This window comes from Quercus robur, chromosome 3, assembly GCF_932294415.1.
Source record: "Quercus robur chromosome 3, dhQueRobu3.1, whole genome shotgun sequence".
In the NCBI taxonomy this organism is placed as follows: domain Eukaryota; kingdom Viridiplantae; phylum Streptophyta; class Magnoliopsida; order Fagales; family Fagaceae; genus Quercus; species Quercus robur.
The window spans coordinates 25564146-25846668 of record NC_065536.1 but is presented as its reverse complement, the minus strand read 5'-3'; the positions used below and the strand labels follow the sequence as shown (position 1 = coordinate 25846668).

The 282523-nt window shown below is 34.8% G+C and overlaps 11 protein-coding genes, 1 long non-coding RNA gene and 4 pseudogenes across 27 annotated transcripts; 5 read left to right on the top strand and 11 right to left on the bottom strand.

The window, feature by feature from the left end:
• Window positions 1–10470: 10470 nt before the first annotated feature.
• LOC126717602 (ammonium transporter 1 member 2-like) lies at window positions 10471–12513 on the bottom strand (annotated as a pseudogene).
• A 4287-nt stretch (window positions 12514–16800) lies between these two features.
• On the bottom strand, window positions 16801–17361 carry LOC126719447 (uncharacterized). Its single transcript, XM_050421997.1, has one exon. The coding sequence runs from the start codon at window positions 17359–17361 to the stop codon at window positions 16801–16803; it is 561 nt and encodes a 186-aa protein (XP_050277954.1).
• Window positions 17362–24754: 7393 nt separating this feature from the next.
• Window positions 24755–27846, bottom strand: LOC126717604 (uncharacterized; annotated as a pseudogene).
• Window positions 27847–47853: 20007 nt separating this feature from the next.
• Window positions 47854–53299, top strand: LOC126717608 (uncharacterized). Of its 7 annotated transcripts, XR_007652666.1 has the most exons (5): window positions 47859–48175; window positions 49217–49268; window positions 49718–49773; window positions 50072–50129; window positions 50412–50803. XR_007652666.1 is itself a non-coding variant. In XM_050419442.1 (4 exons), the coding sequence occupies exons 1-4, from the start codon at window positions 48113–48115 to the stop codon at window positions 50479–50481; spliced, it is 243 nt and encodes an 80-aa protein (XP_050275399.1). In that variant the 5' UTR covers window positions 47861–48112; the 3' UTR covers window positions 50482–50803. The 7 variants fall into 7 exon arrangements, 2 of the variants coding, with proteins under 2 accessions (XP_050275398.1, XP_050275399.1); XR_007652664.1 differs by having other exon boundaries at window positions 47854–48175; window positions 49718–50129; XM_050419442.1 differs by lacking the exon at window positions 49718–49773 and having other exon boundaries at window positions 47861–48175.
• A 697-nt stretch (window positions 53300–53996) lies between these two features.
• On the bottom strand, window positions 53997–55844 carry LOC126717601 (ammonium transporter 1 member 2-like). Its single transcript, XM_050419433.1, has one exon. The coding sequence runs from the start codon at window positions 55747–55749 to the stop codon at window positions 54217–54219; it is 1533 nt and encodes a 510-aa protein (XP_050275390.1). The 5' UTR covers window positions 55750–55844; the 3' UTR covers window positions 53997–54216.
• A 7569-nt stretch (window positions 55845–63413) lies between these two features.
• LOC126717603 (uncharacterized) lies at window positions 63414–76135 on the bottom strand. The gene is made up of 11 exons (XM_050419436.1): window positions 75842–76135; window positions 75634–75693; window positions 75433–75480; window positions 74532–74664; window positions 74371–74456; window positions 73823–73921; window positions 73662–73732; window positions 73464–73554; window positions 73267–73373; window positions 72688–72727; window positions 63414–63719 (listed from the first exon to the last, which is right to left on the bottom strand). The coding sequence occupies exons 1-10, from the start codon at window positions 76079–76081 to the stop codon at window positions 72709–72711; spliced, it is 954 nt and encodes a 317-aa protein (XP_050275393.1). The 5' UTR covers window positions 76082–76135; the 3' UTR covers window positions 63414–63719; window positions 72688–72708.
• A 7094-nt stretch (window positions 76136–83229) lies between these two features.
• On the top strand, window positions 83230–86786 carry LOC126717605 (20 kDa chaperonin, chloroplastic). Its single transcript, XM_050419437.1, has 6 exons — window positions 83230–83397; window positions 84409–84593; window positions 85412–85591; window positions 85673–85828; window positions 86298–86375; window positions 86507–86786. Exons 2-6 carry the CDS (start codon window positions 84411–84413, stop codon window positions 86678–86680), a joined length of 771 nt encoding a protein of 256 aa, XP_050275394.1. The 5' UTR covers window positions 83230–83397; window positions 84409–84410; the 3' UTR covers window positions 86681–86786.
• Window positions 86787–89492: 2706 nt separating this feature from the next.
• LOC126717606 (agamous-like MADS-box protein AGL61) lies at window positions 89493–90264 on the top strand. Its single transcript, XM_050419438.1, has one exon. It carries the CDS (start codon window positions 89497–89499, stop codon window positions 90262–90264), a length of 768 nt encoding a protein of 255 aa, XP_050275395.1. The 5' UTR covers window positions 89493–89496.
• A 23182-nt stretch (window positions 90265–113446) lies between these two features.
• On the top strand, window positions 113447–114793 carry LOC126719446 (ammonium transporter 1 member 2-like; annotated as a pseudogene).
• Window positions 114794–123503: 8710 nt separating this feature from the next.
• Window positions 123504–159737, bottom strand: LOC126717600 (probable disease resistance protein At4g27220). 8 transcript variants are annotated; one of them, XR_007652661.1, is made up of 12 exons: window positions 159546–159737; window positions 158473–159157; window positions 158127–158201; window positions 149158–149261; window positions 148811–148885; window positions 136752–136831; window positions 133886–136643; window positions 132498–132992; window positions 130705–131199; window positions 125521–126456; window positions 123717–123912; window positions 123504–123678 (listed from the first exon to the last, which is right to left on the bottom strand). XR_007652661.1 is itself a non-coding variant. In XM_050419426.1 (11 exons), the coding sequence occupies exons 7-11, from the start codon at window positions 136622–136624 to the stop codon at window positions 123823–123825; spliced, it is 4755 nt and encodes a 1584-aa protein (XP_050275383.1). In that variant the 5' UTR covers window positions 136625–136643; window positions 136752–136831; window positions 148811–148885; window positions 149158–149261; window positions 158127–158201; window positions 158473–159157; window positions 159546–159737; the 3' UTR covers window positions 123504–123822. The 8 variants fall into 8 exon arrangements, 7 of the variants coding, with proteins under 7 accessions (XP_050275383.1, XP_050275386.1, XP_050275384.1 ...); XM_050419426.1 differs by having other exon boundaries at window positions 123504–123912; XM_050419429.1 differs by having other exon boundaries at window positions 123504–123912; window positions 133886–136639.
• Window positions 159738–169091: 9354 nt separating this feature from the next.
• LOC126717607 (uncharacterized) lies at window positions 169092–179075 on the bottom strand. Its single transcript, XM_050419439.1, has 6 exons — window positions 178509–179075; window positions 178182–178256; window positions 177441–177529; window positions 172930–173014; window positions 172281–172362; window positions 169092–169500 (listed from the first exon to the last, which is right to left on the bottom strand). Exons 1-6 carry the CDS (start codon window positions 178683–178685, stop codon window positions 169409–169411), a joined length of 600 nt encoding a protein of 199 aa, XP_050275396.1. The 5' UTR covers window positions 178686–179075; the 3' UTR covers window positions 169092–169408.
• On the bottom strand, window positions 173213–174619 carry LOC126717609 (uncharacterized). Of its 2 annotated transcripts, none has more exons than XR_007652668.1 (2): window positions 174511–174619; window positions 173213–174190 (listed from the first exon to the last, which is right to left on the bottom strand). It is a non-coding gene; the product is annotated as an uncharacterized LOC126717609 (long non-coding RNA). The 2 variants fall into 2 exon arrangements; XR_007652667.1 differs by lacking the exon at window positions 174511–174619 and adding an exon at window positions 174351–174496.
• Window positions 179076–185130: 6055 nt separating the features above from the next.
• LOC126717599 (protein EIN4) lies at window positions 185131–192217 on the bottom strand. 2 transcript variants are annotated; one of them, XM_050419424.1, is made up of 3 exons: window positions 191752–192217; window positions 189463–191368; window positions 185131–185993 (listed from the first exon to the last, which is right to left on the bottom strand). In XM_050419424.1, the coding sequence occupies exons 2-3, from the start codon at window positions 191197–191199 to the stop codon at window positions 185475–185477; spliced, it is 2256 nt and encodes a 751-aa protein (XP_050275381.1). In that variant the 5' UTR covers window positions 191200–191368; window positions 191752–192217; the 3' UTR covers window positions 185131–185474. The 2 variants fall into 2 exon arrangements, with proteins under 2 accessions (XP_050275381.1, XP_050275380.1); XM_050419423.1 differs by having other exon boundaries at window positions 189463–192217.
• Window positions 192218–208561: 16344 nt separating this feature from the next.
• Window positions 208562–218458, bottom strand: LOC126717598 (AT-hook motif nuclear-localized protein 14-like). The gene is made up of 6 exons (XM_050419422.1): window positions 217841–218458; window positions 215649–215701; window positions 211489–211620; window positions 209517–209669; window positions 208978–209218; window positions 208562–208909 (listed from the first exon to the last, which is right to left on the bottom strand). The coding sequence occupies exons 1-6, from the start codon at window positions 218373–218375 to the stop codon at window positions 208845–208847; spliced, it is 1179 nt and encodes a 392-aa protein (XP_050275379.1). The 5' UTR covers window positions 218376–218458; the 3' UTR covers window positions 208562–208844.
• A 15399-nt stretch (window positions 218459–233857) lies between these two features.
• LOC126717597 (uncharacterized) lies at window positions 233858–238933 on the bottom strand. The gene is made up of 5 exons (XM_050419421.1): window positions 238800–238933; window positions 238564–238636; window positions 238426–238474; window positions 237089–237212; window positions 233858–234169 (listed from the first exon to the last, which is right to left on the bottom strand). Exons 1-5 carry the CDS (start codon window positions 238815–238817, stop codon window positions 234083–234085), a joined length of 351 nt encoding a protein of 116 aa, XP_050275378.1. The 5' UTR covers window positions 238818–238933; the 3' UTR covers window positions 233858–234082.
• A 5222-nt stretch (window positions 238934–244155) lies between these two features.
• Window positions 244156–272396, top strand: LOC126719445 (phospholipase D beta 1-like; annotated as a pseudogene).
• Window positions 272397–282523: the final 10127 nt, after the last annotated feature.

Genomic DNA, 282523 nt, shown 5'->3' with positions numbered 1-282523 from the left:
CTCAATCGAAACTGCGCCTCACTCCATTTAACGGTAGCGTAGTCTATGGCACACAAGACAGAAAAATGGTCGGAAGAGGGAAAATGAACAGAAAAATGGCAAAAGATCCTCATGATAGCAGAAGGAAAGATGAGCTTATCACAGGACACCGAATCAAGATGAACATCTATAATAGACAGAGTGAAATGAGAAGGGAAGTCTATAGTAAGATGCTCAAGAAGAGACAACAATAACAAAGCACGAGGCTCTGTGATGGAGTTGTAGTGAGAGAGTGGATGGAGTAAAAAAGTCATCACCATTTTAATGAATCTAGGACCTTTAGAAAAAGGCCTACATGGTGTAAACTGATGATCACCCCAATCAGAAGGGCGCTCACAGAAAGTAGCCATGAGCTTATCCTAGGATAGTTAGGAAACTCTATCCTAGGAACCCGAAGCACTTCCATGACAAGCTGCGGTGTGACAGGAATGCGCGTACCTCGAACACGAGTGAAGAAAAGAGGTACTGAACGATTAATCCCGTGCATGTTGGAGTAAAACTCCTGGATAAGCATGAGAGGACAAGTGACCGGGACGTCACACAATGACTCCCATTCCTAACTGTGAATGACAGTGGAAAGGTCAGTATCGGCGAAGTCCACTAGAATGACTTGGCATTCCGAATGAACATCTCATCTAGAAAAGTTCTCCGAGAATGCCTTGTGGGCATCATCATCACCGAACCGAAGAGAAAGAGGAGCAGGATCAGAAGATGAAGAAGCTCCGAAAAGAAGAGGGTTCCAAGCCAGAGTAGATTTACGCTTAGGTGCCATAGACACGACTAACGTAAACATAAAGAGAGGCAAAGAAAGAAAGACAATCAGAAAAGTCCCAAGCAATTCAAATATAACAAGTATATTGAAAAGAGAGTATGTATGCATGGGAAATGCATGAACATGTGACATGCAACAGAAATTGCATCATGGGCTTAGCCCAATCCAAACCTATCAGCATACAAACAGTTTGCACACATCTAAATGCATGACAATACTATTATAATGCTAATGTGATGCAATGTATGAGATTTTAAACTCATTTAAGTGAAAACCCATCCCAAAATTTCAACAATAACTCATCTATTTTGAAAAACCCCAAAATTTTTCAAAAACCCCAAAATCTAGGTTCCAAAACATGAAATGCATGAATATGAAAGAGATTAGAAGCTTACTAAGTAAAGAAAATCTTGAAAAAGCTTGAAGAAACCTTAAGAATCAAGATTGGAGTGAGATGAGATTGTTTGGGAGAGAAAAAGAGAGAGCTATTGAGAGAGAGATTGAACGAAATGGGGTCAGATCGCACAGGGAGATTAAATAATCCCTCAGTAAATCTCTATAGATGAAGGTGTCGAGAGGTGTTGAGACATCTATCGAGGAAGGTGTCGAGAAAATGGTCATTGATAGATACAGGTATTGAAGAGGTGTCGATGAACAAATCAACAGATACAAAAACAGAAACTCGATCGATACACCAGGTGTCGAGAAGCTATCGAGGAGGCAAGAACTTTCTCGATCGATCCACCAAGTGTCGAGAAGTTGTCGAGATTGCGATAAGAAAAAGTTAAAGAAACTCGATAGACAGCAAGGTATCGAGGAGGTGTCGAGCTAGCTTTTAAAAGCAGTTTTTCGAGAAGAGAAAAACACAGACATGAATGCAAACCAACATGCAACTCAACTAAAGATCCAATCAACATGTTAAGCTCTTAAAATCATCTCTCAATAAGAATTTTGAGCACATGGATCCTCAAAAACACACACTCACACTAAACAAGTCTAATCGATTTTATTTTTAAATAAACAAGTTAAGACAGTTTAGTAAGTATATATTAACACATGTAATACCTTGTGATGGCCAAATCAGATTGTACTTGCACATATATCAAATGTAGCAAAGAATATTGCGTGTTGTGTATGAAAAACATCGCAAGATTGCATAAGTGTATACATGTTATGATGATTTGAGATATGAGAAAATTACTTTAACTCACACACAATCATAACTGCTTGATGGGGACTATCACCTTCAAGTTATATTCTATAACTCTCACATCTCCTAGAATACACGCTTGCAATCATATTTAAAGTATTTTTAATCTTTTTGCTTTTTATTTTTCTTTGCATATTTTTCTTTTAAGCAAATTATGCATGGGCATATAAGAGATAGAAAAGAAAATACCCAATGATGGTAAGCATTTGACATTCCAATTTTGCTATGCCAAAGCACACAAATGTCATTGACACTGCATGATGTGCATGAAATATATACAATAAAGCACCATCAGATTTGCATAATTAGCCTTATTTTTATATTATTTTGTGACTAATTATATATTATATTTGTTTTGTGGAAAATAAAGGCTATTCATGTTGAGAGGCTGAACAAGTTACGTGGGCCAAGCCGATTATAAAGCTAACTTAAGAGAAGAGAGCTTGCAAAGAAGTAGAGCATCCAGCCCAGGCGTGAATTCAAGAAGAAGCCCAAGTTGCAATTCAACATGGATGAAGTTTGCTAGGAAAGAAACTACAATCAAGCACAGGTGTCACAATAGAAAACAAGTCTACGAGGTGGGCCAACTGATTCAAGAAGGCAAATTGTAGAGAATTGTAATTTGGAAGCCTGGAGACAAGTGAAGGAAAGAAAAATAAAAATGAAAAGAGTTGGATTAATGCTAAGCTGACGTGATGAAGAAATAGAAGTTTAATTGTGGAGTCTACAAGTGGGCTTGTGGTTTCTATGCATAGTTGTTAAGTGGGCCTCTTTCTTACTTAAAGGAATTGCACGTTAGAATATATAGTAGAGGTATTTCTAGGCCATTCGGGTTTATACCTTGTGAAACTCCTCAAGTCAGCGTGTGGTCCAAGCATTAAAAGCTCTAGTTCCACTTGTATTAGGATGAGGCATGGTATCAGGCGGTTGGAGTAAACAAATAAATAGAGAGCAAAACAGAAAAAATAAGGGGGACTGAACATATAGAGGCTGCGGCTAGGACTGGTGCGTAGGAACAGAACGTGTTCTTTTTGTCTATGGCTTTTCTCTAGCACTGTGACTATTTCTTTCTCTATTCTATTTGTTTAGTTTAATGATTAGTATTTTATTTTTTATGTTTTCTTTTAATTACTATGAGTAGCTAAATTTATAATTAAGGTTGAGGATGAAACCTTGTTAAGGATTATCAGTAATATTTATGTGATTTGATTTTTCTCACAATAATTGTTCTTTAATGATTTAAATTGTTCTTGCTTCATATCAATTGACTAAGATGAGATTCTAGATATGAGTTCAATCATGTTTTTCTCATGATTTAGGATTTGTCTTAATTAATTGAATGCTTGGTTTATTAATTCTTGATTATAAAATCGGATATATCTTGTGATTTGTTTGACTACGGATACAATTTATGATTTGATTTTATACTTAAGAAGCGAAGAAGAACATGCTTTTGATTTTTAAAATAAGGGTTTAAATGATGATATTTTCCATGATAACAAGATTGATTTCTAGATTATCATGTAGTGAGTTGGGAAAAATTAATGATCATAAATATATGCTAATATGACTTACAAGGCGGATTCCAAAACCTTAATTCCTTTCTCTTGATTGTTTACATCTTTTTATTACTTTATATATTTTTCTTAGTTTAACTATTTGCTTAATTTTATTAATTGCTTAGTTTATATTATTGTAACCAACCAATTTTTATTTAAACTAGATTAGGATTAATTTGGTTAAGGTTTAATTAATTTTCCTACATTCATACAAGTCTCTATGGGTTCGACCTCGTTCTTGTCCAACTATACTTCGGTACTGTTCGTACACTTGCGAGTATTTTAAAATTTCACAACACTGCACTTTTGCTATGCCCAGGCATACAGGTGTAATATTATGATTGGCGGGCGACAGTGATGAGATGATTATTTATGCCTTTCTCTTAGGATTTTTTTGTCCTACCCATCAAAAGAGTGATACAAGTGTTAAGTACAAAAGAGAACTTAATTTTACTCATCACAAATAAGAGCCACAAAGCTCACTTACTTAGTTGTGCATAGAGATGCTCATCTAAGCTACAAAAGATACAAAATTTAGAAGACTTTGTTTCAATGGCCATCCAAGGTACACAAGTACCAATGTACACAAAACACATACTGTTTTTGTATTTTTCTAATTTTTCAATTTTTTTATTTATTTTTATATGAAAAACAAAATAAAGCAAAACTGAAAAACAATCAAACAAAAAAATGTTAAACAAAGTAAAGCATAAAAACTATACTGACTCAAAACTTGAAAGTAGAAACTTACAAAAAAATGCACACACAAAAACAAGAAGAGAGAAAGAGAAAAAATGATATAATCACTTAGAGCACTTTTCCTTCCACACCTTGGAAGAACCTTTCCATCTAACAAACCCTTGAACCAGCGGGTGAGGGGGAAGAATTTAAACCATTCAAGTTCGAAAGGAACATGAAGGCTTTAAGAATATCTCCAAGAGAGGATTGAAGCTGATTCTATTTCCCAGATGCTATCATGTCATTGCTTTGTTGAGTGGCTAGCCACTTATAGCAATTTGGTCGAGTATGACCGGTAATGCCACAATGATGACAAAGATACTGCTTTTTATGTTTAGGCTTTTGAGAATTAGCCTTTTTAGTCGGTTTTTTACATCTTTCTTCTCGAGTTTAGGGGGTGCTCCTAAGATAGATTTACCTTTATCTATATTCTCACTAGCTAATTTAGTTTTAATCTCATTGTTCTCAATTTTAGCATTATTAGCAGGAGGAACAAAAATAGTAGTACTAGTAGAAGCAATATTAGAGGAAGAGAGACCATACCCTAAACCTGTTCAATCTGAAGCAAATTTCTGAATGCTGAGCATCTCGTCAAGCTGAGCATCTCGTCAAGCTTTGCATTTGAAGTCCTCTCCAATTGAGCTCTAACTTGAAACAGCTCCGCTTCAAGCTTCTTAGTCTTCTTAGCCAAGAAATTGTTCTCAAACCTTAGTGCTGCAATAGTCTGATTGGCCACATCAAGTTTTGTGGAAAGCTCCTCATGGTCAAGTTCCACATCGCTGAGCTTTTTGGTGGTTAGCCTATACAGTTTCTCATGCTTCTCAAAAAGCTTATACAGTTTCTTATAGGCTGTATGGATGTCATCTTGATTATCCATCTTTTCAAACTTCGATTCCAGCAATTCCTCTTCTTCAACCACATCTTCAACAATCCCATCAGTAGGATTAACGGTGGCAGTGAAGGCATTCAAGATTCCGTCATCCTCATTGTCGAAATCATCCTTAGGCTCGATGTCACTCAACGTAGCAACAAGTGCCTTGCTTTTCCCAATGCTCTTGAGATATGTAGGACATTCATGTTTCATGTGACTGAAACCTTGACACCCAAAGCACTTAGGTCCTATGAGAACAGTGTACTGACCGTCATCCCTAGCATCCTTCTTCCCTTTTTCTTGACTCTTGAACTAAGAAGAACTAGATTGCCTACGGTCCTTGTCGAAGCCCTTTCCATTTGCGTTCTTCATAAATTTCTTGAATTGCCTGGTGATGTAGGACTTCATCTTGGAATCTTCATCGTCGGAAGACTTATCTGTGTCACTGCTCTTGGCCTTCAAAGCCATGCTCTTACCTTTACCCGACTTGCCTATTCTTGTTAATCCTAGCTCATAGGTCTTCAAGTTTCCAACCAGCTCAGTCAAAGGAATCTTGTCAATATTTTTTGATTCCTCTATTGCCGTGATCTTGGCATGGAATCTCTCGGATAGAGATCTGAGCACCTTCCTTACAATTTTGGGTTCAGGAATAGTTTCCCTAAGATTGAAGGTTGAGTTCACTATGTCCTTTAGTTTGGCATAGAACTTATCGAATGACTCATCCTCTTCCATCTTTATCTCTTCAAAGCTTGTAGTAAGCCTCTGAAACTTTGAATCCTTGATAGCCTTTGTACCCTCATAGGTTGTCTGGAGGATGGTTCATACTCCCTTAGCAGTTACAGTAGAGGATATCTTCTTGAACTCCTCATTGGTGACCGCACTGAATAAAGCATTCAATTCCCTGCTATTGAAGTTTGCCGCCTTGATCTTGGCTTCATCTTAATCAACCAGCGCTTCCTTTGGCTTAGTCCAGCCAATCTCGACAGCTTGCCACACCTTTTCATCTAAAGACTGCAAGAAAGCTCTCATGCGTATTTTCCAGTATGCATAGTTAGTGTCATCAAATAAAGAAGGTATAATTAATGTCTATCCTCAATCCATGACAAACAGGGGTCAATGGATCAACACAGCAAAGATTAAAACCTAATCAGAGTGTGTCTGCTCTGATACCACTTGATAGGCCAAAAATGGAATAACCCCTTGTAATTGAAATTAATTAATTAATTAGCCATGTTATTAATTAATCAATTTATCATGCAAAGCGCGTGGTAGCACAAACAAATCATCAAACAACTATATATGCTGCGGAAAATAAAAGACATGATGATTTGTTAATGAATGGAGAAAACCTACACGGCAAAAACCCCACCGGTGATTTTCAGGTCACCACTCCTGAAACTCCACTATTATTAAAACAAGCGGTTACAAGTAAAGGAATCCCAAGTACCATACCAACCTATAGTTGAACCCTTACCCTAATACCCAATTGGAATTGTTTTATAGTGACAGTTCCCCTTTCGATGCACGACTCCTAAGTACGTGACTAACCAATTGCGCGAATCCCAGTACGCGACTTTAATCGCCAACTAAGAAGGTTGTTAGCTGCAAAGTTCTTCAGTTCATCCACACAATGAAGATCAAGAAGATGCTTGGTCACAAAACCCTATGGTACACTTACACAGTAACTTCTTCAAGAGAAAGAGATGAAATAGGGCAAGAACTTCGTCTCCGATCACAATTTACTTGAATAGAGTTTGCTCAATGCTTGTACAACTTGTGAATTGTTTGACAGCCCTTAAAACAATCCTTTTATATGTCTAAGGTTAGGATAAAAGAAAACCCAAAGACACATTCACGAATTCCAAGAAAATCATATTAGAATTCTGAAATTCTTAAACCTCGACAGATAGGAGGTGTCGAGCAGCTGTCGAATAGATGTCAAGCACACAGGCTGAATAGCTTCCCTAAACGTCGACTCATGCTAGCTGTCGAGCTTTAGTAAATCTGCACTTTCAACTTGTTTTCTTGGACAGACTTGAAGGCTTCAACACTTGATCTTGAAACATGGTTTCCTGAAGTATTTAAACACATCCTAAATCTACCCAATTACAAGTAAAGTGCATTTTGTCAAAGGATTAGCCATTTACATAAAATCATAACATATGTTCTTAATATGTGAAACATATATGTCCTAACACTTATTCTTCTTGATCCCTTTGTCATTCATGACAAAAAATGGGAGAAATTTTTGGACTTCAGTGCACATGCGTAAGAGGAGATATATTGATAGAGGGAGACTCACATAGATATTGACACATTGTTGTTTTCTTTTAAGATGTTTTTTTTTAAAATTTTTTTTTTTGAAGTTATGGTTTATCTTTTAGTACTTAGATACTATGTGCTTGTACAAATCATTACATTGTGCTTTAAGTTTTTTATTTTTTTATTTTTTATTATACTATTGGACATGCTATTAACTTATTATGTTTGTACTTAATTACTTATATGTTTGAATGATCATTGTAGTTAATGGTTTTCATTTGTTTGATCAAGTTGCATTCATATAGATCATATCGTATTAACTTTTTTTTTTTTTTTTTTGAGAAAGATATCGTATTAACTTGATAGCATTGTATTCGATGCTTTTAACTGTCCTCAACTGTTAGGTCTAACGTCTAATTCATCTTGTGAGAATGTTTCAGCAGTCAAGTTTAATTTCAAATTTGCAACACTGGTTTAAATTTGGTGTGAATGATTTATTTCCATCACATTTAAGTCTAGAGACTGTATTAGGGATGTTTCGTCATGGAATAGCCAAAGTGGGAAATTGTTAAGCCCTTGTTTTTTCTTAGCTTAATTAATTTTGTACCAAATTTACTTTTAATTATGTTTACTTTTCATGTATTATGAGATTACAATCTAATTAGGTACATGTACTTGAGCCCTAGTCAAAGTTGCAATGAATAAGAAGTCGTGAACTAGTCGCACTAATGCGATACTTGCCTTGCCCGTGAACTGAAAATGTGGTAGATAAAGGAGAGACCTTTTTACTGAGTAAGTCACGACCTGCTCGCAAGCAATCTGTTATTGCAACTTGCTCATGGACAGAGTCCAACAAGTCATTCTTATCACTTGGCCATCTTATTAGTCCAAAAGAGACATAACCTATTTCATTTGTATTTGTACATGAGAACAACAAAGATAGCATTTGGAGAGGTTGTCTAGAGCAATATTTTGCTCATCCCTTTGTGTGAAAGAGAACCCCTGCTCATTGATTGAATCCCTACCATTCTCTCTTCTCTTTATCTCTCATTATAGATATATCTTTGAGAGGAGATTGTTTCCATCATCTTCATCACCATACTTGAGTGTTAAGAGTTGGCTTGGAGCTGGAAATATTTTGGAGCAAACCACATTTCCAAGGGGACATGGTGGCTTATTGTTGGCCACTCAATGCGTGTACTCCAGAGACTAGGTGAAGAACAAACTTGGTGTAGTCGATTGATACCTAAAACTTGTAGGGCTTAAGTACTAGGATAGCTTTAGTCTAGAGGGCATATTTGTGCATCTTGGATTGCAATTATTCACTAGTGGAGTTTCAATAGAGGTACCACAGAGAGGTTGTTTTGCCTAAGTGCTTGGATTTTCATCTTTGACAACATATTTGGGGTTTTCATGTGGTTTACATTTTTAATCCGTATTTTATATTTTGACAAATTGCATGAGGATGCACCCTGAGCCATATTTACTAAATAATACTTTAAAAAAATATTTGTCAAAATAGCAATGTTTGATAGCTATTTGGCAAAATAGCCTTTGAAAAATGGAACTTGTCTTTTTTGAAGACAATTTTCACTTGGACATGATGTCTAGTACAGATGTGGAACTTGTCACTACAAGATACGAGATATCAAAAATGTTATTTTTTTCAAAGAACTTTCAAACATTACTATTTTGGCAAATGTCTTTTTCAATGTATTATTTAGGCAAAATGTTCATACACCATATTATGGTGTGATCACCCTCATTTACTTGCACTTCTTTTATTTCCCAATCAAAGCTCATTCATATTATTCTAAATTATAAAACTTTTCTAGTATCACCTCATTTGTTAATATATAAGAATTATTTTGGTATTATTGAAAGTATGCAAAATAATTCATAGAAAATTAAAGAAATAATATATATATATATATATATATATATATATATATATATAAAAGGTCAAAATTTGATAAGATGGTACGAAATGAAGTGGGAGAGACTTGTCACTCTCCTCTATCAATCCCTATTTTTAAAATTAAGTTCTATTTTTTTTCTCTTGTCGAGGTATCTATAACCAATGCAAAATGAAGGAGATGAATTTTCACTTGATAGACCTAAATTTTCATCACTAATCTTATATTTGAAAAATAAGAAGACGAATTCCCCTCCTCTTCTCTTTTCTCATTCCATTTCAAATATTTTTTTTTAAAAAAAGAAAAGTAATAGGTTAAATTATTGATTACATTTATTTGCAAAAATAACTATTGTGCCACACAAACCTTCTCAACTAACCTATAATGAGAGAGAGAGAGAGAGAGAGAGAGAGAGAGAGAGAGAGAGAGAGAGAGAGAGAGAGAGAGAAGGTTTTGTACAAAGACCCATTAATAATTTGTTGGGTATATACATGTGAGTGAAATCTCATATTGAATAATGATGAGAAGAATGAGTAATTAATTTAACATAGTTGAGCTCATACCTATTGAACTTTGGCTTTTTGGATTAAGTGTGTCTTTATATGTTATATTAGCCACTCAAAGGAATCTCTCCAAGGTGTTTATCTCCCTGACATAATTTCTTTTGAGTGACTTTCACAATTACCCCATGTAACAATTTATATCACAAACGTTTTAGTTACTAAATTTGACCCTCAAAAGATTTAGAATAAAATGAAATCATCAAGATTTTTATATCAATGCATATTAACAATTTCTTTTCAATCAAAATTTTTGGAGGTCAAAATATAACAATTGAAAATTTTGTAAAACTAAATTGTGCAAATTGAAAATTGTCCACAAAATGCAATATCCATTAATTTGAATAGAACATTAACAATTTTATATTAATCCAAATTTTAAGAGGTAAAAACATAACAGTTGGAAGTTTATGAACTAATTAAAATGTGATAAATCACATGAGATAAATTGGAATTTTTGCATTAAACAAATAAAAAAATTAAAAGAAAACTAGAGGAGTCAAACTCAACTTACTACCTTAAATTTAAAACTCTACACTTCTTCATTTTTTGTGAATGGAAAACTTTTATTAAAGCGTTTCACCAATGCTGAATGTTCAGCCTCGTTACAAATTATATTATCAAGATTCAAAAGGTTCAGGACCATAAAAAACATCAAAAGAACCTACTACGTACACTTGTTCTTACAATAACATGCTATCCCACTACTTAAAATTCATACATATGGTACCCACATATGTTCTAGTTTACATTTTTTTTTTTCCTCCAATTATTTTTCTACAAACAAAGAAAGCCTAATCACACGTCTGCTGATGGTAAACTAAGATTAGCTGATGGGGTCTTAACGTTTGGCTCAATCTTCCCCATCACATATGCATGCTTAATAAATTGATCATCCTCATCGTGGTAAGCATAAGCAAAACCACCATGCCTTGTCATATCCATGCCTGCCACCTCATCATCCCTTGACACTCTTAACAACTTCATTTTATTAAGTAAATAAAATAGTGGTCCCATTGTGGCCGTCACTCACTCTAACGCCACCAATATTTGTACAATTTGTGCTACCAATAGCTTCCCTCCACCTCCCATAAACAACCCTTATGGTCTACCGGGTGGACCTGGATACACTTCATTCACATATGACGTCGTTGCAAACAATCCCTGAATAAAACCCCCCACGCTCCACACCCACCATGTAATTATGCTACCTCTAGTGGGTCATCATATTTTAACTTCTCTGCAAGCTTGTTGCACCCAATCAAAACCCAAGATGCCACAAAGCCACATATGATTGCTACCCAAGGTTCCACAACTGAACACCTTGAGGTAATTGCAGCAAAACCCGCTAGTAGACCATTACAAACATCTAGCACATTCCAATGACCCACCAACAAGCGCTTGCTAAACAAGGTTGTGAGGGCAGCTGTACAACCAGCCAATGTTGTGGTGACAGCTGTTCTCCCAATGGCACTCTATTAGTCGTAATAAGACCCACCATCACCATATCCTTTTGCTATCGTGAGAAATGAAACGGGGTTAAACCCATACCAACCAAACCATAACAAGAATGAACCAAGCACGACTAGAGACGTGCTATGACCACATAAAGCCACAGACCGGCCTGCTTGATCAAATCAGCCAACTCGTGGGCCTTCAATAAACGCACCCCATAAGCCAGCTATGCCACCAACCATGTGAACCGCTCCCGAACTGGCAAAGTCAATGACACCCGAACCGAATAAAAGATCATCGGTCCGAGTTGGGCTGGCTCAACCGTCACTAGACCAAAACCAATGTGAAACTATAGGGTAAACAAAACCGGTTAAAAAGGGAGAGTAAATCAGATAAGCCACAAGTTGGGTTCTCTCAGCAATGGACCCACTAGTAATTCCAACAGCCGCTATTGCAAATGCTCATTGGTAAAGAAAAAAGCTGTAGTCTCCAGTGAGCTTAGGATAGTCTGTTAGACCAAAGAAGTGGCGGCCAATAAATCCATTAGAGGGAGAACCAAAAGCAAAGGCAAAGCCGAAGAGATAGTAAGAAAGGCCACCAGCTGTAGCGCATGATGTTCATGGTGTTCTTGGCACGGACAGATCCAGCACATAGCATGGCAAAGCCAAGTTGCATGGCGAACACAAGGTAAGCAGAGAAGAGGAGGTATGTGTTGTCTATGGAATAGGTTGTGTCACTGAGCTTGTTGGCTATGGTGTCGAAGCGAGTACAGAGGTAAATGGCCATGGCAGTGGCGTTGGCAGTGTTAGAGCTGAAAAGGGGTGCGAGGTCTGAGGCTGAGCAGCTTAAGGAAGCCATGGTAAAGCTTGTTTCTTCTTGGGTGAGAGAGGCATGCACCAAAGAAGTGAAGGAATACTGGTATAGATACTTTGGGGTTCTATTTATAGACCAAAGGGATAGAGAGGTCTTATAATATAAGGTGAAAAGGAGGTTTTCTTATATTCTCATTTTCACTTTCTACTATAAAAGAAAGGAATCTATATAGTCTAAGTTCTAATTTCTAAACCAAATTTTTTTATAATCAAACCTAGATAAATTATATCATCGAAATAAGGAAAAGTTTTGCCTCTACGGCTCCACGACTGCGTGCACGATTTTTTTTTTTTTAAATATAATATTGTAATTAAGTCTTGGACTAAAGATGGAAACGAACCAACTAATTCTCTAGTCAAAAAGCTTGCGATATTGACATATTGTCATCTTGCATCTTACGAAGAAAATTACTTTTAATCTTCAAGATTTTTTTTTTTTTTTTTTTTTATCCTCTGGCATGGTAAATTTTGGTTGTGAGGCCTTTTTCACATTACACATGGAGAAGTTTCAGTAAATCACAACGTTATATTATTCTTAATGAGCTTTTTTTAATCCATAAATTAATTAATTAATGTCTAGTAAATCACGAACCAAGACGATACTTTCCGCCTCATTACCAGGAAATGGGGAATGGATTACTAAACATTATTATCACCTTGAATCAGCAAGTAAATTAAACTTAGGTCTTGGCTCATGCATCTAATTCGTTGGTTAGATCAATAATTCAAGCTCACTGTTCTCCTAGAGTTCCAAGCAAAGTTTCGTAATCTATACTAAATTCAAGTGCAACTTCTTCACAACTTGTTTATGACATCCAAGATTAAAATTTCCCTCCTCTGCATGGGATTTAATTCCTCTCTCTTTTAGCAATGTGGAAGAAAAATGAAACCAAAAAAAAAAAAAAAAAAAAAAGTTAATCTTAGCCACGTTCAAAAATCCAAAAGATTCAAGGGCAGTAAAAATAACTTGATTTGAGAGAAAACGTTAATTAATTAGCGTTTACCTACATTATTTTCGTCTTGAATGGAAAGTCTTCTAACTACTTGGTCAGTGTTAATGTGGATCACAGAAATTACACAGGTAATATTTTAATGTCACAATCACAGTGACAATGAAGTCTATGATGATATTTAAAACCAAAGTAATTTAGTGTTTCAGTCTACATCATTTAAAGCCTTTGCATTCTAAACAAATCCTAGCGAACCTTCAAGCAACATTGCTTGAAAGGAATATCTTACTTACCATTATTTTAAGATCGATTATTATAACTTCTAGACAGAAAATGTGGCGTATAGATTCCGTGTTTTTTTCTTTTGTGAAGGATTAGTTTCAGTATCATCCTAATGGCAATTGGCTAGAACTATTATCTAAAGTCTAAACCAACAAAAAGAGACCCTAAATTTCCTGATAACAAAGTATTATAAAAAAAAAAACCCCAACCAATGTAGATCCCTCAACATTGTGTTGTATATATATATATATATATATATATATATATATATATATAAAATAAATTCATTATCAACTACTTTTATTTTGATTTATCTTTATGAGCAGATTAACAAATTGTTAGAAAGACCGGCATCATCTCTGAATGAAGATGGATTAACAAAGTCTAGAATGTCCATCTTGAAACATAGTACTGCCTTTCATTTTGATAATTTAGCTATGATCCTTGTCATTTTCTAAGGCTTAATATAGGTTATTGAACACACAAATAATGCCAACTTGCAACTTCAAAAGTATTTAACGGTTCTAGACACAAAGAATCTCTATGTAAATACTGATTTAAAGTTTAAACTAGATTGTGATATATTAACAGTTGTGCGCACCTCACAATAAGAATCTAATAACTTGTTTCTTATGGAAATGGCAACCGAGTTTCTTTATTTTATATCCAACACGTCAGGGTTTACCATATAATTAGTAATCCGTGGTCCTAATTCAATTGTTTAGTTGTTTTGCTTACATAATCATTTTTCTATGGGTTTCTTTATAATTTATTAGTGGTCCTAAATCATGAATCTCTGATGGCTACAATTTTCTCGTAACCACTGCCAGTTTAACAATTTTTAATTATACTGAAAGGCATAGGAAGTGGTGTTTGACTTTATGATAAGCTCTGGTTTGGGTTTTTTTAAGTAAACATATTTCTTTTTTATTTCTCAGGGGTTTACTTCAAAATAAACAATCTTAATTTTTTTTTTTTTTTTCAAATTATAAGAATGAGCATAAATAATTTTAGATTACAAAATCTTAATGGTTTATCAAAGAATCTTTAAATGAAATTTATAAAGTCACTCATAATTAACCATAATTTGAAACTATTCATGGTAGGTTTAGAATTCCAACTCTCAAGTACAACAAATCTGGCTTGCCTAGGAATATTGATAGAAGGCAGTAAAGTGTACCAAATCATTTCGGAAATGTGAGAATATTCCAATCAAGAAGATGGAACATTAATATATATATATATATATATATATATTAGAAACAATAATACTAGCACATAAGAAATAAAGAGTACTAACATGCACAGCAGGAAAGTATTAACCAAGGATGTGGGAGGTTTCGATGATCAAAGTTCTTGCATTTTTTTTGGTAAGTAATAGTACCACAAGGCTGTTGCAGTAAGTGTAATGGTACATATGAACTAATGGATACGAAGAACAAAATAGAAGAAAGCGATGGCACTGTTGAAAAGAGTGAGAAAGGGAGAGAAACGTGTGCATGAAAATTTCCTATGTTATTTCTCAAAAAATGTTAGTTTCCATCATTTTACCTTCTTTTTTTGGGGCAAAAATGCAAAACTGACCTTCTAACTTTCACTTTTTTTTTCATTTCAGTCCTTTAACTTTCAATTTTGTCAATTCAGTCCTTTAACTTTCAAATTTTGTCAATACAGGATTCCGTTAAACCCTAGTTATAGGCTGCCGTTAACTTTTAGTTTTTTTTTTTTTTTTTTTGGGAATTAAAAGAAAAAAAATCTGTAAAAGAAAAAAAAAAAAAATTTAAGCGTCGTTCCCCTTACCTAAAACCCAAACCGAGAAATCACAACATATTGCAAGTGAATAGCATCACCACGTGATCCTAAAAGCTTTCAATCTCTCTGTTGCTACAATCTGGTGGGATCTACAATTTGATGAACCCAAATCCCCAACTGCAAAAGTAATAAAGATGCTAAAAATAAAAAATAAAAAACGCGTTCCCTTTTTTTTTTTTTGACAAAAAGATTGAAGTATATTGATTAAAAAAGAAAACTACAAAGAGAGAAACTGAAGAGCTAGGACAACAATAAAGCCATCATCCACTGGCATCTAGCTTCAACAGCCAAAGAAAAGAAAAAAAACAAAATAAATTATTAGTAAAGCTAAGAATGAATCTTAGCCTGGAGGAAGAGTACCAGCCAACCGCTGATATTCTTCAAGAAGAGAAGTTGATTGGACTATCATATCAGGATGGGATTGTTCCCCTTAAATGTGTTCCCCTTCTGAAAACCGAGTGATTCCTTGGTTTTGATTTCAGGTAAGGGGAACTTTTTTTTTTTTTTTTTTTTTCCGATTTTTCTTTTTTTTTTTTCTTTTAATTCCAAAAAAAACCTAAAAGTTAACAGCAGCCCATAACTGAGGTTTAATGGAATCCTGTATTGACAAAAATTGAAAGTTAGAGGATTAAATTGACAAAATTGAAAGTTAAAGAATTGAAATGAAAAATAGTGAAAGTTAGAGGGCCAATTTTGCATTTTTGCCTTTTTTTTTTTTTTTAGAAACAAACACACACATACACACACAAAGGAGAGGGAAATGGGTTCTAACACAAAAACATACCGTAACTCCACTCAAAAGCCATGATAACTTTTAAGGGAAGGTGAGACAAGTTATAAAAATGTTCACATAAAATAAAAATTATAAAGTTTCTCAAATGTTTAAACTTGGCTCGAGATCAAAAGAAGTCTATAAATGATGTTTAAGCTTGAGTTCATCAATAAGTCTAAAATTTGAGCTTAGTAGTAAGCTTTTGATACTGTGACTTATCAATAATGTTCTAGCAGAAGTACATTATCAAGCATGTCAATGATGTTCTAGCAAAAGTACGTTATCAAGCCCACATCAAATTTATTATCAAACCTCCCTAATTTGGACAAATAATATATGTGTTTAATTATCAAGCTCATATCAAGTTTTTATCAAGTCCATAAACAAGTCCAAACAAGCATATTCATGAACAATTTTTTATTTTTTTGCTTGAGCTTGACTCATTTATTAAACAAGCCCAAAACTAATGCTCAAGTCTAACTTGCTTATAAACAAACATAAACAAACTTTTTATCTAATTGTTTCTAAACGGCCTAATTCATTTTCGGTCCTATTCATAAATAGATAATTATAATTTTAAAAAAAAAAAAAAGACTTTTCTTTCAAAACTTGGCTATACTCTATGAAATAGGATGTGAATACCTTAACTAGGCTGAAAATATGAAGAGGCCGCCACATGATGACACCAGTTTTTTTTTTTTTTTTTTTAAATGGAATCAGATTTCATTCATTAACTAAGGCCAGGAGAGTCAAGGTACAAGGGTTCTAAAGCTGGCTGAGGACACTCTTCCAGCCAAACTAGTTCATCATCAAGTAGTCTAGCATGCTTAGCCAATGCATGAACCACTGTATTAGCTCTGCGTTTAACAGAACTAACTGCAAAACTTCGAAGACCTGCTGATATACATTGTATCTCTTCAAATATATGACCCAAGCGAGACCTGTTAGGCTTTAGAGAGATGAGAGACTTCACGACCGTCAAGTTGTCCCCTTCCAGTATCAACTCCGAGAAACCCGCTTCCACCGCGAACTCCAATGCTCTTCGGCATGCAAGCGCCTCCGCTTCCTCACCGTCCCGCACCGGCGGTCCTCTGGCAGCTAGAGAAGCCATAACTTCTCCCTTATCGTTACGCACAACCACCCCAACACCCGAAGCGTCCAAGTCCACAAAAACCGCTGCGTCAAAATTCACTTTGTAAATTAACCCCACTGGAGGCTCCCATTTCTGCACCCACCTGGTATTGTGATGAACAGCCAATCGCTCCTGTGCTCCTCTAAACTCCTCCACCATGTCTGTTGCACGCTTAACAAGTCGGGCTGGATCTTGGAGAATCCAACCATGCAAAACAGAGTTTCTTTGGTTCCATATAACCCAGCTCTGAACCAGAAACAGTTCGAACTCTTCCTTTGCTACTTTAGCCACATGATGACACCAGTTACATCAACTTAAGTACTTATTATGTTATAGGATATCACGATTTTGTCCAAAGACTAGTGGTTTATTTTTATATAATCATAAAACACTTACCTCACATAACACTCTTTTTTTGGTTAATAATTAATAAATTATTCATATCAACATAACCAGCTCCATGATTCACATGGAATTAAAAAAAAAAAATAGTAGCCAATTGCAACAATTGTTGTTCCCTTAAAAAGTTTACAAACTTGATTATTGTACCTCAACAAGAAGCAATTATTATTGTGGACAATGGAAATGGTTCAACGAAAGGGCACTCTAGTCTCCGTTTACACTTTACACGCGACGCCGTGCGCACTTGATCTTGACCTTTTTAGTTTGCCTTTTCTAAATATTGTTTTCTAAAACAACCCAAAAAAATCTTTTTTTTACTTAAAATCAGCAAGGAAAAAAGTAAAAGTAAAAGTAAAAATAAATACGTACCCTCTTGACTTAAAAATTAGTCTACCAAGTGTAGACCACAAAATATTTCAAGATTATTTTGATGGGTCTTACACTCTTGATGGGAATCAAGATCAACTGATTAAGAACTTGAATTAGAATTGTATTAAACTTAAGAATTAAAGCTGGAATTACAGAGAAACTAGAGAAACAAATTTCTGTCTAGGTTTGAAACTAAATTATATTCACATCAAAAACTGATTGTACTCTTATATAGCTAGCCTATTTATAATCTTTAACTATTAGGAAATAAAGTAGCTAATAATTACATAAGTCAAAGCTGTAATTAAAGAGGATACATGGCAGATATGAGAAGTCAAAATAAAGGGCTATTGGCAGTCCTAAGAGGTCAGAAAGGTTGGTTGGCTGGTTGTCAGTCCTAATGGTAGAGGAGGGGTACATAGCAAATATGAGAAGTCAAAATAAGGGGCTGCTAGCAGTCCTAAGAGGTCAGAAAGGTTGGCTGGTTGGTTGTCAGTCCTAAGGATAGAGGGTGGTTGCATCACTCTTATCCCCACATAAAATATGTAGCCTTCTTTTCTACACTACTTTCAAGTTTAAAATATATAATCAGCAATGCATCCACTCACTGTTATTTGATAAAAGAAAAAAATACGTACCTTCCTCAACTACATGATTACTTATTACAATAGCCTTAACCTTTCCTTAGAGAGGAATTTCGTGTCCACAATTTTTATCACAATTTTGACATGAAAGACTGTAAATAGTTGAGAAAAAATTGTAAGTTCATGTGAAAATTATAAACAATCACTTAACTCATCAATGGTTGTGGTGTAAGATTGTAGCCCAAGAGTAATTAGAGTACTGCTATGATCTTGCATAGGAAAGCTACACTGATCACTCCCTCTAACCACTTTTTTTTTTTACCCAAAAAAAAAAAAAAAAAAAGATAAAAGATAAACAACCACTCAGCCTACCACATCAAAGTTTTGGCACTAGTGGGACAAGTTTCAAATCACCCGGTTACAATTATAAAGATCCAATTGAAGAATGAAAATTATAGATATGTAAGGGGACAAGTTAGAAACAATATCATTGTAAAGAAACATGAATATGGTCCTTAATATACCAATGTTAATTCCAAATGGTATGGAGATAGTCTCATACTAATTATGTGACACAGGTGGGAATTATTCTATTTCTGTGTATTCCATTCCAAAGGATTGTCTAAACTGCGTCATTGAAATGATCATCTAAAGGAATGAATTTGTGAATGGAAAGTATCATTGAGAGTCACAAATAATTTTGCTAACAAGTGCATACAACTTATCCTGAAAATGAGAGATTTAACCTTGCTGACCAGGAAAGTTTAACTTATGGTGGTCAAATTAGCTCAAGGGTCAATAACAAGTTGAGAATTTGGCCTCTCAATGAAGCTGCAGTCATTCAGACTAAAAAATATAGAGATTTGAGTTTTTTTATAAATTAAAAAATAATCGTAGCAATAAAAAATGGCAACTTAGAACCTGAATGATTAGACAAGTCCTCACAAAAACCAAGATTGCTGCCTCATCAGATTGTCGTGGGGCATTACTTCTTACAAGCTGAAGAATTTAAAATACATATGCGCACATCAAGTCCAAACTCTGTGCATAGCCAAATAGCTGTATAGTGTTTTCTTCAACACTATTAAGATAATAAGAAAAAGACAAGCACAATATGAACTTTTAGAGCAAGAGCCTGAACAAGTTTATACCTCATCAGATTGAGACAGTATAATTAACTATAAACCTTTGGCCTTTCCACAGCTTCAAGTCTTAATTATATATAGCAAGGAAGCAGACCAAACCTAATACATCAATGTATAGCAATTAGTCTCACAGATTTGTATTGTGTTCTGTAACAATAATAATTTGAGAAAGGCTAACTAATCTGAATCTAAATTTACCATGACTACTACGCAGAATCAACTATTAAAAAAGAGATGCTCTGACTGCCAAAGATGTCCGCAATTGTACATTAAATAATGCTCTCATACTTGATGGAATCAATACAGGATGACATCAATATATTAGCAACATATATTTCTAACCTTTATCCTGTAAAGTCTTGCATCTCTTGGTTTTGTAGTTCTCACATATAACTCATATCATATATCAGATATCAGATATCAAGACTAAACTTGACCCTCGTATGGAAAATAAAGCCTTGGACTCAAGCAAGCTCAACCCCAGTCACCAAAAATTAAAATAAAATAACAATAACAGCAAGGCAAACCATACTATGCCATCCTATAGTCAGGCCTACTAATAAATTACCACCATCAAACTTGGTCTGTATCACTTGAACTCCCTGGGGGTCCTGGACTAAAGTGATACTTTAGAGATTCTGTTACCAGTGGAAAATGCATGTGACAAGCATAACATAACTAACCAATTAAATTAAGCCATACCAAGTTTATCTTTATACATTCAGTTGTACCATCATCTTCCCCTCTCATTATTTGAAAAATAGTACATTACTTTGAGAGAGGGACCTCAGATAGGGGGAGCCACCTCTATCATCATCTTTCATGTCATGCCACTACCACCAGGCCAAACAACACCACCTAGAGCAACCTCATGCTACAGCCAAAGAAATCAGATCTACCTCTAGAGTACTTCTGCAATTGAGAGGCCATTTAGTTTGTTGTACGCAGATTTGAATAGTGCATCCATCACAATCACTTCCACTTCCATTATCAACATCACATCATTGTAGCAAACCACCTCCCACTACAGTACACACCCATCATCTCAGTTATGTTGGTGATTTACAAAATGAGTCAAAATAATTTTGGGTTGGTTTGGTTTTTCAACTAAAAGATGGAAGAAAGGAAACTTGAGAAGTGCATTTTTGTTAAGCCCCACATTGAAAAGAATAAAGTATTTATCTTTATTAAGTACATTCTATGATGTATGTATGTTGGGGAGATAACACCTTGGGAAGACTCCAATTGAGTAGTTAATATCACATATAGAGACATTGCTTAACCCAAAAGCTTAAACTTATGAGTTTTGACCTAATTATACCATATTAACTACTCACTTATCATTATTCATGTGGCACTTTACCCACGCGTGTATACACTATACACCATCCATGAGAACCACGAGTCAACCACGCACATTCATCAATGGAAACCAACCCACAAACTACCGCCATTAGCAATACTCCTTTTTCCAAAATCACTTATGTGGGCTTTGTGGGCTTGCCCTGTCCTTGCTCCAACTGCGAAAGGGACCCTTAACACCTTCCCACACATCACCATGGGCTCTAGTACCACTTGTTAGGAAGATAACATCTTGGGAAAACTTCAATTGAATAGTCAATATAATATATAGGAACACCACTTAACCCAAAAGCTTAAGCTTATGAGTTTTGGTCCAATTATATTACCCAGTTGTTGTTGTTGTTATTATTCCATGTGCGATTTTGCTCGCACATGTATACCCAACAATGTATAGCATAATGGTAATACACTATGTTAATGGGGGAGCCGGAAAAGATGATGCCCCTGCATTGAGCCTTTTGCTCTTCCTTTCTTCCATGTCTCCTTCCTTCTAGTCTCTTCATGCCCTAATTTCAAATTTTAAACTTTTGGTGATGATTTAGGTAACAGAGGTGAGGTTGATTGGCAGTGTTATATTTATATGGCTTGCTTCTTGATGCCCTCACAAAGAAAGCATTAAGGGTGTTAAAACAATTGAACTTGAAACTAAAAGATGAAAAGTGGCAAGTCAGTATCACTCTCATTATGTTCTTAGCGTGGAAACTGAGAAAGATTTGTATGAATTTTCTAAAGGGCTAGAGTATGGCGTTAGCATACAATTTTCAAGGTGAAAATTTTGCAGCTCCAATTAGGTAATGAAGAAAGGAAGAACAGAATCTGTTGGTAAATTACTAGATCAACCCTACATTATGAGATTCCAAGTAAAAATAGTTGGTTTTGGATGATTGAATGATATGTTGTCAATAAGAAATTAAGAAAACTGGAAATACCCATGCAATTCACAGGTTAATTAATATTAAAGTGTAAGATAGAATAAATGTACATAACTACAATAAAAACAAAAATTCTATTAAATTCCTCATGTTGATTAAGTCATGAGGAAAAACATAAGTGACAGTATAATGTAATATTGCATCACATGGGGTAACCTCAATTTCTCATGAACTGAAAGATCTGTTTTCATTGTATGAAATTAGAATTTTTTTTTTCTTTTTTTTTCTTTTTTTAAGTGTTGTGGTTAACATGATTGGTTAATGTTATGTCATGTGCTTGTCAAATGTGACTTTTAATCTACCCCGCATAGAATCTGTGATGTTTCATTTTAATGTAAACCCAATCCAAATTTGAGGGGAGTATCAAAGACCAACTCCAAAAAGGTAAAGTTTACTTTGCCCAAATAAATAAATAAATAAAATTACATGGCAACGCAGGTTCTAAGTTCTAACATATTTATGTTAGACTCTAAAAGGAAATACAGTTACATGAAGTTTAGCTTTTTGTTCAAAACAAGCAGAATGCTTAAATTTCACCATCTCTAAGGCCCAGTCACAATTTTCTTACTTTGGTAGTTCATAAGAAAATTATAGCCACACAAACCACAGATGAACCCATTCCAACCCCACCCCATTTCTATTCCACCTAAGCCACAACCCAATTAGTTATTGCTTATTGTTTGAATGGCCTCTATTATAAACATACCTGACAGATCCTATCTAGGAGTACCTATAGCTTAATGGAACAAAATGATCACTTTATAGTGTACTGCAAAGATTTTTTTTTCAGACGTTTTATTATTTTTCAAGGCTTTAGCACTAATTACAGCAATGATTTCTGTATTAAGGACACTGTCAGACCCAAATACAATTCTAGAGGAACCATCTATGACTTAATATTACCTTAATAGTGTATTGCAGAGATTAATCACTATTAAATTTCTTCTTCTTCTTCTTTTCAATTTATTCTTTTTGAGTCTCCAGCCTCATTAGACTGAAGATACAACTATAAAATATTTAAAAAATAAAAAATAAAACATAAAATATTTAAAAAATAAAAAATAAAACATAAAATATTTTAAAAATAAAAAATACAAAATAAAACATAAAAAAATGGCATACTCATTGTACAAAGCTCCCACTTTTGCGGGGTCTAGGAAAGGTCATGGTAAGCAGCCAATTTATTAGAGAGGCTGATTCCTAGACCAAAGAAACAACTATACAAACAATAAATTGATTTTACAGAGTAACTGTCAATTCCAATACATATATCAATTCCCTAACCATCTGTATTCCTGAAGGTTTGATACAATCAAATATACAAATCAAATTGAGCTCACAAAGAGCTCTTATTGTTAACTTAAAATTACATAAACATACCTTGACAGGACCAAATGATTGTTAAAGTTGTGATTTTTGTAGCTGTATAGAAGAATCATGCAACCGTAGCATTTTAGAATAATGTGTTTCTTTTTTTCTTTTTAAATTTTTTGGATGACATGGGAGAACTTCAATCAGATTAGTTGCACGTCGCAGAGCATATTATACAACAATCCTCACTATTAATCAAACCTCTACGGGCAACTGACCCCACCTGCCAGAACCAATTACCGGGTAATCCGAGGGCTTTTCACCCTTGACTGGCTAAGCAGTTTATCCTCATGCCTAGGAGGCTAGAATAAAATGTTTCTCCATTGTGAAAACACACACAAGGAAAAAAAAAAAAAAAAAAAAAAAAAAAAAAAAAAAAAAAAAAAAAATTCTACAAGTCAGTCAAGTATGGTTTTCATAGGAAATTGGAACTAGATGACACAAGTATGGTACTATAATTTAATAATTTTTACTGCATTAAATCATTGCCACAACACAACATTAATTTTAGTTTTTTCACATCATCCTTTTTATTGAATCTCTTTTTTTTTTATAGATAATAAGAGTTTTATTGATGAAAAAGAACAATGTGTTTACGATTGTAAACACACTGCCCTTGAAACAGATACAGTCAAATCATAAGGAAAGACTAATAGAGTTACGGAAATCAGACAAGGCACTACAATGCGTAAGCCCCCAAATACGAGATCACTCAAACAAAGTCCTAACAAGCAAGGTCTTCAACTTATCTATAGAACTCTCAACGTCCTCAAAAGTTCGGGTATTGCGTTCCTTCCATACTAACCACATAAGGCAAGCTGGTACCAAATTCCAAACCTTTGAAGAGTAAGTTCCCAACCAATTCCTCCAAGCAAAAAGAAGAGAAACAATAGTGTCCGGCATCACCCACTGAACCCCAAACATACTAAGGACCTCACTCCACAAAGCAGATGCAAACTTACAATGGATCAAAAGGTGATCCACAGTCTCCTCATCACACCTACATAAACAACACCAGTTGACAAGGGGCAAGGTCTTCTTAACTAGATTATCAATAGTAAGAATCCCACCCCTAGCAGCAGTCCATAAAAAGAAAGAGACCCTTTTAGGTACCTTTACACACCAAATGCTCTGCCAAGGGAAAGAAACAGAAGGGGCTTTCAATAAAGCAATATAAAAGGATCGCACATCAAAAACACCATTACGATTCAATTGCCAGATCAAAATGTCCTCCCCCTCCCCACTAGGAATCCTGGCAGAAACATGCCCATAGAAAGAATAAAACCTCCTCAACTCCCCTTCATTAAAATTACGACGGAAACGGAAGAATTCTACAAGTCAGTCAAGTATGGTTTTCCTAGGAAATTGGAACTAGATGACACAAGTATGGTACTATAATTCAATAATTTTTACTGCATTAAATCATTGCCACAGCACAACATTAATTTTATTTTTTTCACATCATCCTTTTTATTGAGTCTCATTAACTAACATGGTACAGGTGAAAGAATTTACAGGCAAAGCCAAGAAACTCACTATTCCTTTGAGTCCAGTTGTCTTCCAAGTAAGACAAGTCCCACAGTACTAAAAGCAGACAGAACTGTCGATGAATAGCAGATTGCAAGTAGAGCTCCCCTCAGAGACTGCATCCAAAAGTTTTACATGTAATGCTGTAATGAGTTATAAGAGGAAAAAAGGTCAGATAACATTCAAAATACATTTTTTGCAATCACCTTAGCCAATAGCAAAGCATTATCATTTGCATACTGCAATGAACTCTCAGAATGCTTTGAACACCCTGACCCAGTTGCCATGAAAGAATCCTACATTTTAAATTTTCAAGATAATTAAAAGAAATGCTTTTCTGTTAGGCCTCTTTGTTAAAAATGACAGTAGATAAGAAACTTAGTTAAAAACAGGATAGTTACCCAAAAGCAAAGCCAATTGCAGCACCAATGTAGGCTTTATCTGACGTAAATTCAACCTGAAGTTCCCCAAACTGTGGTTGACATGAACATTGCTTGTTTAATATTCCACATCAAGTGCATCTGTTTGCAGAATATTCAACAAGTGCAGAGTAATCATCTACCTTAAACATCCTGGTTTCCTTCTTTGATCATTCTTCAGCTGCTGTAGATACTGAACTTGCAGAAAGAAGCCTTCCAGTTGTAATCATTACTTTTGCAATCTATAATGGTTGAACAGTATCCAACAATACTGCTACTTTAGAGATACATAACAGCAAGTTATATACATTTACGAGAGAGAGAGAGAGAGAGAGAGAGAGAGAGAGAGAGAGAGAGAGAGAGAGAGAGAGAGAGAGAGGGAGAGGGAGAGAGAGAGATCGTTCCTTAAAATTTAAAATCATAACTAGTACATTGGGTGAAGTGAGGAGAAAAGGGATCTATGACTTGCAAAGTTAATATATATCAGGATTTGATTGACTTTGCACAAACTGAAAGCACTAGTGAAACATAGAGACAGTCTTGGAGAAGAAGTAGCCTAAAAGGATCAGAGCATGTCTAACTTCCAGCATTTTCAATTGCATAAAAGCCAGTTAGCATCTGTTAACATGTCTACATAGTTGCAGAATTCAGATTGAAGTTTTAGACCAAGGATCTGGAGATGCAAGGACAAAATTTTACATGATAACTATAATAGCAATAACAAAAACTACTGTCATGTGACATAAGATACCTTCTGTAGTTCACCTTGACCATACTGCCCCATGGACTGGAACCTCCTTCCAGCAGAAACCAAACGCTTGCCAAGTGCTAAACCAGCTAAAAGATGGAAATAAGCTTTGGAAATAAACTCTTAAGGATGTATCTCTAGGCATTGGTTTTACATATAATCTTGCCTGATTTGGCATTGTCTGTCAAAGACTCCTCCAACCCAGGGAGCTTGCTTGCCAAACTATGGGAAGTTGATGTGTCAGCAAGTTCCCACGCTCGAGAGAGATTTAACAATGTATCTCCTAGAACTTGACCACACTGAAATGAAATGCAAAGGTAATTTCTACAGTAATTTCTAAAAAATGACTTAAATTTAATTGCTATGTCTATAATAGGTGGTGTAGTTATAATGATCAGGAATAACATGCCCTGCATAATGTAGTGAAAGATATCCAAACCATAGTTCAAGATGCAGACACATGATTACTGAGTGCTCTTTATCATAAAATTAAAGAGAGAGAGAGAGAGAGAATATGAGCTTTTATGTTAGTTGAATATCAACAAGATTTTTTTCTTTTTTTTATAAGTAACAAGATTTAGGCTCTACAGAAATGGAAAATCCATGATTAAAGGTTCAAGTTCAATGGACTAACAAAAACATTGAAAATAAGATTCTCTCATATTCATGTGTTCAATGACTCCAACTACAGAAATGGAAAATCCATGATTGAAAGTTGAAGTTCAATGGACTAACAAAAATATCGAAAATCAGATTCTCTCATATTCATGTGTTCAATATGACTCCTATTAGCTAAAATTCATGCGTGCACAGTAAGGATCATGGAGCGTGATAGTAGGACCCATCTACACACAATGAGAAACCAAGACCAATTCATACTCGTAGGATCACAATAGCCACTCATTTAACATTGTATTACACAAATTCCACCAACATGAGTCATGTTTTGCAAAATGAACATAAGTATGATATTGAGATCACAAATTTGATATACAGTGACTGCCTATAGCCTACTCAGTACTCATTACTCAAGACTGGTTCAGTTATAAACAGTTTTTGAAGCAATAAAAATAACTAACCTCATCAATTACCGGCCCATTCAAAAGGTCAAAAGCCGCATCATTTAGCTTAATTCACCACACCAAAAAAAACAAACATTAACCAAAACACTCACCAACCCCAAAAAAAAAAAAAAAAAAAAAAACCCACAATATCAAATCACACAAATAATAATAACACAGAATTGAATAAAACCAAAGTTACAAACTTTGCTTACATCTATACGAAGATCACTTGGAAGCTGAGAAAAATAGTCCTGCGGAAGATCAAAGCTATCCTACACAAAGCCAACAAAGAAAAAACAATAACAATTGAATAAAATTAAATTAATAACAAAATATATGGCGCCAAATTTGAAAAAAAAAAAAAAAACGATTGTGAAAACAGAAATGTGGGGTATTTGAAATTATGGGTGTGGAAAGTGTTGCTTACTGCAAGTTGTTGAAGGAGGGACTGAGCATTATTGTTGGGTTGAAGTGAGTTTGGAGAGTCTGAAGATTCAGTGAGAGCAAATGGGACAGTGAGGGGTTTAGAGAAAAGGGGTTTGTTGGAGGGTTTGAGAGAGGTCAGGGAAGGGATATGGAAGGGTTTTTGGGGAAAGAGAGGAGCAGTGATGGAAGGGAAATTGGGGAGAGGTTGGACTTGGATGAGAAGATGAAGAGAAGAAGCCATTTTTTTGAGGTTTTGTGTCACTTCCCAGCCACTGATATTTGCTATTTTTTGGTTGTTGGTTCTTTTTATTGGTTTTTCTTTTAAGTAGATAAATAATTATGATTATAATTTTTTTTTTTTTGAAAAAAAAATCACCATAAAGACTACATATTGTTGGATATAATTCAACAAGAATAAGCAAAATAGAACAATATATAGATCTAATTAAAAGCAATAACCAAAAAAGATGTGATACGCAAAAATAATAAATAAATATTGTACATATAAGAAAAAATCTGCAAAATAATAAAAACTAACAAACCAAATTCATAAGGATGAATGATACAGATCAAGTCTTTTATTTAACACAATCTCTTTGAAGTAGATTTCACTCCTCACACAATCTATGATATTTTGAAACTCACGGACATTTGCTTCCCATGATAAAATGATTTACAACACAGAAAAGAAGCGCACAAGATCCATGCTCTGCAAAATAATTTATGTCTTTTCTCTCTCTTTGACTCAAATGCTAATGCACAAAATATTCTCTCAGGAAGAGTTTTTCAAAACTTATTTTTCATGAATGAGAGATTATAAATATACACGTTACTAAATAGATACACTATTTCAGAAATAATGGTTTTATACAAACTTATTGACTCAAAAAATAAAATAAAATAAATATTATTATTATTTGGACAAGAAGGCCCAATCCACACATGCCTAAAACCCAATTCAATGTCCAACCCATAAGTATATAAACTCATATTCTTTATCATTACCACATCAATATCAAGTTCAAGTGAACACATTAAGAGTCAATTTCTTATTAACTCCATAATATTTTTCTAACACATATTTCACCAAATAGGATCCAAATCCATCAATTTGTAAAAGATATATAATTTTTATAGGTATTTTAATTATATTTAATACACATGTAATTTTTTTATAATTAATGTTTCATGTATAATAGTTATATGTGTTTTTTTTTTTTTTTTTTTTTTAAAAAAAAAAAATATATATATATATATATATAATATTATTTGGTAAGGCTTATTAGTATGAGCTTCACTCTAGAGTGAGCCTCTCTTTGCCCTTCTGTGGGACTTCTCTCATTTTTCCACCCTTTGGGGTAGTTTTTACCATTTCCTTTGTGAATCTCAAGATTGTCTCTCGTTTGTTGGTTGACAGTTGGACCACCTTCAAATCCCATAGGGGGGTGGCATCAATCTAGATCTGGCACGGACTGGTCTAGATCCAAGCTCTTATGCACCTAATTGGATTTCAATGTTGGAGCTCTAACACTTAGGAGAGTTCTTCCTCTTGGATGCCTTGGGAGTGAGCTTTTTCTTCTAGATCTATTGTTTCCCCATATAGTTCTAGCGGCCTTTAAGTTGATTTTTGAGGGACATGGGCTGTCTGTTTTATAAATTTGTATTTATGCCTCTCCTTAGTTTTTTTTTTTTTTTTTTGAGAAAGAAGACTTCAAACTTTATTAATAAAATCAGCCATGGTCGGCGAGAAATACAGAATTCAGATGTGGAGGAACATTTTCAATCCACACTGTAAAACCTCTAACATGTCTAGCATGTTTAGCTAGGTTGTGCGCTACACAATTACCCACACGGCGAACATGGGAGAAAGAAACACTGCTGCTTGCCACCAACATGGATTTTGCTGAGCTGAGTACGTGACCATAGTTAGATAGGGACATCTCATCTGAGTTCAAGGTAGTGATTACGTTAACTGAATCGCCTTCTAAGATGAAAGAAGTGAAACCAAGGTCTTGCACAAACGAAATCGCCCTTGCTGCAGCCATGGCTTCAGCTATCTTTGGGGAAAAAGGTATGCTAGTTTGCTCGGACAGAGAGGCTATTGCCTGCCCGTTGCTGTCATGAACAATCACTCTGATGCCTGCTTTCCGTATATCTTTGAATATGGCCCGTCAAAATTTACCTTGAACTTCCTACCGGGGGAGAAGACCAGCTAATCTGAGTTGGTGCATTGTGCCGGCTCTGTTTTGGGATAGCAGAAACAGAGTCGTGGAACGAGGCTAAAGCTTGTGAGGCTGCTGGTATTACTTGCGATAGCGGATATTCTTTGGATGAGGTTCTTACCTGGTTTCATCGGTGCCAAATGGTCCACATAACCAATGCCATAAGCTCTACATTTTTCTGTTCTTCATAAGCAAACGTTATCACTTCTTGGACCGATGAGAAAGTTTTTGATTGCCTGAAGGAGAATGAAGGAATGGAATCCCATATCTGTGAGAGCTGGTTACATCCCCATAATGCATGATAAATGTCTTCCGCCTCCACTTTGCATAAATCACAGGTATCTTCATTCAATATATGTCGTTGTTGCAGGTTGAACTTGACAAGAAGGGCATTTTGGCAAACCCTCCACAGGAAGTTGCGGACTTTGGGTGGAACAGATAAACTCCATACCATCTTCCACAAACCCTGATCATTAGTGGTAGAGCTTGATAGTTGGCTTTCACTGTACTCTGTAGTTAGGAACTTGGACCCGGACTTCACTGTGTAGCAACCTGAGGGAGTGAAAGGCCAAACCACCACATCCTCCACCTTATTCAAACACAGAGGAATGCTTGCAATAAGCTCTGCTTCGTGGGGTATGAAGAGTCCATGCAAAAGGTTTTGATCCCATTTATTAGTGGTTGGATCAATGAGATCTGATACCTTCATGCCTTCAAAACCTTGTACCACAGGTGAGCTGATCCGAGGCTTTGTTGTTGAGGGCAGCCATGCATCCTTCCATACACTTATGGTCTCTCCACATCCAACCCTCCACCTGACCCCCTTCAATAGTAGGTCCCTTCCTTTTAGAATACTCCTTCATGCGTAAGACCCGGTGTTTGTATATGGTGCTTCTAGTATAGAACAGTTGGGAAAGAACCTCACCTTAAAAACTCTATAGAATAAAGAGTTTTTTTGGTGTAGTAATCTCCATGCATGCTTTGCCAGAAGAGCATCATTAAAGTTAGCTAGGTCCTTGAAGCCCATACTCCCCTCTGATTTGGGTTTACAAAGAGTGTCTCACTTCACCCAATGTACTTTCCTTCTATCTCCTTTCTACCCCCACCAAAACTTTCTAGTAAGGCTCTCGATGTCACACAAAGTTCCAAAGGGAGTTTAAAGCAACTCATAATGTAGGTTGGTATTGCCTGAACCACTACCTTGATAAGAATTTCCTTGCCTGCTTGAGACAACAGTTTCTCCTTCCAACCCTGAAGTTTTTTCCACACCCTTTCTTTTATGTAATTAAAACTGGCTTTCTTATGTCTCCCTATCAGTGATGGTAGCCCCAAATACTTCTCATATTGCACAATCTCAAGTACAGCCAGTGCCAATTTGATTTGGTCCTTGATTTCCTCAGAAGTGAACTTGCTAAAGAAGATGGTGGTTTTGTTTCTGTTGATTTGTTGACTCAAGCATTTGCCATATATCTCCAGGATGTTCATAATTTGCTGACACTCCTGAATTGTAGCCCTACAAAATAGTAGACTATCATCTGCAAAAAGGAGATGGGTTAGTCTGGGGCTATTTCTACAAAGAGAATAACCCTTGATGTCACCTTGTGCAGTCGCCTTTGTAATGAGACCATGTAAGCCCTCAGTGCACAACAGAAATAAGAATGGTGAAAGTGGATTCCCTTGGCGTATTCCTCTAGAAGGCTTGATCAACCCTCTAGGTTCTCCATTTACCAGAATGGAATAGGAGATCGTTTTGACACACAACATCATCAGCTTAATCCATTTTTCAGTGAAACCCAACCTTCTCATCACAGATTCAAGGTAGGGCCACTCCACCCTATCATAGGCTTTGCTCATGTCTAATTTGATAGCCATGTAATTCTCCTTTCCACCATGCCTCTGCATACTATGAAGAGACTCAAAAGCAACCAATATATTATCAGATATAAGCCTACTTTTAGTAAAAGCACTCTGATTTTCAGTGATAATATTTGGTAAAATTTTTTTGAGTCTATTTGCTAAGACTTTAGAGAAAATCTTATAAAGCACGTTACAGAGACTTATGGGTCTAAAATCTGAAGCATGCTCAGGGGATTTATTTTTTGGAATAAGGAAAATAAAAGTGTGATTAAGATGTTCAGGAAGAACTGTAGAATTCAAAAAATGCAAAACAGATTGTGAGACATCATTACCAAGGACACTCCAAAAGTGTTGGTAGAATAATGGTGGCATACCATCGGGTCCAGGGGTTTTTAGTGGGGCCATTTCATTAATAGCCTTTTGCACCTCCCAAGCTGTGAAGTCTACTGAAAGTTAGTGATTCATGTCAGCACTAATCACTTTTTGGATTGAGTTGGTAGCATCCTCCCACTGTGTGCCTCCTACTGAAGTGAACAATCCTTGGAAATAGGACACAAATATTTCGGCCACTTCCTCTTTACCTGTACACCAATGTCCTGCTTCATCCCGTATCCTTTGAATTGTATTTTTTCTTTTTCTTTGAGTAGCCCTACAGTGAAAGAACTTAGAGTTTTGGTCACCTTGTGAGGCCCACAGCACTTTGGACCTTTGAAACCACATTCTTTGCTCCTTGTCCACCAGGCTTGCAATCTCCCTTTTTAACTCTAGTAGCCGAAAGTTTTGACTGGTCCTCATGGCTTCCTTTTCTTCATTAATCAATTCTTTTCTTTTCTTCTTCAGCAATGTTTGGACATTACCAAAGTGGTCCCTATTCCATCTCATCAATTCCTTTCCACATTTTTCTATCTTGTGCACCGTTTTAGAGGTTGGATCATCTACGCCTCTAGCATCCCAGACTGCCTCAACAATTTCAGCACATCCCCGATCAGCCAGCCACATCTCTTCAAATCTGAAGAGTTTTGGTGCATTGTGGAAGTCAAGTCCCATGGTATTGATCCATAATGGGCAGTGATTAGATGAGTCTACATGTAGATGTTGGACTTTTGTACCTGCAAATCTCAACAACCATTCGTTAGTTGCTAAAGCTCGATCAAGTCGTTCCCATAAAGAGTGACCTGAAGAGAAGTGCTTCTACCATGTAAACTGATGGCCTGAGAAACCAAGATCAATAAATCCACATTCATCTACCACATCTCGAAATAATTGCATTTGTGCTTGGCTTCTATTACTACCTCCCAATTTTTCTGAAACTCCAAGAATTTCATTAAAGTCTCCAGCACACAACCAAGGGAGATTAAACTTTCTCTGGAGTTGTCGGAGCTTATTCCATGATTCAAATCTTTTGTGGGAAATTGGTTCTCCGTAGAAGCCTGTGAAACGTCATTCATCCTCCCCCCCCCCCCTTTATTAATGATGGAGTCAATATGGTTCTTGGAAAAAGTATCTACATGTACATCAATAGAATTCTTCCAATATAGAGCCAAACCACCCCCTCGATTATTTCTCTCCACAAAGAATAAATTATCAAATTCTATCTTGCGCTTAATCTCTTGTAGCCTAGCTTCATCCGCCCATGTTTCGGCTAAGAACACGACGGAGGGATCTTTAGCTCGAATCATCACTTCAAGCTCCTTCACTGTCCGTAGGTTCCCAAGCCCATGGCAGTTCCATACAATGATACTCATGGTGCTTGGCGGGGCTGTTGAGCAACCTCCGCCATTGAAATGTCTTGTTCGTCCACTCTAGAAACCTGATATTTTTTGCAAGGTAACTCGAGGTGGATTTCATCACCTTCCTCTCTTCCTCGTTTTGCTGGTACTGGAGATTGTATGTCTGAATCTGTCTTAGGGATATTACGTGCTAATTTCTTCCATTTCCTGAGTTCAATTGTGTCGGGTATAATAGGTACAAGCTGACTGCCCACGTGTGCCAAGTTCTGGTGTTCCCCACTTTCCACCCTATTCATAACAACTCCTAAATTGTCTCCATTAGGGGCCGCATAAATTGAGGTGCCAGCTATCATATCTGGTGTGCTAAAATCATGGGAGTCAAACTTTTTAAGAGCCGTATCAATCTCTTCAATTTGGGATTCAAAATCTCTCGGGTGGGGTGATGGGTGTGTAACAGGAAAGTCATTAATTACTTGAGGATTTTGAGGGGAAATCTCACGTGGAATCTGCTGAGGAATGTCCCTATTTTCCGTAATATCCATATTTGGCAACTCATGGAAGTCAGCGCTTGAACGTGACTCCTTGCTGGCCTGAGTCTGACCGGCGTCTTGTGTGTCTACCGGAGGTTCCTTTCTTGGCTTGGCTGGTTGCTTCATGATGTTACTTCCGTCCAGACCTCCAAGGCCATCACCCATACCTGGAATAGTCGTATAGGATGATTTCCCTGGATTGTACGGTGTCGCTCGAAGCCAAGCTCCATACCCCTGTGTTTCATCTGAACCAGAACTTCTATCCATGAATCGTTTCTCACAATCTTTCTCGTCATGGGACACTAAGCCACACCAATAACAGAAGTTAGGGAGTTTTTCATATTTGAAAGACACCCATCGCTCACTGTCTTCTTCTATCTCAATTTTACGGCCTTGACGCAGGGGTTTTGAGATATCCACCTCCACCTTTACAAGGACAAAATCGTTTCCCACCAGTTCTTTCGGATTCTCCATCTCTGATACTTCTCCAAGAGATTCACCCAGTTCTATTGCTATTTCAGGATCCAATAATCTCATTGGTAATCCGTGTATTTGCACCCAAAACTTGGCCTTTGTGAAGCGCAAGTGTTTGGCTGGAGTCTTGTAGTCATAGCGCTGGAATAGCACTAAATGTTTATCAAAGGACCATGGCTGTTGCGATAAAACTCTTTTCGCATCAGATTCTAATTCAAATATGAAAAGCAGAACATGGTCACCTGCCTCCCTGATCTCAAACTCATTACAGGCTCTCCATACGGGTTTAAATGTTCGTCCAATAGCTTCCACGTTAATAGCCCGTTTTGTCAGGAACTTTGCTGCTAATACGTACTCCTTACTCTTCAGATTTTTTGATTTTGTTAGGCCGAGTTTGGTCCCTTCTTCAGCGATTAGGGACAGTTTTTCCAATTCACTGAGGATATCTTCCATTTCGAATGTGGTTCAAAGATTTTAGAAAAGAAAAGAGAGAGAAGAAAAGTGTTTCCCAGATCCCAGGAAAGAAAAACCAACAAGCCCTACTACTAACAGTGTTAGCAGAGGGAAGAAATATCACTCCGAGGAAGATAACCAAGTTCTACGTACCATGGTCTCTAGAGAGAGAGGCATGGTAGAGAAAATTATTACTGCCTCTCCGTAGTTTGTTTGAACAAATTTGGTTTGAAAATTTGTCTCTTGAGAGTTTAGTTCTCTCCTAGTTAATACAAGTACATTTTTTTTTTTTTTTGTTTATAATTGTAATTATTTTACTTCACTAATAAATTTTATGCTGTTTTCTCTAAAAAAAAACAAAAGCACTTGAATTCAATGAGTGGTTATAAATTTGAAATAGTTTCTTGCAGCTGATCATTTCAAATAAAAAATAAAAATAAAAATAAAAATAAAACACAAGTCCATACATTGACTTTATTTTAAATTAAAAAAGAAAACTTTTAAGCCTAAATTCAGGTAATTCTTATCAAAACCCATAATAGGAGGTGAAGTGTTACTCTAAGAGCAACGATATAAAAAAAAATCATAATATTTTTCACAATAATTGAGTTGACAAACTTTTATAGGCTTTCATTATGCTTACTACCAACGTCACAACTCTCTCTGGCATAATATCTCTCCCTCTCTTGTATTTCAATTTCATTCGTTTAATGAAATTTTCTTGTTTCCCATAAAAAAGAAAAGGACTCTCAAATTTGAACCCTACCTACAATCTCAAATTCTCAATTACCCCACCCCCACAAATCACCTAAAACATAAAATCTAAAGTCTATTATTTTTTCCTTCAAATACTACTACCATCTGTATGAAGAACAAACAATGAATGACCCAACTCACTGAAAATTGAATTGCTCCTAAAAAATGAACAAAAAATAAAACCTAAGAGATTCAAATTCATGTTTGTATGTTCTGTTGGGCTGTGATCCAATCAGTTAAAAGCCCACGCCACCAAAAATAAAAAATGAACAGCTGTCCATCATTGATTGGCTGCTTGTAACAACTAACAACCGTGGTTGAAAGAAATCACAAAAGAGAAGAAAAAAAATGTTTTAGAGTGTTCCAAAATAGGACAATGAGAAATACAGTTGTGGCCACTTAACTAAAAAATAAACTTTCATCTCATGAGTGACAGAATCTTAAGAGGGAAATCTAAGGAACAAGACCTAAGTACTGTACCTAAGTCTTGCTCTTTTAATAGTATATCACTTGTCGAGATTGAGATTGAGGAACACAGTATTAAAAAATAAAAAAAAAATAAAACCCTTATTAGACACAACACAAGTAGTGGTGTTTCTTATCCAAAACTAAAACCCCCCTCACAAAACCCAAGCACCAACTCTCACTTACTCCCTTGGTTCATTCTCACACTACCTCAGGTATTGGGGTTTTTTTTTTTTTTTTTTTTTTTTTTTTTTTTTTTTCATTCCATGTTTTTCTTCAATTGTTTTGTTCATTCTTTTTTGTCTTGGAATACAAAAATGTTGTGTAATGTATTGTGGGAGTCCTTTGCTATTCCAATTTCCATGTTTGAATTATGATTGGATTTGTCACATAAATATGATTCAGATTCTATTTTTATATATATATATATATATATATAAACAATATATTGCATGCTAAAACCCCAAAACCCACATGTTAACAAAGTCTCTCATTTCCTCTTTTCTGTACTAACAAGGGAATAATATCTAATACTTCAATTTTCTCTCTTTTGAATCTTTTTTTTTTTTTTTTTTTTTTTTTCTGTAAATTATGTAGGATTATATCTCCTTAATGAGAATTTTATATGGCCCACATTTATTTAAGTGATAAATGAAACTCATGTCTTAAGTTTCCTATTTTTGAAAGTTACATGTTAGATGTAACATCCTATAGGTAACTCTCAAATGGTATAACCTCTTTGGTTAATAAATATCTTGAAGTTACAACTTTTAAAATCCTTGATGGAAGGATAGTTAAGGAAATCTTCATCTAAAGAGGTCCTTAGTCTAGCCTATATATATTGCCTATGTTTCCATCAAAAGAATATGTATGAAGTAAAGGCCATAGACTAGAAAACCGTTTTATATACACTATCATATTGAGTCTTATTTTTCTCCAATCACTTAAACAACTATGATTGAAGGTATGTTTATTTTAATTATTCAGCAACTATAAATTTATCTTACAAATTAAACTTAGAAACATTCTAAAATGCAAGTTATGAAATTTGTTTGGTTGGTTCGAGTAAAATTCTTGTCTTTTTCTCTCTTTAATGGATTCAATTTTTGTTTTTTGTTTTTGTTTTTGTTTTTGTTTTTGTTTTGTTTTTTTTTTTTTTTTTTTGAGGACTCTGGCTTATTAATCTGATTTTCGATTTTTGCTTTCTTCTTCTTCTTCTTCTTTTTTTTTTTTGGGTGGCATCTATTGCATGCTAAAACCCCAAAACCCACCTGTTATCAAATTGTCTCATTTCTTCTTTCAATATTAACAGTAACAAGTTTATAACTTTTCAACTCTTCAAATCTCTTTTTCCTTTTTTCTTTTGAATCTTATGCTTGGTAGAATTAGATACGTTTCCTTTCAAGATATATAGTGTGTGCTTTTCGGTTCTGATTAAAAGCCAAATTTTTTTTCTTAAATTTTTTATCGATTACGGGTCCCACATCAAATAATTTCCATTCTAGTGATATTAGCTTATTTCTTCACTCAATTTTTGGTCAAGAAGCTACTGCCAAATACTATTTATGAGTCCCATTAATTTTTTTTTTTTTTTTTTTTTTTTTACCTTTTTGCTTATTACGTGGTCCACGTACTCTACTATTTTTTCTTTTTTTTGTTACAATACTTTCAACGAAAAATCAATCAGTTTATTTTATTTTGCGTTTAGGTTTTATCTACAGTATCTTCAATAAAAAATTAGATAAGTTATTCCTAAACATACATATAATCTGAACTTTTGTAATGGATTAGGTTAATTTGAACATAGATTGGATTTTATTAATTAAGATAGCTTCCATATTTACTTTAATTTCACCAATTGATTAATTGTCCTTATTTAATATGATTCGAATTGATTTAATTACTGATTTTCTTAGTTGATTAGATTTGTTATTTAATTCCAAATTTAAATTAAAAAGATATATTTTCCTTTATGTTTGGTCCGTTTGGACGTGATCTTTCCTTATATATTCATTTATTTAATACTGGTATGATTAGAATAGGAATCCACTTTAGTATTTTTTTTTTTTTTTTTTTTTTTTTTTTTTGAGAAACAGACCAAACAGGCCAGGCTATGTTATTGCTAGAAAATCAGAAACAAAATGCTTATGAATGTCAAGAGGAACAAATTCCATCCAGACTAAAATAGGAAAAGAAAATCTCGCTCTCTAGGTTAGGGCATGTGCCAAGCCATTGTCTTGCCGAAGTGTATTAGAGAAAGAAAAATACTGTAGAGAACTAGCTGAAGACATAATGTTTTTAATCAAACGGTCCACTAAGGGTGATGGAAACACCGATTTTTAATTGCCAAAATCGAAGTTTCAGAGTCTCCTTCAAAGATAGAACTACCCAAGCCAAGCTCTTGAAGAAAAGTGACTGCTCTTCGCGCTGCAATTGTTTCCAAAACAACAGTAGACGATGGCAAGGGATGATCTCAGATGATGTCGCCAGAATTTCACCAGAGGAATTTCAAACTATGACTCTGCTACCTGCTGCTTCCAAATCTTCAACAATAGCATTGTCAAAATTAGTTTTTAGAGTGCTAGCTCGGGTCAGGCGGTTTCCAAATAGTTTGTTTTAGTGGACGCTTGATGACAGATTTGCCACGGAGTTGCTAAAATTCCTGAAGGTACTGCTGTACCAGGTCCGAGAGTTTGTCCAGGGGCATCACTGCCTCCTTAACTCAGCTTTTGTTTCGGCGAGTCCATAAAAACCAACAAATCGTGATGAACAGCTCTGCTGCTCTTGGGTTCTGTAAAGCCAACCTGAAAAGATCAACAAAAGAAAATAATGGGGATGACACAACACGCAACTCATCAAAACACATTCCCCAAACCAGGCCGAGATTTTCACAATTCCACAGAGCATTAAACACAGTTTCGGGCTAATTCTTATCTAAATACAATAAACTAATTCTCAAAAAAAAAAAAAAAAAAAAAAACTAATGGAGGCTAATCCATTGGATCAAGCAAGTTTGAGTGCATAACACATTCCCAAACTCGTACCATAAATTTTGACTTAAGTTTGACCTTTGCAAAGGAGTAAAAGGCAGTTCTTAGACATATAACCAAGTGGCGAGTCCTCTCTCCACCCTAACCCTATAGTTAGTATTGTACTCTTGGGTTTATGCTTAAGATGGACCAATACTAGGCTGCTTCCAAAAGAGTAATTCATATTTGATATGGGAAATGTGGTGACAATCAAGGGTCACACTTTTGTGTACACACAATATTTATAAGTTCCAATGGGTGTATCTAATACAAGCAATTATGCTTTTTGTTACTAGAGTGGAAATTTGGTACACAATGACAAGTGTCCTGGATGTCGTGATGGATATTCACTTCTATCTATTGATCACTTCTAGTTTAGGTTGTGGTCGAGAGTAGCTCTACTACGATCTAAAATTAGGACAACTATAGGTGTACAGACATCCCATTCCACAACCATCAAAATCCCAATTTTTTAAGAATATTAATGTCCAAGGAAAAAATTATCATTTTACATGTTTTGAAAACTCGAAATTGACTAAAGGCTAAAAGCTTAACATTCAAATCATATTAGGTCATCATGGGACTTAAAATCAAGAATTTGATCAAAATGGCTCAAATGCATAACATTTACTAAAAACAAGGCCACTGTTGATAAAAGACACTGAATTTTGAGAATGGTAAATATTTCCATTGTTGAATCTTCTTTTATGCACAATTTTATATATAAAAACTTGAAATTTAAAAATTTAATTGATGATGTAGTTATTGATCTTAGATTATCTTGAAATTTTGCAAGCATGTAGAGCATAATAAGAGAATCTAATCCAACGGTGGGTTTGTTAAAATTCGCATCCAATAAAGAAACACTAAGTGGTGTAAAATAGTTTAAAGTTACCATAGGTGTAACTTGAACAAAACTTTATATATAAAAAAGTATTAATACTCTTGGTCCACTAGATATTTCTCACCCAATACTAATAATAATAATAATAAATTTATCTGTCCATACCTTTGGAAAAAAAGGTAGCAATAGCCTAAATAGAACTCTATACAAAACTGTCTTAAATCAAAATATGACATGTTTTTTAAGAATACAAAAATATGCACAATATTGTTATCAAGGTTGTCAAAATCGGGATCCTATGTAGGATCGTGGGAGGTAGGTAGGATCGTGGATCGTAGGATCGGATCGTAGATCGTAAGATTCTACATTATTTGAGAAAAAAACAAAAAATACACATTGGTATATTAAATAATCACATACATTATACATTTATTGATATAATTATCATACATCACTAAATTCATTTGTAAGAATTATTTAAAGATGCCAAAAACCTCAAAATGCGATACTTTATTAGAATATTTTTTATTTGAGTCTAACTGACACTCTCTATACATTAGAGTGGAAAAACTTGGTCTATTGGGATTTTATTTTTAATTTGGGTCCAATTGAGCCTTTTGTCAAGTTAAAGAAGATTACAAGAAACCAAGGTCGTTTGGGATAATCAGAATTGTACGATCCTACCGATCTTGAAAGATCGCAAAGATCCTTGAAAGATTTAGATCGTTTTGGGTAGGTGGGATCGTAAAATCGTAGGATCGTAGGATCTAGATCGGGATTTTGACAACCATGATTGTTATGTTTATTCTTGATTTTTAAGTATTGTGTTATGATATATTTTTTCAATATGCATAAGGTTTAAACCATCTAATGATTTATTTTGTTATATTTAAAAATTTATGGTCTGTTTGGGATCCGCTTATTTTACCGAAATTGAAAACTTTTTGTTGAAAGTACTGTGGCCAAAGGTAAAAGTTAGTTGAAATAGTACAATATGACCCATAAATAATACCAAAAATGCAGTAGGCCCCATGAATAGTAGCAAAAATAAGCTGAATAGTAAAATAAGCTGGCTTTTTAAGCTAGAGCCAAACGCACACTTAATCATTATTTTAATTCTCATAAAGTTAAGCTAGAATAATTTTTACAACAAAAATATTAATTACATTTATGTTTATTAAAAATATTTTTATTATGCAAAAAATCATGTAATTCAATTGGTTATCAGTTTCTAATTTTTCTAATTTGTCATCTAAGGTTCAAATCCTCCCTCCCAAGTTGTAACTATCAAGTTATAAAATTTAAAAAATATATATCTTAGTTCTTGGCTTTATAATTACTGTTATTGTTATTGGCTTATTGCTATTTTTTTTTTTTTTTGAGAAAAAATTGTTATTGTTATTGGTGGTGGTGGTGTTGTTGTTGATGATATTATTATTATTATTATTATTATTACATTTATGGTCCATCAATTATATGACTTTAATTATGTGTGAATTTTTTTCCATTTTTAATTTTTCTAGTGTTTTATATATTAAACAAAGTAATTAAAAATAATATTGTATTCGAAATGTATGTAATTTAAATTTTTGATTAAAAAATTAACAAGTATAAAGATAATACACGCACACACACATGCACCTTCTATTCAATTCATAATCACATGATAATTGGAGGATTGTGTTTATTACTATTGAACTACAAATTATTAAGCATGAGCGTAAAGCAAAACTATTTCTCATGATATTCAAATGCAATTTTTATTTTTATTTTTATTTTTGGAGGGTGGGGGGTGTTGAAACATAACCTTTTTAATTTCCAAAAGGTCAAGCCTATTTTTTATCCTTCTTACTATTAAGGAAATAAACCAACTTAATGAAAAATTTAGGCATAAAGAGGAATCAAATATAATGAAACTCTCACCTTACGAGTTGTCTTGGAGGAAATTTTTTATGTTATTGAGCTGATATAATTTTGTCCCTTTCCTACAATTTGTTATAAATGATCCAAGTGCTGTTTTAATTTATTTTGGGCTATTTTTCTGAACCATTCTCAAACAAGAAATATGTTATAAAATAACTTTATATGCAGTTGAGAGGTTATTAAATACTCGTTTGAATGCACAATTACTATTAATCTATCCGTGCAATGCAAAGTATACTTTTATTTGCAAATTTATTTATTTAATCTTTTCCAAAATTTGGGTACATCTATGTATGATTCATGATTAAAAACATGTAAAAATCATTAATTCGTTAATAGCTAAAATCATAATGAATTCTATCAATATGATTTAATAATATTCCAATAAAAATACCAATACCAATATTCAAAATGTTGATTTGGGCTCATAGGGGGGCCCAAATAGGCGCCCATATGGGCAACTCATTGTATTAAGGTTTTCTAGTTTCTAGTGTGCACATAAATAAGAGTGCACAATACCTAATTGAAAAAAATAATCAACATATACATTTATATCTAAATGATTATAATATACATTTACACATTGATTAGTATGTTCATTCTTGATATATATATATATATATTTGTAATCATAATGATTTTTCAAAACATACTAGGTTCAAACAATGTATGTTTGTTTTGTTTATACAAAAGTATTATTATTTAAATTCTCACAAATTTCAGGAATTATAAGTTTTTCAACAAATAAATTATAATAAACATAATTTTATGCTTATTAAAATTTATGTTATAGTTGTTGGTTTAAATTCCCACTAATTTCATGCCAAGTTTCTTATTTTTTTAATATTTTAAAAAGGCTTCAATTTATGCCAAATATAATTTCATCTCTCATTTTGAACTAAGTTTACATGTAGATTTATGTATTTAAACTAAGGGAGTCAATTTCGTATTAGAGGCTTGGCTAAGGAAACAATATGTTTCAATATCGGTTAATACCAGTGTACCATTTCAAAATTACTGCTATTTTAATAAATAAATAAATATATATATATATTATTTAAAATAAATGTAACAATAGTTATTTTCATTGACGTATGAAATATATTATTTAAATAATATATAATTATATACCATATGTGACGAGCAAAAATAAGTCAAACTTGCTTTTTTTCTCACACAATTAATTTGAAGAGGTGGAATGCTAATCAACCTTTTATACCCTTGTTTAGATGGACTGAACTAACTAGAGTTGAAAGGATTAATGTTAAGTATAATTATGTGACATGAGAATTGGTCAAAGGTAGCCTCGAATGGCTTATATTATGTTCCTTGGGTTTGGTCTGAGATACCAATTACACTTGTTCTTGAATTAAAATCACAATTTTCTATGTCTCTTTGCTCTCAAATGTTTTTCAACCCCTTTTCACAGAGGCCTCTTTGCCTTATATAGTCTCCCAAGTTGTATCTTAGCCTTCCACTTGGAGGGGTAGGGTTCATTTCCCTTGATACTTGTCCCATCAAGACTTAACTAGAAGGTTTCTACACTAGGCTATGAGCTGTGATGACACTGTTTAGCGGTCACTTCCTCATTAATGCGGCCAGTTAAGTGGGTTCAGGGCATTGAATGCAAAGGTGATGGATGCTTTATTTGCATTCTTCCCTTCCTTGCTTGACGACAAATCTTCATCTTCTTCCTCGGTTTATGCCCTATGGTCTTCAAAACTAGTTCTCAACCCTTCCGAGGATACGCTAGTATCCTTGGGCATTGTAGTCTCCTAGTGCCTGTGATGAGTTGTTTATATCTTTCCCAAGAGCTTGCTGTCAGTGCCTTCCAAGGTCTGTTCTTCTAACATTGGACCTCTCTCACTTGCCCCTATTCTCGGATTCTCATCCTCCCACACCATATATTTCTCTAGAAAATAAACTTTTATAAAACTATTCTTTTCCTTTTAGTAATTATTGAATTAATTATTATCATTTTAATTTTATTATAATCCATACCATATAAACTTTTTTTTTGTAAGGATTCTACACATACTAATATATTAGCCCAAGACTTCTTGAAAAAAAAAAAAAAGCCAAAACCCAAGCCCAACATAGTCTATTTTACTCTTCCCGGTTGTTTCTCCTCACTTTTTCATTTAATTTTTCATTTCTTTAGTATCCATATCCACACATTAACAGCCTTGATTCCAACTTCTCATGTCCTTCTTAATCTCTTTCACACGGTTTTTAAAATCGTATCTCTTTCTCACACGTTATTTATTCCTTTTCTACTTTCCTTCTTTCTTTCTTTCTTTTTTTTTTTAACTTTTCAAGTATCTTATAGTCTTTTGCAAAATCTACACCACCAGATATAGCTCTCTCTCAATCTCTCTTATTGATCTAACGATTGTCTTGTTCCCATCTCTCTCTCTCTCTCTCTCTCTCTCTATAACATCAAAGATCGCAAACGATTCATTGGAGCTGCCGTTCACCACCAGTTAGAAACCGTGAGGAGGAGAGAGAAAAATGCATTTCTATGTGAGATCTTCACACCGGTTCGGTATCTATTTACTAGCCCAAATCCGGTATTTGTCCTAGTACGGCCGAAACAAATCCAGTATAGCCAGTATTTAAATTGGTAAGAAATATCAATATTTCTATACCAATTTGAGTTCCAGTACTAAAAATTCCGGCAGTACTGGCTAGTACGATATGGTATTAACTCTCCTAATTTAAACTTAAAAAATATTTTAAAAAATACTCAATTAAAAATTTATTATACTTCTACTTACAAATTTGAATTTGGGATAAAAAATCCTAGTTTCAGGCTACCTTAATTGCATTGGTGTGCAATCTGTCTTAACCATTTCAAGCCTACACACTTGCACTTCACAATTTGCTTCCTCTCAAAATTTATTACAACAAATATTATATACTAAAGCATTAGTTACGCTCTACATTGCATCGAGAACGCTATGATACCACCGTTGGATTTTATAGTGTGGTTAATAATCCCATTAGGGTAGAAATCACCAACATTAAAAGAGAGAGAATAAATCTAACGTACATAATGGATGAGGAGCCCTAGTATTTATAGACTCATTCATATCTCTTGAGAAGAGAAATATCTATTTACCAAGAGATGTATATTATTTAAGAAACATGACTCTTCAGTAAATAACTAACTTTAACGTTTAATTAATTCTTTCTGTAGATTGTTGAAGCAACACTATGCACCAAGTGGGGGTCATTGTATGAGTGAGGGTGCATCATATTACGGTGTGATCACCCATCACTATTATATACTAACAATGTGATGACACATGACTCTAATTGGTTACATGTGTCATAATTTAAATGGAGGGACATTTATATCTTGTTCTCTAAGGAACATACGACATCATTTGATTAGTCGCTTGTGTCATTATAAATTAAAAATATCAATACGTGTGGATGTATGGTTGGCTCTTAGGAATTCTTTGTGATTTCTATTCAACTAGTCGCTAACCCGTGCGATGCACGGGAAAACTATTAGAAAATAATAAAGCATGCATATATTAAAAGACAATTTAAGTTCATGTGTGCTTGCAAGGGACACATACCTAAATAGTTCTTGCGGTAGAAATAAAAGCCTTATCTTTGAGATAAAGAACTGATGTAAACAAACTAACCTTACATAAAACAAATTAAAAAAAAAAAAAAAAAAAACATAAAACCGATGTCACGAGAAATTCAGCCACATAGTAGTAATATATAAATCTCTTAAAACCTAAACCTAAACATAAGGACTAAATATATAAACAAACTAACCTTACAAAAGCTGAACTTTATAAGCTAAAATTTATACCGTGCATTGTAGATCTTGAATGCTTTAGGGCTTCCTACGTCTGGAGAGAGAGAGTTTGCAGAAACCGTGGCTTTATATTTCTTAACTTGAGAGAGGGGTAAGGTTGCTAGGGTTTTGTAGATCTTGAATGCTTTAGGGCTTCTTACGTCTGGAGAAAGAGAGAGTTTGCAGAAACCGTGCTTTTATATTTCTTAACTTGAAAGAGGGGTAAGGTTGCTAGGGTTTTGAGAAGTTATAATTTTTATTTATTTTTTATTTTTTAAATATTGTGCTGACGTGGAAAATTGTAGTGCCAGCAAAGGCTTCGGTTTTATATATATATATATATATATATATATATAGATGACACTTAAAATATTTCTAGTGTTCTCCAAATAATGACAGTGGGGCACACTAAGTAGTACTGGGCACCTTATAATTGATTGCTTTAAGCGTACTACGTGGACTTAATGGTATGAAGTGGCAATTTGTGATTTGTTAGAAATTCACTCTCTACAATTAGCACTTGGGATTTATATTTGAGATCTTAATTCTAATCATACGGGTTTTAACCCCTAGAAATGGGATTTCTAAGAATTAAGTCTTCATTTTGAGATCTTGGTAATTTTATGCAAGAGGAATTTAACTCCAAGAATTGAAAATTATAAGAATTTTACAATCTTGAGAATTTTAACCACGAGGGTTGTTACCACTATTTTAAAAATTGGACTAAACTAGCCATGGTTATTACCCCAAGAAATGGGATTTCTAAGGACATGGGGTTTACTTTTGAGATAGCGGTATTTGCAATCCCAACAAAGAATTAATACCTATATCAATATCTACATATCTGTATCTATATAATAACTCAGAGAAATGATATGTTTGCAACAATTTTACAACAAATTTTACAACATTTCTACAACAATAACTAAAATTGAAATATTTGACTTTTTGTTGGTTGTGTCTTATTGTGCCATGTTTTTTTTTTTTTTTTTAAGCTAAAAGAAAATTTTATTGAGCCAAAACAGAAACAGAAGCCTGGGCAGCCTCAGCCAAGATAACATCATCAAAACTTGGAGGGCTAAAACCCATATCAAAAGAACCAAAAAAAGACTGGCTAAGGGACCAATTGACTAGCACATGCGCAGCCTGATTAGCCTCCCTATGAACCCAATTAAAAAATACATGGCCATAATCACTAATTACATTCTTAACTTAATGCCATGTTTATATTTTAAAACACCGAAACATTATGCCTTTTAATTTAGTGGTTTATGTGAAACGTTTTACTCTTAAACAGTAGTTATAGAAATTAAAAAAAGAAAAACTTTCTTTAAAAAGTGACTGTAAGGACGCGATTTGTAACGACCCGTAACAGTGTTGGGTTCGTATGTAAAAAGGCCCAAACAATATCATTTGTAGAACGTGGGTTTGAAAGACTAGGCCTCAGTCACCAGACGGTGGGTTTTTCATGGTGTTCATACATGATTAAGTCATTTTCTCCCTAAGAGTCTTTCTCCTGGAGGCGGGCTTGGAGGCTCTGGTTTTTGGCCATTTTTCCCAGCCACTGCTATGAATTGCTCCCTTTTCCTTTTATAGTAGCTTGTGTTTTTTTATCCTTCGTCCACGTGTAGGATCGACATTCCAAGACGGATACTTGTCCCATCAGCCCATACCCAGAATGGTTGGGGGTGGTTGTAAAAGCTGGAGAGTATGGCTCTATCAGGTGCAGAGTATTGAATGGCAGTAAGGGCAGCTTTCCCTGGTCGTTATACTTCCTAGCGTACCCTTTTCTATTGACGCAGATATTTTAGATTTTTTTCCCAAGTTGTTTCTATACCATTTTTGCCCTTTCTTCTTGTGAGATCTCGGACATGCCGAGGACTGAATCGTCCTCAGCTGTGTCCGAAGGCTATTTTTTACTTGTATTACCGATCCTAGGCTATAACCCTTCTCGGCTCGGGCCTTTAGACCCTAATGAATAAATGGGCCAGGGCCACAAACTATTGGGCCCCACAGTGACAAATCAACAAATTGGTTTTTTTTTTTTTTTTTTTTTTTTTTGTGAAAAACAACCAACAAATGACCCAAATCAAATATTTTATATTTTTAGCCTCACACTCACACACATTCACCAAAATTTTACTCCCTATTTAAAAAGAAAAAAAAAAAAAAAAAAAACACACCGTTTCAGTGGGTTACTTCTTTAGCTGTCTCTTTATATATCAACTTCACTTCAATTTTGCCTCTGCCCATTTTTCCGCTTCGAGAAGAAACTCTATGAAGAGAGATAGGATGTAGGATTGTCTCCACTAGCCCGCCGCCGTCACACAGCGGAACCGCTGCCGGTGAAATTTTCTTCTTTTGTTTTTCCCTTTCAGTCCACCGTCGAGCATAGAACCTGTACCCTCTACCCCTCTCTCAAACACAGACCCAAGTTATTTTGCAGAAAGCTTGCAAGGGCATGACCATGGGTACCAACATTTTCAATCTCCGACCTAGCCTCCATACTCTCGGTTTTTATCAGGTTTTCCTTTATTGGTGTTTTTTATTGGCTTTACTTTTGTATGCAATTTTGTTAATCAAATGGTTTGATAAAAGCGTATGTCTTCATAGTGGGTTTTTGTGTAATTGTGTCTGAAATTGTAATTTTAAGATGGGTTTGCTTGATTTTGATTGCTTGAATTTATTTGTTAAAAAGAATTTTCCACAATGATACTTTTTGGGCTTAGTTTTATTACTTTTGTTTAAACTAAAGTGATATATGAATTCTGTTAGAATTTCATAGTGAGGTCGTGTTTGAAATTTTAATTTTCAATTCGGCTTGCTTGATTTTGATTGCTCAAACTTCTTTCTTCTCTACATTCCCCTTCTTCCCCCACTCTCTGTACTTTATTTCCTGCAACAACAATTTTTACCCCATTTTCAAGCAAAGCCCCAAAGCAAGAAAAACATCAGTAAGGCACATCAAAAAGAAAGAAAGATAAGTCTGAGGGCTGCCAAAGGTATTTTCTTATAAACAAATATTTTGGCATTAAATATGATTTAGGTTTGGTTGTTATGGACTACTTAGTTTTGATTAAGGTATCTAGCCTTAGATTTCGTTTTGATAAAGGTTTGTGTTGTGGCCTATTAGAGAAGAACCAGTTATGAGGAGACGTAAGGAATATAGAGATTGTGGCTCATGTGGATCCTAGAAAGATATCTTTGGTTGATTCTATTTTAAACAAGCAAAGGCAATAATTCCTTAATCATTTTCCTCTGCATAATTTGCCACATTGATTGGTTATACTGAAATTTTTCTAAGAAAATTGATTTCCATCTAGACTAGAGGGTGGCAATCAATCATAGGGTTACAAAGTATTACACAAGTATCCAACTACAAGTTGTCTCTGTTACTCTTTGTTCACTATTGTGAACCCTGTGTATTTTTCCTGCTATTCCTTTTTTAATAATATTTTCTTTCTTACCTATCAAAAAAAAAAAAAAAAAAAAAAAAAGAAAGAAAAAAAAAAGTGGTCTCTGTTAGCCCCAAACTGAAAACCTAATAAAGAACCATGATACACAGGAAAATCTTATGATTCTATTACTTCCATGTCTACCAGATTGCTTGCTATTAGGTATGTTTCTTCTCCTCCTTCTCTTTTCTCTGAATTTATTTATTTATTTATTTTGTTTTGTTTTACCACTGATTTCAAGATTAGGTATTAAGTTTAAGGATCTCTTGCTTCTATTTTTTTTTCCTTTTTGATTGATTTCACATAGTCCCAAAAAACTTCCCACAAAATCCCCTAAGCAGAAGCCAAGGGCTGTCTTTTTCAAGTGGGAATTATTCGAATATCAATTGTGGGAATTATTGTTGGTTGAAGATTGGTTGTAAGCATTGGTTTCTAGGATCATTTATGAGAAACCCAAATAGATTTTTTGTTGTGTTTTGTTTGATTCTTTGTTTTGTTTGATTTGTGTTAAGGAATTGTTTTAGTTTCTCTATTAATGCTTTGGGATATCATATAAACTTCAATTTTTTTTTTTTTTTTTTTTTTTTTTTGGGTTATGAATATTGATATAGGGAAAAACTACCAATTAATGAGGAAAATCAAGGCAAAGGTGATGTAGTAAGAAAATGTGGGTGTGGTTGTAAGAAAATGTTTGCTTTACTCTCTGCCCTCTTCTACTAGACTCCAATATCTAACCCAAGTATAGTTTTTTTGTTATCTTTTTTATTGCCTGATTTGTTTTTAAAAAAATATCCGGTAGCAATTTAGGTGGTCTAATGTTGGTTCCTTAAATTTTACTTGATGTATCAATATGTTTTTGATTTGTGAATTCCATTATTCTAAATATGTCATACTGGAAATTATTGTTCCTATATCTTCAACACCTGTAGATTAACCAAGTTCTATTTCTTGGTTATATCTATTAGGTGTTCGACAAAATGCCTCTAAGAGCAGCTGGTATTACTTGGCATTTTTGCCTTTTATGTAAGTTTAAAGCCTGTACATGTGTTGGGATAATAGTATAGATGAACTGTCATAAAATATCTGATGATTACCCACTAAATTCTGTATTTATGTTTAATATTTTAGACATTGCTACATTCTGCTTTATGCAGATTGGGGATGTTCTGACTTGGGTTTGAATACTGGAAATTTAATTGTTTGGATTATTTGATGTGCTTATTCCCACTCCTTTTGATTTATGTTAGGATTGTGCATTTTTGGTTTTACGCTATATTCTAATGTTGAAATTTTCTTTATAAATAGATATAAATCATGTCAGATGCCAAAACTCATGTGCAAATTAGTCCTCAAGCCTCAGTTGGTTGCAGCTTAGCTGTAATGAGGAGGTGGCAAGTCAGTTGGTTTACATGGTTTTTCTGCAATTGATAAATCATGACCCAATTTGCATATAAACATGCGACAGTGGAGATAGGATTTTACTTGAGGCAGTTCGGTTTTATTAATATAGCACTTCATTGCAACATATTTGGATTTAGAAAAATGCAAGGGTGTTTAGTGGCCAAGTATTATAAGAGGAGGCTATGCTGTATTTGTTCAATTGTAACATGTTTAGTTTATCATGGGCGTAATTTTTGGGTGGATTCATGTTATAGTCATTTTAATACTATTTTATCAAAAAGTTGTTCTCGTTCCAAGTTTTTGTTTTCTTTTTATATTTAGTCACATTTTCTCTTTATAATGTTAGGTATAAAGAAAAAGGCAAGTTAAATTCTACTACAAGTCTCTAATATGGCAATAGACCTTCGCATTGCTATGCTTTTTGTTGTTGCTCTTTGGAATCATCATTTAACTTTTCCTTGACGTAAAAAATTACATTACATCATACAAAAATACAATTCATTTGTAAATCAGTTTGTGTAATACAAATTTTAGGTTACTTATCAAAAAAAAAAAAAAAAAATACAAATTTTAGGTTATTTATGATGGATAAGATTTAACATTGTAGCGGTCATTGATCTGGGCATAGAACAGAGCCTTGAAGTTGAGTTTTAATTATGTCTTCAATTAGGTTTTCTATCAATTTATTGATTTCAATTCCTAACCCTTTTTCCTCTCTCTTTTTTTTTTTTTTTTTTTTGGGTTGAAGTCAAGGAAACACTATAGAAAATCCAATTCTATAGGTTTTGTAAGAAAATATTGTGGATATGGATGGGTTTTGTAGTGGATATAGCATCGATTTAATGGTTTTTTTTTTTTTTTTTGTTTGTTTGTTTGTGTGTTTTTGAAAGGCCTAAGAGTCAACCTTGTGATTAATTTATTTGGCTGAAAAATTAATTTATATTGATGTAGATTGTTGTTTCAGAATTTTCACTAATATATATAGGCTGTTTGTTGCAGATAGTTTTGTTTATGGGGTTCAATAAAAATTTTAGGCACAGTTGCTTTGATGTAAATAGTTATTGGGTTCTGTTTTAGAAAATCTTTAGATTTTTTGTTGTTATTGTGATTGACTTCTTTCTCTCTTTTTTTCCTTTTTCCGGTTGATGTTGATTACTATCTTGATTTAATTGATGAAGTCTTGAAACACATATTTTTTACTCAGTGAGGTGTTATACTGATAGCATATATTATTGATAAAGTACTGGGCTTGTTAAATGAATAACTGAAAAATAAAACTTGCATCTATGCATTGTTCAAAAAATATAAATAAAAGAGAACACATAATGATTAAAAAAAAAAAAAACATTTCAAGTTAATTATCTATCAAGGTTTACTAAATCTTGTAGAAATTTTGTGACTCCAAAGCCAAAAGCTTTCATAAAGTGACTTATATAAACAAAATTATGTTATCATATCGTATTTGACATATAATCCAAATCCATAAGAAAAAAAATATATAAAATCAACCATGATGACAAAAAAAAAAAAAAAAAAAAAAAAATGAAGATAACTTGTTGATTATGACTATGAGAGAAAAATTGTAAACTAAACAGTTTGACATGAAAATATCTCAAATTATGTTTTACTCACCAAAGCTACATTTATAAAAAATTGATTTTTAAAATTAAACTTGAAAGAAAAAAAAAACTACATTAACCCAAAAATTAATGAATTAAGTAGCCAAAAAAAAGGAGTTACAAAGTTTAAATATATTATAGTCAAGAAAACAAAAATATTAATAGGGTTCATATTAGTAACACGATGGAGTTTGTTACATAATTATTCTTTTTTAAAGAAAGGAACAGCCCTAGACGGATCACTACTTACAAGTTTAGGATAAATGATCATACTATTTTTAAAATTTTGTGAAGTAAAATTAAATTTGAAAAGGGTGTCAATTATATTATAAGGGATAATTACAGTAAACTTATATGTGGATATCTACACAGATACATCATAAGGACCAATTAGTCATATCTACAGTAACTGCATGATATAATTACAGAAGCAAATGCAATGATTAAAAGACAATACCATGCCACAGAAATCCAGCTGGAAGATAGAAGATCACAACTTCTAAGAGTCTTCAACTCAGGGAAGCGGCAGGCAAGATCTGCTATCTGTTGCAATAGGAAATTATCAGAAGGCTTTAAAAATGGGAAGCACACAGACATGGATGAGTTGATTTCTTACTTCATAATTCATATTTTAGTTTAGAGAAGACAAGGGGGAAGAAAGGGGTGGGCAACTAACCTTGTCAGCCAAGGGTTCACGGCTATAAGGCAAGTCCCGCTCGAGATACTCAAAAAGCAAGCGACCTTGAGAATTCACGGATTCACCCTCATCACTATAAAAGTCTTCATTAAGTGCAACATGCTGGTCTCTCAAAGATAGTCTATCAATCCTAAGAGGAATCTCACTTGATAGATGATGATGATTCCGTTGCTCCCTTGTGTATTTCAATCCTCTTTCAAGTTCACAATCACTGCTACCAAGCCTACCATCACTACTTGAATCCCTGAACTCGTTATCACTATCCTCACCTCGTCACCTACCACATGGCAGAATGGATCCATCAATTTTGCACTAAATAAATAGTAGATATTATTCCATTTATTATTTAAGTGAGACTCAATCACCACTAATGCATTAGAACATCTACCTTTTTTTTTTTAAGACAAACAATATGAACCAAAAAAGAGCTGCATCTTGCAATCAGTGGACAACTTCAAAATATGAATTTATTTTCAGCTGCATTTAATACTTTTGTTGATTTGTTGGTGCCTTTACGATTTGCATGCAATTAAACCTAATTAATCAACTTGGGTAATTGAATTAATTAACCGGAGTCAAGTTATCTTAACCCAACACTATTGAACTTAGGCTTTTTGGGTTAAGTGTGTCTCTATATGTTATATTAACCACTCTCCCCGAGGTGTTTATCTCCCTAACATAGTTTCTTTTGAGTGACTTTCACAATTACACCATGTAACAATTTATATCACAAACTTTTTAGTTACTAAATTTGACCCTCATAAGATTTTGAATAAAATGAAATCATGGAGATTTTTATATCAATGCACATTAACAATTTCTTTTCAATCCAAATTTTTGGAGCTCAAGATATAACAATTGAAAATTTTGTAAAACTAAATTGTGCAAATTGAAAATTGTCCACAAAATACAATACCCGTTAATTTGAATAGAACATTAACGATTTTATATTAATTCAAATTTTAAGAGGTAAAAACATAACAGTTGGAAGTTTATGAGCTAATTAAAATGTGATAAATCACATGAGCTAAATTGGAATTTTTCCATTAAACAAATAAAAAATTAAAAGAAAACTAGAGGAGTCAAACTCAACTTATTAACTTAAATTTAAAACGCTACACTTTTTTTTTTTTTTTTGAATGGAAAAATTTTATTAAAGCATTACACCAATGCTGAATGTTCAGCCTCATTACAAATTATATTATCAAAGATTCAAAAGGTTGAGGACTAGAAAAAACATCAAAAGAACCTATTACGCACACTTGTTCCTACAATAACATGCTCTCCCACTTCTTAAATTTCATACATATGGTATCCACATATATATATATATATATTCTAGTTTACTTTTTTTTTTCCTCTAATTATTTTGCTACAAAGAAAGAAAGCCTGATCACACGTCCACTGATGGTAAACTAAGATTAGCCGGTGGGGTCTCAATGTTAGGCTCAATCTTCCCCATCATATATGCATGCTTAATAGATTGATCATCTTCATCATGGTAAGCATAAGCAAAACCACCATGCCTTGTCATATCCATGCCTGCCACCTCATCATCCCTTGACACCCTTAACAACTTCATTTTATTGAGCAAATAAAATAGTGGTCCCATTGTGGCCGTGACCCACCCTGACACCACCAATATTTGTACAATTTGTGCTGCCAATAGCTTCCCTCCACCTCCCATAAACAACCCGTATGGTCTATCGGGTTGACCCGGATACACCTCATTCACATACGACGTCGTTGCAAACAATCCTGTGAATAAAACCCCCCACGCACCACACCCACCATGTAATTGTGCTGCCTCTAGTGGGTCATCATATTTTAACTTCTCTGCAAGCTTGTTGCACCCAATCAAAACCCAAGATGCCACAAAGCCACATATGATTGCTGCCCAAGGTTCCACCACTGAACACCCTGAGGTGATTGCAGCAAATCCCGCTAGTAGACCATTACAAACGTCTAGCACATTCCAATAACCCACCAATAAGCGTTTGCTAAACAAGGTTGTAAGGGCAGATGTGCAACCAGCCAATGTTGTGGTGACAGCTGTCCTCCCAATGGCACTCCATTGGCCGTAATAAGACCCACCATCACCGTATCCTTTTGCTATCGTGAGAAATGAACCGGGGTTGAACCCATACCAACCAAACCATAACAAGAATGAACCGAGCACGACTAGAGAAGCGCTATGACCACGTAAAACCACGGACCGGCCCGCTTGGTCAAATCGGCCAACTCGTGGGCCTTCAATAAATGCACCCCATAAGCCCGCTATGCCACCAACCATGTGAACCACTCCTGAACCGGCAAAGTCGATGACACCTGAACCAAATAAAAGATCACCAGTTCGAGTTGGGCTGGCCCAGCCGTCACTAGACCAAAACCAATGTGAAACTATAGGGTAAACAAAACCGGTCAAAAAGGAAGAGTAAATCAGATAAGCCACAAATTGGGTTCTCTCAGCAATGGACCCACTAGCAATTCCAGCAGCTGCTATTGCAAAGGCCCATTGGTAAAGAAAAAAGCTATAGTCTCCAGTGGGCTTAGGATACTCTGTTAGACCAAAGAAGTGGCGGCCAATAAATCCATTAGAGGGAGAACCGAAAGCAAAGGCAAAGCCGAAGAGATAGTAAGAAAGGCCACCAGCTGCAGCGTCAAGAACATTGGTGAGCATGATGTTCATGGTGTTTTTGGCACGGACATATCCAGCACATAGCATGGCAAAGCCAAGTTGCATGGCGAACACAAGGTAAGCAGAGAAGAGGAGGTATGTGTTGTCTATGGCATAGGTTGTGTCACTGAGCTTGTTGGCTATGGTGTCAAAGCGAGTACAGAGGTAATTGGCCACGGCAGTGGCGTTGGCAGTGTTAGAGCTAAAAAGGGGTGCGAGGTCTGAGGCTGAGCAGCTTAAGGAAGCCATGGAAAGCTTGTTTCTTCTTAGCTGAGAGAGAGACTAATGCAACAAAGAAGTGAAGGAATACTGGAATAGATACTTTGGGGTTCTATTTATAGACCAAAGGGATAGAGAGGTCTTATAATATAAGGTGAAAAGGAGGTTTTCTTATATTCTCATTTTCATTTTCTGTTATAAAAGAAAGGAATCTATAGTCTAAGTTGTAATTTCCAAATCAAGATTTTTTTATAATCAAACCTAGATAAATTATATCATCGAAATAAGGAAAAAAATTTCCTTCACGACTGCGTGCACAATTTTAAAAAAAAAAATTAAAAAAATATATATAAAATATAGTAATTAAGTCTTGGACTGTTTCTCAAATAAAAAAAGTCTTGGACTAAGATGGAAAGGAACCAATTAATCCTCTAGTCAAAAAGCTTGCGATATTGACATATTGTCATCTTGCATCTTACCAAGAAAATTACTTTTTGATCTTATGCATGGTAAATTTTGGTCGTGAGGCCTTCTTCATGTTATTCGTGGAGAAGTTTCAGTAAATGACAACGTTATGTTATACTTAATGAGCTTTTTTTAATTCATAAATTAATTAATGTCTAGTAGATCATGAACCAAGACAATAATTTCCGCCTCTTTACAAGGAAATGGGGAAGGGATTACTAAACATTATTATCACCTTGAATCAGCAAGTAAATTAAACTTGGGTCTTGGCTCTTGCATCTAATTCGTTGATTAGATCAATAATCCAAGCTCACGTTCTCTGAGAGTTTATTAAACATTCCAAGCAAAGTTTGACAATCTATACTAAAATTCAAGTGCAACTTCTTCACAACTTGTTTATGACATCCAAGATTAAAATCTCCCTCCTCTGCGTGGAATTTAATTCCTCTTACTTTTAGCAATATGGAAGAAAAATGAAACAATAAAAAAAGGGGGGGCGGGGGGAAGTTAAGCTTAGCCACATTCAAAAATGCAAAAGATTCAAGGTCTGTAGATAACTTAATTTGAGAGAACATTAATTAATTAGCCTTATCCTACCTTCTTTTCGTCTTGAATGAAAAGTCTTATAACTACTTGGTCAATGTTAATGTGGATCACAGTAATTACACAGGTAATATTTTAATGTCACAATCACAGTGACTATAAAGTCTATGCTGATATTTAAAATCAAAGTAATTTAGTGTTTCAGTCTACATCATTTAAAGTCTTTGCATTCTAAACAAATCCTAGCGAACCTCAAATAACATTGCTTGATAAGAATACCTTACCATTATTTTAAGATCGATTACCTAGATTATTATAACTTCTAGATAGAAAATGCGGCGTATAGATTCCGTGCATGTTTTTTTCTTTTGTGAAGGATTAGTTTCAGTATCATCCTAATGGTAATTGGCTAGAACTATTATCTAAAGTCTAAACCAACAAAAAGAGACCCTAAATTTCCTGAATACAAAGTTTTAAAAAAAATTCAATCAATGTAAGTACTTATAATTTCATTATCATCTACTTATATTTTGATTTGTCTTTATGAGCAGATTAACAAATTGTTAGAAAGACCGGCATCATCTCTGAATGAAGATGGATTAACAAAGTCTAGAATTAATGTCCATCTGAAAACATAGGACTGCCTTTATTTTGATAATTTAGCTATAATCCTTGACATTTTCTAAGGCTTAATATAGCTTATTGAACACACACAAATAATGCCAACTTGCAACTTCAAAAGTATTTAACGGTTCTAGACACAAAGAATCTCTATGTAAATACTAACTGTTGATAACTTGTTTCTTATGGAAATGGCAACTGGGTTTCTTTATTTTATATCCAACACATCAGGGTTTACCATATAATTAGTAATCCGTGGTCCTAATTCACTTGTTTAGTTGTCTTGCTTACATAATCACATTTTTCTATGTGTTTCTTTATAATTTATCAGTGGTCCTAAATCATGAATCTCCGATGGCTGCATTTGTTCTCATAACCACTGCCAGTTTAGCAATTTTTAATTATACATTTTTTAATTATACTGAAAGGCATAGGAAGTGGTGTTTGACTTTATGATAAGCTCTGGTTTGGATTTTTTTTAAGTAAACATATTTCTTTTTTATTTCTCAAGAGTTTACTTAAAACTAAACAATCTTAAATTTTTTTTCAAATTATAAGAATGAGCACAAATAATTTTAGATTACAAAATCTTTATGGTTTATCAAAGAATCTTTAAATGAAATTTATAAAGTCACTCATAATTAACCATAACTAGTCACGGACTCCGTGTGTTGCGCGTGATCTCATTAAATTTATTTATTATTTTATTTTGGACTAATTTAATAAACAATAATGTAATTTATAATTATATTTTAATTTATTATAGGGACAATCACAAATGTAATATATATATATATATATATATATATATATATTACATTTGTCGTACCAAATCAAAACAATATAATTTTTTTCAAGAATTCAAAAGGTAAGTTAACGAAGATCTTAATTTTTTTAATAAAATTTATTTATAATATTTTGTGTATCATTAAAAATTATATAAAATCTGAAAATTTTCTTTTAGTTTTAAACAAACTTTCTCAAACCAAAAATATTCTACCATACAATCAAAAACACCAAGAAACTTATCTAAAAAATTAATAAAACTCAAAAAACTACAATTCAAAAAAATAAAAATAAAAATAAAAGATTGCAACTCTTTTTCCTTTTAAAAAAATAAATAAATAAAACCAAGAGTACAATTCCAAAAGAGGAAAAAGTAGAGAATTTTTTTTTTTTTTTTTGGGAAAAAAGTACTGTGTGGATGTTGACATAATCTAATATTACATCTAATCCAACATATGAAAAATGTATAGATAAATAAATAATTTTAAGCACAAAATAGAATTTGTTTTCTTAAAAATCTCAAAGAACACACTAATGAAGTAAAGAAGATGAAAAACAATATAACATATTCATAAATGCTTAAAACAATTACTTAAGCATCTAAGAACATCATATAATAAAGACATAACAATTTGCCGCTAATATATTAAACTTAGTATTTACAAACAGTGAAAAGAAACTGCACAAAGACTATTGTCTTTAACTACACTAACTGTTCTTCATCAGCTTGTCTAGATTATCCTATTTTTTTTTCCAAATAAACTAAAATCTAACAACAACACAAAATATGACATATTATAATATGATTTTTCCCCAATTCAAATCAACATCAAACACCATTCATTAAAAGTATTTAGTATTGCAAATAAAATGATTAAAAAAAAAATACTTGCAACAAGGAACATATGAATTAGTTAATAATAGGACAATAAGGGAACGAACCTCTAGTGGGAGATCCTCCTATGGGTAGTGAATATTTTTTTATAGAAAAATTTTAAAAAGTAGAATTCTAAAAAACAAATATTCATCAATCTAAGGTAGAGATACAGGGAAATTTTTTTTAAAAAAAAAATCCAACAAAAAATGAAAAAAAAAAATTTGAGAGAGAGAGAGAGAGAGAGAAATTTTTTTGTATGGGAAATATATGCATAGAATGTGAGAGAGTGGCAAATTTATAGTAAGATGATGGGAATAAGAAAAGCCAAAAAAAGGAAGATGAAGGGGCAAAATAATATGTAAAGTTAAAACCGCTTAAGATGAATATATATATATATATATATATATATATATATATATAGACAATACTTTTGTTTGATTTTCCATTGAGTTATTATATAAATTATAATATAAAAATTAAAGTAGATGAATATGTAAAGTTAAAACCGCCTAAGATGAATTTGTAAAGCCAATATATATATATATATATAATATTGTAAAAAAATTAAAGGTAAAAAACAAATATAAAAAAGACTAATTATGTGGCTAATGATATTGCGATGAGGTGACTTAATAGGAGCGTTAGGAGCGTAGCAACAATAAATGCTACACTTCAGTTTTTAGATATATATATATATATATATATATATATATATATATATATATATATATATATATATAGATTTGAAACTATTCATGGTGGGTTTAGAATTCCAACTCTCAAGCACAACAAATCTGGCTTGCCGAGGAATATTGATAGAAGGCTATAAAGTGTACCAAATCATTACGGAGATGTGAGAATATTCCAATCAAGAAGATGAAACATTAAATATAAAATAAAATAAAAATATTAGAAACAATAATACTAGCACATAAGAAATAAAGTCTTAACATGCACAATAGGAAAGTATTAACCAAGGATGTGGGAGGTTTTGATGATCAAAGTTCGATCTTGCAGTTTTTTTGGGTAAGTAATAGTACCACAAGGCTGTTGCCGTAACTAAGTGTAATGGTACATATGAACTAATGGATATAAAGAACAAAATAGAAGAAAGCGATGGCACTGTTGAAAGAGTGAGAAAGGGAGAGAAACGTGTGCTTGAAAATTTCCTTTAATGGTTAATAACGATATCTAATAATCTAGAGAAATAACGTTATTTCTCAAAAAATGTTAGTTTCCATCATTTTACCTGGTTCAAGTACATTTAAGATTTATAAAAATGTTCTACCGCTTTTCTGTCCAAAAAAAAAAAAAAAGATTTATAAAAATGCTCACATAAAATAAAAATTATAACAACGTGCACAAGCATGGCTTTAATGGTATTTTATTTCGCTAGTTATCCAATTAATTAATACTTCCATACCCCAATTTCCTTTTTTATTTTTCCTTTTTAATAGTAATGCAAGTTGTATAAGAGCATTTAGTATGTTATATAATATTTTTAGTCAAATTATGATCAATCGTAAACAAAAGGAAGAAGTAAACAAACGAGCCACTATAACACTTTATTGTGTTTTATTCTCCTATCCCAAACGGTCCACAAGGCACAAGTCTCCACAGAAAGTCGTCTCTCTTGTCCTCTTTGTCCTCCCACACCGCCTTCTCCTCTACCTTGGTCTCAAAAGATTGCCCCGTTTGGTATGGCAACTTAAACACATGTTTTCAGTTTTTAAACAACATTACATGTATTTTCATATACTTTTTCACCCATACGTATTTCTACACATGTTTTCAAACAACAAAATACATGTTTTTAAGTGCATGTACCAAACATTCCCTGAGCATGTAAAGCCAAGATGTGAGATGTATTTCAAAAGTAGGACCATAAAAGAGTCGAGATTTGTTGAATAATGAGTGTTCAAGCTTGGCTCAACAATGAATCTCAAATGTTTAAACTTGACTTGAGCTCAAATGAAGTCTATATATGATCTTTAAGCTTGAGCTCATCAATAAGTCTAAAATTTGAGCTCAGTATCAGGCTTTTGATACTGTGACTTGTTAATAATGTTCTAGCAGTTTCAATGATGTTCCAATAGAAGTACGTTTTCAAACCCACATCAAACTTATTATCAAACCTAACTAATTTGGACAATTAAGATATGTGTTTAATTGTCAAGCTCGTATTAAGCTTATTATCAAGTTCATAAATAAGTCTAGGCTCAGTTTGTTTTGTATCAAGTCCTAATTTTCACAAGCATATTCATGAACAATTTTTTATTTTTGCTTGAGCTTGACTCATTTATTAAACAAGCTTAAAACTAATGCTCAAGTCTGACTTGCTTATAAACAAACAAAAATAAATGAGCTTTTTATCTAGTTGTTTATAAACTACTTGATTCATTTACAATCCTATTCTTAAATAGATAATTAAAAAAAAATACTTTTCTTTCAAAACTTGGCTCTACATTATGAAATAGAATGTGAATACCTTAACTAGGCTGAAAATGTGAAGAGGCCGCCACATGACGACACCAGTTACATCAACTTAAGGAGTCCAAATCTTCTATCTCATTCTTCCTGCTCCACTATATACTCCACAAATAAAAACATGCCACATGTCTATCTAATTTATTAAATGCTAAATTGATGTCTTCTATTATTTCAATTACCTAAATATGATGGGTTATTAAATTGAAATAATAGAAGACATAAATTTAGCATTTAATAAATTAGATGGACATGTGGCATGTTTTTATTTGTGGAGTATATAGTGGAGTAAGAAGAGTGGAACAGAAGATTTGGACTCCAACTTAAGCACTTATTATATTACAAGATATCACGATTTTGTCTAAAGACTAGTGATTTATTTTCATATAATTATAAAACACTTACCTCACATAACACTTTTTTTTTGGGTTAATAATTAATAAATTATTCATATCAACATAATCAGCTCCATGATTCGAATTAAAAAAATAAAATAAAATAGTAGCCAGTTGCAACAATTGTTGTTCCCTTAAAAGTTTACAAACTCGATGATTGTACCTCAACAAGAAGCAATTATTATTGTGGACAATGGAAATGGTCCAACGAAAGGGCACCATAGTCTCCGTCTACACTTTACACGCGACGCCGCGCGCACCTGATCTTGACCATTTTAGTTTGCCTTTTCTAAATATTGTTTTCTAAAACAATCCCCCACCCCCCCCCCCCCCAAAAAAAATATATATATATATATATATATTTTAACTTAAAATCAGCATGGAAAAAAGTAAAAATAAATATGTAGCCTCTTGATTTAAAAATTAGTCTGCCAAGTGTAGACCACAAAAATATTTTGAGATTATTTTGATGGGTCTTACACTCTTACCCCCACACAAAATATGTAGCCTTCTTTTCTACTGTAATTTCAAGTTTCAACAAAAAAATATATAATCAGTAAAATGCATCCCCGCAATGTAATTTGATAAAAGAAAAAAATATGTATCTTCCTCAACAAAATGATTACTTAATACAATAGCCTTAGCCTTTCCTTAGAGAGGAATTTCATGGCCACAATTTTTATCACAATTTTGATGTAACAGATTGTAAATGATTGAGAAAAAATTGTAGATTCATATGAAAATTATAAACAATCACTTAGCTCATCAACGCTTGTGGTGTGAGATTATAGCCCGAAAGTGATTAGAGTACTGCTATGATCTTGCATGCTCAAATAGGAAAACTACATTGATCACACCCTCTAACCACTTTTTTTTTTTTTTACCAAAAAAAAAAAAAAAAAAAAAAAAAAAAAAAAAAAAAAAAAGAGGATAAACGACCACTCAGCCTACCACTTCAAAGTTGTGGCACTAGTGGGACAAGTTTCAAATCACACAGTTAAAATTATAAAGATCCAATTGAAGAAGGTAAATTATAGATTTGTAAGAGGACAAGTTTGAAACAATATCATTGTAAAGAATCATGAATGTGGTCCTTAATATCCCAATGTTAATTCCAAATAGTATGGAGGTAGTCTCATACTAATTATGTGACACAAGTGGGAATTATTCTATTTCTCTGTCTTCCATTCTGAAGGATCGTCTAAATTGCGCCATTGAAACGCTCATCCAAGGGAATGAATTTGTGTATGGAAAGTATCATTGAGAGTCACAAATAATGTTGATGACAAGTGTATACAACTTATCCGGAAAATGAGAGATTTAACCTTGCTGACCAGGAAAGTTTAACTAATGGTGGTCAAATTAGCTCAAGGGTCAATAACAAGTCGAGAATTTGGCCTCTCAATGAAGCTGCAGTCACTCAGACTAAAAATTATAGTGATTTGAGTTTTCTTATAAATTAAAAAATAATCTTAGCAATAAAAAATGGCAACTAATAAACTGAATGATTAAACAAATCCTCACAAAAACCAAGATTGCTGCTTCATCAGATTGTCGTGGAGCATTACTTACAAGCTGAAGAATTTAAAATACATATGCGTACATCAAGTCCAAACTCTGTGCATAGGCAAATAGCTGTACACTGCTTTTTTCAACACTACTAAGATAACAATAAGAAAAAGACAAGCACAATATGAACTTTCTAGAGCAAGAGCCTGAACAAGTTTCTACCTCATCAGATTGAGACGGTATAATTAACTATAAACCTTTGGCCTTTCCACAGCTTCAAGAGTCTTAATTATATATAGCAAGGAAGCAGACCAAACCTAATATATCAATGTATAGCAATTAGTCTCACAAAATTGTATTGTGTTCTGTAACAATAAAGATTTGAGAAAGGCTAACTAATCTGAATCTAAATTTACCATGACTGCTACACAGAATAAACTATTAAAAAAGAGACGCTCTGACTGCCAAAGATTTCCGCAATTGTACATTAAATAATGCTCTCATACTTGATGGAATCAATACAGGATGAAATCAATATATTAGCAACATATATTTCTAAGTTTTATCCTGTAAAGTCTTGCATCTCTTAGCATAGTAGTTCTCACATATAACTGATACCATATATCAGATATCAAGACTAAACTTGACCCTCGTATGGAAAATAAAGCCTTGGACTCAAGCAAGCTCATCCCCAGTCACCAAAAATTAAAATAAAATAACAATAACAGCAAGGCAAACCATACTATGCCATCCTATAGTCAGGCCTACTAATAAATTACCACCATCAAACTTGGTCTGTATCACTTGAACTCCCTGGGGGTCCTGGACTAAGTGATACTTTAGAGATTCTGTTACCAGTGGAAAATGCATGTGACAAGCACAACATAACTAACCAACTAAATTAAGCCATACGAAGTTTATATTTATACATTCAGTTGTACCATCATCTTCCCCTCTCATTATTTGAAAAATAGTATAATACTTTGATAGAGAGACCTTGGATAGGGGGAACCACCTCTATCATCATCTTTCATGCAATTCCACTACCACCAGGCCAAATTTCACCACCTTGAGCAACCTCATGCTACAGCCAAAGAAATCAGATCTACCTCTAGAGTACTTCTGCAATTGAGAAGCCATTTAGTTTGTTGTACGCAGATTTGAATAGTGCATCCATCACAATCACCTTCACTTCCATTATCAACATCACATCATTGTAGCAAACCACCTCCCACTACAATACACACCCATCATCTCAGTTATGTTGGTGATTTACAAAATGAGTCAAAATAATTCTGGGTTGGTTTGGTTTTTCAACTTAAAGATGGAAGAAAGAAAACTTGAGAAGTGCATTTTTGTTAAGTCCCACATTGAAAAGAATAAAGTATTTATCTTTATTAAGTACATTCTATGATGTATGCATGTTGGGGAGATAACACCTTGGGAAGACTCCAATTGAGTAGTTAATGTAACATATAGGGACACTGCTTAACCCAAAGCTTAAACTTATGAGTTTTGGCCTAACTATGCTATATTAACTACTCACTTATCATTATTCATGTGGTGGTAGGAATCAAATGATTTTAATTTCTATTACTCTCAATTCTAGTAGTTCTTCAAGGGAACTAGGCCTCCTTGATTCTTCGAGGGAATCAACCTCCAATAGCAATTCAAGAAAAGTATTATTCATCCATGATCCTTGTTACAATCTGAATTGATTCTTATATACTACTTACTAACTAACAAAGTAAAATACAACTCAACCTTAACTAATTAACTAAGTACAACACTTAAATGCAGCAACAATTAATGAAACTACTTGTAACTAACTCTGTACAAGCCTCCCCTGCCTCTCTCCCTCTCTGCATGTACAAGCCCTTCACTGCCCTGCCCACACAGCACACAGCAGCACCCTTCCCTGCACCCCCAAGCACCCTATCCTGCACTACCAAGCACCCTTCACTGCACTATCTAGCCACAACTACCACAACTGTACCAGATAGTAATGCACCCTAATCAGAGTCCTAACATTGCCCCCTCCTTTAAAGCACCTTGCCCACAAGGTGAGGGTACTAATTCTGCAGTTTAGGAAGGAGTTCCCAAGTGGCATCAGCTGGAGAAGAACCCTCCCAATGAAGCAATACTTCAGTTGCATCCTTGTATCTTCTGAGTTGACAAGGCCTTTCCTGCAAGATAGCCTTTGGTTCAGGAATGAAATGGCCCTGGGTATCTACTGGTGGCAGTGTTAGAATTGGAGTGATTGACTGCCCAACCTTAGCCTCCAAGCAAGAAACATGGAACACAGTATGGACCCCTGAAGTAGGAGGCAAATCCATTTATAAGCCACTGACCCTACCTTCTGTAAAATTTGGAAAGGTCCAAAGAACTTAGGAGCCAACTTCCCCACCTTGGTCCATCATAGGGAGTGTTGTTTGAAAGGTTGCAGCCTAAAGAAAACCCAATCACCCACCTCAAAGCTCCTTTCTTGCCTATGTTTATCAGCCTGCAACCTCATTCTGTCTTGAGCAGCCACTAAATTGCTCTTGAGAAGGCCCAAAATCTGCTGCCTATTTGCTAAAAATTCATCCACAGCAGCAGCCTTAGTGAGACCAGGGATGTAATCCAGCAATTTAGGAGGTTGAAAACCATAAAGAGCTTCACAGGGAGTCACTTTAGTGGCAGTATGGTAGTTAGTATTAAACTAGAACTCAGCCAAGGGTAACCACTCCACCCACTGCTTTGGCTTGTCCCCTGCAAAGGCCCTGAGATATTGCTCAAGACTTCTGTTAACCACCTCAGTCTGACTATCAGATTGAGGGTGATAGGCTGAAGACATAGCTAAGTCCACTCCTTGCAGTCGAAACAACTCTACCAAAAATCTTAAGTAAACACAGGGTCCCTATCACTAATAATAGAAGTAGGCAGCCCATGTAGTCTGAAGATGTGATTCATGAATAAGGAAGCCACTTTTGCTGCAGTATAAGGGTGGGACAATGGAATGAAATGGACATATTTAGTGGGTCGTCCACAACCACCATCACCACATCTTGCTTCAAAGATTAAGGTAAACCTTCCACAAAATCCATGCTTATGGACCAAGGTGTATGAGGGATCTCTAAGGGCTGCAACAAGCCAGCAGGTTTGCTGGTTTCATGTTTAATCCTTTGACACAGATCACAACTCTTAATGTATTCCTTCATCCCCTTACAAAACCAGTCCCTTTTAGCCCTGTGAAAGGTCTTCAAATAACTTGAATGTCCTCCTAATGGGCTGTCATGCACTAGACTCATCACCTTAGGCTTTAGACCACAATTAGAACCCAAATAAATCCTGCCTTTGTACAACAAGAGTCCATTTTGCAGACTGAAATTGCTAGCAGCACTTGGATTATTATGAAGTGCTTGTAGGATTCCTTGCACCTCAGCATCAGTAGAATAGCTTGATTTCAATTCCTCTAGCCAAGTGGGATGGGGAAAAGAAATGAGGAATAAGCTGCTTTGACTGTCTAAGCAAAACAAACTGAAATCTGAGTGATCACAAAGAACCATTTCAAAAACCTGAGATGAATCAGAATCAACCAACTCCACCTGATTGAGCAAAGCATCTACTGAATCAAATTGACCCTTCTCACCTTGTCTGGATAGTGCATCTGCTACCACATTTTCCTTTCCCTTCTCATAACCAATGGTAAAGGAGTATCCAAGGAGTTTAGTTATCCACCTTTGCTGCATAGGAGTACCAATCCTCTACTCTAACAAGTACTTTAGACTCTGATGATCAGTTTTTATTACAAAGGGCCTTCCAAAGAGATAAGGCCTCCACTTCTTCACGGCAGTAACAAGTGCCAATAATTCTTTCTCATAAGTAGATAATTGAACACTCTTACCCTTCAAGGCTTGGCAGTGAAAAGCAATAGGCCTTCCCTGCTGCATCAACACAGCCCCAATTCCAAATCCAGAAGCATCACACTCAACCACAAAGGGCTGAGAAAAATCAGGTAAGGCTAGTACAGGAGGATGAGAAACAGCCTGCTTAAGGTCCTGAAATGCATGGTCAGCTTGTTCAGTCCACACAAAGGCATCCTTCTTGAGAACATCAGTCAATGGGGCAGCAATAGACCCATAACCTCTTATGAATTTCCTATAGTAACCTGTTAAACCCAAGAATCCCCTCAAGGCCTTCACAGTTTTGGGAATAGGCCAATCCAACATAGCTTGAGTCTTCTTAGAATCAGTCTTCACACCAAGGCCTGATATGATATGCCCCAAATACTCTACCTCAGAGCAAGCAAAGGTGCATTTGCTTCTCTTGGCAAACAGCTTGTGATCAAGCAGAACTTGCAAGATAGATTTGAGATGCAAGACATGAGTGGGCATATCTCTACTATATACAAGAATATCATCAAAAAATACAAGTATAAACTTCCTAAGGAAAGGCTTGAACACATCATTCATAAGAGATTGAACTGTAGAAGGGGCATTAGTTAACCCAAAAGGCATTACCAAGAACTCATAATGGCCCTCATGAGTTCTAAAAGCTGTTTTCTCAACATCCTCCTCCTTCATTCTAATCTGATGGTAGCCAGATCTCAAATCCAACTTTGAGAACACCCTAGCACCACTCAATTCATCAAGGAGCTCATCCACCATAGGAATAGGGAACTTATCCTTGACAGTTTCATTGTTAAGAGCCCTATAATCCACACACATCCTCCAACTACCATCTGCCTTCCTAACTAATAGCACTGGTGAAGCAAAAGGACTTTGGCTATTCCTAATTGAACCAACCTCAAGTAAATCTCTAACAATGTTTTCAATTTCAGTTTTTGATAGCATGGATACCTGTAGGGTCTTTGACAAGTGGGTTGGGAACCTGGTTTGAGGATTATCTGATGTTCATGCCCTCTACATAGAGGTAAACCCTTGGGTTCTTCAAAAACAACAACATACTCCTCAAGCAAAGCCAGCACTTCTGAAGGAACTTTGAAATAGTGGACCTGTCAACAAGATCGGTAGACACAATTTGCAATAAAAATCCTTTAGCAAGTGGCTGTTTAAGGAATTCATTTGCAGCTTGAATCAAGGAACCAATGGGCTTAATACACTGCAACCATATCTGTTTGTCCTAATACATGAACCCCATCACTAATTGCTTGAACTCCCAGCTGATAAGGCCTAAAGTACAAAGCCATTGGGTTCCCAACACCACATCACAACCCCCTAGAGACAACACATGTACATTCACTATGAAGTCATTGCCTTGCATTTTGAGCAGTAGGTCCTTACATTCTCCTTTTGTTCTAATTAAATCTCCATTAGCTACCTTCACCTCTAAAATTCTAGAAGAATCCACCGCCAATTTTAGAGTCTTAACCAGAACATCATCAAGAAAATTGTGAGAGCTACCAGTATCCAAAAGAACCACCACCCAATGCCCTCTAATCTGACCCAACACCCTCATGGTACCTGGAGAAGGGCTGCCCAACAATGCATACAAGGTAATATCAGCTTGATCCAACTGAATATCTGCAGTAACATCCACTTCCACAGATTCCCCCTGATTGACTTCTTGTACTTCATCAATCATGAATAGTTTGAGACCTTTGCACCTGTGTTTAGGTTGCCATTTCTCATCACAATAATAACAAAGGCCCTTCTTCCTTCTCTCTTCCATCTGAGTTGATGTAATCTTTTGTATAGGCACTTTGGTTGAAGATTCAGCTTTACTGTCATGCTTGTGCATTAGGGATTCTTGCCAATTAACCTTGCTAGACTCATGAAATGTCTTATAAACCTTCTTGCAAGTGAACAAATACTCCTCCTGAATCTTGGCTAAACCAAAAGCAGCACCCAATGTTCTTGGATTCTACATCCTCACAGCCAACCTTATCTCATCCGTTAACCCACTTAGGAAGCAACTAAGCTTATGGGACTCAGGTAAATTTCTGATCCTATTACTCAACATCTCAAATTGACTCTTATAAGCAGCCACAGTGGTAGTTTGCTTCAACTTAGTCAAGGTTTCCATAGGATCATCATATGATGAAGGTCCAAACCTAACTTGGATGGCCCTAACTAATGTTTCCCAAGAATCCAATGACCTTTCACAATCTTGGAACCAAATTAATGCCTCATCATCAAGTTGATAAGAAGCATTCAAAATCCTCTCTTCTTTAGGAATTTCATAATACCTAAAGAATTGGTCAACCCTAAAGATCCAAGCAGAAGGATCACCTCCACTAAACCTAGGAAACTCAAGCCTAATAGGCTTAGGAATTAGAGCACCTACCTCAGGTCTTGGATGAATTTGGTGTGGCAGCATCTCTACTTCAGGATGGCTTGCTGGCTGAGGAGCAGAACCTTCTTGTTGTTGCACTGCTAGAAGTCTCTCTTCAAACACAGCTTGCAAGCCCTTGAAGTTGTTGTCTAAAGCTTCCAACCTTCGTGTAATCATCTTCATGGCAGAGGCATGATCATCCAGTCTCTACTGAACCAATGAAACAATCTCACTCAAAAGGGAGTATCTACTTTCTTGCACCATGATTGAACCGGCTCTGATACCAAAATGGTAGAAATCAAATGATTTTAATTTCTATTACTCTCAATTCTAGTAGTTCTTCGAGGGAACTAGGCCTCCTTGATTCTTTGAGGGAATCAACCTCCAATAGCAACTCAAGAAAATTGGCTATTCAAAGTATTATTCATCCATGATCCTTGTTACAATCTGAATTGATCCATATATACTACTCACTAACTAACAAAGTACAATACAACTCAGCCTTAACTAATTAAGTAAGTACAACACTTAAATGCAGCAACAATTAATGAAACAACTTGTAACTAACTCTGTACAAGCCTCCCCTGCCTCTCTCCCTCTCTGCATGTACAAGTCCTTCACTGACCTGCCCACACAGCACACAGCAGCACCCTTCCCTGTACCCCCAAGCACCCTACCCTGCACTACCAAGCACCCTTCACTGCACTATCTAGCCAAACTCCCACAACTGTACCTGATAGTAATGCACCCTAATCAGAGTCCTACCATGTGGCACTTTACCAACACATGCATGCACTATACACCATCCATGGGAACCATGAGTCAACCACGCATGTTCATCCATGGAAACCAACCCACAAACTACCACCATTAGCAATACTCCTTTGTTGAACCTTTTTCCAAAATCACTTGTGTGGGCTTTGCAAGCTTGCCCTGTCCCTGCTTCAACTACAAAAGGGACCCTTAACACCTTCCCACACATCACCATGGGCTCTAGTACCACTTGTTAGGGAGATAACATCTTGGGGAAACTTCAACTGAGTAGTTAATATAATATATAGGAACACCAATTAACCCAAAAGCTTAAGCTTATGAGTTTTGGCCCAATTATTCCATGTGCGATTTCACTCACACATGTATACGCAACAATGTATAGCATAATGGTAATACACTATGTTAATGAGGGAGTAGGAAAAGATGACGCCCCTGCATTGAGCCTTTTGCTCTTCCTTTCTACCATGTCTCCAAGTCTCTTCATGCCCTAATTTCAAATTTTAAACTTTTGGTGATGATTCAGGTAACAGAGATGAGGTTGATTGGCAGTGTTATATTTATATGGCTTGTTTCTCGATGCCCTCACAAAGAAAGCATAAAGGATGTTAAAACAATTGAACTTGAAACTAAAAGACGAAAAATGGCAAATCAGTATCACTCTCATTAAGTTCTTAGCGTGGAAACTGATAAAGATTTGTATGAATTTTCTAACGGGCTAGAGTATGGTGTTAGCATACAACTTTCAAGGTGAAAATTTTGCAGCTCCAATTAGCTAATGAGGAGAGGAAGAACAGAATCTGTTGGTAACTTACTAGATCAACCCTTTATTATGAGATTCCAAGTAAAAAATAGTTGGTTTTGGATGATTGAATGATGTGTTGTCAGTAAGAAATTAAAAAAACTGGAAATACTCATGCAATTCACGGGTTAATTAATATGAAAGTGTAAGATAGAATTAATGTACGTATCTACAATAAAAACAAAAATTCTATTAAAGTCCTCATGTTGATTAAGTCATGAGGAAATACATAAGTGAAAGTATAATGTAATATTGCATCACATGGGGTAACCTCAAATTCTCATGAACTAAAAGATCTGTTTTCATTATATAAAATTAGATTTTTTTTTTTTTTTTTTTTTAAGTGTTATGGTTAACATGATTGGTTAATGTTATGTCATGTGCTTGTCAAATGTGACTTTTAATCTACCCCACATAGAATCTTTGATGTTTCATTTTAATGTAAAACCCAATCCAAATTTGAGGGGAGTATCAAAGACCAACTCCAGAAAGGTAAAGTTTACTTTGCCCAAATAAATAAATAAAATTAAATGGCAACACAGGTTCTAAGTTCTAACATATTTATGTTAGACTCTAAAAGGAAATACAGTTACATGAAGTTTAGCTTTTTGTTCAAAACAAGCAGAATGCTTAAATTTTACCATCTCTAAGGCCCAGTCACAATTTTCTTACTTTGGTAGTTCATAAGAAAATTATAGCCACACAAACCCCAGATGAACCCATTCCAACCCCACCCCATTTCTATTCCACCTGAGCCACAACCCAATTAGTTATTGCTTCTTGTTTGAATGGCCTCTATTATAAACATACCTAACAGATCCTATCTAGGAGTACCTATAGCTTAATGGAACAAAATGATCACTTTATAGTGTACTGCAAAGATTTTTTTTCGGACGTTTTATTATTTTTCAAGGCTCTAGCACTAATTACAGCAATGATTTCTGTATTAAGGACACCTGTCAGACCCAAATACAATTCTAGAGGAACCATCTATGACTTAATATTACCTTAATAGTGTATTACAAAGATTAATCACTATTAAATTTCTTCTTCTTCTTCTTTTCAATTTATTCTTTTTGAGTCTCCAGCATCATTAGACCGAAGATACAACTATAAAATATTTTAAAAATAAAAATAAATAAATAAAACATTAAAAAAAAAATGGCATACCCATTGCACAAAGCTCCCACTTTTGCGAGGTCTAGGAAAAGTCATGGCAAGCAACCTTACTCCCAATTTATTGGAGAGGTTGATTCCTAGACCAAAGAAACAACTATACAAACAATAAATTGGTTTTACAGAGTAAATGTCAATTCCAATACATATATCAGTTCACAAACCATCTCTATTCCTGAACGTTTGATACAAACAAATATACAAATCAAATTGAGCTCACAAAGAGCTCTTATTGTTAACTTAAAATTACATAAACATACCTTGACTGGACCAAATGATTGTTAAAGTTGTGATTTGTAGCTGTATAGAAGAATCATGCAATCATAGCATTTTAGAATAATGTGTTTCTTTTTTTCTTTTTTGGATGACATAGAAGAACTTCACTCAGATTAATTACACATCACAGAGCATACTGTACAAAAATCCTCACTGTTAATCAAACTCTTATGGGCAATTGACCCCACCTGTCAAAACCAGTTATCAGGTAATCCACGGGCTTTTCACCCCTGACGGACTAAGCAGTTTATCCTTATGCCTAGGAGGCTAGAATAATGTGTTTCTCCATTGTGGAAACACAAAAACAATAACAATAACAATAACAAAAAAACAAACAAAATCATAAAACAAAAGAATTCTACAAGTCAGTCAAGTATGGTTTTCCTAGGAAATTGGAACTAGATGACACAAGTATGGTACTATAATTCAATAATTTTTACTGCATTAAATCATTGCCACAGCACAACATTAATTTTAGTATTTTCACATCATCCTTTTTATTGAGTCTCATTAACTAACATGGTACAGGTGAAAGAATTTACAGGCAAAGCCAAGAAACTCACTATTCCTTTGAGTCTAGTTGTCTTCCAAGTAAGACAAGTCCCACAGTACTAAAAGCAGACAGAATTGCCGATGAGTAGCAGATTGCAAGTAGAGCTCCCCTCAGAGACTGCATCCAAAAGTTTTACATGTAATGCTGTAAGGAGTTATAAGAGGAAAAAAGGTCAGATAACAATCAAAATACATTTTTTGCAATCACCTTAGCCAACAGCAAAGCATTATCATTTGCATACTGCAAAGAACTCTCTGGAATGCTTTGAACACCCTGACCCAGTTGCCATGAAAGAATCCTACATTTTAAATTTTCAAGATAATTAAAAGAAATACTTTTCTGTTAGGCCTCTTTGTTAAAAATGACAGTAGATAAGAAACTCACAGTTAAAAACAGGATAGTTACCCAAAAGCAAAGCCAATTGCAGCACCAATGTAGGCTTTATCTGACGTAAATTCAACCTGAAGTTCCCCAAACTGTGGTTGACATGAACATTGCTTGTTTAATATTCCACATCAAGTGCATCTGTTTGCAGAATATTCAACAAGTGCAGAGTAATCATCTACCTTAAACATCCTGGTTTCCTTCTTTGATTGTTCTTCAGCTGCTGTAGATACTGAACTTGCAGAAAGAAGCCTTCCAGTTGTAATCATTACTTTTGCAATCTATAATGGTTGAACAGTATCCAACAATACTGCTACTTTAGAGATACATAACAGCAAGTTATATACATTTACAAGAGAAAGAGAGAGAGAGAGAGATCGTTCCTTAAAATTTAAAATCATAACTAGAACATTGGGTGAAGTGAGGAGAAAAGGGATCTATGACTTGCAAGGTTAATGTATATCAGGATTTGATTGACTTTGCACAAACTGAAAGCACTTGTGAAACATAGAGACAGTCTTGGAGAAGAAGTAGCCTTGAAGGATCAGAGCATGTCTAATTTCCAGCATTTTCAATTGCATAAAAGCCAGTTAGCATCTGTTAACATGTCTACATAGTTGAAGAATTCAGATTGAAGTTTTAGACCAAGGATCTGGAGATGCAAGGACAAAATTTTATATGATAACTATAATAGCAATAACAAAAACTACTTTCATGTGACATAAGATACCTTCTGTAGTTCACCTTGACCAAACTGCCCCATGGACTGGAACCTCCTTCCAGCAGACACCAAACGCTTGCCAAGTGCTAAACCAGCTAAAAGATGGAAATAAGCTTTGGAAATAAACTCTTAAGGATGTATCTCTAGGCCAGTTTTACATATAATCTTGCCTGATTTGGCATTGTCTGTCAAAGACTCCTCCAACCCAGGGAGCTTGCTTGCTAAACTATGGGAAGTTGATGTGTCAGCAAGTTCCCATGCTCGAGAGAGATTTAACAATGTATCTCCCAGAACTTGACCACACTGAAATGAAATGCAAAGGTAATTTCTACAGTAATTTCTTAAAAAATGTCTTAAAATTAATTGCTATGTCTATAACAGGTGGTGTAGTTATAATGATCAGGAATAACATGCCCTGCGTAATGTAGTAAAAGATATCCAAACCATAGTTCAAGATGCACACACAAGATTACTGAGTGGTCTTTATCATTCAATTAAAGAGAGAGAGAGAGAGAGAGAGAGTATGAGCTTTTATGTTAGTTGAATATCAACAAGATTTTTTTTTTTTAATAAGTAACAAGATTTAGGCACTACAGAAATGGAAAATCCATGATTAAAGGTTTAAGTTCAATGGACTAACAAAAACATTGAAAATCAGATTCTCTCATATTCATGTGTTCAATATGACTCCAACTACAGAAATGGAAAATCCATGATTGATGGTTGAAGTTCAATGGACTAACAAAAACATCTCATATTCATGTGTTCAATATGACTCCTATTAGCTAAAATTCATGTGTGCACAGTAAGGATCATGCAACGTGATAGTAGGACCCATCTACACACAATGAGAAACCAAGACCAATTCATACTCGTAGGATCACAATAGCAACCCATTTAACATTGTATTACACAAATTCCACCAACATGAGTCATGTTTTGCAAAATGAACATAAGTATGATATTGAGATTACAAATTTGATATACAGTGACTGCCTTAGCCTACTCAGTACTCATTACTCAAGACTGGTTCAGTTATAAACAGTTTTTGAAGCAATAAAAATAACTAACCTCATCAATTACCGGCCCATTCGAAAGGTCAAAAGCCGCATCATTTAGCTTAATTCACCACACCAAAAAAAACAAACATTAATCAAAACACTCACCAACCCAAAAAATAAAAATAAAATAAATAAATAAAACCCCACAATATCAAATCACATAAATAATAACACAGAATTGAATAGAACCAAAGTTACAAACTTTGCTTACATCTATACGAAGATCACTTGGAAGCTGTGAAAAATAGTCCTGAGGAAGATCAAAGCTATCCTACACAAACCCAACAAAGAAAAAACAATAACAATTAAGTAAAATTAAATTAATAACAAAATATATGGCGCCAAATTTGAAAAAAAACGAAAGTGAAAACAGAAATGTGGGGTGTTTGAAATTATGGGTGTGGAAAAGTGTTGCTTACTGCAAGTTGTTGAAGGAGGGACTGAGCACTATTGTTGGGTTGAAGTGAGTTTGGAGAGTCTGAAGATTCAGTGAGAGCAAATGGGACTGTGAGGGGTTTAGAGAAAAGGGGTTTGTTGGAGGGTTTGAGAGAGGTCAGGGAAGGGATATGGAGGGGTTTTGGGGGAAAGAGAGGAGCAGTGATGGAAGGGAAATTGGGGAGAGGTTGGACTTGGATGAGAAGATGAAGAGAAGAAGCCATTTTTTGGAGATTTTGTGTCAAGTCCCAGCCACTGATATTTGCTATTTTTTGGTTGTTGGTTCTATTTATTGGTTTTTCTTTTTCTCCCTTTTTTTTTTTTTTTTTCTTTTAAGTGGATAAATAATTATGATTATAAATTTTTTTTTTGAAAAAAAAAAATCAACCATAAAGACTACATATTGTTGGATATATTTCATCAAGATTAAGCAAAATGGAACAATATATAGATCTAATTAAAAGTAATAACAAAAAAAAGATGTGATACACAAAAACAATAAATAAATATTTTACATATAAGAAGAAATCTGCAAAATAATTAAAAATTCACAAACCAAATGTTTGAGGATGGTTGATACAGATCAAGTCTTTTATTTAACACAATCTCCTTAAAGCAGATTTCACTCCTCACACAATCTACGATACTTTGAGACTCACGAATATCTGCTTCCCAAAATAAAATGATTTATAGCACAGAGAAGAAGTACACAAGGTCCGTGCTCCGTGAAATAATCTGTGTTTTCTCTCTCTTTAACTCAAATGCTAATGCACAAAATATTTTCTCTCTAGGAGAGTTTTTCAAAAATTATTTTTCATGAATGAGAGATTATCAATATATACGTTACTGAACAGATATACTGTTTCAGAAATAACGGCTTTATATAGACTTATTGGCTCAAAAAATAAAATAATAAAAAGTATTATTATTATTTGGACAAGAGGACCCAATCCACACATGCCTAAAGCCCAATTCAATGTCCAACTCATGAGCATATAAACTCATATTCTCTATCATTACCATATCAATATCAAGTTCAAGCGAAATGAATAGTCCTCACTGAAATGAACCTAAACCTAGAAAAATCATTTGTAAGCCTAAGTGAAAAATCACGCTAAAATCTAGAAAATCCCATCACAAACATCACAAGAAATCCTAGAAAAATTACACAAGAAACTACACAAATCTTCCGAAAAATCCCTCCATCCCAATCAACCAGAAAAAAAATTTGAAATCCACCATTAATAGAGCACATTAAGCACAATAGAGAAAAGAGAAGCAGTGAGAAAGAAGCAACAACCAATGTGAAGGCTAATTTATAACTAACATCAAAATCTCTTGTTATTTTTCTCATTAGTTCAACCGAGTTGACTCAAAGGATTGAAAAGGAGTTTGTGTTTTGTGTTTTTGCGAAAATTTTGGAATCTTCGTGGGCATTTGATTTTGTTTTGTTTGGAATTTTGAACAATTTGATTTGTAATAGTTCTAAAAAATTTAAACCCTAACTTTTTTATCTATATGTTTATTTTTGTCTAAAAATATGTTTTTCTAATGGCAAATGAAGAAATAGGGTACGAAAGGCTAACTGAGCTAATTTCAGGTGAGCAAAGTAACAATTTTCAAACTACAGGTAGGTAATATGAATTCGAGTCGAATTATATGTGAGTTTACTGAAATTAACCCCTATATATAAATATATTTGATTACAAAAACAAATTAAAATTTTTTTTTTTTTTGAAAAAAAGGTTCAGGGCTTATTATTAAAGAAGGCTCCTTAAATCAGCCCGAAATACTGGTTCAATGTCTGGTGGAACATCCTTCGTTCAAACTAATAATTGAGTCAATTGGATTGCCCTTCTTGCTAACGAATGAGCAACCAAATTACAATTTCTACATACTTGAGAAACTTAAATCTCTCTCGAAAAAAAAATAAAAACTTTTACATCTACTGCGATCTTTCCAAACTATGCCAGGGACTTGGAACCATTTTGAAGAGTCTTCATAAGAATTTCGCAATCCCCTTCAAGTATTACTCTGTCAAGGCCATAGTCGAGGGCAAGTTCCAAAGCTTTCCTTGCTGCCAATGCTTCCACTTCGACCACTGTAGCAGGGAGGGGAATTTGTTGTGATGACGAAGCCATGATGAGTCTGTGCTCATTGTGTATAACTACCCCTATGCCAGCCCGTTGTTCCTTAGTGAAGAGAGCCCCATCAAAGTTAATCTTATAAAAGAACTAGGTGGTGGCTGCCAAGTCATGGTCGGGCTTGCCGATGCAGCTACAACAATGGTTTTCACTCTTTTAAATTATTGCAGCTTGTCTTTTGCTTGCTATAATAGTTGTTCCAGAGTGATCGACCCCTTACCAAGCCTTGGATTTAGATTATTCCTCCGATTCCACAAAAGCCACATAACCATAGAGAAGAGGTCAAGGTCTCTATTTTCGACAAAGACACATTCCAGGAGGTCTACGAAATTTGAACACCATTTCAAATTATCATTATTTCATAGAGGTACTTGCATCCCTGGACTTGTAAGCTTCAGGCATAGGATGAGAGCATGTGAACCGTCTTCTTGCTGGGCTTGACAGATTTCACAGGTTGCATCACTGAGTACCTTTCGCTTGACAAGATTTGTTTTTGAGGGTAAGGCATCATGACATGCTCTCCACACCAAGTTTTTAATTTTACTCAGCACATTCAGGTTCCATATCGCCTGCCAAAGAGGTTTAATAGTACCTGAATCCGATGGGCCTGGTTGTTGATGTTGAAAATCAGCCTGTAGAAAGCTATAGCCGGACTTTATTGTGTACTCACCATTTGGGATATGGGACCATGTCAGAACATCAGCTTGCTCGAATCTACATAGAGGAATTTTTCGAATAATGTCTGCTTCAAAATCAAAGAAGTATCTGTCCAACAGATCGTCTTTCCATAATCTGTTTTCCTGATCAATAAACAGAGCAACTTTGGTGTCATGTTCAGCTTGCAATCATGGGGAAATAACTTGAGTTTGATGTCTAATTTGGAGCCAATATTCACCCCAAACCCATGTGGTTTTTCCATCCCCTATCCTCCAGGCCACCCCTCTCTGATTCACTTCTCTACCCTTGATTATATTCTTCCACGCATTCGAAGAAGAAGATGGAATTGTGGCTTCCATAATCGAGCAATTAGGGAAAAACTCCGCCTTAAAAACCTGATCAAACAAAGAGTGTGTCGTGGAGGGGACGCCAAGTCTATTTTGCTAGGAGTGCGTCGTTAAATATTGCTAAATCCTTAAAACCCATTCCTCCTTGGGTTTTTGGTTTACACGGCTCTTGCCTTTTAGCCCAGTGTATCTTTCGGCTATCACCCTTCTGACCCCAGAAAAATCTCTTGATAAGAGATTCAATATATTGACATAAACCCAACGGGAGTTTAAAACAGGACATTGAATATGTAGTCAAGGCTTGAGCCACTGCCTTAACTAGAATTTCTCGACCTGCTTGAGATAAAAGCTTACCCTCTCAGCCTTGCAATTTTTTCCATACCCACTACTTAATGTTGTCAAAACACTCCTTTTTATGGCCCATAAAGGATGGCAAATCGAGATATTTTTCATAGTGATGTACAATAGGACTCCAATAGCATCTTTGATCAATATTTGCATGTCTTGTGGGTAGACTTGCTGAAAAAAAGATTTTTTTCTTTTTTTGTCTCTATTTACTTTCCGCCCCGATGCTCTCATAAGTTGAGAGTATTTCCAGTAATTTTTTGGCATTCACTCATCTTTGCTCTACAAAAGATAAGACTATCGTTTGCAAATAACAAGTGGGTTAGTTTAGGTCCATTACCGCAAATAAAGACACTCGTAATATCCCCTCAGTTGTAGCCTTTTTTATCGGTCCATGTAGGCCTTCCGTACATAGAAGAAAAAGATAGGAAGATAGTGGGTCACTCACCCTATCTAAGTCCCCTAGTTAAAGTAATATGTCCTTAAGGTTCTCCATTAATTAAGATCGAGTATGTTGCCAAGGTAATACATTCCATCATGAGTTGGATCCACATATCATTGAAGCCCATCTTTCCCAACAATTTTTCCATGAATGCCTATTCCACTCATGCTTTACTCATGTCTAGTTTTAGAGCCATTTACCCTATTTTTCTGAAGTTGTGATTTTCACATGTAGTGCAAAATCTCAAAGGCCACCATGATGTTGTTCAAGATGAGCCGATCCATCATGAAGGCGGATTAATGCTTGAAAATTAGTCTTGGTAGAGCAGATTTTAATCTATTTGCTAGTGCCTTTGAGAAGACCCTAAAAATAAATTATGGGTAGACAAATAGGTCAATATTGAGAAATAAATTATGGGTTTATATATAAATAGTATTATTTTACCATTACTTTTGAGTGGAATTTGTGGTGTGTCTTTATATTAGAACTTCATTCCATATCTCCCATGTGTATGTATGCTTATTACTTTTTTTTTTTAAAGTATTATTTCTTAAAAAAATTGAAAATCTATTACAAAAATTGGCTCAAAAATATAAGAGGGGGGTTATCTTGCCAAATGTATGGCACCCTAGCTCACGTAAAAAAAAATTGTCACTACCCATTAATTAAAAAAAAAAAAAAAAAAAAAAACGAAAAAAAGATAAGATGTTAAATGATGGGACGTGTGACGGAGTGAAATAACCTCTTGCCACACACCCCACCAGGGCCGGCCCAAGATTGTTTGAGGTCTAAGGCGAGAATTTTATAGGGGTCTTTTTACTAGTATAACTCTAATTTTTAAGGCCTTCTTAAGATTGGGATAAAATATACCCCTAACTCACACTTTTTCCTTAATTTAAAAAAAAAAAAATTTACAGCCTAATATTTGGGGGCCTTTTTATGTCAGGGGGCCTTAGGCCATGGCCTAATGGCCTAGGCCTAGGGCTGGCCCTACACCCCCACTCCCTTAAATAACTTCAAATGAAAAGAGGTATATTGCTGAAAATCAGCTACAACCCACACCAATTACCAGTTAAAGAAGCAAGTGCAGTGCACATTCTTTGCAGTTTCTATCCCTTTATTTGGTCAGTTGAGAAAATTAAGGAAGTAATTGCTCTTCAAATTCCCTATAAATTGAAGTGATCAAAACAGAAAAAAGCTTCAGCAAGCAAAGAGAAAGAGCAAGCATGCACAAAAGAAAAACACATAGAGAAAAAAAGAAGAAGAGAGACATAGACAGAAATAGAGAGCAACAAGCAATGGAGGAACACGCAGCATCAACATTAGGTTGGGATTTTATCAGTCCCTTTCTTCTCTAAATCACTCCCTCTCCCTCTTCCTTAAAACTGAACTTTTGTTTGGTAAAACAAATAGGGATGGGTTCATGAAGAGTTCCTAACTCTATATATGAAACTTTAAATATGATTCCCTAAATACCAATAAAAATTCTCTCATATATTGGAATCTTTGACTCTACTATAAAATTAATGGAATCCTTGACTCTACCACAAAATTAATGGAGTCCATGACTCTATCTACCATAAAATTAATGGAGTTCTTGACTCTACCCCAAATCTTAATGGAGTTCTGGACTCTATCAAATCTTAATGGAGTCCTTGACTCTACCAAATCTTAAACAAATTGGAATTATTAACTCCATCAATTTAAAATAATATGCTTCAATGGAGTCCTTGGCTCCCAAAATTATTTTAAATAGAGTGGGTTTTCTAATCTCTTCAAATTCAAATATGACGAATTCTTTGGAATTCCTAATTCCTTAACCAAAATTGGAATTTTTAATCCTCGAAATAATAAGACCATAAAATTGATTTGAGGGAATTTTCCAATTCACAATTCCTAAAACATGTTCATAAAAATAAAATTGCTTAAAAGAGATTTTCTTTCCCTTAATTAAATTTGGGAACTTCAATCAAAATATTATTGTTTATTAAAATTCCTAAAAAGAAGCAAATGAAAGAAAGGGAAATTGGCTTGATCCCTATCAAGGGTACGTAGGCAACCTAAATAAATTAGTAGGTGCAGCCACAAATAAATAAAAACACATATCCCCTCAAACACAATAAATAAATAAATAAACTTATGTAGAAAGACAATGTGGTTGAAATCAAAAAGTTTTCCCTTGAAATAAGAGATTGTAATTAAGAGATACATTATCTTAAATGGGCATTACTCACGTCAATAAAACCCATACGCCAAAAGGCCTATGTGTGAAATTATGTTTGATGAATTTTATTAAATAACAATTTTTGGTTAAACATAATTTGACAAACATAATTTAAACAATTCTTGTTAAACATAATTTGACAATGTTTGTTTAACATAATTTAATGATTTTTGTTAATAATGTGTTAACAATTTTCATCAACATAATGTTAGAGAATTAAGGAATTAAAATAAATAAAAAAAGAAGAAGAAGAAGAAGAAGAAGAAGAAGAGGAAAATCTATTACACACTTCGTATACCTTCTTTTAAAATTGTATTTTTAGAACATGATTTCAGTTAAAATTGTGATATCATGTTTCAAAAATACAAAATTTCAATTATGTGATAGTGTATATAGTTGAGTTGACAAGTTTTAAGGGTTTTCATCTAAACCTACTATTAACATCATTTTTTTACCAACCAATAACTATCTATCATAGTAATAGATGTGAAATTTTTTATCAAATTTATTATGTTTATAAACTTTCTTGTTACTATAGTCTAATTATGATACCAACTCTCATTGTGAGGCAGAACTCTCTCCAGTTTGAATCCTACCTACCATCTCAAATTCTCAATTTCACCCATCCCCCACAAATTACATAATATAAATATATAAAGTTTGTTATTTTTGAGTTTGGTTTACCTTCGGTATTTTTTTTAACTAGAATCTCCTTTTGTTTTAATGAGAGACTGTTACGTCACCCACTAACTAAATAAAATGTGAAGATTAAAACTCACTACCACTTACCATTGTATATTTAAAACGAAAGAACATGTTCGGTTAAAAAAGTATTGGAAGTAAGGCAAATCGATTATTTTTTCCTTCAAATACTACTACCATCCGATCTGTATGAAGAACAAAGAATGAATGACCGATATTATGACCCAACTAACCAAAAATTGAAATTCATGACTCTGAGAGTACGTTAGTCTATTGGGCTGAGATCCAATCAGTTAGAAGCCCACGCCACCACATACCAAAAAAGAACAGCTGTCCATGATTGATTGGCTGTTTGTAACAACTAACAACCGTGGGTGAAAGAAATCACAAAAGAGAAAAAAAGGTTCTAGAGTGTTCCAAAGTAGGACAACGAGAAAATACAGTCCTTGGATCAAACGGCTCAGATTGAACCGAAGCTTCAAGATCCATTTTAATAATATATCACTTGCCTAGATTGAGATTGAGGAACACACAGTAAAAACGAAAAGACCTTATTTGACACAACACAAGTAGAGGTGTTTCTTATCCAAAACCAAAACCAAAACCAAAACCATCACTAAACCCTAGCACCAACTCACACTTTCACTCACTTCCTTGGTTCATTCTCACACTACCTCTGGTATGGGTTTTTTTACTTTTTTTCCATTTCATGTTTTTCTTCAATTGTTTGTTCATTCCTTTCTGTTTTGGAATACAAAGATGTTGTGTAATGTATAGTGGGAGTTCTTTGCTATTCCAATTTCCATGTTTGAATTATGATAGGATTTGTCACATACATATGATTCAGATTCTAATTTTTTTATATAAACAATATATTGTATGCTAAAACCCCAAAACCCACCTGTTAAAAAATTCTCTCATTCAATTTTTCTCTCTCTTTTGAATCTTAGTTTTTTTGTCTCTGTAAATTAAACTTAGAAGCATTCTAAAGCCCATGTCATGAAATTGGTTTGGTTGGTTCAAGTAAAGTTCTTGTCTTTTCTCTGTAATGGATTCAATTTTTGTTTTTTGGGTTTTTTTTCTGGAGGACTCTGGCTTATTAATCTGATTTTCGATTTTTGCTTTCTGGGTTTTTGTTTTTTTGTTTGTGGCATCCATTGCATGCTAAAACTCCAAAACCCACATGTTAACAAATTCTCTCATTACATCTTTCAATACTAACAGTAACAAGGTAATAACTTTTCAACTCTTCAAATCTCTTTTTCTTTTGAATGTTATGCTTTGGCAGTTTTTTGTTTCTGTAAATTAAATATAAAAGCATTCTATACCCCAAGTTATGAAATTGGTTTGGTTGGGTCTGGGTCAAGTACAGCTCTTGTTTTTCTCTCGCTAATGGATTCAATTTTTGTTGTTTAGGTTTTTGTTTAGAGGATTCTGAATTATTAACCTGATTTTTGGCTTTCTGGTTTTTTTTTTTTGGTGGCATCCATTCTTTAATTCTCTTTTGTTTTGTATCACTGTTTTCTATAAATTTAAATGTATTATGAGCCCCAAGTGTGTGTGGATTTGGTTGTATCAAGTAAAGTTCTTTTCTTTTGCAATGGAGGACTCGAGACTTATTAATCTGATTTTTTTTTTGTTTCTTTTCCAATTTTGGTTTCTGGGTTTTTGTTTTTGTGGGGGTTATCAGAAATGGCTACAGCTCAATTAACCGCATCCTCGATGTCAACAAGGAACTTGCCATCATTTCCAGGGCTTAGGCCTTCAATTGTGAAGGTTGGTCCTTCAGTGGGGCATTGCAGAGTAGGGAGTGTCCTTTCGCAGAGGTCGTTCCGGGGTCTGGTTGTCAAAGCTGCAACTGTGGTTGCTCCCAAGGTAGTATTTTCACTACCTTATTCTGTTTTCTAATTAGTGTTGTTTTTGCTAGTGCTGTAGCTTTGTGTTTGAGACTGATATTATTGGTGGTAGCTTTTTGTGGTTGGTTCCTTTGGGTGATTAATTAAGTTTGTTGTTTTGTAGTGTTTGGGGGTTTTGCTTGTTGTAGATATGTAGTTGTATGTGGTTGGTTTGGGTCTTTTGGGATAGGCTTCTCCTTAATTTGTGTGATGGACTTGGTTTAAAACATGAGATTGGAGGGTTCAAGTTGATGCAATGTGATGAGTTGAACTTTTTTCTGGAAAGCATCATTAGCTACTGTTATTTTATGTCTTAATCCAGTTTAGTTTCCAATAAATGACCTGCTTCAACTTTACCAGAAAATATTCAGTGATATCACAGAACCTTTTTATTTAAGGCTGTGTGCCAATGAAACAATGAAAACTAGTTTGGGGTGTAAGGGAGTGAAAGAAACTGCTTCTTTGTCATTGTTCTTATTGCTATAAACTTTTGGAATCTTACTGAGCCTTTCTTCATGGTCTTTAGTCTATTCTGTTATGTGCATGATGGTCCCTCCCATAAGAATAGGTGGAGGATGAGATCAAGGGTTCAAAACCCAATGCGTGCATAATTTACCAAAAAGAAAAAGGGGTCTGTCTCATATAAGTACTACAATACTTCTCTGTTTAGAAAGCTTGTATTTTCATCAAACTGCAAGATACAAGCACACAGAGCAGTGAGGATTTACATTTATAGAAGACGTGATACAATTTATGCTGTGTGTGGCTTATCTGACATGGGAGTATTCTGTTCTGTAGTACACTTCGATTAAGCCTTTGGGTGATAGAGTGTTGGTCAAGATCAAAACTGCAGAAGAAAAGACTGATGGTGGAATTTTACTTCCAACAACTGCTCAAACAAAGCCTCAAGGAGGTGAGGTGGTTGCTATAGGAGAGGGGAAGACAGTTGGGAAGAGCAAAGTGGACATCAGTGTGAAGGTTACCTTTTACTTGATACATTTTTCTATCTCTCAATTCTCCATTTTTTGTTTCTTTCACTAATTGTTTTTCCTTGTACAGACTGGCACCCAAGTTGTGTATTCCAAGTATGCTGGGACTGAGCTGGACTTCAATGGTTCAAAGCATCTTATTTTGAAGGATGATGATATAGTTGGTATTCTTGAAACGGATGATGTCAAGGATCTCAAGCCCCTGAATGATAGAGTATTAATTAAGGTTTGTCTTCTTTTAATGTTCATTACTCTTGTGTGTGTATTCATCAAGTGTATTTTGTGGAGTACAGCCAAGCATAAATAAATCATCACGTTCATTTAAAGGTGTTCTGATCCTGGGCTTGTAGTTGGTAAGCTGCCTTACATGTACTCTTGAAAAAGAAATCCTGGAAATGGGTATAATTAAGTTTTGGTCGTTGCACTCTTTGGTTCTGTTCTGATCCTGGGTTATAGTCTGTAAGTTGTCTTTGGCATACTCTGGAAGAAAAACCCTGGAAATAGGTATAATTAGGCTTTGGCAGTTGCACCCATTTGTTCTCTCATATAAGTATGTAGCTGTGTGACATATCCTGTCTTTTATCTCAGCAAGATATGATGGTTACTTCCTTTTTTGGTGGTTTGTAATGTGGATCACTGAGAACCTGAAGTTAATCTATTTATTATACCTTTGTACATTTGACTTCTGAGTGCAGGTTGCTGAGGCTGAGCAAAAGACAGCTGGAGGTTTGTTGCTGACAGAGGCAGCAAAGGAGAAGCCTTCTATTGGGACGGTGAGAACTCGAGCATCATCAGCTTCTTCGTTATCCCAAGCACTAACTGAATACTTGTATTAGGATGAGCTTTTGGTGTTGTGGGCCTATGAGATTAATACTTGATGTGTATTCTGCATTGGATGTGACAGGTGATTGCAGTTGGACCAGGTCCTCTGGATGAAGAAGGCAACAGGAAACCATTATCCCTCACCCAAGGGAGCACAGTCATGTTCTCCAAGTATGCTGGGAATGACTTCAAGGGCAAAGACGGTTTTGATTATATTGCTTTGAGGGCTTCAGATGTTATGGCCGTTCTTTCTTAGTTGTTTGGTTTTATATGCTTAATTTGTATTTTGAGAAAATTTTGGCAAAAGTGCCTCTAGACATATGGATTTTGGAATATATTAGCACTTTGGAGTGTTGATTGCAGCTGTGTCAGATTCCAGTATTTTCAGTCCATACTAATACATTGAAACGTCTCAGGTTCATTTAACATATGAATGGATGCATCCTGTATTGGTACGTGCAAAGCCCTTCATGCGAGTCTACCATCATATTTTGTATACTTTGTGTTACGCTTAATCAAGTCCCCATCTGGTCAACATTTCTTTGCTCTTGATGTTTCACAAGTTACCTCTGTTTAGAGGAGTTTAACCCCATTGTAGTCGTGATTTTTCTTTGAATGAAGACAAGAAGTCCAACGTAATGATTGTTTATTTCAAACTTGAGGACAATACTACCATAAGAAAAATGCACTGCCTTTGTGGTTTCGAATCTCTTACTCTAATTCCTGTCTCTTTGCCACTATGGTTTGAAAGGAGTAGCTAACTAAACCAGCTCCATGCTTTTTTGTCTGACTCAGCAATTTTTCTGCATCCATATCTGAATGCAAGTACACATGTCACTAAACTACACAAAATCTCACTAGGAGACAAATACGGTATTAGTATGAAAACCGTAATTGTATCGTAAATTTCTTGACTTACAGCTTAAACTGCCCAAAGTAATCATTATGATGGGAAAAGAGCAAACAGTACTAGTTACAAAAACTTACAAATGGCACCCAAGAGGTGCGTGTTATATCTGGTCGGAGGTCTTACATGATACAACTACACATTCTATTGATTCTCCAAAAAAAAAAAAAAAAAAAAACTACACATTCTATTGCATATTTGTCTCTAATCATATCATATACAAACTTCCATGAAAGTAATTTAAGTGAATGTCAAATTAGTTACGAAATGGTTAACACGAAAAACAAAACCAAATGAAAATTTTGATATATAAATGGAAAAACGAAAACAACTCTAGATTTTAAGGGCCAAAATGAACTTAGTCTAAAAAATATGCAATATGTATCTTAAATTTGTTAGTTTGATTTATTTTGAATTTTGAGTTTAAGTTTAAACTTGTTAGTTTAATTTATTTTAGATTTTGAGACTAGGATTAAAAAATTTTAGTTTAATTTATTTTAGCACTTAGTTTTGATGAAATTGAAATATTAAACGTCATTGTGTAATTTTTTTTATCATTTATTGAATAATGAGCTTTATATAGTTGAATAAAAACTTATTTTCTAATTAAACCAAACAAAATAGTCCCAACTAAATGATCTAGGGCAACTTGATATTTACAATTTTACTGGTGATTGAGTTAAATTTTAGAGCTACCATTGGGATGGCAAATTAAGACCCACCCGACCCAACTCCATTTCGTCAGGGTTTTTCCCACCTCGCAAAGGTAATGGGACGAGGATGGGGCAAGATTTTTTCCCCACACCCTTGGGTGAAGTGGGGATGAGTTTAAGCTTTTCAACCCCACCCCATCCCACCCTGCTCTATTAGTGTTAAAGACTTAGTTTGTATTACTTAGTATTTGAATGCATGAACATTAAAACCCTTTGTTTTATTGTAATATTGTCTTGTTAAACATTTTGGATAATGTTATTCAATCCTTACTAAAAATTAGTTTGATTTAATGTAATAAATTTAATTGTAATGTCAAGTATATTTAAATTAATGAAATAGAGAGTGTGTTGTGTGTAGTATAATTTATCTCACTCTCCCTTAAAAGTTATCATGGTTTTTGAGTGGAATTGTGATGTGCCTTTGTGTTAGAACCCTTTTCCATCTCCCTTGTGTGTCTCAATACATACATATATACATACATATATGTGTGTGTGTGTATATATATATATATATTAATGAAATAGGTTTTATGAAAAAAAAAAAAAAAAAAAAAAACGTAATAAGGGTGAGGCGGAGTGTGACAGATTAACACTAAAAGTTGAGTTTGTGTGGTGGGCTACATAAAGCCCTAAGGGTAAGGGATGAGGATGAGATAAGACAAAATCATGCAGAGCAGAAATGAAAACTTCATCATTTGGCATTGTCCCATCCCGCCTGTCCTATTGCCATTCCTATTCCATAAGCTGGGTTGGATTGAAGATTTTTCAATCCTAGAAAGATTGGGTTTAGGTCAAAAAAAAAAAAAAAAAAAAAACTAACCTAACCCAATCCAATCTATACACGCCCTTACGGCATCATCATCAACAAGGTCAATTCATAACTAATTTGAAATTTTGAACCCAAATCATTAACAAATTTTTTCATATTAAATTGCATGACATCGATGTCAACTGCCAATTCACTTGACCAATATAGGAGAAAGCAACGCAGTTAGATTTTTAAGAACTAAAAGGATTTTTTTTTTTAATGTGAGAAGGATTTTATAATTATTATTTTCCTTTGGTGAAAAATATAATTTGAACCCCGATGCTTTAGGTTGTGTATGACAACTCTTTTTTCTTTTTGAGAGAGATATGTGTGACAACTCAAAGATTAGTAGATTACAGCATCAAAAAATTTGCAAGATCGTTTTTCATCCTGGCAACAAATCAACAAGTGTATTATGGTGCTAGGCAAAAATTAATGACAAATATAAAGAAGAATCAATTAAGAATCTCTCTAAAGAAAAGTCCAAGTTTATTAACCCTTAATTAAGGAATGTCCATATATAAATACCCTCTATATAAATACACGTACATTCATGATTCACCCTAGGAGCTCTCGCTAAACCCGGTCTCTATTCTCTAACCCTTTTCCTCTTCTTCTTTTTTCTACGCGTTAAGAGAGTCAGCATGGCAACCATGGACATGGTTATACCGAAGAAGACGAAGAAAACCCAAGGCAGGCAAAAGATCGAGGTGAAGCAACTAGAAGGCACAAAAAGACAGGTCACCTTCTCAAAGCGACGTGCAGGGCTGTTCAAGAAAGCCAGCGAGCTTTGTGTGTTGTGTGGTGCTGAAGTTGCTGTAATGGTTATAACTGAGAAAGAGAAAGACAAAGAGAAAGAAAACGAGAAAGGGAAAGGGAAGACGTACTGTTTTGGCCACCCAGATGTTGACACCGTCGTCAACCGCTATCTCTCAGAAAATAACAACAACAACAGCAATAACTATGATGATAATAGCGGGTTTGGAGATTCGTTACCAGTGGATGCGAACGAGTTCAACAGGCAATATGCTGAGGCTGAGAAGGTGTTGGAGAAGGAGAAGCGGCACTTGGCGGAGATCGAGCAGAAGGTGAAGGAAAGAGGAGGAGAGTTATGGTGGGATGAAGCATTGGATGAGAACATGGGGTTAGAGGAGATGCATCAGTATAAGTGGGCTTTGCAAGAGGTGAGGAAGAAAGTGGTGGACAGAGTGAATGAGATGAGGATGAATAAGAGTATGAGTAAGAGTCCTGTAGTGGTGCCATCAGTGGATTTGAGGTTGGGACATGTTGGATTGGGCCCATTGGGGGATGGTTTTGTTCATCCCAGCAATTTTCAGGGTGGTAATAATGGTGGTGGTGGGTTTTTTTATAGTCATGGTCTTGGGTTTGGTCCGTTTGGACAGGGACAGTAGGTGTCTGTTTTCCCTTATTTATTTAATTTATTTAAATGGGATGATTTGAAGATTGATGGATGATGTTTTAAGTTTCTTGCATAAAGATTTGTTTATTAGTTTGCAGTTTCTTTTTTTTAACCTCTAAAGTGAAGTTGAGATGAAATATAAACCCTACAAAAGGAGCAGAATGGCACTAGATCTAATAAGTATCTTGTGTCAGAATTGAGAAATTATATTCCAAATAATTCTACCTCTTTATGCATGGTTTGGGTGAAGGTTAAGGAGGTTAAAAGGATGATAAATTTGTAATGGATCATCTCTTCCTTGATGTAACATTGCTTAAATGTACATCAAATTTAATTTGAATACAACCTTATATATAAAATATGAAAACAAGCAAAATGTGTGTTTAGTGTTTACCTTGTTCCTTTTTTGATTTGTTGGTAAGAGATTAAGGCCCGTTTAGTACGTGTGTTTAAACAACAGTTTTCAGATTTTTTAAAAATACGAGTGGATGAAAACATGTGTAGAAACTGAAAATATGTGTTTAAACACATATACCAAACAGTTCCTAAGGGGCCGTTTGATATGGTAGTTTAAGCAACATTTTTCAGTTTTTAAACAATATTACACGTATTTTCACACATTTTTTTTGCTCACAAGTACTTCCAAAAAATACAAACAATGTTACTAGAACAATGTTACCAAACGCCCCTAATTCTTCTAGAGTAATGCCTTTTATTTGTGAGTGATATACAATATATAATAAAGAAGAGGGAGAGACAGAAAATAGAGTTCTTACCAAACGTGTATCTGTGGTGTTGGAAATATTACCTGAAGCTTAGGCATTCTCTGGCGGGCTGTCCTAGTAGAAGGCGTTAAGGTTGTAGTGCCTTGCGTGTTTTTTATTTTTTTATTTTTTATCCATGTTCTTTTTAATAGAGGATTAATAGGATTGTGATTGTTTACTTTCTATTGTTTTATTTGACAAAAAAAACAAAATCTATATTGATACCATTTGAATGGATAGTGTAATTATAAGTTGTACACCAAATCCTAATAGAATTTTAATTTTGTTTAGTGATTGTTGGTGTTAATTTTATTTCCCCTTTTTTTTTCTGTACGAGGATGCACACAGTCAGATCTGCTTCAATTCAGATCATAATCGGTTTATCGTTTTGAGCGTGTGACTGTCCATTTTCATTCGCATGTGGAGATCAGTACTGCATTAATTCCTTTGACCTGTGTGAGTAATCTTTGTGTTGCAGATTAAGCGGAGGGTCAGAAATTAATACAAATTCAACATCATTTTATTCAAACTTTTGCTGCAGTCTGTGTGCTGTGTCTTCCTCTCATTTTATTTTTCTTTACTTAAAAAAAAAAAAAAAAGAAAAAAAAAAGTCAGGTCAGATACTTAGTTCATAGTTTTTTTTTTTTTTTTTTTTTTTTTTTTTTTTTTTTTTTTTTTTTTTTTTTTTTCTGATTATAAGATAGATATTTACTTTCATCAATATTTTAAAAAAAAAAGTTTTATCTTAATTTTCGTTGCAAGTTGTCGTTCCTTCAATTTGATTTTACATTAAAAAAAAAAGAAAAATCATCTTAGTCTTCATTGTGAGTTTCTTCAATTTGGTTTTACATTTAAAAAAAAAAAAGTCATATACTCAGTACTTCCAACTTTTCATCTTAGTTTTTGTTGTGAGTTATCATTTTCCTCAATTTGGTCTTACGTTTCTACATTTCTAAAAAGAGAGAAAAAAAAGATACTTCCTACTCTTTACCATATAGTTTTTGTTTTACTTTTTGAGATTTCATCCTCAGCTTGGTTTTACTTTTACTACTCCCCCACAAAAATAAAATTTTTTTTTAAAAAGGACAAAAAAAAGTGTGACAGGCAGTTCCAACATTTCACCTTAAAGTCTGATTCACATTAGCGAGTAGAAAAACAACTTGCAACGTTGTGGCGCGAAGGAGACAGGTACTTTGATTAGTTGCTCTATACTTAATTCTTTATTATTTTTAAGTGAGTGGTGGACAAAGGGAAAAATGAGTCTTGTTATAATGGAAGTGTCTTCTACCAAAAGTGATATGAAATGCCTTACAGCAAGGTCGAGCCTTGTGGATGTTACAGCCTTTTCAACTGGGCTCTTTATTTCTTTCACTTTTAAAAGCAAAAAAACAGAGAGAAAAGATCAATAAATCTGCCCTACACATTTATTCTCATTCACCAAATTGACTGTCCTTGCTCAGTTGCTCAGCCTTCCGAATGGAGGTTTACGCAGCGGAGAGCAACCAGTTCATTGATAATTTGGTATCCTAAACAAAGGTACGTAGTTTCTATATTTCCTTCCCGGTGGTTTTTTTTTTTTTAAATATATTTTTTTATTTTAATTCATGTGTACTTTGCTTGTAGCATTATAATTATTAAAGGTTGTATTGAATTGTATAAAATAAAGCACAATGTATGTCTTTTATAGTAATAACCAAGGGGTATCATAGGAGTCCAAATCTTATACTCTTATTTTGTTTGCTCCACTTTATACTCCACTAATAAAAGTTTGTCACATGTCCCTCTAATTAATTAAATTCTAATTTTATGCCTTTACTAATTGTTACCTAAAATAAACAACAATAAATAAATTAAAGGGTAAACTACATATTTGGTCCCTATCTTTTATAGAATATGTCAATTTGATCCCTAACTTTTCAATTGTGTCAATTTGGTCCCTAACCTTTTAGTGTCCCATTAGTGTCGTGTTAATTTAGTCTTTATTGTTATATTTTGGATGAAAATTGATGACATGTCAAATGGTCAAAATAAAATTATAGCGTATTGTCACATCAATGAAAGCTAATATTTTATTTTGACCATTAAACGCATTATCAATTTTCATCCAAAAAATAATATTAAGGACTAAATTGACACAGTATTAAAAGGTTAGGGACCAAATTGACACAATTGAAAAGTTAGGGACCAAATTGAAATATGGTGTATAGAATAGGGACCAAATACGTAGTTTACCCTAAATTAAAATAAACAAACCACCTAGGCCAAGGCATCCCATAGGCCACAACTGTACCTTCATTGGCAACGTCTATGCCGACCAACCACAGCCACTAGCCACACTGCTACCACCACAAATCGCTGACGTCGTCAACGCCAGCCAACCACTACCACCAGTTCACACCCATACCACCACAACCTGAAGTTTATCAAAATAAACACACACAGAGACCTTGGATGAGTGGGATAAAAAGCTTCAAAGAAACCACCCTTCTTAAGTTTCAGGCATTAATCCTTGCTTGTGAAAAACCGTATCAAATTCAAACCATTCTCAGTGGCATTTTCACAAACACATACACAACAAACACACAGAGAGAGAGAGAGAGAGAGAGAGAGAGAGAGAGAGAGAGAGAGAGAGAGAGAGAGAGAGAGAGAGAGAGAGAGAGAGAGATGCATTTTCTTGTCTCCAAGTCATCTGGGCAATTGCATAGGAGAATGAGATGGATCAGGAGGATAGAAAAGGAAAAGGAAATAGAGAGAAAGTGCAAGAAAATTTTGAAAATCCATGAGAGACATACAACAATATGAGAGAGAAAAAGCTTTCCTTTGATTTGAGGTTTTATTTCTCTATAACTTTTGATACTCTTGCTACTGCCGTCGGCAAGGTAGTGATGGTGGTTGGTCGAAGATGACGACTTCGACAATATGTTGCTCCGGCCGTTGGCAAAGGTGGTGGTGGTGGACCGGTTATGGGGTTGTCTTGGCCATGATGGTTTTTATTTTTTTTAATTTATTTACTGTTATTTATTTTAGGCAACAAATAGTAAAAGCATAAAATTAGAATTTAATTAATTAAGAGGACATGTGGCAAACTTTTATTGGTAGAGCATAGAGTGGAGCAGGCAAAATGAGACAGGAGATTTGGACTCGTATTATAAAAGTAATATAAGAATACAAATTTCTTTTACCACTTTTGTGTTCCACTTTATGCTCTACCAATCATAATTTGTCATGTGCTTATTTTTTTTTTTTTCCATTTTAAACTTTGACTATTTTATAAGGAAAGTTAAACAAATATATAACAAATTGTGATTGTTGGAATATAAAATGGAAAACAATAAATAATACAAAGGATTTGTATTTGTAATATAAGTGCAGTAGAAAAAACCTAGAATAATAGCAATAGAGTTGGCTATGATAGAGGAATTGGGCTAAGGTACAGATAGAGATAGCTAAGTAAAAGGAACTCGTAGGGATGGCCATGAGTAGGGTATAGGTAGGGTATACCCATACCCAACCCAATTAATTTATCCATGGATACTTGATTATCTTACCCAATTAGTATCCATACCCAATTGCTGCCCAGTTTGTTTGCCCATGGATATCCATACCCTACCCAAACCCAATTTCTATAAAATTACCAAATATGCTCAAAAATCACTAAAATGACCAAAATATTCTCAAAATCTCTAAAATAAGCAAAATACCCATTAAACCTCCAAAATGATCAAAATACCCCTGATATCTCTAAAATCACCAATTATGCTCAAAAACCACTAAAATGACCAAAATATCCCAAAATTTCTAAACTGAGCAAAATACCTATGAAACTCTAAAATGACCAAAATACCCCAGAAATCACCAAATATACTAAAAAATCCACTAAATTTACCAAAATACCCCCTAAACCTAAAAAGTGACCAAAATACCCCCGAAACCTAAAAAATGACCAAACTGCCCATGAAACCTAAAAAAATTCCAAAATACCCCTGAAATTTTAAAATTACCAAAATACCCTCATAAACTTAAAAAATGACCGGAATATCCCCTGAAACCTAAAATTTGACTGAAATACCCCTAAAACATAGAAATTACCAAAATGCCCCCCAAACCTAAAAAAAATGACCGAACCTTTGGAAACTAAAAACTAACCGAAACACCCAAAACTTGAAAATTACCAAAATACCCCCTAAACCTAAAAAATGACCGAAATGCCCCCTAAAACCTAAAAAATTACCAAAATGCCCCCTAAAACCTAAAAAATTACCAAAATACCCCCGAAACCTATAAAATGTCCTAAATACCCCCCCGAAGCCTATAAAATGACAAAAATGCCCCTAAAACCTATATGGTGATAAAAATACACCCTAAACCTAAAAAATAACCGAAATACCCTCAAAACTATAAAATGACCAAAATATGCACAAAACCTTTAAAATGACCAAAAAAACTTCAAACCTCTAAAATTACCAAAAATACCCTGAAACCTATAAAATGACCAAAATAGCCCTAAACCTCTAAAATGACCAATATACCCCCCCCCCCCTCCCAAAAAAAATCTAAAATGACCAAAATACCATTGAAACCTTTAAAGTGACCAAAATACCCATAAACTTGGAAGATGACCAAAATACACCTAAAACCTCTTAAATTACCAAAATTGAGGTTTAAGGTATTTTGGATGTTTCGAGGGTATTTTCATCAAATTAAATGTTCTATGAATATTTCAGTCATTTTGTAGATTTTGAGGGAATTTTGGTAATTTTTTAGGTTTTGGGGTTATTTGGTCATTTTTTAGATTCTAAGGGTATTTCAGTCATGTTTTAGGTTATGGGGGCATTTTTGTCATTTTTTAGGTTTTAGGGGTATTTTGGTAATTTCTAGGTTTCAGAGGTATTTTGGTAATTTTAAGATTTCGGGGGTATTTTGGTAATTTTATAGGTTTTAGGGTATTTTGGTACTTTTTTGAGTTTTAGGGGGTATTTCGATTTTTTTTTTAAAGCTTTGAGGGTATTTCAGTCATTTTTTAGGTTTCAGGGTCTTTTGGTAATTTTTTAGGTTTCGAGGCTATTTAAGTCATTTTGTAGGTTTAGGGTGTATTTTTATCATCTTATAGGTTTTAGGGGCTTTTCTTTTCATTTTATAGGTTTTAGATGGTATTTTGGTCATTTTATATGTTTTGGGGGTATTTCAATCATTTTTCAGGCTTCAAGGGTATTTCGGTTATTTTTTAGATTTCGAGGGTATTTTGGCAAATTTTTAGGTTTAAGGGGTATTTCTGTTATTTTTTAGGTTTAGGGGGTATGTTGGTAATATTTAGTTTTTAGGAGTATTTTGGTCACTTTTTAGGTTTAGAGGAGGGTATTTTGGTCTTTTTTTAGTTTTTGGGGGTATTTTGGTCATTTTATAGGTTTTAGGAGTACTTCGGTAATTTCTTATGTTCTGGAGGTATTTCGGACATTTTTAGGTTTAGGGTTTATTTTTAGGTTTCAGGGGGTATTTTGGTCATTTTCTAATTTAGGGGGTATTTTGCTAATTTTTAGTTTTTGGGGTATTTCAATAGTTTTTTAAGTTAGGTTGCATATTAGCAATTTTAGAGGATTTTAGGAGTATTTTGATCATTTTCAAGTTCTAGGGGCAATTTGGTAGTTTTGATTATTGGGTGGGTTGGGGTTTACCCATAATAATTTGGTTAAGTAGGGTTTGGGTTTGTTTAATTAGTTAAATGGGTAATAATGGGTAAATGAGTAATATTGAAACCCTACCTGAAAATTTTGGGAAGTATCCAAACCCTACCCAATTACCTTTTACCTATTCAGAACTGGGTATTAACCAGAATATTTGGATCGGGTAGGGTTGGATATTCATTACCTAATGGGTATGGCCATCCCTAGAAGGAAGGAAGGATAGCTGACCTGGCAATGGGAAAGGTAGATTAACCCATTGTTAATAAGTGTCTAAGGTGGATGAAGTAGATTTTGTGGCTTCAAATGGAAAGGTGGACTTGTGAAAAACCACATGCTGCGAATTGTAAATTTTGGATCCAGACAATGTTATCCATTGGAATGGCTACTATAGTCTATAGCCCAAGAACAAGCATGGAATCAATTTCGGACTTAGCTTATTGTGCTTAGAGCATTCACATCAAAGATGTGAAAAATGAGAACTGCACCTTTTATGTTTGAACAAGGGCAACAATGTGGCCTAGTTTTTACGCAGCCTTCAAAAAATTAAAGTTAAAGAGATCTAGGCCTTAAACATGAAATATCATGCTAAGCTTAAAAAATCATAAAAAGAGAAGAGCTCATTAGCTTAGAAAGAAAACAGCCTATCAAGAAGATCCCAGCAATAAAAAGATCGAGGTATGTGAAAAAAATAATGTTGTCATTTAAGGTAACACATTTTTTTCTATCTTTTTTATATTCGTCTATAAAATTTACACCTAGTAAGGTTTCATGCAAAAATGTATGTACTACTAGATGAATTACAAAAAAGGTAAAACTCTAGGATTACAAGAAAGTAAGAAAAAGGCTCAACTAGACCATTGGTAACTAATTATTCATGTATGAATTGTTCTAAAATTCTTGTTTAACCGAATTTTGGCAAGCGCGTGTACTACTTAATGCTGATAACAAAATGGCCTCAAGAAGGTCCAAAACAACATAGCGTAAGGAATCTTTCTAGAAACAAATCATACAAATTCTCCAAGTGAGAATATAAATCATATGTCGAGCAAAATGATACAAACTCCCCGAGTGGGAATATAAATCATACGATAAGCAAAATTACACGAATTCCCCAAGAGGGAACATAAATCATACGACGAGCAAAATGATACAAATTCTCCAAGCGGGAATATAAATCATACTACGAGCAAAATGATACAAATTTCCCAAGTGGGAATGTAAATCATACAATGAGCAAAATGATACAAATACCCAAATGGGAATATAAATCATACAACAAGCATAATGCTACAAATTCTTCCAATGGGAATATAAATCATGTAAAAGCCCATAAAGCCCATTTGAGGAAAAGGCCCAAAATGGCCCATTAAAAGCAATGGCCTAAAATTGATCCATAGGATCGTTAGTCCACTCAAAAAGTAACGGTCCAAAAACCGATCCACAAGATCGTCAATCTACTCAAGAAGTAACCTTTCAAAAAATGATCCACATGATCCTCAATCTACTCAAGAAGTAACCGTCCAAAAAAAAAAAAAAAAACTGATCCAAGTGATCGTCATCCAAAGAGGCCACTAAACCTCATCCAAAATCGATCCAAGTGATTGTTGTTTAAAGAGGCCACTAAACCTCATTCGAAATCGATCCAAGTGATTGTTGTTTAAAGAGCCCACTAAACCTCACTAAAAAAGATCCACTTAAAGCAATGGGCACTCAAAAATACTCACATTTTCAGTGAGGGCATCCAAAATGGTCGTTCAAAAAAAAAAAAAAAAAGCTTGCACACAAGATTAAGTAATGACCCTCCAAATGTCCATAAGATCCTTGAAAAGGCAGACACTACGAAGTCGTTAAAGATAAAGCACCACCCTTGAAGAATAATTTAATGGAAAGACAAAGAAATCTGAATCTAAACAAGTCAAGAACATTCCCGAAACCTGACTAGTACAAGGCAAAATCAGACTCGGGAATGGGTGGCAATTGATCAGTCTAGAAAAACCATTAAGGTCGTCCACTAAGGTGGATGACCTTACATCATCAAAAGCCATCAAAGCAAAAGATGTTACTGTTCAAGTACATTCAACGCATTAAAAGACAACCATTACCCATTGCCCTTAAACTCCCATTAATACAATGACTGTTATACTCAGAGTAATAATCACCTACAATTATGTCCAAACAGCTATCTAAGTCACCTATAAAAGGGACAATCTATCTCACTTGCTAAGGTATGTCAAAAACTACTATTTATATACAAAATATATATATGGGCTAATTTTGACTTAAGCATCAGAGGCTCCCCCCCCTCCTCGAGGGGCACAACTTGGTGGTCTCTTCGATCAACCCTATTTTTCTACAAGATTGTCAAAAGCTCTGGATTGGAAGAATGACCCAATTGACGATTTTTGGCATCATCACTTGACATTTTCTAAGGTTTTTTATTTTATTTTAATTTTATAATATCAGGTTATTAGGTACCAAAAAAAAAACAACTCAGGTTATTGAACACACACAAATAATGCCAACTTGCAACTTCAAAAGTAATTAATGGTTCTAGACACAAAGAATCTCTATGTAGATACTAATTTAAAGTTTAAACTAGATTGTGATATGATGATGCATGAAAATCAACATACTAAAATGCTTCGAGCTACGATGATGGCTTGATGACCTGAAGAAAAAGAAAGGATTGTCAAGGGCGACCAGTGTGAACCAGCTAAGGACCTTCCGACTATTAAGTCAGTTTTCTCTCTCAAACACAAGGATGAGAAATAGTGAATAATTGAACTTACCTTGGTTAAATGTGACTTGATCCTTTTATAGAGAGTTAGGAGTGGCTCTATTTGCTTGGATCCACTATCATTATGAGAATGTGTGGAGTTAATAGAGAGAATGGAGAAAGTGGAACGAATTATGGGGAGTCCTCCCCATGTTCTTGAAATGGTGAATCGTAGTATGATCATATCAAATCCATTAGAAAGTTTTCTTTAAAATTAACCAAGTGTTGTTTGGTCGTCCATACCCTTGCGACTTGGATGACTATTCTTTCTTGGACAAGTGTGCTCTCGCTTCATAGGCTTTACCCATGCTTATGAAGCTTCTCTTCTTTTAAAGGCTTGTGGACGTGGTCTGGTTATGGACGACTATTATGGACGAACTTTACTTGATTTAGACCCCATCATGATATATTAACAATTGTGCGCACCTCACATTAAGAATCTAATCACTTGTGTCTTATGGAAATGGCAACTGGGTTTCTTTATTTTATAACCAAATACTGTATCAAGTTTTACCAGATAATTTGAAGACCTAACTCACTTGTTTAGTTGTTTTGCTTACATAATCACATATTTCTATGTGTTTTTCTTTAGAATTTATCAGTGGTCCTAAATCATGAATCTCCTATGGCTGCAATTGTTCTCGTAGCCACTGCCAGATTAACAAAAAAAAAAAAAAAAATTTGATTGACAGTTTAACAATTTTTAATTATACTGAAAGGCATGGGAACGGGTGTTTGACTTTATGTAAGCTCTAGTTTGTGTATTTTTTAATTAAACATATTTCATTTTTTTTTTTTCTCAGGAGTTTACTTACATTTAAACTATCTTAAACTTTTTCAAAATTATAAGAATGATCATAAATAATTTCAGATTACAGAATCTTTTAGGTTTATCAAAGAATATTAAAATGAAATTAAAAAAAGTCACTCGTAATTAACCATAATTTGAAATTATACATAACGGTTGGTTTAGAATTCCAACTCTCAAGTACAACATACAACTAGTAATAAGCCTCTAACCTCGCAGAGTCATCTTTGGGCGAGTGCTAGTTTTTTCCCTTAGCTTTGTCTGAGTCTCCTTTGGTCCTCTTTGGGGACTCTTATTTTCTCTTTTTCATTTCTCTACTATACTCCCTTCAATACTAGGGCTTTTTAACACCAGCATCTGTTACTATCCAACAATCATTTTTGATGATCAAAAATCTCAATGATATCGCTAGTTCGCTTTTGTGTTCGCCCTCTTGCACCCTCCCATAATTACTCTCCTTTATTTCCTTTCGTTAACCCATATCCTTATACCCAAAAGCACCGACAACCACATGCACACCAGGTGTTTGTGTTTTTGACTTTTAATGCATTCTTCAAACCACCAATAGTTCCCAACAAAAACAACACTCTTCATCATCCCTATCCTTATTTTCCCTATAATTCCCAGCAAAATCAACCCTGTGATGAGATCATTGCCTATAATTGTTCGGGTGCTGGTAGAGCCCCGAAAGCCAGAGCCATTGAGAAGTTGGGTCAGAAAGAAAATCCTGACATTGTATTCCTCTTTGAAACCAAAGCTCATGCTCCAAGAATAAAAAAAATTCAAGAAAATCTTTGTTTTGGTGGAAGCTTTAGTGTTGATGTGATAGGTAAAGCTGGTGGATTGCCTCTTTTCTAGAAGAGAGGCATTGAGTTAGAGGTAGTTTTCAACAAAAAGAATGTGATTGTTTGTCTAATCTACTCAGATCCACCACCTGAGGTATGGATGTTTATTTTGGAATTTGATTACCTAGCATCACAACCTCCTTTGCTGGGCCTTGGCTACTAGTGGGAGACTGTAAAAGTGCTAGTGATGACAAGTTTGGAGGTTCTAGCCACAACAGACCTCATAAAGCTTTTCGTGATTTTGTTGCAAATGCAGGGACAATAGAGTTGGGGTTTATAGGCCCATGCTTCACTTGGTCCAATAGAAGGGGAGGCTCATCTATAATTATGGAACGACCTAACCAAGGCTGCTGCAATCAGGAGTGGTAGAAATTATTTCCAAAGGCAAGAATTTTGCACTTGATAGCCCCATCTGCAGATCACAAACCCATTAGGATGGACACAACTATGGAGTTTAACAACCAAAATAGGCCTTACAGATTTGAGGCAATGTCGATCCAAGACCCCTCCTGTGCTGAAGTGGTGACAGCCTGGAGGAAACAATTTGAAGGCTTCTATAGCTATAGATTAATGTGGAAGATTTATCACACAAGCTCGGAACTTAAAAGATGGAACAAATACAGTTTTGGCTATGTGAAAACGAGAATAATTGCAATTGAGAAAAAGATTGAGAAGCTACAACATAGCAGGCTAGCAGCCCATCCCAAGAAAATTTGGAGAAGGAAGCCAATTTGTTCTTAGAACTTGAAGAATGGCAAGCCAGGGAGGACATTAAATGGAAACAGAAATCTAGGGAACTCCGGTTGAACGAAGAGGATTGCAACTCAAATTTCTTTCATGCCTCTACTATAATCAGAAGAAGGAAGAACAACATTGCAGAAATAAAGCTTGAGAATGGGAATCACATTTATGAAAAAGAAGACACAGAAATATTTTGAAAGACACTTCAAAGAATTATACAGTTCCTCAAATCCTATCCTCCCTAGAGACCTAGAGAACCTCATTTCCCCTTGCATAGAGCCAGAAGAGAATGAGGACCTGATGGTATGCCTGGGCTTTTCTTCAAAAAATTCTGTTTAATTGTTGGAGAGCAAGTTATCGAAGTGGTTAGCAGTTTCTTAAGAGATAAAAGAAAGCTTAGAGAGCTAAATCACATGTATATAACTTTGATTCCCAAAACTCAAGGTGCCTGTAAATTTTCTCAATTCAGACCCATAAACCTTTGCAACTTTTGCTATAAGGTTATCACAAGGATTTTGGTGGCTAGGTTCAGATCAATACTAAGCATGCTGATTGAACCAGCCTAAGTCACTTTTGTCCCTAACAGAAATATCGCCGAGAACATTCTATTAGCTCAGGAAGTAGTGCACACCTTTTCTCAAACAAAGAAAAAACAGGGATATTTGGGGCTGAAAAGATTTTGGTGGCTAGGTTCAGATCAATACTAAGCATGCTGATTGAACCAGCCTAAGTCACTTTTGTCCCTAACAGAAATATCGCCGAGAACATTCTATTAGCGCAGGAAGTAGTGCACACCTTTTCTCAAACAAAGAAAAAACAGGGATATTTGGGGCTGAAAATTGATTTTCAAAAGGCCTATGATAGAATTGAGTGGTCTTTCCTTGCACAAGTACTTAATAATTTTGGGTTTTCGCCAGCAATTCATTGATATAGTCTATCAATGTATACTGTTCTCATTAATGGAGGCATTGGCCCAACAGTGACTCCTACAAGGGAGCTTAGACAGGGCAACCCGCTATCTGGAGGTAAACTTGGTCGTACAAGCCCAGCAATCACAAAGCTTGTGTATGCAAATAATGTGATTCTAATTTTCAAAGCCAAACAAGTGGGAGTTAGCGCCATGGCAGAGTGTCTCTCGAAATATTGTGCCTCTTCTAGTCAAAATATTGACGTAGAGAAAACAAGATTAAGTTCCTCTCATGGAGTTCATTCCCAATTCCTAACACAGATCTGGAACCAAAGGGGTTTAAAACTATTACCCAAAGGTGAAAAATATCTTGGAGTCCCCCTATTCTTCTCCAAAAGCAAAAAGAAAGATTTTGCTTATCTAAAGGAAAGCATTGAGTCAAAAGTTCGTGGGTGGAAGAGCAAGAGATTGTCCTGGATGGGATGTGCAACGCTTATAAATGCAGTGGCATAAGCAACCCCAACCTATGCAGTGGCAAAATTTTAGATTCCAAAAGATCTTTGTGAGGAGATGGATGCATTAATACGTAATTTCTGGTGGACCCCAAAAACTAGCTCCAGCCATTAATTCACCCCAATGGCTTGGGATCACCTATGTCATCCAAAGAACCATGGAGGTCTAGGCTTCCGGCACCTCCATGATTTCAATCAAGCTTTGTTGTCAAAAGCAGTATGGTGTTTCTTGGTGGACAAAGATAGCCTTTATGTTCAAGCTATTAAAGCCAAATATAGAGTGGGCGGGAATTGGCTTTAGGAATACCCTCCAAAAAAGTCTCTTGGGCTTGGAAGAGTATCAATAATGCCAAGTAAATTAATTTGAATTGAGCCTGTAAATTAGTTAGCAATGGCGAAAGCATACGTACTTGGGAGGGGAAAAAACTTAGGTGCTCCGGGAGCAATGCTCCCTTCTCTCACATGAGGGGTGGACCCCATGGTGACCCACCATGGGGTCCACCCCTCATGTGAGAGAAGGGAGCATTGCTCCCGGAGCATTGCTCCCGGAGCATGTAAGAATTACCCCTTGGGAGGACCCATAAGTCCCTGATCTACTAAACTTCAAACCGGTGCCAAAGACAACTGAATGCACATAGCTGTCTAATTGTTTCGCATTTTTTGGAGCCCAACGGATTGAGTTGGGGTGATGAAAAATTAAACACCCTCTTTGATGAACAGTCTGCCGAAGCCATTAGATCCTTGCCATTTAGAGCTGGACCTACAGAGGATCGCTGGATCTAGGTTAAATCCCCAAGTGGAAATTTCTCAGTTAAATCAGCTTATTGGCTCCATGGTGGTTCTTCAATCAATGAAAGAGCTGATGGTATATGGGCAAAGATGTGGAAGTTAAATATTCATGAAAGGATGAAAATGACCCTCTAGAGAATTGCTGCTAATATCCTCCCCACTAGAGACAAACTGCATCGATTTAATTCCTAGGTCGGTCAGTTGTGCCCTTTATGTGAATCCGAAGCTAAATCTCCAATGCATATTTTTATTCTCTGTGATTTTGCAAGAGCTCTATGGTTCACTAGTAACTAGGGTATTAGAGCTGATTGATTGGCATTCTCATCCACAACCCAGCTCATTGAGTTCCTAATATCCCCTCCAATGATAGAGATCCAATCCCAACAAGAGAGATCATCTTTCCTCCTATATGGAACTCTTGTGCTAGAGGTTATTTGGAAGATTCGAAATTCAGTGGTCTTTGAATGATTAAAGATAAATGTGGATAGAGAACACCAAAGTCTCATGAGATGCTATCTAGAACATTTAGCTGTTTCTGAGCCTAACCAAACTCTCAAGAAACCTCCCAAGAATGCAAAGTGGACAAGGGCGGAGTATAGAACAATTAAGGGCAACTGTGACACGACAATTGGAGAGAACAATTCCTAAATAGCCCTAGTAGCAAGAGATTGGAGAGGAGCATTGCTTTTTGCTCTATCAAAACGACTGGAAAATTGAAAATTGTAAATCTTGATAGATCGAGTTGCTGTCGAGCTATCTATTGAGCTTCACATTAAGTCTTGATAGTAGGCATTTGTCGAGTTATCTGTCGAGATTTAATGAACAGCTTTTCTTCACTTGTTTCTTGGACCAATCTTCATGTCTTTAATACTTGACTTGAAGAACATGTTTCTTGAAGTACTAAACCCATCTTAGATCAACCCAATTACAATTAAAGTGCATTTTGTCAAAGGATTAGCCAATTACAATAAAATATTACCCTAACAATCTGTTTCTTTCTCAATAAAATTCCTTTGCAGTTGATCCAAAAAAAAAACTCTTACGTACAACAAATTTGGGCTGCCTAGGACTATTGATAGAAGGAAGTAAAGTGTACCAAATCATTGTGGAAATGTGAGAATATTGAATCAAAAAGATGGAACATTAATATAAAATAAAAAATACTAGAAACAATAATACTAGCTCATAAGAAATAATGAATATTAACATGCACAATAGGAAAGTATTTACTAAGGATGTGGGGAGGTTTCGGTGATCAAGTTCTTACATTATTTTTTGGTAAGTAATAGTACTACAAAGCTGTAGCACAGTTAAGTGTAATGGCATATGAACTAATGGATGAAGAACAAAATCGAGGAAAACGATGGTGTTGAAAAGAGTGAGAAAGGCAGAGAAACGTTTGCATGAAAATTTCTTTTAATGGTTAGTAACGATATCTAATAATCTATAGAAATAATATTATTTCTAAAAAAAAAAAATGTTGGTTTGCATCATTTTACCCAGTTCAAGTACATTTAAGTTTTATAAAAATGTTCGCATTAAAAAAAAAAAATTTATAACAACGTGCCTAGGCATGTTGAAGCTGAACCTTCGGAAATGTTTGTGAATTTGCTCATGTTTTTAAGAATGGCATTTTATTTCGCTAGATATCCAATTAATTAATACTTCCATACCCCAATTATTTCCTTTTCTTTTCTTTTTTTTTAAGAAGATTATTTTCCTTTTTAATAGTAATGCAAGTTGTATAAGAGCATTTGCATATGTTATATAACATTTTTGTTCAAATCAATATTAATATATATAGTGGATTCTAGTTAGCTCAACTGATAAAGTCTCTGATGAATGAATAAGAGATCTAGAATTCAATACCCGTCTACATAAAAAATAGATTGGTGTCTTTGTTTGATGATAAAAAATTATTATCAGGAGTGGATGTCATAGGTTGAAACTCTCTCAAATATATAAATAAATAAATATATATATATATATATATATATATATATATATATATATATATATATAAGCAGAAACCTCATTCGAGAGAGCATAAGCTTCTGTCGTGTGGCGCACTTTATGAAAAGAATTGAAATATTATAAAGCCATATTAGAGATAAGAACAAATTTAAAAATAGAGACTCTTTATTTCCTTTGGTTCAATGTTTCAAAAATACTTTTTGTTACATTTTATTCAATATTTCAAAACTATTATTTATTTCATTTGATTCAATGTTTCAAGACTTTTCCTCTCTCACACACACAAAACTCTTTGCATTTCCATTCACCATTTTCACTTCTACTCCTTTACATACACATGCCCACAACCCTTAATGTCATCTCATCTCAAATACACTCAAACAAAAAATGATATTGTTTACCTTCAACCTTTAGTTGTAATGGATACAAAATGAAGTGTCTACAATAGTGATTGTATAAATTTACTCTCATGACTCTATTACATAAAAAAAATTACTCTCTTCATCCCAAAATGTTGGTCCTTTAAAGAAAATTCAACTTTTTAAGAGGACATCATTTAAGTGATAAGTCTAAGAGAACGTGCAAATTAAAAAAGTGCAAATTTTCAAAACCACCTTCATTTAAGTGATAAGTTGTTATTGGTTCTAATTTGAATTCACCAAAGAAATACTTTTTTGCCCACCAATATTAACCAATAATAACCAGCCATTGAAGATTTGTTATCAAAGTATTGTGAAAATATTGTGGATATAGCATTTCTCTTAACTTAAGCCATAAAAAAAAAAAGAATGACATTGAATTTTTGAATAAAGTAAGGGTAAAATATAAATTTTATTTATTAATTTTGGAAAGAAGATCTCATTCTGGTCCTTACAGTTTGGTAGCAGTCAATTCGATCCTTGCTATTTTTATCATAGAGTCAATTTGGTCTTTATCATTAAATCATTAACGGAAAATGTCTAAGTGGTAAACAGTGTGTATTATTGACACACTTAGGGCTGATGTGGCTTGTAAAATAATATTAAAAAAATTATAATGAACAAAAAAAAAAAATGCCACCTTGCCTAAAAATATATAAAAATTAGAAAAACACAAAAACAAAACAAAATTAATTCCTCAATTAAATAAAAAAAAAAAATCCACATGAAATTTTTTTTTCTTTCACTTTCTTGCCAACTTATCACAAAAATACATCCAAAACAAAATCATCTCTAATTCATTTTCTCTTCTTTTCTTCCACTTTCCTCGTAACCAAACACTGAAACCCACCTAGATATAAAATTCCCTAAGAACAGCCGTCAACCATCGCTAATCATCCACACCCACTAAAACCCAGTCACACCGCAGCAACAAAACCCAAATGAACCCGTGCTAGAAATCTCAAATCAATCCAACCCATCCGTAGCAACAAAACCAGATCAACTTAAAGCAAAATTTTGAGACCCAAAGCAACCAACTATGCAACAGTGAGAGAGGTTGTGTTTCAAGCTCATCAAATCTCAGTTTGTTTATTACGCAAAATTGGGATGACGTTGCCATGACTAGCCATATTTGTGTGTATATATATATATATATATATATATATATGAGTTTGGTGGCCGATAGAAGGCTTAATGGATTAATGCTATTGCTAAATCTTAGATTTGATTGTTGATATTTTTATTGCTTAATTATGTGTTCATAACAGACCCACTTATGCGGTTATGCCCCCCAATCCATTCACTGCTCTACTCCAAGAAACTCTGCCCTTTGCAAATTACCCAAAATAGCATGTCTAACAACTTAGAAATGGTAGATCACCGTGAAAATGTTCAGGAACTCATCTAGACCCCAATCAACCCTCAAACACCAATAAATTTTGATATTGTGAACAAATTGTAGCAAGTGATGATGCTGTGTTATGAGACCATGTTAACGGATTTCTTTTGGGATGTAGTGAATATTTTTAGCCTAATTAATTTTATTTTTGTATTTTTCTAATTTTAATATATTTTTTTAGGTGATGTGGCATTTTTTTATGTTGGTTAAATTTTTTTAATATTATTTTCTAAGCCACGTCAGCTTTAAGTATACCAACAATGCACATAGTTTGCCATATAAATATTTTCCATTAATAACTTAAAAGTAGGGACCAAATTGACTCCAAATTGAAAATAACAGGAACTAAATTGACTGCCACTAAAATGTAATGACTAAATTGACTGCCACTAAAATGTAATGACTAAATTGACTGCAATTCCAAAATGTAGGGACCAAAATAATATTTCCGCCTATTTATAAGGGAGAGAAAAAAAAAAACTAATGTTTGAAAAAAAAAATGAACGTTTATTTCTCGTTTAGGATAAGGGAATGGGATGGAAAGGAAATGAATGAAAAGAATAATTTTAGAATATTCTTCTATTCTCTTGTTTGGGAGTTTAAGTGGGAGGGAATAGAATGGATAAGAGGGAACACTCATTCCTCTCTATTCCCTTAAAATTTCAAATTTTCATTCCCAAGAAATTAGGAGGAATAGGAGGGAATGAAATTAGATTTAATGATTTTTTTAATAAAACTCCCAAAATACCCCTATATATTCAATCCTTTATTTTAAAATAAGGTTCTAATAGTAATATTGTTATAAAATAATTTCATTCCATTCCCTCCATATTACTCCCAAATAAGATTACTTACATTCCATTCATTTTCATTCCTTTATGATAATTTCATTCCATCTTAAGCCCACTTTCTCCCTAATCTAGGAACAAAACAAAACCTTCACAAAATCATCCCCTCCAACCAAACACGCACCTCAACTGTTTTCTCACCTTACAAATCAGTAATCAGCAATCACCCCACTTTTCTCTCCAACTTGTGACCCCACCAAACATAGCCTAAAATTGAATGAATATGCGTGTGTGTAATTCATGTTGCTTTTTAGTTGATCATAAACTTTGAGTAGTACATATATTTTTGAAGGGTAAATTGTAAATTACACCCTTAAAGTTTGAGGGTGATTGGATTTTACACTTGAAGTTTCAGAATTTGAATTTTACTCCCTGAAATTTGGAGTGTTTGGATTTTACACTCTAATGTTTCAGAATTTGGATTTTACCTCTTAAAGTTTGCTAGTGTTTGGATTTTACACTAAAAATTTATGAAAATTTAGGGTGTAAAATTCAAACACCCCCAAACTTTAGGAGATAAAATTCAAATACCCCTAAAATATAGGAGCTAAAATCCAAATTTTAAAACGTAAGGGTATAAAATCCAAACACCTCCAAACGTCAGGGAATAAAATTCAAATTTTGAAACTTTAAAGTGTAAAATCTAATTACCGCCAAATTATAGGAATGCAATTTACAATTTACCCATTTTTAACAAATGGAACTTTACATGTGCTAGCTAAACGGTAAACCATATATAAATGCCAATCCTAATCATTAATCAGTACCCTATATTTGGATTCAGCCAGCAGAGATACCAACAGGATGACATATGGCAGCAGAAGTAAATTATTTGCACAGCAAAAGCCTTTCTTTTTTTTTTTTCCAAAAAAAAAAAAAAAATGATTCCCAAAGGGACAACGGATGATTTCTATTCCATCTAATTAGCATAAATGTATGAAATACTAATAAATAATAGATGACACTGATAATGAAATTATGTAAGATACTATTGCAAAATTATTAATATATATTTTAAAAAAAATGAAGAACAAATGTAATAATTTTGAAACACAAAATAGAATACTATTACTATCCAATATCTATAATTAATTAAAAAAAAAAAAAAAAAAGAAGTTGTAATCATATCTTCAACTGTTCAATGGATGATTGCACTCTTTCAGTGTTGTCTTATTATTTAATTTGGCTCCTGCTATTCTTGTGGTCACCGGTTGCCTTGTTACTGTTGAAGACAAAAAATTAATAGGAGGCTAAAATGCAATCGTTTACACATTCTTTAAAGGACAGCAATGACACGATGTCGTTTAGCATAAACAAAGAACTTATGAGTTTCATAAATACAACACTGTTTTGCAGTCAATTTAATATTCTCTCCGTCCTAATTTGTTTGTCTTCTATTTTATTTTGGGATGTCACAAAATATTATCTTGTTTCTAAAATTAAAAACTATTAATTTACTAATGTTCATATTATAAACTTATTTTATTTCCAAAACTATTTTTGATAAATTTATTTAAAGATAGTTTTGGAAACTTATACATTATTATAGAGCAAACAAGACAATAAAATAATGTTATCTTAAAAAGTTGAATTTTTGAAATAGGACAAACAAATTGGGATGGAGAAAGTAACTGTTTTATGGAAACGGTATCGTAGCACTTAGACTCCTTATCCTTGAGTTTATTAGTTCTTGGCTAACTAATGTCAGGTGTAGATCTCTTATTGGTAGATGTTAATGACAGTTTTTCCTGCTTAATTTGGGAATTAGTTTTGAATCCTTTGATACTTTAGTTAATTTTTCCTTTCTCCCTCATATAAGGGTTCTATATAAATAGATTAGTGGTTGTATCTATTCTCATTTCTTCTTATCAATAATAATAATAATAATAATAGTCTATTCTCAGTTCTCTCTAATCATTTTTGCAATCAATAGAAGTTTTTTTTGAGTTCTATTTAGAGGGACAGTTCTTTAGTTTTTACAGTTACCTTTGGTAAGTTGGGTTATGTATCGGGTTGAGAAACTGGTTCAAAGACAGTAAGACTGTACAAAACTGAGGTGAGGTCCACCCTTACTGGTTTGGGAATGGTAGGCCCATTTGCAAGAACCAGGTCTTGTGCTAAAATTTGGATCATGTTCATAAGTTTCCTTGGGCTTAATAGACTCTTGGATTTGGGATAAAAAAGTGGGTTAGCACTTAGCACCAATTGAGCTTCAATGAGGTCGAGCATTTGGGCACAAAAAAAAGACATGGTTTGAAAGGGTCACTAGGACACTGTGTTCCCTTATTGTATTGGGATTGCTTGGGTGTTCGAATTGGTATCCTCTTGGTTCCTAGTGTTGCTTGCTGAGTTTCTTCTTTCTTGCATCGTTCCCATGGGTTTGGGTTGGCCTAACTGGGCTTTGGTGGGTGCTTGGTTCACATTGGACCCTCTGTTCTTCTGCTTGGGTTGCGGTGGAAAGCTCAGATTTCAAAGTGCATATTCGACCCGAATTTGGAAACTGAGACTGAGTCCAAACATTTGGTCATGAATGTTAATTCTTACACATCTGCTAGGTCCATCTGACATTGGGTTCTCAAATGTCCTATATGGCCACGTTACTTCTTGCTTACCTTGAAGAATCTCTAGTAGCAACATGAAAGTCACATGTTGCTTCCATTGTCCGACGCTTCCGATTCACGATTGTTTGAATTTGGTTCCATGGTGGTTAGCTGTGGTGGAAGATGGAAGGTGAAGGTGGAGCAAAGCTGTGAAAGTGGGATATGATTTTAAGGTGGGTTTAAAAAATAGGGAAATGGCAGAATGGAAAATGATAGAGAAAGATTCTAAAGATAAACTTTGATGATGATATGGCTTAATTTAATTAGTTAGTTATGTTGTGCTGCTTGTGCACTTGTGCATGACGATAATCTAATGAGGCACCAATCTTGGTTTATGATTGACCAATAATTCTCTACGACAATCTAATGAGGTATCAATCTTGGTTTTTGTGAGGACTTGTTTCATTATTCAGGTTATAATTTGTCATTTTTATTACTATTTTTAAATAAATAAATAACTCAATCACTATATTTTTAAGAACAGTATTTATTGTTCGCAATGTGTGCAAACACACACTGTCCAATATAATTGAAAATATCAAAATTTTAAATGAGTCATACTTTTTATGTTAACCAAAGATTGTTTTCTTTTTTTATTTATTTTTTCTGATACAACTAAACATTAGAAAATATGAAAAACTATCTTTACACAAGATTTTTCATTAAAACAAACAAAGCATAATAGAATATTAACAAAATTTTGTCTTCTTTCACATTTTAATGAGATAGGTTTGATACTTTCGTTGATATGCTTTAAAATGACCCAAATTTACAGCCTTCCCATTTAAGTCCAGCACTTGAAAAGAAACTTTTAGAAAATTTCACTCAAATCTTTTAAGTAAGTTGTTGACATTGAGCAACATACGGTTACCAGAACTCAAATTCCTCATCAACTATCTACCATTATCAAAAACATGTTTATTTTGCAAAAGTTTACAAATTCAGAAGCAATCCATTTTCCCAACTACAATTGGTGTTTAAATCTCTGCCCCAAAACTAACAAGCAGTGTGTACTACTACCAACAAAACTAAAGAAATACCACAACATCAAGTCAGTAAACAGAACAAAAATTTGAAATTAAAAGTAAAATAGGAAATGACTATTTAATTTATATTAAGTAAAGTCATACATCCATAATATGGTTTTTACATGTTGACAAATTTTGTAAAAATTCTTATGGGATATCATAGACATCTCAGTCCCTTTTACATTCAAACTTAACTTGCCGAATTTCTTTTTTCATATTCTTATTATTATTATTATTATTTTTTTTTTGGAGGGGGTGGGGGGTGAAGCTATATGAAGAACTTACAGTGGGAAACAGATAGGACAAGAAATCAACAACCTGCTTATGAAAAATTTCACAAGAAGCTCTCAGTACATTGTTCAAATTAAGGGCGTAGGGCTCCCCAGACTTTGAAGCTAGAAAAAGAGTAGCAGTAGCAATCAACTGCAGCAGAGCCAGATTAGAATTAATAAACTGATATGCAACCAGATTAATAAATAACATTTCAAAAGCAAGTAGAAAATGACTTCCAGTGGTCTTTGGAAAATTTCACCTCATCCCCTCTAAAAATAAGGAGTTGAGGGTGAGGTGTATTGTCCGTTAAACTAAATTTCAACCCAAATAAAGAAAGAGTCACCGGATCTAAGAAACCCCCAACACAGTTAAGGACCAAAAAAATAAAAGGACACTCACCAAGAAGTTATAATCTGAGAGAGCTTACTGAAAACCCATCTCTTTATCATATATACTTTTCAAACCCACAAGTGCCTAAAACGATTGAAAGCGAGCTCTGGTGTCAAGCATCAAGGGAACAACTAGACAGAGACTTGCATTGAGGAATAATAATGTGTTGTAGTGGTAGAAAAATAATGGCTCTTTAATTTGTAAAAGTTTTAAAAAGTAAGAAAAATAAAAGTGAATAAAACATCAAATAAAATTAAAGATTATTGAAGAAAAAGATTTTTCTTTTTTCGATGACCTAATTTATCTTGGTGTAGAGTTTAGACCATGGTTTTAAAAACCGAACTAGGGGTAAAATCGGATTTACCTTTAGTTCTTGGTTTAACTCGATTTTTGACCAATTTTTACCGGTATTGACCAGTTATGGGGGTATTTGACTGGATTGGTGGCCAATTCCCTGTTCAACTGGTCAAACCGGTCTATTCAGTCCATTTTTAAAACCATGGATTAGACTGTAGATTCCTTTCTTTTATAATAGAAAATGAATATGAGAATATAAGAAAAACCATCTTTTCACCTTGTATTTTAAGTCTTCTCTATCCCTTTTATTGGTTGCCACTTCTTTGGTCTAACAGATTATCCTAAGCCCACTAGAGACTACAGAGAACGCTGGAATTACTAGTGGGTCCATTATTGAGAGAACCCAATTTGAGGTTATCTTATCTACTCTTCATTTTTAACCAGTTTTGTTTACCCTATAGTTTCACATTGGTTTCAGCCTAGTGACAATTGGGCCAGCCCAACTCAGACCGATGATCTTTTATTCAATTCAGGTGTCATTGACTTTGCCGGTTCAAGAGTGGTTCACATGGTTGGTGGCATAATAGGCTTGTGGGGTGCATTTATTGAAGGCCCATGAGTTGGCCAATTCGACCAAGCAGGCAGGTCCATGGCTTTACGTGGTCATAGCGCGTCTCTAGTCATGCTCGGTTCATTCTTGTTATGGTTTGGTTGGTATGAGTTCAACCTAGTTCATTTCTCACGATAGCGAGATCCTACAGTGATAGTGGTCTTACTACAATGGAATGTCATTGGGAGGACAGCTGTCAACACAACATTAGTCGGTTGCACAGGTGCCCTTACAACCTTGTTTAGCAAATGCTTATTGATGGGACATTGGAATAATGTGCTAGACATTTGTAATGGTTTGCTAGCGGGATTTGCTGTAATCACCTCAGGGTGTTCAGTGTACTAGAACCTTGGGCAGCAATCATATGTGGCTTTGTGGCTTCTTGGGTTTTGATTGGGTGCAACAAGCTTGCAGAGAAGTTAAAATATGATGACCCACTAGAGGCAGCACAATTACATGGTGGGTGTGTGGTGGAGCGTGGGGGTTTTATTCATAAGATTGTTTGCAACAACGTCGTATGTGAATGAGGTGTATCCAGGTCAATCCGGTAGACCATACAGGTTGTTTATGGGAGGTGGAGGGTAGCTATTGGCAGCACCAATTGTACAAATATTGGTGGTGTCAGGGTGGGTCATGGCCACAATGGGACCACTTTTTTTTTGCTTAATAAAATGAAGTTGTTAAGAGTGTCAAGGGATGACGAGTTGGCAGGCATGGATATGACAAGGCTTGGTGGTTTTGCTTATGCTTACCATGATGAAGATGATCAATCTATTAAGCATGCATATATGACGGGGAAGATTGAGCCTAACATTGAGAACCCACCAGCTAATCTTAGTTTTCCATCAACGGATGTGTGATCAGGCTTTCTTTGTTTGTAACAAAATAATTAGAGGGAAAAAAAAGTAAACTAGAATATATATATATATATATATATATATATATATATATATATATATGGGTACCATATGTATGAAATTTAAGAAGTGGGAGAGCATGCTATTGGTTATTGTAAGAACAAGTCTCCGTAGTATGTTCTTTTGATGTTTTTTATGGTCCTAAACCTTTTGAATCTTGATAATATAATTTGTAACGAGGCTAAACATTCAGCATTGGTGTAATGCATTAATAAAAGTTTTCCATTCACAAAAAAAAAAAAAAAAAAAAGAAGTGTAGAGTTTTAAATTTAAGTTAATAAGTTGAGTTTGTCTCCTTTAGTTTTCTTTTAATTTTTATTTGTTTGATGCAAAAATTCTAATTTAATTCATAAACTTCCAACTGTTATGTTTTTACCTCTTAAAATTTGAATTAATATAAAATCGTTAATGTTCTATTCAAATTAATGGATATTGCATTTTGTGGACAATTTTCAATTTGCACAATTTAGTTTTACAAAATTTTCAATTGTTATAATTTGACGTCCAAAAATTTGGATTGAAAAGAAATTATTAATGTGCATTGATATAAAATTTCAATGATTTCATTTTATTCTAAATCTTATATAAAATTTCAATGATTTCATTTTATTCTAAATCTTATGAGGGTCAAATTTAGTAACTAAAAAGTTTGTGATATAAATTGTTACATGGGGTAACTGTGAAAGCACTCAAAAGAAATTATGTTAGGGAGATAAACATCTTGGGGAGACTCCTTGAGTGGTTAATACAGGGGCGGCGCTATTCTATTTGAACCCCCTGACTTCCAAAAAAAATTATATATATAAAATATTTCTTTATTTTTGTTAGTTTAATACTTTAATTTATTTTTAAAAATATTTTTGCACACCCTGACTTAAATTTTGCACACCCTTATTATAAGTATTTCTAACTCTAAGAGTAAAGAGTAAGTGTTTGTGAATTGTAAGTATTACTCTTTTTTATAAATTTATATCATGTGTGTGAGTATGTCTAATATTGATAGTGTATATTACTCTTTGTTATAATGCTATTTGTGTGAATTATGATGTGTGTGGACATTTGTGTGTACAATATAAATTTATATAATTTAATAATTAGGAAATAGAGATAATTTGTTACATGTGTGTGTATTGTTATCATGTTATAATAACTTTTTTTATATAAAATTAGTAAAATTTAAGAAAAAAATTATAAAGTTAGTGATTATCCAAGCATTTGGCTAGTTAAGTAGACGCAAAATGTATAAGTTTATATATGAATGAGTGTGGTTGTGTGTCTCAATAATTAATACAAAGCTAATGAGTTTAGTTTAGTCATTTAGTTTAAAATATTTAATAAAAACAATAACAAATAGATAATAACAACTGCATAAAAATAAAAATGTTAGATAGACTTAACAAAATAAAATAGTCATAGCCTCATAGTCATAGCTACCCACATTGGGCATAGATACTCATAATGAACTATCATATAACAATTTAAAATTTGAAAACTTGTAGAAGAAAATTATTAAACTTCATGTATTAATTTTATTTTGTTGATAATTCAATATATTCAAGTTCTTTTTTATTAAAATTTTTTAATGACCCCCCTAAACAAAATTTCTGGAGTCGCCACTGGGTTAATATAACATATAGAGACACACTTAACCCAAAAGGCCTAAGTTCAACTGGTATGAGCTCAATTGTGTTATATTAATTACTCATTCTTCTCACCATTATTCAATATGAGATTTCATTCATACATATAAACCTAACAAATTATTAATGGGTCTTTGTACAAAACCCTCTCTCTCTCTCTCTCTCTCTCTCTCTCTCTCTCTCTCTCTCTCTCTCTCTCTCTCTCTCTCTCTCTCTCTCTCTCTCTCTCTCTCTCTCTCTCTCTCTCTCATATTATAGTTTAGTTGAGAAGGTTTGTGTGGCACAATAGTTATTTTTGCAAATAAATGTAATCAATAATTTAACCTATTACTTTTCTTAAAAAAAAAAAAAACATTTGAAATGGAATGAGAAAAGAGAAGAGGAGGGGAATTCGTCTTCCTATTTTTCAAATATAAGATTAGTGAGGAGGTCTATCAAGTGAAAATTCAATTCACTTCATTTTGCATTGGTTACAAATACCTTGACAAGAGAACAAAAATAGAACCTAATTTTAAAAATAGGGATTGATAGAGGAGAGTGACAAGTCTCTCCCACTCCATTTTGTACCATCATGTCAATTTTTGACCTTTTATATATATATATATATATATATATATATTATTTTTTTAATTTTTTATGAATTATTTTGCATACTTTCTATAATACCAAAATAATTCTTATATATTAACAAATGAGATGATACTAGAAAACTTTTATTATTTAGAATAATATGAATGAGTTTTGATTGGGAAATAAAATGAGTGTAAGTAAATGGGGTGATCACACCATAATATGGTGTATGAGCATTTTTGCTAAATAATACATTGAAAAAGACATTTGCCAAAATAGTAATGTTTGAAAGTTCTTTGAAAAAATAAAATTTTTGATATCTCGTATCTTTTAGAGACAAGTTCCACATTTGTACTAGACATCATGTCCAAGTGAAGATTGTCTTCTAGAAAGACGAGTTCCATTTTTCAAAGGATATTTTGCCAAATAGCTATCAAACATTGCTATTTTGATAAATATATTTTTTTAAAGTATTATTTAGTAAAAATGGTCCATGGTGCATTCTCATGCAAATTGTCAAAATATAAAATAAGGATTAAAAATGCAAACCACATGAAAGCCCCAAATATGTTGTCAAAGACGAAAACCCAAGCACCTGGGCGAAACACCCTCTCTATGGCACCTCTATTGAAACTCCACTAGTGAATAACTGCAGTACAAGATAGACAAATAAGCCCTCTAGACTAAAGCTATCCCAGAATTTGAGCCCTACAAGCTCCAGGTATCAACCGACTACACCAAGTCTGTTCTTCACCTAGTCTCTAGAGTCCATGCATTGAGCAGCCAACAATAAGCCACCATGTCCCCTTGGAAATGTGGTTTGCTCCAAAATATTTCCAACTCCAAGCCAACTCTTAACACTCAAGTATGGTGATGAAGATGATGGAAACAATCTCCTCTCAAAGATATGTCTATAATGAGAGATAAAGAGGAGAGAATGGGAGGGATTCAATCAATAAGCAATGCAAATGCTATCTTTGTTTTTCTCATGTACACATACCAATGAAATGAGTTGTCTCTTTTGGACTTATAAGTTGGTCAAGTGATAAGAATGACTTGCTGGACTTCGTCCTTGAGCAAGTTGCAATCGTGAATTGCTCGCGAGCAGGTCGTGACTAGCTCAGTAAAAAGGTCTCTCCTTTATCTACCACATCCAGTTCACGGGCAAGGCAAGTATCTCATTGGTGCGACTAGTTCACGACTTCTTCTTCATTGCAACTTTGACTAGGGCTCAAGTACATGTACCTAATTAGATTATAATCCCATAATACATGAAAAGTAAACATAATTATAAGTAAATTTGGTAAAAAATTAATTAAGCTAAGAAAAAAAAAGGGCTTAACAATTTTCCACTTTGGCTATTCCGTGATGAAACATCCCTAATACAGTCTCTAGACTTAAATGTGATGGAAACAACTCATTCACACCTAATCTAAACCTGTGTTACAAACTTGAAATTAAACCTGATTCTTGAAACATTCTCACAAGATGAATAAGATGAATTAGACGTTAGACCTAACAGTTGAGGATAGTTAAAAGTATCGAATACAATGCTATCAAATAAATATGATATGATCTATATGAATGCAACTTGATCAAACAAATGAAAACCATTAACTACAATGATCATCCAAACATATAAGCAATTAAGCACAAATATAATAAGTTAATAGCATGTCCAATATTATAATAAAAAATAAAAAACTTAAAGCATAATGTAATGATTTGTATAAGCACATAGTATCTAAGTACTAAAAGATAAACCATAACATCAAACAAAAAAAACAAAAAAAAAAAATCTTAAAAGAAAACAACAAAGTGTCAATATCTATGTGAGTCTCCCCCTATCAATATATCTCCTCCTATGCATGTGCACTGAAGTCCAAAAATTTCTCCCATTTTTTGTCATGAATGACAAAGGGATCAAGAAGAATAACAACAAATACCATTTGGGGAATGAATGTATGATATGTATAAACAAACTTACAAGAAATGCAAAGTATGTGTGCATACAGACAATGCTTAAATAAGCACAAGTAAGCATATAAGACAATGACATGGAAAAAATGAGAAAATTGGCACAAACCAATTTCTATGATAAAAAGGATGTCATGATGCATAAGTAATGTCATAGACTCATACATAACACAATGTCAAAATTTGAGACTCATCGGAGTTCAAATGACGATGAAAATTTCTTTGGACATTTCACCGAACACATGGCATGCAGTCCTATTTCCAACACTCAAAGAGTGAGGGATCACCTCAAAAAGTTGCTAGAAATACATGAGAATTATGCCTTAGGGGCCAAAAACCACTCAATTACATCAAATCTCAACCAAAGCAAAAGGTTTGATAGAAAAAAGTTTTAGGCTCAAAAACTCCAATATTCCCAATTTTGAACTTCAATTCTATAAAATGAAACTCATGAATTAAATATGAGAAAGAGAAATTAAAAATACCTTAAAAATAGATGCTAGAAATGTGATATGAGTGATTCGAGGCCAAAAATCTCAAGTTTGGGGGATTAGGGACAAGAGAGAGTCGAGAGCGGGAAATTAGAATGAAATAGAAACCGTTTTTCAGTTTTGAAAAACTTCCTTAAAACCTTTATGCTTGTAAGCATAGTTTTTAAAATCGTACTAGACTGTTCAATCTGATTGGGTTAATTGGAAACTGGCCAAGCCCAAATCAAATTTTTAATTAAGAAAATTGGCCAACTTTAAATTAAAGTCTTGAAGCGTTTGAATTTTTGGTCTAACCAGTGAACTGTTGAACTGGTCATGATTTAGCTAATTCAAGGGATGCCATTTTTTAACGAAAAATTCCAAAGAAGAGAGGTGAGGGTTTTAACTTTTAAGTTTTAACCTATGACCCCCAACTCTTGCAAACCTTTTTTTTTTTTTTTTTATAGAAACAAACTAACTATTAAACACACACACACTTAATTACACTCTCTGACCAAGCTAAAACACATTACTTAACTGAAAGTATCAACTCTTGCAAACTAAATGACAAGCACGCTAACCATTAGGTAGCTGTTATTGGCATGTCTTCTCTTGATTTTATATTATATATTTATTTTTCTTTTAGATATTAATAGTTTTTATTTTTGTTACTTCTTCTCTCTCTATTTTCTTGGATTAAAAGATAGAAAATCTTGCAATCTATTATTATTTGTTAAATTTATTAGTCATTCAAGAATTATGTTTTTATGTGTGAATGTGAAATTTATCAATTCATGTTGAAAATGGTTTTATTTTAAATCAAAAAGCTTTTAATTTGAAAGATTAGTAAAGACATATATACTTATTTATGCTTTATTATTGTCTATTAATTTTATAAAAAAAATGAAAAAAAAATTATTTTGAAAGTAGTTTAAATTGCTTTAGATATTTTTACTAACTTTTGCTATTTTTTACAAATTTATTACCTTCATTTGTATTTTAAATAATTATAAAATCATCACAATTCAACCCTATTTTGAAAATCTTGAACCCTCCCATTTCGATTCTTTGAACTGTTTGTTTTTTAAAGCATTGCTTGTAGGTTCATTTCCTTGTACTCTTGTTATCATTTATTCAAGTATTCAAGTAGATTGATGCAATATTTAGTTGTTTATTGAAGTTTTATATAATTTACTATTTACTTCAAATCAATTTATTGGTAGAATAATCATTTAGGTTTGAATCCTTTACATTTCCTACAATTTACTTTAATTTGAGATGATTTTCTTAGAATTAATTTACTGTGCATTAGTTTACTTTGAGATAACTTAGGCAAATTAGTATCATAACTTAGTCATTTAGGAACTTTGACAATTATGATTTTCTCATTCTCATAATCTCATGTGAACTCATGCATTTCAAAACAAGTCCTATTAAGTTAAACATTTCCAAACCCTATGTCTTAGTTTTCGAAGTTAGATATTCACTTCAAGTAACTTGAAAGCATAATCAAGGGACCAAGGTTAATTAAAAATTGATTTCTACTCAAACACACTCACATTGTAAGTAATTTATGGTTACCAACAGATTTCCTCCATAATTTGGTCTACCTTTACAATTGAAATTTATTATTTTTTTTTCTAATCAAAACTCAGCTCAGCTCAATATTCCACAAATCTAAATTATATAAACACAAATCAATTTTCAATTTACAGTACCTTGGATTTGTCAAAGAATTAGAAAAAACACTCAATATGGACAAGGTCCCTAGTTGGCTTTCAATTTCATGATACAATCCTAGGAGGGAGGCCAAGTTAGATGAGATCTCTATGTCACAAGATAGATCTCAATGCCTTCCTTTGATTGGGGTCCCAATTATTCATCGTAAGAAAAAAACCATTCAAGATAAATTTTATTTGTGTGACCAATGTGGCTCTTTATCGGAAATGAATTTGATTAAAAATGTTTGTTTTTAGACCCCTTAAAACACAGATAGATTAACCTAGTAAGTTAGCCAAGTTATTACTTAGTTCAAATTCCAAATCTAGGTTATCACAATCAAAAAATCATATCATGTATAGCAGTAGAAATATAAATAACACAATAATATGATGACCCAGGAAACCACACTAGTAAAAACCTGAGAAGGATTTAACCTAGTTATCTTCAAGGTAAACTTGAATCCACTATAGAAAGAATCGAAGTTTGTACAATAGAACTTCGACCACTAACATTCTATTGTTACCCACTAGTAGAAAACTTACTGACCCGACCACGTGCAAGCTCCGAGACCACGGACTCTTTCTTTCTTGGATTCTCCAGCAAGTACAAGCACATCCGCTTGTGTTTCTTTAAGCTCTTTAGTGCAGCAACTGAATGATCATCAAGCTCTCAATAGAATCTCCTTCTTGATAATCCTAAGCATATGTGAAGGCAACCACCTCTAGATCTTACAAGAGATTCACACACACAGCAAAAATAGAGCAACCTTAGAGAGGTTTTGGGTAGAAAACCCTAGATACAAAAAAGGTACAAGAGGCACTCAAATCTCTCTAAACAACACCCCTAAAAACGTTCTTAGGGTTTCCTTTATATACTGGGAGAAGTAGATCTGAAACCCTAATCCTTAATGGGCTTGGGCTGAGTTGAAAATTCTGCAGATAGAAACATTCTGCCCGACTTTCGATCGATCGAGTCTAATTCTTGATCGATCGAGCTAGACAAAATTGCACAATAAATTCTACAGTAACTCAATTCCAACTTTACATAAAACGCATACACTTTAAGCAAGTCTAATCAAGACTAAAACCTATTTTGATCATGGTTTGCCTACATTACAAAATAGAGTTCTAATACATTAGTTCCTAATTACTTAGAACCTAACAAAAAAAATTTTTGGAATTTGAATTTTTAAGAAATCACATTTGGATTAAATTTGTAACTTTTTTATTCAACTTTTTGCAAATATAGCTATTTTGTAGATGTCACTTGTTCATTGAGTTGTAACACCTGCAAGGTTGCTGATATGCTACAATTGTTGTGAGAGATACTTTCTTGTTTTGGACAATTTTTTTTTTTCTCTTAAATTGGTTTTGAAGAATCAATGGCAAAACATGACCATCTGCAATCTCCGCATGGGTTCCAATTGCAGGAACACTTTAAGGAGATTCGAATTGAGTAATTCATATAACATATAGGGACCAAGAGAGTAAATTTCATGTCATTTTGGTTTGGCCAAAGAAATGAAATATTTTGATACCGGTGTACCATTTTGAGGTTAAATATATGAGTAGTGATATAAGTTTGATGACATTGAGCTAACAAACTAGTGTGTTACCAATCACAAAATGACAATTCAAATATTTATTTTATGAGGTGGTTAAAGCATACCATTGCCATATCAGTTTGTAAACATTATGCAGTAAAATTTGTAGTACCTTTATCGTTTTTCTATACAAAGATTTATTTATTTTTATATTTATCAAAATATAATTTAAATTGCACTTATTTTATAAGCCTAAGTATTATCCTAAGTACATTAACCCAATGTAATCATTTTATTATATCGGCTGAAACATCAATAATGCCCAAAATACCCAAAAAAATCTACAATATAGCCAGTACAACATGACACAATTCTACATTTTGTCTAGTACATTTAAAAAAAATACTGGTATCAGTTTAATGACCAATATGGTATATGTCGCTAGTATGGCTGGTATTGACTTTCTTGATAGGAACACCATTGAATCCAAAAGTTTAAGTTTATGAGTTTGGCCCAGTTATGTTCTACTAACTACTCATTTCTTTTTTCTTTTTCTTTTTTTGGAGAAGAAACAACTCATTATCTAATGTGAAACTTCACTATTTAACCAACTACACCACTTACATGTGAATATTATAACACACCTTTAGCTGTAACACATCATATTAACATTAAATAATGTCTATCATAAGCGAATGCTATACAAATTCATAAATAAGGTCTATCATGACTATTGACCAACCATACCACTTACATATTAATATGACTCCAACTATAACAGTGTCACAATTGGTGAAAATTAGTCCAACGTAGGTTAATAGTTTACAAATTCATGGGTACAAATACAGAAGGAGTACTAAGTAGTCTAGAATTACAACAAAGTTATATAGTGTAACAATAACATAGGTTTCGAAAATAAATAATATATTGTAACAATCACATAGGTTTCAAAAATAAATAAATCACATAAAGACAACACTCAAAAATAAAACAATCAATAAAAGGGAAGATCCATCTTCTTTTGAGTTGCTCTCTCGTCATCATTCTCCATCACATTGTGTCCCCAACTTCACTAGTAGTTTCTCTCTCCAAGTCATCATTAGCGTCATGTTCACTCTCCTCACCGTCACTAGCATCAGTCTACAATAAAAGTATTTCGAAATAAAAAAAATAAAAAAGAGATATAAAGTAATCCAAAAACAACATGATATGAAATAGCACGATGTTAACATATTATGAACAATGTTCCAATCTCATCCACCAAATATGCAGATCAACTAAAACCAAAAGTGACAAGATCCAACAATCACAAAAACCAATGTCAGCTCTATTCAAATTAGATTTCTCACATTCCGCACCATTGTAAGATACTACATTTCAAATAACAACAATAATTACAACACCAATATGGGAGTTTATCTTTTTCTTTTTTTCCTTTTTTTATTACATAATTTGGAAGCAGTTGTGGCTCCATATTTATTTTCTAGGAGTTAATAAGAAACATAAATGATACAAAATCTAAAACAAAAGAGAACTTGAATATATCACATTGCCAAAAAAAAACAAAAAGGGTTTTACAATTGGCTTTTATGAGGTTTCATATTTTGAAACCACTGTATAATATTTTTATTATTAATCCTACGAGTTACATCTCTTCTAAAGTACATAGCCAAACAATCATTCATCCATTAATCTCTCATTTGATTGATTTATTTCAAATTTGCTAAGATCTAAATGGGCTTTTTTTTTAAGGTTTTTTAATTAACAAAATTTCTACTTTCATTGTTGAGCTTATTAATTTTTATTTTATTTTTCCAAATTTTAGCTTAAATTGGTTTGTTATTGAGTTTTATTATTTTATTTTTTAAGGGCCAAGATATTGATAACATGATCATATTCAAATTTATTTTAGTTGGACTTAAAAAATATTTAAGGTCATGGTGTTCAAAATTTTATTTTAGAGGGTCAAAAAAAATTAAAAACAAAACTATATAATATATAAATATAAATATAAATATATATATATATATATATATATATATATATTTGCCAATTCAGGGGGTTGAAATTATATATAATATTGTTACTAAGATGCTTATAAATTAAAAGGCTCTCTAAAGGCCCAAATTTTTTTTTTGGTGTGTGTGTTAAGTAATTTGAAGAAGGCAATATGCATGAATGAAGGCCCACATTTGTGTTTTAATGTGGGTGCAATTGAATGACATCTGCTTGAATAGAAAATTTTGATGCTTTTTATTTAGGGAAATGCTAACGAATGTTCTTAGGGTATTGGTTAATAATCCATTTAAAAAAAGTTTTTAGAGAAAAAAAATTAATATTTTAACAGTTTTTTTTTTCATTTTCCTTAAAAATGATGTCAAAATTTTCCTAAAATGAATTATTAATCAATGCCCTTAAAGCACTCATTAGCATGACCTTTTTAATTAAAGGCAACCTAAATACTAATAGTTAATAACTTTAGGGGATGTTTGGTACATGCACTTAAAAATTGAAAATTTTTATTTGAAAACATGTGTAAAAATACGTGTGAGTGAAAAAAGTGTATGAAAATACGTGTAATATTGTTTAAAAATTGAAAATTGTTGTTTGAAAACATGTACCAAACACCCCCTTATATATTTTGAATTCAGCTAGTTGAGATATCATCATGATGACACATGGCAGTGGGAAAAAAAAACTAATTTTTTATTTTTATTTTTTAATAACCTCAATGACTTGGTAACTCACCTTTTCAGCGAACTTTTGGTCGCAAGTCTCCAATTTAGCCTCCCAATATTCTTTTATTGTAGCATTAAGATCTCCATCTCCATCCCCCTCCTTTTTGACTCTTCGATTTCCTTCCATCCAAACCCGTGTTAGCTTTGGCGTGCTTAAGACTCCACTACAGAAAATCTTCAATTTAGGACAGTTGTACATGTCTACTTCAACCAATGATGGGAATTTGATGGTGCGATTCCCCAAATGGAAGGCTGTGAGACTCGGCAAAGAATCTAAGTACAAACGTGTCAAATTATTGAAAGTGATCTCATCTCCTGCTTCTGCTTCACTTCCCTCATTTGCAACTATTTCTGTCATTCTTTTGCAGTTCCTAATTACAACTGTTCCGAGTTGCACGAGAGTTCTGGCTGTTGAGGGAGTTAATAAACTAATCAATTTAGGACAGTTCTTCACCATTACTTCATCCAATGATGGGAATTTGATGGTGCGATTCCCCAAATGGAAGGCTGTGAGACTCGGCAAGTTATCAAATTTCAAAGATATCAAATTATTGAAAGCGATCTCATCTCCTGCTTCTGCTTCACTTCCCTCATTTGCAACTATTTCTGTCATTCTTTTGCAATCCATAATGACAATCCATTGGAGTTGCACGAGAGTTCTGGCTGTTGAGGGAGTTAATAAACTAATCAATACATTAGATCTATATACACACAAATCCTTTAAGTAGTGGAAAGATGTGGATGAGAATGGCACAATATTCTTTAATCTGCGAATATCTGATAATCCTGCTCTTGCAATTGGAGCCTCTACATTTGGAATTTCACCGTTTCCGTACAAACACAGCTCTTCTAGGTTGCAATTGAATTCTGCTGACGGTCCGCCACATGTCTCATTCATGGCATCGCCCTCATCCAATGACAATATTTCCAAGTTCGGGAATTTATCCTGGGAAAACGCCAAAGTAATGAACAAATTAAGGAAATAATGAGTTTAATATCCTCTAAAACAAGTTTGGGATTATATTATATTATATTATATTGCAACAAATTTGAACAGGGACTAGATGTATCTAAATCATCTAGACATTTAATCCATGGCATGCACTAATTTAAAATGAATAAATTCAAGGGATATGGTTCCTAACAAGCTCACTCATCCACAAAAAAAGTATCAGCACATTAATTAAAAAATTAAAAAGAATGAAATAGCCCAAGCAACATAGATAAAAGGACTGATTCAAGGAAAATTATTTAATACTTCGGAGCTTCCGTTAACATGAATGAACTGAGTCCCACTAGGAGGTAGCAACTCATGGTTTAAAATGTGATGCAAATTGATGTCCAATTAGAAAATTTCAATATTAAAGCTAGAGATAAGCAATAAAATATTAAATTACATACTAAACTAATTGATCCAAGTTTTGTTTAATTTAAATTAGGACAAGACAAATACGATCTAGCATATCAAAAATAATAACCAAGAAAAAAAAAGAAAAATATTTGAATAGCTAACCAATGCACATTGGTTCAATCATGATGTTATTCAGAACTAACCATGAAGAAATGGGGAAAACAAACCACTCATATCCTATTTGACTTAAACGATTAAATCAATTGTATTTTTGAAGTAAAGACCTAAACATGAATTTGCCAATACAATTACATTTTTTGTTAAAATTTGTTATTTCTACAAATTTAAATTCATGAGAGCTCATGATTTAAAATTAACTAATGGCAAAATACTAGGATATTACAAATTTTACAAAATAACTAATGTTTTTTTATTATAAAATAACTAATGTGTTAGTTTTTTAACACAGCTAAAATATAATCAATTAATTTGTTTATTTTATATATATATATATATATATATATATATGTATATATAATATTTTTTATATTAATCACTTTCATTACCACATTAGTTTATAAAACCTTTTGTTGTTAAATTGGTTACTACTTTAACATTTTTCATAACTAAACATATTTCTTTCCATTCAGCCAATGACATATCTTATTTAGTGTACGTTTGGGAAAATCTAAAAATTTTAGCTTATTTGCAATTTCAACTTATTTTTCCTATTATTCATGGATTTCACTGTATTATTCAGCTAACTTTTACTTTTATCTACAGTATTTTCAACAAATAATTTTCAGTTTCAGCTAAATAAACTATTCCCAAAGAGATACTTAGTGAATATCAATCTTTTATCTTTCTTCCACTAGATAGGGACTAGGGCCAAGGGGGTGGTTTTTTTTCTTTTTCTTTTTCTTTTTCTTTTTTGATGTATATATTAGGGACTAATTTGAATTGGACTTAGGGAATAAAACTTGACCCTCTTCCCCCCAAAATTCCCCCCCCCCCCCCCCCCCATTATAGATTAGTGCAAACAACTCCATAAATTAGCCCAAACAACATTACAAATTTGTCCAAAGAACCACATATTAGCCCTTAAAACCATAGTGCACAAATCATCAACCCAAAAAATTTAACAAAAACTTATTACAAAAATTTATAACTAATGACCAATTGAACCACCATTTTCTCTAAAATGTTAACCATTTCCTTTAGTTCATTTTATAAAGAAATGAAATTATGCTTAAATAAACACATTCTGTCATGTCATTGTTGCATGAGTCTATCCATCGCACATGGGCTTAAAGGATTCTACATAATTTTTCCATTATGGTGGTGGAATGCAAAATTTTGCTTCAATGGTGTCTAGAATAGCAAATTAGAGGCCACCTAGGATAAAATTCTTCTAATTTAAGAGAGGCAAATTTAAAGAAATTAGTGAGATGTTAAACAACATATACTAATATAAAAAAGTAAAAATATTTGAAAGGAACTGATGACCAATTATTGTTCACTGGCTTTTAGCCTGAATGACACCTTCCCCATTTCATTTATATTTCAATTCCCATGTTGCAGGTTCAAACCTGCCTCACCCTTTCCCTTCCCAGCAAAATAAAAAATTAGAAAGAATGTTCATAAAGAACTCGAAATTTTAAATGGAAGAAGGAATTAGAAAATAATCAAAAAGAGAAAATTCTTATTAGAGCTAATATCTAACTGTCTTTGAAGAGCCTTTTAAGAAACTCATAACTACATATCCAATTAACCATTTTGTGCATTAAATATTTAACTGTTCAACTAAAAACCAATCCTAATTATTATACTTTCGGTTTTTTTTTTTTTTTTTGGCTGAGAAATTAAACTTTTGGTTAACACTAGTTAATTACATGAATGAAAAAAAAAAAAAAAGGGTTTTGAACTTTAACGAAGGAGCATTAATTGATATCTACTTACCAAAATTCTCAATGATAAGGGTAAATTACAACTTATCCACTTGTGATTTGACCGGAATTTAAATTACCTATATGTGATTTGAAATTTGGCATTTTACTCATTGGAGGTTGGCACTGCTAGAGTTCCGTAACCTACCTATGGCTTTTCCGTTACACAAAAAAAAAAAAAAAAAAAAAAACTTTTAACATCAAATATAACATAAAACAGATAAAAAAGTTAGGGTTTGAAGATAACTTCCTATCTCCTCTCTACCTTATCCAAGGAACTCATGGTCAAAACTTTTTTAAGTGGTTTCTTTTGTTCTCAATCTATGGATTATGAGTTTCCCAAGATGACATTTGGGCCAGTTTTTATAAGCCTCTGTGGAATATACACTGAAAATTAATGTTGGCTATTCACATTTCATGTGCGTTTGGGATGAGTTTAATTTTTTAACTTATTTTCACTTTCAGCTTATTTTTGCCACTATTCATGGGTTTCATTGCACTATTCAGCTAACTTTTACCTTTATATACAGTACTTTTAGCAAAAAGTTTTTAGTTTCAATTAAATATGCTGTTCCCAAATAGACATCACATTTGATAATATTATAAATGCAACAGATTTTTGTATAAGTTTTTCTATACTTGATGCTTAATGTCTTTACTTACGTAGGGACTTTTTAATTGATCATTCTAATTTGGTTTTATGTTAATTTGTGCCTAATATTTGTGACCGACGTTGGCTTAGAGAAGAACAAGAATGTCAATCTTGAATAAGTGGGTTCATATAAGTTTAGATTTTAGTGACTGATCTATCCAAGAATGAGAGGGTATAGGCTAGAGTCATAAGCTGCAATATGACTCGTTCATGCTGAGCCACATAAGTTTTCTAAATTGAGTTTTTGACCTTCAGTAAGTGCATGTACTCAAGCAATTAAAACACTTACATCTACTTTCCATCTTTTTAACTGTACAAATTAAGTTTCACATCAAATACCCCTGCTTTTTGATCAGTTTTATGTTATGTTTTGATGTTAAAATTGTTCTCTAAGTGAAGAATAGGTGGGTTACAGAACTCTAATAGAGCTAACCTTAAGTGGATAGAATGTCAAATTTCAAACCACAAGTAGGCAACTTAAATTTCGGCCAAACTATGGGTAAATAAGTTGTAATTTGCCCTAATAACAAAAAAAGAGTGAGATGATTTGAAACCTTAATGTCTCTATTAGAGACATTAACAGTTGACAATTGAATTGCAACAAATTTGCAAGACCCTTTCCTGCTTATTATCATTCTAATTTTGTTCATATTGACATTTAGACATGAAGAAAAACATGGGAAAGTTAACCATTCTAATTTTTAACTTAATAGAAATAGTAGGCAAATAATTTTGGATGTCAAAATATAATGAAAAAAAAAAGTGAACTCGTGTCAAAATATAAATGTTTAAGCTATTATGCATAAGAGTTATAAATAACTGAAAAATTCCACAAAATACCTTGTTGAGATAAAATTCTTTCGTGAGTAAGCATGAGCTAACCAACTCATATTAATTACGGAATTATAAACTGCCAAGTAAAATTAACAGATCCTCTATGTCAAAAATAAAAAATAAAAAAATCCAAATTAGTTTTTTTTTTTTTTTTTTTTGGGTTAATTTGATAATCCTTATTTTATTCATTGAAGGGCATTTCAATTTTCAAGACCTCCATAATTTTCTATTTTGATTGCAATTCACATATAATGAATTTATTTGAGAGAGAATTCTTAAACAATTAGTATGTGCAACTAGAATGCAACTACTAGGGACTGTCCCTCAGCCTACTACACCGACATATAATCCAATGAGTATATATTTTATCTGTATTAACAAAATGTAAAGACATGCAAGGGAAGTTGTTACCTTTTCACTGAAAAAGAAGCGTTGTTGAATTACACTAACATCATGGTCCAGCCCATTTGTTTCTTCGACGCTTTCCTTATTGGAACCAAATATTTTCAGTTTGTCGCAATTACAAATGGTCAACTGCTTCAACAACGGCCACTCTGAAGTATGCTCTCCTGGATAAAAACTCTTGAGCTCAGGCAAACTTTTAAGAGTTAGAGAGAATAACCGTGGGAATACAAACAAAGTGGTTGTCTCTATTCCTTCTTCTTTTGCTATGATTTCCTCCACTGTTGCACAATCCGTTATCTCTAGATACTCAAGTTGCATAAGAGCCTTCGCCACAGATGTTGGAAAAACACTTTTTAGACTGGAACAACTATGAATATTGACGGTATTTAATTTCCCAAAGGTGATTATTCCTTGAGGATCTAAAATGAGTTGGTCAGGCCAAATCATCTTCATGCTACCCATACCCTCTATTTTCAATTCCTCCAAGTTTGGAAAGACATCCTAAAATTCACAGGTACACAATGAGTCAATAAACGAAAAATTAATTAAATTCTATTCTTAATAACAAATAGGAGACTAATATAAGAAAGATGAAGGAAGAAGAGTAATAATTCCTTTCTTCAGTACAGAGGTATTATCTGACAATGCAGATTCTCATTTCTTCAACATTTTAATCAATTATCATGTCCGTACAAAAGAATTGGAGATGGGAATTTAATTGAATTTTCTAAGTGGACTCTCTCTCTCTCTTTCTAACGAATTTTACTTAAATTCAATCATAGTATATTGCGAAACTTCCAAAAATACAGGAATTAAAAATGTATCCAAATTACTTTGTACACTTCTATAACAGATATTGTGTAGAACAGTCCCATTTAAAAGACAGTAAATGGTAAGGTGCCACTCCACTAGGCAAACTCATTACACCCTAATCTATGATAAGGTATCAGATTACTTTAGTTGCATATCCGTTCCAAATTGATCATATTGCTTAGATTAATTGGCTCCAAAATAGGAAAGACAGAATCGAGAACCCCCATAGACTTGATAATATACTGAATCTCGTCATAGTGTTGGATTGTGAGAAAAAAGAGTGAGATGATTTGAAACCTTAAGTGTCTCTATTAGAGACATTAACAGGTGACAATTGAATTGCAACAAATTTGCAAGACCCTTTCCTACTTATTATCATTCTAATTTTGTTCATATTGACATTTAGACATGAAGAAAAACATGGGAAAGTTAACCATTCTAATTTTTAACTTAACAGAAATAGTAGGCAAATAATTTTGGATGTCAAAGTATAATGGAAAAAAAAAAAGTGAACTCGTGTCAAAATATAAATGTTTAAGCTATTATGCATAAGAGTTATAAATAACTGAAAAATTCCACAAAATACGTTGTTGAGATAAAACTCTTTCGTGAGTAAGCATGAGCTAACCAACTCATATTAATTACAGAATTATTAACTGCCAAGTAAAATTAACAGATCCTCTATGTCAAACAAAAATAAAAAATCCAAATTAGTTTTTTTTTTTTTTTTTTTGTTAATTTGAGAATCCTTATTTTATTCATTGAAGGGCATTTCAATTTTCAAGACCTCAATAATTTTCTATTTTGATTGCAATTCACATATAATGAATTTATTTGAGAGAGAATTCTTAAACAATTAGTATGTGCAACTAGAATGCAACTATACTAGGGACTGTCCCTCAGCCTACTACACCGACATATAATCCAATGAGTATATATTTTATCTGTATTAACAAAATGTAAAGACATGCAAGGGAAGTTGTTACCTTTTCACTGAAAAAGAAGCGTTGTTGAATTACACTAACATCATGGTCCAGCCCATTTGTTTCTTCGACGCTTTCCTTATTGGAACCAAATATTTTCAGTTTGTCGCAATTACAAATGGTCAACTGCTTCAACAACGGCCACTCTGAAGTATGCTCTCCTGGATAAAAACTCTTGAGCTCAGGCAAACTTACAAGATTTAGAGAGAATAACCGTGGGAATACAAACAAAGTGGTTGTCTCTATTCCTTCTTCTTTTGCTATGATTTCCTCCACTGTTGCACAATCCCATATCTCTAGCTTCTCAAGTTGCATAAGAGCCTTCGCCACAGATGTTGGAAAAACACTTTTTAGACTGGAACAACTATAAATATTGACGGTATTTAATTTCCCAAAGGTGATTATTCCTTGAGGATCTAAAATGAGTTGGTCAGGCCAAATCATCTTCATGCTACCCATACCCTCTATTTTCAATTCCTCCAAGTTTGGAAAGACAACCTACAATTCACAGGTACACAATGAGTCAATAAACGAAAAATTAATTAAATTCTATTCTTAATAACAAAGAGGAGACTAATATAAGAAAGATGAAGGAAGAAGAGTAATAATTCCTTTCTTCAGTACAGAGGTATTATCTGACAATGCAGATTCTCATTTCTTCAACATTTTAATCAATTATCATGTCCGTACAAAAGAATTGCAGATGAAATTCAATTGAATTTCCTAAGTGGACTCTCTCTCTCTCTTTCTAACGAATTTTACTTAAATTCAATCATAGTATATTGCGAAACTTCCAAAAATACAGGAATTAAAAATGTATCCAAATTACTTTGTACACTTCTATAACAGATATTGTGTAGAACAGTCCCATTTAAAAGACAGTAAATGGTAAGGTGCCACTCCACTAGGCAAACTCATTACACCCTAATCTATGATAAGGTATCAGATTACTTTAGTTGAACCAAAGTTTGGTGCAATATAAAAATCAAGTAATTCATGTTCATATTAACGTCTAATCAAACGTGGTTCTGTCAAACATCTTATGGGCATTCTAAAAAGTCGGTGAAAGAAATATATCATGAAAGGTTTGGAGTTTGAACTAAACAAACAATAAGGAATTTCAAAGTGTTAAAATTTGGGTCGGAAAACTAATCAAAATAAACGAATAAATGTGACAAAAGAAAATAAGCTTTAATACTGGCAAAAAAAAAAAAAAAAAAAAAAAGCAAAAATTGTTCTTCTGATCATTTGGTGCAGTTTTCAAAATGGAGTATTGTCATGATATCGACAATAAATACAAGACCTACTCTTTTTTTGGGTTTTTAGTTATAAGTTGTGGGAAACTTATCATCATTCAAGGAGTAAAATTTATAATCAAATCTTAAACATACCTTTCTGTTGAAAAGCACTAGATATTCATCATCAGAAAAGAAGCCCTTCAACTTTAGTAATTTGCTCATAGTGAGAGAACGAAGTTGTGCGAACATAATGTTGTCGTCACTATTAACCTCTATTTCTTCTTTTCTTTCTATCGCAATTATTTCGCTCATTTTCTCACAATCATGTATCTTCATTTCTTGGAGATGTGAAAAGCATCCAACCATAGATGAGGAGAAGACAAATTCCAAATTACAACATGTACTCACTTTTACCACTCGCAAGTTACGAAAAGACTCCGCTGGAAGTCGAGTGTAGCATATCCGTTCCAAATTGATCATATTGCTTAGATTAATTGACTCCAAGATAGGAAAGACAGAACCGAGAACCCCCATAGACTTGATAATATACTGAATCTCGTCATTGTATTGGACTGTGAGATGCTTCAAACTTTGAAAACCTTCCGAATCTAATTCGTAAAGAATATTTTTGACACCCTTCATTTCACCCAAAAAGAGAGCTTCACATTTCCTCAATAGTACTTTATACCCATCGTCAGATTGAAGGCTTATATTGAGCTTTAAAATTCTTGAAGCTTCTAACATTTCTTCTCTGTAGAAGTAACTACCTATGGTTATTCTATAGCTTACCAACCTTTCAAAAACCATGGCTTTTGGTAAAATCTGGTAATTCTGAATACGTATGTGTAACATGATCAGGTGATACAAATTGTCCAATTCTGAGACCATAGCATTACTTCTTTCTGTGCTTTGTTCTTCAACCTCCCATTCAACAGTTCTCGGTAGGTATAATTCTTGTAAAATCTTCATATTAGATAACACATTGGGTGGAATGACTTTAAGTTCGGAACATTTTTCCAAATCTAGCAATTGAAGGTGAGTCAAATGCCCTATTTGTTTTGGTAATTGTTCAAAAATTTTCAATGAAAGGCTAAGAATTTTCAAATTCTTCAGTTCTCCAATTATTGTAACATCCTTCACTGTACCGTCTAAATACAATGTATGGAGTTTTTCAAGTGACAAATGTGATGAAGGAAGCATCTCAAACCATAATCGAGATAAGCTTAAAACTCTGAGCTCTTTCAACCCTTCAAAAAATGAAACTGGAATTTGCAAAGTCTCTTTTTGATTGAACATAAAAAATAAATGAAGATTTGGACATTCAAACCTTTTAGGAAGGTCACAATCATCAATGTAAGGCAATGAAATTGCAAATGAATCTTTACGATTTAAACGTTCTTGCAAGTCAGTAGTTTTTCTTATCATAAACATCTGCCTTTCTTCAGCTGCAATATTAATTGCAACATCACGAATTACATCATGCATTTTGACTGTACCATTGTAATCACCTTCCAACAACAAGCTAGAATCTTTGAGTCTTTTAACCAATGTGTGCACCCTACATCTCGCATCCTCTATTTTGTCAAGGTTATCAAACAAGCTCAAACCCACACCATATTTTAACAAGTCTTCTACTTTTATGTTGTAATCCTCTCTATGTAGACTACAAAGCAACCATAATGACTTTGCTTCATAACTTTTCAAAAACTCGTAACTCCACTTTATACTCTTGTACACCTTCTCATCCATTCCATCAATCTCTTTTGGGCTAAACATTTTGAACTGGTTGACTACATCCTTCCAAACATATATCTCTGTCACATTTTTCAAGGTATTTGCGACTGTTGTAATGGCAATTGGTAATCCAGAACATTCTTTGACAATTTTAAGCATATTAGGTTGGATTTCAGGCGTTTTAGCTAGATCACCAACTATGTTCTCAAACAATTTTCTCGCTTCATTTTCAAATAAAACTCCAACTTGGAACTGCTTTGGCGTATCCACATACTTGGATAGTAGATCACGAGATCTTGACGTCAACAATAATTTGCACCCCTTCTGATCATCTCCAAAGGAAATCCCAAGATATTCCAAGTTCAGGGCCTCCCAAATGTCATCTATAATTATAAGGGTCTTCTTCTCTTGTTTCAATCGCTCACGTAGTTGATCTCCTCTTACAGATTCACTCTCCACCTCAAGTTTTAGACCTAATTGCTCCGCCATTTCCGTTTGAATATTTTTCAAGACTGGATCTTTGGATACAACTAAAAAAAGGTACTTATCAAACAACTGGTCTTTCTGAGCTTGTTTTACAACTTCTTTGGCTAGCATGGTTTTGCCCACACCTCCCATCCCGTAAACCCCAATCCTATTGATCTTAGGATCTTTGAGCGCTTCAAGAACTCCAGTTAATGTTTGCATTCTTGATTCAAAGGCCTCATACCCTGTATTCGATATAGCAGTCTCTACCACTTGTGGAGACTTACGATAGCCAACTCCATCGAACTTTTCCTCGTCCTTGATTTCCTTGACTTTCAATCCTATCTCAATTGCTCTCTTGCTCACTTGATAACGGGACTTCAAGTTAGGACACCACCCATTGCAGCACGTCATCTTTGCCTGCCCGTTATTTCTAATGAATTCCTCTGCCTCTGCTATGATCCCATCAGAACGGGTAAGCCATGTCTGAACATGAGGATGAATTTCCTCTAAATTTCTTCTAGCAGCCGCAACTTTATTTTGTATACTATCCTTGGCATCCAGTAGATATATAACTTGGGGTATGAGATTATCAACATTACTTTTGTAGTGAATCAGATAATCCAAGTTACGTCCCAGTGCTGCAAGCACGCAATCGAGAATTTTCTCGCCGATTAGCTCTAGAAAATTCATTCTTGCAACTGGCTGCTGTCTAGGAGATATATAGTATATACGAAAGAAAAACCCAATAAGAAAATAGTGACAAAAACAACAGTTAAATCAAATTAAAGGAACCCAAGAAAAAAGAAAAAAAAAAAACCTTTCTTTGGATATTAATGGATAGACGGACGATGTGCTACCGTCTTCACGGGGATGGTGGACCGAGATGCTATTTAAAACCTGAAAAAGAAAAAGAAAAAAGGACATATTCAGTTTTGTCAAAATGAGCATCTTTTTGTGAATTGATTTCTGATTTGTATGAAAATCGTATATATTGCTGAGTAAAACAAATATACGAACATTCTATCAAATTAAAAAACAAAAGTTATAGATACACACGTGAAAGATATAAGAATAAACAATGGATAATCAGGTAATGTCCAATTTCACCACCATTAATGTAATAATGTTAACAAATATCAAACTAAAATTTTCAAATAAAAATATATTTACAAAATCCATAATTTAGTAAATTACCATATAATTTTCAAGTAACCCAGTACCCACTTAAAATGTGTTAGATATTAATGTTGATATATCATATTGAGTATGCTAAAATAGATGCGGAAGCGGAAGTATAAAATAGAGAACATGAAGTTATGTGGTTCAACCTAATAGCATACGCCTATGAAGGAAACTCTCAAGGGTTGCATCTTTATTATATGAGAGAAATTACATTTTATCACAATAAATTATACTTCATATTACACTTTACACTATAAACTTTTTCAATGAACGTTTTACATCCTAAATTATAACCCTTGTTACACTTTGCACATCAACTATAATCCTAAACTATAACCCTTGTTACACTTTGCACATCAACATTAAATTTGCTATTAACTTGGATGGAAATTCAAAGTTTAGGATGTTAAGTGTAAACAGAAATATAGTTTAGAATGGTAAAGTATAATTTCTCTTTTATTTTTAAGGGATTAAGAAGACGAGTAATTTGGTCTTGATGTTATATTTTTCTATCTAAGTTAACAGCAAACTTGATGTCAAAGTGTAGAGTGTAACAATGATCATAGCCTAGGGTGCAAAATGTGCATTCAAAAAGTTTAAGGTGTAAAGTGTAATCGTAGTGATAGTTTAGAATGATAAAGTACAAATTTCTCTATTATAAGAGAGTATAGTATAAATCATGTATTACAATGAACATAACATGGGTATATATAGGAGGCTAAATCCTAAACTTCTAGTATAAGTAGGACACTTGTTTTCCACACAAAGTAGGACGTGCTTGGGCCTATTATATTGGCTAATGTCTATTATATCTCTAATATCCCCACTCAAACTCAAGATGGAAGTTTGAGGTTGGATAAGCATGATAAGATTCCCTAAAGAAACCATAAAAATGAAAAGATCAATTGAGCGATTTTAGAGTTTTAAGTACAGTAACAGAGTCCAAAATCAGAATTTACATGAAAAACTGAGCAAGTTAGGCCCATTTTGGGAAAATTTTGACTTTTGGTCACAAGTCAAAGTCAAAGTCAATGGTCAATCAATAGGTTGAGCCAAAGTGGTGAAGTCACAAGTCAAATCCGGGTGATCTAGGTCGTGTCGGTTTGGGTAAGCTTAGTTAGATGATGTGGCATTGACAAGGTGTTGATGTGGCAACACTATTGACATGATGATTACATGGCATTGATTCGACACATGGCAAATGACATGGCTTAGATGATGTGGCATGATGATGTCATCAAACAACATCAGCAAATGCTGTGTAGTCCCTGAGTCGAGTGGTTGAACGACAACCGCACATGGATAAAGGGCAAAATTTCCAGGTGGGGCATGGTGGCACTTTTGGCTTATGTTGGAGGCCAAATTCTAGGGTTCTACAAATCGGAGGGTGCTAAAGAGGACGGTGTGCTGCATGCAGCCGATAGATGAGCTACATGTGGGTCGATGTCATAGCCTTAGGCCTTGCATGGTGGCGCATGGATTCTGGGCATAACATTTCTTATAAGAAATATTGTAGACATAACATCTCTTATATTATTTTGTTTTCATAGATGATTTCGGTCGCCTTGTATGGCTCTATCCTACGAAACTCAAAAGTCAAAAGTAATAGTGTTGTATACTTTCTTCATTTAAGAAGATGATAGAAAATCGTTATCTACCAAGATCAAGTACTTTCAAAGTCATTCTCAAAAAAAAAAAGTACTTTCAAAGTGTTGGGGCATTATAATTAACAAGAAGTTTATTTAAATCTATCTTAGATGATTATGGCATTATTGCTTGAATCTCATGTTCTCACACTCAACAGCAAAGTAGTATAGCTGTGAAGCATCGACACCTTTTTCATAACTTTTGTATTTGATAAATGGGTTACGTACTCACACCTGTTTTGAACTCCAAATCTCCTTACAAGGTTCTCTTTAATACACGCACAAACTATTACCACCCTTGCAACTTCGGATGTACCTGTTATCCTTATTTGAGGATAATACAAGCACAATAAATGCATTGCATTCTAAATGCATTTAGACTACTTCTCATGCATGTTTCTAGGATTGTATGCATTTATCTAAAATTAATTAATTCGTATACATTTTATATTTTTCAAAACTATTAATATACTTAGACATGTAATTTAATTTTTTTAGCAAAAAAAAAAAAAAATACTTCATTTAACGTGTTTGCAAAAAGATCAATTGTTATTACTATAATTTAAAGGATAATTACAAATTACTAAATAAAATAAATTTTTTTTTTTTTGAGTTATATAAAATTGATGATGCGGGAGACACAAGAAAATTATTATTTAGTATTATTTATGTTTACAAGTCAATTGTATTTTTATATTTTAGGTCCTAGTGGTTTATTAGGTTATTAGTATTTTAATTCGAAAGTAAGGTTATTTTTGTAATAAGGCAATTAGGGTTTTCTAGTCAACTAGAACTAGGGTTTAGCAATCCTTTATAAGCAACCTATTGTACTCCTTGAGGAGATAGTTGATATTTTGATGAATGAAAAAAATGGTTGTTTAGTCTCTTTTGGTCTGGTATTGACTCCAAGTCCACCTGGCGAATCATACCACATAAGGTTGCTTGGGGTTAACTTGAGACCTCAATACAAATCTAGGTACATTATTTTTGTCCAATTTCCTGTATCCACCATCACTCGTTTAACTTCAAATCCCCCTATTTGGAGGGTAAGAATTAGGGCATTATCATGGGGCTAAATAGTTCCCTCTTTATCTTGCTTTGAAAATCCTAGCACATGCTTCTCTTCCAATCTCAGCCTTTTCTCTAGCCTTGATATTTGCCTCTCCTCAGATTGAGGAGCAAATGCCATCACTCGAGGTGCGCTTGTACTTGCCTCACCTCTAAAATGGGTGACATGGATGACTTCTATAACTCCCAAGGTTGGTTAAGGTTTTGGGCCGATTCTACAAGGCATTTCTCTGATCTAGGAACTATTTCAGATGCACTAGTTGATCCAAAAAGTTTTAGAGAGTTTGACACTCCTTGGTCGTGTGTCCCTGATCTCGGTGGTATTGGTAGTAGAGGCTCTGGTTCCTTTGGGTGGGGTTACTTCTCATCTTGTTTAGCCACCGCAAATAGGGATCATCTTTAATCATATCTACTATAAAGTAAATTGGTTCCTTAAACACCGTATTCACTATTTCAACTATCTTCCTTGGTGGCAAGTTGAAGAAATCTCTCCTAGACCAAGGAGGCATATATCAATCTACTTTTTCGTGGATAATTTCTTTTGCTTTTCCCTTACTTTGAACCTGATCATCCTCAAACCTCTTGAACTCCTCAACTTCTGCATATCCCCTATAAGGTTCTTGGTAAGGGACTTTCTTAACTCGAAGCCCATAGAAAGGCCCACCTTGAATGTTCAAGCAGCCACATTTTCATGATTTCCTCTGATCTCATTATATAACTCCTAATAACGGTCCAATTATTGCCTTAGTGTTTCCCCATCTCCCATCGTCATGGTTAACAATGAGTCAATGGGCTTCGGTACTCTATTGCATGTCACAAATCTATCTCCAAATGTTGTCATGCATTCCTTGTACTACTGGATGTATCCTTTATCCAACCCATTGAAACATCTCATTACTATCAGTCAGAGGCTAGATGGGAAGACTTTACACATAAGAGCCATATTTCTCGAATAGATGGTTATGCTCTGGTTGAAATGACTGACGTGCTCTATTGGGTTTGTCTTCCCATTGTATATAACAAATGCAAGTTGGACAAAGTAGTGAGGTAGGTTCGAATGCTCAATCTGCTGAAAGAAAGGTGAGTGAGATATTTGGTAAAGAGCTTGGCTCATTGCATCAGCCATTAAGTTAGATGGAGGGGCTTGCTCTCTTCTTTCGTCTCATGTGCCTCCACTAACAGAGTTTGAAAAATCCTCTCTACGATTTCCAAAAGGACTCCTTGATCTCCTCCCCCTCCAATTTGCCTCTCTCTTAGAACTTGAGCTAGTTGAAGGACGTCTCCTCTAGTCCCTCATATTAGCCCCTCTTCGAACTTGGCTTTGCAGGGTTTGGACCTACGCCTTAAGTTCCTCCAATTCATCATCCTTGGTGCTAGCTCATGAAGACACTTGTTGTTCTCTCCCTCTCTACTTAAAGGATATTAAGGACTACTTCTATGTGATTAGGTGGGAGATCGCACTTCTCTCCTAGGTTCTATATTCACCCATCACTCCCTAGGCCTTGAGCCTATGTAACCTTCTCCCTTACTATCGTCTGAATTCCAAGCTATATCTCAGTTTACCATTGGTTACTTTTCAAATGAGCTCTTTAGTCTAGAATAGCAATTTTCCACAGATAGTGCCAATTGTATAGGGCAAAAATTGAGTAACCATTTGGGTTGGGCTTTAGCTTTAACAACTAAATTATAGAGATGGGCTGAAAAGCTAATTCTTGGATAATAAAGTAAAAACTCAAATAAAAGATATAACCACCAGGCAAAATTGGAAGATAACACTACATCTTTCTTATAAACTTTCCCCAAGGCGATCCGAGAAGGAAATATACAAGTGAAGAATGCAAATACACATGAAACTATTATAAGGCTCTTACAATCTTCTCTCTAGACTTAATCTTTTTCAGATCCCTTGCACATGAAGGGTCTTTTCCTATTTATAGGGAAATTGTAACTATCTTAGCCATCCACCTGTAGGGTAGATGCTCCTACTGGTAGGATACTTGTCCTGTTCCCATTTTCTTTCCTTGAGGCTGGGATAACTGTGTAATAGGTTGACGATACACCATTCAAGAGTGTCATTTAGCCATAAATGCGGCATGGCTAGTTGGAGAATTGCATTTAATATGGAGGAGACAATTGCTTTCTCAAGAAACTTCCATCCCTTTCGTCAGGGATTTCAAAGTTCTTCTAATGAGATAGTTCCCCATTGATTACCCACAAAATTAATGTACTTTGTGACTATGCTTTGACCACAAAATTAAAGTAATAGTCACCTCTACATTAATTCGGCCCATTTGCTTAATGCAGTCGCATTTATTGCTGAATGACTGACCTGAATATGGCTTTAAGCCGCAAAAATCCATATTCATCATGAAAAGAAAGGGGAAGGTGTCTGATGGGACAAGTATCTCACTAGCTTTATGGTGAGATAGGGTTTTAAGGAGGAAGGCAGAGGGGAGTATAAAAGAAAGTAAGACGTGGAGGAATGGGGATAGGCAATCTAAAGAGAGAAAGAAAGAGAAAAACTGAGAGTGAAATTTATGCTTGTAACAAGGAGTTGTTTTAGGAATAAAGAGGGGTTTTTCTTGAGTGTTCTTAATTAATATTTTGTGATTTCTTAACCTTGTTCAAGTCTCCAATTGTGGATTCATTCCTACCAATACATTAACCAAACCCTATATATATATATATATATATATATATATATATATATATGTATGTATGTATGTATGAGTCCGAATTCGGTAAGGATGGAGTGTAAAATCATGTTTGATACCATCCAATAAAAGATTGTCACATTAGCTTTTTACTAAAATTCAATACATCTTACTAGACATAATAATATCTCAATAAACTTTTTAATAAAATTTTTATGTTACTTATCAAAAAAAAATCTCAATAAACTCATAATTGAATTGGATTTTCAAATTGGTATTAGAATTGATTGGGTGTGGTTATGCCTATTTTTTAATATTTAATAGGATGATATGGCATGTTGGGATTGAAGAATGTAAAACTTGAGTTTTACATATATATATATATATATATATATATATATAGACACACACACACTGAGAAAACGTTGGAAGGGTTAAAGGTTTTATGCCAGTGCAGTCTTTTTGAGTGGTCTCATTGTTGGGGTTTTACTGATTGTTCCTCTCTCTTTGAGTTTATGTTTTCTCTTAGATTATTTTCCTAATTTCCTTCTCTTTTGTTACTTGTTTTATCCTTTTTTGTGTTGTTCATCATCATCAACAACTTATATTTTTCCTTACTATTTTCATTAATAATATTTCTATGATTATCTACCAATAAATATATATATAAATTAAGGTCCAAAATATCACAAGTACAAATCTAAAACTAAAGAGGCCCTTAAAAATAGGCAAGGCCTAATCTGCCAACTAAGAACCACTTAAAATAAGTAAGAGGAAGCCCAAAATCATGTATAGGCAAGCTTCGGGGCTTTAAAAAGAAAGAAAAAGAAAAAAAGAAGCTCAGCCTAGCCTTTGTAAGGAGAGTTTCCTAGGGAGCCCAAAAAAAGACTTAACCAAGATACCTTGGGACTGCTAGAGCCATGGGATCCTCGGGAAATGCAGGAAGGGATCAGCTAGGATTTGGACAGCTCATGGGAACATGCCCATGGTCACAAAGAACAAAAACAGGCATGTCCCATCAATCGCCTATGACTCAAAAAAAAGGCTGATGGCTTAGGAATTAGACTTCAAGAAAAGAAGTCTGGTACCTCAGGTAACGCAGGAAGGTCAACCATGAAAGAAGGTGGTTGGGAACTTGACAAGGAAGAATCTACCCATTTAGAGAAAATGACAAAAAGGTAAAGCAGCCAAAAAGGTGGGTTTGAAAAGGAGCATCTAGAAGCTTTGGGAAGAGATGATTGAAAGTCAGCCCTTAGGATCCCCCAAAAAAAGAAAGTCAGCTGTGGGATTTTTGGGGGGAAACCTCAAAAGGAGAAAATAGTGAGAGAATAAGGAAGAGACCAGCCACTAATGTTGCTGACACAACATTGGTTCTGGTACTCAGGGTAGCAAATGCAGGGAATCAATGGTACACCAAAAACCCTAAGAAGGTACTATAAAAGGGGATGAAGCCATTAGTAAAAACCATTCAACAATAAGGAATCAGAGCAAAAGTGAGAAAAGAGGGAAAACACTGTAAGGGATCCTAAAACAGACACTAGAGGATACACTTAGATTTAAAGGGATTCAAACCTTACAAGTCTTAGAAGCCTGCAAAGAGCTATCTAAATCTGTGACTTTTGAGCTTATTTGGACCTTGTGACATATCCCAGTGGAAGAAGGGCCCAGCTTACCGAAATTAAAAAATAACGAAATATCATTTATTTTTCTGAGGATCCTTATTTACCTTTTTATTTTTATTCCTTTACTGTTCCCTAGCCATTTACTGTACAATATGTTTATATTTTATATGTATGAATGTGTATGTGTTGTAGGATTCATGTTTTGTGCACAACTTGGTTCGTAATTAACCCAACACAACTGTAGTGAACCAAACCCAGTCCACCAAACAACAAGTATAAGGCCCAGGATCCTTGTTTCTACTTAGGCTTAGGTACTATAAAATAAAAATAAAAATAAAAGACCCCACAATATATAAATATATATATATATATATATATATATGCATGTATGTATGTATGTATGTATGTATGGGAGTGATTAACTAACACTTCCAAATGAGGTTCACTACATAAAAATTTTCAAGAAGGTTCCTTGGAATGCCAAATGCTCATATTCATGTGGATGGAGAGTTCATGGAAAACATTCAATTAGAGAGAATCCAGAGGTCTTGGGGTTATTGCAATAAGAATGCAAGCATGAAATTTGTAGATATTACAGCAGAGAGTCTAGCTCTACAAAGATTTTTTAAGTATTATTGTAAATACTTTTCCTGTAGTGATGTTTTCTAAGGAATTGGGTCCTTTGACGTGTGTTTTCCATTAAAGATATTCTTATTTGGTTGTCCAATTCAATACCAGATCTTGTGTCTTGGGTTGTTCTCTTTCAATATGTTGCTTTTAGAAATGGTACTTGATTACTATGGTTGGTTTGTTTATTTGTATTGATAACTTTAGGGAAAAATACCAATACACCTCTTGAACAATGGGTAAGTGGCCAAGACACTCCCCTCAACTTTTATTTTAGCAAATTTTCTCCTTAAACTTCACACAGCTTCCAAATAGAGGTGGCTGTCAGTTTGCCATTTAAACTCACGTTAGTCAATCACGTGTGTGTCACGTGTAATAAAATTTACCCAATTGCAATTTATTGAGCCAAAGAGAGAGAAAGAGAAATTAGGTTCACTGGTTCAGGCATTCACTAGAGGAGGATCTTTCAACCGAGCTACGGTATCATTGGAATTCGAGCTCGCATCGCCAATCTAGGCTTTGTGTCGCCAACTGCTCAGTTCGTTTGACAATCACTGCTGGTTGAACCCATCGCTGATCTAGACTTTTTGTTTTTTTTCTCTCCCTTTTTCTTTCATTTTCTCAGCAAAACAAACAGCATCTAAAGCGATAGAGAGAGGTAGCGAAACATAGAAGCCACGAATGGCAAGATCAGTTTTTCTTACACGCTACAAAGCGTCAAAACTCAAGTTTTTTTATCCTTTAAAAAATTACTTATAATTAAGTTGAGAGAGGGAGTTTGGTAATCAATCTGTAGAATTGTATTTGTGAGAGTAGGGATAATCAGGAATTGAATTGGGTTAGTAGTGGATTGATATGATAATCGAAACAAACATCATTGGCTTCTCTTTTTCTCTCTTTTGCAAATGTAATTGGAGCTTTTTATTTACACATGACATGCACGTGATTGACCAACTTGAGTTTAAGCAGTAGACTAACAGCTATCTCTATTTAGCAGTTATTGGAAATTCAAGGAGGAAATTGGCTAAAATAAAAGTTGAGAGGGTGTTTTGGTTCAAGAGGTGTATTGGCATTTTTTCCATTACTTTAAAATCAATGTGATTGATGAATAAATCTATAAATTCTATTGTAAAAATGTAATGGTCTTAACAAGTTTTTTAAGTTGTATTTGAGCAAAGGTATACTTTGTAATAAGGGTTTAGTTTCCTAAGTTTGATCCCTAGCCCCTATTGGCATGAATAAATCTCAATTCCTTAATGTTTCCCCTTACCTTGAGGAGATTACTATGCCTACTAGAAGGTTTGCAAAAGAGTGTTCCTTAATTCTTTAAATGATGAGAACATGGTATTTGTTGCCATGAAATATAGACAATTTCTCAAAGTTAGGAAGGGTAAAAAGTAGAATAGACCCCTAGACCTACTAGACAACTTAAGAGTGAAGCTAGTTGTAGACACCCATTTAACACCAGATAAAAATCTTTAGTACCCAGCAGTAATAAGAGCACTTGCAGCAGTGGAGCTAAATAGCTATATAGCTATTTTAGCTCCACCAAAACACCAAAAAGAAGCATGCAGCAGTGGAGCTATACTTATTTTTTTTAGCTCCATTACTACAATGCACATCTATAGATAGATGTGCATTGTAGCTGAGAGCTAAAAAAAAAAAAAAAAAAAAAAAACAATTTTTTACTCCCTAGCCAATTAAAATAATAAAAATGGCTCTCTCTCTCTCTCTCAGTGCTGAAGCTCTTATCATCTCTCAAAACTCTTTCAACGTCACTCTCTCAAGCTCCCTCATTCACCGCCGCCGGCCCGACTCATCCTCAACGTCGTTGCCACCGAAGCTCAACGTCACCGACCCACTAGCCGTCCCAAGCCGCCGATTAGCCTCAGACCCACGCTGCCATCCGCCTCAGACCCACGCCACTGATCGCCTCAAACCCACTTCTCTTTCGTTCTCTCTCTCTCTCTCTCTCTCTCTCTCTCTCTCTCTCTCCATTTTTAGCTCCAATCGGGTCCCACATTCCCAACTCACCTCAAATCGGAGCATTCCATTTCGCTTTCATCACTGTTTATGATCACTGATCGATGATCAACGCAAGTCTCATCGGCCAGTACCGAATTGGACAGAGTATCAAGCATGGGTTTCGGTTTGGCTATGTTGATTTTTTTGGGTTTTTGTTTTGTTCTTCTTCACTGGTTTGGCTGTGTTAATTTTTCTGAGTTTTTGTGTTGTTCTTCTTCACTGGTTTTGACAGGCACAGTGGAGTTGTGGTTGTGCAGTGATTTTTATGGGTTTGATGGTGGTTGTGGTGGTGTGTGGCTGGTTAAATGAAATATTATTTTATTGTAGTGTTTATATTATTTTATTGTGTTAAAAGGTAAAATAACTCCACTGCTGTAGGGTGTGAGGAGGTAAAATAGATAAAGTGACTTTTTGTATAGTTAAAAAGTTAAAAATTTAGATCAACTGATGTGGATGTCTAAGGAGCTTGAACTTTTTCCCTTTTAAATGGGTTACACACACCAACTTTAAACTTCAAATCTCCTTACAAGATTCTGTTTAATACAAACCCAAACTACTACCACCCTTGCACCTTCGGATGTACCTGCTATCCTTATTTTGGGCCACTTAAGAGCACTAGTATCAATTATTCTATAAATATTTTATTTTGAAATACAAAAAAATTTACTTTATCTATTTTAACACACTACTTTACAATACAACTTACATCACATCTTCTATTTTAACATTCATCATATTAAAATATTATAACCAACCTATTAAAATAATATAAATTACCCAACAAAAATACTCATTCATTTATTTTCTCTCTCTAAGTCTGAGCTCTCAAATCTGAAGCTTTGTTTCTCTGTCTCTCTCTTCCTCCCTATCTCACTTCTTCTCTCTCACGCTCCAATCCCAATAAAGAAAAAAAAAATCACCATCGCTACAACCACCAAATTTGTAACCCAACAGTACCACTTATTGCAAGAATTAAATAAAAATAAAAATAAAAAGAAAGAAAAGGAAAAAAAAAATATCAAACCTGTTTTTGATTGACCCAAGCCAAACTCAACGAACAACCAATATTAATCAACCCAACCACTGCGATTCACACAGACCAAACAACAGATCAAGCAAAACCCAAAATCAACCCAAACTTCACATTCATCGTGACCACAGCCCAAGATAAATGAGAGAGAGAGAGAGAGAGAGAGCAATACCCAAGCTTTCGATTGAGAGAGACAGAGAAGAGAAGAAGAGACAAACCGAAAGATTAGAGAGTGGGTGAGAGAAGAGGCAAAAGAGAAGAAGAGTGGAGAGAATGAATGGATGAGGGACAAATGAATGAATACCTTATTATTATAAGAGAGAAAGTTGAATAAAAAAAATATTCAAAAATTTTTGCATTTTCTTCTGTACCCTTCTATTGATAGAAGAGTACTGTAGCTCATGCCAAATATTTTTGGCTTTTGGTACACTTGATGAAGAATGGTTTTTGGTGTTTGATGTACTAAATGCTATAAATTTAACATTTAGCATACTTAATGCTAGTGCTCTAAGCACGATAAGCTAAGCCCCAAATTAATTCCAAGCGTATTCTTGGGCTCTAGTACCCATTCCAATGGATACCATTGTTTGGATCCAAAATTTACACTTCACGACATGTGGTTTTTACGAGTCCACCTTTCCATTTGAAGCCACAAAATCTACTTCATCCACCTTAGACACTTATCAACGGTGGGTTAATCTACCTATCCATCACCAGGTCAGCACTCCTTCCTTCCTTCTACTAAGCTATCACACCCAACTCTATCGCCATTATTCTAGGTTTTTTCTACTGCACTTATATTACTTGTGTAAGTGATTAACACACATTGTTTATTAATATAAAAGATAAACCTTGTACTTTATTTTATACAATTCAATACAAAGTCTTTCAGCTTTTAACAATTACAACTTTAACAATTACAATGCTACAAGCAAAGTACATAATAATTAAATCAAACAACAACAACAACAACAACAACAAAAACAAAACAAAAAAAAGAAGGAAATATAGAAGCTACGTACCTTTGTTCAGGATACCAAATTATCAATGAAGCAAGAAATGACTGCTTTCCGCTGCGTATACCTCCTTTCAGAATGCTGAGCAATTGAGCAAGGACAGTCAATTTGGTAAATGAATAAACGTGAAGGGCAAATAATATCTACATCTTTTCTCTCTGTTTTCTTGCTTTTTAAAGCAAACGAAGTGAATAGCCAAATTGAAATGCAATAGCATCAACAAGGCTCGACTTTGGTGTAAGGTCTTCACATCACCCTTGGTGAAAGACACTTGCTATTATACCAACGCTCGAATTTTTCCCCTCATCCACAACTCACTTAAAAATAAAGAATAGAGCAACTAGACAAAAGACCTGTCTCCTACGCGCCACAACGTTGCCAGTTGTTTTTCTGCTCGCTAATGGGAATCAGACTTTAAGTTGAAATGTTGGAACCGCCTAACACACCTTTTTTTGTCCTTTAAAAAAAAAATTTTATTTTAGTAAAACCAAGCGGAGAATGAAATTTCAAAATGTACAACAAAAACTATATGGTAAAGAGTAGTAAGTATATTTTTTTTCTCTGTTTTTAGAAATGTAGTAACGTAAGACCAAATTGAGCAAAATGATAACTCACAACAAAAACTAAGATGAAAAGTTGGAAGTACTAAGGGTCCGTTTGTATTGAGTTTATTATTGTTGAAACTGAAAACTGAAAACTGAAAGTACTGTAGTTTTTAAAAACGTAAACGCAGAAAACGCCACTTTAATTTCAATCCAAACTCACTAAGTATATGACTTTCTTTCTTTTTTTTTTAATGTAAAACCAAATTGAGGAACCCGCAATGAAGATAAATAAGCCGAAAGGTTGGACGTATCTGACTTTTTATTTTAATGTAAAATCAAATTGAGTGAACGACAACTTGCAACGAAAATTAAGATAAAACTTTTTTTTAAATATAATAAGATGAAAGTAAATATCTATCTTTTAATCAGAAAAAGAAAAGAAAAGAAAAAAACTATGACCTAAGTATCTGACCTGACTTTTTTTTTCTTTTCTTTTTTTTAAGTAAAGAAAAAAAAAATTAGAGGAAGACACACCACACAAACTGCAGCAAAAGTTTGAATAAAATGATGTTGAATTTGTATTAATTTCTGACCCTCCGCTTAATCTGTATTAATTTGCCCAGATGACTTGGAGACAAGAAAATGCATCTCTCTCTCTCTCTCCCTCTCTCTCTCTGTGTTTGTTGTGTATGTGTTTGTGAAAATGCCACTGAGAATGGTTTGAATTTGATACGGCTTTTCACAAGCAAGGATCAGTGCTTGAAACTTAAGAAGGGTGGTTTCTTCGAAGCTTTTTATCCCACTCATCCAAGGTCTCTCTCTGTGTTTATTTTGATAAAATTCAGGTTGTGGTGGTATGGGCGTGAACTGGTGGTAGTGTTTGGTTGGCGTTGATGACGTCAGCGATCTGTGGTGGTGGCAGTGTGGCTGGTGGCGGTGGTTGGTCGGCGCAGACGTTGCCAATGAAGGTACGGTTGTGGCCTGTGGGATGTCTTGCCCTAGGATGTTTGTTTATTTTAATTTATTTACTGTTGTTTATTTTAGGTAACAATTAATAAAGGCATAAAATTAGAATTTAATTAATTAAAGGGACATGTGGCAAATTTTTATTGATAGAGTATAAAGTGGAGTAGACAAAATAAGATAGAAGATTTGGACTCATATAATACACCTTGGTTATCAATCTATATATATATATATATATATATAACCGAAACCTTTGCTAACTCCACAATTTTCCACGTCACCTTTTTTTTATTTTTTTATTCTTTTTAATGTTTTTTCACGTCACCTCTTTTCCTTTCTTTACTTTTTTTTTTTAATTCTTCTTAACGTTTTTTCCATGTCACCTTTTTTTTAAATTCTTTTTGATGTTTTATCATAATCCCCCCCCCCCATCAGCTTTCACATCACCTCTTTTCTTTTCTTTTTTTCTTTTTTTTTTTAATTCTTCTTAACGTTTTATTATTGTATTAGAATTATCAATTTAGAACCCTAATCCAAGTTACAACTCCCTCTTTAGCCTTCACGTCTAAACCCCACAATCTCTCTGTTTTCTAATATACGTTGGCACGCCAAAACTCGATCCTCCAACCGCTGTCGCCACCATGGATCACTGCCATTGCATCGATTTCTCTTTGCCTCTCCATTGTCGCTCAATCCAGCCCATCATGTTTTATTTTGAGGTAATTAAAACATGTTTTTTACTCTCCTTAATTTCTATATATTGCTCTCTCTCTATATGCTTCAATTGTTCATGGAATTTTGTTAGATTGTGGTTGTGGGTTGCTCTAGATTTAAGTTTTTTTGTTTTTGTTTTTATGGAATTTTGTTGGTTTGTGGTTGTAGATTGCGGGTTGCTCTGGATTTAAATTTTTTTTTTTTCGTTTTTGTTTTTGTTTTTTTTTTTTTTTCTTTGCAGATTTCCACGTTTTCTTCTTCTTACTTTGTTGTCAAATCTATGGCAAAGAAGAATCATGAAATTTTTGTAATTAAATTTTCTTTTTCCCATTTTTTTGTATGCAATTTTTATTGGATTTTTGGTTTCTTGGGATTCTTTTATTTGGTTTTAATTCTGGGTTTGTTTTAGTTGATATATTGTGTTTTTCTCATCTTCATTTTACATTGGTTTGGATTTTCTTTTTCCCTTTTTTTGGTTATGCAATTTTTATTGGATTTTTGTTTCCTGGGATTCTTCTATTTGATTTCAATTTTTGGTTTATTTTGGTTTGATATATAGTGTTACTATCATCTTCATTTACATTGGTTTTCCCTTTTTATAAATTATTATAATCTCTAGGTCTTTTTATATGATAGCCTATGGAATGTTATGTTGGGACTACCACTATTTTGGATTTCATGGGAATTTTTTTTGAAGGTTGGGGTTGGTTAGTATAGTTGTTTGAGATTGCTGAACATGTGTTTGATAGAATGCTCAAATATTTGTTCTCTGATTCTTCTTTGCCAATTCATTTATGGTATTTCTTGAACAAGTTTGGAATGCTTAAGTGTTTGTTCTCAGATCCATTTGTAATATGCCTTTTGTTCTCTGTTTAAAAGAATTCAGCTACAAGAATTTACAAAAGGCTATGGTTCGATATATAGTGTTATTGTCGTCTTCATTTACATTAGTTTTCCCTTTTTATAAATTATTATAATCTCTGGGTTGTCTTATATGATAGCCTATGGAATGTTATGTTAGGGCTGCTACTATTTTGGATTTTTTGGGATTTTTTTTTGAATGTCGGGGTTGGTTAGTATAGTTGTTTGAGAGTTATTTATATATGATTATGCAAGATGGGCATGGGTATTAGATATTATAAATTTGAGGCAGAGATTCAGAGAGAGGGTTAAGAGAGACTTAACAAATAGCAAGCTTTAACGAATACCTCTATCATTATGCAAAATCAAAAGGCATATTACAGTTTTTTAATCTATTGACTTCATAACCGAAAAATACATAGGTACCTACAAAAACCTCATTTTATGTTTTCAATTTTTAGGCACAAAAGAGCTTGCACAGGCCTTGAGAGAAAAAACAACCCTTGGTTATATTGATGCTGGTGTTGGTGCAACATGGTACTCTCTTTTCTTTTTAAAATTCTCTCTTTTCATTAAGTTTTTTTTTTCTTATGCGTACACAAGCCGTTTGATAAAATTTGTAAGTGATTTTTTGTTGTTGTTCTAGAAGTCATAATACATGGAGAGTTGTAAGGAGGAAGATAAGTAAGGAATGTGATGCTGTGTTATTGATTTAATTAGGGTGAGATGTATTTGTTGGCCTTTTTTTTTCAATGTCATTTTTTGTGTGATGTAAAAACATGACTGTCATTTTTTTTTTATGCTTTTTCAATTGAACCAGAATGGATTTTTTTTCTCCAACTTAAATGAATGACTGGCTTTTATGTACTGCATCTATTCTTTGAACTTACTTTCAAGTTTCATATGATTATATTCTTTAAGAAAACATGTACATACTCCAAATTAAAAGGTAGACTCTAACTATTTGTATTAAAAATTTGTTGTTTTTTTCCTCTTGGAATATACTTTTAAATCCTTTATGAGATTTATGTTACCAATATTTGCTATAGCTCAATTTGTTGTATAATTTATAGTGGTGGAACTAATGAGTGTGTATTTTGGTTTCTACAATGAAAATGGTTGGTTTGAGATCTCTAAATGTGACAAGAATTATTTGCGAAGTTGTGAAGTTTTGTTTAATGGTGGGGAGCAGAATTTTGTGTTGGGCAGGAAACATAGGCAACCACAAAATTTCAAAGGTTGGTTAGAGATGATCACCCAGAATGGAAGTGGTGGCTTGATGGTATGGATGATATAATATATTAAGTAAATGTTTTGAGTTGTTGTGAGAGTGAATAGTATTTTTTCACTTTAACATTAGAGAAATCGTTGCATCAATAATAAAATTTATATATTATTTTTATTAATATATTTCATTCTATTTTTCTCCTCAAAATTTTGATAGAGATGGTAATAGCTTCAAAGCATACACAAGTAATTTATTCATATTATTTTTTTCCTATAAAGTTTTATTCTCTCATCGTCACCATTACCTACTCATCAATATATTTTAGCATACCAATTACTTGCATTGGTACCAATTAATGAATTTCCAATAGGTTTAATTCTTTTTCTTGGTGATAGGTTTCAAATTTGCTACATAGAACGTTTGGTCTTTGTTTTCCTTTTTGTTCTTGAAAAGATATAATAATTTCATCGTTAGATGATAGTTGGAAATATTTACAAACTTTCAGTTAGTCCAGAAATTTGATTTTCCAGGTTCCAAGGATGAAGGAGATCAAGATTTCAAAGGCCAATTTGATGTAAGCCGTGGCTTTTGTGATGGGTGGAACTCAGGAAGCCTGCAATGATATTTAAATCTTTCAATGGTATCATATACATAATACCAAGTTTTGTATTTTTATATTCCCAGTATGTGATATATTGTTTTAATCAATCTAGTTGATTGTATTTTTATATTCCCAGTTGATTGTATTTGATAATTGTTTTAACCAATCCAGTTGATTGTATTAGTTGTGGTGGAGGTTGGCTATTATGGTCAAATCGAAACCAAAGGCATGTGGATGAAACTTTGAAGTTAGTAGTGGATTTGGTGCAAACAACCTATACACTTGCTGTGGAAAATATGGAAGCTTAGAGAAATAATCAATCTAGATAGCCTGTTGAAGGGTGTACATGGCCTCTATGGATTTGGGGCTTCAAGCAGTAGAGATAGAGTGTGAATTTAATAGTCCATTAGATGAAGTAAAGTCAGCTAGACCTACCAATTTGATCATTGGCCACATCCTTAATAATGTTAGACTACTTGGTAGTTGGTTCTTCTATTAGGAATATATTTTTCTCTTGTGGCTTTCCTTGAACAAACGGACCAACAGAGAAGATAGCATTTGAAGCAAAGAACTAGCTGGGTTAGCTAGACAATGATGTATTGGATGGAGGAGCATCCCCCATGTATTAAGACTCTACTAAACAGTAATGTACCTGCTCATTGAAAAAAAAAAATAACTTAAATGTATTTATAACATTTTTCAGTGGAATTTCTTGCTTCCTTTTGGCATTTTTACTATAGTGATACTCCAAAAAATTTTAAATCAATTTTTTATTTCTATTAAAAGTTGTGCTATTACCCGAATCCATTAAAAATCACTACTCATGTTTTAGTTTTAAAGTTGTAATATCTATTGGACAATATAGTATTTTGTGTTTAAATGCATTAATATTGTTCTTTTTTTAAAACCAAAAAATTGTCATATTTGAATGATATCTTGAATAAACACTAACTATATATAGTATATTATTAATGTCATCTCTTATTTATAAGCATTTCATTTAATTATATAAGTTATTCCAACTAAAATAAAATGAAATGAAGATTTGAAATAATATTTTAAACTACCATAAATAAATATTCGATATAAACTAAAATTAATAAAACTTTCTTTTTAAAATCTTATTTTCAATGGTTTTCTCGTGCATTGCACGGGTTAGCGACTAGTATATATATAAAACCGAAGCCTCTGAAGTTCTTACAATTTTCCACGTCAACACAATATTTACACAATATTTAAATAACCCGAAATCTCTGAAACCCTCACAATTTTCCACATCAGCACAATATTTAAATAAAATTATCATTTTATTCAAATAAAATTATTTTTGTTTAGTCCAAACTTAATAAGAAGTGAAACTCTATCTCTCTAACAAGTTCAACTTAAACTCAAACTCAAACTCAACTCCAAAAAAAAAAAAAACTGATACTTATAAGGAAAAAAAAAACTAAAAACACAAGAAAAAAATAATAAAAAATCTCTCTTTCTCATATCTCTCACACTACCATCTCCTTCCCCCAAAACCTAAAACTTAAATAATCTCTCTTCTCATATCTCTCAAATGCTATCAACTACTTCCCCCAAATCTCAGATCTGACCATCTCCTTCAAACTTTTGGATCTAGCATTGATCTTCGAAATCGGAATTAACATGCTAAACTAGACTTTTCAAGTTTAGTAGTTTACTACTTTTGACTGATTTTCATTTGTAGTTGTCTGCCAATGTCATTAAAAAAAATTGTAAATAATTTTGTGGTTGTTAATTTCTTTACGTTTATAGGTTTATAATATTATAAGTTTACATTATTATATTACCATGTAGTTGATTTCTTTTTTTTCTTTTTCTTTTATTTTAATGGACTTTTCCTATTGCCATGTTATTAAGTCACGAGAGAATGTTATAAATATCAAATTAACATGATAGTGTTGCTTATTGTAAATTAATGTAATTGTCTTTGGTTTTGAAATTTGCATAATTGTTTTATTTTTCATCTCATCGTATTTGCTTAGTAGTTTAAACTTATTGTTCATGCTTTTTTTTTTCTTTCTTGACTAAATAACTAGTTTATAAAAATCAATATAAGGCAGACTTTGTTAAGTTAAAGTTATTCATTAAAAAATAAATAAAGTTAATTAGTGAAATAAAGCATTTTTTTAATCTAACCTAACTCATTATGTTTTCTATTCCAACTTATTGCAACTTTTTATTGCTCTCTTAATTTATCTAGGTTGGTTGAAAATTTAGTTCATGTTGGTGTTGATGTTGTTTAATTTGGTTTTGTGTGGAACTTTGTGGACCTTAAAACCGTATATCAAGACCAGTTTTGGTGTGTGCTATGTCCATAAAGGCATAAACATGTATAACCAATAAGTCATTACTTGAGATGCTACGGGTATAAACATGTCTAAAAAAGTTGTTTACAATTTACAGTATCAAAATAAGCAATAAGATTGTCTATGCAAAGTTTAATTCCCAGTTTATACTCTGTTTGTATTAATTTAAGACCCTTTTTTAGAATTCTCAGTTTATGCTCTGTTTGTATTAATATGAGATACATATATATATATATATATATATATATATATATTTTTTTTTTTTTCATTTGTTTGTGTTTGGATTTAATTTAAGTTTATGATTTGTGTTTTTGTTAATTTTAATTTAATTTTGATTAATAATTTTCATTTAGTAATTTAATGTTTCATATCAAAGATACGAATTTTTGAGACTGGAATCTTAACGTAGAAGAGGAAGAAACAAAGAAATGTTTAAATTTTTGTACAATATAATTTTCTCCTGCATCGCACAGGTTAACAACTAGTCTATATATATATATATAAAACCGAAGCTTTTGAAGCTCCCACAATTTTCCACGTCAACACAATATTTAAATTAAATTAAATTTTTCACTTTATCACTGTTTTCCTTTTCCAATGCAAATTATACTTCTAGCCAAATAAGGACACTCTCCCACCGCCTCTATACTCTTCTATTTAAGAATTGCTTGCGTAGAAAACCTAAGCCCCAAAAACTTATTTTTGCCGCAACACAATTTTCTCCTTAAAACTTATTTTTCTTCAAGATTTTTTTTGAGGGCGGCTCATGCTTCACAATTCACATATTCCACTTATGTATTGGACTCCTCTCCTTCTTCGGTCAATGCATCAAGGTTAGGGTTATTTGATTTGTTCAATAAAAATTATAGATTTGTTGCTTTTTCTTATAAGTTTGTCAATTGTTGTTTTGTTTATTTAATTGCTGAGCCTGAATCTTTTAATTAAATCTTCAAATTTTTATTGAACAAATCAAATAACCCTAACCTTGATGCATTGACCGAAGAAGGAGAGGAGTTCAATACATAAGTGGAAAAGCTATAATCATGGATTCCCTTCTTTCTATTGTATTTCTCTATTGCGTAATTATATATATATATTGTTTTATTTCAATACTTTTGAAGCTTTGAATCTTCTGATTTTTTTAATTTTTTTTTTTTGGCCTTTTGGAAGTTTTAACATCATAACTTTTGGGTTTTATTTTTTCTATTATCAGAAATTATCTAGAAGATTTCAATGAATATCCACGGATTATTCTTTTTGAGGGTAACCCATCTTTATCTTATATTTCTATTCCTAACTTTTTTTTTCCTATATTTTTTCTTTAATTGTCCGTGTTTACGTCTCTTTTGTTTTTCTTATTTTTTCTTTAATTGTCCGTGCTTATGTCTCTTTTTGTGTGAGTATGTGTCATTGTATCTGGGTACTTAGGCAAAATCTATAAAGACTAAAGATGCTTTTTTTTTTTTTTTGGTAATGAATCCTGTGTTTTTCATGACTTTAGTGAGTCATATTCTTAATGTTCGAAATAGTTTTGTTTGACGTGGATTTTGTTTATATTGGTTTCAAAGTTTATTTCTTGGCTTATATTATAGATTGTAATATATTTATTCATCAAACTGTTTAGTTGAGTTTGTTTTTGAAATTGTTTTCAGTGTTGGACATTTTCTTGAAGCATGTTGGTATCATATATTAAAATACTGTTAAGTTGACAATAATAATAATAATAATAATAATAATAATAATATAGTTTAATAAATGTTTGAAACATATAGCTGTTAACAAATGTTTTAGCTATATGATTTTATTTTACAAATTCAATTTTGGTGTTGTAGTAAAATAAACAAAGATTAAATTATATATTGTACTCAATACATTTCCCGTGCATTGCACGGGTTAGCGACTAGTTATTATAAAAGACAAACCTTGTGCTTTATTTTATACAATTCAATACAACGTTTTTCCGCCTTTAATAATTACAATGCTACAAGCTACGTACACATGAATTAAATCAAACAAGAAAATGAAAAAAGACCACAAATAAAAAAACCGAGAAGGAAATATAGAAGCTACGTACCTTTGTTTAGGATACCAAATTATCAATGAAGCAAGAACTGGTTGCTCTCCGCTGCGTATAACTCCATTCGGAAGCCTGAGCAAATGAGCAAGGACAGTCAATTTGATGAATGAGAATAAATGTGTAGGGCAGATTATATTGATCTTTTCTCTCTGTTTTTTTGCTTTTAGAAGTGAAGGAAATAAAGAGCCCAATTGAAAAGGCTATAACCTCCACAAGGCTCGACCTTGCTGCATATCACTTTTGGAAGAAGACACTTCCGTTATAACAAGACTCATTTTTCCCTTTGTCCACCACTCACTTAAAAATAATAAAGAATTAAGTATAGAGCAACTAATCAAAGTACCTGTCTCCTTCGCGCCACAACGTTGCAAGTTGTTTTTCTACTCGCTAACGTGAATCAGACTTTAAGGTGAAATGTTTGAACTGCCTGACACACTTTTTTTTGTCCTTTTTTACAAAAAAAATTATTTTTGTGGGGGGTAGTAAAAGTAAAACCAAGCTGAGGATGAAATCTCAAAAAGTAAAACAAAAACTATATGGTAAAGAGTAGGAAGTATCTTTTTTTTCCTCTGTTTTTAGAAATGTAGTAACGTAAGACCAAATTGAGGAAAATGATAACTCACAACAAAAACTAAGATGAAAAGTTGGAAGTACTGAGTATATGACTTTTTTTTTGTTTTTTTTAATGTAAAACCAAATTGAGGAAACTCACAATGAAGACTAAGATGATTTTTTTTTTTTTTTTATGTAAAATCAAATTGAGGGAACGACAACTTGCAACGAAAATTAAGATAAAACTTTTTTTTTTTAATATAATAAGATGAAAGTAAATATCTATCTTTTAATCAGAAAAAGAAAAGAAAAGAAAAAAACTATGAACTAAGTATCTGACCTGACTTTTTTTTTTTTTTTAGTTTTTTTTTAAGTAAAGAAGAATAAAATGACAGGAAGACACAGCACACAGACCGCAGCAAAAGTTTGAATAAAACGATGTTGAATTTGTATTAATTTCTGACCCGCCGCTTAATCTGCAAAACAAAGATTACTCACACAGGTCAAAGGAATTAATGCAGTACTGATCTCCACATGCGAATGAATATGGACAGTCACACGTTCAAAACGATAAACATATTATGATTTGAATTGAAGTGGATCTGACTGTGTGTACCTCGTACAGAAAAACAGGGGAAATAAAATTAACACCAACAATCACTCAACAAAATTAAAATTCTATTAGGATTTGGTTTAGAACTTATAATTACAACATTCATTCAAAGAGTATCAATATAGTTTTTTTTTTTTTTTTTTGTCAAATAAAACAATAGAAAGTAAACAATCACAATCCTATTAATCCACTATTAAAAAAGAACAAGGATAAAAAAATAAAAAAATAAAAAACACGCAAGGCAGTACAACCTTAACACCTTCTACTAGGACAAGGCGCCAGAGAATGCCTAAGCTTCAGGTAATATTTCAAACACCACAAATACACGTTTCGTAAGAACTCTATTTTCTGTCTCTCCCTTCTCTTTAGTATATAACATTGATTTTTGCAATCTTGTACATCACTCACATATCAAAGACCCTCCAAATTTAGTCTAGGCCATAAATTCACATTCACAAGATCCAATTGACTACTGCTGGTTGACTGATTATGAGCGATTCAATCAATCAAAATGTGGGCCCTACCACTTTGGAAAAATGTGAAATAATTCAAAAAGGAAGTAACATTATCAGACAACAGCACATGGGAGAGATTATGACCGACGCAAGAAGACAACAATCAATCAAAATATGGCCCCTACCACTTTGGAAGTGAAAAACGAGGATGACAAAACCAAGGCAAAACCCATAAAATTAATTAATTAAATACATCTGACCAGGTGGAACTAATAAATATTTTAACAAAAAAAAAAAGAAATAGTTTGATTCAAATACATCTGATTAGTTTTTTAAAACGAATGTTTTTTTTTAATCTTATATAATAAAATGTTGATGCTTGGTTCAAATATATTGCTATTTTATTTGATATTTTCTATCTTTTAGTCTAGGCTATAGATTCACATTCAAGTATCCAATTTACTATTGCCGATTGACTGACTATGAGTAATTCAATCAATCAAAACATGGGCCCTATCACTTTGGAAAAATGTGAAATAATTCAAAAAGGAAGTAACATTATCACACAATAGCACATGGGAAATTATAACCAATACAAGAAGACAACAATCAATCAAAATATGGCCCCTACCACTTTGGAAGTGAAAAACGAGGATATCAAAACCAAGGCAAAACCCATAAAATTAATTAATTAAATACATCTGACCAGGTGAAACTAATAAATATTTTAACAAAAAAAAAAAAAAAACTAAGAAATAGTTTGATTCAAATACATCTGATTAGTTTTTTAAAACGATTTTTTTTTTTTTTTCAAGCTGATATAATAAAATGTTGATGCTTGGTTCAAATATATTGCTATTTTATTTTATATTTTCTATCTTTTAATCAATTTGAAAGCTCAGATTTGTGATAAAATACAAGAGCTTGTTCAGACTCCAATTAAAAATTACGATTAAATTGTTTTTACTCTAACTTAAACTAAATGCGGAACAAGAGTAAATAAGCACAATGAACCAATAGCACTACCCTAAGTCATATTCATTCACCATCAACAATAAAATGAAAGTTTAAAGAATAGGGAAAAGAGATGAAAATACAAGATAACACCGAGACGTGTTATCGAAGAGGAAACCAAAAAACTCAGCGAAAAACCTCTCCACGTCTCTCCAAGTCAAAATCTATCTACTAGATAATAAAGTTAGAGTACACGAATAACAAAAGACCCTTCAAACTTAGTCTACCCCCATGTACTTGAGTTCTTCAAGCTCTTACTACCAACGGTCTCGGAGTCTTAATCTCTTACCAACAAATCAAAAATGGAACAAGTAACAAAGCATCTTCGATGTTCAAGACAACAAGATAACATTGGGCAGAGGGACGAGCGGGCCAGCAGGGGCTATGACCCTCCATACTTTTGAAATTCTTCCCCTCCCTTTATTGCATTATTGGTTAAGGCATATAAAGTTAACATTTATTTTTTTTTAATTTATCTAAAATTAATTGATTTTTATACGTTTTATATTTTTCAAAACTATTAATACACTTAGACATGTAATTTAATTTGTTTAACAAAAAAAAAAAAAAAAACTTCATTTAACATGTTTTCAAAAAGAACAATTGTGATTACTGTAATTTAATGGATAATTACACATTGCTTAATAAAATAACATATTTATTTTGAATTATACAAAACTGACTTCACGAAATTTTCTTATATATGAAATATATATTATTAAAGGCGTACTTTAAGTATTACGTGTGTCGGTGTGTGTTTAAAATGGACAATGTTTGTCCCTAACAAAATGGACAATGTGTGGCTACAATTTCACACAGTATATTTAAATTTAGATATTAATTTTGATAAATCCATCATGGAATAATATTTTCTTCTTATACCTTCTATATTTGCAAGATTTTTAAAAGGTCAAAAATCAATATTTATGTCATTTATCAAATATTTATATTTCAAGTTTTTGTAGTCTAAAATTATGCATTAAAAATAAATTGATGGATCAAATAGTAAATGACTTCTGATCGACAAGAAATTTGACATGCTTGTTAAGAATATAAAGAACATGCAATCAAATAATTAAATTTTCCAAATATGTAGAAAAGTTATATTTTTTTTAGTGGAAGTTGGAGCAAACTCGAAGTACACATACGCAAGCTTACAACATACGCGCGCATATTTAGGGTTTTTATATGCTTTTCTTTCACAAAAACATCCTTTAAGCTAAAGACTTACAAGATTAGGCCCTAAACCAGCCCTAGGCCTCTAAGTGATATCGTCATTGGGAACAAGAGCTTGAGTTATAATGGATACAAAATGAAGTGTTTACAATAGTGTTTGTATAAATTTACTCTCGTGCCTCTATTACATAAAACAAATTACTCTCTTCATCCCAAAATGTTCGTCCTGTAAAGAAAATTCAACTTTTTAAGATAACATCATTTAAGGGACTAATAAGTTTAAGAGAAGATGCAAATTAAAAAGGTGCAAATTTCCAAAACCACACTCATTAATTTAAGAGAAGTACTACATCCACAATATTTTCACAACAAATCATAGGTGATAAATTATTATTGGTTCGAATTTGAATTCATCAATGATATACTTTTTTTCCCACCAATATTAACCTATAATAACCTATCACTGAAGATTTATTATGAAAGTATTGTGAAAATATTGTACATATAGCATTTCTCTTAATTTAAACTATGAAAAAAGAATGACATTGAATTTTAAAATAAAGTAAAGGTAAAATATAAATTTTATTTATTAATTTTGGAAAGAAGATTTCATTTTGGAACAACCCAAAATACTATTTTGGTCCTTACATTTTGGGACCATAGTCAATTTGGTCCCTACATTTTGATAGCAGTTAATTTAATCCTTGTTATTTTCATCATAGAGTCAATTTGGTTCCTACCGTTAAATCACTAATGGAAAATGTCTATGTGACAAAAAGTGTGTATTATTGACACACTTAGGGCTAGGGATGGCAATTTTGCCCTGCCCTGCTTAACCCGCCCCTCCCCACTTCGCCCCCACGGGTTTTCCCCCCCCGCAAAGGTGGTCGGGTGGAGTTGGGGCAAGATTTTGGCCCTGCACCATGGGGCGGGGCGAGGATGGGTTTAGACTTTTTAGACCCACCTTGCCTAGACCCACCCCGCCCCACCCCTTCCCGTTCCCGCCCCACCCGCATTGCTAAGAGTTATAATTGTAAATTTTTTATATCCTTTAACCCTACTATTTAAACAAACATATCAATATTAATTTATTTTATTCTACTCAATATGATTCTCTGCCTTTATTTTGTTATGTGTTATACTATGATTTTTTTTTTTTTTGAGTGATTGACTTGTTAAATGCTTGAATATATTATTCAATTTTTTCTAAAAATTAATTTGATTTTGGGTGATTGTCTTGTTAAACGCTTGAATATATTATTCAATTTTTTCTAAAAATTGATTTGATTTGATGGGATAAATTTAGTTGTAATTTCAAGTATATTTTTATTAATAAAATAGGTTTCATTAAAAAAATTATACTAGTTGTAAGGTAAATTAACAAAAAGTAGAGTTTTACGGGGTGGGGCAGGGCTTCAGCGGGGCCCCAAGGGGCGGGAATGGGGTGAGAAAGTTTTCACCGTCATGCAGGGCAGGGCGAGAATGAGGCAAGACAAAACCATGTGAGGTGGGGACGAAGACCCCATCCTTCGACCCCGCCCCACCCCATTGTCATCCCTACTTAGGGCTGATGTGGCTTATAAAATAATATTAAAAAATTATAATAAACCAAAAAAAAAAATGCCACCTTGCCTAAAAAATATATAAAAATTAGAAAAACACAAAAACAAAACAAAATTAATTCCTCAATTAAATCAAAAAAAGAAAAAAAATCCGCATGAAATTTTTTTTCTTTCACTTTCTTGCCAACTGATCACACAAATACATCCAAAACAAAATCATCTCTAATTCATTTTCTCTTATTTTCTTCCACTTTCCTGGTAACCAAACACTGAAACCCATCTAAATATCAAATTTCCCAAGAACAGCTGTCGACCACCACTAATCATCGACACCCACTAAAACCCAGTCACACCACAATAACAAAACCCAAATGAACCCATGCTAGAAACCTCAAATCAATCCAACCCATCTATAGCAACAAAACCAAATCAACTTAAAGCAAAATTTTGAGACCTAAAGCAACCAACAATGCAACAGTGAGAGAGGTTGTGTTTCAAGCTCATCAAATCTCAGTTGTTTATTGCACAAAACTAGGATGACATTGCCATGACTAGCCATGTTTGTGCATATATATATATATATATATATATATATATATATATATATATATGGGTTTGGTGGCTGATAGAAGGCTAAATGGATTGATGCTATTGCTAAATCTTAGATTTAATTTATGACATTTTTATTGCTTAATTATGTGTTCATAACAAACCCACTTATGCCCCCCAATCCATTCACTGCTCTGCTCCAAGAAACTCTGCCCTTTGCAAATTACCCAAATGGCATGTCTAACAACTTAGAAATTGTAGTGAATATTTTCAGCCTAATTAATTTTGTTTTTGTATTTTTCTGATTTTAAAATATTTTTAGGTGATGTGACATTTTTTATGTTGGTTAATTTTTTTTAATATTATTTTCTATGCCGCATTAGCTTTAAGTGTGCTAACAATGCACATAGTTTGCCATATAGACATTTTATGTTAATAACTTAACGGTAGGGACCAAATTGACTCCAAATTGAAAATAACAGGGACCAATTTGACTACTATTAAAATGTAGGGATCAAATTGATTGCAACCCCAAAATGTAGGCACGAAAATAGTATTTTTGCCTAGTTTATAAGGAAAAGAAATGTTGGAAAAGTAGCATGGAGTGAATAAGAAATTGATGTTTTCTATGTTCACTTGAATATGTTATTATTATTATTATTAAAAGTGGTAAAAATCCTAAGTCCCACATAGGAAAGGAAATAGATAATATATGAGTTTATATGCTCATGAGTTGGACATTGGGTTGGGCCTTTGGCATATGTGGACTGGGCCTACTTGTCCAAATAATAATATTTTATTATTTTAATTTTTGAGTCAATTAGTCTATGCATAGCAGTTATCACTGAAACAGAGTGCAAAAAACTCTCCCAGTGAGAATGTTTTTGTGCATTCATTTTGTGTCAAAGAGAGAGAAAGAGACATTGAGTAGTTCACAGAGCACGACCTTGTGTGCTTCGTTTTCGTGCTGTAGATCATTTTATTCTAGGAGGTAGACATTCGTGAGTCTCAAAGCACCATAGTGATTGTGTAAGGGGCAAAATCTGCTTTAAGAAGATTGTGTCAAACACAAAACTTGATCTGAATCATTCATTCTTCACGCATTTGGTCTGTGAGTTTTTTATTATTTGCATATTTCTTCTTATATATATATTCAATATTTGTTTATTGCTTTTGCCTATCACATCTATTTGTGTTATTGCTTATTCTTAGATCTGTGTATTGTTCTTTTTGCTTTATCACAAAAGTAAATTGTTGAAATATATCCAACAAGAAACAAATGTTTGAAAAAAAAAAGAAAAAAAAGAATGTTTATGCTTGAAAAAGAAAAAAAAAGGGGGGGGGGGAGAAAAAGAAAAAGGCTAAACTGATGTGAAGGTGGAGAGGGGCAAATGGATAATTTCTCATCTTAAGTCCACTTTCTCCCCAATTTGAGAAGAAAACAAAACCTTCACAAAATCATCCCCTCCAACCAAACACACACCTCAACTATTTTCTCACCTTACAAAACAATAATCAGCAATCGCCCTACTTTTCTCTCCAACATGTGACCCCAACCAAACATAGCCTAAATACGGGTGTAAATTGAATGAATATGCATGTGTGTAATTCATGTTGCTTTTCAGTTGATCATAAACTTTGAGTAGTACATACATTTTTGAAAATGGAACTTTACATGTGCTAGCTATACGGTAAACCATATATAAATGCCAATACTAATCATTAATTTGTAGTAGGGATGGCAATTTTTATCCATATCCATGAACCCACCCATTACCCACCTAATTTGGATAAGTCTTAACCCAACCCATTTGAATATTTGGGTTAAATGGGTAAAGACCCATTAGGTTATTTAGTTATATGGGTCTTAATGGATAAACCGACTAAAACCCATCTAAAATTTAAATAAACAACATAAAATCTAAATTTCTACAAAATGATCAAAATACCCCCAAAACCTAAAAATTACCAAAATACACCCTAAACCTAAACAATTACCAAAATACTCCCTAAACCTAAAAAATGACTGAAACATCTCCAAAACCTAAAAAATAATTAAAATACCCCCGAAACCTTAAAAAAATTACGAAAATACCCTGAAACCTAAAAAATGATCAAAATACCCCAAAATCTAAAAAACGACCAAAATAACCCCAAAATCTAAAAAAAATGATCGATAAAAACCACTAAAACCTAAATTATGACCAAAATACCCCTAAACATGTAAGATGACCAAGATACACCTAAAACATCTAAAATTATTGAAATAGAGGTTTAGGTTATTTTGGATGTTTTGAGGATATTTTCGACAAATTAAAGGTTCTAAGATTATTTTAATCATTTCATAGGTTTCGAGGGAATTTCAGAAATTTTTTAGGTTTCGAGGGAATTTCGATAATTTTTTAGGTTTCAGGGTTATTTTGATTATTTTTTAGATTCTAAGGGTATTTTAGTCATTTTTTAATTTATGAGGGCATTTCTATCATCTTTTAGGTTTTAGGGTTATTTCAACAATTTTTAAATTTTTTGGTTATTTCGGTAAATTTTGAAGGTGTAGAAGTATTTTGGTAATTTTTAGGTTTTGGGGTATTTCAGTAATTTTTTAGATTTCGGGGGTATTTTGGTCATTTTTTGAGTTTCGAGGGGTATTTTGGTCATTTTTTGAGTTTTTGGGGTATTTTGATAATTTTTTGGGTTTTGGGGGTACTTTGGTCATTTTTAGGTTTCGGGGGTATTTTGGTCATTTTTAAGTTTCCAAGGTATTTTGGTCATTTTTAGGTTTTGGGAGTATTTTGGTAATTTTTTGGATTTTGGGGGTATTTTGGTCATTTTTTAGGTTTTGGGGTATTTTGGTAATCTTCTGGTTTCAGGGGTATTTTGGTCATTTTAGTGGTTTTTAAGCATATTTGGTGATTTTAGAGATATCGGGGATATTTTGGTTATTTTAGAGATTTTGGGGATATTTTGGTCATTTTAGTGGGGTTTTTGAGCATATTTGGTAATTTTAGAGATATCGGGGGTACTTTGGTTATTTTAAAGGTTTCATGGATATTTTGCTCATTTTAGAGATTTTGGCGATATTTTCCTTATTTTAGAGATTTTGGGGATAATATTGGATGTCCAAGGATATATTGGTAATTTTGGAAGTGTAGGGGTATTCGCGTCATTTTAGGTATTTAAAGGTATTTTGGTAATTTTGGAGGTCAAAAGGGTATTCAAGTAGTTTTAGAGGCATTTGGGTCATATTGGGTTAAATGGGTACTTTTTCTCCTAGTATGAGAGTAATGTAATTGATTAAAAATCCTAGAATAAAGTTTCACATCTTCAATTGACAAACCATAGGGATTCAGTGTCTATCAAAGCTCGCATTAGAACTTGGGAGTCCCCCTCCAAAACAACTTGGTTGATACCTATATCCGCGGCAAACTGGAGTGCCTTAGCAGCAGCCAATGCTTCATCCTTGTTAATAGAATAGTATCGAATAGAAAAATAGTAATAGTCGAATCTGAATCAGATTTGAATTAGAAGAATTGTACTAGTCACAGGAATTACCATTCGAATTTGAATCATATTTGAATTAGTATAATAGTGAGATTCCTTAAATTAAAAGAAAAAGAAAAGTAATTTTTTTTTAAAAAAAATAGTCTAATAGAGCAAACACTAGGATAATTGACACCCTAAATATTTACCAATAATTAACCTACATCTAATTTTGGGGCAATGATTTTGTGGTACCTGGCCTAAAGTTCCAGATGAATTTTTTAGTCAAGCTCCCAATTTACTTGTTTTGTATGGATGTGGAATTTCCTACAATGAAAAAATCTCTTAAAGCCAACCCAACGGCCCAAGAAAAGGTACTTCATGCCCAATCTGTATTTTCTTATCCTGTATGTGTGCTTCTCGAGAAGACTCAAGCTTAATAGTGCTGAGCTTACCCCTTTTTTATGGTTCCTCTCTTTTCTCTCGTTTATCTCTCCCAAAAATTGCCAGCCCCCTCCCTCTAACTATTAGCCTCTATTTATAGACTTCTCTTGTGGGGTCATCATGATGAGGGAGTGGTTTTTTATGTTGGTGGGTCCCTATGGGACAAATTCTTGACCAAATGGACCCACTTCTCATGACTGATGCGACTCTCTTGAAACTTGCACCCATCACCAAATGGTCATCGGCAGGCGATTTCCCTCAAGGCATTATCATTCTTCTCTGTTCAGGCCCCGACTTGGCATTGGGTCCCCAACTTTGTGACCTTATGAGGACAGATGGGCTGGACGTCGACTTTGTACTAGACTCCGACCTGATATGGGCCCCGACCTCGCTTTGGGCCCTGAACTCTTAAGCATAAGTAGGCTAATGGATTGGCCCATACCTGATGGCCATATAATTTTCTTTTTAATGGGCCTTCTCAAATTGTTGGAGTAAAAACCTTGATATTAGGACACTGCATAAGGAAGATATATAAACGGTCTTTTTTGGATAGTAAGGCTGAGAGAAGGGTATTAATCATCCGTCACTAAGACCCCCAAAGCTCTGATACCAGTGAGCTTGAACTTCCAACGTTCCTAGACAACCCCAGAGAGTGTAGAATGATGGTTTAAAATGGGTTTCACAGAGATGGACAATCAATGACATGGTTACATAATGCATACTTACCACATTTCAGGGCTTGTTAGGGTTAAAAAAAAAAAAATTCCTTGTTTTTTTACAATTGTTAACGTGGATAACATACTAACATCTTAGCATCAATCACATGTCAAATCAACAACCATGAAAAAAATCGTAAGAAATACCGTATTTCTGAACTTATTGTAAATATAATTTAGTACTAAAGGATTTCAATACATATAACAAATTTTTAAAAATTGGTCACACGTCAAACATCAACAGAATAAAGGTAGAAGAACCGAGCAAGATTTTATAAGTGATATAGGTTCCCAAATAGTTTAAGAACATCTAGTTTTACAAGTGGTTTTTATTAGCAATGTTTTCACAAAGCTTCCAAATAATGTCATATTCCTAATTATTCTATGATGAATGCACATCATACTCGAAAGTAATATTTTCATCCGGAACAAATGCTTTTATGAAGTTAAAATGATGCAATTGTAGTCTGAGAAGTAGATTTTCTATGTCCAATTTGAAAACCCTAAGTCTATGCTACATGTACATAGTGCTTGGGAGAACTTAGTAATGTAAGATACCGCCTAACAAACATAATCATAGAAAGGCACTACTGAATCCTGTAACAAAAAATAATCATATTCTGACAAAAATGATACATTCCTATACTTTCCCCATCAGAAATTTAGGGAAACGAAATGCAGATTGGAGACACTGTAGCTTAGTCTGATTATTTTCATGTCAACCTCCAACCTTAGCAACCTTTCTTTGCTCAATTTGACCAGTTAATGGGCACTGCATCTCGGTCCAACTTATTGGAACCATTGTTTCACCTACAAAAAAAAAAAAAAAAAAAAAATCAATAGTTGAGGCATAATCATAGATGTTTCATTAAGTGTTATATTTCATCTTATGGATCAAAGCATAAATACAAACAATACTTTTGAACCAGGCTTAATTTTCTTCCTTAGCAATCTCATACAATTTGGCATCCAAACAGAAGCAAGTTAATCAACAGCTAAGATTTATCCAAGTGAACTGAAGTAGGATTCATAGATAATTAAATTGGACAAGAAAAAAGTGAGATATATAATTGAAAAGATCACAAAAATAAGCAAAAACTGATTTTGAGTTCCATAAAGAAATTAGTTAAGAAAAGAATCACACGATGACTACTCAAACATAACATTATTAAACTCGTGATACTCAGCTCTCCAAAAGTAACGCCCTAAACAACTGATTTCCAACAAACACTTCAATATGCTCTGCAATTGGACAATGAAGTAATAAATTATCAATAGTCTCTCTGTTTTGTTTACACATACAACACAATCCATAATAGTCATTCTTTCTTTTAGAAGATTATCTACTATGAGAATTTTCCCCAACCACACTTGATAAATTATCAATAGTCCCATACGCTTAACATGGTGAATTTTAATGAATATTCTAACACTCCCCTGACATGTGAACCCAACCAAACTCCCTCTTAATAAGTGGGACCCAACACTTAATGTTTTTAACTTTTTAAATGGAAGGTAGAGTGGAGATAGGGTTTGAATTCAAAACCACCTGTTCTGATATTATGATAGATTTATCAATTTTCCTAAAATCTTAAACTGTTAGGAAATGGTGAATTTACTAGTTAACAAATAACGATGCTCTCCAAACAAAAAAAATGCTACCTTCATAGGTGCCTTCAGTAACCAATCACCTTCCGAGGAAAATCTGAGCTAGATACCCCTCTCAAAACTTCATAATAGTGTGAATGAAACCCTTTCAATTCAAATTCCAAACCACTTTTTCACCCCTTCCAACACATATCCAAACTAAATACTAAAAAAGAAAGAAGAAAAAAAAATCACTTATTCAAACTATCAATCTTGAACCAGTCTCATAAATATGAGGCTTTGAAGCATTAGTGCTTGTAACCACACTTTGGCAAGCCTATTTGCAGCAATTTAGAAAAGCTCAAGAAATAAAGACTTTGACAATCCATGGGAACACTAAACATCATGCCAAAAACTAATTCTTCTACCCTTACCAATGCGAAATCTAACATGTCATAAAAAAGGATCTCACCGAACTCTGGTAGACTTCCAAACTCACACTCCTTACATACTTCTAGCTGAATTACTCCCTCCACCCTCCCCATATTTACTACAACATGACATTTCAATAAGTTGTGGTCCCCCTGTTATAAATTCTTCCACCCTGTTAACTTTCTCTCAACCACCTCAAAAACATCATTTCAGATAGATGTAGACCTAAAAGAAGACCACAAAGGTAAACCCAGATAATTCATAGGTAAAGAACTTACGACCCCTAAAAAACAACAGACTCTTCCACTTTTGGCATTAGGCAAACCAGCACTAGTTCACTTTCATTCAAATGGGTAAGTTACATAACCTCCCTTGAGCTTAGGGGAATGTCCGAAACCTTCTCCCTATTTTTAAAAACGACACTCTACTCCTTGTGATTTTGAGAAAAACAATTTTCTTCTATTGATGCTGAAGAAATTTGATGTTTAGAGTGTACATATGAGGAGGATGAATTGTTAAAAGCTTTGAGTAGCATGAACAGTGATACAGCACCAGGTCCGAATGGTTTTGTAATTGCATTTTTCTTTTTGTTCAAATTTGCTAGTGGTTGTGAAAGAAGATATTATGCAAGAGTATCACACCTTTCATAAGTAAGGTATGTTTGAGAAAGTATTCCTGTGACTTTATTACTCTTATTCAAAATAAGGTGCCAGCTGTGGATGTTAGGATTTCAGGCATATTAGTCTTGTAGGTGGTGTGTATAAAATTTTGGCGGAACACCGGAACCACTGGCTGATTGGCTATTAGACATGCTACTGAAGTTGTTACCAAATATAAAGCACACATTAATTAAAATAGACAAATTTAAAAATCTGTTGTTATTGCCAAAGAATATAAGAAAGTTGAAGTCGGGTGTTCTAGGGACATTATGAAAATTGGATTGGAGGAAAGCTTGTGAACATGTTATTTGGGAAGTCTACAATAGGTTTTTTTTTTTTTTTTTTTTTTTTTTTTTAATTGGTTGAGAAAAACGTTATTCAAGGAAAAAAAAAAAAAAGTCTACAATAGGGTTTTTAATTTTGGTAAATGAAAGTCCAAAAGATTTTTTTGGAAGCTCTAGGGGTTTAAGGTAAGGGGTCCCCCTTCTCCACTTCTTTTTGATATTATCATAAAGGCACTTAGTAGTAAGTAATTGCAGCCAATGGAAAGGAACAATTAGCTAGCTTACTGTGGGTTTTGATATTTCTAATAATTTGGTCATGATCTAGGAAGCATGGACACGACAAAAGGATACAAGCACATGATATAAAAACAAAATATGGAACTTCTTAAAAAATAATGTATCTAAGAATTTCACATTTCATTTATTTTAGGTCATAATTTATAATTGAATAAAAAAAATCATAAAATAAAACAAGGAATAGCATATAACTGCTCTAAGAATGTTATACTGTGTCATTGAATTGCCTTTCCACTTTAAATTCAATACAACCAGAAAGGCGCACAAAATCTTATGTTACAAAAATTCCACACACATGCATGCACCCCCAAAAAAAAAAAAAAAATCTAACCTGCTGTGCTCTCCGCCGACACAACACCCAGTTCATTCTTTGCAGTTGATAGATAATAAGCCCGTGCATCTCCAAGGGACAGCTTATCAACAAACCATGTTAAGGAAAATAACCTTTTTGCAAATTATCAATTTAAGAGTCAATGGAAAGTACAACAAAAACTATATGGATGATTTTAAAGTGATTGCCCCTAGGAATAAACTAACAAAATTCCATCTTTCATGCCTAAAAAAAGAAATTATGCAACTCATATAATAATTTTTTTTTCTTATCAGTAAAAAAAGGTAAAATTAACTTTAATTTAATACCAAGTAAAGTATGCTCCCCCCAATAAATCATGTGTTGAGATTATCCCCAGGTATTATTTTGCATGGTCCCACAAGGTTAAGCTATGTTCAATAAAAATTACATTTTTGAAAGAACACAGCATTTACAATCAGAGAGAGAGAAGAGATATAGTAGCATTCTCTAAGTTATTTGTCCCATTTCAATCATAATAATCAAAACCAAAATAAGGAAATCTGTATCAAATCTCCACCCTTTGCCCACCCCCCCCCCCCCAAAAAAAAATGCAATAAATGTTAAAAATGATATAAAACTTTAAAATCTCTCACAAGTCAGTAAAGAGGCCTGTCAAGCGTAAGGATACCACAACAGCTCTAATAATGTCACCGGGGCGAAAAGATAAGTGCATATCCACTTTATCAATCTCAGTTGCTCTAACATCTTGCTGCCTGTAAAGATAGAGAAGTTTTGCAACATCATCAGAACCTTGGTCTAAATGTCCAATTATATACATCTATTGAAAATTGAATTGCTAAAGCCCATACTGCAAGAATAGTCTATGCATCTACAATTATACAGTTTAATATAAGAAAATCTATGCAAATATCATCTCATATAAATCAAAAGCAAAGCAAACAAAAAGGAAATTAAAAACAATAGGCAACTTGATTAATTAGTTTTAGATATTGCATCAGTATCCATCGTTACATGCATCAAGCAATAAGAAACTAGAATCCAAGTGCACAAAATTGATCATGAGATTTTTTTCCCCTTCCTAAGTAAAAGCAATAATATTCATAAGAGATTATACAAAGATACCTAGGGAACAAATGGAGTATACTAGCTATGAACCAAAAATTCCTATGCAAAGACATCCAAAAGAAAGAAAACCCAACAAATTGGGATTTTAGTTCCTCTATATATAGCTCTGGCCCCTAAAAGGTCCTATTCTTCTCCCACCATGCTTGCCGCATCAAACAAAATGGAACCGTATTCCATGCTATATTTCTGAAAGAGCCTAGGTCTTCAGTCTTTGTCCCCAACGTTGTAGCACTCTTCTCAGCATTTCAGGCATCAACCATTCAATTGGAAATGTCATGAATGTAAATCCCATAACTCCCTGGCGATTAGACAACGCAAAAGCAAACAATCAATGTACTTATAGCAATAATAGCATTCCCCATTCAATAAGGTTGACCATGAGAATTTTCTCTAGAGTCGCAATTTACACAAAGAAAGAACCTTTGTAGCCACCATCACTCTCCAAATTGCTCATAGTATGAACAAACGCTAAAACAGCCATTTTTATTTAATTTCCAATTTGAGTGCACCATATCATCGATTCCCACGTGTATTTGAGAAGAATACAATAGCTCAAAGATATTACTACACACTTCCAATTGCCAATCTTGAGCAGACATCACAAAGATCAGAGTTCAATGTACCCACCATTGATAACCTCCATGCAGTTAGACACCACTAGCAGCAGCTTAAAGATAAACCCCACAAAAAAAAAAAAAAAAGCAATGTTGTAGGCTAACAAAACAAACGGAAATTGACTTTTCAGTCAGCTCAACACAACAAACACCAATCTTTCCATGTTCCCTCTGTTAGGACTTATCTCACTCTTCCTGAAATTCAGCCTTCACCCATAACCACCTCAAAACATAGCAAAATATGCATCAAGGCTTTAACATTTTCCCATTCAACTCCATAGATATAATAGTATCATCAGCAAATAGCAGGTGAGAGATATTCAAGGCCTCTACATCCACCCATAACCACCTCTTCCTGAAATTCACCCTTCACCCATAACCACCTCAAAACATAGCAAAATATGCATCGAGGCTTTAACATTTTCCAATTCAACTCCATAGATATAATAGTATCATCAGCAAATAGCAAGCGAGAGATATTCAAGGCCTCTACATCCACCCATAACCACCTCTTCCTGAAATTCACCCTTCACCCATAACCACCTCAAAACATAGCAAAATATGCATCGAGGCTTTAACATTTTCCAATTCAACTCCATAGATATAATAGTATCATCAGCAAATAGCAAGCGAGAGATATTCAAGGCCTCTACATTCCCCCCCCACCCCCCCTTCCCCCCCTTTTCACGATAAGCCCAGACATCTTTCCTCCCAAAGTTAACCTATCATTCATGTTAAAAAGAACTTCCATAATAAGGATAAATAGAAATGGCAACAATAGATATTTTTACCTTAATCCCCTGGAATTTGAGAAAAACATGATATAGAGGATATAATAGTGTGACAAATATTAATCCACCTCCTACATTTCTTCCCAAATCCATATCTTGCCAACATATAGAGAAGACTATCCCAATATAAGTGTTCATAAGCATTCTCAATGTCAAGTTTTCAAATGACTCTTGGAATCTTATTACAAACTCTACTATCCAAGACCTTATCTGCAATCAGTGTAAAATCTAGAATTTGTCTCCCTTCCACAAATGCATTTTGTAAGTCTAAAAAACCAACTTTCCCACTAGTCTTCTCAGTCCATTAGCCAACCTCTTTATTAATATTTTATAAAGGCTCCCTAGAAATCTCTAATATTTGATGTAACTAGTCTATTCAAGACAAGATTATGAAGGATACATTTAGGGCACATTTGGTCCACTAAATGGAGATTACGATAGGAATAGTAATTTTTATTACTTAGAATATAAGATGTTGTAATAGCATAACTATTCTTATTCATTCATTTGGTTGTAAAATTAGAATAAAACTTAAAATCAGTATTTATGAAATATCTTAATTATACAATTGTATTTCCAAAAATAATATTTTTTAAGTTTGACATCATTGCTCATTTTTGAAATCAATATGGATATCAAAATAAAAGATAAAAAATAAAATAAAATAACATAGAAAACATATTCACATCCCTATTGTATAATGTGTATTGTGTGTGTGTGTGTGTGTGTTAGAGGTTACATTGATTCTTTTAGGATTTTTTTTTAAGGATATATATACATACACACACACACACACACACACACACAATTGTTATGTGCATATGAAAAGTTTATATTTATGGAAATATATTAATTTCAAAATTTATTGCACCTATTAAGGAATAGCTATTCCTCAATTTAAGGGAGTAGATTCCTAAGGAATAACTATTCCATGTAATAACCAAATAGCTATTTCACATGAATAACCATTCCATTACTGGATCTATTACAGCATACTAAACATGCCCTTAGGCTCTTAAAAAGTATCTTTTGCATGAAAGAACTATAGCAACTTCACCTCTGCTTTGACCACTCCTCAACATCTTTGGAAGAAAAGCTATGTCAAAACCATAGGAACCAGGAGCTTTATCTCCATTCATATTCTTGATGGCTAAGGACACTTCCTCTTCACCAAAAATTGATCCTCCAGCCCAAGTGCTGCAATCTCAATACCATCTATCTCCAAGCACTAGTCAACAGGCTCCTTATACAGTTTTTTCATAATAGTAAACTATCACATCCGTAACTTCATTCTCAGTTAACACTGTGCCATATTTCTTGAGAGTATATTGGACGAAGAGGAAGTGTCCTCAGCCATTAAGAATATGAATGGAGATGAGGCTCCTAGTCCCAATAGTTTTATCTTGGCTTTCTTCCAAAAATACAGGGGAGCGGTCAAAGAAGGGGCGATGAAGTTTTTTCAGGAACTTCATTTGAAAGATACTTTTAGGAGCCCAAATACATCCTTCATATAATGTTTTTGATGAATGATATGGAAGATAATGTGCACTGGACATTAAACAGAAATAGTTGTTTTATTATTTAATCATACTATGAACTTTGAGAGGGATTGCTGAATGAGATTATCATTGGAAAGCAATTTGGAGAGTGAAGGCACCTACGAACTTAGCTGTCTTCATGACTGCAACCTTGGAGAAAGTTCTTACAATAGACAATCTTATTAATTAAAGATGAGTATTGTGGATAGGTGTTTTAAGTGCAAATAAAATCACAAGAATACTGATCATTTGTTACTTCATTGTCCAATTGCTACAAAGCTATAGGAATATGTATTTGAGGTTTATGGAATTAGATGGGCGGTACCAATAGGCTCTAGCGTATACTATGCTTTAATGTTGAAGGAGGAGACTAGTATGGAAAATAATTTCATCTTGCCTATAGGGAGATTAAAGTCTCAGTTTGTTAGATCTCTATTTTATTGGATGTCATTATATAGGTATAGACCTTCCACCTAAGTTAATTTTCTAGATTCGTTACATTACTTATCCCAAAAGCTTGCGTTGATAGGAGATGGTGATTTTAATGAATCACTTTACCATTATTCTCATACTCTCCTTCACGTGTGGGCCCCAACTCCCCCTCAATAAGTGGGATCCAACATGTGAAATTTTGACAATTTTAATGAGAGAGAGAGAGAGAGAGCAAAGTCAAAGTTTAAACTTAGGACCACCTACTTTTATATCATGATAAATTGCCACCTATCCCAAAAGCTTAATCTACCATGAAATGGTGAATCTAATCACTTAACCATTATTCTAACACCTATATACTTCAATTTTTTTCTTTGAGTCCTTGTATAATGCTCTTTTCTTTAATATACTTACTTTGACAAATCAAAAAAGAAGCTGGGTAATGTCTGCCCCCCATTTGACCATCTAGTTGCATGCCAGCAAATAAATAAACAAGCTGAATCAGACTTTCCAATCCCAATCAAGATACAATCGTATATGCCTATTTGTTCATCTAGTTGCAAATTTTCAAACCCAACACAAGTAAAATTTATCTTCATTCCATAAACAACTAGCATTATTCCTTGGGTACATAAAGGGATTATGTACACCTGATTATGATAAAAGGATGAATTATACCTGATTGATCCAGTAAATTTTTCTCGAACAGACTTGGGACCAACACACATAATATCAGCTGAAGCCACTCTGGCTGTCACTCTAGTAACCTATCATAATCATGTAAACAACATGAGATATACATACATAAATCAATTTCAACATAGCTCGCAAAACTCAATTGAGTTACTTATATGTATGCCTGATAGCAACAAGACAGCAGCTGAGCAATACAATCTACGAGAGAGATAATGTAAATTTAGTTGCCTCAGTATATAGCACATAGCCAAATTTGAAATAATTGAAGCATTTGGAGTCCTATGGGTGGTGCCAAAGTGATAGACTTGTTGTTTTCATGGCAAGGAGCCTTCGGACGTCACAAAACCAGGTTATTTGGGAAGTGACTCCCCATTGTATCGTTTAAACCATTTGCAAAGAGAGAAACCATAGGACTTTTGATGGTGAAGAATAATCAATCCTAGTCTGAACAGACGATATTTAGTTTCGACTACATTTTACATAACACTCATAAATGAAGTCATCAAACCATGTAATTTCCGGCTAACTTATGACAACCCTTTTATTATGAAAACCTTTACAACGCAAACCCGATCATAAGGAGGTATATAGGTTTTGACCTCCTAAACCTTAAAACAGGCATGAAAGAGCCCACTCTAAAATACTATAAACTAAAATATTTAGAATGCAAGTAAACAGCCAAACACTCATTGACATAGTAAGTAGTGAGCAGCAGCCACTTACTCTTGCAATAACAACCGATCCGGGTTCGGGAACAGCACCATGGGCTTTGTGACCAGTTACTTCCACAGTGGGTCTCTATAAAATGACAAATTAAATTAATGAACAATGTAATTATCATCACCAATTTAACACAAACCAACAGTTTATAAAACATAGACCAAGAAATAAGGCTAATTTTTTTTTTTTTTGTTTATAAATAATTATACGATTTAGGTGCATTTTTATAAAGAAGAGGATTATTGTTGTTGTTATTTAAAGTTAAACCCTAGAGGGTAGAGAGCAGTAGAGAAGTTAGTTAGTTAGTTGGTTAGTTAAGAAGTTAGTTACCTGGTCGGGGGAGTTAGGGGGAGGGGATAGGGTGCGTCGGAAACCAGTGAGGGAAGCGTAGACCAAGTTGTTGTGAGGAGCCACGTAGGCGCCTCTCCCTGCTCTCACTTGGCTTGCTTTTCCCAGCACTTCTCCTGGCGTCACCACCACCACCTCCGCCGCCGCTGCCTCTTCCATTCTCTTTCTCTCTCTCTCTCTCTCTCTCTCTAACACTGTGCTTTAGACGGTGCAATGCAGAGAGCAATTGTAGCGGCGCGGACAGAGAGGGACTTATTATGGTTCTTGGTTGGGTAAAGTAATAACTTTAAATTCCGGTCACCGAAGAAATTTGGCTCAAAAATCAAAATTGCAATTTTTTTTTTTTTTTAATAAAAAAGACACGATAAGTTCAAAGAAAAAAAATTAAGCCATGGGCCAAAATGCAAGAAAGAGAGATTTTGGGTCATACACTTATTGATTATAAGGTTTAATAATTATCCAAATTGAACCCATCTTAATATTGAAGCCTAATAATTAGTTGGAAGGAAAAGTGAGGAGAAGAGAAAAAGTGGCCCAAAAGATTTCCTCCTCAGGCCCACCATTTGAGAGAAAATAGTCTTCTTCCCGTACTTTGGGAGAAAACTAGAGATAGGATGAGAGAGGAAGTGGGTGATGTAAAATTACCTATTTACCCTCCTTCATTTTCAACATTACTCTTTTTTTTTCTTTTTTTTTTCTTTTTCATCTTTGTTACATTTGTTTTTGGCGAAACTACACAATTGGTCCCTGAAGTTTACCCTATATGCGCAATTAGTCCCTCAAGTTTAAAGCGAGCACAATTAGTCCCTTAAGTTTTAAATCTGAGTTATATTGGTCCTTTCACTAACTTCTGCTAACGGTGTTACTTACGTGGCTAACTTCACAATGACTTGGCATTTTCTTTAATGATGTGGCATATTTTTAATTAAAAAATTACAAACTAATTGAGAAAAAATATTAACCGGTGTTTACCAAAAAAAAATTCTATATTTTCTACCTACTGTAAAAACCCACAACGAGAGAGAAAGGGAGAGAGGAAAGAAATCAAACCCCAGTAAAAGAAAAGGAATAAACCTGTATAGGGAGACATGGATGAATACTCCGGTATAGCTGACAACCTCGGACAACCGACAATCTGAATTCTTTGCAAAGAGGTGAGGTGTCGAACTCTACGATGCGAAGGCTCTGAAGGCCATGCCATTCCATCTCATCTCCATCGTTTGTTAAATCAACCTCTTTAGAATACCAAACTGTCAATCTCTGAAGGGCAGTGAGATGTCGAGAGAGAGGGAGAGGACCACAACAATTAACTATCCATAAATCTTGGAGAGAAATGAGGTTGCACATCAACTCCTTGGGCAGAGTTTTCTTTATATCCCAAATTGACATGGACTTCAATTTGGAGAGAGGGATGAACGAGGAAGCGGCAAGTGTAGAAGAAGAAGAGGTTGATGTTGCTGCTATTGATGTTAGGTTCTTTGGGGTTTCCGTGTTTATCACCTCCATTCTCACTGTTTGCTCCAATGGCTTCAAGCTACATCCAACCAGGTTTAGCTCTTCGAGATATGGAAAGAGAGGTAAGGATATCAGCTTAGGGCATCCCCAAATTCCTAAGTTGGAAAGATGAGGAAATGAAGGCAGTGAATGATTATGGAACTCCTCAACAGAATCCCTCTGTCGTTGCCACCATCCTTTTAGATTAGGGCAATCTTCAATTGTGAGGGATACTGGTTGAAGTATTCATCCATGTCTCCCTATAAAGGTTTATTCCTTTTCTTTTACTGGGGTTTGATTTCTTTCCTCTCTCCCTTTCTCTCTCGTTGTGGGTTTTTACAGTAGGTAGAAAATATAGAATTTTTTTTTGGTAAACACCGGTTAATATTTTTTCTCAATTAGTTTGTAATTTTTTAATTAAAAATATGCCACATCATTAAAGAAAATGCCAAGTCATTGTGAAGTTAGCCACGTAAGTAACACCGTTAACAGAAGTTAGTGAAATGACCAATACAACTCAGATTTAAAACTTAAAGGACTAATTGTGCTCGCTTTAAACTTGAGGGACTAATTGCGCACATAGGGTAAACTTCAGGGACCAATTGTGTAGTTTCGCCTTTGTTTTTCTAAACTAGTAGGTTTTTTTTTTTTCTTTCTTTCTAATATATACTATTAAATTTATTTTCTTGGCACTAGGGCACATGACTAAATTTATATAATCTATATTTTTATATCGTCTTATTTTCTTCTCAACCAAACCAAATATCATAAGAAAAAACTAAATTTTTTTTTTTATCTTCTCACTTTTCCATCCCCAACCAAACAAACCGTAAATCCTTTGCCTCATTTTTTTTTCCACCTTTATTATTATTAGTGTATAATCTCATGCCTATGCACGGGTACAATTAAAAACAATCACAATTATTCCGTTCAAATATTTTTTTTAAAAGAAGATGTTGAAATTATATATGCTATTAGCTTACACATTTTTTAATTGAAATTATATATAATTTAGAATTTAATTGGAATTAGACTCTTTAGTTTTCGCACCCAATAATTCTCTTGCCATAAAAATTAAAAAAATAGATAGTCCAATTGAAATCCAATTTAGAATCTAATTAAATTTGAACTTTTCGATTTTTACACTCAATAATTCACTTTGCACAAAAATTAAAAATTAAACGGGACACATGGTGCACAATTGGACTCCAATTAAAATTCATTTAGATTATAATTTAATTTTCTCTGAGTTTTGGCTTTATATATATATATATATATATATTATTGGATCACAATTCCACCTTATATTATACCAATCACAACTTACAACATTTTTCTTTTTTACTTTTCTTAAAAAATAATCAAAATTTAAAATGGATGAGGTTGGATCAGATGACATTGAAGACTATTATAGGAAAACAAAAGATTCTCATTTGTTGGTGTCCACACTAATAGCAACATTAACTTTTGCAATTGCAAATGTATGTAAATTGTTTGAACAAGTTGTGGGTGATGAGATAGACGATAATGGTGCAATTGTGTCATTAATTTACAAGGAATGATACCATTTGAAGGCAAAAAAAAAAAAAAAAAATGTTGGTTGAGGTGTCTATGAGTTGGGTTATATTAGGTTTTTCTAACCCAACCCAACCTTGTATGTAGAAAACGACTCAACCCAATCCACATGGGTCAGGTTGGGTTGGGTTGGGTTGGACCCAATGATTGTGCATACATATTTTATGATTCATAAAATTTAGGCTTTGATCAATTATTTAAATGTTTTCTTTTTCAACAAATTATTACAATTCATAAAATATGCTTAAATTATATTCCAAATTTCTAAAGTTATCACTTATCAAAACTAATTTTCAAAATACCAAATTCAATCAAACTAAAAAATTAGAATAAGGGTAAGATAATATCAATATGAACTACACAAAATGAATTTGTTATTATCCAAGCTTCTATACTCCTCTTCTATCAAGGAGAGTCTAAATTTAAGATCCTCACTCAAAGCAGAGGAAGAAACAGCCCTGAGATTAACACAAAGGTGTCATTGCACCATCAATTAAAGTGTCAAGAGCTTCTTCTTTTTTCTTTTTTTGCTGAAAGTATCTAGGGCTTCTTATTATTGCAACATATAGAAGAAATTATGTACTTATAAACAATAGATGAAGTCATATAGAAGAATCTAAGGTTAAGAAATGGCAAATCAAATCAGTATATCTCCTACCACAAATTCCAAGGCAATATACATCATAATTTCTCTTTAATTCAATAATTACAACAATGGAAATAGAGGATGTGAACCCTAAAGTCTTAGACATCTCCGTTAGAAAAACTAAAAGATGTCAATTGAGCCATAGGCTCTTGGCAAATTGATGGAAATCAAGATCAAATAACTGAGAACTTGAACTAGAATTACCTTAAAATTAAGAATCAAAGTTGGAATTACAAAGAAAATAACTGGAGAAACAGAGTTTCTGTCCAGGTCTAAAACTAGGTTAAGTTTACATCAAAAAACTGATTCTACTTTTACATTACAAGCTTATTTATAATCTTTAACTACAAGGAAATAAGCTAGCTAATTGTTACATCTAGACAGGCTACCACAACATAAGTCAAAGTTGAAATTAATGAGAATATATGACAAATCTAAGAAGTCAAAATAAGGGGCTGGCTAGCTGCCCTAAGAGGTTAGAAAAAGTAGCTGGCTTGTAGACAGTGGTTGGTTGTCAGTCTAAGAGTAGAAGGGGGGTTGGTTGGCTAGCCTAAGGGTAGAGGGTGGCTACTTCATACTCCCCTCCATAAAGGAAACTTTCCCTCAAGTTTCAGCCAGAAAATAAGGCTTCAAGTGCTTCACATTGAAGGCATTAAAAATGTTTAAATGAGGGGGTAGTTAGATTGTGTAGGCATTGTCATTGATTTTAGTCAACACTTTGCATGTACCTACTTTCCTTGCTCACAACTTGGAATAGGAGCCATGAGGACACCTTTCCTTAGTCACAATCACCCATTCAAGGTCTCCTTCCCTGAAAATTAGTCTCCTTCAATGAATATCAATAGCAATCTTGTAGTTTGCATTGGAATATTCAATTCTCTCCTTGACTTGTGCATGGACAGATTGCATAAAATCTGTCATTTTTGTTGCTCTTACATTCTTCTTTTTAGAAAGTGGCAAGGGTGCTAAATCTAAGATACTTAAAAGTTTATTCCCATACACAACTTCAAAAGAAGATGTGTTAATAGTCCAATTAAGAGAAGAGTTGTAAGCAAATTTAGCCAAGAGAAGGATACTTTCCCAATTCCTTTGATTTTCACCAATCAAGCATCTCAAGAGATTTCCAAGACCCCGGTTGACAACTTTGGTTTGACCATTCATTTGAGGGTGGAAAGAAATGCTAGAGCTCAATTTAGCACCTATCTTCTACCGTAGAGTTCACCAAAAATGAGCAAGAAATTTAGCGTCTTTATCTAAAATAATAAAGAGGAATACACCACGAAGCTTGTAGACTTCTTTGAAAAATAAAACAGCCACATTAGAAGCATCCGAGGTCTTCTTGCATGGGATAAAGTGAGCCATCATGGAGAAACAATGCACTACCACCATGATTGAATCACTCTTTTGGTGTGTAGGTGGAAGGCCAAAAAACAAAATTCATACAAATACATTCTCATGGTTTATTAGGCACTGGAAGAGACAAATATATACCTGCATTAGTGGTTGTACCCTTTCTTTTTTGACAAACTTGACACCTTTAAACGTGCCGCTTTACATCTTTAGTCATTCCCAGCCAAAAGTAGTCTTGTTTAAGGGATTCTAGGGTCTTTGATTTGCCAAAATGCCTCAAATTATGTTGTTCAACAATCATCAGCTCTCTTAGAAAACATTTAGGCACACATAATTTCAGCTCTTTGAAAAGAAATCCATCCTTCAGCCAAAAGTTAGATTTGGCAGGTTGCTATCTCTGCTGCAATTGTTGGCATAGATTACCAAAATGTGGGTCATCTTGGTAATTCTCCTTGAAAATTTTAAATCAGGGACCTTAGCTTGCATTTCCACTAAGAAATTAGTCCTTCTACTTAACCCATTAGCCACTTTGTTAAGAATACCAAACCAATGTTTTAATGAGAAAGTGAATTATTGCAAAAAGCTTACACACTTTGCATGCCTCTTGTTCACATTAGATTGGCTATTGAGATATTTCAAAGCCTCAAGATCAGTATGCAGAATAAACTCTTTCTAGGCCAAATAGTAACTTGATGGCTTGAAAAATAGCATAGAATTCCTTGTCATAGGTAGAATATCTAAGTTTTGCTTTATTTAATTTCTCACTAAAGAATGCTATGGGTTGTCTTTCTTGGTTAAGGACACCACCAATTCCCACTCCTGATGCATTACAATTATATCTTGTCAAAATTGGGCAAGGCAAGAATACAGGCTTCGGTTAACTTCCTCTTCAATAGTTGGAAGCTTTCTTGGACTTCATCAGTCCAAACAAAGGACTTTTGCATGAGAAAATCGGTGAGAAGAGCTGTAACAGTGCTGGAATTGCTAATAAACCTTCTATAGAATGTAGCAAGACAATGGAAACTCCTCACCTTATGCACTCTAGAAGGTGTAGGTCAATCAACAATTGCCTTAACCCTACTTTTATCCATGAACACTCCTTTGGAAGACAACATACCCCATGAGCACCACTTGATCCATCCCAAATCTACACTTTTTCATGCTAGCGTAAAACTTTTCACTCTTCAAAATATCGAGCACAAGCTATAAATGCACCCATCGACCCTCCAAACAGTGACTATACACCAAAATATCATCAAAATACACCACAACACAAACCCCTAATAGTGGTTGCAACATTGGTGTCATCTCTCATGAAAGTGCTAGGTGCATTTGTCAAACCATATAGAATAACAAGCCATTCAAATAATCCATGATGTGTCTTGAAAGCTGTCTTCCATTCATCTCTCGGGCCCCAAAACATAGTCGCTTATGGAATTGAGTTGTGCACAATCCTGCTGCTCGGTTTTTATTTATTTATTTTTATTTAAAAGAAAAAGGAAGGTGCAAGAAGAACAGTGCTCGGACATATTATTGTAAAATAAAGAGAGACATTTGCAAAACATGGCTAATAGATCAAAAACTTTCAGTTAGTCTTATAGGATTCAGTTCTGTGAGTTATGATTAAAGTTGCTTTCACTATCAGATGGACCTGTAAATTATCCTTGTTCTAACATCAAGTAAGGCTATTCATTCTACCAAGTTCCAGTGATATAACTCAATCATGGAAATGGTTAGCAAGAAATAACAGCTACAATTTGTATGATATCAAGAGTACTACTAAATTTGACTTCTCCAAGTGGTATTTCAAAGACCACAAAAAATATTTGAAAAAATCTAAGGGCTAGAAAATTCACACTACATCACAACCCCTCACCAGCATGTTACAGGACTCTTCGAAGCTCATCTGCCATTCCTTGCAAGAGGACAGGTTTTCGAATAACTCCACTTATTCCAATCTGTAGGCATCTCTCTAACACATGTTCCTCAGCACTTGCTGTTAGGGCTATAATTAATGGCCAATTCTGGCTGCGTAATTTTCGGATTCTTAATGCTACTTCGAACCCATCCATCTCAGGCATATGAAGATCCAAAAGAACAATTTGGAAAGAATTTTCAGCAGCACTAAGGGCACTCAGGCATTCAAACCCAGACGAAACTGCAGTAACATGACAGCCTAGCTTCTCAAGCAGTTTCTTTGTCACAGTCCTGTTTAAATCATCATCATCAGCTAGTATGACCTTAAGGCCTTTAAACTGCGAGTTGGAATTTGGCTCTGAAGAACTTCCATGAGCAAATATGGCTCTTCCAAAAGATGGTCGGGTTTGGAACCTAAGAACAAGTGTCATGCTTTGTGCAAAACCCAACAAGTTCGTCGATATCCATATATTACCTTGCATCATCTGCAGATATATTTCCATAGAAAATTCAGAAGTTAATAAAACTACTCTTAACATGAAAGTTACAAATATTATAATCTTTCGTCCAAAGCAACGCAAACGCTAATGCATCACAGTTACATAAAAATAAATAAATAAAAAAATAAAAATAAAAAAAGAGGAAAGGCAATGATATTCCATCATAGTTTTCTTTTTCTTTATTTTTTTTTTTTTTAAAGACAGGGAACCTCGTAGACTGTACATAGCATCATATCTTTTTACCTGGTTAAACCCTGGACCCATGTAACATGCACATCACACAGATCAGGTAAGTCATTGGCTTTGCCAATAGGACGTTGCCTCTATAAATTGTTCAATCATAGTTTTAACAAGTGAAAATGTATAAGTGATGCAGCACAAATTAAATAAAATAAACTTAGGAATCAATACGTAGGCTTGTTTGGAATAAGAACCAAACATAATCTAAGAATCAACAGTTAGGGTTGGAGGGAGTCAACACTAAGCCACTAGGAAATTTACGATTACAATTTTATTCATCAACTTTTCTCCAAAGAGTACAATAGCTTTCTTATATAGACTATTACAATTAAGCCTTAATCCTAATTATCTTGGGCAAAACAAAATTATTGAATTATAAATATAACCTTAATCTAGGAAATTAAATAAAATACTAATAAACTAATAATGAGACCTGAAATAAAATCCAATAGACTAATAATAAAAATACAACTGACTCCTAAACTTAAATAAAACAAAACTGTTTCTGTACTCCCTACATCATTCTCCCTTGTTAAAGAAAACTCAACCTCAACTTTTGAAGTGTCTAAGGATAAGAACTCTTACACTTGATAGTTGCACCAACTCTTGAATCACCTTTGGTGACACTAAGAACAAAGAACATTTTTGTTCCACCATTTCATTAAATTTGTCTAGAATAATAAAATCAACAAGTGGATAAAATCAACAAGGGTTGAGTAGCAGATGCATCAAACGCATTTTTCACAATATATAAACCCCTAATTCTTTGCTCTCTTGTTGAACTTTCTCTTCATCAAATTGTGGGAAATCTTCCTTCTCAGTGATAAGTATTATACCTGACTTTCGAACATGCTGTATTAAGACGACTACACATGGTTCACGTATTCCAACTCATAGTTTAGGCACAATGGTATATTTTTCTTACAAGCCTAGCACTGTCCATTCTCATAACCAATCAATGAAGGCTTTTGGATCTAGGCAACCGTCAAAAGAAGGTGCTTTGACCCTGATACTGCCTACCACTCTTTCATTGGCATCCCTAAAGTCCCTAGGGCCAACTTAATTAGGAGAGCCATGACCTCTATTCAAATTTCCCTGACAATTTTGCCTAGGGGGCAGAGCATTTTAACAGTCATATCTTAACAAGTGATCAATTGTCTCACCACTAAATCTACACATGCAACACCAATCTGCTATAATAATGCTCCTTTTAATATGATTATCTACCATCAAAATCTTTCCTAAGGCAGATGTCCAATAAAAAATTAGGCCACAACCTTCCGTGGTACCTTAGCACCCCAAATACTCTTCCAAGGGAAATAAAAAAATAGCATTAAACCGAAAATAGCTAACCATTAAAATCATTGTCTCAATTTAACCTCCAAAACCTCTTATCAGCAGCCGCTCTGTATGATGGGAGATTGGAATAAAACAATTCAAGGAAGGAATCCACCAATTCTAATTCCCAATCTTGAAAAGCACACACAATTCTTAAATTCCAAGCTTGAACTACTCCTTCCTCCAAAATGACCAAGGAATAATCTACCATAGCATTCTTATCCTCAACATGGAACACAGATCATGAAAAGGTCTTTTAAGGCAACCTCACCACACCATACATAATGCCAAAAATGGATCCTCCTAATGTCCTCACCCTTATTAAAACCAGAAAACCAGTCCCAACCATTCGTAATATTTTTAGCTTCTCCAATGTTTTAGCTGTATAAATAGGAATGGTAAAAGGGAAAGGAAGTAGATAGGAAGATTATATAAAGTACTCTTACCTGGCTTTTCTCATTTTACAAGCATATTTCTTCCAACTTGCCAATGTCCTTTCCATTCTCTTAATAATAGAGTCACACAGCATGTGAGCCTCAAAAGATGGCCCTGTAAAAATCTTAGATAAGTTATGGATAAATAGCCCCCAACACATCCACTTCCTCCACAACATCAACCTCCCCCATGGGTACCAACTTACTCTTAATTAATGTTCCTACCTAATATAGCTTCGAAGCAAAAGAAAAACTCAGGGAATATATCTCAATTGAAAAGGACTGGTCTTTATAGCAAAAGGCGAGCAGGAGACCATCATCACACTATTATTATTATTAGCTCCCACCTGAAAACCGGATGATTGCCTATCTTCCATAGTTCTTGATGGAATACCACTAAGAACCTCCATAACTAAAAAACAAAATGGAGGTTGGAACATAGTAATGCATGTGAGTAGTCGTAGCATTGGAGAATCAACTTTCTCCATTACGGACATTCTTGAAATTGAGATAATCATTCCTATCATATCTTAGAAAGAACACCATGTTTCCTACGTAAATATTCACTAGGCACAACAGGGACGAGGGTACTGGATTACAAAAGAAATCCCACTGAAAGAACACCATGTTTCCTACGTATATATTCACAAGGCATGACAAGGACAACAGGGTACTGGATTACAAAAGCAATCCCACTGAAAAAAATGTAAATTTACATCATGACAAGGACAACAGGGTACTGGATTACAAAAGCAATCCCACTGAAAAAAATGTAAATTTACATCTTGGCCATCTGACAGCCAACAATACGCTTTGGGTTTTGAATAGAAGAGTAAGAACTACTCTAAACTTCATACAAAAGTGCACAATCCCAGACTCAAACCTATAGGGGTAAAAGACGTCCCAAGAAAAACACCTATAGGGGGAAACACCCCTGTAAAGCTTAATGGAAGTAGAAATTTTTTATAAAAAAACAGTTCAATATACAACCCATGCACTCTTATGGGATTGAACCTATGTCATCCTCAATCCTAACTTTTTTTTGAACCAGGGGGTGGGGTGGGGTTGGGGGGGGGGGGGGGGGGGGTGTTGGTTTTGATGAGATGCCATTTGCTCCAAGGATCATTGGCATGAAATAGAGAAAATTAGAAAATGTAGCATGCTACCACATTGGTTGGAGGAATAAATGCAACATTCTGAACTAGAGATGGTACAAGTTTGTCAATCAAATATGAACATGACAAGAAACCCCCACAGAAAGAAATGGTTCATTGCATTCAACAATGATCCATCATAGGTCAATTTTTCTATGTGCCAAACAAAAATTGCAATGAATTGAAATAGTTATAATTGGTTTTGTTGATATCACTTGCATTGCAGTAATCAATAAAGCAGAGTAAAAAAATAAAACAAAATATAGACAAATCAATAAGAGAACCCACCTGCACGAGCTTTTTGCACATGCTGAAGCTCAGGCCCTCCTTAACTTCATTGCTGTTGTGCCTTCTACCAGCATAATTTAATGCTGAGATTGATCCATCTGATTGAGAACCTTTCTCACTAATCTCAATTTCAAACTTTATATAAATATGCTCCCCTGGCATGGTTGGTCTCCACATTCCCAACATTTTATCATCCTTGTCCTCAATATCAATATCCCGAAAAACCCGAAAGATGACAGTGCCCTGCCCATCATAGACATTCAGTAGATACCCAACCATATGCAAAATCACTTGAAAAGCCCTTCTCTCGTCACCTATCACCTGATTAGGCAAAGAACTCTGAACATTAATCTCAAAACCCAAGCCTTTATATACACACAAGCACTTTGCAAGACAAGAAGCTTCCTTGATCATGGAATGTAGCCCAAAAGGCCTCATCTCTAAAGGGAACCTTCCATTATCATTTGCTGAAATTTCCATCACATCATTTATCAAAGTTGAGAGCACATTGCTGGTTTTCACCATCGTATCAACCATAATCCTCTGTTCGAAGCTCATGTTATCCTCTTGAAACATTGAGAGTAGGCCCAGGACTGTATGCATTGGCCTCCTCATTCCATGACTCATCACCTTTTGAAAGGAGTTTCTTGCCTGACTTGCCATCAATGCATTCTTCTTAGCTTGTTGCAATGCACGGTTTTTTTCACCCAGTTGCTCTCTCATTACCTGAGATTCTTCAAGAACTGCGGCATGAGAGAGAGCCACAGCCACCTGATCAGCAACCACATCCACTATCTCCATTTCATGGTAACTCCAAACTCTATTGTTTGCTGCTGGAAGAACCAACACCAGTACTGCATAACTGGTTTCCACCAATTCTGGTGTCCCCCCTTTGAAATTTGAAACTCGAAGCATCGGCATCCGAATTGCTGCCACGGCCCCTGACTCACAAGAACCACCACTGCTTGCAGCACCTAGTGCTGACTCAGGCCTTAGAATCCTCACTCCCTTGCTCCCTCTTATCTCTAACACATCCGGGTCATTGATTGGGATAGAACTGCAGTAGTTCCGTGAAGAACTTGTCTTCAACTCATGGGTCAGATTCATCTCTGTTCTATTCTCATTTGGCATCCAAACTGCACAATTTTGCAAATCCAAAGTCTTGGAAAGTTCAACCAGTGTTGTGTAAAGTATAGTATGCTTATCAAGTGACTTTCTGATTTCTCTGGTTAGCATTCGTACGTGCAAACTCGCTTCCTTCTGTTTCTTCATCATTCCAACCTCTTGATCTAATTCTATCACATTTTGCCTCAAAAAAAGCTCCCTTACTTTTACTTTAAGAAGAAGAGGAATCAGAGTCAAAAGAGTAATTGCAGTTGCACATGAAACCAAGGCAGTGAGAAATTTGGCAATGGTAAGGGAAAGCATCAACTGGAATGGTTGTTGGCCATAATAAGTCCATCCATTGAGCAAATGGGTCAATCCACAGAGGACTATAAATGCTATAAACTGTAGGAGTACCCATTTAAATGGAAAGTTTGAGCAGCTAATAAAGTAAAGAAGCTCAATTGGGATTGAGAAATATGCCACTGCAATCAAGAAATCACTCACTCTTTGGCACTCTAAAATGCTTTGTATGCTCCACAAGCCCTCTTCGTCGCAGTTACAATTATCATCGGCAGCAACGGAGAAAATCATATAAGAAATGAACAATCCAAGAGCTAATGCTCTTAACATTGCTCCCAAATGGTTGCTTGTTTAATCCAATTTTCTAAAAGTACTCACATCCCAAACCCCGAATCACAAAAACTGCAATAGAATACATTCGACTATAGCCCTTGAAGTATGCTCCAATTCTGAATTCTGATTCCCTCCCCAAAGTAGAACTCCTCAATGAAAAACCAACCTAATCCATATCACAGAAACTCAACTGCCACATTTTATTATCTGAATTTTACTAAGCTAGTTTTGTCAAAAAAGTTAAATACCTATCTAATAGATCCAAAGATCTAACACAACCACTTATGCGGAACCTGTAGTTTCCCTACGAACTTGGGTTTTCACATTTTTAATACTAGACTACTAGTTTATATTTCCTTTTGAGTTTTATGATAAAAAAGATTTCCATTTTCCCTACTGTTAAACCACATATAACCAAACAAGCAATCAAGAATCAAAGTTGAAAACTACCCAACTTCAATCTATCAAAAATATCTAAAAAGAAACAAAAAAAAAGAACAGAAACAAAAATGTTTCCAAATAAAAAGGGTATCTAAAAAAAGCACTAACCTTGTAGCTCCTGTGGCAAAAGCCAACTTCAAAGTTCAAACTTTGACTTATTACCAAATCAAATTCAAAAACTAGACAAACTCAACCACTTTCTTTAACCCAGTTGCAAAATCTTCACAGAGAAAACCAGGTACAAAGCAAATGGAGGACTATATATCAAAGAAAACAAAGTAAAAAACCAACACAACTATATCCTATCCTTCTTAAATCACATATCCCTATGTGCTTCTATTATAAGGAATAAATAAAAGAAGAAACAGAAGAAGCAATAGAGTTTGTCAATTCTTATAACTAACCAATCTTTTATTGTCTCTCTCTCTCTTCAACCTTTACAGCTTCCAAAGAATAAAACATATTGTGAATGTAGACACAAACAAGAAAGAAAAATAGGAAAATACTAGGTAGAATGAGAGAAAAACAGTGAGAAAGCCGTGTCTGAAAAGCTAGTTTTAGAGAGAGAGAGAGAGAGAGAGAGAGAAAGGGTTTAAGAAGGTGGGAGTGGGGCCCAGAGAGTTTACATGAAGAGAACCTAGACGTTCTCTTTCATTGATTCCCTTGTCTTCCTCGTGAGAACCAATACCCCCCATAATATTATAATACTGCTACGTGTACGTTTGGCTATTTATTAAATCACAAATTTATTTTACTATTTAACTTATTTTTGATATTATTTATGAGTTTCACTATACTTTTTAATATTGTTTATAAATTTTACTGTATTATTTCAGCTAACTTTTACCTTTACTTATAGTATTTTTAGCAAAAAAATTTCAATTTCAGTAAAATAAACAAATCCTAAACAGAGCCGAAATAAAGTTGTATTATATATATATATATATATATATGTGTGTGTGTGTGTGTGTGTGTTAAGTGCTTCATTTTATTACTGGAGTTTTAGTCCCTACATTTTGCATCTTTTCCATTTTGGTCTCTATATTTTCATTTCACCACTTTTAGTTCCTAAATTAATTAACGCGTTCCATTTTAGTCTTTACCGTTACTTACTTAACAAAAATTACTGATGTGGCAAACAGACTCCAATGTTAGCACATTAAATGTTGACGTGGCCAATAAAATAATATTAAAAAATTATTTAGTATTTAAAATATGCCACTTCAGAATTTTAATTTAAAATTTTAAAAAAAATAAATTTTAATTTTGTGATTCTAATTTAAATTATAAAAAAAAAAAATTGAAGAACCTTTTTTTCTTTTCAGTTTTAAAGATTAAGAAAAAAAAAATTGTAGTAACTATCTCAATTTTTCTTGAATTTTCTTGTCAACCAAACACAACATCATCAATAAACACAAAACTCAAACTCATTTTCATTTTCCTCTCTCTCTCTCGAGTCAAACACTCAAACTCCGCTTTCTCCCTCTTTGCTTTCTCTCATTTTTTTTTTTGTAGTTTTTGGTTGGGTTTAGAGAAAGAGAGGCTGTGATGTGGTGGTTTGGATTTGGGTAGAGAGAGAGGGGTTGAGATCGGCAGTGGTTTGAATTTGGGTTTAAAGAGAGAGGGGCTAAGATTGGCGATGAACCCGACCCTTCGCTCTTCCCAGCGATGTCTTCGGACCTTATGGTGGCGGTGGCAAATCGGACCTTGTGGTGGAAGATCGACCATGGCGAGCAAGCCCTTGTTCATTTAGGCTATGTTTTCTGTTCTATAGTTGCTGGATTTGTAGCGAAATTTTGGGAATAATTTGTTGAGGCTTTAGGTTTTATTTTTTGGGTTATTTGATGAGTTTATAGAGATATTTTTGGAGATTAGTCTAGGATTTTTCTTTGGTTTTTTCAATGGGTTTTTTTGTGGCTTTTCTATAGATTTTTCATGAGTATTTTTTGCTGGAAATTTAAGTGTTTCTCTGTGGAGAGGTAGAGACGTGAGAGGGGAAATCTTAAGGACTGAGATTTTTTTTTCCCTTTTTTCAGTGGAGTTATTGGGGATGTTTTTGCTAGTTTTGGTGATGTTTGGTTGGATTTTTTGCTAGTAATTTGTGTTTGGTTCTAAGTATAAGAAAATGCAAGAAAAGTTTATGTTAGTATCATGTTCTTGTCAGTAAATTTATTTTTTTTGGGTTTGTGTTATTGTGACTGAATTTTTTGGGTTTGTGTTCTTTCTTGTTCATGTTTAAGATGAAACTAGCTTTGAATTCATGTGTATTTTGGGTTCTAATTTTGTTTTGTTTTGTTTTGTTTTGTTTTTTTTCATTTTTCATTTTGTTAAAATTGATAAATTAATTTTTAAAAATCATGGTAATGTGTCTTTTTTTAATTATTATTTTATGCTAACGTGACATTTTTAATATTATTTTATTAGCCATGTCAGCATTTAATGTGCCAACAGTGAACTTCGTTTGCCACATCAGCAATTTCTGTTAAGTGAGTAACGGTAAGAACCAAAATAGAACGCGTTAATTGATTTAGGGACTAAAAGTAGTGAAATGAAAATGTAGGGAACAAAATGGAAAAAATGCAAAATATAGGGACTAAAAATGCATTTACGCCTTTATTATTTTATTAAAATTACTTTATTCTTTTTTAACTTTTATTTTTATTTATTATGTCCTTGTGTTTCCAAAAGAGCCTTATGTATTATTTTATGTCTTTTTTTAATCTTTTTATAATTAGTATATGTTTGGATTGCACTGATTCTACCTTTTTTTTGTGGGTCCCATGCACTGTTCATGGGACCCACAAGTACAATTTCAACAAATTTTTCTTTAAAATTGGGTCCCACGGTACTATTCACACATTTAAAAATTATTTTGGTACAGTATTTTCAGTTTTCAATTTTCATTAATAAGCAGTATTCAAACATACCCTTAGATGATCAAAATCGTATGGAATATTTAATACAGTGCAGCACTCTTTATATGTTTTAGTCTATACTCTGTATTGTCAGGTTTAGGATCCAACTTACTTGAATTATGTGTACTCTTTTGTTTTCAAAATCTTAGACTAAGACTATTTCAATACTTTCTCCCAAAAGTAAATAAATAAAAGACACTTTCAGGATAGGTCTAGATTAAAAATCCTGCCCTTTGGATCCAAATGTGAGGGAAGTGTAGTTATAAGAGTAATTATTTTGAATAATTAAATTCATCCTTTTCGAATATCCTAAAAATTTTGGACTTTTCTAAAGAAAATATATTTTGGAACAACCAATACAGTATGTCCATTTGTCAATTTCTATTTCCTTTTTAATTCAATCTTTGTTCATTAAAATGATTTCATGTAGGGGTGTTCATTAAACCATAAAAACCACACCAAAATTGCCCACAAAATAGTATAACTGTACCGCACAACAGTGCACTGCAGCGCACCGCACAGCATAGTGCAATGCAATTTGCAGTTTTTAATAAGAAAACCGCACAAACCGCATCACATTGCACTCTCTTTATATATTAATATATTTATTTATTTTTAATATTAAATATATTATTAATAGTTTAATAACCGTAGTTTTCAAAAACTGACAACCTTAGTGAGTGTTGACTAAAAAAATTATCTCAAAATAAAGAAAAACTAGCTCAATAGTTTAAAACTTGGCCCAAAACAAAGTAAAAAATTAGTTTTGGATTGGGTAAGAAAAACCCAAAATTTGAAAAATATACCAACTTCAAACCGTTCAAATCGTATCTTATATATTGCACTGCACATGTGACTGCAAAAATGAGGTGTAGTGCAGTTATGGTTTTGGCTAAACTCTAAACCGTACCGTACCATACATGTGACTACAAAAATAAGGTACGGTGCTATTATAGTTTTAGCTAAACCACATCGCAAAGTATGGTGCTAAAAATGACCCAAAACCGTACCGTACCGCACCGCGAACACCCCTAATTTTATGTAAACCTTACTTTTAAAAATAAGTCAAATAATAAAATCAAAGAAAAATCACTTTATATTCATTTAGAAATTACAAATTATAGGCTCTAACTTTGACAGATTTTTAGTTCAATATTTAAAATTTCAATTATTTTTTTAATTTTTAACTTTCATGCATTTTCAATCTAGTCCTTCTATTCAATCCGCAACATTAAATCTATTAAAACAATGTGTTTTTAGGAAGTGAAAAATACAAGTAGTAACAATGAGATTAGATGGAACGAGACGCGAGATGAAATGACTAAATTGGAAGTACATTAAAGTTAACTTAAATAGGAAAATAAAATAAAATTTAAAGAAGTGAATTGAAACTTGGGGTTTTTTGGAAAAATAAAATTTAAAAGAGTGAATTGAAAACTATGAAATTTTATTGTGTATTGTTTTGCATTGTAATTGTGTTTCCAAGACACAATTTTTCAAGGTTAATTAAAGTCATGTTTTGGAAATACGATTTATAAGCAAACACTTGTCTTGTGAGCTCTTGTTACATCAATACAATTTTAGATAAAATTATATTTTCAAAACACAATTTTATAAAAAGGTTATTCTCTAAAATATATATTTCCATGGCGTCACTTTTAATAATTTAAAAAAAATTAAAACTTTTTCAAAATTAGAAAGTATAATTTATAATTGAAGTTAAGAAAAACTCAATTTCTTTTTTAATTATAACATATTGGGGGAAAAATAAATTGTTTATGGCATTGCTCCTTGTGTTTAATACACACATTTGCTTATGGAATGACCGTTAGGAAGTGTGGCGGTTTTTTTTTTTTTTTTTTTTGCTGAATTAGGAAGGGTGGCGGCAGTGGCGACGCCACGTTTAGCTCAGGGTGTTCCCAGGAACACCCTGAACTGAAAAAAAAAAAAAAAAATTTATATATAATAATTAATTTTTTTATTTGTTTATCCTCTAAAAAAAATAGGAACACCCTCAAATAAATAAAAAAAAATTATTTGTTCTACTTTCAAGCAAAAAAAAAAAAAGAATTTATGAATCTAATCTATAAAAGAAAATTTAGCAAGCCCAAAAAATTTAGCACAACAACATAAATCACAAAAATAGTAAAGCTAAAGAAAATTTAACCCAATCAACCAAATTTTATCAAAAACAAATAGCCCGGCCTTTCAAAATTTTAAAACAAAACTAATCTGTCATTCCATCAAAGATTAAAAAAAAAAAAAAACACAAACTAACAAATAAAACCCTAAGCCTAACCAAGAGACTTAGCGGCTGATGGTTGAAGTAAAGCAGTGAAAGGAGAGGCAGCAGTAGCATGGTAGCAGCAGAGCCGCCAGCCCCGCCCCTAGCCCAAACTCACCAGATCTGGTATCTCTCTCTCATGAGCAAGTGAGCAACGAGCACAGAAAAAAAATTTCTTAAACTGTCTGATACAAAAGACAGAGAGTGAGAGAGTATTGAGTTGAATTTGGTGTCTTGAGAGAGTCTAGTGGTGGATTGATATAAGTCTAGGGGCAAGGCTGGTGAGTTTAAGTCATTGTTTAAGTCTCTAGTGAGTTTGAGCACAACACGTGGTAGAAGCGTCTAGAGTCTAGTGGTGGATTGATATCCTCCATTCCTCCCACGTGTTGTGCTCTATGAGTTGAATTTTGTATTTTTTTTTTGGGTCTTTTTGTGCTTATATGAATAGCAGATTTTTTAATGGTAAATAGTTATGTTTGTCTGTTAGTGTCTTTTTTTTTTTTTTTTTTTTTTTAAGTAAAAATTGAGTTTGTTTGAAACTCTGAAATTAATTGGGAGTTGAGATATAATAAAGTTAGTGAATTGTAGTGTTGTGTTGTGTACATAGTGCAACAATGATTTTTTTTTTTTTTTTCCCTTGTATGTGCATTTATTTTTTTGGTTCAATTCTTGTTGACGGTTTATTACAACTTATTTAGTTAAAATTGAAAACTTTTTATTAGAGGCATGAGACTTGTCTGTTGAGTGGTGTGGGGTGGATGGACACATGAGGCCAGTGGAATATTTGAATTAGGGGAAGTAAATGCACATAGGATGTGTACTAATGCAACTAATAAACAATAATTTAATTAACCAATAATTAATTAAGGGAAGCAACTAATAAACAATAATTAATAATTTAATTAACCAATATATTATAAATAAAAGACAAACAAATTAAATTATGTTAGACTAAACAACAATTAATAATTTTATATTAATGAAACAACAATATAACAAATTATTAAATTGTGTAATTTATGCTTCTTAAGGAACATCCTGAAAAAATTTCCTAGAGTCGCCACTGGGTGGCGGTTAGTAATAGTAGATGATGAATAAGGTGGGCAATACTACGGTGCTTTGCTTTGGGAAAGTTAACGGGGCTACACTGGCCACGTGGAGCACGTGCTGATGATATCCATATAGGTGTTACTCTGTGGAGTGACAATGTGACATATATTTAATTATTTATGTTTTGTGTGTATAATATAAATGGGTCAGATTGGATTAGTCAAATCAACTAATTAAAAGGTTTTGTCAAAAAAAAAAAATTATGTTTTAATTATTATCAATTTTATTAATCTATTGATACAAAAATTATTATCATAGCAACTTACAAATTTTTATAATAAATTTAACATTAAAATTTTTTTAACATAATTGTTTGTTGCTTCAAACCAATCTTGAGCACAGTCCATATCATTTTCGAATCCAAGAGATGAGTGGTTACGCGTTGTAGAACTATTTAATTATTCTGACAAACTGACTAATCCACCCAACATTGGATTTGATCTCTGGCCAAAAGAAGAAAAAAAAAAAAAAAAAAAAACTAAGATTATTCAAAGTTTCCCAAACCCAAATTTCAATTTTATGTGAGACAGTGCCTAACTATAGGCAATAGCCTAGAAATATGTAAATCATAGGGACTAGGAATAGGATTCAGATGGTGCATATTTTAAGAGAAAACTTCAAATTTAATAAATAATCCATTATTTTAGCTAACATATATAATTACACCCTCTCATGTGGGTTATTGGAAATGGCATGCATGTTATTGGCAACATTCCTGCCAGTAGAGGATATATTTTATAATCGGCATATGCTATATAGCGTTATCCAATTTTAGAATAGGGATTAGGGTTTTCTGTTTTTTAATTCCGGCGAACTGTGTTTGATTTTTATTTATTTATAACTTTGAAGCTCAAATTCTTTATTTGATTAATTTTATTCTCATATAAACTGCGTAATTCTGAAACGGTGCACCAATACCGAAAATATTTCGTAATTTAAAACATTATTAGAGAGTGCATGGCATAATATGATATGGAAGGATTAATGATCACATTAAGGCTGAGTTTGTATTAGCATAAAAATTTATTTCTCAAAAATATTCTTTTTCATTTTCGAGTGTTTGGCCCAATTGAAAATATTGATTAAACCAAAAATGATTATCAAGTTAACAAAAAAAAGAAAGCTTTCACAAGGGCGTAAATTGTCTTATGCCTCTGAGGAAGCATAAAACAATTTATACCTCACCTAAGGCAGCCCCTCCTTCAATCAAATTACACAAACCAAAGGTAGAAACCCTTGCTCCACCACCCTACTGTCAACATCATTACTCTTTGTCATCATCGAGTTTAGCAAACCAACGGTCAAACCCATAATTGAAAAGTCAATTCCAATTATTTTAAATTTGTTAAGTTTCTTATCGTTGAATAATGAAAAATGAATTCGAATTTCATGTATACTAAAAAACTAATTAGTGTCTTATTCTAATGATAAAAGACAATCATTTTGAAGTGGGTGTCATAAATTCTAATCAATTGTCACTTTATATATATATATATATATATATATATAAAGTGAAAGTTGAATAAATTAGGAAATCACAATTCTTGTTCACATGTTGTATTTGGGTGCTACCCAAGTGATTTGTGTGTGAAAACATAAACATAAATTTATTAAGTCAAATCAAAGTTGTGTTCTAGATTACCAGAATTAAATATACATAGAAGTTAAAATCCACAATTATTTAGTCCAAATACGTTAGCATAAATAGCATGTGTTACAACTTGTTTTTATTTTTTATTTTTCTTCTTGATTGATCAAAACATTCGAAAAGCCCTCTATAGGCTATAATTTTATTTATATTGATTTAGTGGCCGATACGGTATAGTTTTGAACAATTTGGTCAAAGCACTCAAAACCAATTACCCAAGCACTTTGTATTCAATAAATAGTTCATTACAAAGATGATATATATACTTTATTTAATAAATAGATCGCGTTAGATAACTAAATGTAAATATAAATATTGAATACTGAATATTATTATCAAAATAAACACTTACAAAAAATAGTGATAGAAATAAGTATTTCCAAGCATGGAAGAATGAAGAATACAAGAGTAGATAGCAGAGGAAGTAAGAGAGAATATAAAAGCTAAAATTTAAGTTCTAGTTACAAATGAAAAGAAGCAGGCCTTTTATAGGCAGAAACATGCAGTATTTGAGTAGCAGGAATCACATATAAATAGTGAACAATAAATTTGACTTTTTTACTATTCATTTCACTAAGATAGATCTACCGAAAGTAGGGCTATAGATGAATAGTGTCATGTCAGATGACAACAGTAATGACTTCAACAATTTTGTCAATATATATATATATATATATATATATATGTGGGGCCCAATAGTTTATGGGTCCGGCCCGCTCGCTTATGGGAAGTCCACCGGCCCCAAACTGAAGAAAGCCAGGCCCAAGCTCAAAACTAGGAAACATAAAGTGGCCCGAAGATACAGCCGAGGACGGTTTAGTCCTCGGCAGACCCAAATTCTCATGGATTAAAGTGGAACACGAGCAAGCTTGAAAGATCAGAAAATATCTTGGGGAAGTTGTCCTTAATACCCTTCCCTGATATGACACTGCACCTAACAGAGCCGGATTCTTAGGCTTTATTGATCATCTCCAACAATTTCGGGATTAGACTGATGGGACAAATATCTGTCCTGGAAAGGTCGACCCTACACGTGGACGAGGGACAACGAACGTAGGCTAGTATAAAAGAGAACGTTAGGTAACAAGGGGGGGGGGGGACTCCCATCTCGCTTCCTGAGGAAAACTTGAGGAAGGAGAATGCCCGGGCAATATATGCAGGCCACCACGAAAAACCCACCGTCGGGTAACCGGAGAAAACATTAGTACTCCTCGGACATGATCTGAGGAGCCAGATCCCTCAAGTTATGAAGATGTAAGGCTTGAATATCCAGATTACAGCCTTTTTCTTATCTAGGCTCACCTAAAGTCCGGCCTGAACTAACGTCCTGTGACCCAACGCTGGCCTTTCAAGCCCACTCTCTACAAATATTATTGGGAGGGATTTTCTGTGTGCGAGCCCAACATCGTTGTTGGGCCGCCAAAGATTCGTGTCCCTACAATTGGCGCCGTCTGTGGGAAGGCTTGCGCGTTGGCGCAGGTGGCGTTTGAGTCAACTCTCTAGCAAGCAGAGATTCGTGGGATTTCTTCCATCTCCGGCGACATGCAGTTGTTGCTCCGACACAAACTTCTGCTAGGGGCTACGCCCTGCAGTGTCAACAGAGCGGGCAGCTCCAGGGGCTTCCAGCCTCAAGCCAAATCTCCCCGCCATGGTCTAGGGGCTGACTTTCGAAAAACAAATATATATAAAAGAAAAAAAAAATACAAAAAAGTTTTGGATAGAACCAATGTCTTGCATGGTCTTCGGACTTAAGCCTATGGGGAAACCAAGTAAAAAAAAAAAGTTTTGGACAGAACCAAGGCCTTGCATGGTCCTCGGACTCAAGCCTATGGGGAAACCAAGTACAAAAAAAGTTTTGGACAGAACCAAGGCCTTGCATGGTCCTCGGACTCAAGCCTATGGGGAAACCAAGTACAAAAAAAAAAAAAAAAAAAAAAAAAAAAAAAAAAAAGAAAGTTTTGGACAGAACCAAGGCCTTGCATGGTCCTCGGACTCAAGCCTATGGGGAAACCAAGTACAAAAAAAGTTTTGGACAGAACCAAGGCCTTGCATGGTCCTCGGACTCAAGCCTATGGGGAAACCAAGTAAAAAAAAAAAAGTTTTGGACAGAACCAAGGCCTTGCATGGTCCTCGGACTCAAGCCTATGGGGAAACCAAGTACAAAAAAAGTTTTGGACAGAACCAATGTCTTGCATGGTCCTCAGACTCAAGCCTATGGGGAAACCAAGTACAAAAAAAAAAAAAAAAAAAAAGTTTTGGACAGAACCAAGGCCTTGCATGGTCCTCGGACTCAAGCCTATGGGGAAACCAAGTAAAAAAAAAAAGTTTTGGACAGAACCAAGGCCTTGCATGGTCCTCGGACTCAAGCCTATGGGGAAACCAAGTACAAAAAAAGTTTTGGACAGAACCAAGGCCTTGCATGGTCCTCGGACTCAAGCCTATGGGGAAACCAAGTAAAAAAAAAAAAAGTTTTGGACAGAACCAAGGCCTTGCATGGTCCTCGGACTCAAGTCTATGGGGAAACCAAGTACAAAAAAAGTTTTGGACAGAACCAATGTCTTGCATGGTCCTCGGACTCAAGCCTATGGGGAAACCAAGTACAAAAAAAAAAAAAAGTTTTGGACAGAACCAAGGCCTTGCATGGTCCTCGGACTCAAGCCTATGGGGAAACCAAGTAAAAAAAAAAAAAGTTTTGGACAGAACCAAGGCCTTGCATGGTCCTCGGACTCAAGCCTATGGGGAAACCAAGTACAAAAAAAGTTTTGGACAGAACCAAGGCCTTGCATGGTCCTCGGACTCAAGCCTATGGGGAAACCAAGTACAAAAAAAAAAAAAAAAGTTTTGGACAGAACCAAGGCCTTGCATGGTCCTCGGACTCAAGCCTATGGGGAAACCAAGTACAAAAAAAGTTTTGGACAAAACCAAGGCCTTGCATAGTCCTCGGACTCAAGCCTATGGGGAAATCAAGTAAAAAAAAAAAAAAAGTTTTGGACAGAACCAAGGCCTTGCATGGTCTTCGGACTCAAGCCTATGGGGAAACCAAGTACATAAAATAAAAAATACAAGTTTTGGACAGAACCGAGGCCTTGCATGGTCCTCGGACCCGAGCCTATGGGGAAACCAAATACACAAAAGAAAAACCAAATACACAAAAGCAGAGTCTGAGTACCCTACTTCCCATTCGACAGCTCGGATGGATTATTAGGAGGTCATCATTCTTGGGCGGTATTCACGTGTTTATCACAGAATATTCGACTGCTACCCCGGTCAGTTTCCTAAGTTTGATTTATTACGAATTATCGATATAATGCCTGATAGTGTTGGTAAACTAGAATTAGATAGATTATGCTTCAAGGTATCTTGCTCTAGATATTCTCGAAGCAACACATACATGGAGCACACTCATTCACAAAGTAATATTGCCCAAAAGATCAGTGCTTAAAACATGTAAATAAATTTCTATTTTTATTAAAACAAAGAAGTAGTACGGCGTACAATGAAAAGCTGGAATCAGCCTACGTCAAAGCTCACTACACAAGCAAAAAAGAAAAATACAAGAAAGTTAGAGAAAGCCGAGGAGGTAGGTCAGAGGATAGGTTGGCTACAGCTCCAAGACTTTATTCTCCCTCAGCGCTTTTACATGCCCATGGCTCAGGCAGCAAAAGAAACCCAACTTGAACCTGACACCGTTGAAGGAAAGGTGCCGGGAGTGGGAAGTTGAGGGGCTTTCTCTAAATATTCGCCTGCCACAAGGCCGAGGCGATAATGGCGGAGAACCTTCCTTCTGACACACCAAAATTCTGGCGTGAGCAGAATCTGCTTCAGATTTTGGCTAAAAGAGGGAGAGACACCCTTCCCCCTCGGTTGAAGTAGAGTGTTCTCCTGAATTTATGCTTCCTGTGCCCATACCTTACTATTCTGAGTCTCATGAGGACACGGCGCTTCTGTGGTTGAGAGAGTTCTTTCCTCCCAACCCTCATCTCAAACATGTTACGCTAAGGGAGGATAGCACCAGATATGGGATTTATGATGTGGGAGAAAGCTAAAGGATTGGTGCGTATATAAAGCAACTCTCCCTCCCTCCTATTTATTTGAAAAGACAAGCTGATAGCAGTCAACTCACGCGGCGTCCCAAGGAGCGCTACAGACAAAGTGGTCTTGGCTCAACTTCCAACGTCAACTGCAACCACAAGATTAAAGGAGCCTCGTAAAGGCGCACCTCGATCCTTGGGGCGTCAGAGAGTACTGCGTGGCCAGAGGTTGCAGAAATATCTCTTAATTCGTGGGCTAATTGAATTCGCGGCCCAGGCCCGCTTTGCGTGAGGGCCCAGGGACACCCTGTTCAGCGCCTCGGGAAATGCTTGATGAAAGGGAAAATCTGAACTCAAAGTCTTGGACAGAACCTAAGACTTGCATGGTCCTCGGACTCAAGCTTAAGGGGAAACCAAGTATTGAGAAAGACACAAGTCTTGGACAGAACCTAAGACTTGCATGGTCCTCGGACTCAAGCTTAAGGGGAAACCAAGTACTGAGAAAGACACAAGTCTTGGACAGAACCTAATACCTGCATGGTCCTCGGACTCAAGCCTAAGGGAAAACCAAGTACATAAGATAAAAAGCATGAGTCCTAAACAAAACCCAGGTTTTGCAAAGTCCTCGGACTCAGGCTTTTTGGGAAATCAACTGCTCGGATGAAGAAGTTTCTCGGCTCAAATACTGGAAAAAGTTAAGGCTCGCGTGTCATGGAGATGGCGAAACGACCTAATGATCGTCAACCTAAGGAGACTGTTTATCCGGAGTGTGACATGTCCTCGGATAATTACTTATTACATCTTATCGAGCATTTGGCCCCCATCTCGGCTAATTTTAAGATAAGTCTCGTTCCTCACTGGTCGGATTGTTATGTTGAATAATAATTTTGTTAAAGTTATTGTGGCATCTTTTTATTAGCGAGTGTTTTGGCCTTAGTTATCATTGATTCAAATGCTATACTATGGTGCCGAGCAGTGCTTGCAAACTTATTAGAACATATAAACAAAACATACAAAATAGAATAACAATAACTTTTATTAATGTGAAAAATTATTACAATGTACAAGGAAGGGCTTAAACAAGCCTATACAAAAAATGAACTGCTAAGGCAGTAATAACATCCGTAATACAGATAAGTAAACAGTCAGGTGTCTTCTGAACTCGCCTTCAAAGTCTCTCTAAAATCTTTGCCTCAGTATTGCTCATATTAGGAGAAGAATCTTTTATAGAAAAGATGGAGGAGAAGGAAGAAAAATTGGAACACATGGAAGCACTTCAGCAAGCTCTTGTCGCTGAAGAATGCAAGGGAAAAAGAAGATGGAGGACATGAGCAAGAGAAGGAGGAGAAGAAGAGGGAAGAAATGAAAAGAAAAAGAAAGGAGCAAAAGAGGGAAAAAGAAAAACACCAGGACGGAGCCGGTGGTGGAAAGAAGAAGAAAGAAAAGTAAAGGATGGCGCCAGTGAACGAAGAGAGGAAAAAGCCGGGGCATTTAGTCCCTGCCTCAATCCTAACTCTTGGCACACTGGAGCCATATTAGGTATGCTCATGAGAGAGCGGATGGAGATGACAAGGGAGGTTTTCGACTCAGTCACACCAGAAGTGGGGTGTGACGAGTCCCTGCTTCGGATTTTGGCTAAAAGAATAGGGAGGCAAATCTTGAGCCTCCACCATCCTTGCCCCGACCGAGCCATCTCAAGTTTTGTTAGGACATGGCGTTTCTGGGAAAGGAAGGGTTTGTTCATGGCAGATTACTATGAGAGAGGTATTATTGAATAGGGAGTAACCGGATGGAGGAAGTGAATTCTGAGAAGGACCTGAGGGATTCAGATATGAGAAAGTCACCTTCTGTCTTCTCTCTTTATATAGGGGACGAAGAAGAGGGTATATAACGCATTCAGATCCCCAGGGAAATCCATAGAGGATAACGTGCCGTTTCGTTCCCCCACGCCATCAGTAACCGTTAGATCTGGGAGGTCTTGTAAATGGAAAAATATTAAAGACACGCTGCAGATAACCACACGGCATAATGGCAACGTACGCAAATTCAGGAAAACGGCTCGTAGACCGGTACGTTCCTCGGGGAGGGGAAGAGTCGCTAGCGTTGATCAAGAGCTGAAGAAAGTGAACGGCAATGAGGGCTTGATATTATCAAAACCCACCTGTCCAACCATGACGTTGGACAGCAGGATTTTGAGGGGCTAATGTGGGGCCCAATAGTTTATGGGTCCGGCCCGCTCGCTTATGGGAAGTCCACCGGCCCCAAACTGAAGAAGGCCAGGCCCAAGCTCAAAACTAGGAAACATAAAGTGGCCCGAAGATACAGCCGAGGACGGTTTAGTCCTCGGCAGACCCAAATTCTCATGGATTAAAGTGGAACACGAGCAAGCTTGAAAGATCAGAAAATATCTTGGGGAAGTTGTCCTTAATACCCTTCCCTGATATGACACTGCACCTAACAGAGCCGGATTCTTAGGCTTTATTGATCATCTCCAACAATTTCGGGATTAGACTGATGGGACAAATATCTGTCCTGGAAAGGTCGACCCTACACGTGGACGAGGGACAACGAACGTAGGCTAGTATAAAAGAGAACGTTAGGTAACAAGGGGGGGGGGACTCCCATCTCGCTTCCTGAGGAAAACTTGAGGAAGGAGAATGCCCGGGCAATATATGCAGGCCACCACGAAAAACCCACCGTCGGGTAACCGGAGAAAACATTAGTGCTCCTCGGACATGATCCGAGGAGCCAGATCCCTCAAGTTATGAAGATGTAAGGCCTGAATATCCAAATTACAGCCTTTTTCTTGTCTAGGCTCACCTAAAGTCCGGCCTGAACTAACGTCCTGTGACTCAACGCTGGCCTTTCAAGCCCACTCTCTACAAATATTATTGGGAGGGATTTTCTGTGTGCGAGCCCAACATCGTTGTTGGGCCGCCAAAGATTCGTGTCCCTACAATATATATATAAACTATATAAATCATATAAATAAGAGAGTTTACTAATTAAGCTAACTTGGAACCCACAACCTAATATCATATATTATAACTATATAAATCACATAAATATGCAAATAAGAATCAAGAACAAATTGTCTCGATAATAATATCAACAATGATCTTTATGTCAATTACATTTTTTTTTTTTTAATACTAGACACATTTAAGATTTGAATTCCTCATCCTCTACCTAAAATGTATATTAGCTTAAACTCAATTGACACCTTCTCCTCCACGATAATAGAATCAACTATGGAAGGTGGGGTTAGTGAGCTTAAGGCCACAGAACATATGTTTAACTTATCAATAATATATATATATATATATCAATGTCCTCTTAAACCACTAGCATTCTTCCATCAAATATTAAAGGGGTATATTTTATTGTGTCAATGCCAATGATAATGGTATTACTATTTGTAGTATTTAAAAATGATTGAACTTGATCCAAACACGAATCACGATTATCAAAAGCATGGTATGGTTGGGAATTGGGATTAATGCCTTTTCAAATCGTCAAAAGCACAAAATTGGTTCTGAAGACACCTAAAGGAGTGCTTGCAGTGTCTTATCCCCCTCATGTCTAGACCCTTCTAAACATTAATTTTTCAGCTGTTAAATACTACTAGTAATTTCACATCCAAAAAAAAAAAAAAAAAAAAAGACCTAACCTACTAGTTTGGTGTTAGGTCAGAGTTGTGCTTTTGAATTATGTTCAACATTGTCTCACCATAACATTGAATTATCTTCTCTTATACTATAAATTACAATATTATTAATTAACAATTATAAGGATGGTAAGGCCTTAAGGATTCATGTACGTGGACCTCTAGGTGGAAGTAATATGTGTGTGTATATATATATACACACGGGATTTGCTCCCTTGCTCCCTCATACTGCTTTTGGTTATGCTTTCTGGCTACAATTTTTTTTTTTTTTTTTTAAATGTCTTTTTGCGTCGATTCCATCAATCTTTTTAGCATTTCAAAGCCAAAGCCATTCGATTAAAAGAATGATAATAGACTGAAGTGAAAGGTTGAGGAGGAAGGGGAAAAAATAGGGTGTGTGTGTGGGGCCGGGGGGTTGTTGTGACACTTTTTATACATTACAATTTTAGTAACAAAGTAAACCTTGAATTTTAAAAAATAGCACATGAAACTTTATGTTTTAAAATTAGTCAATTAAACTATGAGATTTCAAAAAGAAACATAATAAATCTCACCAATTTTTATTTTTGGGGTTTAATATAGATTCAACTAATTTGATTTTATTTTTTTGCATTATAAATTGCAAAACACGAAAATTTAATTTGTTATTTTCAAAACAATAGAATTTACTTTGTTACATTCCTAAATTATTGGGTTTACAAAAAAGTTTTCAAAAAAGAAAATAGAGGGTTGGACTTCCATTCCCATTTGTGCAGCATTCAGTAAAGTCAAAGTGGGCTTTGAAAAAAAAGGGGGCGAGGGACTGATAAGCCCAAAATAGGTGTACCTACCTACATCAACCAAGTAGGTTGGCCTACACCTACAATACTTAAACCACATAGGTCAGTCAACACCCACTCAACTTGGTCACGTAGGTTTGCCAATACCAATGCTTGGGCAATGTACCTAACATAATCAAAGATCCATAGATCCCTTCATTTTGGTTAGATCATCTTTTAAAAATAAAGTATCCCTTCATTTTGTTAAGGAGGCTCCAATAGTCAAGTCAGAAAACCAGAGGAGAATATGGTTATTGAAACTAATAGTGCATTGGGCTTCCTGATAGAAAATTGCCCCAAAACCGGGCAATAGCTTTGCTAGTTGGTCATCCTTTAAGTCGATTGAGAGGATGTGTCAAAGTGGTAGTCTAAGGTCTTCTTTTTTAGTAGGTGACCAGTTCCATTGTGTCCCCAAATTTCACCCACATACACAAATCTAGATATATTATGGGTAAAATAGATCTTAAATATAAGATAGCATATAGCTAATAAATTATTTATCTTAGACTAACGACAAAATATCCATCCACCCAATATGCAATTAGGCCATGAGCAATGGAGGCAGGAAAATATAGAAACAAAATGCACAAGCATGTGATTCTCAGAGGATATAACCTCTCATGGATGGTGCATACTATAAACAGCATTAGCTGATTGAGTTCCGGAATACATAGATATTATACATCTATCTACGAAAAAACAGTGCTTTCGAATCCCAAATGTAATCCTCAATCTGGAAGTTGCTCGTAGTCCCCATTTTCTGGAGATTGGTGTGCTCCACGTCCTGTTCTTCCTGCAAGAGAAAGCAACAATTTTCAGTGTCTGTATCTGTATCTATCTGTGTCTAGAGGAAATTGATACCTGTCAATTCATAACCAGCAGCAGGACCACCCCTCCAATCTGTGGGCCGTGAAGTTGTCACATGCATGGGCCGAGGCTGAATCATGAAATGACTTCCAGATGAGTCAACAGCTGAGTGGAACCCTATACTTGATACTGATGCCCCACCAACTGGTGATGCCATTCTACTGGCAGAAGCATCAACTTTCATACCCGCATTGACATCCTTCTTGGTGTCAAGCATAAATGTACCAACAATAACCTGTGGATGCAATTAACTAGTCAGTCAAAGAACTGATTATCAACAAACAGAAATAATTGCTATGAACTTGGGCAAAAAAAAAGAGGAATCGTTTAATGCCTGATGACATGACAATAACTATTTCAAAAACTTGGCAACATTCAAAGCACTGAGATTAAATGAAAGACGCAATCAGCTACCCCACCCCCTCTTGTGTGCACATGCACAGACACAAAAATGGCTAAATCTTAGCTAATAGTTGTGCCTTAGAGTATACGATAGAACGTTTTTTCATTCAAATAACAATTTACTACAGTACCTGTACTGGGCCTGCAGCTTTTAGTGGTCCACCAACACCTCCTCCAATAATTTGGCCATCTGTACTAGATAGACAAATGCTGAGCCCGCCGGCTCTCCCTCCAAGCTCGGTACGTACATAAGATCCGGACAGTGAAATAATCTCGAACCGACCCTAATATCGGGGTATTCAGGAGAGTTATACTTTGACAGAGCAGTAAAACAAGTTGTAAACTAAGAAACAACACTTCAATTTATCAGATTCTCCAGCAGGCAGCAGTAAGGGATTAACCAGATGAAAGAGCAACCTTTTAAGAAACTAGTATTTGACAATAATATCACCATCTGAGACATTCTGGCACAAAATAAATATCCATTTCAATTTTTTGGTGGTTAGACTTAGAACCAGCTGTTCTAGCCAACCAGAATCAAATGACTAGATTGGAAAATTTAAGAGTAGAAGAAGGCAGTCGCGACGAATTTTCATACAGTATCAATCCATATTACTGGATCAGCACTATTAGACCAACATTAGAATTAGTGGCCAAATATTTCATCTTCCCAAATATCACCTAATGTCACTTTAGGATCTTCATAGAGCTGATATTTTTTTTCAATTTAATTGATCAATTAATTCCACACAACCATTGTGAGTTCACAAGCAATAAAAATGCTAAGTATGTTACATCAGAAAGGAATCGATCCTGTTTTGTTTCATGTAGAATTGAAAAAGACAAGTTGGTAAAGTAATATGGAAACATCACCAAAATATCAACAAGAACCCTAATGATTTTAGTCAAAATAATTTTGGATCAAAATACCTTAATCAAAAAATGTAAGAATAAATTGTATATTTCAAACCCTCTTCAAAACAAAATGCCTTATTCCAAACCCTAATGCTTTTAGCATGGCTACGCCTTATTCTAAACAAACAATAAAATTTTATAAGGTTAAGCCTCATTCGAAGTCCCGTGTGAGTTAGAGCTAAATAAAATCTTTCTACAGGGATGTCCAAAGTACAGATGGCCTACACTTGAGCATCACATTCATCACTACTCTGAAATTATATTTTCATAATATCATAACATATTAATATTTCACCCCTAATAATTTACATTATATGAGGGTAATCTTGAATAACATCGTATTCTTAAAGGCAAACATCTTTGTAACATAGAATTGGTATTCAACATTATTTCACCAATCAATAAATTGTTCAATTCATGTCAATGACCTTTGGGTCAGACAGCACCTCACTTAAAATGTATAAAAAAAAAACATGTTCAATTCATTTTTAAGCCCTTTTGTTTTTGTTTAAAACCGGATTTAAAAGAGAGAGAGAGAGAAGATACATGTAATAGATTACATGCACATAGATACTTCCTTCTAAGCTAAAACTCACTTAACACCAAAGGGCTTACCGTTGAAAACTGGACCACATAAGGTCAATCAGGAAAATTTAGGCATAACTATATGCATGCACATGTCAATAAAAGATGTTTCCTCTCAACTTTTTCCTTTATTCATTTTCATAAGAACGTGCTATTATTACTATTATTTTCCTTTCCCATTTTTCTGCCTGAATAATACAAAAACCCTCAACCCACAATTCTCCACAATGAATTGAACCCAAAACCTTACCTTTGAAAGGAGAACTATTCTTGGGCTACAAGGCCATTGCTATAATATTCAACTAGCCTACAACATACACTGTGTGGGCACCACCTTTTTATTTTCCTTTAATGGCAAGAATAGGACCATAGTTATTTGACTTTCACTGTAATTATCTTCTGGTACCTTCTACACTATGAAGGACCCAACCTTGAGTTTTGTCAAAGATTATGTTTCGTGTGCATGTGCGAGTGTGCGTGTGCACTCATGGAATTTTTTATTCCTATTTGGGTACTTTCCACATGCACCTATGTTTTCAATTAATTTCAATCGCATCAAACAGTAAAAGAAAACTAACAAGTTGTCATAGAAAATTGTTTTACCTCATAAGTAATATTGCCTCCAGAAGTTGCTGGCTGTCGCAGAGAAGCATTAGAGATTGAACCAGATGCTGACAAAATACATATTTCACGCTTACTTTGTTGCATGAACATCATAATCTTCTGTCCCACATCCTAGCAAATGCATCAATATATTGTGTTAGGGGCAAACAGCCAAAAACTGAAACATATCATCCAAATTAACTATTATTTATAAAATATCAGTATCCAACAAGCAAGGCAAGGATAATTATCAAAGACAGATATAAATCTGATACTGAGACGCAACCATGAAATATTTCCAAAAAAAAAAAAAAAAGGCAGGGGGTGGGGGGGGGGGGGGGGGGGGGGAACCAAGCATGTTAGGTCATTCTGTGCAAGGACAAAGTCCACCAAAAAAAAAACTCCATCCTAGATGAACAAGTGACAATATTAAGATAAAGATGTATCAAATATTTTCACCGACAAAATAAAACTCAAGAGGAGCTGCTACCATGTATATTCAACTAGATCTGGTTTCAGCCCTTTTCATAAAGCAAAAGAATGCATCTTTTACTTTTGATTGGCTCATTCATGACAGTTGCATCCCTCCCTCCCACCTCCAGTATTCAATTATCCTATGGAAAGCAAGGCCAGTAGGTCCCACATTACACATGGTCCAATCAAAAGTAAAAGAATGGTTATTATAAAGGACCAAAGCCGTGCCCTATTCAAATGAATTTGAGATAAGTTTAGAAATAAGAAAACAATTCTTCCATGGATAGTTCAAATCAGCTGCTTTTCCATACAAAGAAGACAGATCAACAAATGGGGTGAAGGCAAATCAACGATCAGATTGCAATTATAAAAAATATGAAACCCCTTCAAGAATGAAAGACATTTTGATACACTAACACATTGACTGTTAGCATCCAAGAACCATCTATAAAATTCCATAAAATTTAATATCAACTTGAACGAATTTCACCAACCACTAATCTCCTTAGAGAAGGTTAAGGTGATCACTTCCCTTTTTTTAACTTCTTCCGTCAGATTAAGTCAAAACATGCATAATAGTTAATGTAAAATTTGCTGCAAAAAATTTTTGTCAAGACAATATTTTATTTCTCTCTCCCATCTTACTTTGATAATTTTTACACAACTTATTATAGTACTCAGCTCCCAAAATTAGTATATCAAAACTAAATGAAAATTTGTATTTAATTTAGTCTGTCACTTCAACATACAGTTTGAATCCTTGGTTGTTGTGAATATCACTCATTGTGCATCTGATGCAATCAAAGATATCCATTCCTGTCTATCACATTAATAATTGATTTCTTTTCCTGTTAAATTATTATTTGTCTTTACAAATCTGGAGGCAAATGCTACAAAGAGGAGCCAAATTAACCAAGACCAACTAACAGGAAAAGTAAAACACCGTGGAATACTGCACGTACTTATTTCCAACCCCAATTAAAAAAAAAAAAAAAAAAAAAAAAAAAAGATGACTTCCAATTGAAAAATACCTGGGAACCCAACAACATTTTCAGTTTACCTTCAGAATAATAACCATTCAGACTTTAAAGAAAATTCTCATACAAAATTGAATCCAAAGCTACATTAAGTATAATTTAAGCAATAACAGGTATCTATAACATTTTTATCAATAGTTATAGTGTGGGGGGGGGGGGGGGGGGGGGGAGGACACCAGGAGGTGCCAGTTGAGCTACAGGGCTCTTGGCAATAGGTATATATAACAAATAAAACATCAGTTACAGAACCAGAGAGGAAATGCTAACAAGTATCCAGAAATCTCCAAAAATTAATGATAACACATTAACACTAACAAGACAGTACTTCTTTACACTGTCTAGTAACTAACAAAAGGTTTGAACCAAAGATATCAGAATCACATTTGGGTAAACTGGTAGTCTTAGAAGCAAGAGTTAAGTAGCCGTATGGCCCACTTTAGAGTTTTAGACATAAATTCCACCTTTACATTTTTATTTTTATTTTTTTGATAAGTAATATAAATTTTATTCAAACTAGGAAAATAAATTTCAACCTTACATAAAACACTAACTAAAGAAGGAAAAAAAAAATCAGATTTTACATAAAACTTGGTATCATTGCATGGAGTTAGTGAAAGGCATTCATGTGTCGATTTAATAGATCCCCTTTCATATAGATTATAAATCTGTTTTTTGTATTATTCTTCACAAGAGTTTTGTGCATACACAAAATCCCTTTTTATCATCAATAAAAGTGCTATTTGTGAAAAAAGGGAAGAAAAAAAAAAATTCAAAAGACTGACTTGCTCCAACAACTAAAAAGGGAAAATCATTAAAAACATCTAACAGAATGTAGAATAAGAAGTCATAAACCAAACGTTAAAAAATAATAATAATTTAACGTGATATAAAACCCCTAACATCTTCCTGAGTCTGGCTTGACCATCTTCCACATACAAAATTTGCACCATAATTTGGATTCATCAAAACAATGCATACTTTCCTAAAGCATTCCTCACCTCTCCTGAGAGAGATTTGAAACTTCACCAGCAGTTTAAAGTACCAGAAGATATATCTAATCACTCTAGTAAATAACAAGTCGGAGATGACTCAACTGCTAAAAAAAGTGTCATACCCAATGCACAAAGCTTCCACTTTTGGGGGATCTAGGAGAGGTCATGATAAGCAACCTTACCCCAATTTATTGGAGAGGCTGATTCCCGGAATCAAACCCACAACCTGTCGCTTTTGGTGGAAGGCACTTGCCATCACACCAAAGCTCAACCTCTAGATGACACAACTGCTACTTGCAAAAAAAAAAATATTGTTCACTTTTATTAGTAGAGAAGAAATCAGGTACTCCTAACAAATTACAACAGAAAGTTAAAAATCCAAGGAAATAGAAATATGGATTCTCCCACCCATGGTCAATCAGAATTAAGCTCTACGTGCTGGTTGTTCCTCTCCACATGAGACAAAGCGGCACCACATTCCAAACAGAACTACACTTCTGTTGTCCAAACATTACTCTTTTCTTCCCGGTAAGTAATGTCCAAACATTCCATTACAGCAGAAAAGCTACATCAACCACCTCTGTAAGCATAACCCAATTAAAACCAAAGAAAATAAAAACTAAGGACCGCAGCTATCTCACCAAAAGAAAACGCAATCTACTACTAGCCTACACAAACAACATTAATTTTACTAGAATGACTTTTTATTAGATTATCCCATAATAATTGCATGTCAAACTGCTGTACAAGCAACTTTCTTGGAACTTTTTTTCACCAAAAACACTTCTTTGTATATGGATATCATTTGATCCTCATTGCACCCCATAAAAACAGATATGTCAATCTAACATTTTGGTTTAAACTAAACATATTGTCATTACCCACCCCTGCGCACATCAACTGATTCTAGGTCCCAATCCTTGAAACGAAACACTAACATAGGGTTGAAAGACTGAAAATGCTCCTCAAGCAAATACTCTTAGACGCAATGGAGGCATTCTTGTCTTCAGCAATGAAAAAAAAAATCAGGAAATATATCTGTGCATGTATGAAGGCCGCATCCCCACACCCCACATCAATTAAGATTGGACCCTCCTACCATCCCTATATCAAACTTAGAAAAACAGAGAAATCCCATGTGCTTATGATGCCATTCACAAAATAAGAAGCAGAACATAATGTTAGCAGTATTAAACAAATAACTTGATTATTTATTTATTTATTTTGATAAATAACTTGATTAAATTATCAACTCTAGCCTACTGAAGTCTTCGACGATAAAATAAAATAAAATAGAATCAAATAATGTCCGTGGTGAGGTTTCCAACTATTAAATGGAGTAGAAATTGGGGTTGCCATATTGAGTTTCCCATTAACCAGGATCAAGAAAGAAACATAGTTCCCACCCATTTCACCCAAAACCCACTCTACAGAACAGATAGACTGCACATGTTTTTTACTTCAGGATAACAAATACTAGGATAAGAAAATTAATAAGGAAAAAAAAAAAAAAAAAAGGGCACAGCCCTAGTGCATGGGGAGTATATACAAGACAAACCCCTTACTGAGATTATTTGAATATTATAAGCATGTGCAAATATACATACATGCATGTGTATGTGATCACGAGCAATACCAAAAAAAAAAATATATCTACCTCACCAGCAGCTACAGAAATAACATGTGGTGTAAATCCTTGCCCTGCATTGCCTGTATCAACCAGTTGGAAGTAGGAGCACCACATAAGTTTTGTAAAGTATACTTAATGCTCACTAATCAATGAAAAACAAATAAATAAATGCCAAATGTTCTTATCCCCAAAAAAAAAAAAATGCCAAATGTTACCCAGCGAACATCCAACTAAAAAAGAATAAGTTTATATCAATTTTTGTTCATGTTTCAATATTGCAAAATAAATGAATGCAGTAAGCATTTACTAATCACAATAGCTACACAACTTCTTCACAGAAGATAATACCCAACCAATTAAAGGTAATTCTAATGTATATCACAATCTTATTAGATGCCAATTCAGGGATCACCTATTTGCACATTGACGAACAAGAATTATGGCTTACTAGTAGTGGTAGAAATCATGGCCATAAGTGTGATGTAAGTAACCACTAAAAACATCAGGTTCTAGAGCTGTAAATAACTAAATAATAGCCAATTGGAAAACCACAAAATGTATGTGTAATAGGCCTTCCACTGCATTAAGTTATCAACAAATTCTCATACACATGCATGCCACTGAGCCACTCCAAATGATGGGGAATTAATCATGCTACTTAGCCACCATATTATGTTCACAATTTGAGCCACACAATTATCGTACAAACTTTTGCTAGTTATTTTAGCTCATCTTATTGTCTCAACCACATACACCTTCAAGAATAAAAGTGTTAAGGTCAATCAGCACTTCTTCTCACAAATGAATGAATTATTTGTTTTGTTACTTTATCATAAAACTTCCCCTTTTTTTTTCTTTTTTTTTTAAATTGAAAGGCACATAGCAACCATAATATAACATTTTATTCCCAATTTTTTCAAAGAGCATCATCCTCAACCAATCTGATGTTATTGACAGTCAACACACACCAATAAATTTGGTAAACTTTTGAAGTATTGTCTACAAGTCACTGATCTTAAATGTCATATCTTTTATTTCTCTTATTTCAAGATCTACCTATTTTGAGTTCCAAGCCAATAACATACTTGACAGATGACAATAAGACTAATCATACTTTGAAATGGCAAGCTGGGCCACCAAATTTGAAAAAAAAAAAAAAAAAGTATCTTTTCAAACCCAATAGTAAAAGTACTGCAGAACAATATAATAATATCAGAAATTTAATTAAATAAAATGCATCAAAAGTCTCATAATATCAAAAATTTTCACCAGATTCTTCATAAACTCAATGAAAATAGCAAACTTTGAACATTGACCAGAAAATTTTCAAAAATTCAATGAAAGTAGCAAGCTTTGAACATTGACCAGAAAAAATCAACTTTTTTGCAACAAACCCAAAAAACAAAAAAAGGTGGTTCTTTTAAGGATAACAGCACAAAAACACCAACTGCAGAATCACAAACACATTGCATTAATATTTTTATAATACAAAAAAAAAAAAAAAAAGCAAACAAAACCCAGCTATTGCCAATAATTTAAAAAACAGCACAAAAGGCAAAGGGAATGTTTGGTTTAGCTTAATTTCATTACAAAAAATAGAATAATAAATTTTTTTTAAATAATCATCAAAATTCTCCAGATAAAGTTGTACTTTTTTACCCAATAAACTTGTCTGTTTGATAACACATTTTCAAATAGCACCTTTTCAAAATATAACCTTTTTAAATCAAACTTCATTTTCTTTTTTTTGGGGGTACTGTTTTTTTAAACAACCTCAGTTATATTTAAAATGCACACTGAATCTCATTATCAAAATTGCAACCCAACCCCTCCAAAACACAAGAAATCCCAATTGAAGCACCCAACGACAAAAATGATGTCACAAACACCCACCAACTGGTAGGAACAAACAAAACAAATAAACAATGCACCAAAATCAGATTCAGAGTGTCCCCTCTTCATAAGAAATACTTAATTTTGAAGTAAAGTAAAGTACAACAAAATTTGCAACAAAGCCCTTCAAGTTATAAGAAATTCTTAATTAATAAACCAAACCTTAACTCACGTGCAAGTAAACCTTAGCCTTGGCCAGTGGGCCACTCACTCTATTCGAAGAAAATTCCCATTAAAATAAAAAACACCAAACAAACAAACAAACAAACCCCAAAACCGAATTTGCAAACAAGCCCCTCTAAAAATATACAGAGAGAGAGACTCACCAGAAGCGAGAAGGTTAGATTTCTTGGAAGACAGAGAGTGAGGCTCCTTCCTCTCTTTTGAAGACGAAGTCGAGTGAGACGACGTCGTTTGCTGCTGCTGTTGCTGCTGTTGGTGGTGGTGGTGGTGGTGCTGTTGTTGTTGTTGAGCGGCGGCGTTTGCTGCGGCGGCGGCCTTTTTAGCGGCGAGGGCTTGCTCCGGAGTCCCGTACTTCCTCGGCCTGCCTCGTTTTCTCTTCCCCTCTAGGCCCGAAGACGGCGTCGTGTTGGGTGCAGTGCTGTTAGCGTTAGTGTTCGCAGTGGCAACGGCGGTGGCGGTGGTGGCAGTAGTAGCAGTAGTAGCTGTTACGGCGGAGGAGGAGGAGGGGGGGTGAGACTGAGGAGGAGGAGGAGGAGGGTAAACGAGGTGGGCCCCAGTTACGGTGTCGCCAGGTGGCAGAAGGCCATTGGTGGGTGAGGAAGTGGGATTCTGGTGATGCTGATGTTGATGTTGGTGGTGGTGGTAGTAGGAGGTGAGTTGGTTTTCATTGGGTTCCATTTGAGAGAGAGAGAGAAAAAAAGAGAGAGAGAAAGAGAGAGAGCTGAGAGTGTGTGACTGTGGTGTGTGTGTGGAATGAGATTTTTTAATTTTTTTTATTTTTAATTTTATTTTAAAAAACAAAAAAATGTGTGTGTGTGAGTTGTTTAAAATGAGATAAAAAAAAGAAGAAAGTGAAGAATTTAAAAAAAAAAAAAAATTTATTTAGTGTGAGAGATGTGAGGCGTTGGATTAGATTTTGTGTTGGTGTGTTGTCTAAAATCTAATGGTCTTTTTTATTGTGGGTGGTTGGTTTTGTGGTTCCATTTTGAGTGCAACACAGAAAAAAGAGTGTGTGTGTGTTTGAGGGATAGGATTTTATTTTATTTTCTATTTTTTTATATTAAAAAAAAAATTGAAAAAAGAATTTGTGTGTTCACTTTCTTAGCCGTTGGATTGGATTTTATGTTGTGTGATTTGATGTCTTGACTTCCAAGGCATTTTTGAAACAAGAGTACTATATTATAATTCCATTGTCTTCCATTTGGGGAGAGCGTGTTTAGATTTGGATTGAGATTTTTTTAAATAACAATTTTGGGTAAATTACTAATTGACCCTCCAATTAGTGAATAAATTCAATTTGATCACTTTTTTTTTTATTGTATTCATTTTGACCCTCAATCATTGACGCAATTAATAAATTCAATAGTTTAATAACCAAATTATTATTTATATTTGTGGAAATTTTAAAAAGAAAAAAATACTTTTGTTCTTAGCTATTGGATCCGTTTTTGGTGATTTAATTTATTTATTTTTGGTCAATTCAAATGTTACAATAAGTGGAAAATAGAGGATTCAAACCATAATTCGTACAGCCGCTCTTTTGATGATTTGATTTTGATTTGGACTTTATGCAAAGAAATATCTCCATTGCATTTCCTATACAACTTATAACAAGTTTTGAAATTCTTATATGCTTCGAGATTAAGACAGGCAAATAATAGTTAGAATACCTAACTCTTTAAAGTTAACATCCAACTAATGTTAATAATGTGGATTTATTTTCTTAGGCCTAATATAAGCATGGAAGAAAATTTTGCCTAAATTGGATCTGAATTGAGATTTTCTCATTTGTATTTTCCGATTAATTTTCTTTTTTTAACAATAGGAATATTTATAACATTATATAACATACTAAATATAAACTTATATAAAGGAAACAAAAAGGGAAGGCTTTTAATCAATCAAAATAAAAATCACATTTTAAATACTATAATTTATAGTGTTTTGTTCTTAGCTGTTGGATTGGATTTTTTTTTTTTTTTAATTCAAATGTTACAATAAAAGGAAAATAGGGAATTTAAATATCTACATTGCCTTTCCTATACAACTTATAATATGTCCCATAAAAAAAATTATAATAAGTTTTATTATTATTTAATTTTGACATTCTTATATGATACGCATTACTTATTAGAGTAAAACGGGCCAATAGTCACTAGAAGACCCAACGATTTAAAATTAACATCCAATCAATGTTGATAATGTGGATTTATTTTCTTAGGGGCCTAACACAACTGTTGAAGGAAAAACCTACCTAAATTAGATTTGAAATTGAGATTTTTCACCTGTGTATTTGCTTGCTTGCTTATCAATTATCTTTTTTTCTTTTTATTTTTTTATCAAGAGGGATGTATACAAGTATACAACATTTAAATAACATACTAAATATAAATTGATAAAAAGGAAACAAAAGGGATAGGCTTTTTAATCAATCAGATAATAATTAATTTTTTAAACCTTAGAATTTAGAAATTAAATACCCCACATTCATAAACTTCAAAATGCTTACATAAAACTATAAAACTAATAGCGAATGGTGTTACAATAAAACAAGTTCTTAATTTTATTTGTTACTATTTAAAAATTGAAGATTAAATTTTTTACCACCCGGATTAAAACTAATCTTTTCCAATAAAAATTGATTGACGTGAAAATTTTCATGTTTAAAGTACAAAGAGAATGTGTAATTAATAGTAAAATTTAAAACATTAATTTAATTAAAAAGTTATTAATTAAGGTAGAATTGATAAAAGTTACACTCAATTGTAAATAAAATATATTTTGGTAATCACTTAGAGCTTGTTTGGGAGAAGGGAATGGAATGGAATGAAGTGTATAATTTTAAAATATTCTTTCGTTCCCTTGTTTAGGAGTTTTAAGAGAGGGAATAAAAATGTCATTCCCTTATTTGAGAAATTGGGAGTTTAAGTGAGAGTGAATAGAATGGTAGGAAGTAACACTCAATCCTCTCTATTCTTTTAAAACCTCAAATTTTCATTCTCCATGAAATTTGGAAGAATTGGAGGGAATGAAGTTAAATTTAATGAATTTTTTACTAAAACTTTCAAAATACCTCTATATATTTAGCCTTTTATTTTAAAATAAGGGTTTAATGGTAATATTGTCATAAAACTATTCCATTCATTTCACTCTATGTTATTCTTAAATAAGATTATTTACATTCCATTCATTTGCATTCCTTTATTTTAAAACATCCAAACAAGATTACTTAATTTCATTTCATTCATTTCTCTTGCATAAATACATTCCATTTCATTTTTTTTATAATCATTCCATTCCATTCTCATATGAACTTTCAAATGAAGCCCTTGGCCCAATGGTTAACCTTTTAGGGTGATGTGTAACATTGTTTCGATTTAAGGACTATCGCCTTCTTCCATCTAAAATAATTAATACTCCAGATGGGGTGATGTTAGATTATGACTTAACTCATTTGAGGAACATCTGTGAACCCCTCATTGATAATAATGTTCCAAAAGAAAAATAACTTATTATATACAAAATACACTAGTAAAAAGATAATACTGACAAAAGTCTTTCAAATACAAAAATAAAATAAAAAACCTTGAAATTTTAGCAGTAGGATTGTTTTCTAAAGTAAAGTCTTTTATGGTTCATTTTGATAGTATTTAAAAGAAGTGATTTGAATTTGAATTTTTAGTTTAAATGACTTGATAAAACATGAGATAGCAAATTTTTTTTTTTCTATTAATGAAATAAATGGATAAAGATGAGTTTTAGCAATATGTATTTTTTTTAAAATTTTTTTTAGAATTCTACTCTAACTTAGTCTAAATGTATGTGTGTGAAACTTTCTCCTGAATACTTGAAACTCAACTCTTGCCCCTTCGCACCTCACAAGCACATATACTTGTATAGTGATTATCAAGTCTAGGGTGCATTGTGGTAATACGTGGATATGAAATGATTAAAAGTAAAATATTATTTCAAATTCATAATATTATAAGTGTTTTTTTTAGTCAAATCTCAAATTATCTTTTCTTGTTAAATTCATATTAAACAATAGGTCCTATTAACAGGTGCCCTTAAAGCATTTGTTAATGGACAATTTTAAGAAAATTTTAATACCACGTTTATATGAAATATAAAAATTTGTTAAAAAAGTCGGTTGATTTTTTTAATTTTTTTTATAAAAAATTTCTAAAAATAGTTTCTAAACTAACGCTCTTAGACCATCCATTAACTTTTCTCTGAAACATTAAAAAAAAAAGGGGGAACATAAGGAAACACAATGGTACATTAACTAAAAAACTTGAAAGCTTCTTCTTTGTCTCTCTGTCTCTCTGGAAGAATGGTCCCATTCTCCCTCTAGGCAGTAGATGTGTTTTGTCCCTTACGTAAGTAAGGAGTGTTTTGTTTTCTTATTCTACTGTTTTTATCTGGTTGTGCTATTTTGTTATTGACTTCTATTTGTCTCCATTCTCGTTTCACTACTGGTGTGCCGAGACTAGTGGGTGTCTTGTTCTGGGGTATTGGGAAACAATTTTCTTTCATTTTTTTTCTTCTCCAACTTGTTCTTTGATATGGAAGACCTAGCAGCTAGTTGGGATAACTTGTCTTTGTCTGAAAAAGAAAAATCTGGGTACACTATGCGGGCGGACCATCGTACTGGGGAGTATATGTTGGCTGCCAAATTTCTTACTCCACGCTTCTTGATAATGGAGGCGGTGGCTAGAACATTTAAGCAGCTGTGGAGATCAACAAACGGCTTTAAAATTAGGCGCTTGGGAGAACACAAGTGTCTTTTTGTCTTTGACAACCTCCCTGATGTAGACTGTATCATCAAAAATCAGCCTTGGAGTTTCGACAAATACCTAGTTGTTATTCAAAGGTATGATGGCGAATCCCCGGTTCGTGAATTAATCTTTAACAAGGCTACGTTTTGGGTGCAGGTTCATGACATCCCATACAGGTATATGACGAAGCATATGGCTGAATGTTTATGTGATATTATCGGTGAAGTGCAAAAATCTTCTGGGGCAGTCGATGATGATGGGGGTCAGTTCATGAGAGTTCGAGTTACTCTTGATATAAACTTACCACTATGTCGGGGCCGTGTTATTACCCTTGAAGGAGGGGGCAAGTCTTGGGTTTCCTTCAAGTATGAGCGCCTTCCGAATCTGTGTTACTGGTGTGGTGGTCTAAGCCATGATGAAAAAAATTGTGACTTATGGATTAGCAGTAAGGGTACTCTCAAGGCCGAAAATCAACAATTTGGGCCATGTTTAAGAGCCGCTCCGTACACCTCTGCTGGGAGAGACGTTATCTATGTTCCGGGGTATTATGAGGACCGGTTCTCGAAGCCGGATAATCTGTCACAGTGTCCGGTGGATGCAGCGGCTATGGAGGTGGGAGTTAATTCAGAGGCGCCGGTGGAGCATTCAGTTAAGGGAAAGGCACATGTTGAGGAGTTAGTTAATGCAGTATCCGTTTCAAATTCAAACTCACCTGCTGGGATGGAAGGAGTAACGCACGATAAACTTAATAGTTCTATTCCTAAAATTACGGAAGCAGTATCCCAGCCAGTTATGGAAATTCCAACGGATCAGAAACAGAGTAATGACAGGGATTTATTCTCGGAAACACTTAAGGAGATTGACGCTGAAATCTCCAAATTTGATTCCCCTAGCCACGTGGATGTAAGCAACGAGTTTCCATGCAATCGTTCTGTCCGTAGTGCTCCTTGCCCCACGCCACAAGCACGTGACTCACTTAAGCAGCCCAGCTCTTTCCAATTACAGAATTCGACCCTCACTGAAGTCCCTGTCTTGACCGATACCTCTGTTCCACATTTAGGTACCTGGAAAAGTTTTTCTCGCCCACACCAGGGGGCTGCCTCTTCGCAAGTCCAAAACTCATCCTTAAAAAGGCCCTTTTCTCTACTCCATGAATCAAATGAGTTACCTAACAAAAAACGTTTGGTTTCTCAGGCGAAGTCAGGAAGTATTACTCTATTGGCAGAGACTGATATTCAGTCCTGCCAGGAGCCATGAGTGTCCTAGTTTGGAATTGTCGTGGGCTTGGGAACCCACAGACAATTCGAGAGCTCGGGAATTTGGTCCGGGCACAAGATCCTGCGGTTGTGTTCTTGGCCGAGACATGGCTGACAGAAGATAGGCTGAAGTTTCTTTTGCGGAATTTTGTTTGTGATCAGAAGTTTGTTGTTTCAAAAATAAGTCAGGGGGGCGGTCTTGCTCTTCTGTGGAGGTCTGATTTTGATGTTAATGTAGTGTCTTCTTCAATAAATCACATTGATGCTGTGATTAATTCAGGGAAGGAAAACTCTTGGAGATTTATGGGTTTCTACGGTAATCCCGAGACTCACAAGCATCATGATTCATGGGCTGTCCTAAAAAATCTGAACCGAAATTCTTCTTTGCCTTGGCTTTGTTCGGGTGATTTTAATGAGATTTTAAGATCTCATGAAAAGAAAGGTGGTAGAGCAAGACCGGAGGTGCAGATGCGGGACTTCCGGGAAACATTGGATGAATGTGGTTTTGCCGACTTGGGGTTTAGTGGTCAAAAATTCACTTGGTGTAAAAGGCTGGCAGGAGGTGTTATGGTTTGGGAGCGTCTTGATAGGGCCGTGGCTAATCAAGAATGGATTTCTATGTTTCCGGGATACTCAGTAACTCATCTTGACACGGTCTTCTCGGACCATAAACCCTTAAGTATTCATATGGAGGGGTTTCAAATCCGAAATCAAAGACCATGGAGGTTTGAACAAGTTTGGTTGAATGATGAGGCGTGTCGTTCTACGGTGGAAGCCGCTTGGGAGAGCCCTTTCTTCTCTCCTAATCCGATGTCTGTGGTTGAGACTAACGTGAAAAATTGTCGGAGGCATTTAAAAAAATGGAGTAAGGAATCTTTTGGTAATATATCTCGAGCTCTTGTGGAAAAAAAAAAATCAAATCAAAGTGGCGGAAGGGGAGGCGGTGAGAAGTGGAAATGGGGACCGGTTACATGCCTTGAAGGTTGAATTAAGGGAACTTCTTTTTAAGGAAGAAAAGCTTTGGCAGCAGCGTTCCAAGTTGCATTGGCTTAAAGAAGGGGATCAAAATACACGTTACTTTCATGGTAAAGCTTCTCAGAGGTATAGGAAAAACTGTATCAAACGCCTAAGAAACAAAAATGGGGAGTGGGTTGATGGGGAGGACCAAATTGCTCAATTATTTATTGACTATTACAGTGAGCTTTTCACAACTTCAAATCCATCTCATTTGGCGGAGGTATTGGAGAATATTCCGCAGGTTGTCTCAGATTCTATGAATGCGGATTTGGTGAAACCTTTTGTTAAGCAAGAGGTGGATGTGGCTCTTAAGCAGATGGCACCTCTGAAAGCGCCAGGCCCGGATGGCATGCCCCCCATTTTCTATCAACACTATTGGGACTCCATTGGTGATGACGTGTCTTGTGCAGTTCTTTCCTGCCTCAATTCAGGTTCTATCCCAGCTAGTCTTAATCATACTCATATCACCCTTATCCCCAAAATAAAAAATCCCGAAAGTGTTTCTGATTTTAGGCCTATATCTTTATGTAATATTTTGTATAAGTTAATTTCTAAGGTGTTGGCTAACCGTTTGAAAACTCTGTTGCCATATGTTGTATCAGAATCCCAGAGTGCCTTTCAATCCGATAAGGCTATCTCAGATAATATTTTGGTAGCTTTTGAAACATTACATCATATGAAGATCAAAAAAACGGGGAAGGAGGGGTTTATGGCTATGAAATTGGATATGAGTAAGGCTTACGATAGGGTTGAGTGGATTTTTTTGGAGAAGTTGATGCGAAAGTTGGGTTTCCATGAGAGATGGGTTGGTATGGTTATGGCTACAATCAAATCTGTGTCTTACTCTTTTTTGATCAATGGGTTCCCTCGAGGTTTCATTAAGCCTACTAGGGGGATTCGTCAAGGCGACCCCCTATCCCCTTATCTTTTCTTGTTGTGCTCGGAAGGATTAAATGGGTTGCTCAATAAAGCCGTGGCTAGGGGTGATTTAAGGGGCTTCTCGCTTTGTAAGAGTGGCCCACAAATCTCACACTTATTCTTTGCCGATGATAGCTTGATTTTTTGTCGGGCAAGGATGGGTGATGTGCAAGCAATTCAAGTGGCGTTATCCCTATATGAGAGAGCGTCCGGGCAAAAAATAAATGGCTCAAAAACAAATCTTTTTTTTGGTAAATCTGTCCTTGAGAGCACCAAACTAGATTTGATGAACTACCTAGGTGTGCCAGAGATTAAGGAGTATGAAAAGTACCTAGGATTGCCGGCTATGGTGGGTAGGAAGAAAAAGGAGAGTTTTATCTATATAAAGGAGAGGATTTGGGGGAAACTTCAAGGGTGGAAGGAGAAACTTTTGTCACAAGCCGGTAGGGAGGTGTTATTGAAAGCTATTGTGCAAGCAATCCCATCTTTTGCTATGAGTTGTTTTCTTTTACCGGTGAACCTTTGCCATGAGATTAAGGTTATGATAAAAAAAAATTTTTGGGGTCAACGTGGAGAGAGAAGAAAGATTCATTGGAAAAATTGGGAGTCTTTGTGTATGCCAAAAAATGAAGGCGGAATGGGTTTCAAGGAGCTTAGGAAATTCAACGAAGCCATGTTAGCTAAACAAGTTTGGCGGCTGGTTCATGACAAAAAATCTCTCTTTTATCGGGTTTTTAAGGCAAAGTTTTTCCCTTCGGGTGATATTTTTTCAGCCCATGTCAAAACGGGGTCATATGCATGGCGGAGTATCCTTAAGGCACGCTACATAATTGCTGAAGGTGCTAGATATAGAGTGGGGAACGGCCAATCTGTCCGGATTTACAATGATTGTTGGCTGCCTGGTGATGGGTCAGGCAAAGTGATCTCTCCCCCCTCCTTGTTACCTGCTGATGCGAGAGTTTCAGACATTATTGATGCTGATGCGGGTTGGTGGAATGTGTATTTGTTGGAACGAGCTTTTCTGCCATTTGAGGTACAAAAAATAAAGTCCATCCTTCTTTGTCTTATCCCACAAGAAGACATTTTGATTTGGCCAAAAACTAAGGATGGCCAGTATTCGGTGAAGCTTGGGTACCAACTGGTGTGTGCCAAGGAGCTCTCTGGTTCAGCGTCAGGATCATCAAATGAGGTAAACCGGAGGTTGTGGTCTGGTTTATGGAGAATGAAGGTGCCCAGCAAAGTCAAGACTTTTGCTTGGCGGGCTTGCTCGGAGTCCCTTCCCACGATGGTGAATTTGGCTAGGCGAAGGGTGGTTCTTTCAAGCAGCTGCACGGGGTGTAACAGGGGGCCTGAGACAGTGTTTCATGCTCTATGGGGGTGTGAGAAGGTGAAGGCGGCATGGGGTACTAACTTTGATGAGTTGCGGAGTGCAACGAATCAAAATTTATTTTTTGTTGATCTTTTCAGGTTGGCGCTGCAGAATCCACGTGGAGCTGAAGGTTTCATCATGATCTGTTGGTCTATCTGGAATCGGCGTAACAAAATCCGAGTCAATGAGGTTGCTGCTCCCCTTGAGAAGATTCCGGAGCTGGCACAAAAGCAACTGACGGATTTTCAGCAACTGTGTGCAAAACCAGAAACAAAAATGGTGGCGTGGAAAGTCATCTGGAAGCCTCCTGATGCAGCGCTGTTGAAAGTTAATTTCAACGGAGCGGTCTTCGACGATCTGGGAGCTGCCGGAATTGGTGTGGTGGTGCGTAATTCTCTGGGTGAGGTCTTGGCCACTGTCTGAAATAATCCCCTTGCCTTCATCCATCGTTGCTCTGGAAACTATGGCAGCAAGGCGGGCTGCTCTGTTTGTCCGTGAGTTGGGTTTCAGTGGTGTTATTTTTGAAGGGGATTCGGAAGAGTCTATTTCAGCTATTAAGAAGAAAAATTTTCAGCATCCAGTTGTGGGTCATTTAGTTCAAGACATTATGTCTTCAGTCAGTATGTTACAATACTATTCTTTCTCTCATACGCGTCGGCATGGCAATGTTTTAGCACATGCGTTGGCTAGACGAGCGAGATTGTCTTTTCCTACTATAGTTTGGATGAATTCCGTTCCTGCGGATATTTATCGTTTTTTTGTATCTGACATTCCAGTAATAAAATAATTTTTTTTCGGCCTAGTCGGGCAGGCCTGATTCTCAAAAAAAAAAAAAACTTTTCTCTAAAATAATTTATAATAATAACTATTTATCAAATCTCATGATTTTAAATCTTTAAATGGCAAACACAACTTAGTGATTTCAATGAACTCAAAGTGAGCTACATTATGAAAGTATGTTCTACGGTGTAACGCTTACATTTAATGACCATTTGGTACAACTAATATTTATTTGCAAAAAATGTGTAGTTTCGAAGAAAAAAAAAGTGTACCTAAAAAAAGGGTCATTCTATGGTAATGAGTTTTTAAAATCCTACACTTTAATCAAATTCGATTTCAAACAAACAGACCCTTAAGTCTTGTGGCATAAGCATAGCAAGTAAGATTCAACTTAGAATAGGGCATATCATATGATCCGAGCAAGCTTGGATTTATGGATTGAGCTCTCGTTCGCTAATTTCCTACTAATTACTGCAAAATTTGATGCATCCTTTTGTTTTCAAATATTAATACAGTTATACATTTTTGCCACAAAATAAAAAATATCCACCATTACAAATATAGAAAAGGGCCTTTATGATAAGGACCTCTGCCATTAAGAGTTTCATAAAGCCTTCATCCACCAACAACCATTTAAGGTGAATGTATTTTGAAGTTGTCAATGGCCTATTTTGGCCCAGTGACACCTCCATCTTTATGGTGGCTTGGCTTCATATCTAGAACTAATTTTCAGTAGATTCACCTAAAGAAAAACAATAATGAACCTATTGTTGCTTTTTATACAATAATGGACCAAATGAGGTCACTGAAATTAATCCTTTCAAATTATGAATTAGTTCATGGGATGGTCTCATGAACTACCCTCTCACACTATGTAGGATCTACATCCTACATATGTTGTCAAAGAGAAGTATAGAAAATTGTCTCATAAAATACATTTTTCCTCACTTACTACCCAAGGATCCCAAACTCCAGTGAGTGGAGCTCCTTCAATAGAATTAAAGTGGTTTATTTTTAGCAGTAGTAACTCGTGAAAATCTAAATATTTTTATAGTTGAAATTAGAGTGGTAAATTAACCAACTATTTATTTATAGTTGAGCTTAGCTCAGCAAAGACTTGTTTATGTTTGTTTGTTTAGCAATCCTAAGTTTTGGCTGATTATTTTGGATCTTAAAGAAAATTATCGTCAATGATGGAAGTTTTTACTTTTCCATGAATTAATTTTTTTTTAATTGAATAATAAATTATAGATAATTTAACTAGTGAAAAATTGAGAATAAACAATCAGGGGCGGCTTGATGCATTTGGGGGCTTAAGGCGAAAATTGATCATCTTGTTTTAGATGCAAAATTACTACTAATTAGCATGAATTACGTAGAATTTTTTCTTTTTTTAGAAATTTTATAGACAGAAAAAATTTGACAAATTTTTTCATACTTGTTGATGTGGTAGATTGACAGTGGTAAGTAAACAGTGGTGTTAGTGGTAGACTTAGATAAAAACTAGTAAAAGTTTGCTAACTAAACTCTTATTATTATTCTTATTTTTTTTTAGAAGTGCAACATTCACAATATTTTTTACAACAAATCCTAGATTTTAAACTGCTTTTTGTTTTCTATTTGAAAATATCACTATAATTATTTTTTTGTCATCAATAATAAGCTGTAACAACTTGCTACTTAGCATTAGTTGTAAAAGTGTTGTGAAAAATATTGTGGACTTTGCATTTTTTCTATTTTTTTATTTTTTTTCATCTATTAAAAAAAATTATTTTATTTATTGATTATAAATAACCCTATTGGTTAAAATTTGGAGGCCTTTTTTTTATTTGGGGCCTTAGACGACTGCATTTCTTGCTCCACCATTCAGCCAGCCCTGTAAACAATTACAGTCGTTACAAACTTATGATTGTGTTTTTATATGGAATTATATATTCTTTATTAAAGAAAATATAATTGGATAAGATTTGAATGAAGGGTTTAAATATAAAATAGAATTTTAAAATCATTTAAATAATATATATATATATATATATATATCTATATCTATATCTATACTATATATAAGAGGATTCTCCTTTTATCAACTAGACTTTTATGTGGTTCAAAAATACCCTCATTAATGAAGGGTAACTTCATTTAGAAATAGAGTCATAAATGTCAAATAACAAATTTCATTTTGAATTCAAAAAAAGAATTTCTAAAATTTAGAATTTTTCTCCCTTTACGTTCAAAAAAGAAATTACAGTTACTACTTATCTCTAAAGTTTATTGTAAGGATACGACTTGGATCCTAAGCCTAAAAAGTAGTTGGATTAGGGCCCAAAGTGCCCAACACAATGAATTTTTAGAAAGTGAGCTGAAAAACTAGACTTCAATGGATTGGACAACGCTCACGACAGACAAGATGATAAGGAGACAAAGACAAGCAGGCTTTATGTAAAGAAATTCTTCCTCAGTCCACGTCCGAGGAGGGTAGTTCTTAATTATATTACTTTTAGACTTGAATACAATTTCGGTTCTTTATGCTACAGTGTTTTTCTTTTCTACAAGTTCTCCACCCCACTTCTCTGGAGGATTTCTTACATTATATAACCCCTTTTAACTAATCTTGGCCCTCTATTTGTTGATCATGTAGGTCACTACTCGGGTGCTTGTTCCATTAGACACCTTTCCAAACCTTTTATGAGTTGCGAGAACCAAGACAGCACTGTTCAGGGGTTTTCGCCACATAAATGCGGCTTGGAGGTTTGGTGGGATGCATTAAATGTGGTGGCAGTTACCATCTCTTTAGTCATGTCAGGGCTAACCCCCTCCTTGAAGCACTTCCTCTATAGTGTGGCCCCCTTCTATAATATGCCATTGACGTGGCCATGACCCGCCTCTTCGACCTTACCATTTGTGTGTATGGACTCCTCGAAACTGTATTGGCTTCCTCGACCTTGGGTATGACATGTGGCATGATTAACTTATTAAATTTATGTACCCCACATTTATCATTTTTATTTGTTTGAAAAAAAAATATTTCTAAATTATAATATATGCAAATTATTAATCTTTACCCAAAAAAATAGAAGAGTTTCTGAGCACGTGCGTGAGTATGTGCTTAGGCTACTAATAAAATAATGATGTGTGGAAAAAAACAATATCAAAAAGAATTAAAAAAAAAAGGTTCCTATTAAAAAGACACTTATTGACAAATAGTGCAAAACTTTAACAAAATTTTGTCCCCTGTCTTTTACCTTTAGTTTTTGTCTAAATATAAATTTAAACAATTATAATTATTATTAGTAGGAATTTAATATAATTGTGTTTGTATATGAAACTATATATTTTACTATTTTTTTGAGGAAAATATATTTTACTGAGGATTTGAATGAAAGGTTTAAATATATAATATATATAACTTAATCAGTTAAAAAATATATAAAAGATAATAATGTGTAAAATTATGAGCTTTCAAAAGTTTATGTGATAAAATATTATGAAGTTGACCAAAAGTCAAATGCCTTTGGTTTTATGTAATCATAGCAATTATATGAATGCCCAATTAATATAAGTGATTGGTATATAGAGCTTATCAATTAAATAATTTTAACTTTATTTAAATAAAAATGAATAATTTTAAGCCTTTTGGTAAAGAAGAAAAATGTATACTTATAAATATATATATATATATATATATATATATTATGAACAAAATTAGGTACAATATTTTAGGTGCAATACATTAGGTTCTTCAATTAAAATCCAATGTGTAGTTGAATTATATCTAATTCTTCTTGGCAAAGATAACATTATTTGTGTTGTATAAGTCAATAAAGACAAATGTTTGGATTAAATTGGGAACCTAATGTACTATACTACTTAATTTATTGTTTCTAAGTCTTACCCATATATTTTTTTTAATTTTTTTCTTTAAAAAAAAAAAATTCTTACCCATATTTCTTATATGTACATATTAATATTATGCCTATGTGATGAACAACTTATTAAATAATCAAATGTAAACTAAAGAAAATATTTCAATAATATAACTAAGATTGAATGGTAAAGTATTAATAATATAACTAAGATTGAACGGTAAAATGTTAAAAATATAAGAAAACAATTTTTTATATTCAACAAAATAAAAAAAATACAAGTTAATAAAACTTAAAATGTTTTTCAGAATATTAAATACTCAATAAACTAATACAAATAAATTCTAAACCATCAAAAACTTTTCCAATGATAACTTTTATCTCTTTTTGACCCCTCTCTTTTTTATAAATTTTATTAATTTAGTGTTGATTGACATTGATGAATTATCGACTTCCTTCCCAAACAACTTTGCTTTTCCACTTTCATAAAAAAATAAATAAAAAACTTTGCTTTTCCACTAAATAACCCAAGAAATAAAAAAATGCTTTTTTATTTAGGGTTTGATTTCATGAATAATTTTATTTATTTATATAATTATTTAGATTTATAAGAAATATTAAGTTTTTTTTTTTTAAATTTTATTTAAAATATTTTACTTAAGGCAAAAAAAGAAAGAAAAAGACATTGGACTGTCTTGACGATAAAACACAGGACTAACCGACCAAAAGTTTTTTTTTCTTTTTTTGGTCAAAATGGTAGTGGCAGTTGTTTCGGTTACAAACTGGAACCTTTTTTCCATTTCAAACATAAACAAAGGGACTCTCTCCCTTCTTCCTCTGAACCCCGGTAGGACTCTCTCTCTCTCTCTCTCTCTCATATTCTGTAGTGAGATGGGTTTCTTCCACTTTTCTTCTCAAAATTTTTGTTAAAATATGTACATTTTTTTTTCTTGAGAGTACAAAATGTTCTAATAAGTTACAATTTTGTTAAAACTTTATCAGCGATTTAGGGAATATGGAAGCACCACCTTTGTCAATGGAATTTCACCCTAAAGAGAATAACAAAATTGAAGTCACATTTATGGAACAAAGTTCGTGCCTTGTCCTTTTTTTGGCAGAAATTTTTTTTTCTCTCTATCTTTTTCTGGCTAACATGTATTTCTCCATGAATGGTTGTTACCATTAAGGGAAAATGAAACAAGTGGTTATATTATAAATAACATTTTTCAATATTCCTGAATTTTAGTTTTTATTAATAGTGACATTGTTGTTTTTAGGTAGAGATCATGAGAAAAAGGATATGATGGGGCAAGTGCAAGTGCAAGTGCAACTCCAGTCTGATGAAGGGAATTTCACTTTGTTAGAACCTGAACAAAATTCCAGTGGGATTTATGATAAGCCTCTTTCATGCTTTGGTTGTGGCATTGGTTGGTTCTCGTAAGTCTCAATTTTTTGTGCATCATTTTTTTACTTTAATCATTGGTTTTTATAATTTTTGGTAGCTAGAGATTTATGGTATGAGTTTGGATGTGTTTGTCAGATTTCTTCTGGGATTTGTATTTCCACCACTATGGTATTTTGCTACAGTGCTTTATTTTGGAAATTACTATCATAAAGACCCAAGAGAACGACCGGGTCTTGCAGCATCTGCAATTGCTGTGAGTAAAGAAATGACATTTATTTTCACTTTCTAGTTTTTCTTATGTTTGTTTTTCCAAATTCTATGTTGCTCATTATACTTCTTGCTTCAAATCATTTGCAGGCATTGTTTTGCTCATTGATTGTCTTGATTACCCTGCTTGCAGTTTTCTGTGGCATAAAAATTTCTCATCCTGGATGACAGTTTCTTTGCCTTACAAAAATGCAGGAAATGTTGTGTCAGCAATTTTTATTATTTATTAAATAGTTAGAGTGTTCCAAATATTGAGGTTCTACATGATTTGGTATATAAATGTAGCCATATGAAATTGACTTAGGTGAAAACATAGTTTCAGAGGGTCTTTCATTTTCAATTGAATGATGTTTTATTTGACCAAAGGAAGCTGATCTTAAATTCTCTTGCAAATAGAATTTGAAATTACTTTTCTATTTTTTATTTATTTAATTCCTGACAATGATAGATCCTTGTCTTTTAATTTAATAAGGAAAATAGACAAATATTGGCATAACTAGATGAAAATGCATCACCAAAAAAATGTCATATTGAATCGTCAATCAACAACAGAATTATTCGAGAGAAAACAGCCAAAGAACACAAAGACACGTCTAGGTCTGTGCTACTAGAGCTATGATATAAGTACAACACTGGAAAACTATGCTTTCTCACTCGCTCAATTCAACATAAGAATATATTCCCAAAAAAAAAAAAAAATCAGCATAACAATGTACATCTTCCACTGCTCCTTCAGAACCCATCCCTGTGAGCCTCTCCATCAATGGTCTCTTTTGTTGATGCCATTGCCATTGAATGCGAGTTCTTAAGTTCCTCCAGCTGCAACACATTTTAGAAGTCGGTGAATAAAAAATGGGAATGTATGGTTGAAACAAAGAAATAATGGGCATCAAGAAAGATCGTCATGAGGCCAAGTTACTATGCTCAAACTCTGCCTCCAAGGTTTAACACTTGGCTAATACTCTGGGTTTTGCAAATAATTGCCATATTTTAGTTTGCTGGAGAAACCAAAAGAAATGCCTCAAGATAATGACCCTGAAGAGAGGGAATTGGAATGGTGACCTCTACAAATCTCCATTATTTCACAGCCCAAGTGTCATATTCAAACTAACTATTGCCTTTATGTTGCAGACATCCATTTTGACACAACTTGTTAAACATCAGTAGGATGGCAACAGTCCCTCATTTTAGTTCAGTGATTAGGTTGTTAAATTAATAAAGAGGTGCACATTTTTCTTTGAGTACGTTAAATACTTAAATTCAACCTCCCAAGTCCTTCGAAGTCAGAGAAGGCAGTTATAAAACACAAACTACATTTTTTTTCATATCATGTCATTGACCATCTAACCCTAAAGTTTGATTTTCATCTTGTGCCTTGGCTTGGATGCAAATCCTCAACAGATTTCAAGAGAAAGTAACAGCACTAGTAAATTCAGTGTGAAGTTTGCATCAGGCAAACAAAGGTGATCTATCAGTCACCATCCCTCCACCAAATTAAGGCAATTAAGTATCTTCATTTGCTGTAACATCCTTACATGTCAATCAGTCAATGTCGATGCTATGATCAATGTGTAGAAGTACTCCAAATTAATTAAGGCCTTCTCCATATTAGAAAATATGCATTTAATAAAGAAAATATTTTATACCAAAAAAAAATCAATGTGTAGAAGTACTCCAAATTAATTAAGGCCTTCTCCACATTAGAAAATATACATTTAATAAAGAAAATCATTTAACCAAAACAAATATTGTTGTCTACTTTGTCTTATCTTATACAACTGTCCACACGAAAATCTTTGGAACTCATACTATTTTCAGATTAGTAAGAGAAGGAGATAACAAGTGCAAAATCCATTAAGGTTATCTATATCAGCAGCGTTCACTAGTTGATCTAATCTTTTATCTCTGTTGGGCATTTTCACATAGATAACTGTTTCTATAAAATTGAAGTCAACTATGCCCCAGTTCCCAACCAATTGAGGTTCTGTTGGTATTACGAAAGAGGTAACATGCACTGCTAAAGTTGTGAAAGAAGGCCCAATACTTGATACTATGTATAGAAGATATCATCAAAATAAATAAACGAAAAAATGCAAAATGGAACCAATACCTGAAGAACATTCAAAATATTTCCTTTTCCTAAGGAGTTAAGGCAAATCATACTGTAGGTAAAAATGTTTGCTTGGATCTGTAGAGTATTTTCCCTTCTATTGTATTAACTTATCTCCATTCCAAATGCCTTGAATACTAAAGACAGGCTAATTTGCACATAGAACAGCATATCAAACAAGAAACTCAATTGATGCATCTGAATTCTGAACACGTCAGATGAATTCCAACTATGTAAAATTGTAAAGGATTATTTTGATTCCAGCTACATGGCTTACATGTGGATGACACTCGTCAGACAAAATGGCAGGACACAAATTGGTTCCTCTACTGTCACATAACAAAGCACAACAGAAACGAAACATCATACCAAGAAATTCTGTGGAGATTACTATTGCAAACTTGGCTGGTAGGGTCATGGTAGTCAATGGCGAGGTAGGTGCCACTATGGCACCTCTAAGGCTCTAAGGTGAGGCACCGTTAGTAAGGCACTTGCCCATAGAACATAGGCAAGCAAGGCGAGCACCTTATACCATGAAAAAGGAAATGTTCCTTTTGTTTAGATACATATGATTTAAGTTCAATACGTTTTCAAAAAAAAAAAATAATAATAATAACTATATTTAAAATTTGACACCTTGCTTTAATCGGGCTAGTGCCTTTTTGTCGCCTCATGCCACTGGTGATTCAAGGCCTTGGCGCCTTAAGGTTGCCTTTCACCTTTGACTAACTTGGCCAGGGTAATTTCTTATTTTATGGTCAGGAGGGTAAATGTGGCATTTAGGAAAAATGAGGCACTTTAATTGATTCCGAATAGAGATGATGTAAGTACCTAAATCTAAAGCAAACTTGAAAAGCAGGGAGCTTGAATTTCAAAAACTTATTCAGAAGGAGTGAATGTCTCCTGACATAGAAAACCCACTGGTAATTTGAAACTTTTAGTGCATAAACTCCTGAAAGAAGAGATCCTTTTGAGTTCCCTCATCATGTCCTGTTTAGCTCTCGGTAAATTTTGCATGTTGACCTGTTCATACCATTCAACTTATATGTGCATTTATGCAACATCGTATGAATAAAACCAATAGGTTCTCTGACCTATCAGTATTATATCGACAGATGCCTGGCCAGTGCCGCCCCCCCCCCCCCCCCCCCCCCCCCCACAATATGTTTTATACATTATTGGTACATCTCTGATGAATTTACTTCTTTTTCATTTTAATATTACAAATATTTGATGGATTTACTACAAAGAAATTTTGCGTTCAGTGGAATTCTAATTGCACAACTGATTTTACAAAGTAAAAAGTGATCCTTATTTCTACTACAAACTCTCTCAAATTGTATATCTGATGCTACATCATTTGTACTTCTATTTTACAAAAAGAATGTGTGACCATGGTGCTACCATACAATCATCATTATAATACCTAGCCTTTACATTTGAATCTGATCAAATTTTTTATAATCTGCTTTGTTCATCTGCACACATTTAGTTATTTCAACATAGTTTTATCACCCATGTACAAGTGTATATTCAGAATCCAAAAATAAGAATTTCTATATGAATATTATTAGCCACTAATTTTATGTAGTGCAAAATGTAGGCATATTCCACAATCATAAACGCACCTCTTTGCAAGTTTCTTGGTGTTCTGCTAGAAGCTCATCATATTTTTTTTGCAAATTTGACAATTCAGCTTGTAGCATTTCATATTCAGATACAGACGGACCACCTAGTTTTTGTTGGATGAATCTGCCAAAAGAAATCTATAAGATATTATATATGAAAAGCATAACCAAACACATAGCAATTCTCTCTGTAATGCAGTATATGATCCTGATAAATTTTACCCACACAAGCAAAAATAGGATGATCAGTCATTGAAGAAACTGAACTTGGAGTGGGAACGGTACATTTGTGTTAAGGCAGTTTCTCAATTATGTTCACACTATGGTAGAAAGTTATTCTTCTTTCTTCATTATTAAAGAGAGATTGTTACTTTCAGGGAATCAATATTTAACATATTCAGATAAATGAAAATGTATTAAAGGATTAGGATAAACTAGAGTTTTTAGCTAACTTCACCATGGAGTTACTAAAATCTTCCATCTATTTCAAAATGCATGGATTGGATTTAGCCATGTTATCAACATTAAACTATCACCATTTTAGTGTCTATTTAGATTAATGATAATATGGAAAAATCCAATCCACTCATTTCAAAATGGATGAATAGGATTTAGAAACTCCATTGTAGGGCTACTCTAAGAACTCAAGAGGATCTTAATCCATGAATGAACCTTTTTTCTATTTGATTGGGAAGTAACACATACACTCAGTGGGTCTTAAACTCACAAGCCAGATCCTTATCTTCTACCATATTCCTGTAAGAGGAGGAGGTACCATTTGAGTTAAAACTCATTGGCAATGAAAATATATTATCCTTCTTACCAAATGTGTCACTGTATACTTAACAAAGATTCGTCTCCTCCTTGAACTCACTTGATTAGTATCCTGATTTTAGCTTTAAATCTCATTCTTAATCAAGACATCATTTTTCTCAACTTTACCATTTTGTTGGACATCATTCAATTTGTACAACCAAACACTTCGAAAGATCAATTTTAGCAATAACATGTGGTAGTTACATCTACCCTTACAACTCTCTTACCTTTTAAAATACTTCCATGTAAATGCTACCCATATGGTTTACACTACAGGCCAAAACACCCTTTTCATTAACTAAAAAAACTTTGTCATTTAAACAAGATTTCTTTCACTAATTCAACTGAACCAGGCAGACCCATCTCCTTTTCTGCCTCTGCAGTTTGTTTGTATGGGGGTTTTGCTTTTTTGGTGTGAATCTAATCTAACACAGATATACAAGAATGACTTCATATAACCAGTTCATATGCCTAAAAACACACACACATTTGCTTAAAAAACTAAAAGAAAACGAACTTACTCAAGGGCAGAAGAAGGCTTGTCATTCTGCTCATACAATGAAACTAGAACTGACCCCAAAAAAAAAAAAAGTCAGGTAAAAAGTGAACATGAAAGGAAAAATAAATTCATAGTAATTTGCGAGAGAGAGAGAGAGAACCTTTGGTGAGAGCATCAAGAACTCCACTTGAATCCAAATATTTCCTAAATGCTTCTTTCTTTGCCTCTTTTTCCTAATGTTAAAAGTTTTTGTGGATCTTGAGAATGTCAGATATTTCATATGATATTATGATTGCAAAAGCCAATTACCCATATAAATATAATATAATATATGTTACATTTGCTTCTCAAAAAAACACATATGTTACATTTTTTTTTTCATACATTCAGACATACCTCTTTGTGTCGCATCATGATCTTCTTCTGTTCTGCTGTCTGACTCTCACTTCTAACCTCTAACCTCTAACCACACTCCAGGGGGTTTTCTCTCTCCAGTGGCAATGAAGGTGTAGTATCTGTTTGGGCTTTTAGGCTTTAATTCTTGTGTTTTCCCGGGCAAACTGTTTTGTGGACCAACTTCTTGGGTTTGGGCTCGACCCATTATGTACATTTGCCAATGATTTCATTTTTTTTTTATTATTAATCTTCTTGCTCACAATCTTGTCGTTTGGGTAGCTTGGAACTTGACTTTCGAGCCCAGTCCAACTCCTCTATCCCTAGCTGGGTTTTCCTCCCCCTGGAACTGGATGGAGATCAACAGTCAACACAACACCCCCACATGAAAATGGTAGATGGTCTACATACCTTTTGCTTTGCCTCTCTCTCTTTACCTAACCACTGATCCACTTCTTTCACTTTATTCTTCTCCGTGGAGTACTTGCTTACTTGATTACTCACTATCCCTCTCCATGTTCTTCAAGATTAATTTGGTAAGTTGGTGTAGTCAATAATAATGATTAATTGGATAGGTGTTTATGAGCATTAGATCTCATAAGAATCTACAATTTAATAAAGATTGGGCTGTAAATGAACTAAACAGTTCGAGCTTAGCTAGGATAACAACTTGCTTTATATTCATTTGTTTAGTAAATAAGTCAAGCTCAAACCCAAGTTTAAGCTTAACTGCTTAACGAGTCAAACTCAAATATAATAATTTGTTCGTAAACATGAGAATTCAATTAAACTATATATAATAATTATATTTTTTATATGTATACTTGTTTAAAAATTTACTTATATAGACTTAAGATTTGATTTTATAAATTTGTAAATAAGTTCATATGATATTGAATTATTATTTGTATTATTTGTAGTGTATTGAGGAGGCAAGTAAGTCCAAGCTTGCTAGACCACAACCAAACAGTCACCACTTCAACCCAAATAGTAGCCAACTTATCCCAAATAGTTGCAAAAGACACATGCTAATATTTCCCAATGGGATTTCTCAATTGTAAATGATTCAAGTTTTGTCGAGTAGTAAGTGATTGGGTCTGAATGAGTCTATTTATAGGCTCAATAGGTCTCACGAATTTACTACCAAAATTAATATGATTTATTAGGTCCATTATCATGATATAGTGGGTGTTATAAGATTAATTGCTGGATATTACCTCATCCCTTCACCTCTTCTTTGCTCACGTATCTAGCTCAATATCTGAATCAATATATATTAGCCCATTAATCACCACAATTAAAAGGAATAAAATAATCTCTCTCATTTTCAACGTAGGATTAAACATTTTCAATAACTCCTCATCTTCCATATTAACTCTCACATCTTTACATTTATGTTGTAATATAAATCAATTTTAATTATATAATATTAAAATGCTCCAACATATATATATATATATATATATATATATAAAAGATTTGAAATTCTCTCTCTCTCTCTCTCTCTTTTTATTATTTTTATTTTAGAATCTTTTAGATTTGAAATTCTTAAATAACTATTTTTTTAAATCTTAATTTAGATTTAATGTGTATTTTTTTTTGGTACCAAATATAAATTATTAAAAGCAAGTGAATTCAAAATTTGCTTTGATAAGCCAATAAGATCGATGCCTCCCACCCCAAACATTTGGAATAAGTGACCGTTCATAGAGTCTTCTCTACGCCCTAGTCCAATATACACACTTCAATATCTCACCCTAGGTGTGGCAGAAGCCCACAATGAGCGGTAACACCCCCTGATCTTTGGGCCTACGAGGCAGTTGTGAGCTCCAAAGCCTAATCCCTCCTAAACAGCTTAATGCCCCACTTGGGTTTCAAGCCCGCGTCACAAGGGTCGGCGAATTCAAAATGTGCTATTTATGAAGGCCAAAATGGCCCAATACCATATTTTTTTGAAATTTTTAGCAACAGAGCACTGTTTCGGAAATAATTTGGAATCTACCACTTTTTGTGGTACTCGAGCTTGGTGAGCTCGAGTACCACATTTTTCCATTCAACCGTCGCCCCATATTCAAGGAGCCCTATAGTGGCGTTTTTAAGCCCTATAGTGACGTTTTCGGGCCCTATAGCGGCGTTTTCCTGCAAAAATTTTTTACAAGTCCCATACCAGGTTCAAGGGGCCCTATAGTGGCGTTTTTAAGCCCTATAGTGACGTTTTCGGGCCCTATAGCGGCGTTTTCCTGCAAAATTTTTTTATAAGCCCCCATACCAGGTTCAAGAGGCCCTATAGTGGCGTTTTTAAGCCCTATAGTGATGTTTTCGGGACCTATAGCGGCGTTTTCCTACAAAATTTTTTTATAACTCCCCATACCAGGTTTAAGGGGCCCTATAGTGGCGTTTTTAAGCCCTATAGTGATGTTTTCGGGCCCTATAGTGGCGTTTTCGAGCAACTTTTTTTTTTGAGAAGATGTTGACCAATGAAAAGATGGTACTCGAGCTCACCAAGCTCGAGTACCACAAAAAGTGGTAGATCCCAAATTATTTCCGAAACAGTGCTCTGTTGCTAAAAATTTCAAAAAAACGTCGTATTGGGCCATTTTGGCCATTTATGAATTATGAGAACTTTATTATGAAACATAGATTCCAGTGCACATTGATCATTGTGTTGGATATTAGAAACATAGATATCTATACTCTGAGCATAAGAGGATTCACCTCTTTAGACTCGACTTTTATGTTTATGTAGTTCAGAAATACCTCTAAACCTTATATTTAACTAGGAAAAAAAATTTGAAGACAACCTAGCAAAAATATATCTCTAACTCCACTTAAAATACTAACAAAATAGGATACTCTCCTACTAATCAATGTCTTCATAACAAATTTATCCATTTGTTTAAAAAAGGAAGATTATGACCCTAGACCAAAAAAAAAAAAAAAAAAAAAAACCCCTCATCCCACGCGTAAAGCACATATGATAAGACTAGTATTATATATGACTTTTTAGCTAATTCTTTTGGGATAATTCCTAATTTAATTTTGAAAATGACCCAAAATGCTGCTAAGGTTCTATTAAGACTTCACTATTTTTTTTTTTTTTTTTTGAGAACAAGACTTCACTCTTTTTTATTTTATTTTACGAGAATATCGCAACTTTATTAAGAAGAAGATAATACCATTACATCTTGATCCAAAAATGACTCAGTAATAATAAGATTTTCCTTTTATCTAAGCTATAGAATTACCACAATTCCTAGCATATTGAGCTAAGATGTGTGCAAGACGATTTGCTTCCTGCCGACAATGGTGGTCTAAGAATTTTATTTAGGGTGGCCATTAAGAAATTTAAACTATCACAATATTTTTCTTGGTAACATTTTTTAAGGAAAAATGAAATTAGAAATTACTTTTTCTGAAAAGGTTGAACAAGCTACAAATTTTATATTTTTGTTTTATAATAGGTTTTAGAAATTAGAAATTAGAAATTTTATCTTTGTGTCCCAGGAATGGTCTTCTCCATCCTAATTCCTTGTGCAGCACAGTACTCACTGAATCTTCCATCTATGTACTCTCCTTTATTATCTGACCTCAAACATTTTACTTTCAAACTTATTTACGTCTCAACCATGACCTTCCACTTCTTAAAAGTTTCAAATACATCAGATTTATTTTTTAGAAAATAAATCCATACCTTTCTGCTTGAGTCATCAATGAAAGTGATGTAGTATCTTGAACCTCTAAGGGATACAACTGGAGAAGGCCCCTACAAATCAGTATGTACTAATTCCAATTTTTCAGCCTTCGGTGTCTTGCCAGTTTTTAAGAAACTTACATTTTTCTGCTTTCCTAAGATGCAACTTTCACACATGTCAAAATTAATGGACTTCAATTTTGGTAGTTTTCCTTTTGATAGTAGCATTTTCATCCCTTTCTCACTCATGTGACCAAGTTTGCGGTGCCATAGGCTTGTATCAGTACTTACATCAACAATTGCAATTGTGTCTTCTGGACTTGAGGTCATATATAGAGTACCAGTCTTCTTTCCACGAGCCAATACCCTAGCTCCCTTTGTAACCTTCCAAGTACCACCAACAAATAGTATTGCATATCCTTCATCATTAAGTTGTCCAACAGAAATCAGATTCCTCCTCAGGTCAAGAATATGTCGAACCTTCTCCAGTAACCAAACAGATTCATTAGGCAACAATATTCGGATGTCTCCTATACCCACAACATCCAAGGCTGAACCATCAGCCAAATACACCTTACCAAAATCACCTGCAACATAATTCTGTATGATTTCTCGGTGTGGAGTGGTATAAAACGAAGCTCCTGAATCCAAAACCCAATCATCAAGTGGACTGTCTATTTAGGACTTGTGCATTGCCTCCTAAAGTGACCTGTTTTCCCACAGTTCCAGTATTGTACTTGTTCACCAGATCTAGATTTGCTTCTATTCTGATTAGAATTTTTGAATTTTGATCTGCCTCGGTTTGAATTTCTGTCATTATCTCTGCCTCTTGTCTCAAGGTTTAGGGCAGAACCAGATCCTGAGGTTTTGCCTGCATCTCTTCTGCGAATCTCCTCAACTAGAATTAAATCTCGTATATCACTGTACTTGAGTTTTTCTTTTTCTGTAGAATTGCTTATTGCCATCCTCATTGCCTCCCAACTATTTGGCAAAGAAGCCAAGACGATCAGAGCACGAATCTCATCATCAAAATCAATTTCTACAGATGACAATTGATTTGTGATAGTGTTAAATTCATTTAGATGTTGTGCTACTGATGCATTCTCTGCCATCTTCAAATTGAACAGTTTCTTCATCAGATGCATCTTGTTGTTTGCTGACGGTTTTTCATACATACCAAACAAAGCCTTCATAAGATCTGCTGTGGTCTTCTCCTTTACAATATTGTGTGCAACAGACTGAGACAGAGTTAACCTAATAACTCCCAAAACCTGTCTGTCAAGAAGCGCCCATTCCTCAGCCTTCATAGTCTCAGGTTTTGTCCCCAACAGAGGCAGATGCGATTTCCTCCCATAGAGATAATCTTCAATCTGCATCCTCCAATACGCGAAGTCTGTGCCATCAAACTTTTCTATTCCAGCAGCCTTTCCTACTTCCTCTGCCATTACTCCCACTCAAACCTAACATTAGGCTCTGATACTAATTATAGGGAATTAACATGAATTCCCAACCTGTGAGAAACAAAAAAAAAAAAAAAAAAAAAAAAAAAAAAAAAAAAAAAATTAGAGAAAACACATGCCAAAGAAAACAATTACAGCACAAGACAATATTTACGTGGTTCGGCAATTTGCCTACATCCACGGAGTTGCAGGGACTTTTGTATTTTCCATGATAATAGTGAAGTCCCTGCAACTCCTTGGATGTAGGCAAATTGCCGAAGTACGTAAATATTGTCTTGTGCTGTGATTGTTTTCTTTGGCATGGGTTTTCTCTTTTTTTTTTTTTTTGTTTCTCACATGTTGGGAATTCGGGTTAATTCTCTACAAAGTGACACTATATCAAGATGCCCATGTTCATGATGGTTGCCTTCCCAGTTTGAAGCTTCATGGTGATTGTGGGGGTAAAATTCATCAGTCAACAGTGGGCCTTGGTACCCGTGCGGAGCCCAGCCATAACAGGAAGTGAAGACATGGCTAGAGGACTTCCAGCCCAATCCTATTGGGCTGGGCTTGTTTAAGGGGCGTCCGAGGAGGAGTGTCTCCTCGGACGCACCAAATGGGAGTCCAACGCACGCCCTTTACATGGTGAGAAATCGTCCCAAATCGAAGGGAAATGCTAGACGTTCAGGGGGCAACCACAACTACCGCATTAAATGCAAGGAAGCTACTTTTCCAGCCGCATTAATGTAGAGAGGACATGAGAATAGTATTATCTTGGGCAATGCAACTCACAAAAAAAGAAGGAGGATGTCCTATGGGACAGGCACTCAAGTAGAGGCCCAGATGGTTAACAAGTGTAGGGCCATTATCAATTGAAGGATGCTATATAAGAGAAGAAAATCCCCATGACTAGGGGATCGGAAACCGGAGAGAAAAAAGTAAGGAAAAGAGAAAGAGAGAAAGGAGTTCTGTAAACAAAGCATAAGATACAGCCCCATGGATTGTTATCCCAGGAAACTTAATGAAATATCCCCACGTTCAAATGGTTGCATGGCTTACTACTAGTTACGTTTACTCTGTCAAGACCTAGTTCTGTGATCCACTCTCTACAAATTCATTGTTAAGGGTCTTTTGGGCCAGAATCGCCTGCTTGTTGGGCCTGGGCCCCAAAAACTGCCTTTACAATTGGCGTCGTCTGTGGGGAGAATTTGTGTCTCGACAAGTGAAACAGTAAGAAATGGAAGGATCAGGCCCGCGCCAAACCGAACGTGCAGATTCTCAACGGCAGGACAATTTTTTAAATATCGAATGAGGGAAAGACCAAGATAATCAGCGAGAGGGCAGCGTGAACACCTCTCACACGAGTAAAAGCCGCTCAAAAGGGAAGGATCATGCATCCCATAAGCAAAACGATCGAAAGGCTCTACAACAAGAGATTGATGATTTGAAGAAAAAGCTGCGCCGAGCACAACAGAAACGTCCTTCACCCGGCTCGGGCACTAGTAGTGACGAGGATAACGAATACCGGCGAAGATCAAGAACCCCTCCGAGCGAGACCTTTTCCTACGAGGAAGAGAGGCCTCGCAAACGCAGCCACAAAAGCCCATCTTACCAAGGTTTGGCCAACGATGCCCTGAGCAAGGCCCTGGATCGCATTTCCTAGTCGCCGTTCACGCGTAGAATAGAGAGGGCAGTGCTTCCTTGGCGGTTCCATCAACCAACGTTTGCCATATACAATGGTCGGACCGACCCAGTAGAGCATGTAAGCCAATTCAATCAGAGGATGGCCGTCCACTCTAGGGATGAGGCGTTAATGTGTAAGGTATTTCCATCCAGCTTGGGACCCATGGCGATGAGATGGTTTGATGCCCTCTAGCCGAATTCCATAGATTCCTTTAAACAGCTGACGCAGGCTTTTGGTTCCCGTTTCATCACCAGCACTAGAGTCCCTCGGCCTCTCAACTCTCTCCTATCCTTGTCCATGCGGGAAGGAGAGATGCTGAAGGCCTACTCGGATAGATACTGGGAAATGTATAACGAGATAGAAGGGAATTATGATGACGTCGCCATCAGTACGTTCAAAAGGGGCTTGCCGACAGAACATGGCTTAAGAAAGTCCCTCACTGGAAAGCCAGTCACTAGCGTGCGCCAACTCATAGACAAAATTGACAAATACAAAAGGGTCGAGGAGGACCAGCAGATGGGGAAAGGTAAAGCGAAGGTCGTCCCTCAGGAGAGGAGGGACTTCAGGTCGGAACGATTTAACAACAGTAACAGACCGAGAAGAGATTATATAGAACAGCCCGGATCTACTGGGGCTTAGGCAGTCCATGCTGTATTTCGAGAACCGCTTCACAAAATCCTAGAGAAGGTGAAGTATGAACCTTTCTTCCAGTGGCCGAACAAGATGGCTGGTGATCCTTTGAAGCGCAATCAGAACCTGTATTGCGCGTACCATCAGGAGCCAGGTCACACCACTGATGATTGCAGGAACCTGAAGAACCATTTAGATCGGCTCGTCCGAGAAGGGAAGCTGAGACATCTACTGCATCGCCCTGAAGGATGGCAGGAACCATCGAACAATGAAACCAGACAAGGTACGTTGAGGCCACCCATTGGCACAATTAATGTCATTCTCGCCGCACCTGGAAGGACAGGCTCTGCCCCCTTTAGGGTAATGTCAGTGAGCAGTTTCCCAACTGAGCCAGACGACAGGGAATCCAAGAGAGCCAAAGTGAGTGCCACGCCATTAATTGGGTTCACAGAGGAAGACAAGCAAGGAACTATTCAACCCCACGACGATGCCCTAGTCGTCACGCTCAGAATAGGAGGTTATGACGTGAAAAGGGTGTTAGTTGATCAAGGCAGCGCTGTGGAGGTAATGTACCCTGATTTGTATAAGGGGCTGAACTTGAAGCAAGAAGACCTGTCGCCATACGATTCCCCCCTGGTCAGCTTTGAAGGAAAAATCGTCATCCCGAAAGGCATGATTAGGTTGCCTGTGCAAACAGACTCAGACGTGGTAGAAGTGAACTTCATTATCGTAGATGCATACTCCCCCTACACAGCTATCGTGGCCCGGCCATGGCTTCATGCACTAGAGGCTGTGCCGTCAACCTTGCACCAAAAAGTGAAGTATCCGTCAGGAGGTCAAATCAAAGAAATAATAGGGAACCAGGGAATGGCTAGACAATGCATAGTGTCGACAATCTCATGACGGCCGAATAACGAACCTTCCACTTCAGTCGAGAACGGCTTATAGCAATCAATGACCCCGGTCCTAACTACGGGTAGTGGAGGACCGGCCATGGAGGTGAACTGTGAGGAGCTGGAGAAAGTACTCGTCGGATCAGACCCTGAGAGGTTTTTTCAGATTGGTTCAGAATTACCGCCCCAGGAGAAGTCAGCACTGATTGCTTTTCTCCGACAGAATGTAGATGTGTTTGCTTGGGACCCCTATGAGGCCCCCGGGGTCAACTCAGATTTCATCTGCCACCACCTTAATGTGAATCCGGCTATAACACCTAAGAGGCAGGCTCCTCGACGACCGTCGAAAGAACATACCGACACCGTGAGAGAAGAGGTCGCAAGATTGAAGAAAGCAGGGGCTATCAAAGAGGTCTTCTATCCCGAGTGGTTAGCCAACATGGTAGTGGTAAGGAAGAAGAGCGGGAAATGGCGGGTCTACGTAGACTTCACAGACCTAAACAAGGCGTGCCCAAAGGATCCCTTCCCTATGCCCCGGATAGACCGGTTGGTAGATTCAACTGTCGGACACCCTAGAATGAGTTTTCTAGACGCCTTTCAGGGCTACCACCAGATACCCTTGGCTGCCGAAGACCAGGAGAAGATCGCCTTTGTCACCCCAGTTGGGAATTATCATTATAAGGTGATGCCCTTTGGCCTGAAGAATGCCGGGTCAACCTATCAAAGGATGATGACCAGGATGTTTGAACAGGAGATGGGTAAAAGCGTTGAAGTGTACATAAACGACATGGTGGTTAAAAGCAAGTTGGTTCCTGACCATATTGAAGATCTCGGCAATGTTTTTCAAATACTGAGAAAGTACAAGCTATGACTGAACGCAACCAAATGCTTGTTTGGAGTGGGATCAGGAAAATTCTTAGGTTATATGGTGACTCACAGAGGCATAGAGGTTAACCCTGACCAAATAAGAGCCACCCATAGCTTGCAGCCTCCTCGGAACCCTAAAGAGGTCCAAAAGCTTATCGGTATGATAGCTGCTTTAAACCGTTTCATCTCGCGCTCAGCAGACAGATGCAGGCCATTTTTTCTCCTATTACACAAGTGGAAAGGATTTGAGTGGAATGAGGAGTGCGCTATAGCTTTCCAACAGCTAAAGGAATACCTCGCCCAACCACCGATTATGTCCAGTCCCGAGGCCGACGAAGTTTTGTTTGCCTACATCGCAGTAGCCCCACATGCAGTAAGCTTGGTGCTAATCCAAGAAGACAACGGCACACAGCGACCAGTCTATTACGTTAGCAAATCACTGCAGGAGGCAGAAACCCGTTACCTTCCCCTCGAAAAGGCTATCTTGGCCATCGTATAGGCCACACGAAAGCTTCCCCACTACTTTCAAGCACACACTGTAGTAGTGTTAACTCAACTTCCCTTAAAGTCCATCCTGCGCAGCGTTGATTACACAAGCAGAATTGCAAAATGGGGAACGATTCTGGGTGCCTTCGACATTAGATGCATGCCACGCACCGCTGTAAAAGGCCAGGTCCTCGCCGACCTAGTGGCAGAATTTGCGGAGCCCACACTAGAAGGAAAAGAAGTGTCGGTATTACTAGGGGCTGATGAGAAGGTGATCAGCACAATTTCTCCGCATGGACACACTTGGTGGAAAGCATACATTGATGGCGCAGCGAATCAAAGGGGCTCAGGGGTAGGACTTGTACTGCTCTCACCTGAAGGGATAACCATAGAGAAGTCATTGAGACTCAGATTTTCAGCTATGAATAACGAAGCCGAATACGAGGCGCTATTGGAGGGAATGTGGATGATCCGGAAAATGGGGGGGAAATCCGTGGACATGTTCTCGGACTCGAGACTCATTGTGGGATAGGTAAATGGAGACATAGAGGCAAAGGATGAAAGAATGCAAGAGTATCTGGTTCGGGTTAAGCACCTACAGACCCATTTCCATCACTTTCGCTTGACGTACGTACCCAGAAGTGGGAACACTCATGCTGATTCTCTCGCGACATTGGCTACCTCCTCGGCTCAGTCCTTTCCTCGAGTCATTTTGGTAGAAGAGCTCATCCGTTCGTTAACGGAGAAGGCCAACGGGATTGGAGTACATAACATCAGGACAGGACCGAGCTGGATGGACCCTCTAGTGCTGTACTTAAAACACGACACCTTGCCAGATGATAAGGTTGAGGCTGACAAAATCAGGAGAAAAGCTACTCGATTCTGGTTGTCGGAGGATTCCAAGCTTTACAGACGCTCGTTCTCGGGGCCGTATTTACTGTGTGTGCACCCAGAGGCTACTGAACTCATCCTGGAAGAATTACACGAAGGAATTTGCGGAAGTCACACGGGGGGTAGGTCTTTGTCTCACAGGGCCTTAACGCTGGGTTATTGGTGGCCGAGCATGCATAAAGAAGCCCTGGAGTATGTGAAGAAGTGCGACCAATGCCAGAGATTCGCCCCGAACATACACCAGCCTGGTGGAGAGCTGAACCCGTTGTCCAGTCCCTGGCCATTTGCGCAATGGGGTCTAGATATACTTCGTCCGTTCCCGAAAGCAACAGGGAACAGGAAATTTCTTCTCGTCGGCACCGACTACTTCACCAAATGGGTGGAAGCTGAGGCGTTGGCAAACATTAGGGACGTCGATGTCAAGAAGTTTCTTTGGAAAAATATTGTCACCAGGTTCGGCACCCCACACACCCTGGTGTCGGACAACGGGGTACAGTTTGACAGCAAAACCTTCAGAAAGTACTGCAGCGAGCTGGGAATTGTTAACCGGTACTCCACACCATCTTATCCACAGGGTAATGGACAAGCAGAAGCCGTCAATAAAACCATAGTGAATGGATTGAAAAAGAGACTAGATAGCGCGAAAGGAAGATGGGTTGAGGAGCTAGCCCATGTCTTGTGGACATACCGCACCACACCTCGAAGGTCCACAGGGGAAACCCCTTTTTCAATGACCTATGGAGTCGAGGCTGTCATTCCACTAGAAGTGAACTTCCCAACACAGAGGACCACCGTCTTCTGCCCTACTGCCAATGACAAACTTCTGGAAAAGAGCTTGGACCTCATCGACGAAAGAACGGAAGGCGCGATGGTCCATTTGGCTTACTATTAGCAGAAGCTCAAGCAAAGTTACGACGCCAAGGTAAAATCCAGACCATTGGCGCTAGGGGATCTGGTACTGAGGAAGGTCCTGGGCACCGCGAGGAACCCTGCATGGGGAAAGCTCGGACCAAACTGGGAGGGACCGTACCGTATCACTTCCGTAGCCGGCATAGGAGCCTATTTTTTGGAAGACTTGGATGAACATGTAGTGCCACTCCCTTGGAATGTAAACAACCTGAAAAGGTACTATTATTAATGAAAGATATAATTCTTGATGCCGTATTACTGCGCAACCACTTAATTTAGGTGTTAAACAGAACCTAAGTCCAGCCTGGATTCTCGGACCACAGACTTGGAGGAAATTAACCGCTTAATCATTCTCACTAGGTGTTAAACAGAACCCAAGTCCTGCCTGGCTCCTCGGACCACAGACTTGGGGGAAATTAACTGCTTAATCATTCTCACTAGGTGTTAAACAGAACCCAAGTCCTGCTTGGATCTTCGGATCACAGACTTGGGAGAAATTAACCGCGAAGGAATTCTCACTAAGTGTTAAACAGAACCCAAGTCCTGCCTGGCTCCTCGGACCACAGACTTGGGGGAAATTAATCGCTTAATCATTCTCACTAGGTGTTAAACAGAACCCAAGTCCTGCTTGGATCTTTGGATCACAGACTTGGGAGAAATTAACCGCGAAGGGATTCTCACTAAGTGTTAAACAGAACCCAAGTCCTGCCTGGCTCCTCGGACCACAGACTTGGGGGAAATTAATCGCTTAATCATTCTCACTAGGTATTAAACAGAACCTAAGTCCTGCCTGGCTCTTCGGGCCATAAACTTGGGGGAAGTTAACCGCTTAGTCATTCTCACTAGGTGTTAAACAGAACCCAAGTCCTGCCTGGATCTTCGGACCACAGACTTGGGAGAAATTAACCGCGAAGGGATTCTCACTAAGTGTTAAACAGAACCCAAGTCCTGCCTGACTCCTCGGACCACAGACTTGGGGGAAATTAATCGCTTAATCATTCTCACTAGGTGTTAAACAGAACCCAAGTCCTGCTTGGCTCTTCGGGCCATAGACTTGGGGGAAATTAACCGCTTAGTCATTCTCACTAGGTGTTAAACAGAACCCAAGTCCTGCCTGGCTCTTCGGACCGCAGACTTGGGAGAAATTAACCGCGAAGGGATTCTCACTAAGTGTTAAACAGAACCCAAGTCCTGCCTGACTCTTCGGGCCACAGACTTGGGGGAAATTAACTATTTAGTCATTCTCATTAGGTGTTAAACAGAACCCAAGTCCTGCCTGGCTCTTCGGACCACAGACTTGGGGGAAATTAATCGCTTAATTATTTTCACTAGGTGTTAAACAGAACCCAAGTCCTGCCTGGCTCTTCGGGCCACAGACTTGGGGAAAATTAACCGCTTAGTCATTCTCACTAGGTGTTAAACAGAACCCAAGTCCTGCCTGGCTCTTCGGACCACAGACTTGGGAGAAATTAACCGCGAAGGGATTCTCACTAAGTGTTAAACAGAACTCAAGTCCTGCCTGGCTCCTCGGACCACAGACTTGGGGGAAATTAATCGCTTAATCATTCTCATTAGGTGTTAAACAGAACCTAAGTCCTGCCTGGCTCTTCAGGCCACAGACTTGGGGGAAATTAACCGCTTAGTCATTCTCACTAGGTGTTAAACAGAACCCAAGTCTTGCCTGGCCCCTCGGACCACTGACTTGGGAGAAATTAACCGCGAGGGGATTCTCACTAAGTGCTAAACAGAACCCAAGTCCTGCCTGGCTCCACGGACCAAGGACTTGGGGGAAAATTAAATTCGTAGCCTTTTCGCCTAATTGTTAACTATCGTTCTTTTCACGTATTCATTCACTTATGCTCGGTTTTCAACAGTTAGTGATGGAATAGACGTCCATTCATGATGAAAAAAAAAGAGAAGAAAACAATGATATTTGAAGGGAATTGACCTTTATCATTAAAACCCAAAAGTGGTTCTGTTTACAAACACTAGCAAGGCAAAACAAAACAAAATACAAAAGGAAAATAAAATAAAATCCTACACTACTTTCCTAAGAGCCCTGAGTAGGAGCGGGCTGATCATCTGCTGCTTGGGTCCCTGGGGCAGTCTCCTTGGCCTATGCAATGATCTCACTAATGCAAAGGCTATCCTCGGGTAACTTGCCATGCGCGGCCTGCTCCGTACCCCCAGCTTTAGGAATGGAGGAGTCCGTTGGAAGAGGCTCTTCGGAGGCAACTTCATCAGGAATCTCACGTATGTCTTCCGGGAAAAAGATGTTCTCAGCCTTCCTGAGATCGGAGTCTGCCAGGATAGCTGCCCGATCCAGGGCTACACCCCAGGACGTGGTGATGTATTCCCTGCAAACGGTGGCCACTTCCTCGGTCAGCCTGACCTCAGTATCACGGACTCCACGATCATATGCGGCCGCCACAGCCTTCTCGGCAGCCTCCCTGGCCAAACGGGCCTCCTCCTTGGTTCTTGCAAGCTCAACCTTGAGCGTTGAAACCGCCTGCTGCTCCGTTGTAAGTTTTTCCTCAGATTGGCGAAGCTGTATGCACAGATCGTCAGCCTGCTTTGTGACATTCTTAAGGCCAGCGTCCGCGCTCGCATAAGCCTTCTTCACCTCCTTTATTTCATTATTCAGGTGATCAAAATCCTGTTTGAGATCGCCAGCGGTCTTCTCGGTAGCAGAGCGGGACTGAGCCTCCCTATGCAAGTCCTCACGAGCCTTCTTGGCCCATTCCTCAGCAATATAAATTTGTTGAGTGACCTGCGCCCAAAAGGAAATAAAGACCTTGTTAGAACATGACGATAAGAGGGTACATAATAGGAGAATGAAATAGAGGATTCCATTTACCATGGCCATGTTCCTCTTCAATGACATGAAGAGGTCTGGTTGCCGAGTATTTCTAAGACCCTCCATATCACGAGGCAGGAGAAGAGGCTGCTGCAAGGCCTCGGCCAAGAATGATGCCTGCCCTCGTTGGGATTCCCATAGGGTCGCATCCCAGGAGATCGGAGCGTCGTCTAATTCGAGCCGCGGCGACCATGTTCGTTGTTCCCTCCGAATGGCCGCCTCATCTCGGCTATCGACGGACCTGGTCCTCTTCTCTCGGGGCTCTTTCGTCTCCTTACCCTTCTTCTGAGGCCAGGCCTTTTTGCGGCCAATCTCTCCCTCCTCCGGTTCTTCTACAGGCCTTTTTCGCCTTAAATTGGGCATAGGCTGTAGCGCCGCGTCCGATGTGGGAGGGAGAGGAGGAGTAGGAGCCTTAGGGGCAGTTTGTTCCTTCGGGACGTCCTTAGAGGATTGCCCCTTGTTCCTGTTGGATAGAAGGCCCCTGAGGCCAGACCTTGGTTTCAAGTCCATTCCTTCTTCCTCAGTCTCTTGGCTGGTATCAACTTGTGTGATGACTAAACCAGGATCAGGAGCTACTGAGGCACGGTCTAAATCTGTGTCGGAGTCCGAGAGCTCTACTACCCTGGCCGACACCTCTCCCTCCTCGGCAAATTGGAACTGGTCTATTTGTTCCTCTAAGGATGAATGCGAAGAACCAGCCTCCTCCTACGGGATGACCGCTGCGGGAAGGGCGCGCTGGGCAGGCAACTGGACGGGGGGTAAGTCTGTCGAAGCAAGAAACCCTGGTATGGATATGTCAATACGTGCCAATCTTGGACTGCCAGCCCTTATAGCTTGACTGGCGTCCACCAAGGATCGAGTAAGGGGAACAAAGTCCAAAATCAAAGGAGCCGACCGTAATTGTCCGTCCTCGCTTACGAAAATCTCAGATCTCAGGTGGTAATTTAGAGCCGGGACGTTGACCAAGCTCAGCCGAGGGGATGTTCGCTCCTTATCTGTAAAGTCCGATAAAAGGGTTACGTTAGTCCGAGGAAGCATGCAAACAAACCAATAAATTTAAAAAAGAAAAAAGGGGGGAGAACTCAAAACTAAGGTCCTCTCCACGGAATCTAGTTCTATGACACCCCACCTGGCGTTCCTGCCCTAGTCGGACAGTGAATGCCGTCGTGCCATGGTTCGGAGACGATCAAATGGTTGTCCTTCAAGCCTTTGCTGGGCTTGGGAAGGCAGGATATCAACCTCACTTCGTCGGTCCTGGACTTTAAGTAGTATGAGTCGCCGAGCTTATGGCATTCATAGAGATGAACCACGTCGTGCCATGAAAGGCCGAGGTTCATCTGGTCGTTTAAGGCATCTGTGCACCCCAAGATCTGGAACAGGTTCGCGGTGCACTGATGGGGGGCCAATCTATGACCACGTAGGTAGTCCCTAGTTATTCTCCCCATTGGAATCGTCATTCCTCCTTCCACGAAGGCTATCATTGGAATTGCGACCTCCCCCGTCCTCCTCTTGAACAAAATTTCCTCCTGATGGCAATACTCTAAACCTACCTCCGGTGGAATACGATACTTCACCCTGAAGCCCGCCATACCACCCGGAGAGTCTACCATTTTTTCAAGCCTACCCATTCCCCCTAATCCTAGACAACGCGAAGGGAGTTTGCCTAAAGAAGAGTAACGAAGAAGAAGTGCGCACTTACGGGTAAGAAACTCGACGGAATCTTCAAGAGAATGACGGCGAAGGTAAGAGCGTGCTGAAGAAGAAGGCACTGAGACGTTCTGAATACTGGAGTGTTCGTTAAAAGTGAGGAATGAACGCCTTCAAAACCTTATATACTCAGAGGGAGTTGGACAGACATGCTCCTGCCTAGAGCAAGTAAAATAGTGTCCACCGTTGATCTGGTCTCCAACCGTTGGATTGAAAGAGCGTAAAACTCCAAAAAGCTGCAGTTAATTCCCCCCGGGTCATTAAATGCCTTCAGCATTAATGAGGCACGTGAGGGCACACCCCCGCACGTGTGAAGTGGGAATCCACAACGAACTATCCAGTAGGTATCAAAATCCCGCCTTTCCTCCTCGGACCAAGAAGAAAGAGCTGGAATTTTGAGGGGCTATTGTGGGGATAAAATTCATCAGTCAACAGTGGGCCTTGGTACCCGTGCGGAGCCCAGCCATAACAGGAAGTGAAGACATGGCCAGAAGACTTCCAGCCCAATCCTGTTGGGCCGGGCTTGTTTAAGGGGCTTCCGAGGAGGAGTGTCTCCTCGGACGCACCAAATGGGAGTCCAACGCACGCCCTTTACATGGTGAGAAATCGTCCCAAATCGAAGGGAAATGCTAGACGTTCAGGGGGCAACCACAACTGCCGCATTAAATGCAAGGAAGCTACTTTTCCAGCTGCATTAATGTAGAGAGGACCGGAGAATAGTATTATCTTATCCAGTGCAACTCACAGAAAAAGAAGAAGGATGTCCTATGGGACAGGCATTCAAGTAGAGGCCCAGATGGTTAACAAGTGTAGGAACATTATCAATTGAAGGATGCTATATAAGAGAAGAAAATCCCCATGACTAGGGGATCGGAAACTGGAGAGAAAAAAGTAAGGAAAAGAGAAAGAGAGAAAGGAGTTCTGTAAACAAAGCATAAGATACAGCTCCATGGACTGTTATCCCAGGAAACTTAATGAAATATCCCCACGTTCAAATGGTTGCATGGCTTACTACTAGTTACGTTTACTCTGTCAAGACCTAGTTCTATGACCCACTCTCTACAAATTCATTGTTGAGGGTCTTTTGGGCCAGAATCGCCTGCTTGCTGGGCCTGGGCCCCAAAAACCGCCCTTACAGTGATGTTCAGTATGAGCATAGGAGTTGTTGGCATGATATCTTTGAAGCAATAAGTCAGGCCCGTCTTTTGATATACATTGCAGGGTGGTCAGTGTACCACAAGGTTAAACTGATTCGAGATGGTAATAATGCAACAGATTGCATGTTGGGGGATCTTCTCAAAATCAAGTCACAAGGTGTAAAAGTGCTGCTCCTTGTATAGGATGATCCTACCTCTAGGGGCATTTTGGGATTTAAAACAGTAAGGAACTAAGAAATTTTACTAGCATATGTCACCACTATTCTATTATATAGCACAATTTGGGATCAAATATCATTATATACTTTGCTGGTTAAAATTTTTTTTTGTCTTCAAATACTACAATGGTTACTGAATTTCCTTATCATTATGGTTTTTTGTTTTGCGAAGTGAAATTACAATAGAAATACAATTTTGTTTTATTCCTTACAATAGCCCTTCTGAATTTAGTCGAGATTTCAATTATCAGACAATGAATTATCTAGTTTGTATTTGTTTGTACATGTTCCATTATTTATCTTTTGCTCAAGTTTTTCTTCCTTTGTATGGTCCACTTAATGGCAGGAAGGTAAAACACAATTTAAGTGGCTGACCCCAAGCAGCTTATTATCATTTAAATTTATGATTTGAGGAGAATTATGCATCATTTTTCTCTTTCTTGCATCAAGTAGTTATTTTTATATCCTCTGTCATTATGTATTCACTGATTTCTATGAAATGCAGGAAGGCATCATGCATACCAATGATAAGGAGACTCACCATTTTTTTAAGCACCTCTTTAGTGCAAGTTCTACTCTGCCCCCGATCTGCTGGAAAAGGACATAGCTGGGTCAAAAAGCAGGTTTGATATAGATAAGTAGCAATATATTTATCTATTGTCCAACTACATGCCGTTTCTTTGAATGCAACAGCTGCAGAATTGCGTCTCATAATCTTACCTGATGCTGCTTTATTGGATGAACCTATTAAATCTTTGTCTTTTGTGTATTTAGTGGTGTGGTTCTGAAGATTTCATTTTACTTTTATTTTCTTTATTGGATGTATTTGCATACAAACACACAAACATAGCATTTACTATTTATATGAGTGTTTTATACATATGTGTATGTATGTATGTATGTATGTATTTATTTATTTATACAGACATGCATGTATTTCTCAAATGAGATTTTCTGTATTGGTACTTGCTTTGAATTTCTTGTTTTCTTATGTTTTATTATCAGGAAATTGGAACAATTTATACCCATCATCAGAAAACAGTGATTGTGGATGCGGATGCAGGTCACTATAAACGAAAGATCATGGCATTTGTTGGAGGTCTTGATTTATGCATGGGCCGATATGATACTCCTAAACATCCTCCTTTTAGGACTTCACAAACAGTGCACAAAGATGACTATTGTAACACCAATTTCACGGTAAATCATTCGTTTAATTTTTTTAGTTTCCATGAGTGTAGTTGATCCAGATTTTGGAATATCATTATTCTCCTTTTTTTGTCCTATGATATATCTGGCAAAGATGAATATTTTATTTGCAAAACTCATGCATACATTTATGATTTTGTTAGTGTAACTGAGAAAAACTAAAATTATTATTGTTGAAAAAAACAGACAAACACCCAAGCAGTTGCTTGATGTACATTCCAATAACAGGATGCAATAACATACATATGGTTTATTAGTTATTGTGTTAGTTTTGTCTCATCTTACACCTGAAATATAATAGACAAGGCTGAGCATGAGGAATCAACTTTAGAAAATATGATAAGTTTCATGTGGGTATTTTCCCCCCATTTTAACCTTTATTTGGCTTCTAATTAAACTAGGAGCCTCTTGTTGGCTGTCCAAGAGAACCGTGGCATGATTTGCATTGTCGTATTGAGGGTCCAGCTGCATATGACATCTTTACCAATTTTGAGGAGCGTTGGCAGAAGGCATCACAACCTCACGGGCTTGAAAAGCTAATAAAAGCATCATCACATGATGATGCTCTACTTAAGATCGAAAGAATTCCTGACATCATTGGGATAGCAGAGTTTCCTTGCCAAACTCATAATGGTCCAGAGGGTTGGCATGTACAGGTACAATTGATGTCAATCTTCTATTGGAGTTGGATTTTTCAATTCATGATTTCTTTTTTCTTTTTTTTGGGACTAAAATTTGCCACAATTGAAGGTTTTTCGTTCAATTGATTCCAATTCTGTGAAAGGATTTCCAGAGGACCCAAAAGATGCTATGAGCATGGTGAGAAAAATCCTTGGATATTCAACTCACTTGTTAAAATAAGACATTTGATTATGTCCCAATGAAGGTAATGAACTAATATGTTTACATTGTTGTAACATAATCTCTTATGTGGGAAGAATGTACTCATAGACATGAGCATACATACAACATACAACATATGTGAAGGCAATCCATGCTGCCCAAAAATTCATTTATATTGAGAACCGGTACTTCCTTGGGTCATCATACAATTGGGATTCTCACAAAGACTTAGGTGAGGAACTCTAACAAATGAGGTTAAGAATAAAGAAGTGAGACATAATTCTGTATCTTTAGAACATACTACTATAAAAATCATCCTTCGTTACTTTTTTCTTTTCTTGAAATTTCCTTGACAGCATGGAAATGGTATTCAAAGTGATTCCATTACTTGTTGAATGTTTCAGTCCTTGTATTTCTATTACTAATATGTGATGTAGGTTGTCATAAAATTTAATTAGAAAAAATATAATACTTTCTTGGTCAAATTTTAGTATAAATGCTCTGTCAATTTTTGGTTTTGCAATCTAGTTACTGCCTTGATTTTGATTTTATTTACATAACAAGAACACAGACAGAGATTTCAGTGTTTCTCACAAATATGTGATCCAACCCAGTGACCTGCAAAAGAAAAAAAAAAGGCATTACTGGACATGGTCATATAGCACTGGTGTTTCAGATATGAGAATTTTGATATAGCAAAAAGCTAAAGATATACATGCTCTTGTTGTGTAGTCTTAGTGTAATCCAATTTAATTCTCGGATAGGGTCTCAACACAATTAGCTTGGTGGCCAAAAACCATGTTTATTTAATAATATTGATATACTATTTGAATTTTTAAATGTGATAGTTCTACAATAAGCTGACTTGCAGTATTTTATGCTATTTTGAATCGTTTCTGGTAATTGTCTATGTGGCAGGAAAGGTATGCTCTTTCAATTTTTCAAAGGATATTGGAGAAGAAATAATAACAAGTTGGGTTGGGTTGGGAACATCATTGAATTCATAGTAATAAGTGATAAAGTATACTTTTCCCTGCAGGTGCCAATAATTTAATACCGATGGAAATTGCTCTCAAAATTGTTAACAAAATAAAAGCGAATCAGAGGTTCTCTGCATATATCATTATCCCAATGTGGCCAGAAGGTGTTCCTACAAGCACTCCCATTCAACGGATTCTCTATTGGCAGGTAGATTGTTATTCTCTTTTCTCATTTGATGCATGCAATTGTCATGTCTATCAGTTAGAAGTCAACACTAATGCTTGAGACCGTAAGGCATTGTTTATGGGTTTCTTAACACATAATTTTTACCTGGTTTTATTTTGATTTCTGCAGCATAAAACAATGCAGATGATGTATGAAATGATTTACAATGCTTTAAAAGGAGGTTGGACTTGAGAACAAATATGAGCCACAAGACTATTTGAATTTCTTTTGCCTGGGCAATCATGAGGCACCAGATATGGAAGACAGTTCAGGTGCAAGAAATTCCACTGCATCAAAGACTCCTCAAGTATTTCCCTTTATCTGCCTGAGTACAGTTTTCAGTTTTCCCTTTCCGAAAAGTTAAGTTTTCATTTACAGTTAGATCATTCTTTCACCTTTTTAGTCTTGCTTAAGTGTACTGTATGTTGGTTATGTAGGCACTTACTCAGAAGAGTAGGCATTTTATGGTTTATCTCCACTCTTAAGGGAATGATAGTGGATGATGAGTATGTGATACTAGGATCTGCAAATATAAATCAACGGTCCATTGAAGGCACCAGAGACACTGAAATTGCAATGGGTGCATATCAGCCTTATCATACCTGGGCAAGCAAACGTTCTAGTCCACATGGACAGGTAAGCTTAACAAAACAGAACTCTTTGCATTTACCTCGCTGCTAGATATGTCTATGTAAATGTACATGTAAAAGATGCTAAGTGAACTAGAAGGCTACCAGTATAGGGGAAAAAAATTCCATTAAGTTTCATTAAAGTTGAGGAAGATATTTTTAACAAAATAAAATAGTAATTCATTGCAAAATTATTGATAGGCCAAGAATGTATTGACCCATTTTGGTAAATTAATCAATTAATTAGTCAAGTGAATTAATTAGATTTAATTACATGCAATAAGCATGGTAGCATAAACAAATCACCAACTAAGTTAAATGCAGTGGAAAATAAATTTGACACAGGTGATTTGTTTACGAATGGGGAAAACCATCGAGGCAAAACCTCACCGAGTGAATTTAAGGTCACCCCTCCTGAAAATCCACTATTATCAAAACAAGCGGTTACAAGTAAAAGGAATCCTAGTACCTCATACCAACATACAGTTGAACTTTTATCCCAATACCCAATTGGACTTGTATTGTAGTGGTAATCTCTCCGTTAAATGCACGAATCCCAGTACATGACTAACCAATGATGCACAGATCCTAGTACGTGACTAACTCCACAACAACCCTTTGATTGTTGTATTTGATTTGTAATAGCTTCACATAGAAACACTAATAAGATCTTCAATGATGGTGTGAGAGACTTTGCTTGATTGTTGTATTTGATTTGCAACAGCTTCACATAGAAACACCAATAAGATCTTCAATGATGGTGTGAGAGATTTTGCTTGATTACAAAACCCAAAGGCGTACAAGAAACGCAGCAAGAACTCTTTCTGCTGTAGAAGGAGGCTAGGGTTTTAAAAAAAAAAACCTTATGAAGCTCTTTAGGGTTAAGTTTTTCTTTTTCCATCTCCTTTAAATAGGAGCTTAATGGGCTCTTCTATTCCAAATAGGTTTACACAAATCTTGGGCTTTTCTAGTCCAATAAGAATTATACAAACTCACAAACCATGAGTTTTCCTAGTTCTATAAGGATTATACAAACCCATAAGGATTATGAAATTCTTTAGGGTTAGGTTTTTCTTTTTCCACCTCCTTTAAATAGGAGCTTAATGGGCTCTCCTATTCCAAATAGGTTTACACAAACCTTGGGCTTTCCTAGTCTAATAAGGATTATACAAACCCATTAACCTTGGGTTTTCCTAGTCCTATAAGGTTATACAAAACTATAAACAAATAGTCTTTTAGAATAAAAACGTTGTTGGCTATAGTTTGAATCTCGTAAGCTCGATAGATCGAGACATGTGTCGAGCTTTAATGAATCTTGACAGATCGAGCTTCTGTCGAGGAGGTATTGAGACCTGCAGATTGTACTTTTCTTAAATAGTTCTTGAGTAATCTTCATGTCTTCAATGTAACCACTTGTAATGATCATCTTGCACCTACTTAGATTTACCCAAATACAAGTAAAGTGCGTTTTGTCAAAGGATATGCCAATTATATAAAAATATGTCCTTAACAATCTCCCCCTTTGGCAATCCATAACAAAACCACAAGAGTACATTGAATGTCCTAGAATACATTATACTCAAAATTATAGAATAAATAAGCTTAGTCTAAAAGATCTGAACCTTGGAAGTTGCTGCAAGAAGAAGGTTCAGAATCTTGACTTGGCTTTAACTTGTCTTTCTTGAAAGGTACTAAACAAAACACATCAAGGTACCATGTGGAAAATAATGACAAGTTAAATAAATAAGAAACATGAGTATAAAGAGAGAAAAGAAACAACACATGTGAGATAAAGAGTGAAACACATACATCATCATCAAATATAGAAACAACATATGATGTACGTAAATGGATACAAAACCAAAAGATACACAACACAAAAAAATATATCAATATCAAAGTGTATCAAACTAACTCTCCCCCTAAGTTAGTTACATAAAAAACTTTATTCCTTTTAACAGGAAGTTCTTCCCCTAAGTCTATTACTCCCCTTGAGAAATGACATTCAATTCTCAAATTTCTCCAACTTTTTGACATGATTGTCAAAGGGCATAAAAAGCAAAAAGACTTGACCGAAGACAGAAAAAAACAGACACAGAGGGAATGAGGAGAGCAAGGAACCATAAACCTACAAGAAAAAGAAAACAGAAGTACAGTAGGAAAAGGTTCAAGAAAGAAAGAAAAGATAGAACAATGCATGACAATGTTAAAATGACCATATATATAGAAATTGTACCTCGATGGATTGAGGAGTTGTCGAGATTTGTCGAGCCCTAAATCTCGATAGATATGAATCTGTTGAGGTGCTGTCAAGAATCTGTCGATGGCAAAAGTTCCTCGATGGATCGAGATTTTGTCGAGAATCTATCGACCAGATAGAAAGTTTCTCGATGGATAAGTTATCGAGTAGCTATCAAGACAAACTCCAGAAAGCTTGATGGATTGAATATGCGATAAGATCTGTTGAGAAAAGAAGTCCAAGGGACTTGATAGATAGAAATCTGTTGAGAAGCTGTCGAACTTGATAAAAAAAGAGTTTTTCAAAGAGTGGAAAAACACAAAGAGATGAATGCAAACAAACAAGCTACTCAAACATAGATCCAATCAACATGTTAAGCTCTCAAAAACATCTCTCAACAAAAACAATGCAAAGCATTCATAGATCCAAAACACACACACACACACATACACACACACACTAAACAAGTCTAATCAATTTTATATTTAAAAAACAAGTCAAGACAGTTTAGTGAGCATACAATAACACATGTATCCCTTGTGATGGCCAAATCACATTGTACCTGCACATGTATCAAAAGTAGCAAAGAATTTGAGTGTTGTGTGTGAAAACATAGCAAGAGTACATAAGTGTCTCATATTATGACAATTTAAGATATGAGAAAATCAATTTAACTCACATACAATCATAACTGCTTGATGGGGATTATCACCTTCGAGTTACATCCTATAACTCTCACATCTCTTAGAAACACGCTTGCAACCATATTTAAAAGCATTTTGATTCTTTTTGCTTTTATATTCTTTCCATATTTTTTCTTTTTGAGCATATCATGCATTGGCATATAAGAGAGAGAGAGAAGAAATACCTAATTATGTTAAGCCACAAACATCACAATTTTGCTATGCCAAAGCACATAGATGTTATACATGATTGGTGGGCCTTGTGGTAAGATGGTTATTTATGCTTTTCTTTTAGGATTTTTTAGTCCTTCACGTCAAAAAGAATGATATGAGTGTTAAGTACAAGAAATTACTTAATCTTACTCATCTCAAACACGAGCAACAAAGCTCACTTGCTTAGTTGTGCATTGCGATGCTTATATAAGTTACAAAAGATACAAAATTTAGAAAACTTTGTTTCAATGACCATCCAAGGTACACAAGTACCAATTTACACAAAACACACACTGTTTTTGTATTTTTTTGTATTTTTTTTTTAATTTGGAAAAAAAAAACAACCAAACAAAAACAGACAAACAACATGAAAGTATGAAGATAGATGCAGATGCATGAAAGCCTGATTCCAAAAACAGATAAGAAATCAAGCAAGAAAGCCCTACTTTAGATAGAATGAAATAAAGCAGAGGACAACAAAAAAGACAATTAAGTCTTAAGTTCCTTTCTCACCCACACAGCGCGAGTCTTTAGTCGTGAAGATGAAAAGGCACGTGTCCTAGTATGACTACTAAAGGACATAGAGGAATTAGAATTCCCCTGAAATTGATTCAAAAAGCTTAAAACTTTTAATAACTCACCAAGAATAGGTACAGAGCCTTTAGACAAAGGATGAGACCTATTTGATGCATGCTTATGAGGAAACAACTTGAAACAATTAGGACGAGTGTGACCAGAAACACCACAATGGTGACAAACATGAGTAGTTTTCGAACTACTATGCTTCCTAAAAGGAGGTCTAACCTTAGAGGTTGACAAAAACCTTAATTTAGGACAATTTGGCCTAATATGACCAACAATATGACAATGATGATAAGTGGGGAAAAAAACAGAATTTTTATTCAACCTAGGAGGAGTTTTAGACATAGGTTTAGAAACTTCAGCTTTAACATCAGATATTTTACCTTTGTCTATCCTAGCAAAATTAGCCTTTAACTCTTTATTATTCCTTTTAAATGGAGGAATATAAAAATCATTTTCTTTTGAGTTAGGCTCAATAGCAAGTTTGACACTAGTTAATTTTTCAACTTCAGTTTTAAATTCAACTAGTTGCTCTTCCAAACTTTTAATTTTGTCCACCTGAGATGAAATTTGATTTTTAAATTTTTCATTCAAATTATTAGCTTCATCCAATTTTGCAATCAATTCATCTCTTTCAAGTTTGACCTTTTTAAAATTAGCTTTTAATTTTGTAGAACATTTAAGAGATTTCATACAAAAATTATAAAACTTGCAATAGGCATCTTGAATATCATCATCATCATTCAACACAAGGTCATGCAAATCAAAACAGTCAAGAGTTTCCATGACAACGGGGGTCAATGGATCACATAGCAAAGATTAAAACCTAATCAGAGTGTGCCTGCTTTGATACCACTTGATAGGCCAAAGATGTATTGACCTTTTTTGGTAAATTAATCAATTAATTAGCCAAGTGAATTAATTAGATTCAATTACATGCAATAAGCGTGGTAGCACAAACAAATCACTAACTAAGTTAAATGCAGCGGAAAATAAATTTGACACAGGTGATTTGTTTACGAATGGGAAAAACCACTGAGGCAAAACTCCACCGGGTGAATTTAAGGTCACTACTTCCGAGAATCCACTATTAGCAAAACAAGCAGTTAAAAATAAAAAGAATCCCAGTACCTCATACCAACTTACAGTTGAACCCTTACCCCAATACTCAATTGGACTTGTATTGTAGCGGCAATGTCTCCATTCAATGCACGAATCGCAATACGTGACTAACCAATGATGCACGGATCCCAGTATGTGACTAACTCCACAGCAATCCTTTGATTGTTGTAGTTGATTTGCAACAGTTTCACATAGAAACATCAATAAGATCTTCAAATTTTCAATGATGTTGCCCCAATACCCAATTGGACTTGTATTGTAGCGGCAATCTCTCCGTTCGATGCACGAATTGCAGTACATGGCTAACCAATGATGCACGGATCCCAGTACGTGACTAACTCCACAGCAACCCTTTGATTGTTGTAGTTGATTTGCAACAGTTTCACATAGAAACACCAATAAGATCTTCAAATTTTCAATGATGTTGTGAGAGACTTTGCTTGGTTATAGAACCCAAAAGCGTACAAGAAACGCAGCAAGAACTCTTTCTTTTGTAGGAGGAGGTTTCAAAAAGAAAACCTTATGAAGCTCTCTAAGGTTAGGTTTTTCTTTTTCCACCTCCTTTAAATAGGAGCTTAATGGGCTCTTCTATTTCAAATAGGTTTACACAAATCTTGGATTTTCCTAGTCCTATAAGGATTATACAAACCTATAAACAAATAGCCTTTTAGAATAAAAACGTTGCTGGCTATAGTCTGAATCCTGTAAACTCGATAGATTGAGACATGTGTCGAGCTTTAATGAATCTTGACAGATCGAGCTTCTGTCGAGGAGGTATCGAGACATGCAGATTGCACTTTTCTTGAGCAGTTCTTGAGTAATCTTCATGTCTTCAATATTACCACTTGTAATGATCATCTTGAACCTACTTAAATTTACCCAAATACAAGTAAAGTACGTTTTATCAAAGGATATGCCAATTACATAAAAATATGTCCTTACCAATTATCTTGAATAATTTTTTCTTGTGTGAGGTTCTGAGCATTGAAATTTCACGAGCTAGTTAGCAAATTATGTAGGCGTGTTATGTGTGAGTGTTTTCCTTAGTTACTGCTTAGTTGTCTGAGTTTGTGATTATCAAAGCAATAAGTACTTAACAAAAAACAAATGTATCTGAGTGTGGTTCTGGCTATAGGTTTGCTTGATTTATTTGAAAAAAGCTTATAAATCTCTATGGTTTGTCTTTTGAAGAATAATATGATCAAAGCTTGAGAAAGACTCTTGCATGGAATTTAGTTTGGGTCATCTTTTAATCATAAGAGGATTCTCTATTTGGCTAGAAATAGCTCTAGGAAATCTAGATTCAGCATCCACATTCCCACAAATCCTCAAATTTGTGGGAATGTGGATTCCCCCAAAACATAGGGGTGTATTAAAGAATGGAAAGTTCCCCCCCCCCCCCCCCCCCCCCTTAAATGACTATATTATCTCCATTTAACTAATGAATTTAATGTTAAGATAATAAAATTATAAAAAAAAGTATATGCTTTTTTTTTTTTTTTTTTTAAAAGTCGACAAGTATGAGATTTATTTTCTCCACATAAATAATTAAAATTAAACCACCCAAGTGTCAATCTACAATTACAAAATAGAGCATACAACGTTTATACTTTATAGTATAGTAATGCAAAGTGTTCTTTATGAATCAATTTATATTTAAAACTAACCAATGCAAGGTGTTTATCCTATGTGACATGTCATAACTCTTTTTATTTTTTTATTTTTTTTTATATGAATTCACATTATACTTTTGGTATCTTTTCTTTTCTTGTATGAAGAAAACTCAAAACATATATTTCAAGTTTATATATCTTTTTCATATGAACTATAGATGGAAAAACACAAATAGACAAAAATAAAAAACAAAAGGCAAAAGATGATCCTTCAAAAAATTTAGGAATAAATAACATAAAAATCTCATTTTGTCAAAAATTTTGCCTAACCAATCATGGACATCATTATATTTCCAAGAATCTGGGTTTAGGAGAAACTATTGGACTCTCCATTATTGATGCTCACCCAGCAAAGTTTAATGTTAATATTGTCTTGAGGAAATATTGGCATTCATATTTTGATTTTTGTAATTCACCACTATCTTCTTATGTATGGATGCAGATATATGGATATAGAATACCATTATGGGCAGAGCACATTGGAGCTCTCGAAGGTGTTGAATTGGGCCCGTGTGTGGCTTGAATTGCCACAAGCCCAAGTCAAGTCTAAATTCACCTTAGTTGACCGAATCCTATTTGTAATAGGAAACCTCTTCTCTGCTGACTTTAATATATATATATATATATATATTGTATTAAGTGCAGCCGTGAGATTAAGAGTAATTCCAATTAACCTATTGAGCAGCCGCATGAGAGAAAATAGAGAAAAGAGAGGCAGCCAACTTCTATTCTTATTTTTTCAGTGAGAGAGTGCTAGGGTGTAATTGGGATTTGGGTTTTTTGAGAGTGTTCTTGTGCACTATTGTATTTTCCCTGATAATAGTGAAATCCCTGCAACTCCGTGGACGTAGGTAAATTGCTGAACCATGTAAATATTGTCTTATGCGTGTGATTGTTTTTCTTTGGCGTGTGTTTTCTCTATTTTGTTTTGTTTCTCACAGGTTGAGATTTTGGTTAAATTCCCTACAACTGGTATCAGAGCCTAGGGTTAGGTTTGAGTGGAAGCAATGGCAGAGGAAGCAGGAAAGGCGTCTGGAATAGAAAATTTTGATGGCACAGACTTCGCGTATTGGAGGATGCAGATTGAAGATTATCTCTATGGGAGGAAATTGCATCTGCCTCTTTTGGGGACAAAACCTGAGGTTATGAAGGCTGAGGAATGGGTTCTTCTTGACAGACAGGTACTAGGAGTTATCAGGTTAACTCTGTCTAGGTCTGTTGCACACAATGTTGTAAAGGAGAAGACCACAGCAAATCTGATGAAGGCTTTGTTTGGTATGTATGAAAAGCCGTCAGCAAACAATAAAGTACACTTGATGAAGAAACTGTTCAATCTGAAGATGGCAGAGAATGCATCAGTAGCACAACATCTGAATGAATTTAACACTATCACAAATCAATTGTCGTCTGTAGAAATTGATTTTGATGATGAGATCCGTGCACTGATCGTTTTGGCTTCTTTGCCAAACAGTTGGGAGGCAATGAGGATGGCAGTAAGTAATTCTACAGGAAAGGAAAAATTTAAGTATAATGATATACGAGATTTAATTCTGGCTGAGGAGATTTGCAGAAGAGATGCAGGTGAAACCTCAGGATCTGGTTCTGCCCTAAACCTTGAGACAAGAGGCAGAGGTAATAACAGAAATTCAAATCGGGGCAGATCAAAATCTAGAAATTCTAATCGGAACAGAAGTAAATCTAGATCAGGCCAACAAGTACAATGCTGGAATTGTGGGAAAACAGGTCACTTTAGGAATCAATGCAAAAGTCCTAAGAAGAAGAATGAAGATGATTCTGCTAGTACTGTAACAGAAGAGGTACAAGATGCATTACTTCTTGTAGTAGACAGTCCACTTGATGATTGGGTTTTGGATTCAGGAGTTTCGTTTTATACCACTCCACACCGAGAAATCATACAGAATTATGTTGCAGGTGATTTTGGTAAGGTGTATTTGGCTGATGGTTCAGCCTTGGATGTTGTTGGTATGGGAGATGTCCGAATATTGTTACCCAATGGGTTTATTTGGTTATTGGAGAAGGTTCGACACATTCCTGACTTGAGAAGGAATCTGATTTCTGTTGGACAACTTGATGATGAAGGACATGAAATACTATTTGTTGGTGGTACTTGGAAGGTTACAAAGGGAGCTAGGGTATTGGCTCGTGGAAAGAAAACTGGTACTCTATACATGACCTCAAGTCCAAGAGACAGAATTGCAGTTGCTGATGCAAGTACTAATATAAGCCTATGGCACCGCAGACTTGGTCACATGAGTGAGAAAGGGATGAAGATGCTGTTGTTAAAAGGAAAACTACCAGAATTGAAGTCCATTGATTTTGACGTGTGTGAAAGTTGCATCTTAAGAAAGCAGAAAAAGGTGAGCTTCTTGAAAACTGGCAGGATACTGAAGGCTAAAAAATTGGAATTAGTACATACTGATTTGTGGGGGCCTTCTCCGGTTGCATCCTTTGGAGGTTCAAGGTACTACACCACTTTCATTGATGACTCAAGCAGAAAGGTATGAGTTTATTTTCTGAAAAATGAATCTGATGTATTTGAAACTTTTAAGAAGTAGAAGGCCATGGTTGAGACAGAAACAGGTTTGAAAGTAAAATGTTTGAGGTCAGATAATGGAGGAGAGTACATAGATGGAGGGTTCAGTGAGTATTGTGCTGCACAGGGAATTAGGATGGAGAAGACCATTCTTGGGATACCACAGCAGAATGGTGTGGCTGAGCGCATGAACAGAACTCTCAATGAGCGTGCTAGGAGTATGAGGTTGCATGCTGGACTACCAAAAACTTTTTGGGCTGATGCTGTTAGCACTGCAGCTTACTTGATAAACCGAGGACCTTCAGTTCCTATGGAGTTCAAACTTCCTGAAGAGGTTTGGAGCGGTAAAGAGGTAAAATTTTCACATTTAAAAGTTTTTGGTTGTGTTTCTTATGTTCATATTGATTCTGATGCTCGTAGTAAACTTGATACAAAGTCTAAAATATGTTTTTTCATTGGCTATGGTGATGAGAAATTTGGGTATAGATTTTGGGATGAACAAAACAGGAAAATCATCAGAAGTAGAAATGTGATATTTAATGAACATGTTATGTATAAGGACATGTCAACTGTAGTGTCAGATGTTACAGAGATAGATCAGAAGAAATCTGAGTTTGTCATTTTAGATGAATTGACTGAAGGTACTGTTCAGAAAAGGGGTGAAGAAGATAAGGAGAATGTAAATTCACAGGTAAATTTGAGTACACCTGTAGCTGAAGTCCGTAGATCTTCCAGGAACATTAGACCTCCACAGCGTTATTCACCCACTCTAAATTATCTCCTGTTGACTGATGGTGGTGAGCCAGCGTGTTATGATGAAGCCTTGCAAGATGAGAATTCAAGCAAGTAGGAGTTAGCCATGAAAGATGAGATGGATTCCTTGTTGGGGAATCAGACATGAGAACTGACTGAATTGCCAGTAGGAAAGAAAGCTTTGCACAACAAGTGGGTATACAGAATAAAGAATGAGCATGATGGTAGCAAACGTTACAAGGCCAGATTAGTTGTTAAAGGGTTCCAACAGAAGGAAGGCATTGACTACACAGAGATATTTTCTCCAGTTGTGAAGATGTCAACAATCAGACTGGTACTGGGAATGGTGGCTGCAGAAAACTTACATCTTGAGCAGTTAGATGTGAAGACAGCATTCCTTCATGGTGACTTGGAGGAAGACCTTTACATGATTCAGCCAGAAGGGTTCATTGCTCAAGGACAAGAGAATTTAGTCTGCAAACTGAGAAAGAGCTTGTATGGCCTAAAACAAGCTCCTAGACAGTGGTATAAGAAATTTGACAGTTTTATGCATAGAATTGGGTTCAAGAGATGTGAAGCTGATCACTGTTGCTATGTTAAGTCTTTTGACAATTCTTACATCATATTACTGTTGTATGTGGATGATATGCTTATTGCAGGGTCTAGCATTGAGGAGATTAATAATCTGAAGAAGCAATTGTCCAAACAGTTTGCAATAAAGGATTTGGGAGCTGCAAAGAAAATCCTTGGTATGAGAATCATTAGAGACAAGGCTAATGGTACATTGAAACTTTCACAGTCAGAGTATGTGAAGAAAGTTCTCAGCAGGTTCAACATGAATGAAGCTAAACCAGTGAGCACACCCTTGGGTAGTCATTTTAAACTAAGCAAAGAACAGTCACCGAAGACAGAAGAAGAAAGGGACCACATGAGCAAGGTGTCCTATGCCTCAGCTATTGGCAGCTTAATGTATGCTATGGTGTGTACAAGGCCAGACATTGCACGTGTAGTGGGAGTTGTGAGCAAATTCATGAGTAGGCCTGGAAAGCAGCATTGGGAGGCAGTTAAGTGGATTCTGAGATATCTGAAGGGTTCATCAGATACATGTCTTTGCTTCACAAGTGCAAGTTTGAAACTGCAGGGTTATGTAGATGCTGATTTTGTTGGTGATATTGATAGTAGAAAGAGTAGTACTGGGTTTGTTTTTACTCTGGGTGGTACAGCTATATCATGGGCTTCAAATCTGCAAAAGATTGTCACTTTGTCTACTATAGAAGCTGAGTATGTTGCAGCAACTGAAGCTGGAAAGGAGATGATTTGGCTACATGGTTTCTTAGATGAATTGGGTAAGAAGCAGGAGATGGGCATTCTACATAGTGACAGTCAGAGTGCAATCTTTCTTGCCAAAAATTTGGCTTTTCATTCAAAGTCGAAGCACATACAGACAAAATACCACTTTATCTGTTACCTTGTTGAAGATAAGCTGGTAATGCTTGAGAAGATTTGTGGATCTAAGAACCCGGTAGACATGTTGACTAAGGGTGTCACTATTGAGAAGTTGAAGCTGTGCGCAGCTTCAATTGGTCTTCTAGCTTGAGGACAGGAGGATGAGTTGCAAGGATGAGGGATTGTGTTATGGAGGATTGTGGTTGATGTTTGCATCTTGTGAGCCCTTAAGGGCTAAGGTGGAGCTGATAGAGGAGTTTGTTAGTGTAGCTTGATCAATTCAAACCAAGGTGGAGATTTGTTGAATTGGGCCTGTGTGTGGCTTGAATTGCCACAAGCCCAAGTCAAGTCTAAATTCACCTTAGTTGACCGAATCCTATTTGTAATAGGAAACCTCTTCTCTGCCGACTTTAATATATATATATATATATATATTGTATTAAGTGCAGTCGTGAGATTAAGAGTAATTCCAATTAACCTAGTGAGCAGCCGCATGAGTGAAAATAGAGAAAAGAGAGGCAGCCAACTTCTATTCTTATTTTTTCAGTGAGAGAGTGCTAGGGTGTAATTGGGATTTGGGTTTCTTGAGAGTGTTCTTGTGCATTATTGTATTTTCCTTGATAATAGTGAAATCCCTGCAACTCCGTGGACGTAGGTAAATTGCCGAACCATGTAAATATTGTCTTGTACGTGTGATTATTTTTCTTTGGCGTGTGTTTTCTCTATTTTGTTTTGTTTCTCACAGGTTGGGATTTTGGTTAAATTCCCTACAGAAGGATGTTTCCAGCAACCAGAGAGCCTCGAATGTGTGAGGCGGGTAAAGTCCTTGAGGGAGCTCAACTGGAGACAATATGTAGCTGATGAGGTAACAGAAATGAAGGGTCACCTATTAAAGTATCCACTCAAAGTTGATCGAACAGGGCAAGGTGAAGCCTCTTCCGGGCTGTGCAATATTCCCAGACGTAGGAGGAACTGTAACTGGGACATTTACAGTCATTCAAGAAAACCTCACTATCTGATCCACTTCATGATACCTAATCCTAGAATTGTTGACAATTTAGACCAATTATGTTCCCAATGAAGAGAGTATATATGCTTCCACTCTATGTTTAGCAAATTCCAGTATCTCACGTCACGATTTAATTGTACACTTTTTTTTTTTGCCTATATTCGTTCATCCATTCTTATGTATCCTAAGGTAGGATTAGAACTTACATTTGTTAGCCTATTTGTTCAATTATTAAAGTAAGACTGTAAAGAAGATGAGCCTACGTAGGAGCATCTCTTTTGTGTTGGCTATGAATTTTCAAAGAAAAGGCTGCTCGGTCCACAATTGAAAAAGAAATATTCTCTAAGTTGAATAGTTCTTCTACCTTCCAATTTCATCTGTTTTTTTTAGTACGGCTTACCTATTCAGCAGTTACATCATGTGATAATATTTTTTAGAAAAAAAAAAAAAAAACCAATTACACTCTTTAAATTTGGGCAATAGTCATTTTATTAAAGTTTCTTTTTGTCATTTTGATCCATTAAGTTCACATAAGTAAGAATAAGTTTTATGTGAAGGCCACAGGATCGGAGCTCCAAAATGAACGTTCCAACGCTGCTCTAACAAGAATACTTTCCGACAGCTTGAGCCTTCAAGTGTGGTCATTGGGTGGCTCATGGTGTGGTGGTTTAGTGGGGCTCTAAGTAGGGGTATCAAATGGGTGAGTTTGGGTTGAGCATAATTGGGTTGGGTATATAAAACTTATTTACCTATTAAAACCCATTTAACTAATTGATTCTAACTCAAATCCAATCCAATCTAATTATTATGGGTAAACTCCAACTCACCCAATTATCAAAATTACCAAAATTCCATTAAAGTGAAAATGCCATTAAATGACCTATTTTTTGATTCAATATAAATAAATAAATAAATAAAAATAGCATCCTTTTCATTTCTAGTATTTTCTCAGCAACCAATCAAAGTGTACATCAGTAACCAAACAATTCAAATATGCACAAAATTGTAAAAAAAAAAAAAAATAAAAACTAAAAAAAAAATATTCAGAAGTAGAAATTTGCTAGAACGGAATGGATCTATCTCATAGCAAAACTCACCTAAAAAGTGAAAACCAAAACTTCTTTCCAGCGAAACTAAAATTCAGAGTCTCTGAGTTCAAAGAAAGAAAGAAAATCAAATTTAAATTAAACTTTTTTTTTTGGTTCAATATAAAGAAATTAAATAAATAAGAAAAATTAGCATCCTTTTCATTTACAAAAATTTTCTTAGCAACCAATCACAGCATTTATACATCAGTATTGTAAAAATTATAATAAAAAAAAATATCAGAAGATACTATTAGACTCATTTTGACCTTTTTTTTTTTTTGTTCATTATAAAGAAATTAAATCAACAAAAAAAAAAAAAGCATCCTTTTCATTTCTAGTATTTTCTCAACAACCAATCGAAGTATATAAATCTACAACCAATCAAAATATATAAATCAGTAACCAATCAATTCAAACATGCAAAAAAAAAAAAAAAAAAAAAAAAAACAGTTTTTAAATTTTTTTTTTTAAAAAAATTAAGAGCAGTACAAAAATGGATCTAGCTTAGAGCAACAAAACTCACCTGTGAAGTGAAAAAACCAAAAGACTTTGTTTCCTGGAAAAACTGAAAATTCAGAGTTTGAGAATTGAAAGAGATAAGAGAGAAAATCAGAATTTTGGCTGGGAAGGAGGTTTCAAATGGAGGAGGCGGATATGGTTCCTAAGAAGCGAGACTCAGTGGTCTCTGTGCTGTGTTTGTCGTGTCTCATTGTTCTTTGTGAGAGCTAGAGAGAGAAAGAGAGAGAGCAAGCGAGAGAGAGAGAGAGAGAGAAGTGTTTGGAGGCCAAGAAAATAAAGGAAAATGAAAACTGAAACACTAAAACGTCTGAGCTGAGGGCTGTTTTTTTTTTTTAATTTTTTTATGAGAAGGGTTGGGTTGAATTTGGGTATATTATTTTTGGGTTAAATGGGTCTCAATGAGTTTTTAGTTAAAACCCAATAATCATTGGGTCTAATTGGGTTGATGCCCATTTAACCCAACTAATAATTGGGTGGGTTTGGGTTCAATTAGAATGGGTAGGTTTTGGTGGGCAAATGAGTTTGAGCTTACTTTGCCACCCCTAGCTCTAAGTGACCAACTGAGCATGGTGATTTGTGGTTTCATTTATATGTTGTTACGGGCAAAATGGTTGAAATTTTGGGATTTATTAGGCAATAATTGAGTGGATTTGAGATTAATGCTATTCAGTTTTTATTTTACTAAATGTATTTTTTTTTTCATAATGGATGAAACATGGGTTTGAGATTGTAATTCATTTTATATATATATATATATATATATATATATTCTCTTAACATCTGAAACATGGAGTTGCAAAAATGTTGTGAGGGTTTAACTTTTCATTTGCAATGGTTGGTTGCTTTCTTTTCTTTTCTTTTTCTTTTTGGTTTTCCTTTTTTTTGTTTTATTTTATTTTTATTTTTATACAAGATAAAAATTCTACTTTAATCTAATGTAAGTGTATATGTGTGAAGCTTTCTCCAGGAGACTTGAACCCTGGCTCTTACCCTCCACACTCCACAAGCACTTATATTTGTGAAGTGACCATCGCACCAAGGGTTCGCGGTGGTGGGTAATTGCTTTCAATTGTCGATGATTTGGTACTCTAATTAGCTTCCATTTAGTGAAATTTTTCTTATTTAATTGTCTTAATTTTAGAGTTTATTTTTTATTTAAAATATTTTAATTATTAAAAAAATATTTCTTCAATGGCTAACAACAACCTTTTTAACGGAAGGTTGAACATGGAAACATGGTTGAATTTAATGGACCAAAATGACAAAAATGAAATTTCAAAAATTTAAAAAGACAATTTTCCAAATTAAAATAGTGTAATTTATATTTTTTTAATACTAAGAAGTGTAATATCCTAAACATTTGGCATTCAATATTGTCTACATATATAGGATCATTGTTAATTAAAAAAAATAGTGACATATGATATAATCGAAAATAGAGGTTATATATATATATATATATATAGAGAGAGAGAGAGAGAGAGAGAGAGAGAGAGAGAGAGAGAAGGGGTACATTAAGTCTTATACATAACAATGGTAAATAAAAGAAGGGCAACTATCATATTCTTCCACTTTGCTCTCTTCCCATTTTTGCTAGTCTATCTACACAACTATTAGCCTCATTGAATACATGACTTGGATGAATGGTCTATTGCTAGTCCAATAAATTCCTATAATCACAAACCAAAGCAGCAATATTAGATGCCAAATATAACATAGGATTAAGGCTATCCAGACCTAATTGGAGCAAGAAAACTTAGCCAAACCACCCGACGTCGACCCGATTCCAGCTCAAACCAAAACTCCAGTCAGTCGACGGTGGGTCTCCGTTTTCAAGAACCGACATCAGCGGGTCGAGTGGCGGGTTTCCTTCTCCAAAACTTGAGCCAGTCGACTTAACCAAATCTGGCAAGATCAAGTCAAATTCGGCGAGATGTCAACCATATCTAGTGGGATTTAGCTAGATCCGACCAAATCACAGCAAATTTCAGCAAAAATTTGTAGATTTCGTTGAAAAATTTGCAAATTCTAGCGAAGTTTTGCAATTTATCGTGACGATTTGCAGTTTTCGGCAAAGTTTACTACTGACCGACTGACTCGAGCACCACCCAAACTTGAAACCAACTCGACTGATTGACATCGATGGTCGGTTTCAGGTCTTTCCGCCCTGCTCCCAACGCCGACGAGTTAGGTTTAAGCTAAGTCCAAAGCCGACCTGGCCCGACCTGTGGACAGGCCTACATAGGATGTTAACTAATTAATCACAAGTTGTGAACCTACTTCCAAATGATATGTTTATATTATAGCCAATAAAATTGGAGGTTTTTATTTGTTTCTTTCATTTTTTATTTTTTGTTACCGCAACTCTTTAAAGTGATGTGTTGTGATTTCCCCAAACCGTCTAACTAATCTGACCTATAAATTAATTGGTTAATTTTATTACGAAACACTAATAAACTATTAAGCAAAACTAAAACTAATTTCCTAAATAGTTAACAAATTTATGGTATAAAAAAATAGATATTATATATTCAAATATGATGTCACTTTAGATAAATTCTCATAGATCAGCACTCCGTTTAACGACTGAGACAGGGTTCTTTTGGACAATAGGAATCGTATCCAAATCCAAGTCAACACGGTATAATATACAGTACTCTTCAGGGGCATCAAGCGCGATCCTCGGCGCACGATAACAAGTAACAACTCACTATCCAGCAGATCACAGGCGAACACTTTTCTTATATAAAGCACAAATTATAGAAATTATTACTGTGACATACCCTTAAAACATGGATTTCCCTTCTGCTTTATTTTGGGATGCCTACCACCCATCTGGTTAGCTCCAATTGACAATTTGGACAACTTTAATGGAATTTAACGTTGTGGTAATTGCCAACTTCAACTACTAGAAAAGAATTGGAAAAAGATCATTCTATCCCAGTTTACATTGAAGAAAGAATAATTCTTTTATTCCTTTTACCTCAAAAAACTTCATAACCATAACAAATTGAGCAGAACTTAAGAAAAATAATAATAATAATAAAAAAGACCATTCTTTTGTGGATACCCTAAATCCAGAAACTAAAAACTAAGCTGAAATGCGCTGCCAACTATGCTAACGTAAGAATATATATATATATATATATATATATATATATAATTCGTATTAGAAGAATCAATTTCATGGTTGCATCATGAAGAGCCTTAGGTTCACACACATCTTACATGCAAAAACCATGAACAAGAATGAACATATATTTTCTAAAAACGTCTAATTGCTAACAGCAAATGACAACTGCCCACACCAACTAAATACTAATCATGTGACAATTCCATAATTCAAAGTGAAATAAAATGCAAATCTTGTGACAGGGCTCAGCTTTTATCTTTGGAAACCGAAAATCGATATACTTTGGATTCATAGAACGATTTTCTTCACGAGTTGGTGTACCAATAACCTTTAAAATATAAAAACATTATAAGTTTACACGATTTTTTATTGTATATAAGTTTACACATGATTACCAGAAGGTCCAGAATTGCAAGCATTAAAGCATTGACAATCAAACCAAACCTTGATAATTTCTACTAGCTGGTCCACCGCATTTTCACCAGGCAACTGTGACAATTTTTTGATTTGGGTATTTGGTAGAACTTAGAAATATTAGAAGGTGACAGTTGAACTACAAGATTTTTGCTGACTTGAACATTTATTAAATGGGGGTAATTAAATAAATCATTTAATCTAATTTAATTGTTGGTTTTAGTTAGCTCAATTGATAAAATTTTTTATCCTCGAATAAGAGATCTAAAGTCAAGGATGGAGCCTAGACTTGAAGTTGGGGGGGGGGGGGGGGGGGAGTTTTGCTATTGGTTGCATGCGGCTGTTCCAGCCTAGATGCAAACCAATAAAAATTTATTATCTTAACAGTTTGTAAAAATGTTATAGAAAAGTTTGTTGTTATAGTATTACTCTTAAAAGAATCAATGATATTGTTAAGGGGGAGCAAAATATAATTTTATAGAACAAAATTGCTAAAATTTATACTTTTATATATATATATATATATATATATATACTAATATTTTTTTACAAAACAATTAGGGGGGATCGTTGTCCCAAGGTCAAAGTCTCCCTCTGTCCATGTCCAGATTTTAAAAAACCTTACTTATGCCAAAAATCAATGGTATATTCATGAAATGATGTCTTCAAGCATGACCAACTGTTCTCCCCCTAAATACGGGGCCAGGTGGTCCTTCCCTCTTAATGCATGGCCAATTCTCCTTCCTCAAATAATGTGAAGTCATTCCTTTTCTCAAATACATGGCCTGTTAATCCTTTCCCTAATGGCCAGTTAGTCAAGAAAATAATTGAAAGGATACCAAAACATGAAACATCAAACCTATTAGTGACAAGAAGAGAGAGACACGAATTAAAGCAATGGTCATAAGTCTACTCTAACTAATCATACGTGAGAAAATAAAAACAAAAGCATTATGATTAGTGCCTTTTCGACAATCCCATGTAGTGCTGTGTTTGGTTAGGATGAAAAGATATAGGATGAAAAATAGGAAAATAAAAGGGAGAGAAAATTTTAATTTTCCATTATTTTGTTGAAGTGAAAAATAAGATCAAAGAAAATAAGGTGGTTGGAGTTTTCCACTTTGAAGCCATCATTTTATTTTAATCCAAAATAGAAATAAATGAATGGAGAAATAGAATTTAGAAAAAAAATTGCAAAATCTCCCCTCATCTTTTTCATCCTTCCATTTTTATATATTAAAGGTATAATAGTAAACTACTTTTCATTTTTTTACTTTTCTATACTTTATATCAAACGCACAAGGTGAAAAGTATAAATTTTTTCTATCCTCTCAATCTTTTCCATCCTCTAATCCTCTCAATGAAAGTTATAAAATTTTAAACAATTCAAATGTTATATATGTATACACACATAAGGTTCATAAAACTCTCCAAATACCTACACATCCAAAACTAAAACAAAAAACAACAGCTCTTTCTTTTACTTTTCACCTTTTCTTTTCCACTTCTCTTTAACTTCTTTTATATATGTATATGGTAATCATTATTTTCACCCCTAAAATTAGAATAAATTTTTATTTTAGTCCCTAAACTTTATGCAAACTTTAGGGATGTAAATAACATGTTGGACAAAGTTTAGCTACAAAACTGGTTGTACTCTAAGGTTACAACTTTACTCAATAAAATAAACATTACAACATATTTTGAAAATTTAACCGTTGAGTTGCATATTCTTTACACTCTTAATGCACATATTAAATTTTGTGTCAATTGGATATTATTTAGTATATGATCTATAAACTTAAATATTATACATAATTTTAAATTATAAAAACTTATAATTTAAACAATTTATTGATAATATAGCTATTAATATTTTATTTTTTAGAAGTTTTGCAAGTATAGAAGATATAAGAAGAATATATAATCCAATGATGGATTTGTCAAAATTTTTCTCCAATAAAAAGATATTAAGTAAGGTTGTAGCCTAAGGCTACAACCAATTTTATAACTAAATTTTGTCCTAATATTTTAACCAAAAAGAATTATCTATAATCGAGCATGTACAAACCATCCTTTACCGTCGATTTTCTTGTCTCCTTTTACCTTTGCCCTCAAGTTGAGTGCTCAAGCCTATATTTTTAATAGGTTTTTATTTTATTTATTCATTTTTTTATTTTTTTTATTTTTTATTTTTTTTTATCTTTCTTCTCTCTTCCTAATCAAAAATAATAATACCATGAGATGACCCTAACATCATATGATACCCGCATGTCTGTTAAGCTTGAATACATATTATTTCATTTTATGTCTTTAATTCAAGTGATCTTGTTGGGATAAAACATAAGTTGTGGAGAGCCAAAGACAGTTCATGATGAGACTATTATTATTATTATTATTATTATTATTATTATTCGAGAAGGAGGCGAAACTACAATCTAATATTCTAAAATCATTGTCTGAAAATGTTAGACAAGATTCATGATTTTCAAACTCTAGAAGATCCTTACCCTTTTTTAATGTTAAATATATGTTATTAGCAACGTGATATGTTATACCATGTTGTATATGCTAGAGTGGATGCGGAAGGGGAAGCATAGAATAGGAATATTAAGAACATAAGGGTTACGTGGTTCAGCCTTGTCGGCCTACATCCACAGAGGAGTCCCTTAAGGGCTACATCTTTATTATGTATAAAAGTGTAGTACAGTAACCTGTGTTACAATGAACCCTAACATGAGTATATATAATAGACTAAACCCTAGACTAATAGACTTCTAGTACAAGTAGGAGACTTGACTTGCACAGAAAGTAGAATTAGACTTGGGCCTATTACATTGGGCTAATATGTCTAATATATCTCTAACACCCTCCCTCAAACTTAAGGCGGAAACTCGATGAAGGCTTGAGGTTGGATAAGCATGAGAAGATCTTTAGAAGATGCCATGAATAATGCCTTTTAAAGAAACCACAATGAAGAATGTGCCAATTGACCAATTTTGGAGCTTCAAATGAAGAAACAGAGTCCAAAATCGGAACCTACGCGAAAAACTGAGCAAGATAAGCCCTGTTGGAAATTTTGACTTTTGGTTGAAGGTTAACGCAAAAAGTCAAAATCAACTGGTCCAGGGTCAAAGTCAATGGATACTGGTCCAGGTTGGTTCCGGGTTTCCGAGTTGGGTCACGGATCATGCAGCAGAGTCATTGACGTCATCTTATGACGTGTCGCTGACGTGGACTAGGGCTGATGTGGAGGTGCTTACATGGTTGTTGACGTGGAATGATGACGTCATCATCTAATGTCAAATAACATTAGCAGCAGTTTGTTGGCGTGTGGCAGGAGCGTGCGATTTTACCGGCGCGTGGAGGAGAAGCCAGAAGCTAGGAAGGCGCGTGGAAGCACGTGTAGGGTCGGATGAGGGCCGGAATCTCAGGTTTTGTAGATCGGTGGATGAGGAGGCTGTCAGGGCGGCGTGTGTGCTAAGAAGACGATCTGGAAGTTAGGAATCTGAGCTGGCGCATGGGAGATTTTCTGGAGACAACTGAGGCGCGTGGTAGGGCTTTGGGTGACCGGATTTCTGGGTTTTGGTCGCGAGAGGTCGTGTAGCACGTTTGTGGTGTTATTTTCATTAGACGAAGTCTTGATGTGCACAGATCCGATAGGGAGAGGCACAGATTGCTTGGTTGTTGGATTTCGACACAGCACAGAGCCATGGTGGCTGCGAGATGCCGTGGAGTTTAGATCCAACAGACAAACATGTGTGACTTTTGATAGTGATGTGCATGTGAGAATCTTCTTTACTTGCTAGAGTTGTTTGTTTGATGCCAAGAATGAAGTTTGGCTCTGATACCATATTAAATATATGTTATTAGCAACGTGATGTGTTATACCATGTTGTGTATGCTAGAGTGGATGCAGAAGGGGAAGTATAGAATAGGAATATTAAGAACACGAGGGTTACGTGGTTCAGCCTTGTTGGCCTACATCTACAGAGGAATCCCTTAAGGGCTACATCTTTAATATGTATAAGAGTGTATTACAATAACCTATGTTACAATGAACTCTAACATGAGTATATATAATAGACTAAACCCTAAACTAATAGAATTCTAGTACAGGTAGGAGACTTGACTTGCATACAAAGTAGAATTAGGCTTGGGCCTATTACATTGGGTTAATATGTCTAATATATCTCTAACATTTAAAAACTAATTAGTAAGAACTAATACTGATGGGCGATGGCCCATAATAATTGATCTCCTATGTTGATGAAATACAAAGTTTTTGGGGAAAAAAATTTATATGTTAGTGATGGAAAAAAAATACATGTTTGTATCGCATACAAAACATACGCAGCGAAAAATTAAAGGATCTACTTTATTCATAATTGATAACATGTACTATGTAAATTTCAGAATATAAGAACAAGAAAGTGTACCTTGGTGTAGTAAAATTCAAAACCAAATATTAGAAGTACTTGGAAACACTTTTGATCTTCACTCCAATTTCACTTGATGCCCAAGAAGTGCGGACTCTCAATCAGTTTCTATGAATGTGTTCAAGGGAGAATAATAGAGTGTCTAACACTCACATACAAAACCATTTCATTCTTTTACAAAATTCTGTATGTTTCTCTCATTAAAACTGATTATTTAATTGGGCTAGCCTCTTGGGCCATTCCAATTGGGCTTTAGTATGTGGCTTGGAGTGGAACCAAAAGGGAACAAATAAGACACTAGCTTCAATGGGCCTTGGGCTTTTTTGTCAACTCTTGATAAGTCCAAAATTACCATTATTTATATTTAATACCACTATATAAATATAATTGCACTCTAGGCCTTATTAATAGATTATATCTCAAGACTTTATTGTACATGCAATCTCTTCATAAAATATTCATAATAATACAAAGTCATGAATGTAGACTGCCACTTTGAAGATTACTACATCTTAATCCTTGAGTACTCAGTTTAATCCTTTAA

What these genes read in the sequence shown, in the direction of transcription:
- LOC126719447 (XM_050421997.1), bottom strand. Translation starts at nt 17,361, where the DNA reads ATGGTGGAGGAGTTTAGAGGAGCACAGGAGCGATTGGCTGTTCATCAC.
- LOC126717608 (XM_050419441.1), top strand. Translation starts at nt 48,113, where the DNA reads ATGACCATGGGTACCAACATTTTCAATCTCCGACCTAGCCTCCATACT. An exon ending in ATACTCTCGGTTTTTATCAG is followed by an intron (nt 48,176 to 49,216) that starts GTTTTCCTTTAT and finishes CATGATACACAG; the next exon opens with GAAAATCTTATGATTCTATT. An exon ending in ACCAGATTGCTTGCTATTAG is followed by an intron (nt 49,269 to 52,554) that starts GTATGTTTCTTC and finishes ATATAATTACAG; the next exon opens with AAGCAAATGCAATGATTAAA.
- LOC126717603 (XM_050419436.1), bottom strand. Translation starts at nt 76,081, where the DNA reads ATGGCTTCTTCTCTTCATCTTCTCATCCAAGTCCAACCTCTCCCCAAT. An exon ending in ATGGGCCGGTAATTGATGAG is followed by an intron (nt 74,665 to 75,432) that starts GTTAGTTATTTT and finishes ATTTCATTTCAG; the next exon opens with TGTGGTCAAGTTCTGGGAGA. An exon ending in ATGCTTTGCTGTTGGCTAAG is followed by an intron (nt 73,374 to 73,463) that starts GTGATTGCAAAA and finishes TTTTGGATGCAG; the next exon opens with TCTCTGAGGGGAGCTCTACT.
- LOC126717605 (XM_050419437.1), top strand. Translation starts at nt 84,411, where the DNA reads ATGGCTACAGCTCAATTAACCGCATCCTCGATGTCAACAAGGAACTTG. An exon ending in AAGTGGACATCAGTGTGAAG is followed by an intron (nt 85,592 to 85,672) that starts GTTACCTTTTAC and finishes TTCCTTGTACAG; the next exon opens with ACTGGCACCCAAGTTGTGTA. An exon ending in AGAAGCCTTCTATTGGGACG is followed by an intron (nt 86,376 to 86,506) that starts GTGAGAACTCGA and finishes TGGATGTGACAG; the next exon opens with GTGATTGCAGTTGGACCAGG.
- LOC126717598 (XM_050419422.1), bottom strand. Translation starts at nt 218,375, where the DNA reads ATGGAACCCAATGAAAACCAACTCACCTCCTACTACCACCACCACCAA. An exon ending in TTTCTGTAGCTGCTGGTGAG is followed by an intron (nt 211,621 to 215,648) that starts GTAGATATATTT and finishes TGCATTTGCTAG; the next exon opens with GATGTGGGACAGAAGATTAT. An exon ending in TGCTGGTTATGAATTGACAG is followed by an intron (nt 208,910 to 208,977) that starts GTATCAATTTCC and finishes TTTCTCTTGCAG; the next exon opens with GAAGAACAGGACGTGGAGCA.
- LOC126717601 (XM_050419433.1), bottom strand. Translation starts at nt 55,749, where the DNA reads ATGGCTTCCTTAAGCTGCTCAGCCTCAGACCTCGCACCCCTTTTTAGC.
- LOC126717599 (XM_050419423.1), bottom strand. Translation starts at nt 191,199, where the DNA reads ATGTTAAGAGCATTAGCTCTTGGATTGTTCATTTCTTATATGATTTTC. An exon ending in TGTGCAAAAAGCTCGTGCAG is followed by an intron (nt 185,994 to 189,462) that starts GTGGGTTCTCTT and finishes ATATATCTGCAG; the next exon opens with ATGATGCAAGGTAATATATG.
- LOC126717597 (XM_050419421.1), bottom strand. An exon ending in TCTTGATGCTCTCACCAAAG is followed by an intron (nt 238,475 to 238,563) that starts GTTCTCTCTCTC and finishes TTTTGGGGTCAG; the next exon opens with TTCTAGTTTCATTGTATGAG. An exon ending in AAGCCTTCTTCTGCCCTTGA is followed by an intron (nt 237,213 to 238,425) that starts GTAAGTTCGTTT and finishes TTCTTTTGGCAG; the next exon opens with ATTCATCCAACAAAAACTAG.
- LOC126717606 (XM_050419438.1), top strand. Translation starts at nt 89,497, where the DNA reads ATGGCAACCATGGACATGGTTATACCGAAGAAGACGAAGAAAACCCAA.
- LOC126717607 (XM_050419439.1), bottom strand. Translation starts at nt 178,685, where the DNA reads ATGGAAGAGGCAGCGGCGGCGGAGGTGGTGGTGGTGACGCCAGGAGAA. An exon ending in GATCGGTTGTTATTGCAAGA is followed by an intron (nt 177,530 to 178,181) that starts GTAAGTGGCTGC and finishes TGATTATGATAG; the next exon opens with GTTACTAGAGTGACAGCCAG. An exon ending in GTCGGCGGAGAGCACAGCAG is followed by an intron (nt 169,501 to 172,280) that starts GTTAGATTTTTT and finishes TTTTTTTTGTAG; the next exon opens with GTGAAACAATGGTTCCAATA.
- LOC126717600 (XM_050419426.1), bottom strand. Translation starts at nt 136,624, where the DNA reads ATGAATTTTCTAGAGCTAATCGGCGAGAAAATTCTCGATTGCGTGCTT. An exon ending in TAGTGCTTTTCAACAGAAAG is followed by an intron (nt 132,993 to 133,885) that starts GTATGTTTAAGA and finishes TGTGAATTGTAG; the next exon opens with GTTGTCTTTCCAAACTTGGA. An exon ending in GCTTCTTTTTCAGTGAAAAG is followed by an intron (nt 131,200 to 132,497) that starts GTAACAACTTCC and finishes TGTGAATTTTAG; the next exon opens with GATGTCTTTCCAAACTTGGA.